General features: G+C 45.7%; 3 protein-coding genes across 6 annotated transcripts in view; 2 read left to right on the top strand and 1 right to left on the bottom strand.

The window, feature by feature from the left end:
- Gmfb (glia maturation factor beta) overlaps positions 1-3,717 on the bottom strand; it is a 13,515-nt gene extending 9,798 nt beyond the window's left edge. For both annotated transcript variants that reach the window (XM_038309983.1, XM_038309984.1), the window contains exon 1: positions 3,567-3,717. In XM_038309983.1, the coding sequence (XP_038165911.1) occupies positions 3,567-3,569 (3 nt within the window). In that variant the 5' untranslated portion in view covers positions 3,570-3,717. The remainder of the gene's footprint in view (positions 1-3,566) is intronic.
- Positions 3,718-16,590: 12,873 nt separating this feature from the next.
- Cgrrf1 (cell growth regulator with ring finger domain 1) lies at positions 16,591-38,122 on the top strand. Its single transcript, XM_038310583.1, has 6 exons — positions 16,591-16,812; positions 27,548-27,687; positions 30,086-30,263; positions 30,390-30,537; positions 36,876-36,983; positions 37,176-38,122. Exons 1-6 carry the CDS (start codon positions 16,709-16,711, stop codon positions 37,494-37,496), a joined length of 999 nt encoding a protein of 332 aa, XP_038166511.1. The 5' UTR covers positions 16,591-16,708; the 3' UTR covers positions 37,497-38,122.
- A 31,794-nt stretch (positions 38,123-69,916) lies between these two features.
- On the top strand, positions 69,917-283,404 carry Samd4a (sterile alpha motif domain containing 4A). 3 transcript variants are annotated; one of them, XM_038310691.1, is made up of 13 exons: positions 69,917-70,095; positions 71,334-71,944; positions 200,443-200,961; positions 234,188-234,451; positions 246,977-247,086; positions 249,403-249,489; positions 257,275-257,596; positions 260,451-260,536; positions 265,852-265,970; positions 270,059-270,260; positions 271,371-271,497; positions 278,115-278,198; positions 283,160-283,404. In XM_038310691.1, the coding sequence occupies exons 2-13, from the start codon at positions 71,749-71,751 to the stop codon at positions 283,186-283,188; spliced, it is 2,145 nt and encodes a 714-aa protein (XP_038166619.1). In that variant the 5' UTR covers positions 69,917-70,095; positions 71,334-71,748; the 3' UTR covers positions 283,189-283,404. The 3 variants fall into 3 exon arrangements, with proteins under 3 accessions (XP_038166619.1, XP_038166621.1, XP_038166620.1); XM_038310693.1 differs by lacking the exon at positions 234,188-234,451; XM_038310692.1 differs by lacking the exon at positions 69,917-70,095 and having other exon boundaries at positions 71,293-71,944.
- Positions 283,405-288,358: the final 4,954 nt, after the last annotated feature.

Raw genomic sequence — 288,358 nt, 5'->3', positions numbered from 1 at the left:
GTGTTTATACAGTAATTACTTTAAATACTCACCCATCAAACCAGCCCTCAGCTGACTGGTATTTGACAGGATTCCGCCCCCCACCCCAAGCTGGCTCAAACTTGTGATCCTCCTTGCTTTAGCCCCTCCAGTAGTATAGATATTGCAAGTGTGTGCCACCATGCCATGCTGTGATGCTTATAGTGGTAAAACTGCAAAATCAGCCAGACGTGATGGTGGACACCTTTTATGCCAGCACTAGAGAGAAGAAGCAGGAAGATCTCTGAGTCTGGGAAAGGTTGGAGCTACAGAGTCCTGCAAAGCACACCATGTGGAGAACAGAACAGTGAAACCCTATGCATTAATCATTCGGCTCCAACCACTGCCACTGCATTCGTGGCCCACAGGACACCACTAAGCCCAGTGGACAGTCTCACCCAAAGGCTACAGGTCATTCACCTGGAAACACTGTACTATTCGCCACTTGAAGACATCATGTGTCATGAGAAACAAACATTGTAGTCGTTCTGCTTGAAAACCCCTCCCTGAATCCTAGTCTCCACCACCCAACTAATGCCCAAATCCCTCACTGTTTTACAGTTTTTACAGTTGGTTTGAGTCAAGCTGCAAAAAGTTCACTTACTTTGGACTTTTCATATGAGTTTCCCCTTCCTCATCAGGAAAATCTGGACAATACTCATCAGAACCTCAAAGCACCAAGGCTTCCAATCTTAAGTTTGAAAAAAAAAGTAATGGAAGCCTGGGTGCTTGATCCTCTGTTGGACTAAAGACAGCGCCCACTAAAGCAGGAAATAGCTATCACTTTAACTGTCCTTAAAATTCTGAACTCTGATATCAGTAAGCTGTGACGTGTGTCATAGAATGTGCAATTACACAATCAATCAGGAAGTATATGCCAGCCAAGGGCACTAGCCAACAAATCCACTGCTGGGATATATGTTTAGTCTTCTACCTGTTTTTAGAGAGATGCTAAGTCATAGGGAACTTCTGAAGCTAAGATTCAATCTTCTTTGATCAAAAATATAATGACGTTAATAAAAACTTGTGATTTTTATTTAGACAAAACCAATTTGACATATGAGTCTTACCTTTCAGCTCTAATAATGAGAGCCACAAGTATAAGCGTGACATCACAGGGCCAGGAACCCATGAAAACACGTTCAATGTGTAACTCGATTTGGTAGCTACTTGCCTCATGTGACCCCCAGCACGGTGAAAAAGATGAAAACATGCTTTAATTTAATTTGTGTAATTCAGTGTGTTTCTCCCTTCCCAAAGCCACAAGACCCCATTCTACAAGAAAGACTCAGAAACCAGGAGTGGTGGCACATGTCTGTCGTTTCAGCACTTAGAGGCTGAGGCAGGAGGATCAACTGTCTCTTCTAAAAAGGAAAGGGCGGGGAGAGAAGAGAATGGACTTACTCATGTTTACATTTGGAAGTGGTTAAGAATGAGTACATGGCTATAGAGACAAATCTAGGTAGTAAATGTTCCTTTTACTGGTGCACTCAATAAATGAAAGTGGTAAGTGCTAGCTTACATGATAGTCTAGTAGAGAAGAGACCTATATCAAAAAGACCAGGCAAAAATTTGTAGACTGGTCCCTATGATAGATGCTAGCACGGAGAAGCACAGGCGCTTTGAGAAGTGACGGTGGTGAAGAACACCACAGTCACAGGAAAAGCCATCTAGAGTGACTGAAGTGAGCATAGCAGCCCAAATCATGAGACCATAGTGTGACTCAGCTGCCCACGATCAACAGGAGCGAGGACCAAGGCTATGGCCTGGAGGCACTCAGATATCTATTCCATGGCAAATCGAAGCTGTCAACACGCTTTAAGTATTATGGGGAACGCAAACACGGCCATATTTGAATTCTGATAAGATCATATTTGTTTTGATATGCAGCAAACAGCCAGAGAGCCAGGAAGAACACAGCAGCACCAGTTACCATTTCGGATAAGAGATGGCAAGTGGCTGAGGCTGAAATCAGCAGAAGAAAACAACTGAGGAACATCAGTTAAGTTACTGTGTTTGGAGCACAAGGCTGATTCCTGGTTTGTGCTCCACACCATATCACCTACACTAACACCATCCCCATTTAGCAGGAAATGTTAAGGCTCAGAAAGGCTACAAGCAAATCTAAGACATACAGGTAGTGGACCCGGGAAGCAACCAGGTAGCCTGGCAGCTATAGCTCTTTCCCTTAGTCACTACATAGGAATTGGGCTAGATTCAATATGGAGGAAATAAAGGCTTACAAAGACAACTTCTAGACTTCTGGCTTGTGGAACAGACACAAATGGCACCTTTAGTCAAGTTACAGAATTATGGCTGAATGAAGATCAGATGTGGAGGCAGGGGGACTAGGACTCAAGAGCCTCTGTGGTATCTGTGTGGTGAAGTGTTTCCTGAGTATATTTGTTTTGTTTTGTTTTTCAGCGTTTCTCTGTAGCTTTGGAGTTTATTCTGGAACTACCTCTTGTAGACCAGGCTGGCCTCGAACTCACAGAGATCCCTCTACCTCTGCCTCCCGAGTGCTGGGATTAAAGGCATACGCCATCACCGCCCAGCTTTGTTTCCTGAGTATATTAACCAAAAAGTGGAATATCACTTCTGGTTGGATCTCAGAAGTAAGGTCAGAGATAGGAACTCATAGGTCAACTCAAAGTAGGCGGTAACCGGAGGGAGGAATTCAGCAAAAGGAAATACAACAGAAAATGAAGCTTCAGGATGGAGCCTAGCTAGGGTTCTTATGAGCACAGTCCAGGAAATGGAGACAGGAATCCAAGGAAAACAGATGCATGCATCAGCAGGAGGAGGAGGAAAGGTCAGGAGTTCTGAATCCCAGAAGCTTAGGGAGAAGCATGGCGAAAGGAATGCTTCTAAGAGGAGTGTCAGCACCCTGGAATGTGGTTTAAAGGTCGTAATGATGAAAACCCACGACTTTCCTGGGTTCAATGACCACGACAAGACCCGCTAGCGGCTAGCAGCTAGATGGAAGTGGTTCCCAAGAGAGGAGTTACAGAAAACAACAGTGTTCTTCTGTTGCTGTTTCCATGGAACTTGACCCAAGTATTTTAAAAAGCACGTTGGGAAGGATCCAGAAGATCCTTGATGGTAACTGACTTAATTTTCCACTTTTATCTTTACGCTTGGGGTCCATCGTCAAGGAGAACTAAAGCCACAGACCCAGACATAGCAAAACTAAATCTCTGACAGTTGCTTACAGGCGAAACCATAGAACCTCCGGTCACATGGGTTCCAATGGCCTCGACTTGAGGAATGCAGGAATCGGGTTCTATACAGCGGGAAACTGAGGGATGCAAGCAGAAAGAAGCCTGGGCGAGGGCAGAATGCCATCGGAACCCAAGCGCTCGCCGCCAACGCCGCCCCTCGGGTCCTGCCCGTCCCGCCGCGGGGACCACAAGGGCCAGACCCCTGTCCACGGAGGCCACGTTCTAACCGGCGGCCCGCGGCGGGGGTGTCGTCCCGGACGCCGCTGGAAGTCGGGAAGGGCCCGCGAGCCCGCCCTGGCCCGCGGTGCCGCCCTCCGCGCCACTCACCATTTTCCTTCCGGCCGTCAGCGGCCCGTCGCTGCAGGATCTCTCGGGCCCCTTTAAGAATGGCTCGGCAGCCACCTCCCTTCCTGCCTTGGCTGGCGCCCGGCTCAGCCTCCCCCACCTAGCTACGCGGCTGCTGCGGTCCGCACGTGACTGCGGACGGCGGGAGGCGAGGCCCAAAATTCAGCAGAACGCGTGCGCTAGCGTTTCCAGTGCTTCTTAAGGAAGTATGTTTTGTTCCGCCCTCCCAGTTACCATGGAATGAGCCCACCCTCGAGGCGCAGGTTCTTGGCACCTTTAAATTTTCTACAAGTCTCAATGGCAGAAATTTCATGATGACAAACCCGAGTCAACGATTTTAGTGCTAAATGTGCCTGTTGATAACAGCTTACTTCCAGATTTAATGCTTTTCAATCGTAGGCACGGTTTCCATCCTTCCACCTATCCCAGAGCGCCGTTCCTGAACCTGCCTGCTTTCCAGAATTTGCTCACATTTTTTTTCCAACTAGAATTCATATACTGAATAAATGGTGATCGGTGTTGACTATGAGAACTCTTACTTTCAAGTCACTGCCAAATTGAATTCTGAAACTGAAGTATGAAGTTATAACCTTTTTATTTTATTACTACTGGTATTTCGAAACAAAGATAAATTTGTCCTCCTATGAAAGAATACGAGATACAAAAAAAGGCTATGTGGATGAAAGGGTTGGCAACTTTACGGAAAAAGTTTGTGAGAGATTTTTTAAACACTTCTATTTAATATCCCTTTGGAACTTTCTCCTTGGTCATGAAGAAGTAATTATTATCCTCAAAAAAATTACTAGAATTGTGGCATCAGAAATTCAAAAGAAAATCAAGAAAGAATGGGGGTTGACGAGACGGCTCAGCGGTTAAAAGCATTGGTTCTCTCGGACCCTGGTTGGCTCTCCAGAACCCATCCACGTGGTCTCTCACAGTGTAACTCCAGCTCCGGGGGTCCAAGGTACTCTTCTGGCCTCCAGGGCCCCTGCATTCACGTGGTGCAAGCAGGCAGAACACCCATACACACAAAGTAATAAAATAATTTTTTTCAAAAAGAGCCGAAGACTGGAAATAAGGGAGAGAGGAAAGAAAAAAAGAAAAGCAAGCAACAACTTTGATTTCTAAAATTAGAGTTTTGGTTCTCCAAAACACAATCACATTAAAAAAAAAAAAAAAACCCAGACATCTTCTTTTCTTTCTACTTTTCTTTTAAATTTTATTTATTTATTTTATGTATGAGTGCTCTGTTTTCATGTACACCTATATGTCAGAAGAGGGCATCAGATCCCATTATAGATGGCTGGGAGTCAGCCTGTGGTTGCTGGGAACTGAACTCAATCTCTGGAAGAGCAGCCAATGTTCTTAACAGCTGAGCCATTGCTTCAGCCCTAGAAAACCAGACATTTTCAAAACAAGGGGTCATATACAATTTTGAAGCCATGTTAGCATTTTTTTAAAATCCAGATATTGGTAATGGTATATATTTCCTACATACCACACCTTAGGGAAGCTGAGACAAAGTCATTAGCAGGAAGGAAAAGCATTTTGCTTTGGATCTGTGGAAACTGGGAAGAACGGCTTTATTTCTACAGAACCTTACTTCCTGCCCTCCAGCCTGAAATGGCAGAGGGGAAGGTATAGTCATAGAAGGATCCAAGTTGGTGGGGTATTAGAGAAAATCCTCTTCTCTGGGGAGAGGCCTTGAATTTGAATCTATACCATTTTTAATATGGTAGAGATGTATTTAGTGGCAGAAGGGGTCTAATCTGCTATCTTAAGATACCTCTGAACCCAGCTGGGACATGTAGAAGAATCTACATGTTCCTATAACATGCCCCCTTCCCCAGTAAAGCAGAGACAAGCAGTCTAGCAGGCCTGTGGAGCTTAGGGGTTATAAGCTCCTGGGGGTTTTCCTGACACAGGTCAATGGCTGGAACCCCAGATCTCAGCAGTAGGGATGCTCTAGAACAGAAAGTCAAAAGCTTTCTTCAACTTGGTGAGGACCTATGTGTGGTACAGAGCTGAGCTCTCATTGTCCTGCCCCAGCCACCGCAAGGTCCCGTGAGCACTTACTGTCATCAGATTATCATTTTAGGAGAGACAAGAGACAAGGGAAGAAAGGAAGGGAAAGACCGAGAATTTTCTTGAAAGAGACCAGATTCTTAAAAGGGGAAATTCAGGAAAACCCAATTCCCTTTTTAAAGTCTTCATGGATGTGTGTGTGTGTTCATGTGTGTGCCACAGGGCATGTCTCCCAAGTCACATGGAGGTCAGAGGACAAGGTCAGGCGTCAGCCCTCGGCTTCCATCTGGTGGGTCACAGGAGCTTCTTGTTGCTGGTCCACATGCCAGGCTACCTGGCTCGAGACCTTCTGAGGATCTGCTTGTCTTTTCGCCTTGCCACAGAACCGCTGGATCACACACTCAGTCTGGCTTTCGCATGGATTCCTGGGATCTGAAATGATGCCCTCACCGTTGTGCAGGCCAGCCCTTTCCTCACGGAGCTGTCACCCAGACCCAAATATTAATAAGACGCTCAGTTTATAAACTAAGTTCCCATTGCTCTCTCTTCCTTCACACCCATACTATTTGGAATGGGAGTAGTGTTCAAGAACAAAACTAGATCAGTTAGGGCTGACTGGCGAGATGGCTCAACCAATAAATTGCTTGCATATCGGTGAGAGTCTGTCATTCTAGGACTGAGAAGACGGTGGGTGGTGATGAACAATGATGTAGAAGTGTAAGCCAAATAAATCCTTTTCTCCCCAGAACTAGCTCTTGTAGACCAGGCTGGCCTCGAACTCCCAGAGATCTGCCTGCCTCTGCCTCCTGAGTGCTGGGATTAAAGGCGTGCACCACCACCGCCCAGCCCCAATTTGATTTTTGGTCATGGTGTTTCATCACAGCTATAGTAACTCTAACTAGGACAATAGGTATAGCCAACTCTGGAATCTGCACATAGTTTATTTCATTAATTTTAAGATTAGCCATCTTTTTAGCTAAACAAAATAATGCTTGCCTGTAGTCCTAGCTCCTTTGGAGGCTAAGACAGGGGACTGCATGAGCTCAAGAGTTCAAGATAGACTGGGTGACATAGCTAGTAAGTCCCCATCTTTTTCTTTTTTAAGAATTGTAATTTAAGATTTACAATGTCTATGTATGTATAGTGTGATATAGATATAGATAAGTTGGATTGTTGTGAATCTTGGTTAATGATATTAATTTAAGGTCAATCTTGTTATATGTATTTCTGATCTTGATTAAGGTATTGTGATTGTGTAGTTCTTTTAAGAATGTAATGTATAATTAGGAAATATAGGTTGTTAATGGATAATCATTGATAATAGTAAAGCTTATAGTCATGTTAGATTTTCTAGATATATAGAGATATATTTTAGTTAGATAGGCATACTTCATATCTTCCAAAGACTACAGAATATGGCATTTTAAATGTTTTCATAACTTAGGACTTTTCATGACAATGAGACACATCTGCTCCTGGCAGCACCAATGTACTTCAAGAAGATGATGGGCATCGAAGAGGATCCTTATGGAGTTTGATAGCAATTTGCGCAAGAAACTGCTCTTGCCTGGACTGTTGCATAAACTGGAAACAAAGAACCCACAGAGAGAGGACTGCTGAACTTAACTAAATGTGAGATGATTCTTTGGGGTTCCTGATTCAAGAAAGAGTCTGCAAGACATTCTGAAGGACACAGCAGATAGTGACTGAACTGCCTTCGAAATTTCCTGCTGCATAGAAATGTCTCTGGATACTATGGGCCTGAAGGCTGAAGATGGATGCCCCAATGGTACAGAGGAACTTTGGGTGACTGTCCAGGCAGCAAGTTGTCTCTGTTATTTCTAGAGTTTGGAAGTTGTTTATTTCTTGTTTACTTAGGTAATATTATATCCTTCTGGAGTCTTTGATGGAGTTGAAGAATAAATAGATAGTTATAGTTTTCCTTAGTTATGATAAAAGATAAAATAGATATAAATATTGTAACTGTAATTCTTACTTGATAACTGTTTTATTATATGTAATTCTGCTGTTAAAGTTAAAGCCTTCTTTTTGTTTAAACAGAAAAAGGGGAAATGATGTGGGAAGGTCTTCTGTTTTAATAAAGAAACTGCCTTGGCCAGCCCTTAGGTGGGTGGAGTAGACAGAACAGGGAAAAGGAAGTGAGGTAGACGGCTCAGATAATTGCCCTGCCTCTACAACCAGATGCGATGAAGCCAGCCACCAGGTCAGACGTGCTGAATCTTTCCTGGTAAGACACCATTCGTGGTGTTACACAGATTATTCAATATGGGTTAGTCAAGATGTGAGTAAGAGGCTGAAAATAATGGGCCAGGCAGTATTTAAAAGAATACAATTTGTGTGTTATTATTTTGGGGCATAAGCTAGCCGGTGGCCAGGAGCTGGGAGGATGAAAAGCAGGCCTGACCGTCTGCTCCCCACTACAATAGTGTGAGTGCAAATGCCTGCAGAGGCCAGAAGGCTGCATCAGATTCCTGGGAGCTGTTATTCTCGATGGTTGCGATGGTTGCGCGCTGCCGCTGAGTGCCGCTCTGCCAGAGCAGTCAGTGCTGTCAGCTCTCTCTAGCCACTTCAGTCCCCATCTTTAAAATAGGGGAGGGGGAGTTGGAGAGATGTCTCAGAGGTTAAGAGCACTGGTGGCTTTTCCAGAGGTCCTGAGTTCCATGAGGTGGCTCACAGCCGTCATCTTCTGACACCAAGGTGTACACACACAGAGAGTGTGTACCCTTAGCACTCCCCATCCCCCCCCCCCCCCCACACTCTACACTGCTGTGGCATCAGGACCTGGAAGGTTCCACCATCCACTTTTATTCTCATCGGCAGGGTGAATTTGAAGCTTGAAGTACTCTAGTTTGAATTAAGCTCACGTTTTGAGGGGAACCTTGCCAGGCCTTATACTTACCTTCCTCATTGCCACTCAGTATTTACACTGTTAGAATGGATCTCCCAAATTGATTTCATAAACCTGCATCCATCACCATTGTGTGTAGATGATTAGTAATACATTCCATTTAAGATCTGTGCTTAGAGAAGAACAGGTGAGGGGCAACAGGGTGAAGGGAGAGAATCTGTTAGAGCATAATTAGGTACATTTTGTAGCCCCAAATTCTAATTGTTCTTAATAATAAAAACCCAGAGGTAGCTATCAGGGTGAAAGCTGAGCGATCAGAGAAGCAGAGCAGCCAGCCATGGGAGAGTTCTTACCTCTACTAATGCTCAGACCAAAGGGGCGATCCTATCTCTACCAAACCTCACACTGCACCCATCTCTATGATCCTCAGACTCAATGCTGAGACTGAATCCTCAGACTGCATCCGAGCTCCTGTCTCTTCCTGCCTTATGTTCCTCTCTCCACCCAGCCATATCACTCCGTCTCCACCTCCCAAGTGCTGGGATTAAAGGTGTGAGCCACCAGCCTGACTCTGTTTCTCTTTGAGACTGGCTCAATCTAGTGTAGTCCAGGGTGGCTTTGAAATCACAGAGACCTCCCTCCCAAGTGCTGGGATTAAAGGTATGTGCCACAACGGCCTGGCCTCTTGGATAACTAGTGATTTCGCTCTGCACTCTGGTCTTCAGACAAGTTTGATTTCTTAGATTACAAACAAAATATCACTACAACATTCTTTTACTTGCAGAACTCAGAACCTCAGTTCCTATTTCTCTTCTGTGCTCACATGCTATGATTAAATTCTACAAACCTTGCCTAGGACAGACCTCTAGTTTTCTCTGCATCTCCTTTTTTAAGTATTAGAACTCTGGTCTTTAACTAAACACATGATTTCCTTGAGCAAAGCCTATAGTTTTTTAAACTTCCTTGTAGAACGAAGCAGCGGGGCTGTGTCCCGCCACCCGGCCGCAGGCTAGCTTTACACCCGAAATAATTACACGGAAACTGTATTCTTTTAAAACACTGCCTGGCCCATTATCTGTAGCCTCTTATTGGCTAATTCTCACATCTTGCTTTAACCCATATTTAGTAATCTGGGTAGCACCACGAGTTGTGGCTTACCAGGAGAGATCTTAACCTGCGTCCATCTTGGAGAGGAGCAGCATGGAGACTCCTATGGCGACTGCCTGAAGCGTCTCCCCAACTCTACTTCCTTGTTCCCACAATTCTGTTCTGTCTACTCCACCTACCTAATTTTCTGTCTCTTAAAGGGCCAAGGCAGTTTTCTTTATTAATTAACCAATGAAAGAAACATAGACAGATAACTCTCCTCCATCATTTCCCCTTTTTCTGTTTAAACAAAAAAGAAAGGCTTTAACATAGTAAAATTACATGTAACAAAACAGTTATCAAGCAAGAATTACAGTTACAATATTTAAATATATTTTATCTTTTATCATAACTAAGGAAATCTATAACTATCTATTTATTCTTCAACTCCATCAAAGACTCCAGAAGGATATAATATTACCTAAGTAAACAAGTCATATGCAACTTTCAAACTCTAGAAATGACAGAGACAACTGGCTGCCTGGACAGTCACCCAAAGTTCCTCTGTACCGTTGGGGCATCCATCTTCGGCCTTCAGGCCCATAGTGTCCAGCAGACATTTCCATGAAGCAGGAAATTTCAAAGACAGTTCAGTCACTTTCTACTGTGTCCTGCAGAACGTCTCGCAGACTCTTTCATGAATCAGGAACCCCGAAAGACCATCTCACCTTTAGGCAAGTTCAGCAGTCCTCTCTCTGCAGGTTCTTTGTGTCCAGTTTATGGAACAGTCCAGCCAAGAGCAGTTTCTTGCCCAAATGGCTAACAAACTCCATAAGTAGCCTCTTCGATGCCCATCTTCCTCTCGAAGTAGATTGGTGCTGCCAGGAGCAGACGTGTCTCATTGTCATGAAAAACCCTAAGTTATTAAAACATTAAATGCCATATTCTGCAGTCTTTGAAAGATATGAAGAATGTCTATCTAACTGAAATATATCTCTACATATCTAGAAAATCTAATAACATGACTACAAGCTTAACTATTATCAATGATTATCCATTAACAATCTATATTTCCTAATTATACATTACATTTTAAAATGAACTACACAATCACAATAGCTTAATCAAGATCAGAAATACATATACATATAACAAAATTGTCCTTAAAATCCATACCAATGCAAATTATTCATATCTATATCATCTCCCCCTTTAAATGTAAAAGAACATTTATAAACAATATTTGGGAAAATGGGCGCAGTTTTTTCTCTCCAAACTGCTTCCTGCTGAATGGGGGCGCTGTTATTTAGGTCTTTTATGGTGTAACCTGTGTGCTAGGTTCCTCTCAGTTGGCAGTTGAGCGAAGTAATTTTTTGAAGATGTTCATAGCAACCTTTCAGGAGGGCGTGGTCTATCATACCATATTGGGATAGAAGCAATCCACAGAGTCTCGTCCTCTGTGAAAACAAAAGAAGAAACTCTTTTCCAAAGCATCATGTTCTTAGATCCAAATCCTGAAGTCATACCATTAAGATGTCCATTCTGGTCTAGCCTGGCAGCCCATATAATGAAATGTCTCTCTGTATTTAGCTCCTTTACAGTCAAAAATTTCAAAGAAAACACAATAAAATACACAATCCAGACTCTCTGTGAATTTTCCATTTTTACGTGGCTTATTTTCATTCTATCACTTTACTTTATTCTGTCTCTTTAAAGACTTTACCTTTTTTTTTAAAGGCATTAACTTTATTTTCTATATTTTCTTCTTCTCTCTCAAGCCTACATACATTCATCCAACATTGTGACTCATTTAAAAGTCTTTTATGTCTGAATCTATCCTATTGTGAATCTGTAATTTTTTTACTGTCGAGAAACATGTTTGATTTGAGCCTTTACATTGCTAAGCGCTTAAGACTCTAAGCTGTGACATTCCTAGGTCAAAAACAGGTACTGTGAGCTTGCCACGCCCAGTCCAACATGGTGGAGCCGCTTATGACTCTGAATTGGTTACACCTCTGAGCTGCAGAGCAGCATGCTGCTCTGAATGTTGGCTCCACCTCTCTCCAATTTCAAAATGGAGGACGTACCATTTTCTGCTAGCTCTGGGGCTGCCAGGTAGGAGCCACACTCAGCACTTTAACTCTGAGACTGAGCGTGCAGCACAGAAACTCTTTTCATCCAAGTTACAATCAAATCTGACCGCAGAGCACTGTGCAGTCTGAAAACATCTCTCTGTATGGCGGCAGAAAACCGCCATGTTCTCCCGCTCGCCTAAGCCTGATTCCGCCATCTGCCCAGGTACAGGCGGGGAGCAGTGAGCCATTGGCATGGTCTCAGAGCACTTTCTTTCCGATCCCAAGCAGGCACACAAACATTCAGTCCATAAAAGCCACTGAAATGCTTTAAAGCCAGAGTTCGCACTGGCAGCACAGCACCAGGAAGCCGCGTTTTAAAATGACTCAGTTTTTTCTCTGCCGCTATTGCCGAAACAGGAAATCTCTCTACGGCACGTCCAGGCAAACAGCAAAAAACTGTGTTAAACTCTTTCTCTCCTTTATTTAAAGCCAACTCAGGTTTTTAAGTGGATTTAGTCACCACGTTGGAGCGCCAATCTGTTGAAAGAACGGCGGGGCTGTGTCCCGCCACCCGGCCGCAGGCTAGCTTTACACCTGAAATAATTACACGGAAACTGTATTCTTTTAAAACACTGCCTGGCCCATTATCTGTAGCCTCTTATTGGCTAATTCTCACATCTTGCTTTAACCCATATTTAGTAATCTGGGTAGCACCACGAGGTGTGGCTTACCAGGAGAGATCTTAACCTGCGTCCATCTCGGAGAGCAGCAGCATGGAGACTCCTATGGCGACTGCCTGAAGCGTCTCCCCAACTCTACTTCCTTGTTCCCACAATTCTGTTCTGTCTACTCCACCTACCTAATTTTCTGTCTCTTAAAGGGCCAAGGCAGTTTTCTTTATTAATTAACCAATGAAAGAAACATAGACAGATAACTCTCCTCCATCACTTCCTTACAGCTAAATTCGGACATAAGGCTGAATTGTGGTCAATGGAATATGTAATATGTCCCTAGAACTTTCTTCAGTGGAAGTTGCCTCTCTTTTTTTCCTCCTCTGTGCTAACAAGGATGCAGACATGGTGATAGCCCCTGGATCAACCATATTAGATCATGGAAAGACCTGAGGAATAGGGGTCTGAATAGTGGAATCAAATAGAAGGAGTCTGGGTTCCTCCCACAACAGAACACAGTCTTGGCTTTTCATTGCTAAGACAACTTTCAGAGGAAATTGTAATTATATCTCTCTTGGTTTTCTGTTATTCACAGAAGAAAAAAAAACTTCTAAGTAGAATCTACTTTTCTGAAAGTCCTTGTCACTATCTTAAGAAGAATTAGCAAGATTTCTTACCTGGCCTTTTGAAATAATCTGGTAGTTGATGTCCCATTACTTACACACACCCTGCTGTCCTTCCCATCAGTTATTTTGTACACTAGCCATAGTGATTTATTAAAATTTCAGATACATTGTCAGTCTTGTGTTTCAATTGTTCTTATAGGGTACAGGCAAGCAGTTAACATGCAAGACTCCTATTTGACCAGGGCCCTACATTTTTCCTAGTTCTTCATACTTCACCCTAACCTTTCAGTTTCTCAACTTCCATCTCCGGGCCTTTGTCTGTGTTAAAGTGACAGATGTGCCCAACTTTTTGCCATTGCAACACAATGTTGCAATTTACAAAGTTCATGCTGGAGAACTGCATTAATAGAGTTAGAAAAAAAATACAAAAGAAACATTCTATCTGTCTCCAGACAAGGTTTCACACAACCCAGGCTGGCCTCAGACTCACAATGTAGCGAAGTATAACTTTGAACTTCTGAGCTCCACCTCCCTTGGGCTGGAATTAGAGCTATGCACCACTGTGCCTGGTTTTAGTAAGTACTGAGAATAGAGCCCAGTCTTAAGTATGCCAGTTAGTGTTCGATCAGCTACATCCCCAGTCCTCATACTATTTCGTGTAAGCTTACAGTCTTTTGTTGTGGTTGGGATGCAGCCATAGCTCTCCTTGTCTGTTTGCATCCTGCAGGAGCAGGTTAGACAGGCTGAGTCTTCCTCTCCTGTTCCTTACACCGGCAAGCCTGCTCCTGTCAGATCTCATGCCAAGCATCTGCTTTCTATCTATCTACCTCGTATTCTTCCATCTCCCCCACTTTAAGTCTGCACAGTCCCTTGTTCCTCTTCTAACAGAATGTGGCATGTTGCCTTTATTTTGTTGAAAGCTCTTTGGTTGATGTGTATCTTTTTCCAGTAGATGATGTGTTTGCTTTTAAACCACAGTGACAACACTCCCGGGAGAAACAAGAGCGGAGGTTCATTTGGCTCATGGTTTCAGAGGTATCAGCATATGCCTGCTGACTCCGCTGTTTCATGGTTAGAACAGAATATCATGGTAGCAGGGTATGGCAGATCAAAGCTGATCAATCCATAGCAGCCAGGAAAGAGATGGAGAAAGGGATAAGAAATGGCTATTCCCGTGGCTATTACTCCAGTGACCAGCTAACTCCAACTAGGCCCTACCTCTGAAAGATTCCACCACTGCATAGTAATGTCATCAAATTATGAACCCATCAATAGGGTTAGTCTGTGGTTAAGTTAAAGTTCCCACAATCCAATCTCCCTCTCTCTCTCTCTCTCTCTCTCTCTCTCTCTCTCTCTCTCCCCTCCAGGGCTTCTCTCTGGCTGTCCTTGAACTCACTATGTAGACCAGACTGGACTTGGACTCACAGAAATCCACCTGTCTCTGCTTCCCTGAGTGCTGGGATTAAAGGCATGTGCTATCATCAACCAGTATACTGAATTTTTGTTTATTTGTTTATTTTGAGCCAGGATTTCACTATACAGTTCTGGCTGGCATGGAATTTGATGTGTAGACCAAGCTGGCTTTGAACTCACAGATTCCCCTATGCTCCCTCCTGTGTGCTGGGATTTGAAGTGTGCACACCACGCCCAGGCAATGCAGTCATCTTTAATGATCAGATCCACCAGCAGGGATCAGTCCTTTAACACTGCCTTCGGAGGGACACTTTAAGTCCAAGATAGTGCCATTGCCATCCTCCTCTACCTACTGTCCTTGCCTTCTACCATAGGGCTCCAGGGGACTCAAGCTGGCTGTCAGGCACGGTGGCAAGGGTGTTTAGGCATCTTAAATCTTTTTACTGTAGGTCAACGGAGTTTGAGCAAGAGCAAAATCCCATCTCTGTGTTTAATGTTTGACTTTACCTGCAATTTTCTACATTTTTTGTTTCATGATATTCCTTTTTGTTTCATTGCAATAAAGTTGCCTTCTGATTGGCCAAGAGTTTTGTTAAAGCTGCAGCTGAAATGGTGTGACTGTATACTTGATACAGCATTTCTACTCTCAAGTCTCTAGAACACATTTCAAAAGTCCCACCTTAGTGATATGCCCTAAAGAAATAATTTAGCTTTATGGAGGTTCACTATAGTGCTTGGTATAGTAATGGAAACATTTCCAACGATGAGCACAGATTTATATAACATAACCTTTACAAGTTAATATCTACTAATGAAAAATTATATAGAAAACAAGCTTCTCAAATAGCAGTACTCCAGAAAATACAATGGTTATTCGGTCAAGGCCATTAGACAAAGCCAACTCATCTTTTTGAAGCAGGAATTTCCTGTTGACTTATTTTCAGGGCAATGGCAGGGACCTTTATTTATGTTCCTAATGCCCACTCTCCCATTCTTCCTCCCTAACAGACTGGGATTTGCGGTGGGAGGTGTTTCTCCCACCTCCAGGTGTGAGTAGGGCTTTTGGGCTCTAGTAAAATAGATACAAGTGGTTTTATGAGAGCCCTATGGGATGCTGCTTTGGCACACTGACAGGGGTGAGGAAAGGGAGCAGATGTTAAGCTACTTCCTGTACTTAAAATAGTCTCCTTCAGCTAACATCCACTTATGAATGAGTACATACCACATTTGTCCCTCTGGTTCTGGGTTACCTCACTCAGGATGGTTTTTGTCTAGTTCCATCCATTTGTATGCAAATTTCAAGATGTCATTTTTTTTTTTTTCTGCTGAGTAGTATTCTATTGATCTTGCCTGGAAGTGAAGTGTCAGACTTTGTAGACACCCCATGAGAGGCCTTACCCTTCCAGAAGAGTAGTTGGGGTGGAGTGGGAGGAGGGGAGAGAGTGGGAATGGGATAGCTATGTAAAATGAGAAGATTGTATTTTTTTTGTTTTGTTTTTTTTTTTTGTTTTTCGAGGCAGGGTTTCTCTGTGGCTTTGGAGCTTGTCCTGGAACTAGCTCTTGTAGACCAGGCTGGCCTCGAACTCACAGATATCCGCCTGCCTCTGCCTCCCAAGGCATGCACCACCACTGCCCAGCTTAAAAAAATCTTAATAAAAAAAGGGAAAAAATCTCCTAATAAACAAACAAAAATAAGTTGCTAAAAGTTCACAAAGGTCCGGCTAATTCTAATGTGAGGAGAAAAAGAAGCCGTGGGAGAACAATTGCTTCTTGAATACATATTGCCGAATTATCTTTGATTAAACTTACTTAGAAAAGGTTGACCAGGTTCCAATAAATCGCTGGCGGTAGAGACCATTTTTCTGGTTTTTCGTGACTATTTGTAAATCGAGATCAAACCAGGTGTTAAGTTTATTTCACTTTGTAGAACCTCTACTCCCACCCCTCCGATGCCGGCCCGGCTCCTCTTCCCAATTTGCCTAGGGTCTGTAGAGTTTCCTGGCGCACCTGAGAATCTGCAACAGCTAAAGTTTTGTCCCCAAATTGCGGTTTGGTTTGGAATTTGCGAACTGGGTCAAGTTGGAGAAATTCTCTCAGGCCACCAACCCCGGGACATGGAACGGGCGGGGCAAGGTTGCTCCTTCCCCTCTACGCAGCCAATAGTCGGGATGGGAGCCGGAGGGGCGTGGCGTGCCTGCTAGCTACATTGTGATTGGCATCCTGGTTCCGGTGGCCGCGGCTTCCAGTTCCCCAGAAGCCTGGGCGAGAGAGGACCTACAAAGTTTGTCCGCTCCGGGGCGCCATAGCGGCTCTGGTGCCGGCCGGCCGGGCTGGGCCGGTCTGAGCCTAGGAGACCCTGATGGCCGCAGTGTTCCTGGTAACGCTCTATGAATACTCGCCGCTCTTCTACATCGCGGTGGTTTTCACCTGCTTCATCGTAACCACCGGCTTGGTCCTAGGATGGTGAGTGTCCAGGGCTGGGAGCGAGCCCGCCTGCCGGGTGTGGGATCCGTGTTCGGGTGGCTCAGGCCGGGCTGCTGCCCCGGTGAGATGGACCGCTCCAGGAGAGCTTGGTCCTGTGCGGGGTCAGAGTGCGGGTCCCGAAGGCTTTGTCCCGGGCCGGGGCCTCCTCCGTGTCCAGTGAGACTGGTCACCCGTCCCACAGGGCCCAGATGGGTTACGAATGAGCTTGACTGTGTTTCTCACCTGAACTGACCCTTGCTTGGTTTCCATATCTTTCGCAGGAACTTTTACCCGAATTCTGTAGCTACCATTCGGTAATTGAATGACTTGAAATGAATTGAAAGCAGTCCACTTTTTTGAAGTGATCTTTAGTTGAGAGCACAATTTTTGAGAGTAGCGAGATTTTAGGAGTAAGTTATTCTGTGGGTTGAAGGCATTTTGCTTCTCGGAGAGTTACATAACCCCGGAGAGTCTCCGGTGTTTCTCTAAAGATGTGTCTGTATCCTGTTTAGGCCAGCCTTATCAACACAGCTAGTGGAAACCATGGAACTAGCCAGCGGTTGTTCTAGACTGTAGCCTTCATAGCCCTTGAAAAGACGGTGGATCCAAATGTGTTGAACACTGTTTCTAAGTGAACAAGAGTTATGGCCGGAAGAGGGCCTTACCGAAGAGACATGAGCTACAGTTGGAGAACAAGTATTTTGAGGGAAAAACAAACAAACCTGAGAAAGGGAATGCATGAAAATGCATTCCGCATGAGCAGAAAGCAGACAGGATTGGAACTGAAGCGGGCTTTGTAAATCAAGCTCAAAAATACCACTTGATTACATATTCATCATCACTTTAAAGACAGGCACAGGTCCCTGTCAGCTTCTGAAAATAGATACCACCTTTGGAAAAGAAGGAAAATGTAACATTTCCAGCTGACACCTCCCCCCATGGTACAGCATAAAACTCCATGATGTGAGCCGGGTAAGATGAAGCTCGGTCTTACCCAAATTGTTTATTCTCTTTAAGATAGGTGGTTTCACGATAGCATATGCATGCAGTCCTCCCAAGTGCTGGGTTTATAGGAGTGTGCCACTATGCCTGGATCCTAAAGAGTTATTTATTATTAACCTTCCAGGTTCTTTGTTGCTTTTTGAGATAGGGTTTTCTCCCAAGTGCTGGGATTAAAGGCATGGGCCACCACTGCCTGCAACCTTTCAGGTTCTAATTGCTGTCATTTACTTCAAGGAAGCTTGTAATTGGAATTAGGAAGATGTTTCCCAAGTGAAAAAGATAATCATAATACACAGTTTTTAAAGAACTATAATACTAATATATAGTATATATAATATTCAATACAATCTTCCTCTATAGGGAAAATTAGTATCTAGTTGATAATTATATTATGTGTTGATAAATGGGCCACTAAGTTCTATCTCTTAGACATCTATCTTTGGGGAAAAGGGTGGGATGCATATTGTACATAATGCTGGCATCCTAAGGTAAGCCAGGAGTGCGCTCTCTCTCTCTCTCTCTCTCTCTCTCTCTCTCTCTCTCTCTCTCTCTCTGTTGCTTCAAAGGCAGACACTGGAGTCAGTCAACCTTGATTTGAATGTACAACGATTATTCAGGAGGTAGGTATTTCACTACCTCTTGTCAGTGTAAGTTTCACTAGTGTTGTGAGTGTCTATTGATGTATTGTTTCTTGAAGTCTGGGCTGAGCCCTGCTTAGGCTGCAAGACCTTGTGACTAAGTGCCAGCGACCTCCATCCTGATTTGGACCTAACCAGTTATGGTGAACCTAAGCAACCATTCTTCCCATTTGGCTTAGCTTTATCTGTATAGATAAGCTTTTTATGTGCTCTTTACAAACTAACCCAAAGCCAGATTTATTGACTAGAAATGATGATAGCTTGGACACCATTTTAACCTTAGGAACATCTTTCTCAAATCCCAGCCAAGGCAACCGGGATGAACTGTCAAGTGCCACACTTTTCATCCTTGCCATCTCGCTCTGATGGCTGCAGCTCCATCTTTACTGCTTATCTGTGTCTCGAAGTCATGATTTTTACCCCTTACAGCTGGGGTTCTTGCCTGTTGCTTCTCTCCACCGTGCCGTGTCCACCTGTAATGTGCGAAACCTTCCCACACCAGTTTGGATTTAAAGGGTTATTTATTTGAGGGGAAAAACTTACAGAACACTGTCCTACACAACAGCCAGAAAAGGAGTCTAGTCGCCGGAACTGGAGTCCGGAGCAAGAGAGAGAGCGGAGGGCTGCCGCTGCTTTTTAAAGAGAAAGAGACCATGCCCATGTGGGCTGGTATCTCAGTGGCTATTGGCTGAAGGAGCGGAAGGAGCTCCTGCAGCACACTTGTGCTGGTGAGCATGCTCAAAGAAAACGAGCCTCTGATTTTTAGATCCTAATAACAGTAGAAAAAAAGAATCACACCACAGGAACTATATGTCTTTTAGTCTCCATGATGGCTTCTGTGAGCCCCAAAGCATCAGTCAGGTGTGATGTGGGATTCTCCTCTCTATGCTGTGGATATGTTTTATTACCATTGGTTAATAACTAAGCTGCTTTGGCCTATGGCAGGGTGGAATATCATTTCATCATCATTTATGCCCCAGCAATGCTTAAGCACGCATGGGCAGCCCATTTATGGTGGTTCTCCAGTTGTTCCTATCCTGGGCAGTCCTAGATGCTTGTGTTACTGTCACACCCAAGGTTCCACAGTATTTCTTTATGCTGTCTATCCAGTGTTTTTTGGCCGTTCCTCTTCTCCTTATCCCGTGCACTCCTCCAGACAGAGCTGTCTTTGAGGTTTCTTTTTTTGTTGTTGTTTTTGTTTTTTTGGTTTTTCGAGACAGGGTTTCCCTGTAGTTTCTAGAGCCTGTCCTGGAACTAGCTCTTGTAGACCAGGCTGGCCTCGAACTCAGGGATCCGCCTGCCTCTGCCTCCCGAGTGCTGGGATTAAAGGCGTGCGCCACCACCGCCCGGCCAGACAGAGCTGTCTTTGAGAATCTACGTCATTCATTCTCGTAACATGGCTGAAGTATTCTGTAGTTTACTTCTTTCTGTAGATGGAGATGTTTCTTAATGTCATCATTGTGCAGCCTATCTCTTTGTGTGACACCTAGAGGTCTCCTGAGACACGCCATCTCAAACACACTCAGCCGCTGTTCAGGGGAGCGCTTCACTGTCCAGGTTTCGGAGTTGTAGAGAAGGCAGCTCAGGACAAGTGTCTCACATACTTGTAATTTTATGTCTCTTGCTGACCAGACCTTTCCTAGTGCCTGGAATGCAGCTGTCTCTATCCCTATTTCACCTCTTGGTGTCTGAAATAGTTCTCTCCTTTGAACTGAGGTTTCCTCCCAGACAGACAATGTTGACTGTTTGCTTGAGGTTCTGATTCTTTATGACAATGTTAACATCCTTGTGCGCCCTCCCCATGTGCTGTATCTCAGTCTTCTCCATGTTTACTTTCACACCAAGTTTTCACTGACTTCCACCACTCTGTTTACCATGGCCTGCAGCTCATTTGGACTTTCAGCAGGTAGTGCTGTATTGTCGGTGAAACACAAGTTATTGATTTGCACACCACCTATCTGCACGCCTGTCTCCTCATCCTCCAGGGCTGTTGCTGCTGTTAATTCCAGGAATGTATTATAGAGCAGTGGGGAGAGGACGCACCCCTGACTCCTGTACGGTTGCCTTTAGTTGATCGCAGCTCTGCACAGACTGTGACTGATGCAAAGGTGTCTTTAGAGGCGTTTTCTAGTGTTATGACTTTCTCTGAGTACCTGTAGAACCTCATTGTTTCCCAAAGTCCTTTCCTCCAGATGCTATCGCATACCTTCCTGAAGTCGATGTAACAGATATGTAAGAGGAAATCCTAGCAGAGGCCCAGTGCAGATTCAGAGCTAACAGGAGCTCAATTGATAAGATTTTCACTTTGAGGCAACTGGCAGAAGGGCAGAATAGAGCTAGGTGGGAAATCCAAGCAGAGATAGAAGAGGAAAGAAGGCAGAGTCAGGCAGATGTCATGTAGCTACTGAAGGAGAAAGACACCAGAATCTTACTGGTAGACCACAAGTTTGTGGTGATACACAGATTAATAGAAATGGGTTAATTCAAGATGCAAGAGCCAGCTAGGAATACGCTTAAGCCACTGGCCAAACAGTGTTGTAATTAATATAGTTTCTGTGTGAATATTGGGGTCTGGGTGGCTGGGAAACAGATTAGTCTCTGTTTACACAGGTGTCCTCACGTGCTTTATACAAATAATCATCCAAATAAATCACTTGGCAGCGATTCCCTGCCTCCTCTGCAGCACAGTTTAGTAAGGGTTGGCTGTCAGCCTTACAGCTCTCTGTACGCTCTGCATGTGAACTGGGACAGAACTCTAGACCGCTGTTTCCTTTGCCAGCTGTCTGCTGAAAATGCTTCTCCAAGAAAGGATACAGACTGAAAGTCTAGATAGCACTAAGGGACACATTGTTTCTGTGATGATGTAGGTCACAAAACAATCCCACACCAGTTCAGAATTACGAATAATAAAAGGCTTAGTTATTTAAGGGGAAAACTTACAGATCACTGTCCTAGACAACAGTCCTCTGAGCGAACAGGAACAGAGTCTAGCAGCTGGAAGTGGGAACCAGAAGTAAGAGAGAGCAGCATGTGTTTTCCTCTGCTGTTACAGTATGAGACCATGCCCAAGCGGGCTGGTACCTTAACGGCTATTGGCCGAAGGAGCAGAATGTGCTCCCACAGCAGTTTCTGTTTGGTCCTTGTATATCTTCTGTCACAGCAGCGCTCCATTCTGGCAGTGGCTCTGGGCCCAGTTTATAGTGTTCAGCTTTCCTACATCAGCCTTATTTCTTTGTGTTGGAGTTGCAGCTCCTTAGAGTCCCAACTCCAAATTTTTCTTTCTTCTGTGACTTTGTCTCAGGGATAATAGCTGCTAACAGGGTCTCCCACTGTTAGGCAAGCATCCTTCCGCTGAGTTACATCTCCAGTGCTGCTTAATAGTTTTCAATACATTCATTGCTTTCTGTTCAAATAGTTCTAGTCTCCTGAATAGACTGTGACTGATAAAGTATTACTCAGAAGAGGATTCTTGGACAAAATCCCATCAAAGATAGAGCTTCAGAGTTGGGTTGATTATAACCTGGACACCTAATTGTTATTGGGATAGTCTTCATTTCCTTGCTAATGAGAAATGAGATCTCAGTAATCCATTGCATGTAATGGCTTTGGGATTAACTTAAATAGAGATGCCTTTGGTTGACTGTGATGAAGTGGTCTCTGAATTAGGTACTTTGGGGGACCAAGTCTTTATAGTACTTAACTGTCTGGCACTGGGGATTCCGAAGACTGTGACTGTGCACTGGTGCTATGATGGGATGCCCTGGGTTTGTTGGAGGATTTACAGGAAGTGTGTGAAACTCCCACACCCTCTTAGGGAGTCACAGAGTTTCTGAAGGCTCTAAACCCTTTGTTTTGTGTCCCGTAGTCAACCTTGCTGAAATCTGGCCTTTGTTGTTGTTGTTGTTTTTGTATACAATGTTCTGCCTCTATGTGCCTGCATGCCAGAAGAGGGCACCGGATCTCATTATAGATGGCTGTGAGCCACCATGTGCTTGCTGGGAATTGAACTCAGGACCTCTAGAAGAGCAGCCAGTGCTCTTAACCTCTGAGCCACCTCTCCAACTCTCACATTTTTTTTTTTTTTTTTTTTTTTAGTGTTACATGTTTTATAGCCCAGGTTGGCCTAGAACTCACTACGTAGACCAGGCTTTCCTTGAACTTGGACAGGTCCTCCTGCCTTAGCTTCCCTCTAGAGTGCTGGTATTACAGGAATGAGCCACCAGGCTCAGTTTAAAGCTGAGAGCTCTGAGCATCTTTTACTTATGGATGCAGCCTGCTTACCATGAGTGGGAAAGTCAGTGTTTCCTGGCATGAAGATCCTGTGACAGGACCATTAGGACAGCTGCTTTCTAAACAGATAAACACAAAAGAGTCCTCTCATTTGTCCCAATCCAAGATCCCCATCCACTAGGACAAAAACCTGACCTTGTGAGAAATAGCCCATTGTACTTGTAAATCTGTGTCTGTGGCAATGGTTGTTAACCTGTAGGTCTCGACCCATTTGGCAGTCCAATGACCTTTTCACAGGGGTCACCTAAGACCTCTGAAAAACACAGATATTTCCATTATGTTTTGTAACAGTAGCAAAATGACAGTTATGAAGTAGCAATGAAAATACTTTTATGTTTGTGAGTCACCACAACATGAGGGTCACTGTAGCATTAGGAAGGTTGAGAGCCCCTGGTTTATAGAAACTGCACTCCATAGGAGACATTGTTAGGGTGGTTAGAGAAGGATAGAATGTTCCAAGGCCAGATATATCCATTTGGATATTTGCTGGAGGGTTCCTGGAGCCCCATATACTTGTTGGACTGATTGAAACTTGGTTCAGTAGGTTTGAGACAGCTCAGGGTTTCTCTTCTTTTGGCATCTAGGTTTCCCTCTTAAGTACAGCAGTATCAGCATCACACAGAGTTGAGACCTATGTTTTAATTTTTAGCCAGCTCAGAATCTTAGATGTTTATAACTATAGGCCAGAGTTGGTCTGTCTTTACTAGTACAGTTAGAGGGTGGTCCTCGCTGCCTGTTGGTGAGATACTGTGTAACTGTCAGCAGCTCAAACAGGTTGATAGTGCAGTCTTTGGTCTCCTTACTGATTTTCTGTCTCTTCCTTGGTGCCACCAGTTATTGCATTGGTTCAGAGTATTGAAATCTCTGTGTATTTTTCTCTATTTTTAGAGTTCTCTCTCTCTCTCTCTCTCTGTCTCTCTCTCTCTCTGCATTTTGAAGTACTATCTGTGGATGCATAAACATTTAGAATTATTGTGTCTGATAAATTAACTCCATTCTCATTATGAAACAGTGCTATTTTTTTCCTCTTATAATCTGCTCTGGTTCCTGCTGTCTTAATAACATAGCCGCACAACTAGCTTGCTCTTTCTCTTTCTCTCCCAGTCCTCTCTCCCCCTTTTTTCATTTTTTTCTTCAGGATTAAATTTAGCATCTTACGCATTCAGGCATACTACCTCTGAGCCACATCCCAGGACTCCAGGCTTTCTTTTGGTTGGTATTAGCAAGAATATCTTTTCCCCTCCTCTACTTAAGGTCTATTTTAAGGGAGTTTCTTATATGTCTCATTTACCTAGCATTGCATTTTTCTCCAGTCTGAACATCCCAATCTTTTAGTTAGGGAATTTGAATCATTTGCATTTGATGTGATAATTAGGGTGGTTGAAGTTAGGTCTACTATTTTACAATTTTTTTTAAAGATTTTTTTTTTAGTATACAACATTTCTTCCATGTGTGCCTGTAGGCCAGAAGACAGCACCAGACTCATTATAGATGGCTGTGAGCCACCATGTGGTTGCTGGGAATTAACTCAGGACCTCTGGAAGAGCAGCCAGTGCTCTTAACCATTGAGCCATCTCTCCAGCCTCTTAAAATTTGTTTTTATTTGATTTGTCTGGATTTATTCCTTCCTGTTGCAAGGAGCCGCTGCTTGTTTGTTCCTGACTGCCCTGCTAGCTTTGACCTGAAATAATCACACAGAAACTATTAATTAAAACACTGCTTGGCTCATTAGCTCTAACTTCATTTTTTAAAATGTATTTATTTATTATATATACAGTGTTCTGTCTGTATGTATGCGTGCTGGCCAGAAGAGGGCACCAGATCTCATTACAGATGGCTGTGAGCCACCATGTGGTTGCTGGGAATTGAACTCAGAACCTCTGGAAGAGCAGTCAGTACTCTTAACCTCTAAGCCATCTCTCCAGCCCTAGCTCTAACTTCTTATTGGCTAACTCTTACGTCTTAATTTAACCCATTTCTAATAGTCTGTGTATCACCACACAACAGTGGCTTACTGGTTAAAGTTTCAGCATTTCTGTCTCCAGCCACTCCATGGCGTCTATATGACTCCTCCCTTCTTGTCTATGGTTTTCCACGTGCCTTGGTGCCTTTTCTCTGTTTAGCATCGCCATTTTGCTTCTCTGCAGTTGCTGCAACTATCCAACTCCACCCTTTCTCTTCCCAGAATTCTCTTAGTCTGATTCTTAAGGTCAGTGTCATTCTGACTAGCTATCTGCCAATCAGTTTTTATTAGCAAATGAGAGTAATGCATATTCATAGTGTACAAAAGATTATTCTACAGCAGTTCAGTTTTTGTTTATAGTTCTCTTTAATTTTGTATGTTCAGTGCCTCCCTGTGCGTGTGTACATGCGTGCGTGCATGTGTGTGTGTCTGTGCATGCGTGCGTGCATGTGTGCATATGCATGCTCCACAGTGTGCACCTGAAAGTAAAAGGCAGATGCCTCCAGGGAGTCCCTCCTTCCCCTTCTGTCCTGTTTGAGACAGGATCTTTTTGTTCCATTGCCTCTGCCAGTCTAGTTGCACCGCAGGCTTCTGGGGATTCTCCTGTCTCCTCGTTATCTTACTGTTGGAGCACTGCATAGACACACACTCCCACGTCAGCTTTACGTAGATTCTAGCTCAGGCCCTCACACCTGCTCAGCTCTTTACCCACTGAGCTGTCTCCCCACTCCCCAGTGACCTAACCCCTCTGGGATTTTTGTTTGTTTTGTTTTATCAAGATGGTTCCCCCTGCCCCCAGAATGGCCTGTCCTAGAACTCTGTAGACCAGGCTGGCCTTGAATGCTGAGCTCTGCCTGCCTCTGCCTCCCAAGTGCTAGTGAGGTGATGTTTACCTTCAGTGGAATGTGAGATCTGAACATGCCGATTGCCCGGTGTTACCAGATACATCTAGACAGTCCCAAGTCGGGCACCACACACTGATAGGTTCTTCAGGCACTTGCCCGGGTCCTCCTGCTCTGTACACTCAGAAACAAACTTGCTCTTCTTATTTCATAGTCCAGTTTAGCCTCTTTTAGGGTTTCATATTAGATAATCTTACAACATCTCTTTTTTTGATATATTTTTGAGAATTTTGTGTGTGGGTGCTTTGCATGCATTTTGTATGTGTCCTTTTGTGTGCCTGGTGCCCACAGAGGTCAGAAAAGAGTGTCAGAGCCCTTATAGACAGTTATGTATGAGCTGCCGTGGGAATGCTGGGAGCTCAGGCCCTCAGGAAGAGCAGCCAGTGCTCTTAACTGCTGAGCCATCTTTCCAGACTTTATATTTTTGAAAGTTATCCACATAGTTATAAACGATGTACTATCTCTTTTCAGTGCTGACTGTGAATATGCTCTCCCTGGATTATGCCAGTTTGTCAGCTTGTTTTCACAGACTCTTTTCTCTTTCTTTTTTCTTCCCTGTCTATTTGGAGAAAAGGATGTAATCAGAGTATGAACATAGCTGAAGTCCACTGATTCAGCTGTTGAAACATGTTAGGGCACTCTGGGTGAAGTCCAGTGGTCCAACTAATAGGTTTTCTCTAGTCAGGTAATAGATTTCTCTGCCAATGCAGTAAGCCAGATCAAGTCGAATTGAAAAAGTAAAAGAACAGATTTATTTGCAAAGCAACTCCTGGGTGAGGTCTCCAGTCCCAGAGATCAAAGCCCGAGAAGTCACGCACCCTGACCTAAAGCGTGAAAGTTGTACACCCTATAGGTGAGGGTGATGACCTGTCAGCTACAAGCTGGGGTTGTGCCAAAGTGTGGACAAAAGCTGACTGCTTTAGGCACCTTCAGGGGAAGAGCTGCCGCAGCAGCTTCTGAGAATGGAACTGGGCTTTTTGATACCTTTTCTTTGTTGGAGATTCTCTGGGAGGGTAGGATTTGGAGAATGGAGGGGAATGGGGCTTCTCAGATTGTGCAGAAAAGAGCTGGAGGTTCTAACCGAGCACCAACTGTGGATTTATTTTAGGGCACTCTATTTAGGCTGAGTAAACTTGCCTGGTTTATAATTTTACTAGAGATTTCATTTGGTTTCTTTGTTTGGAAGCTTGTTGTGTGTGGATTGTCGCAGTTCCTGCTCTTCCATAGTGCCTTTGATCTTTAAAAGACATTATGTGAATCAAAGTCTGTATTTAACATTTTGCTTTGTTATTTTAGAAATTCTAAATGACTATTTGATATTTTAATAGTTCCTGGGCTTCATAAATCATTGAGTAAACATTTGTTTTTTATATCTTTTGAGTATTTGGTTCACTAACAGCCATGTTATTTATTCTAAGTATAATTCACCTATAATCATTGAGCTCTCACGTTGTTATCCACAATTTAAAGGAAAGAGCTGCTTATTTTCAGGAGCATGCTGATTTATTCAGCCAAATGATACAGTGCAATTCTGCAAGACCTCTGACCTCCCTCAAGTCTAGATTGCTTCTGCAAGACAACAGAAAACAAGCGACTGAGCCCCTTTTCCTGGTGCTTGTTTTCAGAAGGAATATGTAATGAAGCCTAATGTACCTTTTTAAAAAAGACTTTTTAAATTTATTCTTTGTGAATCTCACATTGCTCATCTCTATCCCATCCATCTCCCCGTGACCCTTCATAGCCACCCTCTGCCCTTGAACCCCCCCAGTAAAATCAAATTTAAACAACAACAACAAAAAGCCCAAAATGCAAACCAAACCAAACTAATTCTAACATACCAAAAGAGAACATCAATGACAAAGGAAGTCTCAGCGTGGGAAACTTTCTGTGGCAGAATTTCAGATTTGTTGAAGCTGTGTTTTATGTCTTCCTTTCTGTAGGTTTGGTTGGGATGTTCCGGTAATTCTGAGGAATTCAGAAGAGACCCAGTTCAGCACAAGAACTTTCAAGAAACAAATGAGACAAGTCAAGAACCCTTTTGGCTTAGAGATCACTAACTCTTCCTCAGCTTCCCTAGCAGGTTGGTGGCTTTTCCAAAGCTTTCTCTGATCTCTAGTCCCCTGTCGTTAACCCTTCTGTTTTCTTTCTCCGTTGCTTTCTCTTCATTCAACTTCACCATTCACTGAACTGCATGTTGCAGTGTAAAGATTAAAGTTCATAAATTTTCCCCTGGGAGTGTTTGTCCAGTAATAGAGACATGTGTGCGTAAGGAGGAGAATGCAGCATTTCAGGGTAGTAAACAAGTCTTAACAAAGACATGGTGCCACATTCATGGTCTTCAGTGAAATGAAAAATGATAAAATGTTAAAGGAGTAAGTCACAGAACAAAACAATCCCACACCAATTTGGAATTATGATTAATAAAAGGGTTATTTATTTAAAGGGAAAAAAACTTACAGATCACCGTCCTAGACAACAGCCTCCTGCACAACCGGGAAAAGCGTCTGATAGCCAGAAGCGGAATCCAGAGAGAGAGAGAGAGAGGGGGGGGGGGTGATGGAGGAGAGGGGGGAGAGGGGGGAGAGGGGGAGAGAGAGAGGGGGGAGACAGAGAGAGAGACAGAGAGAGAGACAGACAGAGAGAGAGGAGAGAGCTGTCGCCACTTATTTTTAAAGCGAAAGATACCACACCCCAGTGGGCTGGTATCTCAAAGGCTATTGGCTGAAGGAACAAAAGTAGCACCTCCCCCTTTTGTTTAAGTAAGAGAGTTCTAAACCTACTACAAAATTATGTACAATAAGAACAAATATCCTATTTTAACTATCCTAAGTCTTGTATAATAAATAACTTGGCCAAGTCATGAGAGGAAAGTAGCTACATTTTTCTAGTCTTCAACCCCATCGAAGATCTAAGAAGGGAAATAATGTTACCTGAGTGATTAGGAAGTGCAATCAAACAACTTCCAAAATACGCAACAAATCACAGAGACAACTGGCTACCTGGGCAATCACCCAAAGTCACGCTTGCAGCGTTGAAACAACCAACTTTGGCTAAGGCCTACAATAACCGACAGATTATTTTTTTTTTTTTCTTGGTTTTTCGAGACAGGGTTTCTCTGTGGCTTTGGAGCCTGTCCTGGAACTAGCTCTTGTAGACCAGGCTGGTCTCGAACTCACAGAGATCCGCCTGCCTCTGCCTCCCGAGTGCTGGGATTAAAGGCGTGCGCCACCACCGCCCGGCCCGACAGATTATTTTTAAGGGCAAGAAATATTTTAAAACTGTTTCACCCTGTTTTGGCAAGATATGACAGTTCTGCTTATCCATTTCCGAATACTATGTATTTTGTCAGTAGTTGAGGTATGAGCAGTGATGGTTTAATTCCACCCCCCATCCCTCAGCAGCTTTAGATTTTAACGCGCTACAAAGTCTCATCTGGTTCTTAGGTAAGGACTGCCTTTAATAAAGCAATCAACCCTGTCTTCCTGCCGTGCAGTCCTCCAGTCTGCAAGTCCACTGAGAAGGGAGAAGAGCTGGTGGCACTGTGAGGAAACACACGCTCCTCTGGAGCGAGCTGGGGAAGTCATCCCAACCTCTCAGGCAGAAGCAGTCTCAAGGAGGGCCGGCTGCCAGTGGCTGAGCAAATGAGAAGACAGGCAGTCAGGGGAGCACTCAGCCGTGCCATGGTCCGACGCTCTCCAGTGATGGAAAAACAAATGTGTTCGCTGAGAGTGTAGCTCCTAACAGAACTCACTTGAAGAAAAAATCATTTCTTCTTTGTGTTCTGTGGGGAAAAAAAGATTTTGGTGGAAGTTATAAGAACAAAGCCCATGGAAAGGTAGATATCCTTAAGATGTCTACAAAATGGTTTTAAGGTTATTTTCTTTCATGCCCAGATAGTTTAATAATTCAGATTTTTTTTTCCTCACCACTCCATCCAAAGTACCTGACAGATTGCACAGGAGAGACGTGGTGTAACTTGGCGACAAATGAAAGGTTCGACAACCCGTTTGTTAGAACAGGAGCGACTGCTGCAATTTTGTTATTGTAGAACAGTGTTGTGTTTGGATTTTTGTTTAATTCATGTCCCCAGATGAAGACTTTAATGAAACTATAAGTTAGATATCCAGTATTTATTAGTTGAATTGGATAAATTTGCTTCAGGAAGACTTTGGAAGTAACCCCCCTACTCCAGCCCACTCTGTTTAAAAAGATCCAATAAGAGCTAACCACTCTCCAAATGCTAATGTGTGTTTCCCCTTTCTTTTGTTTTATGTTAGCTCTTATTTTATACATGATTGACAGAATACAGACAATTCTCCTGCACCAGCTATTGACATTTTTATATTTGTAGATATATATCCTTCAACAACATTTAAAAACTGCCATCAGCTTGGCCACCATCCAGAACAAAGCCTGTGTTTCTTCCCCCTCATTATTATTATAGTAGTGACACCATCTCTTCTGGACTGTTTATGCAGCTGGCATGACCCTGATAGCAGACTGCCTTGAGGACAGCCGTCTTACCTGCTTCTGGGGGTGCAGTGTCCAGAAGCTCTACGAAGCTCTTCAGAAGCATGCTTACTGCTTCAGGATAAGCACTCCGCAAGCATTAGAAGAGGCACTGTACAGTGACTACCTCCACCGGGAGCAGTATTTGTATCCTTTTCCCAGGGGCACCCACCGCACAGAAAAATGAGACTGGATACAGTAAAATGTTACCAAGTTATTGACTCTTTAAGATATGTTTCTTCTTTTGGCAATTTGCCTTTACATATTCGAAAGTATTAAAAAACACAGCAAAGAAGAACTATATTGCCAATTACCGAGCGATACTGAAATTGACGACTTTGGTCCAGTGCCCAGATCTCGTTATCCATTGGTAGCTCTGTTGACCCTCGCTGATGAGGAGGATCAGGAAATTTATGATATTGTAAGTAACTGAAGCATCTGGAACACTTTACAAGATTTTGGGTGATTCTTAATTGTTTCTGAGATAGGAAAAAGATAATTTCTGAAAACATATATTTGGTCTTGGACATACATGTCTTGAAAAATTAAAACATGGATTTGTCCCTGTTTAATTTTTGTACCTATAACACACCTTCAGACTATGATGATCCCCCATCTCCTTCTCCCTGTAGATGACAACTACATGGGCTTCTTTATAAAATAAAAGGTAGATTATTGTTGAACTAAGTTAACACCAGAAGAGGGCACCAGATCTTATTATAGATGGTTGTGAGCCACTATGTGTTTGCTGGGAATTGAACTCAGGACCTCTGGAAGTGCAGCCAGTGCTCTTAACCACTGAGCCATCTCTCCGGCCCTATGTACTGATTCTTTAGATTGGTAGTTTGTTCCCTGTTGGAGCATAAAAACATCTAAGTGATCAGAGAGGCCCTAAGTCTCCACCCTCCATGTGAGATGGAAACAGGTTGAGCATCCCGCTCTGAAAACTGGAAACCTTTTGAGCACTGACATATGCTACATGTAGGAAATTCTAACCCGCTCTCACTCACCAGCCACAGTTAATGTGTGTGTACCAAACATGCTTTTGAAAATTATCTTCAGGCCATGTTTCTAAGATGTTCTTAAATCACAACTTAATTTCCTGGTTAGACTTGGGGCTTATCTCCTCTAGGATAGCTCATTGTGTATATGCAAATATATCCAAATCTAAAAAATCTAAAATCTGGACCACTTTTACTTGCAAGCATTTCTAATCAGAGAAACTTAACCCATATATCTACAAACTTTTGGTGAGTTCTTTTGGTAAAAGCAGGTATAATGGTGCATGCCTTTAGTTCCAGCACTTGGGAGGCAGAGACAGGCAGATCTGTGAGTGTGAGCCCAGCCTCGTTTACAGAACAAGTTCTAGAGCAGCCAGGGCTACACAGAGAAACCCAGTGCTTTTATTTGCTCATTAGTAAAGATGCAGTGACATTTTAATGATACTTTTGTGTATAATGTGCAAAATATATTCACTAACATGAGCCTGTGCTTTCCTTTCAGCAACAATCTAGGGTGTTAGCACAAAGGTCTTTATTAGACTCAAGCAGAGTAGAGAAAACCCCAGCCCTACTCTCCCCCTAGTGCTGGGGTCAGACTTGAGGCCTCATCTGTGATAGGCAAGTGCTCTACTTTTGAGCTGGATCCCTACTTTTACCCTTTTGTAAAAAGCAGAGTATTGCTGGGCAGTGGTGGCGCACACCTTTACTCCCAGCACTTGGGAGACAGAGATAGGTGGATGGATCTCTGTGAGTTCAAGACCAGCCTGGTCTACATAGTGAGTTCTAGGATGGCCAGGGCTACACAGTGAAACCCTGTCTCAAACAAAAACAAAAAAGCAGAGTATCTTTATGAAATAAGTGTGTGTTGATTTTTGAAAGTACAGACTCATATGGGAAAATATAAGTATCTCAAATTTCATTTTATTTATTAATTTATTGTTTGTTTGTTTGTTTTGAGACAGGGTCTCACTGTGTAGCTATAGCTGTCTTGAAACTATGCAGACCAGGCTGACCTCAAACAATCCACCTGCCTCTGACTCCTGGGTGCTGGGGCTAAAGGCATGCACCACCATGACTGGTTTCAAATTTTAATTTTTAAAATCAAACTGAAACCTTTTCCTTTTTTTTTCTTAACTGATAGAGCCAGAGAGGGAGGAATGGAGAAGTGTAGGTCACTGCTATAAAGCCACAGGTGTGGTACCTAATATGAAGGCTACAGCTGGTGATATTCAGAATATTTTAGAAGGTGTTCTTGCCACAGAGAGGGAGAATCGCTGTAAAGTAATGGGTGCGTTAATTTGTTTGACTGTAATGACCATTTACTAAGCATTCCACATCAGCACATGCTATTGTATACCTCAGATAAATACAGTCGAAAAAGAGTCATCCGAGGTCATTCATCTGATAAAATGCTTGTCTGTAAGCCAGGTGACACGAATCCAATCCCAGAACCCATGCATGGTCAAAAGAGACAAGGGGCTCCACTCAGCTGTCCTCTGGCTGGCCCCTGAGTGTCCCCGGTGTCACTCACACACATCGTCATCATCAATGTGAAGATAGCTGGGAAGGTTAAGTAGGGGCCGGCACTGCTGGGCCTTGTTAGTGAACCTCTCAGAGCAGGAGGCAGCTTGTGAGTTCTGATCCCTCCCTTCCTCCATACTTCTGTTTTGTCAAGTCAAGTTGGTGCTTCCTAGTTCTTTCCCTCTCTCCACATGTGCCCCTTGTAAGCTCCCTGAGTTCCATTCCCGTCTTTCCAGCTACCCAAACAGAGTCTGATGTCCGTCCTGACTCAGGGCTGCGGTGGTCCTTTCCCTCTGGCCTCACTGCCGTGGATGTCAGTCTTGGGTTTCCTTCTCCCTGTCGCCTCACATACGTGATAAAGTGGAAAAGATGGGAAATCGCACTTCCAACACCGTTTGGTGGCGTAGAGAGGATCTGCTCTCAGGTTCCTGAGCCAGCCAGGAGGGAGCTGCTGTGGGCCAGCAGCTGTGGGCGTCTTTCCCCTCCCCCTGTGTCTTTCGGGTGTTTTTGGTGGAATGGGATAGGTAGACTGCAGGGTCCTGACCGCTCCACCCTCTCTTGGACCCTCCAGGCCCCAGGCAGATGCCCTGCTTCTCTTTACAGGTTGCCCATCTTCAGTACCCCTGATGACGCTCGCCAGAGCTTGTGTCTGCCCTGGTGGTCGGGATGTCCTGTTGCCCTCTCCAGGGGAACCTTCCATTTGACTGTCATCCCACTGGCTTCATGGATGCCCATTTCTTTCTCTCAGTTGATAGCATTTTGAATCGAGCTGTTTTGGCACTCAGACGGCCTCCCCCACTTCCTACCCGGGCTGAGCATTTATAGTTAAACTTCTTGTAAACTACGTGGATTCATTCATTCTTTCAATGAAGAGAGCTGTATAAACAAGCTTCCCATGTCTTTTCCATGTTCCTTTCCATCTCCCCCACACTCCGGTGCTTGTGGATGATCCTGCCCATTGTTTGCTGTGTCTTCCTCCTGTCTCCTACATGAAGGAAGGACACTGAAGTATCATGAGCCCTCTGTACTCTGCTGTGTTCATATTATAATGTCAGAGAAATCAGTTACAGATAAAGTCATAGAAATTGTCTTCATTTTTTATTGTTGTTTTTAAATAGCTGTATAGCATTTCATTTGATTTGAACCCAAGTTGTAATCCTGAACACTGAAATCCTAAAAGCCAAAATCCCAAAATATAATTCTGGAGGAAACAATTTTAAAACTTCCATTAAAAGACATTTGTTTTTATTTTTAAAAAGGAATTTAGGGCCTTCAAGATGGTTCAATAGGTAATGGCTTTTACCACACAAGCCTGGTGACTTATCGATCACCGGGGTCCACATAAAGGTAGAAGGGGGCGACGGACCCCACAAGGTTGTTCCCTGAAAGCACACCATGCATCTATACACATTAATAGTACTAATAATAAAGGTAACTTACTTGAGAGATAAAAAAGGATGCTACAATAGTTTATGGGTTACTTTACAAGACAAAATAGTAATGTCCTGTGTGTTCTTACAGGCGTGCCAGTGATGTCGAACAAGCAGACAGACTGTGTTCACAAAAGATAGGCCCACAAGCAGAATTTCAAAACATATGTCACTGGATGGTAATTTGTATGCCCAGTGTTATAATTGATCAGAGAAATACTAAGCCACCTTGGTCTTTTGATAAGATTGACCAAAAGCCATGACCATGATGAGTTGCTACAGTTGACTAGAACTGAAATCAGGGCATTTCTTTTCTGTTTAGTGAAGACATTTCAGATGTTATTATTGTTGTGTGTTTCTGTGTGTGTCTGTGTGTGTGCGTGCATGTGTGTGTCTGTGTGTGTGCGTGCATGTGTGTGTCTGTGTGTGTGCATGTGTGTCTGTGTGTGCATGTGTGTGTGTGCATGTGTGTGTCTGTGTGTGTGTGCATGTGTGTGTCTCTGTGTGCATGTGTCTCTGTGTGTGTGTTTGTATATGTGCACAAGCACATCACAGGTCAGCATCAGGTATCTCTCCTCAGTTGTTCTTCACCTTATTTTTTGAGACAGTCTCTCCTCCCTCCCTCCCTCTCTCTCTCTCTCTCTCTCTCTGAATGGAGCTTACCAATTCAACTAGACTGGCTGGCCACCAATGCCATAGGATCCACCTGTCTCCTTTCCCTCTCTACCATCCAGTGCTGGGCTTATAGGACCCTGCATCTGCTGGTGCACCTTTGATGTGGTACTGGGAATCTAACTCGGGTCTTTGCTCTCGCATGGCAGCGCTTTCCTGACTGAACCGAACCATCTCCCCAGCTATCTGTGTGTCTACATATGTCTGCAGTGCTCACATACCAAGTCAGTGTTTTGATAACATACTTTTTTGCAATCAAACTTGTTAAAACCACATAAAACAATTTAGTACTCTGTAAAATTCTTTACATAGTTGGTACCTCTATTATTGGAAGTGATGCAGAACTTAAATATATGGCATACCTAATTGCAAATTAATTATGCTGGCAATTTAAAAAAGCAGGAAGAAAAGAACTAAAAAAAACACAAAGGAAAATTTAATATAGAGACAACATCATGGGGGCTCAGACATGGGCAATTGCATGAAGACAGTCTGTAAAAGCTCATGACATTCATTGTCTTAACTGTATTTTTTGATATTTTATTCATGTGTGCATGCATCTGTGACTGTGTCAGTGGCTTTCAGTCAGTAGGAGGAGCTGAGTCCCTTTGGAGCAAGAGTTATAAGCAGTTGTGAGCCACCCAGCAGTGTGCATGATTGTACAGTTGGTAAGTGCTCTTACCACTGAGCATCTCCAGCCTTGTGTCCTCATTCTCTGCGGACATCTGTGTCTTGGATGTCCCCAGAGAATATGCTCATGTTCTGTGTGTCACTTCTCTTTTTGAAATTCTTCTGTGTGATTTCAGCAGTTGGTGGTGTTGGAGATTCTGGCTGGCATCACACTCTATGTAGGGTGTGTGTGTGTGTGTGTGTGTGTGAACCGTAGTTACTTAGTTTCCTGTGCTTGGATGGTAGGAGTTCCCAGTGTAACTGACTTGTCCTGAGTGACCTGTGCATGTGCGGCTTACACTGTGCTGTAGTTGAAGTGTAAGTGCATGCTCTTTTGTTAGATCATGCCAATACCCTGAACTGAATTCTCCCACCCTCTGCCCTCTCCCGCCCTCTCAGAGTTTCTCCATGGGGCACAAGCTTTTGTACATGTCTCAGTTCAGTGTGTGAGAAACAACCAAGTTTCTTTTGTTTGTTTACCTTTGTGTGTGTGTGTGTGTGTGTGTGTGTGTCCAGAGATCAGCGCTGAGTGTCCTCTTCAGTCACTTTCCACTTGTATGAGTGTGTTCATGAGTGTGTGCATGTGGGCGTGTCTTGTGGAGGTCAGAGGTTAGCATTAGGTGTCTTCCTCAGTTGCTCTGCACCTTATGCTTTTGAGGCTGGGTATTTGGCTGAACAGAGCTTGCTGATTGGCTAGACTAGTCAGCAAACTCCCAGGATCCACCTGTGTGCTCTTCCCCAGCCCTGGTATCATACATGTGCCACATGAGGCAGTCATCCAGTTGCATGGTGTCACGTGTGTGCCATATGAGACACATTGGTTACATGGTGTCACGTGTGCCATATGAGAAACATCGGTTACATGGTTCACGTGTGCCATATGAGACAGTCATCCAGTTACATGGTGCCATATGAGGCAGTCATCCAGTGACACATTTTTCCAAATTGTTATCCAGTTGTCCCTAAATTATTTATTTAAAGAAAATAAACAAAACTTCCCTGTGCCTTGTGTTTCAAGATGATTCCTTCTTTGTATTTTGCACATAAGTAATTGTTTTGTTTTGTTTTTTATTTTATTATTTTTTTTCTGGGCTGTGTCTTCTGTCTCTTCCATTTCATCTGCTTATGAATCAGTTCAATATAATTTAATATTTAATGAGGTTAGGCTGCTCTGGACTATTGAGTGCCTTCCTACCTCTTCTTATATGTTCCTTTTTTTATGTCAGTATTTTAGAATCAGTGTACGTAGCTTCTACGCTGATTTTATTGGGACCACAATGAATCTTTAAATTTCAGTATAATTAATATGAGTCAAAAATCTGTCAGTGACAGTTCCTTTTAGTGCTGTGATTTATATAAATTAGTGTAAACATTCTAATGTATCTCTTATTTGAGAATCATTTATTTTTTTCCACTTTTCTGTGAAATAGTTTTAAGTACTGACTTATGTCCAATTTTTATTTTAGATTTCCATGGTGTCAGTAATTCATATTCCTGATAAGACTTACAAACTTCCCTGCAGAATACTGTATCAATATTTACTCCTGGCTCAAGGTCAATTTTATGATCTTAAGGTAAGTCCTACAAGGTAGTGTTTGTTGATTTTAGAGTTGGAAGAATAGCTGTCTGTAAAGAGAACTGTGCTTTCTAATTAGCTGTCGAAGGTAACTACTCTTGCCTCTTGGGTTTGCTAGCTTTTGTGACCCCGGCTTCACAGAGTGCCTGTTGTTCACAGTTGCCTTTACACTGGTTTCTTTGCTTTTCAGCAACTTTTCATGTCTGCCAACAGCAGCCCCAGTGCCTCCAGCAGGCCCTCTCCAGCAGACACAAGTGCCGAGCAGAGCTTGTTGGAGAAGGCAGGACTGGCTGCAAGTGGCGTGGAGCCCGTGGAGGAGAGCAGCAAGGACTGTGTGGTGTGCCAGAACGGGGGCGTGAACTGGGTGCTGCTGCCCTGCCGGCATGCCTGCCTGTGCGACAGTTGTGTGTGCTACTTCAAGCAGTGTCCCATGTGCCGGCAGTTTGTGCAGGAATCCTTTGCGCTGTGCAGTCAGAAGGAGCCAGACAAGGGCGTGCTGGAAACTTCCTGAACACATCCTAGCCGGAGCGTGTGCAGAGCCTGTGTCCTTAGGGTCATCGTAACAGAATCTGCAGCCGTGATGGCCAGAGAGAATGCTGTTTTCACTTCATACTGTACACTCTGGATGATGTGATGTTCTTCCTGCTCAGCATGGCGAGCCCTGGAGTACTGCGTTCGTTGATACCTAAAACTTGACCCAGCTCTTGAGAAGAATGTAAACATCTGGCTTTTGCCAGCTAGAAGATTTCATGTACTGTGGATGAGGAAGATCGCTCTGAAAACTCCATCCACTGACTTTCCGGGAGACACAGGTTGAGGGTGGATGGCTGCTCTTCCTTTACTGTAGCCTGGAGTGAAATTAGAAGGCTGCTTCTGCTTAAAGTAGTTACATGTCTCCCAGTTCGCAAAGTATCTGGAAGGGATTTTTTACCTTCCACTGTCTCTGAAATACATTTTATAAATATTCATTTGGTTTACTAGAGTTACATAAATCCATGTCTTAACTTTTCCACATAGGTTCTGAAGTCATAAACAGGGCACAGCTCTGATGGTTCCCGCGCGTCATGGATTAGCTGGCTCTCATCTACGGAGGCAGACACATAGCACCTGGATAATAAAATCTCATGGATCATTCAATTATGGGCTCTGTTGTCAGATATGATTAGATTAGCAGACTGTGCTCTGCCCAGGAAGGGCAGTGGGGCCCTCACTGCCTTGCTCACATTTCTTCCTTTGCGACAAATCTCCCCAGACATTGTCTTCTAGAGGGACAGCTAGAAAGAAAAACAAAAACAGAACAACAAATAACTTTTTTTTCTTTTCCTACCATTTTTTATCCCAATATCCCATACACCTCATTACACCTTGTAAGCACTGAACTCGATGGACTTGCACCCACCCCCCCCCCCCCGACATTCTTTCTAAGGTAACTAAACAGAAAGGGAAATTGGAGCTTCCTGGAAAAGTGGGTCACACTTAGTAAGCTGAGACTCCTAGGGGTATGCTAAACCCTCATTTGTAACCTTTCTATGAAGACACCTGTTGTCTGTCTGTTTGTCTGTCTGTCTGTCTATCTAGCTATCTAATCCATCCATCTATCTTTCTATTTATCTATGGTTTTTTGAGGCAGGGTCTCTCTGTGCAGCCCTGGCTATTCTGGAACTCATTCTGTAGAGCAGGCTGGCCTTGAACTCAGAGATCCGCCTGCCTCTGCCTTTGAGTGCTGGGATTAAAGGAATGCTTCACTTCCACCAGCTAAAATTTATTGATTTATGTATTATTTTTAGGTTTGAGTGCTTTGTTTCCACTGATGCCTGAAGAGGGCATCAGATCCTGTTACAGATGGCTGTGAGCCACCATGTGGCTGCTGGAAAATGAACCCAGGACCTCTGGAAGAGCAGCCATTGCTCTTAACCACTGAGCCATCTCTCCAGTCTGTGTCACCTCTTTTAAAAATCATTTCCTTCCATTCACATACAATACTTGCAAGAAAAATCTGTTCTTCATTTTATAAACAATTTAAACTTTCCTCTGCATTCCATAGCTATGTAATGCATATCTTCTAGAGTCAGGCATGGTGGTGCACCCCTTTAATCCCAGCACTTGAGAGGCAGAGGCAGGTGGATCTCTGTGAATTCTTATTCATCCTGGTCTGCATGAGTTCCAGGCCAGCCAGAGCTATGATATGAGATCCTGTCTCAAAACAAACAAAAGCCACCAAGCCTTCTGGGTCTCGGCTGCGGTGGAGCAGGCTCAATAGTGTGTGCCTAAAGGGGATGTGGATGGTTGGCTGGAAGCAATTCCCATGCGTAGCAGAGGCTGTTACTGTAGTCGAGCAGGGTTGTCTAAAGTACAGTCCCTGCTGCAGCCAGCAGTGAAAGTGATCCCTGAATGCTCACTCCACCCTGACACATGGGAGAGTCCTCAAGACAGCCTCCCTCCTAGCCTGGTGTCTTCCATACCCAAATCATCCTAGACTCACAATTGTTTCTTGTGGAGGAACAGTTTTTGTCATTGCAATTCTATTAGGAATGCTATCTCATTTTTTATACTTTTGTGAAGTAAAATACATACTACATAGAATCTACTGTCTTACGCATTTTTAAGCATACATTCAGTGGCGTTGTGTATTTACACTGTGAACCCATCACCACTGCCCATTTCCAGAACATTTCTACCCCAGCTCAACCTCTGCATCTGCTTACCCCACGCCCACCCCCAGCCTCTGAGCCACGCTCGCTGTGATGGCTGCGACTGAACTCTGCGTCCCGCAGGTGGAATTGTAGTGTTCTCAAGGCCTATCCACGCTGCAGTTCACACTACGCTTCCAGTCTTTTGGAAGACTAAATCATATTCTACATATCAATATCTATTTTTCTGTTTATTTTTAATGATTTTTAAAGATAAGTTGCCTTGGTTTTCCTTGCTGCAGCTAAAGTAATCATTTTTTTCTGCCCTCAGTGTGAAGAACTTGGTGAGGTAGTCAGGGAGGAGTAGCCACACTACTACTGCTGCTTTCGTGTCTTTATGTCTTTTTTCTCTTTTTCTGACTTTTTGAGACAGGGTCTCTCTATGTAGTCCTGGCTGGTCTGAAGCTCACTTTGTAGACTAGACTGGCCTCAAACTTCCAAGATCCACCCGCCTCTGCCTGTAGAGTGCTGGTATTAAAGATGTACGCCACGATACCCATTTACGACTTCTAATGCTGCTGCTTAGGAAATTTTGGTTCACAACGTAGCAAAAGTGATGAACATTCAGTAGAAGCCTTACTTCAAGTGTTAGCTTAGGGGCCTGCAACCTGACCCGAGGCAGGGCATAGCATCTGCCGGAGACAGAGCTCCTGGCCACACCATCGTGAGTGCACTGCTATGCTGTTCAGGGAGAGTGTCGGCCAGAGGAGGTGTGTTCCACGCATGTTCTGTGTGCAACGTTTCCAACTTCTCTTTTGTTATCAAGACAGAACTCATAAGGAGCACTGTGGGTGGGAACCTTGTATTATTACTCTATTTTTCATAACTTAGTGGCAGTAAAATATACGTTACGTAAAGTTTACTATTTTAAGCATTTTAGATGTAAAATTCATGGCATTAAGTGTATTCACAGACTCCTAGAGGCTTCTGTCAGAATTCGCCAATGAACAATGACACCGTGTGGAGACGTGTGAAAGCATTTGGTTTGAGTGTGCTATTAGACAGAGATAAAGTTTGATCCTGCGATTCTGTCGAAACCCCTCCTAGGGCTATAGTAAGCAGCTTCATGGGTGCTAGTCACAGGGCCCAGGGCTCTAAGAACAAGTGTTTGCAATGATTGTACCCAAAGTTGTGTGACACTTTTTTGTTTTGTTCATTTAAAAAAATTGTAAAGATTTGAGCACACCCCCCCCCCCCAAATACAATTTAAAGTAGCTTTTGGATGCTCATGATGGTGCACACCCATTCACCATCAATTTGAGAACATTTTTCATTACTTCATAAAGGAACCCCTGTATCTGTCAGGTTAGCCCCAATCCCCCCTTCTCCTAGCCCTAGGCAAGCACTAACCTGCTTTCTGCCCCTATACATTTGCCTGTTTGGGTCATTTCATGAATGGGCTCACATGCAGGGACAGATGATAAGGCACAGTTAGTGGTGGCTTGTGGCTGACTTCTATTTTACTTACCACAGTGCTCTCAAGGCTCACCCACATCACGAAAGCAGACTGCTGTGCTGTGGGGCCGACAGGAGCAGTTGCTGGCACTCAGCCCTTGCAAAGCAAATACATATGTGTGTGCCTCTTCTCTGGCATCTGCAACCTGCCTTATTTCTTTCAATCTTAATTATTAGCTTTAAATGTTCCCAGTACTAGAGAAACACCTCCCAACCTCGTTTCTCATCCAGTCTAATGGAGGACTCTCATTGGTTAATAAAGAAACTGCCTTGGCTTTTTGATAGGGCAGGATTTAGATAGGTGGAGTAGACAGAACAGAATGCTGGGAAGAAGGGAAGTTAGTCTGTCGCCATGACTCTCCTCTCTGGGTCAGACACCATGGAGCCAGCCGCCAGGTCAGACATGCTGAATCTTTCCCGGTAAGACACCTCATGGCGCTACACAGATTACTAAATATGGGTTAAAGCAAGATGTGAGAATTAGCTAATAAGAGGCTGAAACTAATGGGCCAGGCAGTGTTTAAATTACAGTTTCCGTGTAATTATTTTGGGGCATAAGCTAGCCAGGCAGCCAGGATCCGGGTGGCAGGAACGCAGCCTGCAGCTCAATCACTACATCCTCCGACTTCTTTTTAACCTCTGTCCATCTTCTGTTTTCCTTAGAATGGAACATCTGGAGGAGGTGTTTGACTCCAGTGCTTTCAACACTGTGATTTATCCAAACCCTGGGCACATCGGGCCCCAAATTCCCTAGGCAGCCACTGCTGTCTCCCAGGCTAGAATCACAGTTACTTCTGTTGTGTTCCATTCACTGTCTGGTCCATCTCTTCCTATACACTGGGTGGAGGTTGTATGTATGCAGAGAGCTTGTTAGCCCATCCAGTGATCTTTTCCTTGCCCTGTGCTCTGTGACCCTTCTGAAGGGTCGTGCACACCTGCTTTCTCCTCCCAGAAACCCACTTCCTCTGGTTCATGTCATTACCACCTGCTAACTTTCAGTGTTACTGGAGAACTGCTTCTGAGGAAGACAGAACAATGCAGATCTTCCTATCCATCCTTCTTAAAACCCTGATTCACTAGCTCTGGGATTGTCACCAGCCAGCTTCAGAGACTTGTGTGATCCTAGTACCCTCACCGTGGGATGCTTTGTTAACTAGCTGTCTGCTCAGGCAGCACGTTGGATGGAAGTGGGTAGGTATGGCCATCCTCTTCCAGTACCTGGCCTTGGGGTGCTTGGTCTTTTATTGCCTCGCTTAAATGTCTCATCATGTTGTTCCCCTCGCACCTCACCAGTCAACGTCCCCTGTTGAAACACAGAAAAACCCTGTTGACCCCGGAGAGTGCACTACGCATGCTCCCTGCTAACTGAGTCTAGCCCTTACTCCCAGGTTGACTCTCCTCCTTGATCTCTCTCCTGACACTCAAACTTTTACTTCTCAGTGCTCAATGAGTAGTGCTACGCATCGCTCCCAAACACTACCAACATAACCAGAGTGCAGCAGCTTCCTGTGAAAAGCTGTCTCCCATCTTCCCTTCCTCAGCCCGTGACATGCTGTCTTCCCAACTATCTAAAGCCCCCAAATTCCACTCCTGCTCCCCCGTTGCTCCCCTTGCCTCTGATACATTCGCAGGTCTTGGTTCTGCACCGCTTTACTAATTCTAGTGTCGGCCTCCTTTCTGTACATTCTGTTACCCCGCTGTCTGCCATGCCTCACCCAGCCACTCCTCTCTTTCCATGTGCACTCCCTCCAGAGTCAGACCTCAGGAACCTCTTTCCTACTGCAGCTGCCTCCACCTGCCACTGTTCATGGGCTCTGTGCATGTTAGGAGCAGAACTTTCTCCTGGGCCCTAGACTTAGACCTCCATACTCTGTCTTGCTGGCTCCTCAACCTCAACATGTCCACAGCTTAGCTCCTTCCCTTCCATGTACTTTTTTGTCTTCCAGGATCACTCATCTTAGTGAAGGACAGCATCCACAACCTCATTCCCAAGCCAGAAGTATGCCAGCGTTTCACGCCCCCTCTTCCTCTTCTGTATACGCCTATCCCCCCCTGCATGCTAGCACCCCAACAACTAAATGACTTCATCCCAACACTTGTTTCCTACACTCAACCAGGGAGTGCCTTTATTATTTTTTCTTATTTTTATGTATACCAGTGTGTGTGTGTGTGTGTGTGTGTGTGTGTGTGTGTGAATTCCGGTGTTCTTAGGGGCCAGGGTTGTCATATCCTCTGGAACTGGATTACAGGCAGTTGTGGGCCACTGGGCATAGGTGCTGAGAACTAGCCTCAGGGCTTGTACAGAAATAGTACACTTTCTAAACTACTGAGCCGTCTTTCCAGCCCATTTTTATCTTTTAAAGCCCCCCCCCCCGGTTTTTTTTTTTGGTTTTTCAAGATAATGTCACCCTAAAAGCCCCATTTTGTAGACCAGGCTGGCCTTGAACTCACAGAGATCCACCTGCCTCTGCCTCCCGAGTGCTGGGATTAAAGACATGTACCACTATGCTTAGCTTTAAAGCTACTTTTGGTTAAAATCTTTCGATGGCTCCTTTTACCATCAGGGAAGAATTCCAACCCATGCCTGTCCTCTTTGTGGTTCTCGCCTCTGTTGATCTCCGCAGGCTCATCCCTGTGTTTTCCCCTTCACACGCTGCACTCCAGCTAACCTGAACGTTCCATGTCCCATGCACACTGTTCCTTCTTCCTGTGCAGCACCTACTGTCTCTCATGTCTGGTTCCTGTCATCTCTGGAATGCTCTGCCTCATGTCCAAAGTAGGTTCCCCTTCCTTCTCCTCACATAAGCCTTCCTTCTCCTCACATAAGATGCGCCACTTACAGTGATCTTTGCCCTAAGCGTTTTATATTTTGTTTGCTTCTCTATGTCTCGGTGTCCTAACACACTGGAACTGCTCAGGACAGGACCTGCCTGGGTTATCTGTGTTTTCATTGCTTTGCACAGAGTTTACCATTTGACAAATATCAGCTGATGAATATATGATGATTAAGTGCATTTTTTCTTTTTAGACGGGGTTTCCTGTGTATCCATGACTGTCCTAGAACTTGCTCTGTAGACCAGGCTGGCCTGAATTCACAGAGATCCTCCTGCCTCAGCCACCCAAGTGCATATTTGCACCTTATGGCCCGAGGTTCCCTAATTTCCCTAATGTTGGCATTAGGGAAAGAATAAGGTTTAGAATTAGAATTCATAATTATTTTTTATTTACACAGGACATTGGATTTTACTAATTTCAAGTTGGCCACCACTTACAAATGACTCTACAAATTGGCAGAAGAGTTTAGTATTTGAAGTGGGAAAGTTTGAGGCAGGAAAACCAAGATCAAGGCAGTATTGCAGTGACCCAGATGAGAAGATTAAGGGCCTAAACATTCCATTGTTGACTGGGTGATGAGGTCTAATTTATGAGTTGCCTCATTTAAGTATAATTAATTTAAATATACTGTGCTTCTGTCTTGGCAGAGGGAGTGACTGTAAACTCGGGAGCACATGCTCACTGCCCTGGCTTGGATATGGTTTGAGTAGTTCCCAGTGTTTCACGTGTTCAACTCTAAGCCCTCTAAAGAAGGCTTTAAACAGGCAGGAACTTTTCCATCTGTGGTCTTTAAAGATGGAGCCTTTGAAAATGACTGGAGAAAGTCATCAAGATCAATCCCTCATGACTGAATTGTGGTGGTCATCTAAGAAAAGTTAGGAAATAAAGATCATGGGATGGAACACACACACACAAACACACACACACACACACACACACACACACACATGTGCGCACTCCAGGCTTGTACCATGTGGTGTATGTAGTCCCTGGAGACCCCCTTTCAACAAAGCTATGATCAAATGTGAGCTTTAGAACTTTTGGACTAAAGTATCTTTTTTAAAAAGGTTACCTAACCTTAGATATTTCATTATAATAATAACATCAATTTTAAAAAATGGATTGCTGCATCCACTTTTCCCATTTAATTGTTGGCCCTGGTGATTCATCTCATTTGTGTTATTCGGTTATTCAATAACCCACCTCTTCATTCATTCATTCATTCATTCATTCAGCAGATCCTCACATGGCCTACTTTGACCTATCTGCTGTTCTGGAAGGGGACAGGATACCAGAGGCCTGTGGCTTTGTGGCTCCCACGTGTGTGGGCAGGAGGTAAAGGGAGTGAGTCATCTGAAAGTGGGTTGGTCCATCCATGCATCTCATTAAACAGAGAAAACAAAGACGATACAATTTTGTGTTACATATTATGAAAGGAACAGTGTGGGGTAACTGTAGTTAAAGTGGTCTGAGGGAAGGCCTCTCTGAAATGCCTTCTCTGAAGGCCTTAATAAGAGCTGGGGCACAGCCATTTGCACAGAGGATGGACAGCATCAAGACCCAAGGTGAGAAAGAACTGTAAGGTGTTAAGAACAGAGAAGAGGCATGTGTGACTGAAACCAAGTGAGCAAGAAGGAGCGGTGTGTGTGTGTGTGTGTGTGTGTGTGTGTGTGTGCGTGTGCGTGCGTGTGTGTGTGTGTGTGTGTGTGTGGTGGGGCGGCGGTGGTGATGGTGGTGGGGGCAGACAGGCAGGCCCGAAATGTGGGCAGACAGGTGTGAGCAGTCAGGGTCCTCTCTACAGTAGAAAGGAAGGCAGGGGAGCGAGCTCAGGGAGATGACCTGCTTTGATTTATACTTTCAAAGCCTGAGGGAGAATGAGATTTGGGGAAGAGTAGAGAAGCAAATAGTTCAATTTTAGCTGGGCAGTGGTGGTGCACACCTTTAATCCCAGCACTCAGGAGGCAGAGGCAGGTGGTTCTCTGTGAGTTCGAGGCCAGCCTGGTCTACAGAGCTAATTCTAGGACAGCCAAGACCACACAAAGAAACCCTGTCTTGAAAAACAAAACAAAAGAGCTCAATCTTAGACCCTTTGCATGTGGGATGTAATGCTAAGCCTGCCTTGTTCATTTTGTTGAATTTCTCGACACCCCAGGCACTTAATCTAACCCTGTCTTACAGAAATACTGCAAATACATGCCATGTATAGGCCTGACTGGGTCAGGTTTCAGGAGGAAGAATAAAGAGCAGATGTTTTCCAAGCATCAAAGGCTCTGTGCTGTGCCAGCAACTGGGCTTTTGTTTTTCTGTACAAATCTATCCTTTTTTACTTATGTGTATGGTGTTTGCATGTGTGTGCGGGTGTGGAGGCACGCGTGTGGGATGGTATTTGTGTGTGTATGTGTGCTGGTGTGGAGGCACGCGTGTGGGATGGTATTTGCGTGTGTATGTGTGTTGCCGGTGTGGAGGCACGCATATGATGGTGAGGATGAATCATCCTTGCTCTCTTTTCCACCAACAGCCACACCTTTCCTGTTTGTTTCCTGTTCCCTAGAGCATCGTTCCAGTCTCTGTCATGGTCACCTCTAGAAGCAGCCACTGGGCCAGATGACAGCTATTCTCGTCCCCCTCAGGACCCCTTCCCCTGCCCAATCCAGTAGCAAACTTCCTTCCAGTTAGAGGTGGCATTGGTTTAGCTCTGCAGAGCCATCAAATTGCTACATTTTTATAAGGTCAGCCTGGGCCTTCTTTCTCCAGTGCTGAGGGGATTGGAGAGGTGAGTTGGTGGCCACACGGCTGGACAGCCAGAAGTGCTACTATCTGGGACCTTCCCGGGGGGACAGAATTCAGCACCCCCCAATTCCCTAAGAGAGTCACAAGGGAGTGTTCCTGCCGCTGGGCCTTCTTTCTACCATCCCACCCTAACCCGAAGCCCGCTTTTTCATCTACAAAGTCCTTGGAACCCCCAACACAGCCTGCTCACATGCTGAGGGGACCGGAGAGGTGAGTTGGTGGCCACAGGGGACGGACAGCCGGAAGCGCCACTGTCTGGGACCTTCCCAGGGGGACAGAATCCAGCCCCCCCCCCATTTCCTAAGCTTTTCTGGCCATCCAGTGGGATGTGTTCCTGCTGCTGGGCTTTCTTTACCCCATCCAACCCTGCCCCCAAGCCCGCCTTTTTGCCTGTGAGGTCCTTGGAACACCGCAAAACAGCCTGCGTCCATGCTGAGGGGATCTGAGAGGTGAGTCAGCGCCCACAAGCCTGGACAGCTGGACACCCCACTCTCCAGGACCTTACCAGTGGGCCGGAACCTAGGGGCCCCTCCACAACTCCCTAGCTTTTCCGGCCAGCCAGCTTGGGAGTGTCCCTGCTTCTGGGCTTGCCCCCAACCGACCCTGCCCCCAAGCCCTCTTTGCCTTTCACCTGTGAGCTCCTTGTAATCCTCAAACACATCCTGCTTCAGGGTGGAGGGAATCTGAGAGCCTGCTCCAGTGCTGAGGGGACCTAAGAGAGGGCAGACCAAGAAAAACTCACAAGTACTCAGTCACAGCAAAGATTGGACCAAGACACCAAAACTCTCCTGGCCTCATATGAAGGAAGAGATGGGCAGGCACCAATGCAAGAATACCTCCAACGACCTGAAAAGCAACATGGTAACACCAGAATCCAGCAAACACACAATAGGAAGACTTGAACATCCTAACCCAGGAGAAGTAGAAGAAAATAACTTTAAATGTAACCTTATGAAAATGATGGAGACCCTTAAATAGGAAGTGAAAAACTCCTTTAAAGAAATGGAAGAGAAGACAAACAAAAAGTTAGAAGAATTAATAAATCCCTCAAAGATACCCCCAAAAAAGCAATCAAACAGGTAAAGGAAACAGTTCAAGACTTGAAGACTGAAATGAAGGTAATAAAGAAAACACAAACCAAGGGATAGCTGGATATGGAAAATCTGGGGAAATGAACAGGAACTACAGAGACAAGTATAACCAACAGAATACAAGAGATAGAAGAAAGAATCTCAGGTGCTGAAGATACTATAGAGGAAATAGATTCATTGATCAAAGAAAACATCAAATCCAACAAATTCTTAACACAAAACATCCAGGAAATCTGGGACACTATGAAAAGACCAAACCTAAGAATGACAGGGGTAGAAAAAGGAGAACTCCAGCTCAAAGGCCCAGAAAATATATTCAATAAAATTATAGAAGAAAACTTTCCCAACCTAAAGAAGGATATCCCTATGAAGGTATAAGAAGCTTACAGAACACCAAATAGACTGGATCAAAAAACAAAAACCCTCGCCATATAATAATCAAAACACAAAACATACATAATAAAGAAAGAATTTTAAGAGCTGCAAAGGAAAAGGTCAAGTAACATATTAAGGTAAACCTATCAGAATTACACCTGACTTCTCAATGGAAACCATGAAAGCCAGAAGGTCTTGGATAGATGTGCTGCAGACACTAAGGGACCATGGATGCAAGCCCAGACTACTATATCCAGCAAAGCTTTCTTTCACCGTCGATGGAGAAAACAAGATATTCCAGGACAAAAACAGATTTTAACAATACATAGCCACAAACCCAGCCTTACAGAAAGTCCTAGAAGGAAAACCTCAACCCAAGGAAGCTAACAACACCCACAGTAGCACAGACATCTAATAACCCTCTACCAACACAACTCAAAGAAGGGAAACACACAAACACTACCGCCAAAAAATAACTGAAGTTAACAACCACTGGTCATTAATATCGCTTAATATAAGTGGACTCAATTCACCTATAAAAAGGCACAGGTTAAGAGAATGGATATGAAAACAGGATCCAGCATTTTGCTGTTTACAAGAAACACACCTCAACCTCAAAGACAGACACTACCTCTCAGTAAAGGGTTGGGAAAAAGTTTTCCAATCAAATGGACCTAAGAAACAAGCAGGTGTGGCTATCCTAATATCTAACAAAATTGATTTCAAACTAAAATCAATCAGAAGAGATGGAGAAGGACACTTTATACTCATAACAGGAACAATTAATTAAGATGAAGTCTCAGTCCTGAATATCTATGCCCCTAATATAAAAGCACCCACATATATAAAAGAAACACTACTAAAACTCAAATCACACATCAAACCCTACACACAAATAGTAGGAGATTTCAACACTCCTCTCTTGCCAATGGACAGATCAACCAGACAGAAAATTAATAGAGAAATAAGAGAACTAACAGATGTAATAAATCAAATGAACTTAACTTACATCTATAGAACTTCCCACCCAAACAGGAAAGAATATACCTTCTTCTCAACACCTCACGGAACCTTCTCGAATATTGATCACATACTCTGTAACAAAGTAAACATCCACAGATACAAAAACTTGGAGTAACCCCCTGTGTCTTATCAGATCACCACTGAGTAAAATTAGAATTTAACAACAATACTACTCCCAGAAAGCCTACAAACTCATGGAAACTGAACAGTCAACTACTGAACCACCCTTGGGTCAAAGAAGAAGTAAAGAAAGAAATTAAAGTCTTTCTTGAATTCAATGAAAACAAAGAAACAACATACTCAAACCTATGGGACACTATGAAAGCAGTGCTGAGAGGAAAGTTCATAGCACTAAGTGCCCACTTAAAGAAAACGGAGAAAGCTCACATAAGAGACTTAACAGCACACCTGAAAGCTCTAGAAAAAAATAGAACAGACTCACCCAGGAGGAGTAGAAGACTGGAAATAATCAAACCGAGGGCCGAAATCAACAAAATGGAAACACAGAAAACAAGTCAAATAATAAATGAAACAAAGAGCTTGTTCTTTGAGAAAATCAACAAGATTGACAAACCCCTATCCAAACTAATCAAATGGCATGGAGAGAACACTCAAATTAACAAAGTCAAAAATGAAAAGGGGGACATAACAACAGACACTGAGGAAATTCAGAGAACCATTAGGTTTTACTACAAAAGCCTGTACTCCACAAAATTGGAAAATATAAAAGGACAATTTTTTAGATAGATACCATATACCAAAACTAAATCAAGACCAGGTGAACTATTTATATAGAACTATAAGTCACGAGGAAATGGAAGCTGTCATCAAAAACCTCCCAACCAAAAGTAGCCCAGGGCCGTATGGTTTTAGTGCAGAATTCTACTAGAACTTCCAAGAAGAGCTAATACCTATACTCCTCAATGTGTTCTACATAATAGAAACAGAAGGGTCATTGCCAAGCTCTTTTTATGAATCTACAGTTACCCTGATACCAAAACCGCACAAAGACTCAACCAAGAAAGAGAATTACAGACCAATCTCACTCATGAACATCGATGCAAAAAGTCTCAATAAAATACTGGCAAACCGAATCCAAGAATACATCAAAAAATTATTCATTATGATCAAGTAGGCTTCATCCCAGAGATGCAGGGCTGGTTCAACATACAAAAGAAAAAAATCTATCGATGTAATCCATCATATAAATAAACTGAAAGAAAAAAACATGATGATTTCATTAGATGCCAAAAAACATTTGACAAAATTCAACACCCCTTTATGATAAAGGTATTGGAGAGATTAGGGATACAAGGACCATATCTAAATATAATAAAAGCAATATACAGCAAGCTGACAGCTAACATCAAATTAAATGGAGAGAAACTCAAAGCGATTCCACTTAAATCAGGAACAAGACAAGGCTGTCCACTCTCTCCATATCTCTTCAACATAGTGCTTTAAGTTTTAGCACTAGCAATAAGACAACAGAAGGGGATTCGATTTGGAAAGGAAGAAGTCAAACTTTCATTATTTGCAGATAATATGATAGCGTACATAAATGACCCCAAAAACTCTACCAGAGAACTCCTACAGCTGATAAATACCTTCAGTGATGTGGCAGGATACAAGAGCAACTCAAAAAAATCAGAAGCCCTCCTGTACACAAAGGATAAAAAAGCTGAGAGGAAAATCAGAGAAATATCACCTTTCACAATAGCCACAAATAACATAAAGTATCTTGGGGTAACACTAACTAAGAAAGTGAAAGACCTATTTGTCAAGAACTTTAAGTCTTTGAAGAAAGAAATTGAAGAGGACACCAGAAAATGGAAAGATCTCCCATGCTCTTTGATTGGTAGGATCAATATAGTAAAAATGGCAATCCTACCAAAGGCAATCTATAGATTCAATGCAATCCCCATCAAAATCCCAACAAAATTCTTCACAGACCTTGAAAGGACATTATAAGGTCAGCCTGGCTGGACCCTCAGTTCTGTGGCTGGCAGTGGCCTTCTACAATTGCAACTACTGTGTTTTCCACATTCATAATCTCATAAATTTATAAAATAAATAAAATAAATGCCTTCTGGCTGGATTTCAATCCTTATAATTTGATATACTCTCATATAATCCTGGAGCAATTTACTAAGGTAGACAGAAAACTGAGATGAAGTGGTTTAAATAATTATCCTCTAACATACAGCTATTTGGCGGGAGAAATAGGATTTGAAACCAGTTCACTTTGCCAGAAGTGTAGGCTCCTAGGTATGGCCAGCCTTTTAGTGAGTCCACCTTGTCTCCTGCAAAGGTCACGTTCAAGAGCCTCATAATCAAGTTACAAATAAAATCAGCACACACACACACACACACACACACACACACACACACACACGCATGCTTGCATGCTCCCACACACAAACCTATATAATGTTTTATGATTCCGTGCCAGGCAGCATTCATAGTTGCCCTGGGGTACATGTGGCCTGTGGGTAGCAGACTAAACACATCTGCGTGTCTGTCTTAGGATTTCTATTGCTGTGAAGAGACACCATGACCACGACAATTCTTAGAAAGGAAACATTTGGTTTTGTTTGTTTGTTTTCGAGACAGAAGTTCTCAGTAGCTATGGGGTCAGTCCTGGAACTTACTCTGTAGACCAGATTGGACTTGGACTCACAGAGATCTGCCTGCCTCTGCGTCCCAAGTGCTTGGATTAAAGGCGTGCACCACCACCACCCAGCTAAAGAAAACATTTAATTGTGGTGACTCGCTTACAGTTTCAGAAGTTCAGTCCATCAGGACGAGGCGCATGGCGGCATGCAGGCAGGCATATGCTGGAGAAATAGCCAAGTGTCCTACATCTTGCAGGCAACAGGAAGTTGACTGCCACACTAGGTGGTATCCTGAGCATAGGAAACCTCAAAGCCCGCTCCCACAGTGACACACTTTCTTCAACAAGACCACACCCACTCCAACAAAGCCACACCTCCTAATAGTGCCACTCCCTATGAACTTTTGGGATTATAAAATTATGGGGCCAATTATATTCAAAATACCACAGCATCTAAACTCCAGTTGCCCTTCCACAATGCCTGAACTATGTATACATGGTGCTTCAGCATCAAACTGTATGGGCAGTTTCCAAATTCTTTCGTTTTCATTGCTTTAATCTATTATCTCAAAATACATGCCCAACAACGCCACCACCACAAGACCTGTGAACTATGGGCTCTAGACTGAAGCAAGTTTAGGAATTGCCATATACTCTGCTTACATGAGGAATCACAGTGAGCATTAGTCTAAAAATGGCTTGGAAAATCTTGCAATAAAATCTAATATGGATTGGGCAGTCTGATGGGGAACAAACACCTCAAGAATGGTCTGCCATGGTTTGGATGTCGTATCACCAAGGCTCCACGTGGTGAGGCCTTGTTCCTCAAGCCAGCACTACTAGAATTATGAAACCTTTAAAAGGAGGGATGGCTCAGTGGTTAAAGCGGTTGGCTTGCAAGCATGAGGATCCCAGCAACACTATTGTTTCCTGATGGCTGTGGCAGCCTGTCTTGGTAGGCAAAGACAGGGTTGAAGGATTATCCAGCTAGCTATATTGGAAACTCTGGGTGAGCAAATTGGAGATCAATGGAGGAAGACTCTGATGTCAGCTTCAGGTTTCCACACGTACCTATGCAAACACGCACACATATAAACACATATAAACATATAAACACACATGTATACACAACACATACAAGCATGCACTTGGAAAGACCACATTTAAAAAAAGTTAAAAAAGAAAAACAGAAAGGTGAGCCCCAATGAGAAGTTTTCAGATCATTTGGGTTGAGGTTCTCTTGACAGGACAGTAGGAAGCAGCCGCTTCCTTTCAGACTGTGTTCTGTTTTGTGCTTCACTGTGCGGTTCGGGGTCACTATGACCCAGAAGCAGTGGGCGGGGCCGATCAGTCATGGGCAGAGCCCTCTAAAGCTGCAAACTAAGGCAAACCCCCCTTTTTTTTGTAATTTCATTGTGTTACATTATTTTTATAATAACAGAAATCTATGCGAAGGATTGATCATCATTTGATCTAATGAATTCTGGGCAACAGTAGTGTCTGCTTAGGGGAGAGCTGTGCCTGTCAGCAACTGTTCCAGTCATACAGTCCAGAGGCTGTCATTTACTCTGATCGCTAGGTTTTCCAATTATAGCTTTCAGTTTGTTTTTCTTTGCCTATCAACTACCGAAAGCTGTGGGCACATGTCAATCACACTTTCAGGTGGAGAAGATTCAGTCAGTTCTTTTTCTGTTATTTGTTTTTTAATTTATTTATTAATTATGTATACAGCGTTTTCCCTACATATATGCTGCAGACCAGAAGAGGGTACCAGATCTCATTACAGATGGTTGTGAGCCACCATGTGGTTGCTGAGAATTGAACTCAGGACCTCTGGAAGAGCAGTTAGTGCTCTTAACCTCTGAGCCATCTCTCCAGCTCTTTCTGTTATTTGTTTTCTTGAGACTTGGTCTTACCACATAGAGAACTATACTGCCATATTGAAAATCTCTGACCGGCATGGAATTTGCAACCCTCGTGCCTCACTCAGTCTCTTGAGGGCTGGGATTACAGGTGTACCCCACGGTGCCTGACCACATACAGGTAAGTCTTGACTCATGATCAGAAAAAAGAATTGATGACTTCCGATAGGAGCAATTTCTACTTCTTTCCTTGTGTCAGTCTGACAGTGAGCTCTCATTCCCACTCCTTAGATCCTGACCCACATAGATCCTGTAAATAGGATTTGCAGTGCTTACACTTAACCTTCTGACTGCATTTATTTGATAGTTTATGACACATTATGATATGTTCTGCTGTAAAAATTATAATTAATGCTTCACACATTTGTTTATTTTTAAGAAGTGTGAATCCATCTGCATTTGTGTTGGAGATTGTGCCTCATTTGCTTATATTTTCCTGAATTTGGTTAACTTTATCAGTTAATTGGTTTGAGTTGTATTGTTTGCAAATCTGTCAAGAAGACAATGTATTTAAGTGCTTGAAAAAATTATAGTTAGGTCTTCTTATCGGACTCTATTCTAGAGAGAGATGATCAAACTTTTTTTTTCATGGGATAGATGGATGTACGGCCTTGCATATCAAGTGCCTGCTGTCTGTGCCTCTCTCTGAGCCAGGGGTTGGAGATGACAGAAAGGAAGGAATGAGGTCCTGTTACATGTTACATGAGAGTTCACATTCGCATGGGTAGAAAGCAGAATGGTGGCTGTCAGGACTGGAGGAATGGACAGGTACAGAGAGGGCGTGGAGCTGCTGCTTTGATGAGGAAAAGCTGCACAACACTCTAAGTGGACTTCATGCCATCAGGTTCATACTTAAGAAATCTATTAAGAATATACATACTTAAGAATATCCGGGCAGTGGCAGCACATGCCTTTAATCCCAGCACTCAGGAGGTAGAGGCAGGTGGATTTCTGTGAATTCTTGACCAGCCTGGTCTAAGACCTAGTTCCAGGACAGCCAGGGCTATACAGAGAAACTCCGTTGTAATTTTTTAAAAATTCTTTCTTATGGATGCTTGGCCTTAGCTTGGCTTATTTCTAACCAGATTTTCTTAAGTTATCCTGTCTTCCTTTTGCCTCTGGGCTTTTACTTTTCACTATGTCTTTCTTTGCTTCTTACTCCATAGCTGACTGTGTAGCTGGGTGGCTGGCCCCCGGCATTCTCTCTCCTTCCCCTTCTCCTATTTTATCCTCTCTGCCTGCCAGCTCTGCCTATCCTCGCTCCTGCCAGCTCTGCCTATCCTTGCTCCTGTCAGCTCCTTACTGGACCAATCAGGTGCTTTAGACAGGCAAAGTAACACAGCTTCACGGAGTTCACATATGCTACATAAAGTATACAACACATCTTTGCATCATTCAACAAATATTCCACAGCATAAACAAATGTAACACAGCTTCAACTAATATTCCACAATGTCCTGTTTCAAAAAACAAAACAGAAATGTTAGAGGAAGCTAATATTTTAGCATAATGAAAAAGTCAGAATTTTTTCCCCTGTATAGAGTCAATGTTCACCCAGCATAGACATGGCTGCTCAATCTGGATTCAAGTAATCTTTCATCTGAAGGAAAGCTCCAAGCTGAGAAACTGAAGATTTGAAACTATTCTGTGGTAAGAACATTCATAAACAATGTAAACAGGAGCTAGGTGTAGTATGTGGCTTTAATCCTGGCACTGGGACAGAAGGACAGAAGGACAGAAGGACAGAAGGAAACAGATCTCTGTGAGTTTGAAGCCAGTCTGGTCTATATAGCAAGTTCTAGGCCAGTCCTGCGGGATTACATATCCCATCTTCTTAAAAAAAGAAGAATGTGAACAGATTCCCAGAGGATCCCCGTCAGTGTCCCCCCAGCTGACCAACAGTACAGATTTGGGCTAGCATTGGGAGGCTGTGATCTCACTGGTGTAAAAATGTGCAAGTAATTCAGGAAATGGCTTCAGAAACTCACTACATTGCTCTGGCCTAACAGGAAACTGGCTTTTCAGTGGAAAGTCCACCCTGAATAATACTGAAATGTTCTGAGCTTAGATTAGCCCAAGCCTGGACCTTACTTACCCTCCTTTCAGTGTTTCTGTTTTAGCAGAGCTGGTTTCTGATGTGGCCTGCCTACATTCTGTCTGTCAGCAGTTCCTTGAATCCCTTGGCAGGCCCTGACACCCTGATCCAGGGTGAAAAGTTTAGGAAATCACCCTGAATTGTGATGGGGAGCCTCATTCAGCCAATAGCCTTTAAGAGGCTGAACCAGGTTGGGGTGTGACTTTTGGGTATAAATGATCAAAGACAAAAGCTAAGAATGCACATAAATGCCATTGTAATTGAGGGGTTACTAGACATGGGTGCAGACATGAATATCATTGCTCCAGAATTTTGGTATCCGAATTGGCCTCTTTAAGAATCTCCTCTTTAGATGGAAATTTTTAAATATAAAAAAAATAAACCATGAGAAAAAAAATAAAACTAAAAAAAAAAAGAATCTCCTCTTTAAGAGGCCAATTCCTAGGAATGGGAATCCTATCTCAAGTGAAACAAAGCAAGAGATGGATTGAATGCATAGGGACAGAAGGAAACAAAGGAAGGCTGAGGCCATATGTAGCTAATATTGCAGTGAATTTATGGGGTTGTGAACTGTTGTAGCAATGGGATACCCAGATTAACATTCCTGCAGTCCCAAAAACTTATGTTTCTGGGAAGGATATTATAAGGTATTATAAACAAAGGTCACCAGTCATTCAGGCTGTACAAGAACACAAAGCAACTAGCAAATCTTCAGAGGTACTAATAGCCTTGCTTTTAAAATGGCTAACTGAGAAACCAATATGGGTTAAACAATGGCCTTTAATAGAAAACAAACTGCAAGCTTTAGAATAGCTGGTACAGGAACAACTAGATATTCACCATATTAAAGAATCTACCAGTCTTTGGAATTATCCTGTTTTTGTTGTTAAAAAGAAATCTGCAAAATGGAGAATGGTGACAGATCTAAGAGCTGTCAACAAGGTAATTCAACCTACGAGCCCTTTATAATCTGAAATTCCGCTGCCTTCTCTGTTACCAAAGGGATGACCTCTCATAGTTACTGATTTAAAGGATTGTTTCTATACTATACCTTTACAAGAAATGGACAGAGAAAAATTTGCCTTCACAGTGCCTACTTATAATAATTCTCAGCCTACTAGGAAATACCAGTAGACTATCCTCCCATAGGGAGTGCTCAATAGCCCTTTACTGTGCCAATACTTTATAAGTCAGCCATTGGAAATGATATGTAAGCAATTTCTTATAATTTACCATTACATGGATGACATTTTGTTATCTGATTCAAATGTAGATATTTTAGAAAGAATGTTTGAAGAATCAAAGAAAGTTTTGCCTAAATGGGGATTACAAATTGCTCCTGAAAAAATACAAAGAGGAGATTCTGTCAATTACCTAGGTTACAAAATAGGTTTAGAAAATTAGAACACAAAAGGCACAAATTAGGAGAGACTGATTGTGGATTCTTAATGACTTTCAAAGATTGTTAGGAAACATTTCCAGTCTAAGACCGGATGTTGGGATAACACCTGACCTAATAATTCATTTAAAGAAAACCTTAGATTATTAGATGGTGATAAAGACATGAATAGTCCCAGAAAATTAACAGCTGAAGCAGAAAAGGAACTGACAATGGTTGAGGAAAAATTACAGGAGGCACATGTGGAAAGGGTGAATCCAAATCTTAGTTGTATTCTACTCATATTGCCTCCCAGAATTTCCCCTACAGGAATTTTAAGGCAGAGAGAATATATCTTAGAATGGATCTTTTTTTTTTAACCACATAAGTCAAGTAAAAAAATAAAAACTCATGTGGGAAAAGTCTCTGAATTAATTATAAAAGGAAAAGGAAAATCGAGATTTTGTCAACTAACAGGTATAGACTCAGCAAAGCTTATAGTGCCTTTTACTACTGATAAAATTTAAAAAATTATGGGAAGACAGTGAGCTATGGCAAAGAGTTTGTGTAAATTTTTTTGGAGAAATTAATAGCAATTATCCCAAAAGTGATAGAATTAACCTTATAAAGAGAACTATTTGGATTCTTCCTCAAATTGTATGTGACACACCAATAACTGGAGCCTGTAATTTTATACTGATGCAAATAAATCAGGAAAGGCAGATTACAAATCAGAAGAATTAAGTATGGTGGAACAAAGCCCTTATAATTCTGTCCAAAAGGCAGAGTTATATGCTATTCTCATGGTATTAAGGGATTTTAAAGAAACTTTCAATATAATTACTGGTTCACAATATGCAGAAAGTGTAGTCTTGCATATTGAAACTGCTGAATTTATACCAGATAATACAGAATTGACTTAATTATTCATTCAGGTTCAAGACATAATCAGGAATAGGCTTTGTTCTATATACATAATACACATCCAATCCCATACGGGTCAGCTAGGTCCTCTAGCACAAGGTAATGCAGAAATTGATTGATTATTGATTGGAAGTGTGCTAAAGGCCTCAGAATTTCATAAAAAATCTTGTCAATAGCAAAAGGTTTAAAGAAAGAGTTTCCTATTACATGGCAGCAAACTAAGGAGATTATAAAGAGATGTCCTACTTGCTCTTTCTATAACCAAATGCCGTTACCAGCAGGGAGTAACCCAAAGGGTACTCAAAGGAATGAAATCTGGCAGATGGATGTGTTCCACTTTACAGAATTTGGAAAGTTAAAATATTTATACCACACCATTGACACTTATTCAGGTTTTCAATGAGCAACTGCCTTGAGCTCAGAAAAGGCTGATTCAGTAATCACATGTTTATTAGAAGTTATGGCCATCATGAATATACCTACACAAATAAAGGGAGACAATAGTTCAGCATATGTGTCTAAAAAAAATGCAACAGTTTTTTGATTATTGTATTATAAAGCATATTACGGTATACCAAACAATCCTATAGGTCAGGCAGTTATAGAAAGATCAAATCAAACTATAAAGGATATGCTAACGGGGCTGGAGAGATGGCTTAGTGGTTAAGAGCATTGCCTGCTCTTCCAAAGGTCCTGAGTTCAATTCCCGGCAACCACATGGTGGCTCACAACCATCTGTAATGAGGTCTGGTGCCCTCTTCTGGCCTACAGACATATACACAGACAGAATATTATATACACGTATACATAACAAATAAATAAAAAAACCAAAAAGGATATGCTAAACAAACAGAAAGAGATGGAAAATACCCCTAGAAATAGATTGTATAATGCTTTATTAACCTTGAATTTTCTTAACGCTAATAAGGAAGAAACAATGGAAGCAGAAAGACATCGGATAATAGAAGAAACTTATGAATTAAATCAGCTGGTGTATTTCAAGGATGTGTTGACCTCAGAATGTAAACTAGGAGATGTGCTACATTGGAGAAGGGGTTTCTCTCTTGTTTCCACAGAAGAAGAAAAGCTATGAATACCATAAACATTAATAAAGATTCTGTTTGAAAAAGAAACCTCTTGAGAAAGAGAAATAATGGTTAATCCACAGAGGTAACAGCCATACAGTAAGTATATGGTAAGGAAACCATATAGGGTTGGGGCAGGGTTCTGTTCTTGTCTTTACAGGAAAACATCCATCTTCAAAAAGTCAAGAGACCCTGGACATTTGGATGCCTAAAGAGGAAAAAATAACTATCCAGAAAGGATCACCAAACAAAAAGGAATATGACTTATGAGGACTGGTTATCTGAGGGTAAAAAAATCACTATATGCATATACACACACATACACACATGTATATATACATAGATAACACATTGGCTTTGGAGTTGGACAATGGTTATCCTTCCTTAAATCCAAGCATGTTGTTAAAAGAAAAATTCAGAGTTTCTGTCTTATGTCAGGAGTCATCTGATATGGGATAGAAAGAAGATAGATTTTTAAGGAAATATTTTACTTTTCTACATGCCTATTTGCCTATATCATATATTTTGTTAAATATATGTATATATAAATAATGTTTAAGTTTTCCACAATGAACAGTAGATTTTCCTGCAATAATCTTTGAAGTGTCCAGGAAGAAGATGGGACCCTTCAACAATGACTCTACCTGCTTGATATGATGTCATGATGCTGATAACACTATTATAAGACTGGTTTTGGGTACCAACTACTCAAGATGGTTCCAACTTGATTAGCTGAAATGGTGCACCTTCTTACAATGTTCTGGCCAGAATTCCAAATAAAAACTTCTGAAAAACCCTATCAACTACTCTGAGATCATTTGCAATTATACATGACAGTAATCTTGAAACTTAACCATCATTTTACTTTTACAGGATCCCATAGAAAGAACATCACCCCATGACAGCTGGAAGCAATTCTAGAAATGACGGCCCCTCTCCCAACAAAGTTTGTCCTCAGGGTTAGGAACATCATTTAGGGGTTGATTATTTCCTGTATACGGTGTTGGAGGTTGGGGTGGAAATTATGAGAAATTAAATGGGACAAAAGGTATATTAGTGTGAGCTTACTCACACTAATAATAATAATTGTGAGTAATAGAGTGAATACTTGTAAGCTGTCATTTTTGGACAGTTTACATTGGTATAGGTTCTTATATATTGATACAAGTTCAAATTATATTTGTTATATTGAATATGCTCCTATTTCTGTTTATAATATTTGTACACCTATGCAAAGTTATTTTGTCAGATTGTATGCATGCATGTTTCTACATCTGTTTAAGACATTTTGTATATTGATACAATTTTAAGATATATTTATCATATTAAATTATATATTTCTACCTCTGTTCAAGATACTTACAAATTGTTTACATTTTGAGGTCATTGTCCTCCTTTACTGCACAGTTGTTTGAAGACTGTTTAATATCCTAATATGAAGTCTTAGTCTTTAAGATACATAGGTATTAAATATTATAGGTCAATAGTCATTCATATTTGTCATACTTATGCTCAGACTAATTAGGTTCTTTAGATACATAGAGATTGTATTCTACCAAAATAGGTAATCTTTGACTACTTTAAAGATCTGTAGAACATGACATTTAAATAACTTAGTGTTCTGTTGACATGAGATACAATTGCTCCTGACAGCACCAATTTATTCCTGAGAGAATGTTGAGCACCAAAGACACTCCATTGGAGCTTGTTTTCTTCTTGGCAAATCTGGTCTTTGGGCAAGGAACTGCCCATACCTCCACCACTGACAAAATGCATGATGTCCAGACAGGACAAGCAGGATACAAGAAAAAAGACTGCCAAACCTTGCTAAGACAGGGTAAGATGGTTCTAAAAATTTTCCTGCCTCAGAAAATGGTCTGTCAGTTACTCTAGGCCTTAGCCAAAGTTGGTTGCTTCAACATTGCAAATGAGACTTTGGGTGATTGCCCTGGTAGCCAGTTGTCTCTGTCATCTACTGAACATTTTGGAAGCTGCTTGATTGTACTTCCTGCCTACTCAAGTAATATTGTCTCCCTTCTCAGGCCTTCAATGGGACTGAAGATTAGATAGTCGTAGTTACCTTCCTCTTATGATCTAGCCTATATGCTCCTTGCTTAATATTGTTTATGCTAGTTATATTCTAATTTTATACTTGATATCTGTTCTTATTGTATATAGCTTTGTATTGGGTTTGGAACTCTCTTATTTAGACAAAAAAAAGGAGGGGATGGGAAACCTCCTTCAGCCAATGGCCTTTAAGAGGCTGGACCAGGTTGGAGCATGACTTTTGGGTACCCAAAAAGCTGCAGTCCCACCTAGCTCAGCCTCTTCTTCCCACACTCCACATGTTAAGGTTGGATCCCCATTCCTGTTCCGTGAGTTTTCCCTTTTAATAAAGAAAAACATTAGAATACTCTATTTGGCTTTATCTTGGGATTATTTCACTTGCGTTCAGCATCAGAGTTGGTTATCAGTCAAATCGTGTACTCTAAAGTATGTGGAAGAAGAAAATTTAATATTTATCAAGTATCCATTAAGTGCCAAGCACTGCACCAGTTGTTCTCAGACCTCTTAACCAGCTTCAAGAACAAGCATAACTATTATTGTTATTGTCAGGGCTTCTTGTAACACAGGCTGGCCACAAACTTGAGAACTCAAAAGTTTGCTATATAGCTGAAGATGACCTTGATTTGGGGCCTTTACTTCACAAGTGCTGCAATTAAAGTCTTGTACCACCCTTCCTGGCTTATGCAGTGCTGAGAATGAACCCAGAACTTTGTGCATGTTTGGGAAACATTCTTCCAACTGAGTTATGTCCCTAGCTCATAATTATTTCTAATTATGCACACTTTTTTTTCGAGATGGTTTCACTATGTGGGTTTGGCTGGCTTGGAACTTGCTATGTTGACCAGACTGGCCTCAGACTCACAGAGATCTGCCTGCCTCTGCTTCCAGAGTACTGAGACTAAAGGACTGTGCTGGCATGCCCAGCGCACACATTTCTCCCCCTCTGTGTAGATGCTATATGCCTAGGTATGCACATGTGTATGGAGGTCAGAGGTCAATGTTGGGTGTCTTCTTCTGTTCATTTCCTTCTTAGGTTTTCACCCAGAGTCTCTCACTGAACCTAAAGCTCACAATGGGCAAGGTTGGCTGGACAGGGAGACCTGCTGGGATCCTCTGATTTCTGCCTTCTGATTTCTAGGGCTGGATTACAAATACCCAGCTCCTCAACATGGTGCTAGGGATCTGAAGTCAGGTCTTTCTTTGTCCACTGAGCTATCTCCCCAAACCTTTAACAATACTTTCCAATTATTAGTGTGTGGGTGTGTGCATTTGTGCATGTGGGCGTGTCTCTGTGTGTAGACCTGAGGTTGATGTAGGGTATCTTTTCTCAATCACTTTCATCTTTATTTCTTGAGACAAACATCATACCCCCTCACCCTCACCTCAGTATAAGATTCCTTAACAGATGAAGAGATGTTCTCTATAGCCACAGTGACATGGCCACAGTCAACGAAACCAAGAACAGTCTCTTAATTAAGCTAGTTCTCAGCCTAGGCTCAGAATTTCCCACTTGCCCCCGAAATGTCTTTTATAGCTATTTTTGCAAATCTTTGTGCAACAGAAAAGCACACACTGCCTATGGTTGCTATGAGACTTTTGTCTCTTTTAATTTACTATTCCTGCAGGTCAGCTCTCTTGGAGCCTGTCCCTGATTCTGGAGTTGTCTGATTTCTCTTCATACAGTTGCATTTAATGTTAAAACAATAAATATACAGCGCTCCATACCATGCTTCTCTCTCCATTCCACACGCATTGCGCACATATTTCTGATGGCGAGAGACACATGCGTGCTTGCTCCTCTCCACTCGTTCACCCTATTTCAAGCAATGGTAATTAATGATAGCATTTTCTAGGCACCATTTTAAGAAATGTAGATATACAGGGGTATTTATTAGTCGTAATGACAATGAGATTGGTTATTACCAATAGAACCGAGGCTCAGGTTAGGAAGTGTTCATACGAAGCCACTAGGCTAGTAAGTGATAAGGCTGGCATCCAAGCCAGGATTTCCAGCCTAGAACTGGTTTTCTTTCTTCTTAAATAATTTTTAAAAAATATTTATTTATTCATTATGCATACAATATTCTGTCTGTGTGTATGTCTGCAGGCCAGAAGAGGGCACCAGACCTTATTACAGATGGTTGTGAGCCACCATGTGGTTGCTGGGAATTGAACTCAGAACCTTTGGAAGAGCAGGCAATGCTCTTAACCACTGAGCCATCTCTCCAGCCCCCTTAAATAATTTTATTAGCTTACAGGAAATTAAATTTCATTATAGTGCTTGTGGTGGTTTAGAAAATGGCCCCCAAAGGGAACGGCACTATTAGGACACGTGACCTTGGGGACTAGGTGTGGCCTTGTTGGAGGAAGTGCGTCACTGTTGGGGTGGGCTTTAAAGTCTCTTTCGCTCAAGTTTTACTCAGAGTGACCCTGAGACCACTTCCTATTGCCTTGCGTCTGCCTGCATGCCACCATGCTCCCCACCATGATAATGGACTGAATCCCTTGAAATTTTAAGCGAGCCACCCCAATTAAATGTTTTCCTCTATAAGAGTTGCTGTGGCCATGGTATCTTCACAGAGATAGAAACCCATATAAGACATTTTTCAAAATTTTTCAAAAATTTGCTTTGGTTGTTTCTTTTCTCCTTGTCCTTCCTCCTCCTTCCCCCTGCCCCCCCTCCATCCTTATTCCTTTCCCGTGTACGTGGTACAAGTGATGGTTTGTGTCTTTCTGAGACTAGCTCACCTTGCTTAATACAATCTTTTCCAGTTCCAGCAATTATTTCTGTAAATGTCATAGCTTCATTTTGCTTAACAACTAAATAAAATTCCAGTGTGCATATATGACCTGCTTTTCTTATCCAGCCATCAGTTGAGGGACAGCTAGGCTGGCTCCATTCCCCTGCTGTTATGAACAGGGCAGCAGCAAACACGGATGTGGCATCTCTGGGGTAGGGTGCAGTCTTTTGGGATAGACTCAGGGATAGTGTGGCAGGGTCACACGGTAGTTATTTTTTCCACTTTGAAAGACTTCCAGCCTAGCTTCCATCGTCACTAACAGTTCATATCCTCCCAACAGTGAATGAATCTCCTCTTACATCACTGCGTCTCCAGGAAGCACGTGTCAGTTTTCTTGGTCACAGCTTGGGGTGAGACAAACTTTAAAAGTGGTTTTGAATTTTTCTGACATGAATGGCAGAAAATTTTCTTTAAAAATATGTAACAACACTGGGCAGTAGTGGTGCTCACTTTTAATCCCAGAACTTGGGAGGCAGAGGCAGGATGATCTCTGTGAGTTTAAGGTCAGCTTGGCCTACAAGACAGGACAGACAGAGAAACCATGCCTTGAACCACCCCCCCCCAAAAAAAATCCTTTACCCATTTGAGATAACTTTTTAAAAATGCATTTATTTTTGTTTTATGAGTATTGTTGTTTTTGCCTGCATGTACATTGTGTGGAGGCTACAGACAGTTGTAAGTGGCTCTAGGGGTGCTGGGACTTGAACCAGGGTCCTCTGGAAGAGCAGTCCATGTTCTCAACTGCTGAGCCATTTCTCCAGCCCTTTGAGATGACTTCTTAATCACAAAACTAGAATTATGGAGCAGATTTTGGAAGATGATTTTCTAGGCCACCTGTATTCTGTTGATTCATCCCTTTTTAATCCCTTTCTAACAAACATTTCCAAACAAAAAAGTTGCAAGGATTGAATGGTATTCACCACCCATTTCTCCACTTACTATTTTGACTCTTGTCTTAGTTAGGGTTTCTATAGCTGTGGAGAGACACCATGGCCACTGCAACTCTTCAACAAAAACATTTAATTGGGGCGGTTGCTTACAGTTTCAAAGGTTCAGGCCATTATCATCATGGCAGAGAGCACGGTGGTAGGCAGGTAGATGTGGTAATGTAATAGTAGCTGAGAGTCCTACATCTTGCAGGAAACAGAAAATCGGCTGAGACGCTGGGTGGTATCCTGAGCATAGGAAGCCTCAAAGCCCACTACCGCAGTGACACACTTCCTCCAACAAAGCCACACCTAATAGTGCCACTCCCTATGAAATTATAGGGCGCCAATTACATCCAATCCATCACAGCTATGTTTTTATCATACGTTAATTTACCTTTCTGCTCTTCTTTGTGCCCGTCAGTCTGCTGTGTTTGGAGGCACTGTCCTCAAATGTAACTTACTTTTGAAAACAGGAGCATGGAGGTGGAAGTTTGATAGTTTACTGACCCATGATTCAATTTTTTTTGGTTACTTCAAATGACACTTAAATAAGAGCTTTTTGTTGTACATGGAATGATATTTTTGTACACTGTGAAGGTGTCTTTGCCAAGGCACCTTCTGATTGGTTTAATAAAGAGCTAAATGGCCAATAGCTAGGCAGGAGGTATAGGTGAGACTTCTTCGCACAAAGAGGACTCTGGGAAGGAGAGAGGCAGAGAGGCCATGGAGAAGTGGAAAGAGTCAGACACATAAAATCGGAGAGAGGTAAAGTTCACACGGTAAAACGTAGATTAATAAAATGGGCTAATTTAAGTTATAAGAGCTACTGTGACAAGCCTAAGCTAAGGCTGAGCTTTCGTAATCAATAATGTCTCCATGTCAATATTTGGAAGCTGCCTGGCAAGACAAAGAAAGACTCTTTACATTTTTTTTTGCTTATCTTATACTTCAATACTGTTTGCCTTACACTAATGGTGTAAGGCGAAATTTTACTTTAAAACTTGTATCACCAGGTAATCCAAAAGGGATCTTTCTAACTTAGATACTGCTTGCCACTGACATGCGCTACAGCATGGAGGAGTATCTTCTCTCTCTTTGTTTCTCCTACTACTGCCAAAATAAATGTGAACTTACAGCACACAGACATGGAGTTCTCCAGATGCCATATGGATACAAACAATATCTATACACCCACCTCCCTCTGGATGCTATTAATTTTTAAAATTTTGCCCATTTCAGCTAAACTAATTCATCCCCTAATACTGGCTTGGGCTGGGAAGGTAACAGATCTACAGCATCTTTCTTCATTTCCTGGCAGAAGACCTGCCTCTTTTGGGCTTTCTCAACTCTGAGGCTTGCTTTGATCCAACCTGCTTGATAATGCACTGTGTGTGTGTGTGTGCATGTGTGCACAGATGTGCACACACACTTCTGTACATGTATAGCAAAAATATACTTCAGGCTTTCAATTAGTGGGTCAAAAGATCAATGCCTCTTCTACTTTGCCCAGCATAGATGCCTTGTATTTTCTAAGTGCTTCTTGTTGTATACATTAGTGACTGGGTGATAAATTAGAAGCCCAGAGGAGCAGAAAATGCTCAAAACCTGAAGTCTTTATATATTATCTATCAACCTGAAGAATCTGAAATGTGAATGTTGTCTGAGCTGTCAGGGAAGCTAAGAGCTGAGGTGGGGAGGCAAGACAAGACTAAAGGAAGAAGCCAAAGAGGCTCAGTACCGGTTCCTGGGAGGTGCAGGGATCAGCGCACCCCCTTCCACCTGCAGGACAGTGCTCTCCTCCCTTCCACCTGTGGGACAGTGCTCTCCTCGGACGTCACCAGCATTTCTTCAGGACGTCTTCTAACTATGTGGCTGCAGTCATGAGCCCATGCAGCAATTTGCTTTTGTTTTTTAATTTATTGTAGGAAAGACAGAGAAAGAAGACAACAATCCTCAGAGATCCTACCACATTGGGAAAAAAAATCACTCTTTAGGGTAATATAATACATTTTCCTAGGACACATATATAATGAATATTGAATGTTTCTGTATATGTTTTCTTAGTCTATTCAATAATCTTCATAATTTGAGGAATGTAGATTTTACTTATTTATTTTTATAATAAATAATCCTGTGTCACACGAACTTCCGTGTTGGATGGAGATGCCATCTACCTTTGGTATTTCCTCTTGAGGACCTGACACTTGTTCTTTTTTTTTTTTAAATTTTTTATGGTTTATTTAACTTTATTTTATGTGCATTGGTGTGAAGGTGTCAGATCCCCTGGAACTGGATTTTCAGACAGTTGTGAGCTGCCATGTGGGTGCTGGGAATTGAACCTGGGTCCTCGGGAAGAGCAGTCAGTGCTCTTAACCACTGAGCCATCTCTCCAGCCCCCTGACACTTGTTCTTGAGAATAAGTGTTGTTGTCCCCTGGCCATGCTCTCTGCTGTGTCTTCGATTGCTCCCCACCTTATTTGGAGAGATAGAACTTTTCTTTGAATCCGGACTGCACTGGCTTGGTCAGATTGGCTTCCCAGCAGGCTTCCGACATCCCCTTGTCTCCGACAAGCTCCTCAGCTCGCCACTGGGGATTCAGGCTCAGTCCTCCTGCTCTCAGCAGGCGCTTTACCCACTGAACCATGTCACGCAATTTATTTTATTTCTTCTAGAAGCATTTTGAACTGAAAAATACATAAACATATCCTCAAGGATATGTGATTAAACAATACTTAGAAATCCTCTTCAGCACTTATAAACATGAAACTAACTGATCTTTCTGGAATCAGTAATCTTTCAAACACTTGAACACTTGAGTTGTTGACCAGGAATATTATTTGCTAAGCAAGCACCAATTTCTTCCCTCCCCAGATTTTCCCCAAGAGGAGGGAAAACGCAAAAATAGTGTTGAAGAGCAAGACTTCCAAGACTAGCGAAGTTCCTAGGTCAAAGGGTGCTGTAAGAACTGCTCTTCTCCGGTAGATGGCACCATTTTCTTTCTTCGAGTGTTTGCCACTACACCCCTCCCACCCCGCCCCTCTGCCTTAACCATCCCTGTTTTAGGTAGCAGCTGACAATAATTACGTTATTTGGCGTATCCTTTGTTTTCTTTTTCTTTTCTAAAATCACTGCGGAGACATCTAAAAGCCCCAGATGAGCAGCATCTTTGCCTTGGCTGAGTTAGCCCCGCGGGGTCCCATCTCTCAACGTCTCCCCCACTTCCCAAGGAAGAGTTGGCACGCTGGATAAAAAGCTTTATAAAGTTTTCCTGCTTCTACAATAATAAAACAAATCAGAAATCAAATACCGACTCCCGGATAATGTTTCCCAAATAGAGCAAACTACTCATCAAATTATGCAGATACCTCCTCTGGGTGGTTAATAATGAACTTTAAAAAATTCACTAGCTCAGTTGTGATGGAAACATTGGCAAAACATTTTGCCGCCCCACGAGCCCTTTCAATACCCTAACAGATGGTAGGAGTTGTCACTCCGACAGGACCTACACATGGCAGAGAGGAAATCTACGGAGGAGACTAATAAAGGATTGGAAATCGTGATGCAAGTGCGGGAATTGAAATGTGGAGGAATAAGCTCTTGATTATACCTTCAAAAACTGTGCTAGCCATTTCAGGGCAGGCGGAATGTGGGGCCCACATTTGCTTTTTCCAGTTCTCTTTTACAAATGGGCCCCAAGTCGCTGGAAAACAAATTCTAGGGCCCGGCGTTTACCTTGAAAACAGGCTGAATTTCGACTGAGTCCTCTTTGTGAACACTAGAAGGTGCAGAGATGTTTAAGTTTTAGGGTGTTTTAAGCCAACCACATATGGGGGAGACTGGCCCAGGCTCTTGGTAGTAGGTGACTCTCTACGCAGCATCCTAGAACTTCAAGCGATAAAAGCCCGCCCAGCCTCTGCCCCCAACCGCCCAAGGCAGGCGCAGGTGAAGGCTGCCCACCGTCTGCCTCCACCTCCTCCCCCTCCACCCGGCAGCACTGACAGGTGGCCTTGCCCCGCCTCTCTGTCACCCAGGGCGTCTAGGGCCACAGCTCCAGGCCATGAGCCACAGCCGCGCGCCAGGCATAGCATGAGATGGGGCTACTGAAGTCGGCCTTCTCCCCGAGAGCGCGACCTGGACACCGCAAAGCAAAGGGCATTCAGCGACCGGCTTTGGCCGAGGGTGGTCCATCAGGCACAGCTCGCCTCTCCTGGACAAGGGCCCAGCGGAGCCCTATGGCCTGGCACATCCAACCCTGTGCTGTGTCCTTCGCCGCTCTCTGCCACCTTATGCATCCCAGATCCCAGGAACCCCTTCAAGCCCCCAGCGATAGTAACTCCGGATGTCCACACTCCGGGTAGTCCACACCGGTCAGCTACCAGCTGGGCTAAAGGGTCAGGACCTGAAGAGCCACATTCCCAAGGGCGAGCAGCGGGTGGCAGCACCGTCCCAACTCCAGCTCCGTTCGGGTCCCCTCCTGTCCCAGCTCTGGCGGCTCCGGTGCCCCGGCCGCTGTAGAATACGCGGGTGGCAGCAAGGAGGAATTCTCCCGGACCCCTCCCCTTCTCCAAACTTCAGTGCTTTGCTTTGCAGATCCTCCAATCTGTGCTCTTCCGCTCCTCCCACTTGGCTCCCACCTCCTCTACGGTCCCGGCTTAGGAATCCGTCCCTCCCCCCAGCCCGCCGCCCGCCGGGCCCGGGGATCCTCCCCCGACTCCCCCGCGTGCCGCCGCCGCCGCCGCCCGGGTTCCTCTCCCCCCGCTCGGGCGCTCCCTGCCAAGCCCATGATGTAATGGTGTATGTTAATCAGTAGCATGTGGGGAGCTCCGGGCGGCTCAGTCCTTCGCGAGCCGACACAGGAGGCAGCAGCGGCGGCGGCAATAGCGCCCCGAACCCGCAACGCTGCACTCTCCGCGCGCCACCAGCCCCGACGGCATGGCCCGCAGCCCGCGCTCCGAGCGCCCCCAACCCCGCTGATTGCTGCCCCGGACCTGGACCCGCGCTCAGGGCCCCAAGCCGCAGGAATGAGCCGAGTGGAGGTGAGCGTCCCTCCTACTGCCTATGGCGAGGCACTCAGCGGTCCCTCCGACCCTTACCCGGGGACTTCGCGCTCCCACTCAGAACTTTTAGGCGGCAGATGTTGGAAGCGAGCGGCCCCCAGAGGGCCGGGCGGTTAGTCTTTCCTACTCGCTGCGCCACCAGAGCTGGGGTGGGACGGTAAAGCCCCCAAACCTAACTTTCTTCTTTGCAATCCTGGGGTGGGGGGGGCGTATGCCGGAGAGAGGAATCTGCATTCCCCACCGGGACCGCCCTGCCGCTCGGGAAAGCCGTGCTACGGGCTCCCACTGTCCCTGAGCAAGGCATGCTCCCACAAGTGCTTCGCCTTGGGCCTGGGACCCACGGGCGAGGACACTTCGACCAGCAGGCTGAGGCAGGGACGGGAGCAGGATGCCTAAATCACACGCGCGCGAACACACACACACACACACACACACACACACACACACACACACACACACACACGTCTGACTGCTGTGGGCCAAGCAGGCCCGGGAAACCTCCCCGGTGGGCTGGAGCGGCGCTGGGGAGTGAGAGCTCCGACTGAGCCTTGCGGAGCTTTGGGTAGGGAGAGTTTATTTTTGTCTCAGCTGTCGCAGCGGCTGCTCACGGCCTAAATCCAGAGGGGAGCCTGGCGGTGGAGATGCTGGCTGTTGCTGTAGATGGAGCTGCAGCCGTACGGCTGCTTCTCCGGGAGGAGGAGGAGGGAGGGAGGGGAGGTATTGGAGATGGGAGGAGGAGAGAGGGAGGAGGAAGAGGAGGAGGAGGAAGAAGAGGAGGAGAGGAGGAGGCTGGAACCCTGGCTGCCTCTGTCACCGCCTCTGCTTTGCATTAGCCCCCACCCCACCCCCGCGCCCCTTCGCAGCCGCATTGCAAGTTTTCAGCGCGGGGAGGATCTGTTGCTGGTGCTGGCGTTCGCAGACACAGCCCTGGAGGCCACCCCGGGTGGGGCGTGCAGGGAGCACTAGCGGGTCACAGCCGCAGCAACAGGAAGCCGCGGGGTCTCCTCCCGCACCTGGGAAGGAAGCTGTGCAATAGCTTAGCTTGCGCATCCGAGCGTGGAGGGGCCGGCTGGAATTTGAGGGACTTGCCTCCACGGGACACCCCCAACCTTAGCTTTCACACACCCCCTCTACCGAGCTCCCCCTGGTGCCCGGATCCCCCTAGACGCTCTACTCCGGGGGCCGAGGTCTCACTGCAGCTCTTTCTGTCTTTTCAGTAGTGATTGCCGTTTGGGAATGCGGGTGTGAAGGGTCCGAGCTGCCGCCCAGCGGGGAGGAGACCCCGGGACGCCGGAAATCACCATCCTGAAGCTACAAGAAAAGGGGAAAGAGCATTCTTCATTCAGTTTTGTGCCTTGTGAGGGATTTATATTTGTAATCGCTATTTTTTACAAAAGAAACATCGCCGTGCTACTGTCTGTCACCGTCTTTGGGGAATCAACCAGAACCACCGGAACGTAACTGAACCAAGAGAGAGAGAGGCAGGAGCCGAGTCAGTACCTGCAGCGCCCGGGCACCGGAGACCTTGGAACCAGAACGCGTCTCGGGAGGCCGCGGGGCTGCGGCTCCACCAAACTTTGGGGAGGGCAGGGGCGCCAAGAGGCTTCGTAGACAGAGGGCGGCCCCCTAACCATGATGTTTCGCGACCAGGTCGGGGTGCTGGCGGGCTGGTTTAAGGGCTGGAACGAGTGCGAGCAGACTGTTGCGCTGCTGTCGTTGCTCAAGCGCGTGAGCCAGACCCAGGCCCGCTTCCTCCAGCTTTGCCTGGAGCACTCGCTGGCCGACTGCGCCGAGCTGCATGTCCTGGAAGGAGAGGCCAACAGCCCGGGTAAGTGCGTGGCCGTGGCTCCCCGGGAATCCAGACTCCCCGCCTCCCTCCCGGGCCCCGCCCCCCGTCCTCCACTCTGCGGGGACCTCATCCTTACTGGCCCCCGGGGCTCTGGGCATCTGCCTCCGACCCTGTTCCTCTTCACCTCCTCTGTCCGCTTTGGGGTTTTGCCCATTGTGAACTCCTTAGTCCATTCCGTGTGGTAGCTACGGTAGCATGAATGATTGGTGTTTTTTTTTTCTCTCCTACGCTTTCCTTGGAAATAAGTAAGTCAGGTCACGTAGAGTCTGGATTTTTCTGCCAACCCCCCCCCCCCCCCCCCCCGCTCCTTTCGGGTAACGTGGCTCGTTGGTTTTCAGCAATACACCAGGAAGCTGGGGACTGCCCTTCCAGTCGCCGAGCTCAGACAAGCTGTAAGAATACCTGAAAACGCAATTTTATTATTCATTCTCCTCCAACCCCCTCAGATAGCACTGTTTTAGAGGTTTGTCTTCCGAATAGTATGTAGGTGACGCTATAGGCTGTCAAAATGACATTTGCAGCATGGCTGTGATGTGGCTACACTTACTGGTCATGACGTTATCCGCATTGATAAGGGATCTTGTGGGAAGAGCAGGCATGGCTTGGGCTCCACAGTGTGTGGCTTTTCTGAGGAAACTTTAAGGAACAGAACAGAATTGTTTCTTAGTAACCTTTTAGTATTTACAGACACAGCGACTACACAGAAAGTAAATATAGTCGGAACGTCCAGCGGTTTGCCATCTGCCGTTATGGGTGGTGATTATAAATTATATCTCGAGTAAGGGGAGGCTGGGGATGGGGGTGTGAGAGTCTGGTGATTGTGATTGGGGGGCAGGGAAATTCTTTGGTTTTTTTCTGCGGCAGGAGGGTGAACAGAGCCCCCAGTGTTAATGCAGAGTAAAGAAGGAAGGGTCCTCTTCCAGCTGCTCCCTGTTAGCTGGGAGTCTACAAGACTCCCGGGGGTCCTGGTTGCCATTTGTTGACAAGGTCCAGTCCCGGGCAGCAAGGATTGGAGGTTGCTGAAGAGAGTGAGCCTTTAGGACAGGCAGAGGAAAGCCTGTGCTTCCTCATTCCTCCAGCCTGATACAGCGCTTACGATACTGAAAACCGTAGAATGGGATGTTTCCTTATATAGAATCATAGGGTGGAAGTGGAGCTGGGAGTCCTGCAGGCCTTTTCCCGAGTGCATCCAAAGGACCCTGAACTGCCAAGTATGGAGGGTCATTCTGAGGGAAGACTCCACTCAGCCCAAGCCTGGCAGGCCAGACTAGCAACTCAGAAGGGCACAGTGTCTGGGCCCCCTTGCTGAAGCTTGAATGCTACATTTATAAATAGCTGAAGGCCAACTTCGTTCCCCTGGGTGTAGACGCATGACCAGGGTGACCGATGATCTGCCCACCTCACTTCTGTCCTTAAGTCAAAGCGTAGCTTCTTGCCTGCTTGAGCTGGCTCCCTTGGACTTGGCACACAGGATTATGTAAACTTTTCCTTTTGCAGAATGCAGGGAATCCGAGTACAGTCATTTATGTTCAATGCTTGACTTCAGGAAGCCCAGGGGCTGGTTAAACTAACAATAATTTGTCTTTATGCTGTTCAGATGTGGATGCAGCATTTTTTCCCTTTGAGTAATGGTGAGGGCTTTTCCAGTATAGCGGCTATCGAGCGAGTAAGTAAAGCAATGAGATGTATGATACTAAAAAATAAATGCTTCATTTAAAAAAATCTTATAATTTAACAAACAAAAATAATTAAAATTCTGTCTGCTTTTGAGGCACAGTTGTTAATTTTTCTCTCTTAAACTGAGAAAATACTTACGTAAAATACTGGCCAATTTGGGCTACTAAATGATGCAGAAATATAAAATATGAAGCCATTACATGTGATAGGAATAATTTTCCAGTTTATGGATTAATCTTTCAATCTAAATATTTTTTCCTGTGTGGAAACCTTTTGCTCTTGTTCTGTGCGGCCATGGTGCTGTTGGAGGTGGCATGAGGGCATGCCATCCCAGGCTGGAGAATGCAATGAGCCCCCAGATGTGTCCTAGCAAACCTGTGGCTCTTCTCTGCTTAACTGGAATTTACCCAAGGACCAGGGAGTTGGCAAAAGAATCTGCTTAGTAACCAGAGAAGATGGTATAAAATGCACAGAAAACTTGACTTTCTCAGAACATAGTGTTTTCCTAGATGCAGTTCTTTCTTTTCTGACGCAGGACCTTGTGTAGTCCAGCCTGGCCTCAAAACTGCTATGTAGGCATCTTAGACTTCTGGTCTTCCTAAGGGCTAAGGTCAGAGGTCATGTGCCTTCATATTGGCTTATGTGGTGCGGGGGAACTGAACTCAGGGCCTTGTGTATGTGAGGCAAGCACTCTTATCAAACTGAGGTGCATATGACCCTTAAAACATTCTACATAATGACTTACATAGTTAAATATTTAGAAGAGGGTGAGGACTTCCATAACTAGCAGTGAAGAGTGACTCCAGATAACATGACATCAAGGATAACTCTAGACTTAAGAAATGGATAAAAAAACCCCTGAGTGAAGTCTTGGGACTCCTTAGCTAGAGACTCTTGACTGACTCTAGGCTCATCTCTATGTAATGATATGAACGAATGATTCATTCTACCTCCTGGCCATAGCAGAAAAGTACCAAAAGGTTCTTACTCTTAAAACATGTTCTTTAAGAAAATAAGAAAGTGTTCAGTATACACAGAGAATATTTACATCCAAGGTAATTAACCTCCAAACTGTTCTGGTGCACGTCAGCAATTCAGAGAGCCAGGCTGTGCAGAGTGACTCATCCATCGAATGGCTGAGATTGCCCATACCCAAGCCATCCTGTGTCATTTATTTTGTAATCAACAGTTAAAACATATGCATATTTCTTTTTGTGCCTGGATATTTTAAACTTAGTAGATGAGGATCAAAATTGTATCTGAGTCTTTATTTTATGCTCATAAAGAAAATCATTACTATGAAATGATTTTAAATAGGCTGCACATTGAACATGGCTCATCGGAGATCTGTGGGATGTGTTTTTCGTTTCCCTCCTTAAGAATCTAGTGGCTGGCTGAGCCGGGCGGTGGTGGCGCACGCCTTTAATCCCAGCACTCAGGAGGCAGAGGCAGGCGGATCTCTGTGAGTTTGAGGCCAGGCTGGTCTACAAGAGCTAGTTCCAGGACAGGCTCTAAAAAAAGCTGCAGAGAAACCCTGTCTCGGAAAACCAAAAAAAAAAAAAAAAAAAAAAAAAGAAAAAAGAAAAAAAAAGAATCTAGTGGCTGGGTGGTGGTGGCACATGACTTCAATCCCAGCACTTGGGAAACAGAGGCAGGTGGATCTCTGTGAGTTTGAGGGTCTACAGAGCAAGTTCCTGGACAGAAAAGGCTACACAAAGAAACCTTGTCTTAAAAAACCAAGGGGGAAAAAAGAATCCAGTGATTTGCTGATTTATTTTTTCCCTGGGTTCATAACCACCAGAGATCCAAAGAAGTACTTGGCTCCGTTTCTGCTATGGATTTGATGTGCAATGTTCCCAAAGGTCTATGTGTTAAAGTCCTGATTTCCAGACTGAAAACACTGCACGGTGGTAGAACCTCTAAGAGGGGTCTGGTGGGAGCCTCCAGATCATGGAGGGTGTCCCTTGGGATAGAATAGTGGGTGCGCCCCTTCTTCTTTTCTTTGGCTTTCCCTCCCTGAGGTGAATGTTTTTGCTTTGCCATGATGTAATACCATGGACCCACAGCAGCAAAACAACTGTTCATGGATGGAAACCTCCAACACTGTGAGCCAAACCGTTTCTCTGCATAACCTGACCACTGCAGGCATTTGCTACAGTCACGGAAGCTGACGAATGCAGTTCCCCTGCATTTGTGCAACTGTTTTGTCTCTGAGCTCCAGACTTAGTCAAGGATGGCGGTCATGTCCCCTCTGAGTAACTGCTTGTTTCCAGAACCCTCATGACCTTAAATAAGGGCTCAGTGTGAGCCAGAGCAGGTTCACACTGTGACTTTGCTGGTCTCTGTTTATAATGACAGTTTCCAGGACTAGCAGGGGGTTTGATGCTAACATAATGGCAAGCTCGAAGGTCTGCAACTTCCCTCAAAGCCTTGCAGAGAACAATAGATTGTGTGACACTGTTCAGAGCTTTCTGTCATCTGTGCTTGAATTGCTTTCTGTCAGTGGAAAATGAATGATAAATCACGATCTACGAGTTAATGCATAAAGACTTTTAATTCACAAATAGCATATATTTTGAGGGGAATTAGGTGCCTTTATAGCAAGTTAATGTAAAAAAAAGAAACATTGTTGCTTACCTCTGATTAAAAATCAGAGACTTGACTCTCTGAAGTGGGAATGCTGGAGACAAGAATGCATGGAGGGCACTCCTGGGGTGCATCTGGTGTCGTCAGTGGGTGAAGATGCTGGTCCTGTGGGTTTTATGGCTTTGGGTTCTTTTCTCTCCTCAATTGACTTTTCAGGATTGCTAACAGAGTAAATGACAACAGCAGAGGGGGTTTTATTGATGACATGATAAGATTATTATTTGTATTTTTTTTTATTTAATGTATTCACTCAACGAACTCTTTCTGATTGTCTGCTATTCCCCTGGTCCAATGCTATGCAGTGGGAAAACAGAGATAGCCCACCGTATTCCAGTGTCTGGTACACGAAAGCTGTTTTCAGTATTGAGTAAATAACTAATTCTCTAAGGTGCTGAAACGTATGTATGGTCATAAAACATACGGAAGGAGGCATACTGAGGGGTGGGGTGGGCAAAGCAGCAAGTTGCTCCGGCAAAGGCTGGATACGTGTTGAGTTGATCCTGGAGTGGTGGCTGTGGACTGGTTCTACACAGAGAAGACTTCAATGAGGAGGCAAAGAGGCACTAGCAAAGCAGAGAACAGCATTTTTCCAACTGTCTTGGTGAGGCAGGGAGCGGTGAGTGTGCTGTAGCCAAGCTCTGGGGTGCAGAAGTTAAAAACAGAAATGGTGTGGCTAGCCAAAGAGTTTGGAGTTCATTCTGCAAAAGTGACTGAAAGCCCTGGTGGACTCATATGCAGGGGCATGCTGGGAAGGGAGAGAGAAGGGGCTCACAGATGGGGGGGGATGTATGCGGTACAAGTATTGTAGATTGTATAGTGTGTTTGATGTGTCTGTATGCTATATGGGTTGTGTGGTGTGTGCAACGTGCATGCATGGCATGGGGGTGTGAGTAGTGTGATATGTGGATTCGTGTGTGGTGTGGATAGTGCAGTGTGTGTGGCATGTACATGTGCCGTGTGGTGTACGGATGTGTGGCATTTGTGGATAGTATGTATGTGGTGTATCACAGTGCATGGCTTATTAATAGTATGGTGTATATGTAATGTATATAACTGGTCGGTGGTGTGTGTGGTAAGCATATGATGTGTGTGATATGTGTATGGGTGTGTGTGTATGTATGGTGTGGAGTGTAAATGGTGTGACATTCGAGTTTGTATGTGTGGTGTGGCTAGTGTATGTGTATGGCAGGGGTATGTTGTGTGCGTGTGAGCAGTATGCTGTGTGGATTTTATAAGTGACATATAGGAATGTGGGCCTGTTGTACATGCAGCTACGTATGCCACATGCACTGTGGGTGTGAGTAGCGGGTCTGGGTGTGGCTGCTATGTATGTGAGGTGCTATAGGGCTATGTATGGCATGTGGCAGTCACTATTGTGCTATGTTGGTGTGTGTGTACAGTAGAGGTACTATGAGGTATATGACATGTGGGCATGTGTGTGGTGTGTATGCTGTGCTTGTCTGTCTGTGTTCTACTTGTAGGGAAAAGCTGACTTGGAATGCATGTTCATCCCCCAGGATACAGAAGAGGGGAAGAGAGGCAACTTGATTCTGGCATTTTCCATAGGCACCACTGTCTCAGAGCAGTGTGGGTACTGCCACCATCACTGTAAAGGAAAGAAAGAATGACTGAACTAGAGAGAAAAGCAAGTGTCATTCCTAAGCTCATTCATTTATCCCCACAGGCAGGCAGAGTTATAGACGGTTCTTGGAGTGCAGATTTGAGATCCACCAGACAAGACTACTAAGTTAACTTCTGAGCTTCATTTTTCTCATGATAATGGTGATAAACCTCATTGTTCATTGTCTAGAGGTTCCCAGTTAAGGATCCAAGAAGGCTCTGCTTTATCCTTCAGGTTTGAACTTGCCTCTCATTATATGGAATTGGCATAGGACAATTTTCTTTAATGGAGATCTCTGCATTTAAAAATTATCAAGAAGATGCTGGGGTCTACTGGAAAGATGTGGCTAGCATGCTCCAGCTTCTGTGTTTTAGCTTGGATATTTTAAAAATTGTAGCCCTGACTTACTTTTTCCAATAATCAATGTTTGTTTGTTTGTTTTTCTTCAGTCTGTGACTGTCAAAACAACTCATTAGGTTAAGAGAATAGACAGACAGGGCCTCTGTATGGTATGCAGTTAAGGTAGGGTATTGTCATTTATCTTTGTGGTGGTTTGGGATAGTCCAGCAAGTCACAACTGCAAACTGTAGCTAGCGCTACATAAGGGTTGCACCCTGTGCTGTGAATGACTTGGATTTGTTATTTGCTGTGGGTACCACTGACTTCAGCAGCTAGAATATATTATAATCCAGCTCAGCAAACCAAATAAAGGATAGACTTCAGAATAGTCAAGTGGGCTTGTTTATGTCTGTGTAAACAAGCAAGGGGAAACTGCAGGCTAGGCGGGCTGAGAAGTAACTGACTGAATGCTCCCGAGTCCCTCAGAGGTGTGATTTTGAGGAGAAGGCGCAGCCTAGAGAAGAGGACTTAAAAGATGATCAGTCATTCACCAAGTGCCCATGTCACTTTATTTGCCAGGCAAAATGGGGAGTTCAGAAATTCGTGTTTTTTTTTTTAAATATAATCACTACTTGGGTTTTTAGTCAGTCCCTGCCCTTTCATCCCCCCCCCCCCCGATCACTCCTCCTGAGGCCTGAAAGAACTCATTCCCCAGTCACAGATTAAGATGCCGAATCAGGTGTCTCCTCTGAGCTATTTTTTGCCTCTGTGGAAGCTGCCTGAGGCAGGATTCTCCCAAAGAAAGCAGAACTTTCAGATCTAGAGCGAGTGTTCTCTCTTAGTATGCCGGTCAAGATTCAAGCTCTGTCCTGAAGCCTGACACCCCAGAGCCAGTGTGGAATGCCCAAGAACTGGCTTTCTCTTCTGTAGGAACTTGGGACAGTTTGGATCTCAGAAGCCAGTCCTTGGCTTTTGTTCCCACTCCAAATATCAAGTGTAATACAGTTTTACCATCTTAGTTTACTGGATAAAGCCCACGTGAGTCCGTGCCTTCTCCTATACACTAGGTACCACCATTTGAATGGTGCCAAAGATGAATGCACAGTAAGAAACTGTGGGACCAGGTTCACACACAAACTCCCCAACCACCCAAGAGCTTGCTGCTTTGCCAAGTAGTGAAGCCCTGGTAGTAATTCATCTCAAGTAGCTTCCACTCAAGTTGTGGAGGGAAAACAAACACAGATGTAATCGTTACGCTGTAAACAACTGCTCTGTGTTATGATTCTAGCCATAGAACCAAGCTGGACTACTGAAGGGGCAAGACTGGGTGGTTTGGGTGGTGCGAGGAGCCGAATAGATGTATAGTGTTTGGAAGATGTGCCTAATGCTCATACCATCTGCCTCTTTGTATGTCTGATGTCAGTTTCACTAGGGAAATCACACAGACAAAGAGAGACTCCATGTACGCGCCACCTTAAGGACAGGCATCATGACCATTAACAGATGAACACGTTAGCAAGGGAAGATTGAGACCTATTGGGGTCAACCCAGGCAGTCATGGTTTCGAACATATTTACATGTTGGAAAACAAAACATCTGATTCTCTATTTTTTTTTTTTAAAAAAAATCTCTCTGAAGGTCCTTGAAAGTCTGAGATGTCGTTGGTTCCCTTGGTTCCTCACAGGGTAATGCTTTTGCTGGGAACTTTGTTTAGGAATTCGTTTTAAGACGCAGCTTCTAAAACATTGATCAGAAAAAAGGAAGTGGCCTAGGTTCATCTTTCTCTAAGTTTCATATACAGGCAAATTCATTCTGGGGCTTGACACAGAAACTCTGACTAAGGATGTTCACAGTGAGGTCACAGTCTTGTTTGCTCTGAGCCCCCGGGCACTGTTGGCGCTGGAGGTCTGTGGGTCTGACTTTGAGCACACAGAACACAGTATTACAGAGGTGAGAAAATGCAGAGGGGGCTTGATGCAGTGACGTTCAAGCTTCAGGTGTGTCTCCAAAGGTTTTCATTGGCACATGAAAACTTATATGGAAGTTTATGGGAAATGGGTGTCCCAACTCTAATGGTCGTTCGAAAATCGGTGGCCACAAACTGTGATTTTTTTCCCCCAGGTTCCTAGATGGGGCATTAGTTGACAGTCATGAGCAGCTGATCTGGGATTGGAACCGGACTCTGTCCGGTTCTACCCAGTGTCTTTCAGCCGTTAGCATCTTCGTCCCAGTGTGTGTTCTACACCGGTCACCTTCCTTGTGACAACTTGAGCTTGCCCTGTATGAGAAAGGTGGTTTACCGAGTCTTTACAGTTTATGGTAGGTTCACCAACAGAAGGAAGCAAATCCTTTCCTTTGGGCAGCCATCTTTGGAAGGGAAGGGTGGAAGGGTCAGGACAGGGTGCTTCTGGGACTTTCTGTGGTCAGTCCTAACTAGAAATTCATGCCCAGCTAGCTCCCCAGGCAGGCCTTGGGAATCCTCACGGGCTGTTTTGCTTCAAGAGTATATAGTATACCAGTGATCGTAGTGTGCCTCGTACAATGGAATCGCTGGCCTGCCATCCGTTTTGCGTGTTACTTAGGTACACAGGAACCGAGCCAGGTGTGCTTTCGTCCTGCTCTGTGATCACTCATTACACCACCCGGCTTTTTATATACAGCGCTCAGTCATCGTTCATTTTCTGGCTGTTGGACCTGCCTCTCGCAGTGAGGCTACAGTTGAGGGAGACAGAACAGGGCCCTGCCGTGGCGTTGCCCTGAACCTTCTAGACTGACTCTGCTGAGTTTTCCGAGTGTTCTGATGGTCCTTTACCGTACTTTCATGCTCCTGATGAGACATAGCGAGATGCTTTCTGGGTCCATCAAAGCAGTCATGATCTCAAAGATGTTTACACATAGGAAAACAAAACACACGATGCTCCTGAAAAGATGTTTATTTTTTTTTTACATTTAAAGTATTGCTGATGCTGGGGACTGCAGGGGTGAACTGGAGAGAACAAAAATGTGAATTCCAGAAGCCGGAGTGGGGGGAATCTCATCCCACTTCCTCAGCTTTCTCTCACACAATAGCCATGAGAATTTCTGAAGTGGCATAGGCCAGTGTAGTCAAAAGGGCAAGGACTAGTGTTAGGGAGAGAACCTGTCTCAAAAAAAAGACAAAAGCTAGATAGTGATAGAGAGAGGAAGATACACACACACACACACACACACACACACGATTTGCAAACACTGGGTAAAGAAATGGGAATTGACTGGGAAGGCTGTGCCATGCAGGGTTAATGTCATTTCTCTTTCAGCAGGGTGGTGGGAGAGAGGGAAGAAGGGCATTCACTGAGAGGCTGCTGTGTTCCGGCCAGCCACAGGAATTTTGGTGGGCGTCTCTCATTTAAGTTTTAACATAGCTTTGACAAAGCCCCCATTTCCTGATGAGTCAGATGAAGCATTGAGATGGGTGGGTCTAGTGTGTGGCCTTAGAATGGCTTGGGTCTGGTGGCTGTCAGCCTGAAGGGAGGTCTCTACTGCAGTGCCTCAGGGCACACACGGTCAGCTCATTCTCCTGCCAAAGGAGCCTGACTTAGCCCAGGGCTCCAGGGAAGCAGAGCCCAAGGCAAGGGCTGCCCATACAGATGCTTTATTTTGGGCACTGATCCCAGACAACAGGAATGGGAGTGAGGAAGAGAGAAACAGAGAAGGACAGAGAACCTGCCCAGCCTGTGATGGAGCTGCTCATTGCCGGGGGTGGGGGGGGGCAGCGGGGGCTTCATTTCCCATATAGGTTCAGAGGAGCTTTAGAACTGGCCAAGGGGCAGGGACTGGAGCGGGTATTCTGGTCTCCCTTTTCTCTGGGTCTAGAGTAATCCCAGGATGTTGTCTCTGCACCTCTGGGTTGGCACACACAGAGTGTTCACCCATGTCTGCAGGTGTCTCACGCCAGGAAGCAAGAGAACTCTACAACAGAGAACTCTTGTTGTAAGAGGGGCTGCTTGTTCGTCTCTGCCACCAGGCTAGTTTAGCCCCGAAATAATCACACGGAAATTGTATTAATTAAAACACTGCTTTGCTATTAGCCCTAACTTCTTATTGGCTAACTCTTACATATTAGTTTAACCCATCTCCATTAATCTGTGTATCGCCACGTGACAGTGGCTTACTGGAGATTCTAACCAGCGTCCATCCCAGGCGGAGGATCCATGGCTTCCCTCTGACTCTGCCCTTCTTCCTCCCAGCATTCAGTTCTGTTTTCTCCACCTACCTAAGTTCCACCCTATCAACTAGGCCAAGGCAGTTTCTTTATTCATTAACCAATGAAAGCAACACACACACAGACGGAACTCCTGCACCAAACCCTACACATTTTTTCGAGTACACCACTGAGACAGTGTATTTGATATAAGGATGAGAAGCTTTGAGGCATAGCTGAGGACTGGGTAGCAGAAGTGTGACCCCCAGATAGTTGAATATAGTAAAAAGCAGCCCTGCACTGGCATTCCTTAAGCCTTGGGGGAGGCAATGTTCATCAGTAGACACCATGAAGGAGCTTTCTAGCCTTTAGTAGATATGGACCCACGCATGAATAGTGTCACAGCGCGCTTGCCTCCTGCCTTAACTCAAATACAGCTGCTGTATTCAGAACAGTTATGCCCTGCTGGTTAGTCCGTCTCTGGAGGCTGGGTGCAGCGCTGGATGCATACTTGGGAAAAAATGTGTGAATCAGGATGTGGCCAGGGGGAGAGAGAGAGGTGAGAAGCCCTACTTGGAAACCTAAGTAAACTGAGAAGGTGAGCAGGAACTATTTGAGTGGTCACTGGGGAACTAGTTTGAAGGAGAGGATTTGAATTCTGTCTGGATAACAACCAGCTCAAAATAGTGGACAGCTATCTCAGCATGAGCTGCCCAGACCCTGGATACACCAAAGAGGAGATTGGCTTTCAACCAAGAAAGAGGAGACTTGGACCGGGCAGAGAAACGTCTAACCAAGATGGGCTCGTTTTATGAACCTGCTCTGTGTCGAGCACCTTCCTGAGCTACTCACCCACTACCTCAGTCATTCCATTACGCAACTTAGAGACAGGTTCTCTGCATCTCCCCGCTGCAGGAATCAGGGCTTTATTTATTAAGAAAAGAAGCTATGAACTTTTGGGTGACTTCTAAAGTCCTTTCTGAGTTTAAGATTCTATAACTTCTGTGAGTCATGAAGATAGAAGTTAGAGAAGCAAGACTTGAGGGGAAGAGAACTACAAAGGGAAGGGGCAGGAGCAAAGAGAATATGAGTGTCATCAAATGGCTTCTAGTCTTTTCCTGCTATACTTCTGGGTGGTTTGGGTCATAGATGTGTGGCTTGTGGTCTGTGAATTATACCTACAGAGCAATTTTGTCCTCTTTTGAAGTAGGCAGTGAGGTAAGCTAGGCCAGCTAAAGAGTGGGGCTGCCACTCTGAGGAAGTCAGTTTAAGGCAGGATAGAATGAGATTATGGACTAGTGTTGCTTTGGCTTGAGTGTTTGCTGGCGCTCATCACTCTTCGGCGTTTGCAGCATGTCAGACTTGGGTTTCAGCATGAGGAAGGCTCAGCCAAAATTGGCGTCTTTTTCTTTTCTTTGCTCCTTCCCACCACTCCTCCTTTCCATTCTCTTTTTCATTTTCCTTAGCACTCTGTGTGTGCTGAGCGCTGAGTGGATACAAGCTCTCTCCAGTTATCCAAAGGATGAATGGTACAAGGAGCAGAACCAGCAGTGGGAAATTAAAGCAATCTATTCCAGTAGATAATGCACTCAGCTCCCAGACAGGACTCTCGTACACAGGAAGTGCTTAACTGCTGTCTAGCAGTTCCAGGGTTCAAGGGGCTGGAGGTCTCCAGGATGATAGGCATGGAGTCAGGGTTCAGGGGGTTGGAGGTCCCCAGGATGATAATCATGGCGTCACGGTTCAGGGGGTTGGAGGTCCCCAGGATGATAGGCATGGAGATAGAGTTCAGGGGGTTGGAGGTCCCCATGATGCTTCTGATCCCATGTTAAATGTGCTACCCCACGGATGCTGAAGATCTTTCTGATTCTTATGGAAACAAAAATGCTGGCATTTAAAAAAGAAAAATACTGAGACTGGGGATTTAGCTCAGCTTATGTAAGTGAATCCCTGGGTTCAATCGTCAGCATTAATAAATAAGAAAAAATACTTCAGAATTTGTAATATTAGCCTCTAATAGTTTACTGTAATATTTTAAGTATTTAATATTGGGAGAATTCTTTTTTCTTTTGGACTTGCCCATTTCAATGTTTCTCTGTGTGTTCCATTTTATCCCATGTAGCTTGGCCTCTTTTTTAATAGTTTTCTTCCTCCCCTTCCTCCTCCTTCTCCTCTTCCTTTCCCTCCTCCTTTTCCTCCTCCATTTTCAATGTAAAGGGCATTAGCTATCTCCTTTCTTTAAGGGGAATGGACGCCTCTGCTGCCTCCATTTGGGTGGGAAACAGGCTTTGCAAGTTTGAGGAAAGAGTAAGGAATGTGTTACTCAGTAGCTCAGGAGTCCCTGACTTTGACAAAGTAGGAATGGCTGGAATAGATAGAGATGGCGTTAGGGCCTGGAACCGGGAATGGCACTAGTTGGAGAGCTATAAATCAAAATGGACTCTCCTCTTGCCTGTAAATGATGTGACATTTCTAACTATTAACGTACAAGACATGTTGTACAAACAGTTGGTCAAGACCATTTCTGCTGCAGCCTTTTGTTGAGGATCTGGGACGGTGGATCAAGGTCAGCTATGGGCACCTGTTGGTGGGAATGGAACTGCTGTGTTTCCAGCTGCTTCCTGGCCACTTGTGACCTAGATTTTGACATCTGACGGTGCCCTCATGCTTGTCCCTTGCCACATTGAATATCTTTCTGTACTGGGAATGAGAGAGGGTCTGTTTACTCACATTCCAAAGATGACCTTCATTAAACTAATCTTAAGATGCTTCCAGGAGTCTCCATTGTTTCTCTGTTCATTATAAATTGAAGATGTGTGTGTGTGTGTGTGTGTGTGTGTGTGCGCGCGCGCACGTGCGCGTGTGTGTGTGCACATGTGTGTGCATGTGTGTGCGTTCGCATGCGTGTGCATGTGTGTGCGTTCGCATGTGTGTGCATGCTCGTGCGAGTTTTGAGGTGTATATAATGTGCCCTCATCCATAATCCATACAGGTGTCTTCCTCCATCTCTCCCACTTTGGGTTTTTGTTTTGTTTTGTTTTTGAGACGAGGTCTCTCACTGAACTAGAGCTCACACACAGACTGAGCAGGCTGATTAGCCAATGAGCTCCAGGCATCTATCTCTGCCCTCCACCATGAAGAAAACAGACTTGGGTTTTCATGTGAGCATTGCCAACCTGAACTACGGCCTTCGAGTTTTCAAAGCAAGCTCTCCACCCACTGTGCCATCTTGCCAACTCTCACAGGTTTCGTTTTATTGGATGACAACGGGCCCTCATATTTTGAATTTGCAGAGTGGTGTGTAGGAAGGCTTGGCTGAATTTTTAGCGTGTTTTATCCACAGTTCCAGTAATGTCCTCCGGGTTTATGCGGAATCTGACTCAGCCATTCTGAAGTTAGCCTAGATCCCAGCAGGAACTGGGTGTCATTCATGACTGCCTGCTGCCTGTGGGAGGGGATTTCATTCATCTACTGCATAAAAACACATCCTGACTTGGTATTTATTTGTGTGAGGATGTGGTCAACCAACCTTTCTCCCTCATTACCCTGGCTCCACCTCAGTGTGCCTCACCTCCTGGGGCCTGGCCAGCAGCTTGCATTACCTCTGTGTAGCATTCTCAGGAGAAGACTGATTCTGTTCACTATAGCTTAGTTTCACAGGGTCTTAGTTTATCCACCATCCCCTATACTCTATCTGACATGCAGGAGGCTCTCAGTACATTGTTTTTGAGACAGGGTCCTAACTATGTATCTTTGGCGGCCTGGAACTCTCTAGGTAGACCAGACTGGCCTTGAACTCATAGAGATATGCCTGCCTTTAACTCCTAAATGCTTGGATTAAATGCGTGTACCATCACAACCACCTCAGCTATGTTTTTGTTAATATAATGGGAAAAATGATGCAAATAAGTGTCCACGACTAGCTCCATTTCGAAGACACTAGCCATCTAGATGGCGAGGAGTAAGAGGCTTAAAGATGTAAAAATACGCAGAAGACAATTTGTTATCAAGAAGGGTGCAATAAGATTAGATTAAAATAGAGGTTTGGTGGCCAGGCGGTGTGGTGGCACATGCCTTTAATTCCAACACTCAGGAGTAGGAGTTGGCCAGGTCTCTGTGAGTTTTGAGGAAGCCTCGTCTGGTCTACAGAGTGAGTTCCAGGATAGGCTCCAAGGTGCACAGAGAAAACCCTATCTCAGGAAAACAAAAACAAAAACAGAGAAAAAAGAAACAAATAGAGGCTTGAGTTCTTGACATGTTACCTTCTAAACATGTTACCTTCTAAATTTTATACACCTTTTGGTTGTCAGTCGCCTCGTCTGTGAGAGGGAGCTTCTGTGGGAAGACACAGGCCTACTGGTAGGACTATACATGTATCTAGTTCCAGTTCTTCGTAAACTGCACCATGGTTATTGTTATTATTATTTTAAAAGGAGGCTGACAGCAATGCAGATGTTCAAAAGGAACAAGGAAGATACTGCATTTGGTTTCCTCTTCCCCTCGGTTAGCAAGACCAGAAATGGAAAACACGGTTCCCTTCATGAACAGTAAGTGGCGGTGGGCCTGGGTCTGCTGTTCAGTGGGAACTGTAAGGTGTGTGTTAGCACTCCCACAGGCTAGCCCCCTAGTGAGCCATCAACGTTAACTTGGGTCAACGTCTATGCTTTGCTTTAGCGACGTACGTGCACATGTCTTCCTGGGCAAAGGACTCAGAATCATTGCTAAAGAATTCTTTTAAAGGAGATAGGGCTTGAGAGAAGGCAGTGGTCAAAAGAATTGGCGCTCGGTTCAGAAGGCCTGGATTTGATTCCCAGATCCCAAATGGTGGCTCACACGATTCTAACTCCAGTTCCAAGAGATCCAAAAGGCACCCATGTGCATGCAGGCAGAAAAGTCATACACACAGAAAAATTCCAAAAAAATTAAAATGGAATTCTCATGTTATGATAAGAGTCCCTGCCTATAAATCCTTCAATATGGGTATACATGGAGCCTTTTAAAGGATGCAATCTAGACATCCGGTAGTGGTCCTGCAGTCTTTAATTTTTTTTTTTTGGTTATTATTTAAAAGAATTGCTTGTAAAAACAAAAACACTTTGCAGAAGCTATTATTTATACCCTGAAACCATTCTGGAAGACCTTTAAGTATTTTGCATACTTCAGCTAAAAGAGAAAATAATTGTGTGTGTCACTTGTTGCTCTTTGCTATTATTTCTCCCTGCACCTTCCTTTGAAGGGTTGTGAGAGTGGAAAGTCTTTGGTGTTGTTTAAACAAAACTTCCTATCTTCACATTGTTTTTGGGGGCAAGAACGGGCTGTGTTAGCACATTTTTCCAGATTATTGTGGCATTTGCCAGTGATCTGAGCTCAGTGCTCAGTTAAAATACTGAAACTCAGAACGGTAAAGCCAAGCTGGAGTCCCTGGGTTTGGATGGTGAGCTGCTGGTGGCGGAGGTGACGTCGGTAGAACGCGTCCACTTAGCTCGGAACTTCCACCAGGAAGGGTTGGATGAGACTATCTGCTGCTTCGATGCTTCCAAGCCTCCCTCTTACCCACAGAAGGAGAAGGAGGTCTCCTGTGTTTAATATTCTACTATTCTGTTGGGCTTTGGAATTAGAAAGGAATGTAGTATTCTTAGCAGTTCAGTCCTTGGATAGAGCAGAATGTTTGCATTTAAGACAACGAAGGAGGCAACCCGTCTGTTCCCCTGGCCTTCCATACCCGCTTCTTACTTCACGGCTGTGCAGTTGGTTTGGTGACGGCAAATGCCGTGGATTGGCGGTCCCAGAGTGAAGGAAGCCACTAAGACGTGACAGATAGGAGCAAGCTCAGATGCTAGGGTGGATCCTGGATGGGAAAAGTGTGACCCTAAGGAACAGAACTGGAACAATGTGTCGCATTTGAATGTGAACTGTGTACTAGAACATGTCCTTATGCCAATTATCAACGTTGTCCTACTGTAGCGCCGTGGTCAGGTTAGGAATGCCGTTACTAGCACATGCAGCGTGAAGTCTCTATTTGTGAAGGGACATGGTGTTTTCAGACTTACTCTATCTCTGTGTGAAGTGACAAAGATTAAGGGCTGAGTATTCCCTGAAAGGTAAAGTCAGTTATACTACAGTCTTAGCTTTTGTACGGCTTGAAAGAATTTTTAAAGGGAAAAGTTAAGCTGTCATTATTTTAACTATTTAGGTAGCCTCTCAGAGTTCCTGTGTGGATCTGGATCTAGGAGGGCAGGGCTTGGATGCCTTACTGTTCTGTGTGGAAGCCGGAGAAACAGCAGAACCCTGATTAACCACGAAGTGCAGATACCCCATGAATACTGCAGTACAATTCTACCCAAACCAAAACACATTATCTGTGGTGTTGCTGTAAGTGAGCTATCTGGAGTGCCCATGGTTTCCCTGACCTGATCTGGCGATTCCATCCCATAGTAGCAGTGTTCCTGAATCCCTACGGATACAGCAGAAGTACCTACCTGTCTGCAGTGAAGGGACAATACTTGATCAGGTATGAGCACAGGGCCAGCCTTGATGTGTAGCTGAGCATGGTCTCTTTGTCTTTCCTTTGATGGATCATGTTTCTGAGTTTTCTCCATTTCTCTGTTGCTGGAGGAACATTTAAATGAAGTCACCACACCCTGACACTCCTCGGCAATTTTAAGATCTTCTCCCAAGACTGTGGGGTAAATGGATACTGGAATCTATTTGACAGCTGTTGAAAGCGAGGCTGTTTTTTACAGGAGGTTAAAGAGGTTATTTGTAACACTCACTATTCAGGAAACCTTTTGCAAAGGTGTGCCCCGGTGCAGGCAAGTGTTGTGTAGACTTTAACTGGCTTTGGCTTTCAGAGTTGCATTACACCTTACATCAAACGTAAAGGCTCCAAGGCTCTCGCAGCTAGTAAAGCTTTTGATTAATTTCCACCAGCCACATAGTAATCGTATATTATGGTGTTCTCAACAGCCGGGCCTTCTAGCATGTGCAAATGTGCAGTTTTTAAAAATAGCCGGCCTGTTATCAGCTGTCCCACCGATAACCTCCCTCTAAAAAGCAGCCCTTGAGCAATTTCATTAGGAATGAATATTTATAGCATTTTGTTGTTGAGCTGCTAAGAGAGGGGCTGGTTTAGACATGTAACAGGTGGCTCCAGTCAGCCGGCTTTCGCGGCAATTGGATTCAGATGAAATGCTGCCTGGCTTTCCGTCCGATTGTGATCATGTGTTAGACTGACATCCTCTTTGGCAGCTATGTTCCAGTGCTGTGTTGTGGGTCCATGGTGTGACATCATATGTGTGTGGTGGGGGGAGAGAAAGCTTTTCTGACCAAGCATGGTGGTAGCTGAGGAGAAAACGCCAGGGTCTTCAGGACATGCCAGAGGGGCCGACTCTCTTCCGAGCTATAGATTTAGGGCAACTGATGAACTCTTAGGATTGAAATTTTCTTTGATCTCAGGCCTGAAGCCTTGAAAGAGGATACTGTCAAGTTAACTATCTTTAGAGTACTTTATACATAGTAGGCACTCAAAGTGGAGCGTGTTTCATATAATCAACTGGATAACTATGTTAGGGTTATTATTTAACTTTGGGCATAAATTAATAACTTGAAATGAAAGATCTTTCCATTACAACCCTGTACCCAAATTCTTGACAACACAATTACTATGTTTTCTGATTAAAATAAACTTTCTGCTCTAAGTTTACATGAGCTAAGATCATAGCATAAAGAACTTGAAGTGTTAAATGGATCAAGTGGATTTTGGCATGAGAGCTACTTCTTTTTTTTCAGATTTAAAAAAATGGGATTATAATTGCATTTCTCCCTTCCCTTTCCTCCCCCCAAATACCCAAGTCTACCCCCCTCACTCTCCTTCAAATTATTGGCCTCTGTCCTTTATTAATTGTTATTGGTGGATATATGTCCCCGTGAGCTTTTTCTGAGAAGTCAGTATTGCTAACACTGTCTCCTGCACTAAAAGAATTGATCAGTGTGTTGTATATCAGATCCTAAGAGAGGATCTAGGAAAGGCTGTTTGTTTTTTAGAGACCACATCTTACAGGAAGAATCACATTCTACGCAGAAAACTAACAGCAAGAGATAAAACCACAAAATCACATAGCTTCAGTTTGTTGACATATTCCTTTCTTCCCTACCATAAACACATGTATTTTATATAAGCCCACAATATTCTAATAATGTGAACATATTGCACAGAATATATTTGTATAATTAGTGAAAACTATTATCTAAAACTGCATTACGCTCACAAAAAGCTCTAGTATTTTAATGACCGTTGTAAAACCTTTTACAACACATTTTAAATGACATGTGACATTCTGTGTTATAGCTGTGCCGCGTCTACTAAGTCAAACCCTCAGGCTTGTTTTCTTTTAAGAATGCTATAGGAAAAGTCCTTTAAAGCACAGCTATGACTTCCGGATACAAGTGCCTGTAGGTGTAGTTTTCCGTTCGAGCCATGCATTCGAAACAGTTCTGGATGCAGGTTTGCCAGCCAGGGCATCCTCCTGTGAACTCTCAGGAGGCTCACTCCTTGCGGGGCATCCTCCCATGAACACTCAGGAGGCTCACTCCTTGACACATTTCCGACAGTGGCTGCTGTGGAAGCGAGGGAAAGCCTGACTGGAACCAGTGTCCTCACTACAATTCTTGATGGCCTTTCCATGGCTTCCGGTCCAGTGGCCGTTTGTGTTCATTCTCCCATTTCCTTTTCCATTGCAGCATTTTGTTAACTTATTAGTTCTTTGTCATATATATCTTTACTTCATCAAGGGACACACACACCACCACACACACTTGTCTGGAAATTTAAAACTTGTGTGCTGTCTGTTGGTAAGAAATGTATTTTAGGAGTAAGCAATGCTTCAGTTAAAGGTTGTATTCAGCTGGGCATAAGGGAACACACACCTGTAACCCAAGCACATTGAGAAAGCTGAGGGCAGGAGGATCACCATAAGTTTGAGGCTAGCCTAGAGTACATAGAACGACTTTGTGTCAGAAGCCAGAGTAAGCCAAACTAATCCAATAAAATAAACCAAACCAACATAAACCACACCAAACGAAACTGAAGTTTTGTTTTCTTCATGTCCCATGATTGGGTTTCTGATCACATGACGCAGAGGTAATTGGTTGAATTTTAGATTAATCCTTCCACAAGAGCTTTGAATTGCGGAATTACAATTTTAGTGTGTTAAGAATTATAAAATTTCTGTATTTACCATATGTGTTTGAAGACTATATCAAAGAACTCAAATGAGTGGGTTTTCTTTTAATTTTTGTTTTTGCTGTTGTTTTGTTTCCAAGTCAGGGTTTGTCTGTGTAACCACCCTAGCTATCCTGAAACTCATTTTGTAGACCAGGTTGGCCTCAAACTCACAGAGATCCACCTGGCTCTGTCTCCTGAGTGCTGGGATTAAAGGTGTGTACCACCATGGCCCGGCATTCAAGTGAGTGTTTTTATCTGAGTTATGATTTTACAGTTTGGTCCATTTAATAACAATTGAAGGCACGTTGGTGATAAGACAAGGGTTAAAATGGATCAATGATTCCACATATGTGTGATATACATGGTTGATGTACTTAAAATATTTTCTGTATCTAAGTCATGTTATTAATGTAAGTATCAAGACTTCACTAGCATGTAGAATTATTAAATAAGTCGAATGATGTCAGCGTCAGCCAGTGATACTCTACGGGAAGGATAGAGATGGTTGGCGTTCCTTCCTTACCCACTCAGTAACATTTGTATTCACTTACACCTCTTGTCTAGTGCACATTTAGAGCTCTAGCTTCTGTAAGAAAGAACAAACGCTGTGCTAGAAGCCATCCTCCTAGATGTGGGACATAGCCGCTTCCATAATTGGAAAGCAAATGGCTTTGATTTGTTCTGCACGGTTTGTGAATCATGATATCGACTGGATTTTTCATCTGAGGCAGATGCTCCCTCTGATTGACTGCCTTTGGTGCTTACGTGGTTCACCTTTTTGTGTCTCTCCAGTTTGTGCCTTTGTATCTCCTACAGCCAGCCACCCCTGCAGCCTCTCTAAATCCCCTTTTGGAGCTTGGCCTTATTTACACCATTTCAGTGTGTTGCTCATCCTGAATTACTTGATTCTAAGTGTTCTTTGCCATGTGACCTATGGAATTACTCATCTGTCTATTATCAGAACTTCTGCCAGAAGTGAAAGGCCTGTGCCAAGAGGGTGCTGGGTTCGTGCGCACTTCTTCCTCCAGCCCGAGATGTAGGTGTGGAGCCAACTAATGTCCTGAGCGTGTGCACGCTTGTGGCGTGGCTGACACTGTTCGTGGTGATAAACCCCTGAGAAGTAAGGCAGTGTAAAGGGGCAGGAAATTCTGAAATCCTCTGTCACAGAGGCGCTGGACTGTCAAAGGCAAGGAGACACTGGTTAGTCTAGCTTTCCCCCCTTTGCCGTCTCTTTGTGTCTCTGCATTTTCTCCTCCTCTCTCCCTCCAAGCCGGTTATGCACCTGGTTAGTTGTGCCAAGTCCTTTGAAGAAGTGACATTGTGTTATTTTCATGACCTTCCCGTGAGTGATATAAAAACCTAAATGTGGAGCCCCATGTTTCCCAGCCCGGTGGCTAGTGTGGTGTTCAGCAGGTAGCTCTAGCCAGATGTGGCAAAGGCAGCTTCAGGTTCTGAAAAGCTGGCAGATCCCGGCAATGCACAAGAGTCTTCCAGCGCAGGTTTCTTCCCCTGGTTTAATAACCGCAGGACTCTGAGCCTCAATTTCCTGAGAGCTGCATCACAGAGGACTCAAGGGTTAGAGTTTATCTCAGGCCTTGTGTTTTCTCATTCACTGCAGTGCCTTCTAGGTCCTCATTCAGTGCCCCTCAAAGGTGGTAGGCAAAGAGGATGCGCTGGAGCTGTCTGGGGCATCACAATGACTGGTTTCTGGCACAGAGATTTGTAATACCCTGCAATGCGTGAGATTGTCATGCAAAAGAGAAATTCGGGCAGAAAGTCAGTGGCGCTGTTTCAGGTGCTCGCAGTAAGGCGGTTCCTAGCTTCCAGGGGTCTGTACAGACTTGTGGGGCTGTCTCTTGGTTTTTACAATGTTAAGGGATAAGTTATTGGCCTTTGGTGAGTGGGGTGAAGGATGTGAGCTGCTCTGTGAAGCTCAGAGCTGTTGCTGCCCACATCCTGCTCCAGTTTTGAGTGTCTACCGGGTGACTATCATGAAGCGTGGTGCTATGAGCAACTATCAGTGTGGATGAAGAACCTATTCTTCAAGCAGAAGTAGTTTTTGCACAATTAAAATGAAGACAAGATTGCATTTTGTCTTGTCTGCGACCTTTCCAGGAGTCACTGATCACGATACCTTCCCTATTTGTGATGCTGAAGTTGATGGACAGCAATCTCAGTGATGTAGCCTAGGGGCAGGGATCCGGCCACAACATGAGGTCTCTTCTAGGTCCTGCCAGAATATGTGCTTTTGTTATGCATGCTATAGTCTTATGAATGATTTCCCTTTTATTTCCCCTCTCAGTGTGGTCACAACAATGATTGGTTAAAATTATACGCTGTTTGGGCTATACAATCCCTGATTTTCATCTCATTGTGGCCAAGGGGCATGGTCGCATGATGACTGAAACGTCCCTCTCATCTGATCGTGTGTCAGGGGCCACTGTCCTTTTGAATCCTGCCTTACCATGGTGGCTTTCTCCCTGTGTCCCTTTTCTTCCCTCTCCATGTGTACCTTAAACTCAAGCTGCCGTTCCTCCATCTTCCTCTCTGAGTGCCGCCCACCATCATAGCCAATTCCCCTGACCAGCCTGGTGACAGTCTCTCCATGTCTGCAGCAGCTTAGGCTTTCTGTTTCTTCAAGAGACACCCAGCATCTGTAGGAGCTCCTCCTTCGGCACCATGTAGAGCCTGGTAGCTTTTGATACCTTCCTCCCAGTAAAACCTTCTCCTCAGTTTAGCTTGTAAACTGCTCTCCGCTGGCCAGTTCCAATTGTCAGTCAATTTCTTTAAAATCTATTTAATTAATTTTTGAAGACAGGGTTTCTCTGTAGCTTTGGAGCCCGTTTGGGACCAAACGCGGTAGACTAGCGGGTCTCGAACTCACGAGATCTCCCAGCCTCTGCCTCCCAACTTCTGGGATAAAGGTGTGTGCCACACCAGCCGGCCCCCCACCGTCAGTCTTCCCGTCTTTTCCCGCCTTCCATTCTGCTAGGTTGCTCAGCTGAGCACTTGCAAACAAGCACCGCTAAGATCGTTTTTTAAGAATATCAAAGTAGGAAAAGAAAGCAGTTCTCACTGCCCCCACCTCCCAGAGGCACACGTCTAACACGGCAGTGGCATGTACCCTCTCACTGTCGTCTAACACGCAGTGGCATGTACCTCTCACTGTCGTCTAACACGCAGTGGCATGTACCTCTCACTGTCTGTCTACACGCAGTGGCATGTACCTCTCACTGTCGTCTAACACGCAGTGGCATGTACCTCTTACTGTCGTCTAACACGCAGTGGCATATACCTCACACTGTCGTCTAACATTGCAGTGGCATATACCTCACACCCTGTCGTCTAACACGCAGTGGCATATACCTCACACTGTTCGTCTAACACGCAGTGGCATGTACCTCACACTGTCGTCTAACACGCAGTGGCATATACCTCACACTGTCGTCTAACACGCAGTGGCATATACCTCTTACTGTCTCTACACTCAGTGGGCATGTACCTCTCACTGTCTAACACGCAGTGGCATGTACCTCTCACTGTCAGTCTAAGACGCAGTGGCATGTACCTCACACTGTCGTCTAACACGCAGTGGCATGTACCCTCCTCACTGTCTAACATGCATGTGGCATGTACCGTCTCACTGTCTAAACACGCAGTGGCATGTACCTCTCACTGTCGTCTGTTCGTGTTCACATTTGAGAAAAAGTAAAATTGCATTATTTTGGTTTTTTGTTTGCGTTTTGCCTTTTTTTTTCTTCTTACACATTTTGCTTTAAATGCTCTATTGTGAGCAGCTTCCTAGATCCCGGTGTTAGGAAAAATATATTTATAAAAAAATGCAAAAGTCCGGTGCTGTCGTAGCCCCCTAAGTACACCAGCATGAACTTCAACACAACCAGCATAAGGGGTGTGCAGCTCATCCAGTGCTTAGATGGTACCAGTGGATTCCTCAGGCCGTGCAATCTGTTACTGAGGATTTGGATGGCTTTCTAGTTTTCTGTATTATAAATGTTTATGCTTCTGTCCTCCTGATCATAGTTATTATACTTGTTTCTGAGAAACCTAATTATTTCTGTATAATTGACTAATTCTTGATTATCGTTGACTTCATATTTTTGTATATTTTTATACTGTACTCTATGACTGTTTTTGTTTTATTTTCTTTTCTCTATTGATCAAAGAATTTCTTGTATAATTTAAAATGAGTCTCAAATGGGTTTTAATATCAAATTTTGCTTTTTAATTTTTTTAAAAAATTTTGCGTGCATTGGCATTTTGCTTGAATGTATTCTGTGTGAAGGACTGGATCTTGGGAGTTATAGACAGATGTGAGCTGCCCTGTGGGTGCTGGAAATTAAACCCGGGTTCTCTAGAAGAGCAGGATCATGATCTTAACCGCTGAGCCATCTCTCCAGGCCCCTTTTCTATGCTTTTTGAAGAGAGAAAATTAAACACTGAAGATGGGCTATGCCCCTTCCCCGTGGCTAATGGGACATGAGAAGTGGTCTGAGGAGAAAAGGACAATGTGAACAGACTGAACCTCTGTCCCGCGAAGTTACAATATCTAATCTTGATTGAAAACTGGTTTCCCTTTAAAGGCTGGGAGAGTGCCATCTAAGCTGAAGGCGCTGGAAAGCAGTATGCACCAGCGTTCTCCTGGGACGGTTAGCATCCCTATTCTAACAAGGATGCTTAAGATGTAGGAGCACAAAGGCATCTAAGTGGAGAGCCCTTTGTGCAGCTTCTCTTTGGAAAGGGGGTCCTTCCCCCAGACTGGAGAGCTGGTGTGCTTGAAGTCTGGTGTGGTGTGAGTCCACAGGAGGGATGAACCCCAGGGTGGAGGACCACCTGGGTGAGTTCACCAGTCCCCGTGCGGGGTGCGGGAAGGGATGCCCATTGCTTCCAATTCTGGTGGGATTTTGAGGATTGCCTACCCCTAGAGATGACTCGTGTTCCAACCCACTCGAAGAAAATGTCTGTTTCCTCTCTCTCATGCAAATCGCATAAGATTGCTATTGTAAAAAAAGTAGATTTCCAGGAATGTATGATAGAGACGTGGGACACAGAAAATGAGTCTTCCTAAGTGAAGAGTTCCCTACCAGGGGAGCCCTGTTCACAGTTCCAGGTAGTGCATCTGGAGTGTCAGAATCTGTATAAGCGGCATATTATCTGTATAAGGCAAGAACAGAAAGGCTACTTTCTAACTCCATAGTGTTAACTAGATAACCAGCGAGTGCTTGAACTTCCAAAGTGTAGAGCGCAGATGGCCGTCTTTATTCACACTAACACAGGACATGATTCCTCAGGTGTGGAGAACTGTGACGGAGGAAAAGCGCAAAGGGTGCAAAACCCCAGGCTTTTGTTGCCATCCAGAGGGAAGCTGTACTGGCGAATGAGATTCAGTGTGTGCTTGGACTTTTGCTTTGGAACATATTGAGATGGCTCTAGGACAGATGCCTTGGCTCAAGAAGGACTGTAAGCTGTTAAACTATCTTGTACCAACACTGCAGTGATTCTGAGATCACTGTTTGCTTTGGAATTTAAGTACAGGAGTGTGCACGGTGGACATACGACGCATTGTAATTATTTCTTTAACACAGTGGGTAACACCATCCCCCGACCATCGAACTCGTAAGCAGAACTATAAAGACAAGAGGACTCATTCCCTCGAGAAACTCAGTTAAGAGTATACGATGCTCATTAGAAGTGACCTTCAGGCTGGGTTTTGAAGATGACAGGGATCTTGTGACATAGAAGAGAGTCTTGTCATACTTCAGAGAGATGGGGAAGCGTGAGCAAAATCAAGTCATACAACTTTATAGTTCTGTGACTGAGCATAGCTTATGGCGCAAAAATAAGTCTTTATCAACCAAGGACGGACAGAAGTTGGATTTCCATGCAAAGATGTAGCTGTTGGGGCTGGAGAGATGCTCAGCAGTTAAGAACACTTGTTGCTGATGTAGAGGACCTGGGTTTTGGTTTCCGCATCCACATGGTGCTCATATTACTTATCATAATCGCCAGTTCCAGGGGATCCTAAAGTTTGGTTAATATTGTCAACGTCCTTAATAACATGCAAAGAACTAAGGGATGTCATAAGAGCATCTGAGGGTCTCTTTCTGGCTTTTGAGATAGGATTTCTCTGTGTAGCTCTGGCCATCCTGGAACTCTGAGATTCTCTGCCTCTGCCGTCTGGGTGCTGGGGATTACGGCATGAGCCACTACCACCTAGGTACATGCCTCTCAAAAACAGTTTTTACATGAATGATAATTTGGTTATTTAAGTACCATTGGATTAAGATGAGCTTTAAGAGTGTTAGTGAAGTTAACTTGAAAAAAAGAGCACAGTCCTAGCATTTCCTGAGTGGCATAGCTCACTCAAAACTATGCTGACTTTAGGGTGGTTCATGTTGAAATCCGACTATTAAAACCTTCCTTGAAAAGTAGATTTGTTGTGCTTGTCCCAGGTGGGACGTTTGCTGGGCTTAGAAGGAGCGGGGGCCCTTGCAGAGCTGGGGCTCACCTCTCTTCACCGTCATCACCACTACTCCCCTTTGGAGTTTTGAATCCACTTTGCCTCTATCTTTCAAGTTTGTGGTCCCTGGCCTCAGTAGAGCAGTAGTTCAGGAGAGGGAGGGAGAAAATCTGACTCTGTCTGGATCCAGAGTCCTGGCCTAGCATAGCTATGTTGTGTCGTCCACTAAGGCTCATCCTGTGTAGCTATAAGCCACTTGAGTCTTTATCCTCTGCAATGCTTTATGAACACACACAAGGAAGCAGCAATGTTTATTGTACCCTACTTTCCAACTTGCTGTATATGAATAAAAAAGCAAGCATGAACATTTTTGTAAGTATGAGATGATCAATCTTGTGAGATCTCAGAAATATTAGAGATTATGGCAGAGAAGTTGGGTCTTGCTTTTTTATCATTCTAAAATAGTTTTATATATGCATTTAAATACTTTGCACTTCATTTATTTTATCAATTGTTTGTGTGAGTGTGTGTGCGTGCATGTGTGAGTGAGTGTGCATGTGTCTGTGTGCGTGAGAGTGAGTGTGTCTGTGTGTGAGTGACTGAGTGTATGTGTGAGTGTGTGTGAGTATGTGTGTGAGTATATGTGAGTATGTGTGTGTGTGTGAGTGTGTGTATGTGTGAGTGTGTGAGCATGTGTGTGTGAGTGTGTGTGTATGTGTGTGTGAGTGAGCATGTGTGTGTGTGAGTATGTGTGTATGTATGTGCGTGTGTGTGTATGTGTGTGTGTATGTGTGTGTGTGTGTGTGAGTATGTGTGTGTGTGTGAGTGAGTGTGTGTATGTGTGTGTGAGTATGTGTGTATGTATGTGTGTGTGAGCATGTGTGTGTGAGTGTGTGTGAGTGTGTGTGTATGTGTGTGTGAGTGAGTGTGTGTGTGAGTATGTGTGTGTGTGTGTGTGAGCATGTGTGTGTGTGAGTATGTGTGTATGTGTGTGTATGTATGTGTGTGTGAGTCTGTCTGTGTGTGTATGTGTGAGTATGTGTGTATGTATGTGTGTGTGTGTGTGTGTGTGTGAGTGTGTGTGTGTGTGTGTGTATGTGGTGTGTGTGTGTGTGTGTGTGTATGTGTGAGTAGGGTGTGTCTGTGTGTGTGCATGTGGTGTGTGTGTGTGTGTGTGTGTATGTGTGTGTGTGTGTGTGTGTGTGTGTGTGTGTGTGTGTGTGTGTGTGTGTGTGTGTGTGTGCGTGTGTGTGTATGTATGTGTGTGTGAGTCTGTGTGTGTGTGTATGTGTGAGTATGTGTGTGTGTGTATGTGTGTGTGTGTGTGTGTGTGTATGTGTGTGTGCGTGTGTGTGTGTGTATGTGTGTGTGTGTGTGTGTGTGTGTGAGTGCGTGTACTGTGTGTGTGTGTGTCTGTCTGTGTGTGTGTGTGTATGTCCTGTGTGTGTGGTGTGCGTCGGTGTGTGGGTGTTCTGTATGTGTGTGTGTGCGTGTGTGGTGTGTTTGTGCGTCTGTGTGTCGGTCTGTGTGTGTATGTGGTGTGCGTCTGTGAGTGTGTGTGTCTGTTGTGGTGTGTTGAGTCTGTGTGTGTGTGTGCGTGTGTGTGTCTGTGTGTTGTGTTGCATGTGGGTGTGCGTGTGTGTGCGTGTGTGGTGCATGCCTGTGCATCCCTGTGATGGCCAGAAAGACAATTCTGTGCCTCCATTCTCCGCCCACCTTTCTGCAGGTACAGGGCATTGAGCCAGGCCATCAGGCCCATGTGACAAGGGCTCTTACTTCACAAGTCATCTCGCCACCCTTGTATACACATATTTTGAAACAGTCATCTGACTTTTTAGGAAAAAGAAAACAGATTTGCTGTGTACTAAAGTTATTCTTCCTCTTTTTCACTGCCCTTCAAAAATATTTGTTTTCCTGATTTTGAAGGAAACAGGCTCATGGCAAAAGCAGAGCAAAACTGCAAAAATGAGAAGGCAAAACAAGCCCGACCTAGAGATAAGGAGGGCGGGGGGTGACTGTGTGGTTGTGACGCAGACAGCACCAACCGGGAACCTCCTATGCTTGTGTGGGGATCGCCTTTATGGCGTTTAGCACAAATTCAAAAATTAAAAAATGGGGGGGAGTACATATTCAATTTTTAATAGACATCTCAATAATATCCTTACTTCTAAGACATTCAGATCCTTTGTCAATTGTTGTTCATGTACGCAGTGATAGCTACAATTGAAGAAGTGCTACTCAACACCATATGTAACACCCCAGCTGTGGGTGCTCATCACAGACGCTACAGCTTGCCGTGCCGGCAATCCTCCCTTACAAATATCTCAGTGCCAGTGGGGTGGCGCACGCTCTTATCCCAGCACTCCGGGGGACAGGGCAGCTCCCTGGGTTCAAGCCCTTCACTGCATACACATGTTGGTGCATACTTGTATTCTCAGTTCTCAGAGGCAGAAGCAGAAGGGTGAACAATCCAGGGCTGCTCCGGGCTAAGTTGTGAGTTCCTCAGGCCTGAGTGCAGAGTGACCCCGGTCCTCAAAAGCGCGGTGCTGCTTGCGTTCTGTTAAAGGAACCGTTTCTCATGTCTGGGATGAGGACCTGAAGCTGCGAGGACCGAGCGCCAGTTTGGACACCGTGGCTTCTCCGGCTGCGTGCTGGGAGGGGCCATTTTGCCCTTTAGTTAGTGGGGGAAATACTGCAACTGACTCTAAGACCATTGTGAAGAGTTGGATGGGGTAACAACAACAGAGGAAAATGTAAACCCATTAAGAAGCGGCAGAGTCCTAGCCAAGTATGCCGAGGACAGCAAGGGTGAGAGCGTGGGAGCCTAGGGGTTCCCCTTGTGCCTAGGGGCTCCCCAGTGTGCTCTCCTTTCCTGCTCACTCTTCACATTTCTGGGCAGTTCCTTGTGCAGTCAGTAACTCCAGCCCTGTGCCTCTCTCCTCCTGAGGTAAAAACCTTGGGGAGACTATGAACGTACAGTCCCGGATCTTGGGGAGAGGAGGCATACATTACTGTCGATCCCCAGGTCGTTACTCTGGTTTTTAATTCTCCTCCTGACTTTGTCCCATATCATTTCCAGCTGCCAGACTGGAGGAAGGAACTACACTCGCAGGGTGATGAGAATCCAGGTCCATGTCCAGGGTATTCTTTTTTCGTTTTTGAAAATTTACAACAAAACATTCATTTTCTGGTTTGGGGAAAGTTAGCCACCCTATTTCTGCAGAGCAAAGGGAAACACAGTCCCTCCCTCTGAGTACACCTGGTCGTAAACCAGGCAACCTGGTGACACGGTTTCAGGAAATATTTCAGTTTTGGACTGGGGATAGAGCTCAGTTTGGGAGTGTTTGCCTGGCATGCACAGAGTTCTGAGTTTGAGCCTCAGCATCACATGAGCCAGGTGAGTGGGACCGGCCAGTTATCCCTATCAATCAGTGGGGCAGGGGCACCAGGGGCTCAACGTCATTCTTAGCTATGTAGGGAGTTCAAATTCAAGGCCACCCAAGATTAATGTGAGTTATCTCAAGGAAAAAGATAGTAGGAGAAAAGAGAAGAGAAGAGAAGAGAAAGGGAAGAGAGAGCAAGAGAGCGAGGGGAGAGCATGACATTCTTGGCACACACGTACAACTAGGGCCCTTGGTAGGTTTCTTTTTCTAAGACTCTGTTACTGATGTCACTGGTTATTTTTCTTTCCTTTTTTTTTTGTTTGTTTGCTAAGTTCACTAGTACACTTACTGACCCAGCTTCTGGGCATCCTGTCCGAGGTCCACCCAGACTCTCAGTCCCCCCAAATCTGTTCTACTAGCACTGCAGTATCTCTGGAGACACCGAGCCGGCCACCAGGTCACCTTTGCCCTCAATTTTCTAGACTAAAATGGTTTCCTCTGGTGTCGGAAACATTGCACTGGTAATCTCACCATAACGGTTTTGGAATAACAGGCATGTTAATAAAAACAATAAAAAGAGTAGTGCTCTGCCTCGCCTGTGACAGCCGAGGGGCAGGAGTCCCTTTCCTTCTCGCGCTTTCTGCATCTTCCCGAGCACAGTGGCCGGCAGCTGAGCCAGGCTGTGCTTGGCAACTCGTCAGCAGCGTCCAGTGTTCAGGGTCTCTCCCTCGAGAAGAAAATCTACAGGACAGGTGCAGGCCACATCTGCTCCGACTGCTCATGAGTATGGACCCCCCGCCCTGTTAGCATCAGAGAAAAAGGACCACTAAGACACGCTAACTGGCTGGGGGAGCTGTGGAAACATAAAGCCTTCCTGAGTGCATTTCAGAATCTGGATTTGGTCCTCCCAGGAGCTGAAGGGGCAAATTGAGTTCTCAATTCTGCGTACTTGTCCTTTCTGGCTCTTAGCGTTTGGTGGGGAGACAGTCCAGAAGTTGTTCCTCTTTGCTGTAGCAGAGATGGTGGTCTCCGCTGACAAGATCCATGCACTATCCTGATGAAACCAAGATCCCGTTTGTTGTTGTGTTTCCTCTCCAGCTTGGGTTTCTAAAGCCTCAGCCAGAATTAGCCTTCGTTACAAATAGCACTTTGTCTGTTTCCTGGTGGTATCCCTTCCTTCTTTCATGTGGATTAGCTCGTCTTTTCTTTATTTCAGCTATCCTGTGCATGTGTTTATTTTAAGACATCTTAAATCCGTTATGAAGTAGGTAGAGGCCAGAGTCTAAATAAAATGACCCCACCGGTAATTATTATCATGGTCCCATTGGATTTGGCTTTGGCATTTGTCTCCCTGCTTCTCTCTGAACATCTTGTCCTTTTGATGCATTCATGTGTGGCTGCAGAGGAAATTGAACCTGTGAAGCAACATAGGGGGAAGGTGGCATCACGGAACATTGGCAGCACCTTAAAACAATTAGCTTTCAATGCTTACTGCACAAAATGTTTTCAGTTCTATACACAATCCATGGGTGACCCCTGCACACTTCTAGGTGCATTGTAAGAACTAGAGTAGTCAGTGAACTATACTGAGTTAGAAAGAGTGATCTGCCTCGCCAAGAGTTCCCTTAGAACTTTCAGTGTTGGGTGTTAGGTTGTTGCCTGTGACATTCGTGTCTGGGTAAAATGGTGGGGGTGGGTTCCAGGTAGAAATCAAATATATCAACTTGGAGTGAAGATTCCAACTCCCCTCTCATGCCCATCCCTGCCATTCTTAGGTTGTTATTGGTAAGAAAGTGCTATAGGAATTGGGCTGTAGAACCTTCACACATCTGGCTAGTGTACCTTAAAGACGTCAGAATGAGATGAGAGCCCCAGGCCAACGGAGAAAAGAAGAAAAATCCATATAATAGCCGGTAGAATCATAGTGGAGAGAAAAATAATACAAAACCTGGACAGGCAAAGAATACGGAAACCACATGTCCATTGAGCAAACACACATAGTAGCTTCTCTCCCTCTAACGGCGATATGGCCTTCTGGCTGCAGGCTTTTGACCAGCTTTGCAGTACCAGATGGGAATTCCCCCTGTAGAGTGGGCCCAAATCCCACAGGAAATCAGCTGACATGCTGCTATTTTAAATCTAGAATAATGTGCTTGTGGCTAGAAGACCTCTGAGAAAGAAGACCAAGTAACAGAAGTGACCTAGAATAGCCCGGCAGGGCCTTTCGGGAGTGAGTGGTGCCTTCTTTGGTGTCTTCTAGTCTTGTGGGGATGGGGCAGAAACAGTGGACACTAGCGGAAGGGGAGGAGTCTCCTGAGGCCCCCAGGGGACTCCCACAGACAGACTCCTCCCCAGCCTCCGGAGCACAAAAACTGGAAACTTCTGAGACACAAATCCTTCTTATTTCTCTTGGGTTATTTATCACGTCTGTCAGAATAAATGTCTGGATCCGGGAAGGTCAGACTGGGACCAGCAGTGTTAGTATAGCTGGGGTCTTGAAATACAGCTGATTCTGTTTGCCCATTGGAGTTTGAGGATCTCTAGTCTCTGGCTGCCTGACTCAGGTGCCCACCCCTTGTAGTCATCCTGGGTTAAGGGGCTGGCCAGCGCCATTAACCAGCATGACCACAGCTGGGGCTGGAGGAGAGGTCATTACAGGCACAGTTTACGTAGTACCTGAGACTGCTGGATTTTCCTTTAATATATGATGGTATCTTGGGCCTCCCCCACCAAGACAAAAGCTGATCTATTTAGTAGTAAGCAAAGCTAGCTGTACCATCAGTACTCTTTTGAAATATTCTTTACATTTAAATCTTACTTTCGTAGCTCAAATATAATTAAACTTGAAAACGGATAGACTATGTATAGTGCCCCAGGCATGTTTATGAGTATAGATTTTTAACTCCGACCTAAATGAGCTTGCTGGTGATTTAGGAACAGCTCCCTTGTGCTTAGAGCTAGTGAAAAGCTGGCCCAGTGTTGTACTCTAGCCCTCAGGATGCCTAGCTGCATCTGGAGTCCAGTTGTACAGCTTTGATGTCCATTATATCCTCTAGACCATGAAACTGATTTAAAAAATGTTTGAACAGGCGTTTGGCTCATAGCCATGGAACAATGAAGCAAAGTGAACACTGTTGGTCAGTACAGAAGCCCTCGGAGTGAGTAGTGGGACCATTCGGGACTGGTGTAATGTGGAGAGTCCATTCCTGGGACCCTTCGGGTTCTTCCATATTTTACATAGTCAACATTCTGAAGGCTTGAGGAAAGAGAAGACCCCTCTGCTTCCGGTGTTTGTTCTGATGCCTCCTTCCTGCCACCACCATTTGCTGATTGTTGATGGTATGATTGGCACTCACGAGGTGCTGGTCCGGCAAGAAGGCAAGTTTTCCACAATACCTTTAAACCAGGTCATTTAAACACATGATAACTTTCTCTCCAGATTTACTGTTGAAATATAAATTACGTCTTTACTGAAAAGCTTGAGGTGATTGGAAAGCAGCTCCCGAGTCAAGGAGGAAAGAGCCTGGCATGGCGTCAGGGGGAGGGGCTTAGGGTCGCTGCTCTGACACAGGAAATAAGCATCTATTGTTTAAAATGAGAGCTCCCAGCTCTGAACAAGTTCATGTGCTGTGCAAGATAGAGCTTTATTCGTGGATCGTCACTAGAAGGCATTAGATTGGTCTAACTTACAAACCCTTGTAGACATTTCTAACTCTAAATTGAAGAGAGAAAGGACTCAATGCCTTAAATTTATGTTCTATGTGACACGGACATTTTAATCTAAGTACATTTTCTGCTGGACTTGTAATCTTTATAAAATGATAAGACCTATCACACACCAGAATATGCGACACTGTCCGCTATGAATGTCAGCAAGATGGTGCAGCCCAAGAAAGCAATGATGCTAGTTAGTGTCTGACTTGTCTTTGTGGATGCTCATTCTGGGCTCGGATAACTTGTTGGAGTGTGCCCTGTCATGTTTTAGTTGTGGACACCAAGAGGCAGTGGCTGAGTCACCTTCAGGCCCCAAATTCTCAGACTTCTATTTTTTCCTCATCCAAACTCTAGAACGGTTTTATTTTTACCCCTTCTGGTGTTGATCTTCAATCATCCAAATATTCTGCTCACAAAACTGGGGCGTCTTCATGAGCTGAATTTTCTCATTTCCCCTCACAACAACAATGGATCCTTGTGCACAAGATGTAGACCATGAATGAAGCTTTTGCTGTAGAGAAGGTGGAAAACCAGCCTGGCTCTGCTGTAGAGACAAGGTGGAAAACCAGCCGGGCTCCGGAGGAACCGAAGAGCAGGCAACCAAAGCCAGGGCTACTCTGGAGGCAGCGGAGGCGTGGCTGGCTCTTTTATTTCTGACGTGGGTTCTTCGTTACCATCTAACATTCCAAAGCCTGGAGTGGGTGCCTTCTGAGTTTTGAAAGCAGCAAAGTGAGGGATGTTCTGTAGCTATTAAATGGTGGTGTTTTTCAAAGAGGCGGGGAAAGCCGGGTGTCCTAGTACAGAACTTTAATCCCAGCACTCAGGAGGCAAATAGATCTCTGTGAGTTCAAGGCCAGCTGGTCTACATTAGTGAGTTCCAGGACAGCCAAGGCTATGTACGCAGATCCTGTCTCAAAACAAAGCAAAACAAAACAGCAAAAGCAAAGAAAAAGAAAGGGGCCCGGGAGCTCAGGGTGATCCCGAAGATTGACAGGAGTGTTCCACTGACAGCTCACCCTGATGGGGCCTGGCTTTACAGCCAATGCCTGGAATTTTGCTGGCTAGAATAATTTCCATATTGTTCAATTGTTTGGTTTTGACTATTGTGATTAGTGTCATAGATACTTGAGAGTTGTATTGTCTTTTATTTAAATAATGGTATTGGTGTATCTATAACTTTCAAAAACTCTTACAAATGATCATTTTCACTACAGTCTGTGTGTGTGTGTGTGTGTGTGTGCAGGTACATGTGTCACCCCCCCGGGTCCCCCCCTTTCTGTATGTGAAGTATGGGTATGCATGTCTTGAGGCACACATGTGAAAGACAGAGGACAACTTCCGGGAGTCAGCTCTCTTCTTACGCCTTATTCTGAGGCAGGGTCTCTTCTGTTGCTTCTGCTTCTGCTACGCTGCAGACTCCAGGTTAGCTGGTCTGCAAGCTTCCAGGTGATTCTCCTGTCTCGTCTCCCACCTCACTGAAGGAGGGATGGGGTTACATATGTGGACACCGAATCTGGCTTTTTCAGTGATTTCCAAGGACTGAATGCAGGTTGTCAAAGCTGTAGGAGAAAGGTACCCGCTGAGCCCGCTCTGTTCCTACACTAAAGACTTTCTAAGGAGCCCAAATGCTTATAGCATCGCTGTTGGGTATTTATGAGCAGGTGCCCTCATTCCTCTCATTGCTTTGGTAGAGACAGAGCACAATTTAAAATAAAATAACAAGTCTATTTTGACAGGTGCACATTAGGTGGCCTTCTTCACCTGCCCCTCTTCTAAGACCCAGGAAGATGAAGAAGTTATTATTATTTTTTAAAGGCATTTGAGGAGCAGCCCTGCCTTTTAGGAGCACAAACATGCTCTTTCTACTCTAAGGAACAGGATAGACAGCTGTGCCTTATTGCTGGCAATGTGGTGGTGGAGGTGGAGGGGGTGTCCATCCATCACTGTGTCCATGTCCATTCCTGCAATGGTACTCCTGTGCCCTGGTCACCCCCCCCCTCAGGAGAAAGAGTTTCAGTCTGCAGGGTGCCTGCCTGGCCAATGGTGGCACAAGTTTGTGTGGCCTTGATGTTTACAAGCTGTTTGGGCATGTTGCTGGGCGCTGCTGAGTCTGTGGCATGCGCCTGCACCCACCATGTGCCTTTGTGTTAGGCAGGCAGAGCTGGGAAGGGAGTTTGCCCGCATTGTCGGGCTGTGGGGGTGAAGCTGCCGGGCACTTCCCCGAGGCAGGTGCTGTACCCTTGCAAAGATGAAGGGCACAGGCCCGTTGCTTTCCCTGATGGAGGACCAGCACCAGGCTTGTGAACTTATTCCTTTAGTGCATTTCTAGGAAATTTTCATTTTCAAAAAATCCAGAGATTTAATGACTTGGGAGAATTTGAAGTTGGCATGCTATATGGTATTTAGCCCTTAAAAGGGTTTTCCTGCCCTTCCCGTTAGTGTGTGGCTGGAGAGAACCGTGGGTTGGTTTTTCTCTTCATGGAGAAATACTGCGGAAGAAGCTGTTAGAGCTTCATTGCACCATCATGTGTTTCTAGCCTTTCCCCAGGAAAAGAGAAGCCTCAAGCTTGCTTCAGAGGTTGATTGATAGGGAGGTAGAGGCAGGGTTAGGAGAGCAGCGAGTAGCTGGCCAGAGGGGAGCCCACAAGGCCCAGGGGAGTTTCTTATCATGGTGTGAAAGGATTAGTACCCCATAACACTGCCTTGAAAGTGCACACAAAGAAGAGGTGCATCTGAATTCAGGGTCAGTGGGATGGAGACTGGTGCCAGGGACTGCAAGGGGGACAAAGCCGAGGTCAGAGCGTGGCACACAGAGTGCAGACAACACCACCCAGTGTTGGGGTTTAAATTAGGCTCAGATGCTTGAATGCTTAGGTCTATGTTGAAGAACTGATTGGAAAGATTGGGAGGTGTGGCCTTGTTGGGGGTGATGTGTCACCGGGTGTGACTTTTAAGGTTTCAAAAGCCCGTTCCAGGCCCGGCTTCTCTCTCTCTCTCTCTCTCTCTCTCTCTCTCTCTCTCTCTGTCTGTCTGTCTCTTTCTGTCTCTGTCTCTCTGTCTCTCCCTCTGTCTCTCTCCCTCTGTCTCTCTCTCTGTGTCTCTCTCTGTCTCTCTCTGTCTCTCTGTCTCTCTCTCTCTCTGCCTGATGCTTCCCCTGTGGACCAGAATGTAAAGCTCTCAGCTATTGGTCCCTTCCCTTGTGGACCAGAATGTAAAGCTCTCAGCTATTGGTCCCTTCCCTTGTGGACCAGAATGTAAAGCTCTCAGCTATTGGTCCCTTCCCTTGTAAACCAGAATGTAAAGCTCTCAGCTATTGGTCCAGCACCATTCCCATTTGCGTCCCTCTAGGCTGATCATGGACAACCTCTCCAAAACCGTAAGCAAGCCCACAGTCAGATGGTTTATTTTATAAGAGCTGCTTGGTCATGGTGTCTACAGCTACAGAACAATGACTAAGACCCCAGCTAGACGTTCCTGGTGAGCAGCTGGAACAAGATGGAGGGGGCTATCTGAAGAAGTCCCTTACATGTGCCACAGTGGGCAGACCCATCCTTGTGCGAGAAGAGCCCTTGTTAAGGCAGTGAGGAGAGAGTTGGGGGACGCCTGCTACTGGGAGAATGAAGATGTGTGAGAGGGCGAGAAGAGGCAGAGAAGTTAGTTGTAGGATGCTGTCCTAGAAGCCAGCCATTGGGATATGATCCCCACTGGTTACATCTGGAAGACAGGCACGAAGAGAGAAAAGCAGCCTGAGTTAAGGTTTGAAGGTCCCAGGCCTTACCACTTGCTGTGTGATCTCAGTCAGCAGAATGGACTTCGTGAAGCCCAATTGCTCACCTGTAGCTTGGGACATACAATTCCTGGCAGGCACGGCCCAGCTGCAGCGTGGACCTGACAAAGTGCACAGGGAAACACTCAGACCATAGATATCCAGGACAAACCTTAGTTCTGCCTTAATCCATGTCCTCACCTGCCGCAATAAATGCTCATTTTTGCTACATGCCTCCAAATTTTTAAAGGCGACACATTCAACTAGGTATTACCAGTAAAGGGGAACCGATAATAGAGAATAGATGGCTTCTGTAGTTTCCTAGGAAACATAGAAACACACTAATAGCTGCTACCTTTGCTTGGAGCTGAATGTGCTGGCCAGCACCTAGTAGGTGCTGCCATTGCACCAGAATGTCCAGCACTTAGTAGGTGCTGCTATCACACGGGAAAGCCATGCTGACTTTCTCCTGCAATGGACTGCACTAGCTAGGAGCAGGCTCCTAAGCCGAGCGACTCAGCTTCGTGTTTTCAGTGCGAGATGAAGGCTTTGGCTTTCTTAGGTGAAAACAAAGCAAAAAACCTACAGTACAGGTGGGAGGGACAAGGAGGGAGGTAAGAGGGTCTTATTGTGAGTCCCCTAGCCTCACCCTGCACCGGTGTGGAGTACAAAACCTAGGCAGTCACCACCAAGAAAGTCCTGAATCTACCGCTTTGGGGTAATGCTAAACCCCTTGTTAAAAATACCTTCCACGACTCAGAATGCCTTGGTAAAAGAATTAAAGATGGAAAAAATACTTGCTTTGTCCTTGGTACCTGTGGCTGGTAAAACAGCGGCTTCTCACCCGTTGTCTGTGTACTGCTCTTCAGAGCTGGGGGATGGTGGCGGAAAGGAGGGGTAAGTCTACAGAGGGAGTAAACATTCTTGGGTGACTTTAAAATAGGGTGTCTTCCTGGATCATTGGAGTCGACTTTATATACTCCCAATGTCCTCATAATGGGGTGAGGGAGGTGGAAGAAGAATTAGTGTCAGGGAGATACTATGTAAGAAAGATTCAGCCACCTTTGCTGGCTCTGAAGATGAAGGAGGAGGCCACAAGCCAAGGAATGTGAGTAGCTTGAAGGATCTGGGAAAGGCAAGGAAATGAATTCTCCCTCAGAGCTTCCGGAAGGAGCCAGCTTGGCTGACACTTTAATTTCAGTCCAGTGGTGCTAAAATCCAGACCTCGGACATTCAGCACTGCAGGGTGACATTCAGCACAACAAGGTGACAACTGTGGGGTTTGAAGGCCCTGAAACTGTGTCATTCATGTTGGGTGTGGGCGGGGAATATATACAACTGCAGCATGACCACAGAGGGAGGGAGCCTGTGTCCCCTTTGATCACTAGTGAGGACCTGTCCACACCCAGGTACTTTCAAGTAGGGCTAATTTATTGCATCTGGAGAGTTAAATGTGGTGCCCAGGACATGAACGTAAAAGAAACAGGCTGTGCAATTGGCCAGTGTATTTCCACAGGCTCTTCTGGGTCACACTGCAGTTCCTTCTCTGTCCCATGTTTATTAGGAGCAGACCCTTCTCGACTGTTAAGAAATTCATCTGCAGCTAGCCAGACTGATAACAGAAGTTGGCATAGTCATTTAGAATATCTTGAAGAGGTTGAACTTATTAGCAGGACTGAAGCCATTAGTCTTTGAAATAGTACCCCTGCCTCATGGTTTACTTTGTGCTATGAGCCATGCATTTTCTGTCCAAGAGGTGGGAGCCTGTAGTAACCCTGCCCCTCTTTTTTTAAGACAAGGTCTTGCTATGTAGCCCAGGCTGGCCTTGTACTGGCGACTTTGTGTCTCAGCCTGGTGGATGCTGAGATGACAGTGCCCCACCTCCACACCCTAACCAGGCTTGATTTCAATCCTTTGACTGGTGCTACAGATGTGAATGGGAACATCTCAGGTGGGTCGGTGATGTGTGCTGTAGTTTCAATCCCCAGCCAGCTGGTGGGCTTCTCTATCTTTTTGTCTCTCTCCAGCCTGGTGTGCATCTCGCTACAAGATGACACCTCTCTTCCAGAACTAGCTCATTTTAATTCTGTTTCTTAAAAGTTTCCAAAACAAGTAAGGGTGTTTGTTGTATTTTCTTTTCCAAATAAACCGAAGGGCCGTTTCTCCAAGGGAAAGGAAACTGAAATCAGCACGTCTGCTTGAGGTGATGAGAGCCACTGCTACCAACAGGGGTGCTGAGCCTGAGCTCCTGAGGGAAGGCGCTCTGGTCTGAGCTCACACAGTGCCCGTTATACCCGCGGAGGCCTTAGGTCTTGCCGAGGATGTCCCAGCCAGCCTGACCTGGCGCCACTGTAGCCGACAGCCACATTCTTCCATCTGCTCCTGTTCCGAGAAGTACTTATTTGGGGCAGGGTCCTTTGAGTTTTGTATCTGTGCTTATATAGCTAGATTGTTCTCACAGTCCAATGCTCTTGGAGATTTGCGCTAAGTCACTGTTGATAGAGTCTCACACCCTAAAAGCCCATTCTGATTTTGTCCAGCCCCAGATGGTTCCCTCACACTCAAAGCCGCAGATAGCCAATGGTTACACAGCTTGTATCTGGCATGGCTTTGAGATTGTTTTGCTCTGGGTCTTCTTTGGGGTTAAGGGTAGAAAAGAAAAAGCTAAATAGCACTTGTGCTCAGGTGGAAAGAGCAAGCTTGGCTTCTCCCTCTCTCTCTCTCTCTCTCTCTCTCTCTCTCTCTCTCTCTCTTTGTGTGTGTGTGTGTGTTTCTCCACTAAATCTGTGGAACTGGAGTAAAACAAAAGGCTGTGAAGAGCTACGATAGCTTTGCCTCTTTCTAACGCCTTACCTAGGAACACACTCCAAGCCCAGTATGAAGCTAATTAGTTTACGGCATATTTAATTTCTACATTAGAAACCATGCTAATCATGGTTGCTCAAGGCTATATAGTGCAGAACAATGCACAGAAATGTGCTTTGTAAAAGGAAGCATTGAACTGTACCTGGACATAGAAATCTTAAAGAAAAAAACCCCGTAAAACACTCAAAATCGGATCAATAAAGATACGTGTTAATAAAGTTATTAAAGCGTCCCCTATTTACTCATCAGCCCTATCAGAACAATGCTGTTCAGACACCCCTCCTGTCCCCACAGGGGCCTTTGATGCTCCACGCAGCCCTTATTCAGGTGAGCAAGCCTCACCCGGGACACCTTGGCCTTTGAAAGTAGGCACCCCTAGTCTTAGGAAACCATTTGAACCATCTGAACCTAAACCACGGATTGGAGTGACATTCCCTTCTGCTATCCTTTGTCCCTTTGTCTCTGGCTTGTGGGATTTAGGGGAGAACCTGGTGCTGGGGAGATGGCTCAGTGGATAAAACCCTTTCCCACACAAGCAGAAACACCAGCACCCTCATGAATGCTGGGCAGCCCTCTGTAATACCAGTACTCAGGAGTGAGACAAAGCCTTGGGGCAAGGCGGTTAGCTAAAGAACCCTGACCCGTGAGCTCTGGGATCAGGGAGCGATTCTACCTCAGTTCAGTGGAGATGAGTGGGGGAAGATGCCTGGCAGCCACCTCTGGCTTCCACCCGCGCACATATGCGGACAAGTCTTCTCCACTGGAGGACGTGTTCCCTGCGGCCCTGCCCCCCCCCCCTGCAAGCCCAGAGCTGCCCTTGCCTTTGCTGAGATGAGCTGGGCTAGCGGCAGTGGGGACCACAGGAGTGGGGTTTCACAGGATTTGAACCAGCACTTTAAGAGACAGTTATGTTCAGGAAGGGGGAAAACCCAGCTAATACCTAAAAATATACAAGGAAAATTTACGTTTTATAGGGCCAGCCAGGTTCTTATAATTTTTTACTTACGGTCAGCCTGCCCGGAAGTGCCCTGTTTTCCCATGTCAGGTCACCATTGCGTCTGTTCTCACTAGAAGGTGAGAATTAGAAGGACTGATCCCCATAAGTCATCTCATCTTCCTGAGTCTGCAGGAGCTTTTTCTGGCTTGATACAATTTGGACTGTTATTAATTTTATCTCTTTATTTAAAAAACTTCATCTTTCTTTGCATGTGAATGTGTTCATTTCCCCTAATTCCTGTCTGTCAATTCTAATTGCTGTTTCTTCAATCCGGGGTCATCTTCATTAGTTTAATTACTATAGCAGCCTTGCTCCTACATACACTAATAGCACGAAGATGGCTTTAGTCCCATGTTCTGTCGTGAAATAAGAAGGTGGCAGGGGGAGGGAGGGCTGGAATCACACAAGAAGGCTGAAAAACACTGGTTTTCTTTTATTACCCATTCAAGGGTGATTCACACCCATCCTCATACCAAGGTCCCCAAACTTAGATACGAGGGGCCAAAGATGCCATGCAGGACCAAGCAGGGGTTGCCTACGGCAGTCAATAGCAGAAAAAGTCACAGCCCTCAAGGGAAGTCAGAGCCAAGGCAAGTAAACACACTCTGCTTCTAACAGCTAGAGGGAGTGGAGACCAGGTTCAAATGGATTGAAACAGGGGGTGGCTTTATTATGACCTAATGACCCTGAGCCCTCTCTGTTGGCTATTTTTCTCCAGATATTTGACAGAAACAACTAAACATGGTTTGTGGGGTATAGTTAGTCCATCACAGCAGAGTACCTGGCCCTAGAATCCCGCCTTTGGAGCTTCTTGTCATGCTGGATATGAGGAATCGGAGGCCAGGAGCTTCCAGGCTCCAGGAATGCACCCAACAATCCATTTCCTCCAGCCTAACGTTTCCGTGAGCAGCATCCCCAGGGAAAGTGGTCGAAGGCACGGGCATATTCAAACTGTAGCTGTAAAGAATTCCCGGTGTGTGGCCCGCCAGTCTGACTTTGGGCCACTGTGCACAGTCACGATGCACGAGAAGTGTCCTTGCAGTGTTCCTAAAGGGTCTCTCGGATTGTTCATAAAAACCACGCTCTTGGAGAGGCATTCCCAGACTGGCTGGAGCTCTGAGCTCCTCCTTGTCATACCCATCGTCTACATCCCAGGAAGTTGAGGTGTGCTCATTGCCTTGCGGTTGTTCTGTGTTGCTCCTTAACTTTCACACAGTGCCACTTGTCCTAATTGACTAAATTATCAAGTTGACACAGCCTCGAGTCATCTGAGAGAAAACCCTTGATGGAAGAGTTTTCTTGGTCATATTGGCCCTTGGGTGTATCTGCTGGGGACTGTTTTGATTATTAATTGATGCAGGATTGTCCAGGCCACTGTGAGTGGCACCATCCCTAGGCAAGTGATCCTGGGCTACATATGCAAATCACAGAGTGAGCCAACAAGCAACATTCATCTGTCCATGGTTCCTGCCTCAAGATCCTACCCTGACCTCCTCTCTAAGTCCAATAAACCCTTCCCTAAGTTGTCTTGGGTCATGGTGTTTGTCACCATTTGTCACCATGACCTGAAAGGAAACTAGAATTCAACTTTCCTCCGCAGCCACACACCACAAACCTGGGATCTCGAGAGCCCAGGCCTCCACAGCTCTTCCAGAGGAGCCGAAAAGTCAAATCTATTTTTGCAACATGAAGACATTCGTCTGCCCCTCTGATTATCCCTTGAATGTTCAGGCGAAAGCTTTACCAGAGAGGACTTTGATGCAGGCGTTAGGAAACACACTGTCAAGTTTTAGTGTCTACCAATCAATAGTTACCCAAAGGAACTATTGAACACTTCCATTGTCCAAGTCCAGTTCTGGGAGCCTGTTTTTCTTTTTTTATATAACTAAACAACACAGCAGAACAGACCGGATGCAAGAGGCATGGCACTCTAGATAATTTCAATTAAGACAGCTATGACAAACATTTACAAAAATGTAAAAATGCTGGCCCTTCCCATTGTTCCCCATCAGAAAAATACAGTTTTAACAAAAATGTCATTTATGTTAATGTAATGTTGTTCTTTAAAAATAAACAAATAAATGCTTCCGAAGTTGCTTTTTTGTTTGTTTGTTTTGTTTTTTGAGACATGGTTTCACTGTAGCTTTGGACCCTGTCCTGGAACTAGCTCTAGTAGACCAGGCTGGCCTCGAACTCACAGAGATCCGCCTGCCTCTGCCTCCCGAGTGCTGGGATTAAAGGTGTGCCACCACTGCCTATCTAACTCGAACGTAACTTTTAAGAAGTATTTGTGGGCTGGGAACGCAGCTTGGATGGAAAGTGCTGGCTGGTCTACCAGGGGTTTGATCCCTAGCACCTGTGCAAAGCAAGGCTCCGAAGCTTGTGCTTTTGTCACCCCGGCTCTGGGGACATGGAGACAGGAGGATCCCTGGGACACAGTGGCTAGCTAGTGTAGCTCTGTCCGTGAATTTATGGTTCAGGGATCCTAGCTTACAAAAGAAGGTCGAAAGCAATACATAGAGGAGGGCCCCTGAAGTTAATTTCTGGCCTCCACACACACACGAAGACACACACACACACACACACACACACACACATACACACACACACACACAAAGACACACACACACGAACACATAAACAGAGTGAAGAAAGACACACACACACACATGAACACACACACAGAGTGAAGGAAGACACACACAGAGTGAAGGAAGACAAACATACACACGAACACATACACAGAGTGAAGGAACACACACACACACACACACACACACGGACACACACACACAGAGTGAAGGAGGAGGAGGAGAAAGGAGAGGAGGCACCACCCACTTCTTTTCCTGTATGCTCCGACTGAATGTCTACTGCAAGTCTAGAAACATGTGGGGCATGTTTAGTTACTATTTATTTTCTTTTCATAAAATATCTCAGGTTGCCAATAATACTTAACAAAGGCAAGCAGTGATACCCTTTTGGCCCAGTGAGCAGAAAGCTTTACAAATATCGTGGCATTGAATCCATTGTTTGTCTCCTAAAAACAAAGTTCTCTGGCACAGCTCCTGGGAGGAGCAGAGAGATGTGTCGTGGCTTCCTCAGTTGGAGACCCAGCAACACCGAAGCTGGTGGGCTGGTCATTGGTATGATGAAGCCCTCAGGTCACAGTTGAGGACTGTGTTGGGAACCGGTAGACTTGGTTCAGCCCAGTCATTGCCGAATGTCTGTCTGTCTGTCTGTCTGGAGATATGACAGGTGTGCTGGCTTGTTGAGGTGTTAATCCAGTACAAAGGGGTGTGGACCAGAAGTCCTGGTTCCTCTCGTTCATCCCTCATTCTCTCCTGCTTTATCCCCCCACCACCCCTATTTCTTTTCTTAAACTTCGGATTTATCCACCAAACTTACTGGTATTTCTGAGTCATTTGTCACCGAAGACTCCCTCACCTGGAGAGGTGGAGGGGTCTTTTAGTTTACAGTGTGGTTGTCACCTGGAGAGGTGGAGGGTCCTGTAGTTTACAGTGTGATTGTCACAAAAAGGACTTTGGGGTAGAGATGCCAGGGACACCTGAGATCACGTGATGGGAGTTGATGCTGCCTCATGTCCTTCCATTTCTTAGCAGTCTGAAGCCTCTGTGGATGTGTGCCTGGGCAGCTGTCTCTGGCCCAAGCTCAAAGGACGTCCCCAGGAGACGTAGCTCACTCCTTAGGTTGGAGCTCTGAATTATTTCTTGGAATGTTCTGGAAACAGTATATTTCCTTATGATGTGGGCCAGGCACCTATTCGTGGGCTCTCCTAAGTTCTTGATTTTCCTTATAGCATATTTCTTTCTTTTTTTTTTTTTTTTTGGTTTTTCTGCAGCTTTTTTAGAGCCTGGCCTGGAACTAGCTCTTGTAGACCAGGCTGGCCTCGAACTCACAGAGATCCGCCTGCCTCTGCCTCCCGAGTGCTGGTATTAAAGGCGTGCGCCACCACTGCCCGGCTTATAGCAGATTTCTTGAAAATGTTTTTCAGATTCCTCATAACCTATTTATAGATGAACTTTTAGAATATGAAGCCTTCTGTAATTGGGTACCATCTATGGTCTCTTTTGATATATGCACTTTTTATTGTTACTTCCTTGAAATAGATGGTGTTACTCGTATTTGAAGTGTTCAAATATTGCCTGACACGAGAGCTTTAAGAACACACTTTAGCTTGGTGTGGTGGCTCGGGTCTTTATTCCCAGTATTTGGAAGGCAGGGTCAGACAGATCTCTATAAATCTGAAGTTAAGGTGAGCTATGTAATGAGAACCCTGTCTCAAAACCAAAACCCAAACAACCAAAAGACAGAGCTATATTTTAAATAGCTTTGTTGCATTCTTTTATTACATATAGGAAGCCTCTCCTGCCCATAAAAGCAGATTAATAGGGACATTTTTCTCTTGTTAGGAATCTCCTATACAAAAATAAGATCTCCTTGTACTCAAATTTTAAGTGAAATGTATTTTTTTTCTCACAGTTAATGCTATACCCCATGTGACAATGAAATGTTTGTGGGAAAGAGAACTGTGGGCAGGCAGCTGCCTCTGCCCACTGCTCATCTGCAGACTTGGGTGCTAAGCTCCGCAAAAGGAAGGTTCTAAATTACCTTGCTCTCTTTGCGCCCACAACTTTTATTTCACACCTCTCTCTATCCTCTTTCAGACCTCCCAGTGTTACTACTTCCTTAAACCTGGGGTGGGGCGGGCTCTGTAACTCTTGAGTTAGATCACAATGCCTATTTCTTATTTTTGTTTCCTTTTGTTGAGACCTGGTTCCATGGAGCCCAGGCTGGCCAGACTCACTCTGAGTGGGGATGGCCTTGAACTCCTGAACCTCTGTCTCTAGCTCCCTGGTGCTGAGACTACAGTGTGCCACCACACCTGCTTTACACGCTGGGGGTTAAACCAAGGGCTTCCTACATGCTAGGCCAGTTCTCTACAGACTGAGCTAACTCTGCAGCCCGGTTTCTTCTTCTTCTTCATCTTTAGAACTCTAGGCTTTGGTGAACAGCCCGCTTTAGAAAGATCACCTACAATGCACCACCCCAATGTGCTCATCTTGCCACGGTGAAAGTCTGTTCTGCTAATCAGGGCTATGCATCTTTGTCTGAAATTATGTGTGTCCTAGAGTTTAATGGAGCTACTCTGCCAGGCAGAGCCTGCCAGTGTGGGAAGCCTCGCTCTTGATTAAGCCTCCAACCAAGGCTGGCAAGGTGATGTAGCAGTCACCCAGAACAAATTGTTCTCCTTTTGGTTATGGTCATGTCTCCTCGCTTGTTCGTGTGGGAATTTAACTGTTATGAGTCCCTTTGCTTAAGCATTCATTTTGTTTTACTTGTTTGTTTTGGGACAGAGCATCAATTAGCCCAGGCTGGCCTTGAAGCTACTACATAGCCACCAATATTCTTGAATTCCTGACCTTCCTACTCCCCCTTCCCAAGATCTTGGATTACAGGCCCCTGTGTGAGATATTTTGTTTTGACAATGCAATTTAATGCCTATCAAGTAATTACTTTCACTCCAATTCTCTGAAGTAAGAATACACAATGTGACAATTTTGAATTTTAAAAATTGTAACTGTTGTTGTATGTGTGCATGCACGTATGTGTGTCTGCCATAGCACGTACAGAAGCCGAGGATGACTCTGAGATTGGTACAGACTTCAGATTTCCAGGCCTGGCCAGCAAGTGTCCTTAGACACCGAGTCGTCGTGTAGGCCCTGGCGTTTTTCTAAAGGGAAAGTTTTCATTTTCAAAGGTAGAAATGGAGAAACAGTGACCTTTAATTTTGAAAGTATTTGAATGTGAGTTTATAAAAGATGAGGAAGCCAGGATAGTAGTTTGCTCCCAACCAATATGCCTTTGAGGGTAAAATTTGTCCTCCTTTCCTAATGTGTCAAACAATTTATTCAAGACCCTGATAAATAACAAAAATATATTTATAAATCATGGGAATTTCAAAGGCTTTGAAATTAAATATTTAATTAGTGTGAGATGTTTAAATATGGTAATGCTCTCTGCAGTGCGTTTTGAGGACAGGGAAAGATGGAGGCTTCTGTTTCTTTCTCAAACAGGGACTGTGCCTTCACAATTGTACTGGCACATTCAACAAAAATAAATACAGCTATGCATCAAGCTACACAAATCACCAGCAGAACCTATTGTTAGAGCACACAAACGAACATTACTGTAAGAGCAATTGAACTGGAAACACTGGGCCATTTTCTCCACTCAGTGGCAGAAGTTTCAGCTTGGTTTCTTAGGCTTACGCAAGGAGAGCCTGGAGGGGAGAGGGGTCCCTTCCTCAGTCTTTGGAGGAAAACAGGAGGTATCTTAGGTCTGGCCAGTTCCCTTGTGGCTTCACATTTTTGTCTTTGAAGTTGAGAAAGAAAACAAATGTCTGGTATTCCAGGCGTTTCTGTGGCATACAGTCATTTTGAAGAGATTTTCGATTTAATGGTTAATTTTTTAAAAAGATTTTAATTATTTAATATAGTAATCTCACATAATCATGCTTTTCATTATGACTTTTTCATGTATGTAATGTGTTCTGATCATTTTCTTCCCCCACTGTCCCCTCTTAGCTTTTTCTTCTTCCCAACCAACCTTCCCTTCTAGTTTCATCTCTCCCTCTCTCTCTCTCTCTCTCTCTCTGAGCAAATGAGTTCAAGTGGAGTTACTCACAGGTATATAGGTAAGGAGATGTTTACAGCTGCACAGGCAACCACTGAAAAACTTGTCCCTCCTTCCCCCTGGCAGCCATTAACTACCTATAGATCCTCAGAGAGAGTTGGCGTCCCATGAGCCACCATGCCCCCAGCAACTGATTGATTAGTTTTAGGAAGTCATTCAACCTCTTTAGTTGTTGGAACTATGATTAGCACTTGCACATCATCTACAGGCTAGACAGTCAGGCCAGATGGGGAGGAGAGAGAAAAACGCTTACTCATGCGATCATGGGCCCTGAGTTTAGATCCCAAGTACCCATGCAAAACCCAAGCCTAACTAACAAATGACATTGCAGCAGAATTGTTCACACTGCCTCTCTGCCACTGTACCAATAAAGTTCACCATGAATCAGAGGGTGGAGCTAGCTACTAGCTGACCAAAAATAGCCTTTGGAGGACCAAGGACATATAGAGAGACACTGGCAGTAGTAGGGAGGGGCTTAGGAAGATGCATATTTTTTTAGATGGAGGAAGGAGACAGAGAGGAGGTCACTGGTCACTTTTCTGCCACTTCTCTGATTAATAAGGTTTTTACTCCATATCTGACTTCTGAGTTTTTATTACTAATAGAATAATTTAGATAATCATTACATAATGGCATCATAATGACAAGGGTTTATAACTCCAGGACCGGGTGGGGAGAGAGGTAAGTGGATCCCGGGCTTCCTGGATGGTCAGTCTGGCCTCACAACAAGCTCAAGGTCAGCGAGAGAATCTGACTCAAAAAATAATGTGGAGAGAGGTGCAGGAAGACACCTGACATTGGCCTCTGGTCTCCCCATATACACACATAGGTGAGCACACTCCTCAACATACACATGCATGCATCCATGCACACACATGCAGACACCACGCAAGCATGCATGCACATACAACAGTCCCTGCTGAGGACAATATTGTTCCTTCTTCTGAGACTACACTGTGCCTGGCTTGTAAAATTCCTTAAAGTTGGGTGCTTGATTTTGACTGTGATGTTAACTCTGTCTACACAAGCTTACTGATGAGGGCACTGTGCACGCAAGACTCTAAAGCCTTCCTGACAGTGGCATCAAGACAGGCGATTCCTTCCAGGCCTGGCTCTGGGCTGTTGGACAGGATTAGTTTAAAATAAGATTAAGGAGTCATTCTGTTTATTAACAGCCCTCTTCCCAAGGGCTTTGCAATTGATTGTTTCCAACGTTGTTAATCTTCTCATGACAAAAACTGTAAGAAGAAAAAACCAAATGCCTCAACTTTGGAAGGAAAGATGGCTCCAGTATGGCTCGGCTCAGGTTTAAATTGGCTCAGGTCTGTCTGGTGTTCCCCACGTACTCCGTTCCAGTGGTGTTGGCTGCCATAGGCTCATTGGGCAGGACTTTTTGCAGCACACCACCTTGGTAAAGCTATGTTAGGAGTATTTACACCAGAGCAATTGGCACAGCCTATATATCCTCCTCCATGAGCCCAGGGAACCAATGCCCTGCTAAAAACATTTACCAAGCCCCAAGTGCTTTAAAAGCATAAGGCAATAAATTCGTGACTTCAAGATCTTAAATGCTACCTACCGAGGTGCCGTAACAAAGGAAATCAATGCCTTGGACATTTTTGAGAAATCACAGTTTTACCCAGCCTGCCTTTTACCGAAACATTTATCAGACTTATCTTCCCTCACACCAAGGAGGAGAATTTTAGCCTGGGTTAGAATAAATATATCTTTGAGTATATTTCAAAATGCTTGTTTGATTTAATGGCTCCTTCTGGGGACAGGTTGGTCTGCAGTCTGAGAGAGCTGGCCACAGTTACCAAAGGTTATTTCCTCAGGCTGCTCTTGCCTGCTGCTCAGGCTGACCAATGGCTGACAAGATGCTTGCCCCTCCCCTTCCTTGTTTGTTTTATTTTTAAGCTAACACTTGTCCTTTGGAAAATTATTTAAAGATGTCTCAGGCAGGAAAGAAAAACTGTTTTACTCACTATTTACTGAGTCTCTGTAAAGCATTATAATTTCTCCTAAGGCTAACTATTTAATAGGGCTAACATTCTAAAAAAAAATGATCAAACAAAATGGTCAGAAAAAATATGTTTTTTCATATAGAAAAATAAGAGTCCTGTGGTTGAGAAAATACCAGTTTAAATGTGCTTTGAGAGTTGATTTAGGGAATTATTTCTAATGGGAATATCATTGCCATCAAATCTGCTGTTAGCAGTGACTTATAGAATGGTTTATAAATGGGGAAACTGCTAAGAATGATAATCTACTTATTGATATAACTGTTTGGCTTTTCTTTTAAGCCAACGTGTGACTTAGTCCAAGTTAGGTTCTGGTATTCAGATACAGTTGTTATCCAGACTTCCCCCCCACCCCCTCCTAAAGCATTCTTGGAATTCTCCAACCCTCTGGGATGGAAGGGTAATCTTTGGATTTCGTCCCTCCTCTTTCTGTGAGATGTACCTTAGCACTTGGGTGGGGGGGGCAGATGTTCCTTCTGTGTGACTGCATGCTTGGTGGGAACAATGGAACTTTCACACGCAGGGTGTTGCACAACCTGGGGGTGATCACAGTTTGTCGGGGGCTGTTTCCTCTTAACCCTTGAGTCAAAACCAGCAGTAGGCAAATCTCATTTTTTAAAAATACTTATTCTCTCTGCTTGCAAGAGTTCTTTTTTTCTAATTAATACCAGGAGAACATCTGTCATCTAACTGACCTTGAAACTTCCCTTTCTTCTACCCGGAATCCAACTTAATAGAGCCAGCCACCCTGGCTGTGCGGTACAACACCGTAGGAGTACCCGTTATTGGAGTTTTTGTTTTTCGGATGTGGAGTGAAGGGCCTGGAGTTTAATTTGTCCCGGGTCTCAGAGCAGCTGCAGAACCAGACCTGATCTGCAAAGAGGCCTCGTATCAGAGCCCACCTCCTGACTGCTCTGAAGGTTAAAAAAAAAAAATAGATAAAGCAAATGGAACTGTCCAGAACGAGACATAGACTAGAAAGGGAAAATAAACCCATACAAGTCCTGGCCATCATCATTGTGGGAACTAAGTCAGGCTGGTCCTCAAATGCCCAGGCATCAGAACAGGGGTGAGAGCCCCTCTCCCCCAAATGAGTCAGATGACGATGAAGGCACAGACGTTATCCAGCGCCAGCCCCACCTTGCCAGCCGAGAGTCGGCTTCTCCAGGCAGAGTGCGGTGCACTATTTTTAGGCCTGAACTTCTTTAAACTGGAATTAAACCAGGTAGGAAGGAAGTCTTGAGACGCACGCGGTAGAGCTATGGTGTTCCTGAGGAAATTTAATTATAACTTTAGAATTGAACCTGGGGGTCTGGGGCTCCAGCTCAGTTGGTGCTTGTTTAGCATACATGAGACCTGGGGTTCCATCCCCCAAACCGAATAAACCAGGCATTGTGGCACATGCCTATCATCCCAGCCGAGGGAGATAGAAGCAGATGGATCACATATTCAAGACCATTCTTAACTCTATGATAATCGGGGACCAGTTTGGGCTCCATCCAAAGAAAGAGGTCTGGCCCCTACCACTCACAGTATATTGGTGACATCAGCTGTCTTGCCTGGGAGAAAGCGGGACGGCCATTTAATTTTAATAGTGTGTCCCAGACAGCTCCTGCCCCTTTCAGATAGGTCAGCAGAGCAGGGGAGACGTAAGGGAAGCAAAGCAGTCCATCTTGTAAAAATAGTCTGCAGTTGGCAAGATGGCTTCTGCACACGCAGGGGGAACTCGAGCTGTAATTCAGGCCTCAACAATTGTGAGACCCACTTCAATAAGAGACCCTAGTTCAGGAAAACACGGTAGAAGATTGTCAAAAACAAAACACCCCCACACACACCAAAAGCCAAGGCAACATTGACCTCTGGCCTCCACCCGCATGTACACCCACACTACATACCACACACACACGCGCACATACACAAATAATAATAATAATGATGATTTTGTTCACTGTGCAATTCTTATGTTATTCATGAAATTTAGAAAGAGGGTAAAGCATTTTTTCTTTTAGAAGGTATTTTTTCCTAGGGGAAAGGAAGTATTTGTTGATTGTTTGAGTATTAAAGGGTTCTACTCATTTACCATTTCTTATTTTGAGTGGCAGTGACAGGCTAAGGTTTGTTAATATGGTGAAAAGCTCTTTTGTTTATGTGACTATGGTGCTTCCTTTTAAATTAGAAAATAATTAAATTAGAAAATAATTGTTTCTTCATTGTATTATTTTTCATGTTTCCCCAAGAAATCAGTAGTTATTGTCATCTCTTTCCTACTTTGAATTTTGTTTTTGTTTTTGTTTTGTTTTTTTGTTTTCAAGACAGGCTTTCTTTGTGTAGCCTTGGCTGTCCTGAAGCTCACTCTGTGAACCAGGCTGGTCTCAAACTCTGAGATCAGCCTGTCTCTGCCTCCTGAGTGCTAAGATTCAAGGTGCCACCACTGCCTGGCAACCACTTAGAATTCTTAGAGAAACTTTCTCCAATGACCGGAAAGTTCATGGGAGAAGGGGCTGTTCATGGCCTGTCCTGTGGACAGGACACAGGAAGTGGGCTTCTGACGCTATCTTCAAATAAGCTGTTTTTGTGTTAAAGGAGCTAGCTTGATAAACCCCACGGCAGCTTGGGAAACCCCGCTTTAACACCGAGGCCTGGAGGAAGGGCAGACAGAGCTCCATGTGTTTGTTTCTGAGGACTATTCAAGAGGTTATGCTGGGCGAAGACCTCTGTCCCGGAACAGCAAAGGGATCACTGGCTCCTCCTCAGCTGTCCCGGATGTGGAGCTTGATTTCTGGCCTTAGCCCCAGTTCGCTTTTTAACTATGGTGCATCCCGGGCATCGGACGCTTTGCTTTGCAAAGCATGCTCTGTGTATTAGTAACATCTACTTCTCCCAGGATGCGTTAAAATACAGCGTCCCGGGCACTGCCCCGGAACTGTGAGTCAGAATCGGTATTTCGGTAAGAGCCCTGGGCCTGCACATTGACAGCCGAGGACTTAGCCCTGCCCCTTTATGTTATCAGGTGTAAATGCCACCTGAAAAATGAAAGTGGTTTAATTGTCTAGCTGTAGAATTAATTGATCCAGACATTGAACCCATTGAATAGTGTCTCAAAATGATCATCGTTGTTTTGGGAATAAACATCACTGTCCCATAGGCCACAGCTAGAGAGGCAGTATTTCGGAAGATAGTTGGGACCACCTGGGAGCTGAGGATATTTCTCAGCTCATCAGGAACTTCCAGCTGATGGAAGTTCAGAGGAATCCTTATGGGCTTCCCAGTGTTATTTTTACTATCTCAAAGTCACTTCCATTTTTAAAAGATGCTGAACAGGTGAGAGAACTTTTGTATGAGTCAGACCAGAGAATATCGGGGCACCAGGAGGAGGCTCCAAGCAGCCAACACACACCGGTAACTGATGGCAACTCTGATAAGAAGTGATCCGGAAAAACATGAAAAAATGTAAAGATGGTTTCAAAGTATCTTCAGATACTGGAAAGCTGATGGCAGACTCTGTTGGAAGAAAGAAAGAATGGTTAGGACTGGCTGTGGGACAAACAGGATGATCTGGGCTCGAGTTAACTGACTTTGAGATCGGTATGGGTACCCACCGGAAGTGTGCTGAACACTGTTGGGGATCACAAGTTGGGGGGGGGGTGTTATTATTACACCAATCTCTCCGAGACTTGGCCTGCAGTGCCCTTCTTTTCATTTCCTGGAGCTTTAGGAAGACAAGGATGGATCATGACTACCCAGGATCTCCATTCCTCTAAGTTAACCAGGAAGAGAAGTGACAGGTGAGCTTCTGTCTTGACAAGAACTTAGCATGAGGAGGCAATCCATTTGGGTCATCTCAAAGGAACTAGTTTAAAGTTCATACATTCCCATCAGTTCTATTATGAGCCTATCATATCCTCTCCCGTCATGGTAATTTACACATCACTGTGCGGTGTAGAAAGGATACAACATCTCTGAGAGGCTCTAGACCTCTCCCCTGAATTCCTCCACTGAACTTCTTACACAGACCCTGGTTGGACTGAGGCACCCACGCAGCACCAACCTGAGACCTTCTGAATGTACTCTGTTTTGACATCTATTTCGAGAGGAACAAGGAATTTCAGCAACAATGAATCTGAACACAAATATTGTACTCACTGAGGTTTAACTAAAAGCCCGCAGTTAAGGGCTCTCTACTTAGCTTTACTACCGCTGCAATGGGGAGGAAAAGGGTTTATTCGGCTCCCACTTCCCCATCACTGTCCATCACTGGAGGAAGTCAGGACAGGAACTCAGACAGCGGGATCCTGGAGGCAGGAGCTGAGGCAGAGGCCCTGGAGGAGTGTTGTGTCCTAGTTTGCTCAGCCAGGTTTCTTATAGAACCAAGTCTACCTCCCCAGGGGGGGGCCTCACTCACAATGGGCCTGGCTTTCTGCACTACAGGCTTACCTACAGCCAGATCTTGTGGAGGCGTTTTCTCTACTGAGGCTTCCTCCTCTCCAGTGACTCTAGCTGTGCCAGTCAAGGTGACAGAAAACTAGCCAGGACAAGGTCTCGGAAAATGACTTAGTGTATGAAGACCTTGCTGTGCCAGCTGAGAACAGGAGTTCAGATCATAAGCACTCCTGTCAAGGAAGTCAGGCATGGCTTCTTTGCAATGTCCATAATCCCAGCACTAGGAGGCGGAGACAGGCAGATCGCTGGGGCCCACTGGTCTAGTTGAAAGGGTCAGTGACAAACCCTGTCTCAAAAAGTAAGGTGGAGGCGTGATGGAGGATAACATCCCGATACCAACCTCGTTATTTTGGGCCAGCAGACACATGACATGAATACAAATCATCAATCAAGCAACCTATTTTTGTATCTAGCTATATATGTATGTATGTGTCATCTACCTACCTGCTATCTATCTATCATCCACCTCTCTACCTGACCACCTACCTACCTATGTACAGTGGAGACCCGGAAAGCCGCTGTGGCCTTCCTTCTCAGATACTTGGGGCTGTAAACAGACTGAGGACCGACCAACAGGAAGGATGCACATGTTTTACTTGTATGATAATGTAATTATGAAGTTTCTTAATGACTGAGTTCAATTAACGATGCTCACAACTACTTTGTACAGGGGAAATCTGAGAAGAGAGACTGTGTGTGTGTGTGTGTGTGTAAAAGTGACTCTAAATGACCGAAACAGGGAGGGAACAGCAAAGAGATGCAGAAAAAAGATACTAAAAGGCATGAGATAAAATATTTCAGAGTGTACGGATCTCGTCAGCTAACAGTCTCTGAGACACAGCTGACAGCAGCTGTCTGCTTGCTCTGCAGGAAGAGCGACAGCATAGACCCAGCCGCCCAGGCCTCCTCCACACACGCCGCTAGGACAACATGGCGCAGTCTTGCTTTTGTAGCATTTAGAGTGTTTTGATGATTCCAATTCCTCCAGTCACCATTTCCCCCACCAAAAAAGGTTTCAAGAGGTTAGGCACCCCTGCCCCACTGTGCAGGTAATAGTGCATTGCTAATTTTCTAAAGATTTCTGCCAACTTGATTGAGTGAGGCACAGTTTTTGACAAGCGGCGTCCTGGGCTTCCCTGCTGTCGCTTAGCTGGTAGATGGACAGATGGACGATGGACAGATGGACAGACATTCCGTGGCTCTCTGAGCAACTGCCTCCCCCCTCATCTGGTTCACACCTCACAACAGTCCCTTTGCTAGTCTTCTCTCCTACATGTGAGGTTGTAGGGAAGGCAATGGAATGTTGGCATTCTGTAATTAGCTGCTCGACAGACCCAACAGTGAGCACAGGAAAAAAATGTTTCCTTTCAGAGGAAAGCATTTCGCTTTGTCTGAGTCCCCCAGACCTTGTTTATTGACAAACTGTGACTCTGATCGGCAGGTGATGTTTACAGAATAAAATGGTAAATCCTTTCACACATCTTTAAAACAAACCAAAAACAAAAAACTGTTTCATACTTGGGAGTGTTCTTAGAGAAAGAGGCCCAGAATCAAGTAGAAGCCATGTTAAACGTAGAAATACACAGAAAGTACCTAAAAACTCGAGCTAGCTCGCTCTGAACTCCAGGGTGCAGCCTAATCCTTATTCCTGAAATTCTCGTGACCACTGCTCGCTCCTTTTGAAGGTTTTCCCACAGCTAGCCTCTAAGGCAGGGGTTCTCAACTTGTAGGTTGTGACCCCTGTGGGGGTCACATGACCCTTTCACAAGGGTCACCTAAGACCATTGGAAAACACAGATATTTACATTACAATTCATAACAGTAGCAGAATGACAGTCATCAAGTAGCAACGAAAATAATTTTATGCTTGGGGGTCACCACAGCATGAGGAACTGTATTAAAGGCTCACAGCATTAGGGAGGGTGAGGGAACCCTCTTGACATCTAGGTAAAAACGTGTAGCTGTTTCTAGGTCACTAAACAAAGTCAGCATTAGCACCTCCCCATCTCTGGGCATCCAATGGGCCTTCCCTCCTGGACGGGCATCATACCGCTGCTCTCATTCTTGTGTGTGCATGCCTAAATTGTCTTGACCTTAGACACTGGATTTCAGGAGTTCAGAGAAAGCAATGTCTCTGCTTCTGCATCCTAGATGCACCCGTTACAGGGTTATTAACACACAGCCCCTGTCTGTCATAATCTCCCCTTTATGGAATCCTGTATTTCTTTCAGGCTGATATATGTTTTTCAAGACATGGTTTCTCTGTAGCTTTGGTGCCTGTCCTGGAAGTAGCTCTTATAGACCAGGCTGGCCTCGAACTCACAGAGATCCGCCTGTCTTTGCCTCCCTAGTGCTGAGATTAAAGGCATGCACCACTGCTATCTGGCTCAGGCTGGTCTATATTTTAATGATCTGTAAAATGCCAGTTGAGATAGTAAGTAGTTTTAATTTAGTTCCGATGTTGTGAACGGGGTGGAGACGTGGGTGGTGGGTGGGGCGAGGATCTGATTGCCTTCCTACAGACTCAAAGTCCCTGAGGAATAGTACCTGCATATTCCTTCACAGTCATGGGAACTCATGGCATTGGTGCCACAGAGGAAGAAGGGTTAGCAGACGATTTGCTAATAGCTGATTGCATTGGTTATCCAAAATGACCAGCTCTTTCTAAAACCTGCTTTTGGAACTTGGTCAGAAATCTATGTGCATGATGGCTTAGCACCTTTTGATTTTCAATTACACTTGTTTTTTTGGTGCTAGGTAGAAAGAACTCTAGGGGAGGCTGCTGGGCATATACACAGCAGGAGACATCCATTCTCTACAGTCAAGTTGGGATCCTAGGAGAAGCAGCACTGTTTGATGCTCAGTAGTTGATAGAAAACAGTCATGGGTGTGACTTCATCGTAGCCTCCTAAAGACTCAGATCAGCACCGCCGAGTTTACCTTGTTCCCTTTCAACTGAAACAGCCTGGATCACTGACTAAGTGGCAGTATCAGGTGAGGGACTTGACTGTTCTGCTCCGTGGATGTTCCTCGGATTGCAGCTTATTTCTCCTGTTTGCCCATGTGGGTGGAACTGTTAGCAGCAGTCAAAGGCTTCAGATCCGCTGTGGCTGTTATTACAGACCATTGTGAAGGTCTAACATGGATGTTGCGAACCGAACTCGGGACCTCTGGAAGAATAGTCAGCGCTCTTAAACCGCTGAGCCATCTCTCCAGCCCCTACTTGTGCATTGTTTTGACTGCCATACCTAAATAAAGCGATTTAAGTGAGAAAAAGTGTTTTTTAGTCTCACAGCTTCAGAGAGCTTAAGTTCACCATAATGGGCACAACACAGTGGACAGAACTCCAGTGGAAGTGTGTGGCGGAGGCTGTTCATGACATGGTGGAGAGGAAGCTTAAGGTCCATAGCACTGTCGCTGATTCCGGAGGTGCCCTGGAGCGCTTCATCCCATCAGTCAGATTCTGTGCCTTCCAAATGTCTGAACACAGTCTTAAACTCTGGCTTGCAATTACTTGACTGTGATAGACCGTGTGGATATATTCCTTAGTGTCCCCAAAATGTCCAGAATCCCAGTAATCTCAAGGACTTTGTGTGTGTGGCGCTATCCCTGCGTGGGTGGGCCGAGCCTCTCCTGATCGATGACTTTGCTGGGTTGGTTCCAGGCAGTTTCCTTCCCCAGTCTTTACTTCCCTCCTGCTCCTCAAATCAGTCGACGAGAAGGCCCAAGTTCAACTTGTGTCTGGATGCCAGTGTGTTTGTGAGCTGCAGTTCGAAAGTATTATTATGTACAAAACCCAGACCAGACAACTGCTCGTTTCATGCCCGGAGGGGTAGCCAAGGAACCAGCTGACTTCCTGACTAACTGAATGAAGTGTGGATTTGAGTTTCTGTCCTCTTAGGAACGGCGTGTGAATGGACTGCTTGTGTAAGCAGGCTTTTCTTTTTGTCAATGGTTAGAAATTTGTGAAAAAAGAAAAAAGAAGTCTGTTTATTTTAGCAAACCAAGATTCATTGTGTGTGTGTGTGTGTGTGTGTGTGTGTGTGTGTGTGTGTGTGTGTGATACAAAGGCAGAAATAGGCATTTTGGAGTCCTTTGGTGGTCTCTGGTCCTGAAATTCTATTTCCTCTCTCTCTCTGCCCAGAGTTGTTGGGTTGCCGTGGCAACATGGCTCCTCCCCCACAACCCTGTAAGATTAACTGGATACAGATTTAGCAGCAAGTCAGGCCGAGATCAAAATCCAAATATAGGACCCTGATCGCAGAAAGTGGGAGGCCGGTGGCTGAGGCCTGCGCACACCTCCTTTGGGCTGCATGTGTAGCGCCAGGCGTTTCGCCCGGATGGCTTAGGCCGTTTGAGAGGCACACTGGGGATGGGGCTGGATGAGGAGGGAGCTGGATACCTGTGTGGGAGAATATCTAATGCCACGTCAGTGAATCTGCTGCTGGCCTTCCGACTGTGAAGCAGAGTGCCTGGCAAGCCATCACAGGGCTGTCACTGCGTGGTTGGTACAGAGTAAGGTGCCCGGTCACCGATGTTTCCCAAGGCGGTCTTCAGTGCGTAGACTGGGGTGGTTGTAAGAACAGTTGTTCATGCTGACTGCTTACCGGGCCCCATATGGGGTTCTGGGAACGGTGTAGTTCATCTCATTCTCATGACCCTTTGCTTTGTGTAGTGCTCTTTTCCAGATATGGAAACTGAGGCACAGAGAAGTTCATGAGTTTCCTGGAGATCACGCAGCTGGCAAGTGGCAGAGCTGGGATTTGAACTATCGCAGTGCCTCCTGAATCCAGGATCTTAATTTTCACAATACTGCTCAGAACTTCAAAGTGTACACTTTTGAGGGCTCATTCTGACAGGACTATACAGGGAGCTTGAGCTGGACATTTTAGTTTTCCTTTTCTTGGGTGGAGACTGAACACAGGACCTCGTTTACACTTAGGAAGCACTGTACTGCTGAGCTGTATCCCTCGTCCTGCAGTGTTTACCGATGCATGTGTGTATAAATGAAAGTATTTGTGTTCTCTCCAGGCACTGTGAACCATTTTTTTTTAAAGATGGAGTTTCTCTCTGGCCCATAGCTGGCCCATTTAGACTAGAATGACTAGCCAGTAGACCACAGGGGTCCCCCGGTCTCCACCGTCCCTGTGCTGGGATTACAAGCATGTCCCACCATGCTCTGCTCTTTCCAGTGTGGAGTCTGGGGACTGGACCCCTGTCGTCTTGCTTGCATGGCAAGCACTCACGATCTCCCTATCGGTAGTTTAGAAAACATTTTGTGCATGGTCTGTGGGTATGTACATGTTAATGTGTGTATGTGTGTGCATGTATGTACATGTTAATGTGTGTATGTGTGTGCACATATATAAAAATAGAGGCCAGAGGTTGGTACTGGGTGTCTGTGTCGCTTTCCATCTTAGTTTACGAGGCAGGGCATCTCACTGAACCTTGAGCTCCCTGATTTGGCTTGAAGGGCTGGTCAGCAAGCTCTAGGGTTTGCCTGTTCCCTCCCCTCTCCCACCCCACCCCATTACTATGGTTACAAATATATTAAGGATATGTTGTTTGTTTGTTTTGTTGGTTGATTGGTTGGTTTTGTGTCTTCGTGACAGGGTTTCTCAGTGGCTATGGAGCTAGTCCTCGAACTTGCTCTGTAGACCAGGCTGGCTTTGAACTCACAGAGATTTGCCTACCTCTGCCTCCTGAGTGCTGGGGTTAAAGGTGTGTGTCTGTGTGAAGGATCTAAACTCAAGTCCTCATGATCACACAAGGAACACTTGACCAACTCAGCCATCTCCCAGCCCCACTGGAATTTGTTTTTGTTTTCTTTTGTTTGTTTTTTGTTTTTTTGAGATAAGAGTTTCTCTGTGTAGCCCCGGCTGTCATGAAACTCGATCTGTAGATCAGGCTGGCGCCAAAACTCAGGGATCCGCCTGCCTCTGCCTCTTAAGTGCTGGGACTGAAGGCATGGGCCACCACTGCCCGACTTTGTGGTAGTTGGTTACAGCTACCCTGAGAAGCTAATAAGAACAGACATGTCCCTGTTGACCCATGTCTTCAAGACTGAGACTCACCGAGTGCACGCTTTCTCTCCACTCCCTCTGAGCAGCATTTGCACACTGGATCTCCTTCCTGTACACAAGCATTAGCTTTGTTTTTTTTTTTTTTTTTAAATCTGATGGCATTCTAAGCATCTTCTGGCAGCTTCTGTTCTTTGAAGTTTATTGGCATATCTTGGAGCGAAGTTTTTAAATTTAAAAGCTTGCGATAAAATACACATAAAACCTACCAGCTTGGTTTTTATTTCTGTATACAGTTCAGCAACACAAGAAGACGCAGATTGCTGTTCAGCCATCACTACCATCCCCCGTGGAACCCTTTTCATTTTACAGAATTGAAACTCTGTAGATACACATTAAAAATTAACTCCAGGGGCTGGGGAGATGGCTCCGTAGATAATGTGCCTGCTGGGCAACTGAAAGGACCACAGCTCAGCTCCCCAGAGCCTGGGTGAAGACAAGGCAGGTCATGCATCTCTAACTCCCGCACACCTGCAGCGAGATGGGAGGCCAAGGGAGTGGAATCTTCAGGAGCTTCTCGGCCAGCTAGCCTGGCGTAGGCAGCAGGGAAGAGCGAGAGACCTGCCCTCAAAGGGCTGGCGCCTGAAGCTATCCTCTGGTTCCCACACCACATGTATGCAACACAGCCATCCCGTTTGCTTTCTTCCTCTTGAATCTGTCTACTCTTGGCACCCCGTAAGTAGAGACATATAATATTTGTTTCTTTGTGTCTTATTTCATTTCACATAATACCCTTGAGATTCATCCACATTATACCATGTGTTAGAATATTTTTCCCTTTTAAGGCTAAGTAATTGTGGTAGTTTGAATGTAATTGCCCCCCAACCAATCCCATCCCCAAGCTTATTGGGAGGTGTGGCCTTGTTGGAGTAGGTGTGGCCTTCTTGAAGGAAGTGCATCACTGTGGGGGAGGGCTTTGAGGCCTCTTTTGCTTAAGCTTCACTCAGTGTCACTGTGCACTTCCTGTTGTTGCTTCTGGTCAAGATGTAGCCAGCGCCACATCTGCCTGCACACCGCCATGCTCCCCACCATGAAGATAATGGACTGAACCCGTGAACTGTAAGCCACCATCTCAATGAAATATTTTCCTTCATGAGAGTTGGCATGGTCATGATGTCTCTTCCACTGTAATAGAGACCCTAAGACAGTGATATTCCATGGTAACCACACACACTGCCTTTTCGTTGCCCGTTATCCACCTGTGGACACTCAGGTTGCTCTCACTGTGTAAGGCTGCAGAGAACATGGGTGTACAGTGGTCTCCCTGATGTCCAGTTTCCAGATTCATTTGTTGTATACTGGATCACATGTCTGGCTTCAAACATGGAGGAGCCAGATGACCATTTTCAAAACTGCCAATTGCTTCAACACATCTGAAATTGTATATATTATGCCCAAACAGCGATTCTAAATGTTTCCTTTTTGTTTTCTGAGATGGGGGTTTCTCTTTGTAGCTTTGGAACCTGTCATGGAACTCACTCTGTAGACCAGTCTGGCCTTGAACTCACAGAGATCCACCTGCCTCTGCCTCCCGATGGCTGGGGTTAAAGGTGTGTTCCACCACTGCCCGGCAGATTTCTCCATTCTTAAAGGCTTGAGTTAACTTCTTTTCGTTCCATATCCTGCTCATCCTGAATAGTGTTCCATCAGCTTCTTGACTTTTGAGTAGAGCAGTCTCTCATGGTTTTCCGTTCAAGATTTTAATTTCAACTTTTCATACCAAGAAATGTACTGGATCTCACACTAACAGTGTTGGTGCACTTTTAATTCAAAGGGCCCTTGTGCTGTTGACTATTTTAGGGGCTCTCAACTCCCAGTTCCTGCACTCGTAATCCTTCCTTCGGGGCTGCAATACCCCCGTGAGGATGTGCAGTTGGAGCTGTGCCACCGAACTGTATGGCAGACGCCCCCTGTCCTTTTCAGCTTCAGCTGTGCTAGGGTCTAGTGAGCTGGAATCCCAAGGGCAGTGAATAGCCCTGGTCCTCAGCACTGCAGAGAAAACCAAATAACTTTTTAGATGATGTCTCTAATGGAGACGTAAGGAAGTAACCACTAATAAACAAGCTATTTACTTATGGACAGAGAAAGAAATGCCACAGGCAGTATGCTAGTATTGCACACACTCCTTTTGCCTTTGGAAAACCCTCAGCCTGGCTATCTGTTTACTCTTACTTGTTTGGACAGACAGTATGTGTATGTTTGTGCACATGCAACAAAAATCAGAAGGTGCAGTTGTGCAGCAGACTGCGGGTCTTCTCCACGCTTGCCCTCACCCAAAGTGTGTCCTCTCACATAGCTGTTTTTCTTACCCTTCTTACCTTCCCATGGTTTCTCCTATGTCTTTGCTTTGGTGTGTACAACATCCATTGCACTTTTCCCCCTAGCCGCCTGTCTTGGGGAATAGCCCATATACTACCTGGGGTCTTTCTAGTAGTGGCAGAGGCATCCAGGAAGAAATGTATGTTGGAAGGTGGTTTTGCACAGAGATCAAGAGCATAGGATCTGATCTTCCAATTTACCTTTTCTCAGCTATGCATCTTGGGTAAATACCCTAATTTCTCTATGCTTAGTGCTTTTTCATATAAAATAGGGTATGTAAAGGTACTTAACTACAGAAGCTGTTGCTCAACTCATAGAAAGTACCTAATGCATTTTCAATCCTATTTAAGGGGGCCCTGTTAGTGGACATTTAGGCCATTGACAACCCTTAGCTATTAAAAGCGATTCAGCAAAAAATAATGCTGATATATAATTTCCCACATGTACATGTTTATATTTAGAATAAAATTTTTGAGGTAGAAATTATGGCTTAAATGAGGATGTACATGCATTTATGTTTTGATAGATATTGCCATCTGACTGTTCAAAGAGGTGTGCTAATCCATAGTCTCAGCCATAGTGTATATAATGCTGGGTAGATGGGTGAAGGTATGGGAGCCTTTAGCTTGAGTGACCAAGGAAGGCCACTCTGCAGATGTCACATTGACATTAAATCCTAGATGATGACCTTCAAGGTAGGAATGACCCTTACATATTCAAAGATTAAAAAGTATACCAGTAGTTAGGGGTGGAATACATCCCTGTAACCCCAGCATTGAGGAGTTGAGGCAGGAATGTCACTGAAAGATTGTGCCCAGCCTGGGCTACATGAAGAGGTCATGATGAGAAAGGAAGGAAGGAAGGAAGGAAGCCTACGGTGGCCATGGAGGGATTTAGCCTGCTGACTTGGCTGATAGCTTGGGTACAAAGGGCTGGGAGAAGGGCAAGGAAACAGAAGAGAACTTAAGGACTATGGTGCTCTTTTGGCTCTGTCATTATCAGAGGTACAACCTTGGATGATAATCTCTCTTACCAGTGCTTTAATGTTCTTTCCTTGTAAAATGAAAAGAATCATTTCCCTGTGGTGGTATGAGTAAGAGGTGGTGTGTGTGTGTGTGTGTGTGTGTGTGTGTGTGTGTGTGTCTGTTTGTCTGCATGTGTATGCTAAATTAAGTCAGCTGTTGTAACGCTTTGAGTTGGGAAAGGCTGGAGATATGGGATGAGGCCTTTCTCTTCTGTTTTCCTACCATGTCTGTAGCAGATAGAGCAGTGTTGCATATAGTAGATAGCCATTAAATACTGCCGAATGAAATGATTGAATGAACAGAAACAAGACCCTTGAGAAGCAAAGTGGGGTTGGGCAAATGTCAAGAGAGACATTACACTATAATATTCGTCCACCTGATAGTATAGAAACACTTGTGTTATTTACATAATGAAGAATAAAACTTTAAAAGAATTTGAAAAGACACCGACACAGTTTCAGTGGTGGTGGCAGCGGAACTCTTGAGTGAAGCTTTTCTCTAGGCTACTTCTTCCCAGGGCGAAGAACTAAGGTTTGGTACCAGAAGCTCTTCTGTTCTCCCTGGGCAACTCTCTGATGTTGTGTGGACCCTGGAACTTGTTACTCAAGAACATTTGTAGAGAGAAATAAATCCTGTCTCTTAATAGCTCGTAAATGTCTATATAATTAAATGTAGAGTGAACAAGACATAAAATAATCTTAGGAATTAAATAACTCAAATGAGGAAAAATAAAACAGAAATGCTTCAGCAGCACAAAGATAAAAGGCCAGGACTTTTATCAAGTTCAATTGATCTTATTCTAACAGTGATAGCCAAGTATCAAGTAACCACTGAGGAGCAGGCGCAGGTCCAGGCCCTTGGGACACCTCCAAAGGAAGAAAGGAAGAAAGAAAGAAAGAAAGAAAGAAAGAAAGAAAGAAAGAAAGAAGGGAAGGAGGGAGGGAGGGAGGGAGGGAGGGAGGGAGAGAGAGAGAGAGAGAGAGAAGAAAGAAAGAAAGAAAGAAAGAAAGAAGGGAAGGAGGGAAGGAGGAAGGGAGGGAGGGAAAGAGAGAGAGAGAGAGAAGAAAGGAAGGAAGGAAGGAAGGAAGGAAGGAAGGAAGGAAGGAAGGAAGGAAGACCCTGTCTTCTTGGAGGCGAGGAGGAAGACAGCCAAAGAATGGCAGGCAGTGTCCAGCACAGAGCAGTGCCCCCCAGGGTCTGTGAGAGCAGAGAAGCTCTGTGTAGAAATAAAAGGGCAGGTAGAAAGTTGCAATTCCAAAGTTTGAAATCATGTGGTATGAGCCTCAGGGGAGAAAGGTACTAGGAACCCAGGAGTCCAGGAGATTGGTTTACAATTGAGAGAAGGTTGCTCACGCACTGGGGACTGCACTGGAGACCACGGTCCCAGCTTCCTGCATAGCGTCTCTGCCTTCTTCTTAAAGACAGGGTCTCTCACCGATACAGCTCACTGGTTGACTGCACTGACTGGCCACTAAGCCTTACAGGATGCTCCTGTCTGTCCTGGCACTGGGATTTCAGGGGCAAGCTGCCACTGGGGAGGCTTTTTATGGGGATGCTTGATGATCCAAAGCCCTCACGCACTCTTCTGAGGGAGCCATCTCCCCACCCCTTATCCCTGAAAAGTGGAATAATTTGGCTTTTAGGATGAGAATCATCTCTTTTTTGCACTAGGCAGACCTGTTGAGAGGTTGGAGGAGTAAGAGAGATGGTAGTGGCTCACCCTTAGCTGACACTTTTGGTGGCAAATGATCATGTTCTGGAGAGATATTGAATCTGGAGGGCAGTCATCAGCCTTTCCTGACAGATTGAATCCAGGGTGTGAGAGAAATGTGAAGAATTATCCCCACGTCCTTAGCCTGAGCAACCAGAAGGGGGAGGGTTTCACCAGCTGAGATTGAGAGGGCAAAGGGCCTGGGGTGAGTTCTGAAAAGCGGTGCTGGGACATGTTGAGACGGATGAGAGGTACCACCAGGCTCCAGATGAGACGATGAGGGGTACCACCAGGCTGCAGTTGAGACGGATGAGGGGTACCACCAGGCTGCAGTTGAGACGGATGAGGGGTACCACCAGGCCAGAGCTGAGTAGGCATTTGGAGATGTAAGCCTGGAACTCGAGAGAGCATGAACATGGTAGATAACTAAATCTGGAAATTATTTGTCTTAGCTATCTATACGACAAGGAACCACAGGAGCTCAGAAAGGATCGAGGGTAGGGACAGCAGAGACAAGGATGAAGAACCAAGACACAGACTAAGAATCAGAAAGAGGTGTAGGAATTAGCATGGGTCATCAGTGTGGCTGGCATACATAGACCACCAAGAAGCCAAAAAGAATGTCAAGGGGGCATTGTTTATCCTGTGATACGAAGACAGTACAGACATCCTCTGTCACCCAGGAAATGCAGAGGAGTAGAGAGAGGCCTTCTAGCCCCGGTTATCACATCAGCCTCCTGCCCTGGAGAAGGGACGAGTCCCTCCAGCTGTCTGGTTCTCAAGGCAGGGAGCGATGAGCAGGGTGGAAATAACGCTTTGAACAGCATGGCCATGCTCCCCTGACCCTTCTGTGACTCTAGCTACATTAAACCAGTCCTAAATAGCCCTTTGGGATCCCAAGCAGATAAAATGTCTTCCTCCTTTGTTTCATGTGCCACTCAGGACCTCTTGAATTCTCGCTGTTTTTATTAGGAATTCCTTATCCACCAATAATCAACACACAGACCCCACAACCCCTGCTGCAATGGATTGAACTGTTATTTAAGGATGATCTCGGGCACTGGGATGGCCAGCTATTGCAGGAAGCCTCCACCTTGTTAATCACTTGCCAAATGGTCACCCTCTGTTCCTCCTTCTTTCCCGGAAGCGCTATCAATCCCCGAGGCTATTTTTATAGCAAGGAGACTATGACAACATATGGAGGCCTCCCTCTGCTCTCCCAGAGCACAACAAAGTCTTGTCTTTCCTTCAGCCAGACACTTGGTGAATGCCACAGGCTTTGGGCAACTGTGAATCCTCGTGATCTGTGGGGCTGTACCAGAGAGCTGCGGTGCACACAGCAGCTGGTCCGAGAAGCATACTGACCTGATGCTTCCCATTCATGGTGGGCATGGAACCTTCTCCATTTGTCAAGCAGAGTTGGCTCTGTCAATCCCACAAGTCCCTGGGTACGTCCATATTTTTGCCTTGAACAAAGGCAATAGAAGTCTAGAAGAATGGCATTCGGAGAGAGGAGATGCGAGTTAGGGCTATTTAGACTTTTAGCTTTAAATATGTTCTCTCTTTTCGAATAAACATGAAAGAAAAAGGAGAGGGTGTGATGAACTATCAGCTTCTGGTTTAAAATCAGATTTATCTATAAACAAAACATTATTCTTTGAACAACAGGCAAATTTGAGTAGGCAATTGTGAGTCATTTATTATAGTGTCATATACTGTCTCGGATCAAGTACACCATGAGTTATGACAGAGTCCTCAAACTAATTTATATCATCATGGGAGCTAGTTACAATAATTTCCAGCCAGGCTCGAAAATGGAAAGTTCATTTGGTTGTTTGAATCCACTGCTGACGGCTGTTCTGGGAGAGCAGACACTTAGCAGCTCGATTTTTAAACGTTGTTGAAAAAAGAAAACCCTCTGTGTACTGATCAGGCTGTTTTGGCTTTGGGGAACTTTCTGCTTTTTCAAAATCCGGCCATGGCCATGTCTCTTCACCTTGGGGCACAGAGGTGGCCTTGTCTCTACACTCTGAGCTTCCTAAGTGCTGAGGACAGAGTCAGCTGGGCTCGCCGCCCTTGCCTCTCTGTGATTAAGGACCCGGATCCCGGCACATTTATCCTTCTCACTTTCTCTTTCTTCCCTGCTATTGAACAAATGGCCTTTATTGCAAAGCAATACACAAACGCGGTCAGACAGAGTCCTCCGGAGTGCCTGCCGTAGTCGTTGTCATGGTACTGTTGTTGCCATCTCCTCTCATCTGCAGGCTTGACCATGGGGAGATATGATGGGCTGACCCAGCGTGTGCTTCACACCTGTATCCTCCACCCATGCCTAAAGCATCTCACCCTCCATGGGCCCTTCTGAGGCTTCGCTTCAGGGCTGAAAGGGCCAGATGAGGAGTGGAAAGGTGGTCATTTGAGTGTGTAGGAACGTTCTTCACGGCCACCACCAGTTGGGCTACATAAAGCAGCAGTAGCCAAGTGGCCCCATGGGCAGACCCAGCACTGCCCTTCATGTCCCTCCAGGAGGGGCCCTCTTACCCTCAGGGCCTGTCGGTCAGTTCTTTGCTTGAGTGCATATCCTTTGCTTAGGGATTCCAAACCAAACACGCTGGTCAGTCACTCTCTTAGTTGCCTGGTACTTGCCTATCTCAATGAGATGTCGTGGGCAAGGGAGGACAAGTGAACATTAATTGAAACCCAAATATACTCACACTCTTGCTGGTTCCCAATCCTTCTGTGTCTGCTCTCTTGACAAGGATATTGAGAGACTTGGCATTCTGCTATTGACTCTCCCTTAAGAATACTAGATCCTTGGGATTCTGTTTATTTTCAATAGACTGTGTCTGACCAGAAAGTCTACATAAATTGACAAATTGAAGGAAAATATTTGTATTTGATTAAAAATATTTATACCTTTAGGATTTTGTTTGCAGTATGTCTTCAGATCACTATCAACCTAAGCCAGGGAAGGGTCATTCCTGTATTGCTCCCGCAGGGGAATAAACCAAACCTTTAAACACTGCCTTTTTCTATCCTTGGATGTCTACACCCTACCTCCCACCTTGCCCACAGCACTTGACAATTTTGTATTTGTTCCAGGGATTTCCATACTCTCCCCTGGTTTTGTGACTTTGATTGGTAACCATAAAGATCTGTATCTTACCTAGTTCGAGGTGTAAAGGGTCCTTGTAGACACTGATGGTTTCTCAGACAATCCTGTATGGGACCCTCCCACTAGGGATGCCTGTTCCCAGTGGAACCAGCCCTTTTCCTCATGCATAGGACCTTGGCTTAATTGCGGAGACGCTGGTGGTTCTGTTTGCAGACTTTGCTTTTCATTAGCAGTCTGGTGGTGACAGCAAGAACTAGCTGTTTTCTTCTGTCACTGCTCACAGGAATGGCGCTGACTGCACAGAGGTGGCATGAGGCCTCAGGGATGGCAACAGCGTCACCAGCGTGGCCTCAACTCCAGCCCTCGATTGTCACAGCAGCAGGTCACACCTCTAAGAATGAGACTATTGCTGATTAGTGGGCCTGGTTCCCTGGGCGGGCTGTGGGGGAAAATGCCATGGTGTGTCTGCATCAGCTTCTCAACAATTACATTTTTGGCTGCCTACTGACCCCTTCCACACAGGCGACTTTTTGTCTCCGTGATAAAGAATGCCATCTTCATAATAGGGTTCTCACAGGTTTCTCCCCGTGTCTGGAACTTCCCACCACCCCACTCTCTCTCTTCGCCCCTCTGCGTTCTTTCAGTCCTGCGGAATAAAGGCTCCGTGTTTTATTTCCTGAGACTTTCATATTCTCAAAGAACAATCTGCTCAAAAGAAAATGCATATCAAGGACTCCCCCTCGATGAGAGCTTGAACCCCCAGCCTCTGGTGGCTTTCTCACCTGGGAAATGGGCCCTGTAGTGTTATTCACCTCATAGCATTGTCTTTAGGATAAGACTGTGTGTAGGCTTGGTTGCTTGCTCAGGGAGTGGAGTACTTGCCTTGCAGACTTGAGAAGCTGATTTGGAATCCCTGCAGCCCAGGTAAGGATGGTGCAGTAGCGTGTGTCTGTGCTCCTGGTACTCGTGTGTCAAGGTGGAGAATCCCAGGATCCTGCAGGTCCAGCTAGCCTGGTAGACACAATAAAAGAGAAGCCCCTGCCTCAGACAAGGTAAGGCCTGGCACCTGAGGTTGCTTTTGGGCCTTCACACACATGTGCTGGTTTGCTCTGTTTCTGTCTCCTTTTTGTTTTTCGTACTCACACAAGAAATAATGCATATAAAATACTCAAAAGAATGCCCAATATGCCACCATCACCCGGTAGAGTCCCCATCATCAATATCTCATTCAGCACCAACATCCCCGGGAGGACACTCGGTCTACAAGCAAGATCCTCCTGGTGTTTGATCTTGCCTTATCATTTCTTAGATCCTACAGATCACGACCTCCATCTCCTCTGAATCTAATGTGATACCAATTTCTGCTTTCTGTTTTTCCCTTTCAGTACTTGGAATCAAACCTAGAGAATTAGTGTGTGTTAGGCAAGCACTACTCCTAAGCAGCACCCGAAGTCCCCTCACTTTAGGGATAGGGTCTCTCTAAGTTACTCAGGCTAGACTTGAACTCACTCCAGCTTAGGCTAGCCTTGAACTTGGAATCCTCCTGCCTCAGCCTCCATGGTAGCTGCACCACAATGCTCAGGCCCCCTTTTGTAGAACGATGATCATTATGTGCTTTCTTTTCTGGCATGTTCCATTCGCTGGAGGGAAGCCTTCTTTTCTGGCATGTTCCATTCGCTGGAGGGGAGCCTTCTTTTCTGGCATGTTCCATTCGCTGGAGGGGAGCCTTTGAAAGCAGTGTTATAGAGGTTCTTGCCTTTAATCCATAGGACAGCTCCACAGGGCACCAACACTTCCTTCCAATTTACATTTGAAAACCTTCCAGGTCAGAAAGACTGTGTTGGGTTTAACACAACCAATCAATCAATAAGAGCCTAGCCCAGTTCCCAAACCCAAACCCAAGTCTTCTGACTCCAAGTCCAGTATAGCTTTGTTTTGGTTTTCTATACGGAGTCGTGTGTGTGTGTGTGTGTGTGTGTGTGTGTGTGTGTGTGTACAATAGCCTCTAATTTTCTGAAATTTTTACCAAGGAGCCAACAAATTCTAAGTTCCCCTAATGGTAGATATTAGTTCTGAGTTTGGTTTTTTTTTTTGTTTTTTTGTTTTTTGGTTTTGGTTTTTCGAGACAGGGTTTTCTCTGCAGCTTTAGAGCCTGTCCTGGAGCTAGCTCTTGTAGACCAGGCTGGTCTCGAACTCACAGAGATCCGCCTGTCTCTGTCTCCCGAGTGCTGGGATTAAAGGCGTGCGCCACCACCACCCGGCTGTTCTGAGTGTTTGTCTAGTCTCCCCAGGTTAGGCCTTGAACTTCCTCTCTGGCATCTCACTAGATGTAGAACCAAAGGTCGTGATAATAGAAATAAAGCTTTATTGAGATGAATAGTCATTCTGCAGGAGGAAGCACAATGCAGGGTACCCTGTCTAGTGAGAACATGTCCTTTGGGATTAAAGGGGGAGGGGCAGATGTTGCTACCCTCACCCTCTGGTCTCCTTGACAATGCCTCTTCTGAGAGACTCCTTTCCCATTCATAAGGCCCTGAACCATCAAAGGCCTGACATTGCCCTCAGGTCACCAGACAAACTCTCACCCTGTGACCGGCACCCCCACCCCCAACCCCTGGCAAAAAACCAAACCCACAAAAACCCTTGCTTTCCTTGGCTTACTTCACTTTCTCCCCCTCAACATCCCTGAGTTTGAGAAGGAACTGCAGGAAAGAGAACACGCAGGAACTCCTGCAGTAGACCTGAGCTCGCGGAAGTCAGGAAAACACTGACTCTTCCGGTCGGCACAGTTGACAACAAGTGTAAGTCTCACACCCTTGACTGGCTGCAAGCTCCAAAGCTGCGCTTCTAACTGCCACCGTGTTGCTGAGCCAGACACCGGCACGTGATCGTCCTCTGTGGAAATACCAGATTTGAGCTGGGGAGTCTTCTAGTCTCAGATATATACAGGGGAACTCTCAGTACATTGTCGCCAGTCCCGATGACATATTCCAAATCCTCCGGAAGTGTTTTGACAATGTGCTCAACCACTTTCACTTTCACTTGGACTGACCGTCAGGGATTAGTGTGCTCTTGGGAGTTTTGTGGGGTTAAAGACACTGGAGACACATATGCAGTCAAACATCCCAGGTATGTCTAAACCGTCAGTTCCTACCCAGTCTGCACGTGCCTTCAAAGAATGTTTTGCTAAGGAGGTCAAAAGGATTCGATTTCTTCTCATCTGCAGAGACAAGAGTGGAAAACTACTTTTTTTTAGATTTGAAAGAGAATTTAATCACAAGGTTTTGTTTCTTTCTCTTTCTCTCTTTTTACTTTCAGCCTAGAGAACAGGGGCCTTTGCACCAAAGGACAGAAGAAAAGAGGGTCTTAGCGGAGGGCTCCCAGGCTGCTGTACATTGAGCAGGCAGCATGGTGGGGCCAGGAAGTACCATCAAGACAAATGTTCCTGGTGGCAGCTGTGGGGAGGGGGAAGCAGTGCAAGGTCATTTTTGTGACCTGGACACTAGAGAGCTAACTACTGGGAAGCGCATTTGACTCCCAACCATAAGCTAGGGCAAAGCACAACTTTTGCGTGAGGGAATTTTGTCATTCTGAGGGAGAAAGAGACCAAGATGTGTATTTTGTCGCAGACTCGTAAACACAGTCTTCTAAGAAAAGAACATCTCATCAAATGCTGCAGGGATTCCGTAGTTGTAATATCGTTGCTCTGCAACTGATAACCGGAGGGATCAGACTTGGGCAGACAAGATTCAAGTCTGTGATCTCATCCCTTCCCTCTGTCTGCCACCACACACGGGCTGCTTGTTAATGGCGCTGGGTGGTAGCATCTGAATTTGGTCCCAGTGGATCCTTAAGTCTGTAAAAGTGTATTGTACTCACGAGTACCATTCTGATCTTGAACGTGTGAGCATTGTTGCAGGAATTGTGACGGGCAAGAGGATCTGACTTTTAACAGGGTGTGAGCCGTGACAGCAAAGAGTTGAGGGTGGCTTTGGTTTCTACTGTAATGTTAGTGAATCTTTCCACATGAGAGTATGGTGACCCTCGGTGAGTGTCCACCACAGTCGATGAAGTGTTCACTCCAACTGCTACCTAAGGATCTGTGTGTGTGTGAGGACATGTGTGTACAAGTGCGTGTCAAGCGCATGTGTGCAGGGACGCTAGAAATCAACCTCGGGAATCGTTCGTCAGGCGCTGTCCACCTTGGTGTCAGGCATGAAGTCTTAGCTATACTGGTTGACCAGCAGTCTCCAGAGATCTTCCTGACTCCTGCTCCCCAGGGCTGGGATTACAAGCACAGCACCATGCCTGGATTTCTGGGGATCAAACTTGGATCCTTGTTCACTTTACTGATTTCTTTCTCTTTCGGCCTTTCGGCCTACCTGACCTTTTTATGTGACATTCCATGTAATGGATAGCAAGGTTAATGACCCACAGTGCAGATTTATTACTTTAATGTTATTTCTGGTGCAGCTTTTTACATTGTACAAAATGTGTACAAAGTTATGTAATAAGACCTGAGGGTTTAGGGAGAAAGGGCGCAAACGTGTACTGCCCCACCCAGGCTATACAAACCTGAGAGTTACATTCTCTCCTTTCAGCAACTGCCCAGCACTCAACTTCTGGAGCATATATTTTATAAGGATTTATGAATGACTCCTTCTGTTATCTTAACTAAAAAGAGCATAACAATCTTCTTCCTCAAAAAAATCCCTTGAACCCTGTTTTTAAGAAAGCACAAGACATGAAATTTATGCATATTGAATTTTACTTCTTCCACTAAAAATAAATATGACACTCTGCTAGGGAATGCATTTGAAGTGTGAAAATATAACTGTCAACATTGGAGATGCAATGAAGTATTAAAAAGAATTTCCATTTTGTTTTGGATCTTTTAGCAAAATGCCATTTTTTTTTTAAATCATCAAAGGCGTTATTGCTCCTAAGTCCTGCTATGTCCTTCTGTTTGGGTTTGATTGGCCAAAGAACGAGGCTATTTCTTGAGTTTGACTGTTAGAAAGATTACGTCTTGGGGCTGGAAAGATATCTCAATGATTAAAGCCTTGACTGTTCTTCCAGAGGACACAGGTTTGATTACCAGCATCTGTATGGTGGCTCACAATGGTCTGTTACTCTCAGGCCACAGGATCTGCGGCCCTCTTTTGGCTTTTGAGGGCACCAGACACCCACATAGTGCATAGACATATATATAGGCAAAGCACCCATACACACAACGTTTTTTAAAAAAATTAAAAACCATAGAAATATTCTGTTTTACAAGACACCTGACGAAGGGTCCCTGTGTCTTTTCATTTTTCTTTGTTTGTCATATAGCCAGTGGGGTTTCATTAAATAATTTTGTAATCCTTTTCCTTTCTAAAAGGGATTTTGAAAGAAGTTAATGGAGCTTTCCTGAACTACCTGAGTTTCTCTGTCCTTTATATTAGCCCATCTATCACCATAGATCAGCAATACTTATTATAAAGGCCAAGTAAATTAATCCATATAATTTTCAGCCAAGTTTTCCTTGGCTCCATTCTGTATGACAGACAAAATAAGTAATCGTTAGGTTAGCTTTCTCCCTGTAGCTCACCTTTGGGTACCTGAGATTTCAAAGATCCCATTACCTAGGCTCTGCTTAGCATTATAAATGATGTCGTTCATTTTCACAACAGGGAATCAGATCTCACCCCAGTAGGCTGAACCTGTTATGTGTCAATACAGGTGAGACTCAGTTAAAGCTGTCTTCAATACCACCTGTCCACGAAGAGGCCTAATGATGTCACACTGAGGCACCAGGAATCCCTTAGGGGGTGGGGCTGTGCTATGTTAGAGCCTGGGCAACTGATAATGTGCTGCTGCAGCAGGTCCAGCTGCTGCTGGTGGTCAGGGCTGCACACATTGAGCACTCTGGTCCAGAGCATACAGAAGCCACAGCATAGGAAGAGTCGATGACAAACTTGCTCTGGTTTATAGTTGTGTACAAATATATTCGCATCCGAGTTTCGGCTACGGAAAGCAAGGAAACTTGTTCTCCAAATGTATGGAAGGCATGTGCCCATCTTATTTTCCCGTGAGATGATGAACTTAGACGGGTTCAGCGAGAGGGACGTTCTCGTGTGCTTTGGGTTATAAACCTTACCCCTCCCTGTTATTGTTGTGGTAACTTAGAATTTTATTTTTAAAGAGTGGTGTGGTTAGTCGTTTCCGCTCCACTCCACCACATCCCGCAGACATTTCACTTTTAAAGTAAAATCACCCTTCTTGCATTTAAGCAATGGAAACTTGTTCAACTTGCCAAGCGTGGGTTCGCCATCCCTGAGACAATTTTTTCAAAGGACTGGAAATTCTACACAATTTATGGTACTCTCAAAGATCTTTTCCAAGGTTTGATATTGAAGGAGTAGGCATTACCTTGCAGCTGAGGGCATCCATTTGACCCTGTCTGTCAAGAAGTTACATCTGAGCTTTCTTTCCACACACTTTCAACCTCCTCATGTGTGAGTTCAGTTTATTTGTCTCTGACTCTTAGCATAACTGGTGCACCGTCCACAGCAGCATCAATGATAGAAGCCAAGTATAACAACTGCTGAATGATTGTACAGGTGTAAGTTCACTTAATTATCTTTATAAGAAAAACTTATCTTTTTGAAAAAAAAAAACAGAGGTTTCTCCTGAATATCCTGAAAGATCCCATGACCCCCAGGTTAATGATTTTCAGCGTAGATTTAGCCTGGAAAACTCCAAAGCCTAAATGCTTCCTACTGTGTTTTTGCCTTTATTAAAATGTGTTCTTTAAAGAGTTTTCTGTGTTTGGCACAGAAAAGACATAACAGCCAAGCCAGGACTGAGGAGGTAGAAACTCAATATTATTAGTGTGTAAATATTTACACAGCAAAAAAAGGCTACCAAAATAAAAATTGCGTTTATGTAGTTTAGGGCATGGGTTATATAATCTATTTTCCTCTGAAAATTGGAGGTGGATCTCAGAGCTCCTTGAAATTAAGACCTAATGCCTCAGAAAAACAGCTTGGTTGAGAGGACATGTTGGGTGTGTGATTTACTCTGTTATGGGGTTCTGTTGAGGGAGTCCTTTCCAGGATTACTCTCCGTGTTGGTAGGACAGACTAACACTGTGGCTCAGTAGCCACCAGCCACGTGTAAGCATGGTTAGTATAGCTGAGGAATGGAGCTTTTGAATTTTAAGCAGCTGTCATCTAAACAGCCACACGTGACTAGTGAACACCCAAACTGAACAGCACGAGGTATAGGAGACAGGAGAGTTGAGTAACTAGAGGCAGTAGCCAGCCGCCAGCCATGGACCTGACCTGAGCACAGAAAGAATCCTTCGTCAGAGCTCATAGGACATTTATGGAGTCATTAAGAAGGTAGGGGCAGCTGGAAGAGGGTTAGCCTCATGGCTGTATGAGAGAAGCAGATTGGGAGATGGATCGATGCAACATTTGTAGGCAGTATTTCATGCATGCACACATGGCTACAGGAAGACCGTTGGCATGACTGGACTAGAGTGAGCAAGGCAGGAAGGGAAGGAAACGAGATTAGGCAGGAGAATTTATTGACTATAGGGATACTAGGAGCTGTGCAAGTTATGTCAAACTTGGGATTGTGTGATGACAAGCCTTTAGAAGGTGCTAGAAGGAAAGTGGAGAATGTGGTTGAACTATGTAAATGACCACTTGAGTACATTCCAGAGGCCAGTTAAAGAGTTAGAGGACCTGTGAGTTCAAGGTGTTCCTGATGCCGGTGCAGTGATGGCCCAGACCAGAAGAGCAGCCCTGGCTATGGGGACTAGGGGAGAGTGTCCGGAGAGCTGTTTGGAAGGCAGTTAACAGGATTAACTGTTAACTGGGTGGATGAGCTATATGGTGTGGAAGAAAGAAGGAATTTGGGGTGACTCTATTTTTCCGAATTAATCAGTATTTTTTTTTTTGATTGAGAAATGCTGAGTGAGTTCCCAAGGTTGTGTTTTGAGCATGTTAAACCAGTTTCCTATCAGACTTTTGGGGTGGGGGTGGGGCTGCTATGTAGACAACTGAAGATGTGCCCCTGGTGTTTCTTATGATGTGGGAATTCGTGGTTTCGGGTCTTGGAGGGAAGCGAGAAGCCAGAGGAGGAGGAGAAGCTAAATGAGAGTGGGGCAGAGGTCTTAGGAACATGAAGCTAGAGGCTCCCTTTGGAGGAAGGGAGTCAATCGTCGGGAGGAACAAGCTATCCTGGACATGCCGTTATTAAACCTGAAAGCTGAGACCAGCACAGAGGGATCAAGAGCCTGGAGACAACGGCACATTCAAGCGCTTCCGTGTGGTTCTGGGGTGGGGTGGGGAAGGAGAACTCCTGGCTCAGTGAGGTACAGCCAAGGCTACAGGGTGAAGTCACACGACAGGATGGCTTTGTCACAGGGTAAGTCAACTGTCACCTGCTCTTCGTATGTGAAGGTATTTGGGGGCCATTTAATCAAACTTCATGCCTCGGGGTTGAATAACAGAGTGGGAAGTGTTGACTTAAATTGTTTTTTCAAGCCAGTATAAATGTCAGAATTCAGGAGAAATGTGTGCTGAGGAAAAGATTTGTTCATTTTAGAAAAGGGGAACTCTTTCTGCTTTTCCTCATTTGCCTGTGAGCACTTGCCCTACACAGTCATCTTACCTGCGATTCTGCACATGTGGGCGTCCCATAGACATGTCGCACCCCAGTTTTCAACTCTGAAAACAGCCAGGGCTGCTCTGGTTGGTGTTTATTTCTAGGCCATTCACGTTTTCAACCATTCAAATGCTTGCTTTAAAAAGCAAGATCTTTTCAAATGATTGTTATTGACTTATAATGTGCCAATACATAGAAGGAGCTTGGAGAACCCTTCCTTGGATGATTATCCCAGAGATAATTCCCCCTCCTGGCGTCCCTTTTCATGTCACTAATTCTCATCTGACAAAGTCAAAAGGACAAAGAACACCAAGACCTGAATCCATCAGACTCCCATGCTAGAAACTCTGATCTGATGGGGGGAGGAGCTGGGAGATAGTTAGATAGGAAAAGTGCTCATTCTGCAAGCAAGAGGCCCTGAGATCAATCCCCAGGACCCATGTTAAAAAAAAATGTGTCAGTGTTCTAGAAAGATGGCTGAAGAGTTAAGAGCTCTTGCTGCCAAAGATCTGAGTTCTGTCTCCAGTGCTCACATCAGGTGGCTCACAAATACTTTAACTCTAGCTCCAAGGGAACCTATGCCTTCTTCTGACATCCATGGGTACCCAAAACACACACACACACACACACACACACACACACACACACAAATAATGCAAGGCAAATCACTGGGGAGATGGAGACAGAAAGAAAGATCTTTGAATTTTGCTACTTTGCGAGCCAAGCCTACTTGGCTAGCTTCAGACCAAAAGATCCTGCCTCCAAAAGGAGTTGGACAATGCCTATAGATGCCCACACATTGTCCTCTGACCCCCACACACGTCTCCACAGTTGCACGTGTATCCTTACACAGCACACAAACATACCTGCATTCACTCATGTACAGAGAAACTCAGGCCTCCACACAGAGGGTGTAGTGGCTGAGGGAGAAATGTTCCCCATGGTCTTGGACATATGAACACTTGGTCCCCAGTTGGTACCACTGTTTGGTGGGATTTAGGAGGTGTGGCCTTGCTGGAGGAAGAATGTCATTGGGGGTGGGCTCTGAGAGCTTAAAGCCTCACTTCCTTTTGACTTGGTTTTTCTGCTTCACGCTGTGGTTGAGAATGTTAGCTCTCAGCTTCCTGCCCCTCCACCATGCCTGCCCACCATGATGGACTCAACCCCCTGGAACCATAAGTCATATAAAATATTTTTGTCTATGTTTCCTTAGTCATGTTTCTATTTAAAAACACAATAGCCAGGCGGTGGTGGCGCATGCCTTTAATCCCAGCACTCGGGAGGCAGAGGCAGGCGGATCTCTGAGTTCGAGGCCAGCCTGATGTACAAGAGCTAGTTCCAGGACAGGCTCTAGAAACTACAGGGAAACCCTGTCTCGAAAAACCAATAAATAAATAAATAAATAAATAAATAAATAAATAAATAAATAAATACACAACAACAGAAAACTAATATAGAAGTGTTACTCTTTTAAAAAATAAATGAACCTTTTTATCATTTATAAAAAAAATAATTCCTCACCATGTTTCAACTCCAAAATCTCAATCATTGGCCACAAAACATTCATTCCCCCATTAAAAGATTTAAGGGCATCCCCAGGCCTGCTCCTGAAGTGTCAATAGTAGTTGCCTAAACAGATACACTTAGATTTCCTCCCGTGAGTCCTGCTGATGAAGGAGAAGTCCAATGCTATAGGCCCATGACTTCCCCCTCTCTCTGTGTGTTGGCCACAGTGGCCCCATTGTTGAAGGTCTCCAGGCATCAATAGTCAGTGTTGGAGCACACTCCAGTTTCAGCTCATGGGCCCGTGGTATGGAAGAGACTTCCCCTTCTGACACTTGTGCTCAAGCTGCTGCCTCTTCACCCCAAATACCCCTTACTCCAGCTCCCAACCGCTTCTTCCATCTGAGAATCCAAAGGTGTCAGATGCAGCTCAGGAGCAGGTCTCTCTCTCCCGCAACAGTACTCTTGGCCCTGGGGTCATTTCTGCCTTAGCACAAGCTCTGATCTTGCCCATGAAGTGCTTGTTTGATCCTCTTGCTTCCCTCTCAGGGAAATAATCCAATTCCCCCACCAGATCTACAGAGCTAGGCGCCCCAGGTCACATGCTGGCACTGATCTTTCTTCGAGTTTTCCCTGTGCCCCTTTAAGAGTTTACAATCCTGTACATGGAGTGCTTTTCTTCAGAGAGTTAACACCTTGATTTCTGGGTATTCACAAGGTTCCTTAGCTCCCCATGACCCTTGCTTGCCACAGATTCTCTTGGCCATTATTTTCACTTCGATGCTTAAGAACTCCTGTTGATAGGAAGAGCTCTCAGTAAGAATAGCCAAGAGAACTCGGACGAGCTCAGGTTGACCAGGACGCTGGCCTTTCTCCTGGTTTATAATCCTCCAGGGCTGCTACAGTGAGCTATCTCACGAGCCTCGGGATGACTGAGGTTCGAAGCTCCCTTGGCCATGCCAGAGGGGCACTCCTGATTAGGAGTCTGTCATCTTACTGTTACTGTAAAGCTCAAAGTATAAAGGAGGGGACAGGCATTAACAAGGTCATGTGACACAGTCATTACCAGAGGTCAACGCTGCATGACTGACCTTGTGAAATAAGTTCTCAGCTTCTCTCTCACTTGACAGGTTCAATTGTCATTTAACAGACTTTCTTCATGGGAGGCACACGCATGCTTCCAAGCATGGATGAATGCTTTGGGACTGGACGGACAGGGGTTAGAATTAAACACGTTAAAGAATCGGTACTTTAATGAGTTTACTAATAAATATGTACTACCACAAAATAGTTAGAAAACAAGCTATTCTGAATAGTTATTATTTATATGTAGTCACATTGATACATTATTCAGAGATTTCTGAGATTGTTGGGAATCTCTTTATGAAGGAGTTATGTACACTCTCACGTCATCTCACCTAACATGTTAACAGAGAGTTACACACACTCTCACGTCATCTCACCTAACATGTTAACAGTTACACACACTCTCACGTCATCTCACCTAACATGTTAACAGAGAGTTACACTCTCATATCATCTCACCTAACATGTTAACAGTTACACACACTCGCACGTCATCTCACCTAACATGTTAACAGTTACACACACTCGCACGTCATCTCACCTAACATGTTAACAGAAAGTAGTATCTGGTTCAACTTTATTTGACGGCATCTCTTACATTTGGAAGCATTGCCAAAGTTTCATGTTAAGCAAACCACCTCTTTAGCCGTGCCTGCTGCATAAACATCCGAGGACACATGGCAGCTGCTCGCTTGGTGTTTGCCTTCACACCTACAAGATCAGCCCTTGCGTGATTCACCCTGCTCCTCCTGTCCCTGTCAGGAAGAAGCCAGAGGTGCACTGCTTCTGTTTCCATGGCACCACACCACAGCTGCAGAAAGAAAACCAGGAGAGGGCCCTCAGCCTTTATCTTAGTTCCTGCCCCATAGAGAAGCCTCTTACCAAGTATTTCCACCTCCTTAACCCATCTGGAATTCTCCCGAAGGCCCTCGTTTCAGTAGATTCCAGAGACTTCTGGCAGCTACTGCTTGCTTTTGCAGGTTTCCAGCCAGAAAATAAAAAAAAAAAAAAACGGTAAAGGAATGACAGACACGGTCAGATGTGAACCTTCCCGTCCCTTCCTTTCTAAATGAGTAACAGTGACCTACCGATGGAAGAATGGAGCTAACCAGAGTCCTTTGGGGTTTTCTGGAGTATACGGAAACTCCACATTCTTCCAACCAACTTGTGGCTTGCTAGCACATTCCTCTGCGATGATGTGGAGAAATCCTGGTGGTCAGGCTAGGCTTTGTCGGCTGGGGTGGGGACTGCTGTTTAAAAATACACTTAATTATATTCTTTTTCTGCTGTGACACTGACACCATTTTTAGCCCACTACAAAGACTGTGATTTTCATTTAAATCACATCCATTATCTTATTGACCTAGTTTTTATTTGGTAATCAAAATGTTCTATTTCTAGATGGCTTAGCCTGGAATCTTTTTTTGGTCTTTGAAAGGTTATGAACCCTTTGTGCAGTTTTTTTCCCCTTTCCATCTCTGTGTACAAATGAACTACATCTGGATTCACATAGTAGCAAATAGTATGATATTGGTTGCTTTGAGAGATATGAGTTTTTTTGTTTTGTTTTGTTTTGGGTTTTTTTTTTTTTTGCTTAATTTCTTACACGTCATGGAGACAGGGTTTGCCATAGTACCTCACTTCTGTTCCCTCTACTTGGACAGCGAATAGTGAGGCTTAAATCCTATTTCTAATTTTTTAAAAAAAGCAAAAAACAAAACTTGACATAGAGTGCCCATTCTACCCTCTGCTTTCTCCTGTATCCTGCTCCTCTTCTGGGCTTCCCCCCTCCCTACCTCTGCTGTGAGTCTCAGAGACTATTCACTAATGCTGGCTCTCACATCAATTTGAGACTTGGAAGATCCCGTGTGCTAGACCTTTGCCACACCCCTCCCTTCTCTTTCTCCCGCCCTCTAGAAATGGCCCTGAGGCCCCGTTCTGTCAGTTCCCGTTCATTCATATCTAGTCAGGGTCTTGAAACACTTTCTGTTCTACCTTTTTTTTTAAAGTTCCCCTTTTAAGTATTTATTTTTATCTTGGGGTTGAGGACAGCATTTGCCATGGCACACGGTTAAAGTCATAGGACAACTTGCGGGAGCAAGTCCTCTTCTTCCACCAGGAGAACCCTGGGGATTGAACTCAGGCTGTCCAGCTTGAGGCAAAGTGCATTTACCCTTCAAGCCACCTTGCTGGTCTGGTCCTAAGACCTTTACTTAATACCATTTCTTACTGTCTGTTGTGGAATATTATTTTAGCTGAGCAAAGATGTGTTCCATTTATTTATGCTGCAGAATATTAGCTTTAAGTGTGTAAAGGTATGTTGCTTTTGTTTATGCTGCATTTGAACAAATGCATTTAAACAATAATGTAAGGATGTGCATTTAATTATGTAAAGATGTGTTGCCTTTCCTTCACCTTGCCTGCCTAAGGCACCTCATTGATCTAATAAAGAGCTGAAAAGCTAATAGCTAGACAGAGAAAGAATAGGCAGGGCTGGCAGGCAGAGAGAATAAGCAGGAGAAATGTAGGCTTGGGAGAGGAGAGAACAAGAGGAAGATGGAGAAGAGAATGAGGAGAAAGAAGGGAACATGCCCAGAGCAGGAACCCAGGCAGTGGCCAGACAGACAGGCCCGAGAAGCAGTGAAAGTAAGACATGCAGAATTACGAAAAGTAAAAAGCCTCAAGGCAAAAGGTAGAGAGAGAGAAACAGGTTAAGTTAAATGAGCTAGCCGGTAATGTGCCTAAGCTAGTCTGAGCATTCATAACTAATAAGAAGTCCCCGTGTCATGATTCTGGAACTGGTTGGAGACCCCAAAGAAAAAGCCTGGCACAACTGTCCTTGATTCAAGAAGGCAGCTTCTGCTTCATCGTCAGGCAACGAGTCTAGTCTGAAAAGTTTGGGGTTTAGCATAAGCCACATCTTGTTTTGTGGCACCGTAACTGAGTCCCCCTAAGACTCTGAGATGCATTAGCAGCAGAATCAAGTCTCGGGGTCCACACCTCATCACTCTCCTTGGCTAGGAATGCCTGTGGATGCTGTGTCTAGCTTCCTGTAGGCAACCCTTCTTTCAGTCATCGTTAGCGGTAGCAAACGCTGGTATGAAAGCGTTTTATTGAAATGTTGGGTGTGATATGAACTCATTTAATCCCAGCTCTCAGGAGGCAGAGGCAGAGGCAGGCAGAGCTCTGTGAGTTGGAGGCCAGCCTGGTCTACAGAGTGAGTGCCAAGCCAGCTGAGCTACATAGTAAGACCCCGTCTCGATACGAAACAAAATCCTGTCCTGTGAGGTGATGGAAATGCATGTGTCATTTTTCTGTGCGAAGACACAGGAGCTGCAGATCCCCTTACTGGGTGGCTGGGGATTTTCCCAGGAATGGCATTGCTGCAGGTCATTTCTGTTGATGTTTTCATTCCTGAGAAGTGGCAGATGACAAGGACATAGACTACTCAAGCTCGAGTTCCTTCCTGCCTGCTTGGAGTCTCCCTTTTAATCAGGAAACTGCATTCAAAGCTGCGTCCTGAACTCTGCCCAGCACATCAGCTTGGACAGGAAGGACAGGGAATTCCTACTGGTAGCAGCCCCCAGGGAGCTGGGGAGTAACTTGAGGTCAGATCCATCTTCACAAGGACACATTTGAGCTTTGGGGGGACTGCCCTTTAGTTTTCTGAGTTTTTCCTGTTTGAAGCCAGACACAACCCAAGGCGTGGATTCCACTGGGCCAGCATTTTCACACTGTGGGGTTTTATGATCTAACAAAACCAAAGCCATGATTTTTGGGGGTTTTGTTGATGGTTTTATTTTTTTATGTTTTTAATTTTTGAGACAGATCTTACTATCTATCCCCGGCTGATCTGGAACTCATTGTATAGACCAGGTTAGCTTCCAGCTAACAGAGGCTTGCCCCATCAAGTTCTGAGATTCACCAGACCCTGCTGAAAAGAAAAAAAAGTGTTTGGAGCTCTGGAGAGATAACTCAGAAGTTTAGAGCACTGACTGCTCTTGTGTGTGATTCCTACACCAACATGGTGTCACTCCAGTTCCAGGGGATCTGACACCATCTTCTGACCTCAGACCAGGCACACATTAGTGCACATCTACACATGTAAGCAAAACATTCCTAAATGAAAAAAAAAAAACTAAAAAAAATTAATCATATTTTTAATGGAATAGGCTCAACTCAATGTTAGCTTTTATCTTGAAGCAAGGATATTAAAAACGGTAAATGGTCAGATCACAAGCCTTCTGCACAAGAAAAAAAATTATTCGATATCAGTAGAACGATTCCACCTTACATCCTTGGCACATCAATCTCCAGGGAGAGTGTGGAAAGGCGACTGAAGGAGGTGATGTGTGCAGCAGTACTTCAGCGTCTGGAGCATGCCTCGTCCGTGCTCAGCCGGTGATGCTCATGCTTCTTGTCTTGGGCAGTCCCAGAGCCAGAAGGCCTGGGTGTGAATCCAGCCTTGCCACCCCATAGCTGCATGGGACCGAGCAGTTTGCTCTTTCTCTCTCTTCCTCGGGGCCACTGTTTTCTTCTCTCCTACATTGGCGATCAAGCCCAGGGTCCTGTGCATGCTGCGAGTCCCCCAACCCTGGTCACATAGGTTTGTTTTCACGAGAAAAGGAGTCAATTCAAGTAAAGGTCTTTTCAAAGAGTTATTGGCGTTTGTGATCAGTACTAGATATTACTACAGTGTATGGCTGGAGTTAGTTTGTGCTGGAAGGGACGTGCGAATAAAAATCAGGCAGGCAGAATGGGTCATAGTCTTCTGGTCTGTTTTGGCTTGGTTTGTTTGTTTTTAGAAGCAGGTTCTTTTGCTCACAGGCTGTCCTAGAACTCACTGTGTATTCAAGAATGGCCTTAAATTCCTAACCTTACCTCCACCTCTTCAGTGCTGGGATGAGAGGCCAGCAAAGCTGGCTTAGAGTCTTCCTAGCTTTTGAACTTTCGTTATCATTGAATTCATCTCTCCTCTGACCTTCAGTTCCTCTTTACGCCCTCCGTCTTTTCAATAGATCACAGCATCCTTCCTCGATTTGTTTTCACTTGGTTGCATATTCCCTGGGCACATGCGGAGGGACACTTTCCTTTGAAGCTCCCCAAAGTTCCTCTCTCCAGGTCACAGCTTCAGAGAGATTCTGTCTGTGCTGTGTGCTCCTAGCCAGCCCTCATCACTCTCTTGCCTTTGCTCCTCTAGTTTGGACTTGGGTTGATGCTCCGTCGCTCCTAATACACTGCGCATGACCCTCTCTCTCTACGGGCGCTGGGTGCAGATGACACACACACACAGCTGACCCCTGACACAGCTGAGAAGAGGGAGATGAAGTGCGCTTCTTGAGTGCCTTTCCAAGCCCAAAGGGCAAAGCAACATGTAACCAGATTTTCCCTCATCTCCCCTTCCCTGGGACAACCAATGACTTCACAGTGGAAGTCAATGGCAGCTTGACTCTGCTCAGGATGTCTTTTGGAGGAATGGGTACACCCCATCTTTAGACGCTTCCTCCCCAGTCTTACAGTGACAAACTGGATTTAATTCAATCAAGAATAATCTTTAATTGAAGTTCATGAAATAGTTATGAGAGGAACTTAAGGATAAAGTAACTAGGTGGCTTTTTTATTACACATTAGACTCCTCCTTACCAGGGCCCAGCAAGCTTGTGTCGCTGTGACTGTCTGTACTATGACAAAGGTTAACTCTTCTCTGAGCAAATGACAGCCCTTGGCCTTACCCCCAGCCGGGCCCATGTTAAACCCAGATCCATATTATACTGAGCTTGTTGGACACTCCGCAGAGGCCACCGACTCAGTGGCAGCCAACCCGTGCCAAGGTTGTGGGAGTCAACCTTCCTCATCCAGCACTCACCAGCTTGACTTCTCTCTGCTATTTATGGTCGTCCGCAGTCACGGGGTCAGCACTTGGCGCCTCCCCTATCGTCCGTCCTCAGAGGCTCCAGCTGAGCGTCATCCAGCCTTCCCCCGTGCTCTCGCAAGCCTTTCTCCTCTTTTCCTATTATGTCATCCTCAGCTTCTTTCACTTACTCTTTGACCTAATTTCGTGTGTGTGACTATGATAAGCCCAGGTCATGGGCCATCACTGAGGGACGTCAATGCAGCAACTTTGAGCAGCGGCTCACAGCCACAGGCAAGAGCAGGGAGAAATAAATGCTTGTATGCTCACTTCTTTGCTTGCGCTCTTCTCATTTCTCCACTCTTAAACCTAGGGAATGGTGCCACCCGCAATGGACTGTGTTTTCCCACATCAATTCATTTAAACACGACAATCCCTAACAGACATACCACAGGGTAGCCCACTTAAACAACCCTTCTTTGAGGTTCTCTTCCCAAATGGTTCTAGATTATGTCAAGCTGGTAATTAAAACTAAGTGTCACCCAGGTGGTGACAGGCTGGGCACCTCTGCACAGACTGGGATTACTTTGGCCGAGTAGCTTGCCTTCTCTGGGGCTCAGTTTGTATACCTATAAATCGTGGGTGCCTGCCTCATTAAGCACTTCTGAGACTTTGACATCAGGAATAAGAAGTCAGGTAAGACTGATGGTACCTGGAATTCAAGACGACAGCTTGTCCTGACTGTAAGGCCCAAAGGAGACTCCGTGGCTGTAATTCCACATGGCCATTTCCTGGTCTCTTACAGAGGTTTTCCTAGCCTTGTTATTCCCTAGGTAAATGCTAACATTTGTCCCATACACTGGAGTAACTCAGCTATGCTTGACCTGAGCCGATGGGACCACCAGCACGGAGTATGTTCAATATGAGTCAGAGCCAAAAATACCGCCCAAAGTCTCCTGACTCAGTCAGTCCCGTGGGCCCTAGAGCTGAACGTCTTCCTTCCTGAATGTTTCCATTCATTCTTATCAGGGTCATCTTGTTAAATCTGAGGGGGGTGTTTTGAGATTTATTCTTTCAGAACCCTCCCTTTACTTGGACCGTAAATCAACAACCAATGACGTACCTCATGCCACAGCACACATTTGTGGGAGCATTGCACTTTAACGAAGCCCCAAGCCCCAGAGTTTAGTGTGACAAACACCGAGCTCTAGAAATGTAGTTGGAAGAATACTCATGCTACATCATTGCCTAGTTTTTCTTGAAGACATTTATTGCCGGACACCCTGACGCAGCTCAGATGTTCCGATTCCTTTATGAGGAATATGGGCCACTGAGAAGGGTCCTTCTTTGAACTCCCCCTTTCCCATGGTCGTGGGAGATCTAATTTCTGAGACTTCACTGATACTCATATGAACACCTCTTTTATCCTTGGAGGATCATGGGATATAGGCACTATTTTTATTTTCCTTATGTTTTAATTGAGGGAACCAGACTCCTGAGAAGTTGGGCCCCTTGTTCCAGGAAGTGAAGGGTCAGGGACTTAAGCCAAGGAAATTGCCATTAACTGTCTTTTTCTTTAGGATGGCAGTGCAGGAACGACCACAGGAGATAGACTACCTTGTTCTGCCTGTGGAAAATCCAGTCATTACAACCCCTTTTTCTGCTTGGATGATTTACCTATTTTAGGGGTTTTCATAGAAAACCTGAAGAAAATTCCCATTTAAGAGTTACAGTTTTCTTGTTTAGAATCTTGTTGTGTCTAACAACTGTCCCGTGAACAGCATGCATACAGCCATTCATAAAGTGGGATTCCTCTATGATTATCCACCTGCAACCCTGAAAGACTTGCCATAGACTTGATATTCAAGCATATGTCTCTAGTCCTGTTAGTTACAAGATCATTTGCCTATTAAAACCCGAACTTCTGTGTGCAGACATGAAGAGGGCACATCAACCAAGCAATTTCATGCTGTTCGGATCACTTGTCAGTACCTCAAAGGCTGTCTTTCCCTGGAAATTCTGTCAGTCCTTCTGTTTCATGAAAAAGAGGGAGAACCACCATTAGCTTTTCGCCAAAATATCTGGGACTTAGGCCTCAGTAAAAGCACACCTATTCAAAGTCTTAAGGCAGACTGTAATAATAATTTGAAAACATATCTATCTCTCTGTCTGTCTGTCTGTCTGTCTGTGTCTCTGTCTGTCTGTCTATCTATCTCTCTATTTCTCTATCTTTTTATATATATCGATGTTTGGGGTCAAACCCATGGCCTTGAGCACAACCTGCAAGCTCTCTAAGCTACATCTCCAGTTCTGGAAGTGCTTCATAAACAGGCAATGTCAATTCAGATCTCATCTTTTGGTCTACATACACTCTTATATAGAGGAGATACAAGCATGCTTTCATTTTCCTATTAGAAAACAATCTTTTTCATACTTATATTTCAGGTCTTCAGAGTTTCCTTTGATACCTTTTTATTCCATGGAATTCAATTCTGTGCCTTGGTGCATCTGCTGTGTTTAAGTCTGTGATTGGTTAGCTAGGTGCCTAAAATAGAGTGCTAATTAGCAAAGAAAAACAGAGCTGAAGTAGACCCTCAGGGAGAGTATCCCTGAGTGCTCTTTTGAAGATCATGCCCACCCTGGTCAATGGCAGTGCCTAGGTCTTGCTTGGGCACTGACTCCAGTCTTTATTGAACCTTGTGAGTCATGAATATACTTTGTACGTGCACGTTGGCTTCGTGCTATTCCATGACTGCATATCACACACGAAGATTCAGCCTGCTATTCCCAGATGTCTGTTCTTGGTGGGAGAAGGAAGGATTCATGGGAGAGTGTGGATGGTGCATATGAAATATGTCCCTGCTAATACCAAAACATCTCCAGCTGGCCTGAAGCATCTCTACTGAGGACAACCTTTTCCCTTAGTAACCACTAACCAGGTACCAAACTTTACATGAGCATGTTCCATGCTCGCATGCAGAGCTTTATTGGGGAGAAAAGAGATGCTGAGCAAGAATTGAGATTCCTCGTGTGAGGAAGAGCCAAGAATAAGGGCTTGAGGAGTCAGAGAAGGGAGACAGAAATGATTCCCGAGCACTGGGACACTCACTCCAGGCTTTTATTGACAGCCACATGTGGCATCTGTCACTCAAGGTTCTCTGAACATCTGGCAGGTGAAAAGTTGTGGCACAGTTAGGTCAGGTACCTAGGAAACCCAGAAGGATCAATAGTGGATTGAAATGATTCCTGTGGAGGTTCTCTGCCGCTGAGTTGGACTTGATAGGAATGAATACATAAGAAGGGAGGCTCCTCATGGCCTCGGCTCCCTCTGCATGGGGACGGCACTGCTAATGACTCATTGCTTCATGGGTAAGCTTCAGACTCTATGCCACCCCTTCCGAGAGGCCTTGCACACCAAAGGGGATGCCCTGTGAAGTTCCGCCAGGGTTTCCTGCACTTTCAGGGCATCTCCTTACACCAGGAAGCTACCCAAAGGTTACAGACTCTGCCTTTGTGCAGCCTTTGTTGTCAGAGGAAGGTCTGGACCACAGGAGTCCAAGTTAATTGATCACACTGGGAAAACTTCTCAGCTGAAGTAGCGCAGAGCAGGATGAGAGAGATGGACTGAAATGCTCGGGGTGAGTGGGACAGAAGAGCTGAGCTGCCGTAAATCCTCTGGGGGAAGTGGACAGGATGTAAATACTAAGTCATAAATAAATAAAACCCGAGAGCTAATTCTTTAACTACAAGGGGTTTGAGGTTGAATTGGCCTGTATGTACTCAACACTGACATGGGATTCAGTCTCAGTAGATTTTACCCAAATATTTTTTTTTTCTGAGCTCTGTGTCATAGCAATAATAGGTAACCCAGTGGACTCAGGTTGTACCTACTGAACCAGGGCAACTAAAGCTCATTTTCAACTCAGCCAGAATTTCAGAGATTAAAGTTTTTGGTCACAGAATCTGAAAATACAGCATGAACCTCCACACCGCAGGAAGCACTAGAAACATAGTCCCAAAAAGAAAGGTTTGTATTCTGCCTTTCAGCTTCTGCTTTGTTAAAAGCAGTGTTGCCATCTTTGAAGGTCAGTAGTCTAAAGATAAAAATTGAACAGACAAAAAAAAAATCACTCTTCAAGGTTATAGAAAGCCATCAGGCTAGAGACCAGCCTATGCACCTTCCATTATTCCTCTCTCTCTCTCTCTCTCTCTCTCTCTCTCTCTCTCTCTCTCTCTCTCCTTCCCTCCCTATCTCCCTCCCTCCCTCCCTCCTACCTCCCTCTAGTGTTAGAATAGATCATTAGCTATTTTTTGAGTCTCAGATGAGGTGCAGTAAAATTCATGCAATCCATTTACCAATCAACCTTCTATCTGTGGTGCACTGAGCTCATTGCTCCCCAGGGACCCTTGTGCTATCCCACCAGCCCCACTGGAAGACTGTGGACAGTTGTGTGTTCCCAAACCTGTTTTCGCCAGTTGTTCTTGCTCTATTTAACACATGTAACTTAAGAATGTCTGAACAAATGAAGTGGGAGTGTGGAATGAAGAGCCATTTATATGACAACTATGTGGTTGCCTTGGAAAGACTTGTTAATTAATGGGTGAGTTTTCTTTAAAACATGGGCCAGGTTAAATACAAACAAGCCTTCAGATCGAGGCGAAAGGCATAAAATCTAGGCAGATTCTGCACAGTTCAGGAAAGGTGATAGAGTCCCGGACAGTGAGCCATTCTCCTAAAACAAGGTTTGGTCATTAGACCAAGTTGTTAATGACCAAAAACTCATATATTTGTATACATGTGTGTGCTTAAAGTACGAGAATAAATTTCTTATGATTATATGCTTCAGCCGTTAAGTTAAGTGACATTGTAGCCATCTTGATGTGCTGAGTTTCAAGGATCATTTTCCCCGTGATGAGAGTGAGCTGTGTTGCCCAAGCTATTCAGGACCTCCAACCGCAGCAAGATACCTACAATGTGTGTGTGTGACACAGGACTGAGCCGGACAGAGGAAAAGCAGACTCCGTCTGCTCCCTGGTCACGCTCACTGGGACCCGTGCTAAGTGAGGGAAGCTGGGCAGAACCATTTCACAGGCTCTCTCTCTCTCTCTCTCTCTCTCTCTCTCTCTCTCTCTCTCTCACACACACACACACACACACACACACACACACACACACACACACACACACACACAGGTTTCTCTCCTCCTGCCCCTTCCTCCCCTTTGCTTCCTCTCTCCTCCTCTTTCCCCAAGCAAGGAAACTGCGTTCAAAGAACTGAAGTACCCCTCTGAGCTGACTCTGAAATAAAGACGGGAGAACCATTGGGAATGGAATGACAGAGTGCCCTTCACAGTCCCTGTCCTAGAGAGACGTCATCTCTGGCTTGAAAGGAGCAAGGGAAAACCAAATCATGCCCTAGAAAGAAAAAGCTACACATTATAATTGCAGTGTTGGGGGTGGAACCCAGGGCCTTGCTCATGCCTGGCAAGTGTTCTACAACTGAGCCACACCCCTAGCAAAATTTTGTTCACATATCTCTTTCTCCTGGAGTGAGATAAGGATGTAGTGAGAGAAATCTTATAGGACGTGTCATAAAGTCTAATGCATTTTAGGATAGTTTCTTCTCTCGATTTAAAAACACTGTGGATGGCGCACACCTTTAATCCCAGCACTCAGGAGGCAGAGACAGGCGGATCTCTGTGAGTTCGAGACCAGCCTGGTCTACAAGAGCTAGTTCCAGGACAGGCTTCAAAGCTACAGAAAAACCCTATCTCAGAAAACAAAACAAAACAAAAAATCACTTTGGAAAGACCATATTCTATTTCGGTTTTGTGTTTAAAGTGCATCAGCAGGGGAAGAGGTACAGATGTCTGTAGATATTAGAGCGTGCCAGAGGTGTTGGAGAACTTCACGGTGAGGTGGTTGTTATCTTTCACAATCAAAGCCATATGAATGTGCTGTGATTTATGCTAACGTGGTATGCTTGGAATCATAAAGCAGGTATGAGTTTTGGATTCCTGTTTACTCAGGGAATGCCGATCCCAAAGATAAATATGCCAGAACATACGCTTCGTGGGAAAGCACGGGCCTGCCATCTCCAGCCCACCCCTTTCAGCCTTAATTTGGATTTTCTGAGGTGCTTTATTTTAGAGCAGAGCAGATGCTTTTTTTCCAATTAATGGAGGAACAGCTGATGGCTGTCAGACTAACTAAAAAAGATTCCTCTCTGAATTTCTGTACAACACCACAATCCAGTGGTGTGTCATGTGACCAGGCTTTCAGGATGAGTGTCTTCCACCCCAAGAGTACTTGGTCTCAGTTTGGAGCAGACGACAGAAAGGATGGGTGATTCCAGGTGACACTGGTTGCATTTCCTGGTCCTCACTCATTCTTGGCTGACTGTCATCCTTCTGGATGCCCTTTGACCTTCTCTAATGAACCTTGATCTTGGAGGCTCTTATAGACTAGACTAATGGAGGTGTGCCGCCTGAAGTCAGAACGGGCTGAGGGAACTAGCTGAGTGATGTTCCAGGCTAACGGAAGAGACTGTCTTAACCTGAAATCTTATTTTCCTTGCTTTTAGTAGCAGTAGTGTCTCTATCTGGTAATAAGGAAGCAGTGGGTCAGAGAATGAAGCTCCAGACGCAGGGAGTTACCTAAGAGACAAATTGCTTCCAGTTTTATTCAGTTAGGTTTAGTAAAAGACTTTGTTTTTAGGTCATCTGGTGGAAACTCAGCCATCTTACCTATGTCCGAGGAAGAGTGGCCTCTGCTCATTACAGAATGGGGTAGAAAATAGCAACTGATTTTAGGGAAACCCCACAAGCATTCTGGATATAAATGTAGGGGACAGGAAGGTCAATGTGTGTTCTACAGGAAGTGCCCTGTGCAGCGGCACTCTGTGGCAATGTTCACTGTGCGAGTTTCTAGATTCATGTCTCCTCATCTATCTCCACATAAGGGAAGCAGCGGCGGCGGCAGCCAGATTGTTCTTGCGGTCTGGCCACTCCTCTGCTAGCCATTCGCATAACTATTGTATTTATTATCATTGTGCAGCGAGCATATAAATAGCAGGCACTGTCAGAGGCCTTAAACTGAGAAGACAATGTGTGATTGACACTGAGCATTAACCCTTTAGTTGCTACTGTTCTACAAGCCCCAAGACTGAGTACTAGGAGAAGGTACCCAAGAGGTAAAGTCTTAGTTTTAAGAAAAATTTAACAAGTGCAACATCTTTCTTTGCTTTCTTTCTTCTTTATCTCATTCTTTCTTTTTCCTTTCCTTCCCCCAAGACAAGGTTTCTTTTGTGTAGCCTTGGCTGTTCTGGAACTAGCTCTGTAGAGCAGGCTGGCCTCGAACTCATAGACTGACCTGCCTCTGCCTCCCGAGTGCTGGGATTGAAGGTGTGCGCCAATACTGCCTGGCAAGTGTGACATTTTTTAGTGGTACCATTATTTCCTTGTGCAGAATGACATTTTTATAAGTTAACTAAGCGATCAAGACTAAGCCAACTTTTCGGCCTTCATGGAAGGCCCAACTTCAGTACTTCTCACCAACGAGCTGGATTTCGGGCTTTGGCAGACGACGCCATGGGGAAAGTGCTTGATGTTGTAAGTGTGAGGGCCTGGGTTCAGATCTCCAGGACCCAAGGAATGAACGAGCGTAGAGGTGAGTTCCTGTAACCCCGGTGCTGGGGTGTGGAGACAGGCAGATGTGCAGGGCTTAGTGTCTAGTCAGCCTAGCTCGTTAGCCAGCTCCAGGTGCAGTAAGGGACCTATGGCAAAAAGTAAACTGGAAAGTGGTCTAGAATGAAACCTAGCATCAATCTCATGCACGGGTGCCCTCTGCGTGTATACACACCTAATAATGATAATAGTGATGATGATGATGATGATGATGATGATGAATAGCACAGATGTGAAGGCCTATTTTATTTCTAGTTTTATGCTCTTTATTTTGAAGCGAAATTTTAGATCAAGCTATTAAAAATCAGTTGAGGCGAAACATCCCAGGGAACACTTAGGGTGCGGGACAGAAGTCCTTAACTCTGAGCTTAGCTGTTGCTGACTCACCAAATGACCTTGGCCCAGGTTCCTTATCTTGAAGGTGGCCTGGAGGTGCCCGCTGGCTGCCCACTGGCTGCTCGCTGGCTGCTGTAGCAGAGCCCGGCTCTAACACAACAGTAGGTAGAGTCTAGAAACAGGGCTTCTTCCTCTGAGAACTCATGCTTGTATGTCCAAGTTCTGGGTACAAAGAGACCATTGGTTTTATGTCCCTCTCCGCCCCATCCATGCCTTCCGTAAGCACAGTGACCAGAATGAACATCTGACTGAGGAGCAAGGAGAGACTTTCTCTGTCACCATTCTCCTAGGACTGCTAAGGCTCTGTTGAGCCTCTTAGCCGCCACCTGATGTTCGCCTCACCAGTAACTAGCTGATGTTCTTCTTTCACAGTTGATAAGAACTGTGGCTTTGCCTTCTAGGTCAAGCTGGCAGGTGGGCATTGTGCTCTGCGCTGCTTCGGTGCACATCCTTTGAAACTGAGACAATTGGATCAGAGAGGAGAGGTTCTGGGAGTCTTAACCGGGTCTCTCTGGTCCCTGCCTCTCATCTTCGGCTCCTTATTCCTTACGAGAGATGCTGTCTTCTCTCATCCTTCCTGCTACCCAGCCCCCCTGGACCACCACCAGATTCATCTCCGCACAATGCTATTCTGATACGAGCGGATTCAAGGACCGCCCATTATTTAACCACATACCAGTTCGCTGCAAACTGACGTGTGTTTCCCTCCCACTCTCCTAGCTTCTTCTCCCAGGTAAAGCTAAGATGTTCTGTTTGCCAGTTCCCAATATTCCACCAGCCTTTGGATAGGATCCTGCCTCCTCTTGAAGCGCTTCTTGTCACCTACAACACTTGACCTGCTTTAGGAACGAGGAGGAGGCTATGATGCCTCTGAGTTGGCCCAAATTCCTAAAGAAGCTGGTGACTTCCTTTCACAGCGGGCAACAGCAAGATAGAGGAGATCCAAGGAGCCATTATGCGACCTATCAGTCATTAGGGAGATGTCAGAGCCTTTCCTTGTTCCTCCATCAGATGCTCTAGGGACCTGGGCACATCTACTGCCCATCCTGGTCACTGTGTTTTAGAAGGGTATGGGACCAGAGTCTAAGTTTCCCCACAAGTTCCAGACCAGTAATTGTTTTCCTCCTGCAGTGTTTGCTCCTGTCTCTGAACTGTGTCTTGTAATACTGGATAAATGTTTGTAGGAAGAAAGCGAGAGGAGATAGGAAGGGAAATGCAGTGAGACTGGCTGGCATTTTAGGGCACTCGGTTTATTCTCTGAACCACCCCTCTTCACTCATGCCCGCTAAGATGCTAGGAAGTAGCCTATTCAGCAAGGCTGGCTGGCCAGTGAACCTCTGGATCTAGATGTTCCTTCCTCCCCCACATGGAGATTATGGGTATGATGAGCCAAGCTAGACATCTATACGTGGGGCTGGACCTCAGCTCTTCATAGTAGCCTGGCATGCCCTTTGCCAATGGAGCTGTCTCCTCAGGCTTTGAGCATAGATTTTGGTTAGGTTGTCATGTTCTGACTTCTGTTAATTTGAAGAGAAATGTAGTTACATATCTTCTGAGGGGAAGTGAGATCTGGCAGGGCTGCAAGGTAGTTATGGTAACTACCCGGGTATCTGTTGGAATGGAACAAACAGGGTGCTCCCCGAAACCTTCACCCACATTTCCCCCTGCACACATCCATTTCATTATAGGAGCCTCAGCAAAAGGACTGCTAAATAGTCAGCATGTCCCCAAATAGAGTCCCTCGGAGAAGTCGCCTTGTTGTTCCCAGAGGGCCATCTAGAACAGCAGGCTCTCAAGGAAAGCTGTCACACCCTCACGGTCATCCTGACCAGAACTGGGTTCTCAGGGTCAGGCTGGGCTGAAGTCGGCGGACAAAGAACACCTAATGGGGCCTCTGGTCTGCATTTAATCCTGTGCCGCGCTGGTTCTCAGCATTAGGCCTCTGTAGGCCTTGATGGTAGCCATGGAGAGAGGCAGAGACCGGGTCTGTCACCTAGCAGCAATGAAAGATGATTTTGCTAGTGCATGCAGAGCACTGCACCAAGAATCCCAGCGAGAGCAGAATTACAGTCCAGGCTTGATGAGTCAGAGCAGGCATGAGCAAGTGGGCGGCATTTTGAGGGATTCCCTGCCTGTTCCCTCCCTAGGTCTAACAGGAATCACTTTCCCGTGTGCAGAAAGTGTGCAGATCACACCCAGACCACAGGCTTGATTTTGTGGTCAGGTTGTGTGTGTCTTGAGTGTTGTGACCCAGCCAAGCAGCGTCACGGGCTAATGAAGCACGGCGAGCTTTGTCTTTTTGACAAAACATTTGTCTCTCTCTGCCTGTTTGACTCCAAGCAAGTCTCTGAGGGCTTCCCCACCCCCACATGCTCTGTCACCTCATGACGTTCTTACTGTGTGTCTGCATGTGTCGGGGGTACACACGCGTCTTTGAGTACACCCACGAGGAGGCTGTCTGTCGGATGTCTTCCTTCATCACTCTCTGTCTTGTTTTTGAGACAAGTTCTCTCACCAAACCTAAAACATTGATTCAGCTATACTGGCCAGCAAGCTCCCAGCAAGGTCTGCTTGCACCCAGCACTGAGATCACAGGCAGCCCATGCTAATGCACCCAGCACTGAGATTACAGGCAGGCCCATGCAAATGCATCCAGTTTTTAAAATGTGTGTGTTAGGGACCCAAAATGCAGGTCCTCATCCTCCTGAAGCAAACACTTTACCAACTGAGTCACCTCTCACACTCTTGCCTTGGCTCTTTCTCTCTGTTCACCATCCATTGTGTTCCTAGACTCTTTGAATTGTGGGGAAATAGGGTGCAATTCAGTTGGCCTCTAGGAAGTAGAAGAGGAGGAGGAGGAGGAGGAGGAGGAGGAGGAGGAGGAGGAGGAGGAGGAGGAGGAGAAAGGGGAAGGGAGAGAGAGAGAGAGAGGGAGGGAGGGAGGGAGGGAGGGAGGGAGGGAGGGAGGGAGGGAGGGAGGGAGGATGTGTCTTTCCACTTAAAAGGCCAGCCACAAAGAGTATCCAGGAAGTGCAGAATGAATGGTTTCAGCTGACTAGCCTTTTTTGGCCCCACAGGAGCCAAAAGACATGCTGCTGTATAGTGGATGTAGCCAGACTGATAGTGGCATGGCAGAGCTCAGTTCAAGCCTCCTTACTGTGTTCTAACAGCTTTTAACCTTGGCCAAATGACTGAGCCTCGCTGAATCTACTTCCCTTCTATAAAGTAAGAGTGCTAAGGTCAAGTGTACAGGATTTCAGCACAGGAGAAAAGTGACTGGTCCATGCTGTACAATAATTGCAGTTGTCATCGCTGCGGTTTTCAGCCCTGCCCGTCTGTCATTGCCACTACTCCTGTATGTGGACAGAACAAGGGAGACTGAGCACAATCCTGCTCATCTCTGAAGACATAGCTTTGTGTGTCGATCCCTGCGAATGGGGATGCCGACCCAGCAACCACACAGGGGTAAGAACGAAGGACAAAGTGTCTCCTCATTCCAGTTGAAGTCCCTGAGCTGAAGGGACTCTGGCTCCCTTTCTTGTTTCCTTCTTTCTACACACAAATATTGACAGGCTTGCACCCAGCGTGAGCAAAGTAGGTGAACCACGAAGGTCAACATAGAATCTGGTGTGGATTCCGATTCTTAGGGGCTTCACACCTATCAGGAAAGAAGAAAAGCCTACAAAGATCAAAATACTGAGGACATAAAAGAGCTACAACTAAGGCGTGGAACTCATGGAGAAGAAGAAATCAATGCACAAGTTAGGGCTCATCGCTAGGCTTCTCCTTCCTCATCTTTCAAGCTGGGCGAGGGCTGGCAAGACTGCTCAGCAGGGTCAGGCACTTGTGACCACACCTGACCTGCGTTTGATCCCCAGGACCCGTACAGCAGGAGAACTGACTCCTGCAAGTTGTCCTCTGACTTCTACATATGCTGTGGCAGTCAGTGCACTCCAGTTCAGAGACACACACAAACACACAATACCATAAATAAACATAAGTGAATGAAACCAAAATGGGCTAATAGCAGTATCCAGAGTTGTGAGGATCCAGCGGGATACGCAGAGTTCTTGGGCAGACCAGACATATCGTTAGTCTCCTTTTAGTGTTGGTTAAATTTGTCAAATGTCAGAGAGAGGACTGCTCTTGCAGCAGAGATGGACAATGTCCTTCGTATGAGCCAAGGCAGAGTCTATACTGAAGGCGAGGTTTGGTTAGGAAGCTGGAACAAGATTGTAGGCTCCTAAATGGCAACGCTGGAGTCTCGGACTTCACTGAACCTGCGAAATGACCTTAGTTGTCTAGAACTCAGCAGTCACCGTGGATGAAGCTAGAATCCAAACCCAACTCAGGGAAAGCCGCTGTGTCTGAGTGCTGGCAGCTATAATAGTGAACCAGTTGCCGGCAGGCATGACATTGAAGCTTGGACAATCAGGGCTCAGAACTCAGGCTGGAATGGATACCTCAAGGAAGGGTCCAGCAGTGTCCAAGTTGGAAATTAGACTGCAGGGCAAATGTGTGTATTAGGGGTCAAGTGGCAGGGTGGGGAGATGGGTAGGAAGAGGGAGGTGGGGAGTAGAAGACATTACCTCACAGCTACCCGCTACTACTGACTTTCTTCAGAATACACTCAGCTTTGCCGACTTGCTGTTTGATCTTCTGAGTCTTGGAGTGTGTAAATCTCACCTAAACGCGGTCCCCTTTATTCAGAGCAGGTGGAGGATGCACTGGGGTAGACAGAGGTGAGGAATTCGACCATTGGAGACTTAATCATCATCTGCACACATGGAGACCTATGACTTGTGGTGGTTTCTTCTGCACATCTGTAGATGAGGTTCAGGAGACTATCACAAAGGCCTGACCGGGCTCACAGTGTCCCCAAGCAGATTCCATGCAAATCTTCAAATTTATTTGAAAATTAAAAACTGGATAATTTGAGCAATAAACTTGAGCATTTTCAACTCTAGCTGTAAAAAAGCTACCATCTATTTTTAAAAATCCAAGTTATTATGTAAGAGTAACTTTTTTTTAACATTATGAGGCAATGGGGCAGTCCCTCAGACCTTATGTATGCCGTTTAAAATTCTTTTGGGAACAAGAAAGTACATAAGTAAATCTATGTATGAAGCAAATCAAGACCAATTACTATAAAATGTCTGTATGTAGTGGGGGGGCAATGAGCCGGCAAGTGCGAGGTTAAAGTCATTTGTCGCTCTGACGCTGGCTGTGCATCTTTCAGAAAGTAAAAGGGGAAAACAGCAGTGTTAATGGGGGAGTGGACTTCTGTCCCAGACTGCGTTTCACCTGCATCAGAGCTTACAGAAAGAGGAGGATCCCTGGAGAGAGGAGACTGGTGTGCTTTCTCAAGGGTCACCTTGTCACCATGGGAAGGAGACAGACTAATTCTCCCACGACGGAAAGTATTCCCTGCTTAGGGTCTTCACGACTTTTTCTTCACACTCCTCTGGTGGCTCATTTTCAAGAGTTCCAGATTCTGTGCTGGGAAACCTTGACTTGCCCACTGCATCCTTGCTCAAGGGAGAAGTTTGCCCTCAGCTGTTTGAGAGCCAAGTCACCCTGACTTCAATGGGATCAGCACATGTTTGTCTAAAGGCGGAATTTGGCTCTTTCTGTTTCAGGCTTAAGAGGCCTGTTTGTTATATTATGTAAGAGTGAGGTCATATAAATAGTCATGGCTCCTACCTTGAACCAAAAGTCATCCTTATTTGGGGCTTCTTCCAAAGTTAGAAAACAATACAGGCACCAGAAACATCTCGGGGTCAGTGAAGAAGTAATGGCCACCTTGTACTTGACCGTTGGTTTGGAGTTAGTGTCAACAAAGTAGACTGCCTGCTGCTTAGCACTCGTAGCTTGGACTCATTTTATTAACCTCTCAGCTGCTAGAAAGAACACTGGAAATACAGCCAGTCTTTACTGCTACCAGGATGCTCGGGACTCACAGGGGTGGGGCTCTCTATCAAGGTCCTGGGATGTGAACCCTTCAGCACTGCCACTTCAAAGGGCCCTTAGGCAGCTGAGTCTAAGAACTAGCATAACCTTCCTCTTGATCATCACATTGGCTGACTTTAAGGTACATCAAATGTCCGTGTTCAGCCTGCGTAGACATTAACAGACATTAATCCTTAGCTCATGGGTCTGAGTTGGATTCTTTCGGGGACCTTAGCTCTGAAGGCCACTCTCTCCTACTTGAAGCATCAGATGCTTCTCAACATGGAGCTTCTGAGTCATAAAAAAAGCCCAGCTTGGGGACATAGAATTAAGGGAGGGTAGTGAGGGAGATTCACTCACTTCTCCCCACTGTGACCTAAATCCATTTTAACATTCTACTTTAAAATCCTACCAGATATGCCAAGATAGGACACTCTGGCACTGGCATCCTCTTCCTTGGGAAGTTTCTGTGGAAAAAGGCTGGGTCTCTACAGCCTCCGCAGGAAGCTTGGCAAGAGGCTTCTCTCCTTTGAGGAGGAAACGGTTTCCAGTGGCAGCAAGCACGCAGCCAAGGGGAGTTATTCCATGTTTAGGCAGAGGACAAGACCTTTGCTGCTACTTTGTATTTCTCTTCTGCTGTGCATTTTCTGCGGAGGCTCCCTCCCTGCCTCCCTCCCTCCCTCCTTCCTTTCCTCCTTCCTTTCTTCTCTCCTTTCTTCCTTCCCTTTAGATTCTGAATGTATTTATTTTTATTTTTATTTATATTTGTTTTTTAGATATTTAGATATATTTGTTTTATATGTATGGGTGTTTTGCCTGCATGTATGTCGGTATACCATATGCATGCCTGGCCAGAAAAGGGCATTGGCTCCCCTAGAACTGTAATTGCAGACCATTGTGAGCCACCATGTTGGTGCTGAGAATCAAACCCAAGTCCTCTGGAATAGCAGCCAGTGTTCTTAACCACTGAACCATTTCTCCAGGCCTATATGGGTTTCTCTTTGAAAGTCATACTACAAATGCAGCTTGGTTAAAACAACCTGCCCAGAAGTTTATGAAACAAAAGGGAAAGCCATGGGTTCTTCTCTCTGAAGTCCCTTGGATGCAGAGTTAACATCACCTTCCTCCTGGCCATCACATTGGCCTGGAGCCTGGCTCCCGACACAGGGATGTGGTCACTGCCAACAGAATGCACAGACAGAGTCTGATCTTCTCTAGATATCTTCAGATGTCAAGAACATGAGAAGGAACTCAGCTGACCTCTGACTGGAGGTCTCTAGTGATTCTAGCAGCATCTACCTAGCTGTGCTTAATACGCGGGACAGAGGGACGTTGGAAGGCGGCCACATCACTACCATAGACATAGACATGCAGTGACTTTATGAGCCCCAAAGTCACAGAACTTTTGTGACACTTGGCTGGAGGGCAGCCTTTGAAATCTACTCATTTGCCATGTGTTTCTGACTGCGATAATGCGAGAACACGGGGCCCGTGATTCAGCGGTGGGGAGCTGCGGGTCTTTTAGTTTGTCACTAAATGTGAGTTCTAGTGTTGTGATTTAATCCAAATGACTGCTTCTGGTAGTAGAGGTGTCATGCCGAATTAAGATTTTCTCAAGTTTCAGCAGCTAGAGATATTCAGAGGCAGGAGACCATCACAGCCTGCACTCCCTGTGCTTATGAAGTCGAGGCTAGAGTCATGCTTGATGCAAGTGAAGCCATCTTAGTGGACCTGTTTTGATATTCTGGGGCTTGGGGGGCATCAGAGTCCAGTGAACGCGAGTGGCTGTTTGGAAAATTCGGGATAGAGAATCCTTGCTTATAAGGTTTAGAAAACCCAGTCTTTTACTAAGTCTCTTGAACAGGGACTGACCATCACCTCAACATAAAAGATTAGAGAATTGGGAGAGGGTCCCTTAAATTAGCTCACTTGGTCTACTCATCTGTGTGTGATGAATTATGCCTAGGCATGGGAGGCCACCCCACTCATTTCAGAGAGAGAGAGAGAGAGAGAGAGAGAGAGAGAGAGAGAGAGAGAGAGGGCAAACCTGTGGCTTACCTCTAGGAAAGACAGAAGACAGCTGAGTATAGCTGTCTGAGATGAAGATGCTGCTGCCTGCCATAGCAGGTCCGTGGTCCGTGTTGGAAGAGGGCTACACAGGCTCCCAGCAGCCACCTGCATTAATCACTCCTGCTGGCTTTAAACCCTGTTCATTTGCTCCGTTTCAGAACCATTGTAACATGCTAGTTTCAAGCTGCAAATGTGCTCACAAATTCTCTAGAAGTGTTAACATTTTGTTGTTGTTGTTTGTTTTTTCCTGAAACAGGGTATCATTTTGTAGCTCTGGATGCCCTAGAACTTTCTCTGTAGACCAGGCTGGCCTTGAGGTCAAGAGATCTGCCTGTCTCTGCCTCAAAAGTGCTGGGATTAAAAGTGTGTGCCATCATGCCTGGGAACTCTTTTGATATTTCCACTTTGTCAGGAAATTTCTAGGCCTATAAAATATGCTAAATTCTTTCCTCTGTGGTCCGGGAATATAATGCTCTAAATCTTCATATTTTATGCATAGTTGAGCAAATTCTTAAGACAGTGTTAGACTAAAAAGATATGGATCCAATTTACCAGAATTAGAATGCAAAAAGGCAGCTGGCAGAGAGCCAAAAAGGGCTCCAAAGTCCAGCGCCTTGATTTACACCAAGGTTTAAATTTATTTCTTAGCTGTGCTTCTGTTCCAACTGAGTAATGATTAAAAACAAAAACAAAGCCATGAGAATCCTGTAATTCTATTCGGGGGGCTGAGGCAGGAGGACCCCCAAGTTCAGATCCCACCTTCTCTACAGAATAAGGTCAAGGCTAACCTGGGCAACCTTGTGAGGCCTTATTTCAAGACAAGAAGTTAGAAAATGGGGCGGGGACGAAACGGTAGCTCAGCAGAATGCTCACCTGGCATGCGTAAGACCCCAGGTCCCAACCCCAGCCCCACGAGTAAATAAAGAAGTTAGTAGTAATTGAGTTGAAAATTTCTTTTGCTATAAGTGATGAAGTGGATTTTTGAATGTTTCTATTTAAAGACAGCAAAACATTAACAAAAGCCCAGTCCCCGCTTCCCTAGCTCCTCTTCTCTGTTCACAGTCGCTGCTGTGGCTTGCTCCTGACATGGACTCATTCAGCTCTTCTCCTGGAAGTTGTCAGGATGCATGCCTAGCTAATGGAGAAAATCAGTACACTGCCCAAACTGCACAATGCCGTGACTCATTCCTGGCGTTTTGGGGTTTTGTGATGGAAATCGTGGTGCCGAGCTGCAGTTCTTACCAAGTGGATACGTGAATATTAATGAAACAAAGCAGAAGTCTCCGAGCTCCCTGCATAATTCTTACCTCAGATTCCATGTCTGCATGATGGAAGGAAGATTTTTGTGCGGTGGATTGTTCCTTTCTGTAACCCACACATGCCTGATACCACAATGTTGTTTTAATTAGACTTATAAAACACTGTAAAATATTTGTCCTTGGTAGAAGGAGGAAATTCTTTCATAGATTGGAATGTTTTGTTGAAAGAGCATTTGTGTCTATTGAATTAGTCTACTATTGAATGCTTTTAAAGTCGTCTCTAATGTCCTACAGGCAATTCACATTCAATAACTCTATCATTCTGTGAATCATCTATCTATCTATCTATCCATCCATCCATCATCCATCTATCAATCATCTATCACTTATCTATCATTTACCTACATATCAATCATCTATCTATCTTTATATATTTATCTAATATAGGAACAAAATTATCTATCTATCTTTACCTACACATATATATCTAATATAGGGACAAAGAAACATATTCCTTCCCCATCACTGGGCTCATAATTGAAACTCCAATAACAACAGATAGAATCTGGTCTGGAGAGATGGCTCAAGGGTTAAGAGCACTGACTGCTCTTACAGACAGACCCAGATTCAATTCCTAGCACCTACATGGTATCTGTTCCAATGGGTCCAATGCTTCCAACCTTCCAGGGCATCAGGCATGCACATGATACACAAATAAAATCTTTTTAAAAATAGTTTAATAAGAGGAAAGTATGGAAATTGATGTTAACCTATTTTAGATGACGCAGGAATAAAGATACACAGAATCAGGGAAACTGCTATGTTTTGATGGTTAGGGTTGAAGAGAGGACAATATGCCAAGTGAAGCTGGGAGAGAAGGGATGTGGCTTTGTGATAATAGTTGGGATGGGAGCTTCACAAGGTCGGTCTGTCTAGATTCTGCCAGGCATGTCTGTGTCTTTGAGGACAGTCATGTTTCTTTGCCCTGGTGTGGAGCAGTTCCTTTGGAATGATGTTTAATACCTGCTTCGGGGAAGGCTGGGGTAGATGAGAATGACCTTCCTGCTCCAGCTGTTTGCTGGAGTACCATCACCCATATTGTGGGAGATCCATGGGAACCCTACAGGAAACATGAAGCCCTGGACAGTGGCAACCCCTTGGACCATTCCTCTTGGTGATGGAAGAGGAGCTCAACGACAGGAAGAAATGAGGGCAGCAAGGACGGGTCACTTTGAATCATGTCTTTTGTTATGCTGCATTTGAACCTGTACCCAGAGGTCAGCAGGACCAGCAGGACTCCGACGAAACTCTCTGATAAGACTTCCCCATTGGTCTTTGATACAAATGCTCAAGTATTTAAAGTTGGATTTTGGTGAATTTACAGCCCACTGGAGCAGGGATATTTTGGAGTCCCTCATTGGAAGGTCGGTATGTAGAAGACATTTTCAGCAGAAGAGAACGCACGTATCCCTTAGAGCTCCGCCACTTTATTCTGCTCCTGTCCTCTCTGACAATAGCTCCCGCTGCATGCTCTTAAGACACAGTGCTAATATTATGAGGAATGAATTGGATGAGAAACAGTTTAATCTTTTCTAAAAGTGCTAAAAAAAAAATACCCATCTGCCACCAAGAATGGTTAAGAATGCTCTCCCAATTCCAGATGTGAGATGTCAGGCAAAGCCCTGTATGAATGGACGCTGTGAGGCCTGGGCAGGAGTGAGGTTTAGCCCATAGAAATGAACTCTAGATGAGGATGTTCAGAATGAATGTCAGTCATTAGATCAGGACTGAGTCACTGGGCACACTAACCGTTCTTTTCCACAATGTCACGGGAGGTGATTTGTGGCACAAAAGTCTCCCTTTCTTCTCTACTCAAGAGCACTGAGGCAGAAGGAATTACATTTTTCAGAGTCTAGGAAAATGGCTCCTTCCCCAGGGTCGAAGGACCTGCATTCAGATCCCCAACACCCATATGATGGTGTTAGTAGTGGCATGTACACAGTGCCATGTGCCTGTCATCCTAGCACTGAGGAGGTGAGATAGGAGGATGCTCAGAGCTCCCTGGCCAGCTGGTCTTGCCAGATCTGTGAACTCCAGGTTCAGTGAGAGACCTTGTGTCAAAAAATACTGTGGAGAGTGATTGAGGAAAAAAAAACTTCTGCACAATCCTACAAACAGAAATGTACACAAACATGCTTAGAGAGAGAGGGAGAGAGAGGTTGTGTGTTTCAGAACTAGAACCTTCTGCTGTGTCCCTGAGGTCCTGTATTAAATCAAGAGACAAAGCAGAACCAAACACCTGCCATCTTCTTGGATTCTGCCCAATCACCCTTCTATGCCCTGAGCTGTATCTAGTCAAAACTTCAGGATATTTGAAGGGTAGTGTTTCCCTCCACTTGACAGTCTTCAGGGTTTGCCAAGAAGGTCTCAGACAAGACCTGGAGTGACCTAGAGGATTTGGAAGTAAAACAATTGTGGGCCAAATACGTGTATACAAATAAGAAGGAACAAGAGGTTTGCAATTCCCTAGGGCCACGTCCCCTCTCTTCAGTTCATACATGGTGTGTGCTCATCCCCCCCCCCATTCCTTCCATGCTATATCTGCTAGGAATTCTCCCAGGCTTTTCTAAAGTCATTTTTAGTCTTTATAAGTTTGTAGATGAAGAACTCTACAAGAAAGAAGTAGTGTTGATTTTAATTAAAAACAACCAGGTTTTCTGTTTGGAACAAAAGCAACTTCTCAGAAAATAAAAATCAATAAGATTTTGAGTGCTTAGTGCATCAGCCCGACTAGCAGAAGATTGCTTTCTAAGCATGGGTTGTGTGGCAGAGCGGCCTCCTGTTGATGCCGTGCAGTGCTGAGGTCCGCCTCTGGCTCTTGTGTTGTGTGTATTTCTGGACTGTTTGCTAAGATAATGTTTATGCCTACTATTTGCACTGAAGTTTTTTTTTTCTGTGTGGTTACTTTTTGATATAGTTATTTGACGGGGGGAAATTAACTTTCTAACTTAAATTCATCCAAATTTGTTAAACACCCTTTTCCAGGAAAGTGAACAATGACAGTTGAGACGAGTCCCTGAATCTCCAGTCCAGCATTTTCCCTGCCTTCCAGCACTGAGGTTCTGAGAGAATGCAAAGAAATTAGTTTCACTGATAGCTAATGACGTCATTTATATTTTAACTTGACTGTTTACCTCAGAAGCTTGCTGAGATGCAAAGGAAGCCTCATGATTTTAATCTTCTCAAAGGACAGTGCCAGCAAGACTGTTATGATTGCTAGATAATCACAATGGTATGTTCTAGAGTCCTCGTCTGACACACCCAGTTCCCTCACAGCCTGCCAGTGGAGCCAGGAAGAGGGGAAGAAAGCAACAACTTGCTTGCTTTCAGAATTTCATTCTGCATGGCTGTGAAGACATACTGCAATTGTGCTCCTCATGTTAGGAGATTCCTAATGTCTGTCAAGGTTTAGATTCCTTAGTTGGAAAAGCCAAGAAAGTGTAAAAGAAGCTCTCAGGTCATCCTTTGTGGCAGCTAAGCCTCCTCAGGGAAAGGCAGTGGACGCTGGTCTTGCTAAGGAAAAAGAGTGAGCCTCAGTTTCCCCACCAGCTCCCAGTCATACTCGTCTTGAAAATGAGAAGTAATTATGTTTGGAAAGAGATTTTTCAACCTCTTATAAACACCACTTCACACTTGGTAGATGTTACTAGTACATGAGACGTTAAATCAGGGATTGAGAGGTGAATGATGGCTGTGTGTACCCATCATTTGGTTTGGGGGCTGCCTGTCATTTTAGAAAAGTTTGACTTCATGCAGTATAAATGGGGTGACAAATAAAAAAATGTGCAAAAGCCAGTTCAGCAGAGCTTCTCTGAGGGGAGAGAGAGAGCGCGCACGCGCGCATGCGAGTGAGCTGGGAATCTCCCAGAAGCAAAGCTGTAGGAATGAGCTATAACACAAACTGCCCCAGAGGGCAGAAGGATTTATGATGGATACGATACCCACTTCGGTAGGAAGTGTATAGCTATTGAAGAGAGACCACAAAATAGTCACGTTGTCATAACATGCGATCTACGGTCACAGGGCTGGCCTGATGGGGACTGTTGGGGTGAATAGCTCAAACATGCACAGAGAGGGGAGGGGTGTGTGCTTTCACAAATCTCCCATGAAGGAAGGATATCGCAGCATCACCTTTAATGCTGGGGGAGTGGAGAGCTGATGTGTGCATGGCAGAACCTGCTGCAGTGGGTCACAGAGGAAAAGTCCTAAGCTGCGCCGAGAGCCACGGCCAAAGAAGCAACAGAAGCAGTGGGGCCTTTCTCAGTTTCCCACCCGCTTCTTGCCTCTGCTCTTTCATTGCTATCCCATTCCATTTTCTCTCCCGCATGGCCTTTGTGTCTTCCCATGTCATGCCTGCATACAAGAGAGTTTCAGGAAAATGGAGGGTCTTCTCTTGGCCTGTGCTTGCCATGTAACCAACAGCTAAGATTCTGAACCTTCCTCGGTTTACACAGAGCCACCGAAGGCTCGTTTTGTGAATCTCAGGCATGTCCCAGGTCCCAGCCACCTTACTGATAGCCCCTGCTGCTCACTGGCTGTATTTTAAACACCTGCTTATTCAGACTCCGGTTCTTCTACAAGGTCAGGTCTCCACAATGTTCTGCTGTAGATACAGACACTATGGTTTCAGTCTTTAAAATAATAAATTAAAAAATAATGCCATGAAGGATAAACATGTACTATAAAGCATAAATGGAGGCGAACCGAGACGAAAGTCCCCCTTCACTGCAACAGAGGTTGGCCAGAGTGTTCAGGTTTTCTGTGGCTTATATTTGACCAGCGCTGCCTTGTATGTAATAGGCCTGCTGGACATAAAGAAAAATGACTGATTCCCACTGTTTGCAAGATTTCTGGTGTCTAGGACTGGAGCGATGGCTCAGTGGTTGTGGTAGTTTGAATGTAAATGGCCTATTGAATGTAAAGGTGCTATTGGGAGGTGTAGTCTTGTTGAGGTGGGTGTGGTCTTGTTGAAGGAAGTGTGTCACTCTGGGCATGGGCTTTGAGGTCTCTTTTGCTTAAGCTTTGCTCAGTGTCCCTGTCCACTTCCTGCTGTCGTCTGATCAAGATGTAGCCAGCACCATATCTCCCTGCATGACCTGCACACGGCCATGCTCCCCACCGTGATGATAATGGACTGAACCTCTGAACTGTTAGCCATTATCTCAATTAAATGTTTTCATTTAGAAGAGTTGGCATGGCTATTGTGTGTCCTCACAGCAATAGAAAGCCTGGCTAACACAGTAGTTAAGAGCACTTGCTGCTCTTCCACGGGACCCAGGTTCAATTCCCAGAACCTACGTGGTGATTTACCACAATCCGTACCTCAAGTCTCAGGGGATCTGATGCCCTCTCCTGGCCTCTGTGGGCTCTAAACAAACCTGGCACACAGACCTACAGCCGTACACATAAAAATAAAAATAAATCTTAAAGAAAAGATTGCTGGTACCTGTAAAATCAACCAAGGTTTTTTCTGTACCCTGCATGTTGTCTTTTTCACTTGGGTACCACACATGGCTGCCAGAGGTGGGCCCTCTGCAGGGAAGTCATGTTCTGCCTGCTGGTGCTCTCTGGGGTATAGGCTCTGTTACTACAGGTCTATGCACAGAAGACTGGGAAAGACAGCCACTTCCCAGAGTCCCGGAGTCCCCACCCAGAGTGGGCAGTCCAAGACATCTCCCAAGGGGCTGGAATGGAGAGCAGAGGTGAGGAAGGCTGAAAACACAGGTATGAATAAGCCAGGGTCAGAGAGAGTCATGTGCCCCTACTTCTGTCTCAGGTGGATGGCAGGGAGACCCCAGGGCTACCACTTGTGACTCCTATGCTCTTTACTGAGAGGGTTACTTCAAACAAAGGTGAAAACACTGTACTGATGGAGGGGCGGGGATTGAGACACCCTTTTGTCAGTCTTTTGTGAATCTTCACCAAGAATACTTCTTGGTTTAATTTACTCAAGAGCCCACCAAACACAGACCTAACCTACAGAGCGCCCCAAACCTTCATCTCTTTACTTCCCATAAGAAAATAGATTCCTATAGCTCCCCTATTTTACAGAGGAGGACCAGGGTAATCAAGAGTCTCTTCTAAGGGAAAGGTGACCATTTGAGCCACAAAGAAGTCGAGTTTTTATTCCTCAGAGCAGAGGGCTTTTTCCCAAGTCAGGTGACTGAAGTCTATCTAGACTGTCCCACAAAAGAGAGTGAATCTCCTGCTTCGCTAGGTGTGTAGCCTCAAGTGGCCAACACAGGGGGAGAGGGAGGCCCACCCGTGACTCGTCTTGATAGGCATAGACTCCAGGAGAGGACAGGTTCTTAGGAACCTCTCTAGCAAATCCCAAAACCAATAGATTCCTAGAAAAAAAAGTGGTTTTCAATCCTGCCTTTTCAAACTCTAGGCAAAATACTGGCATTGAAAAAATATTTTTCCAAAGTCTGCCTATTATTAGCTCTGATATAAACAGAAAATCAGAAGTTAAGGAGATGAAGGCAAAGAAATTGGTCAGCCCTTTTGACATGTCCAACTAGGAGATGAAGCACACACATTCACACACACACGTGCATGCACACACATGCATGCACATGCACACACACCTACACACACACACACACACACACACACACACACACACACACACTGGTCTTTCCCAGGTACCAATCACTCCCCTCTTAGGGAGGAATTAACTTTTTAAAGGCTAAATCATGAAGGGGCGTTCATTTGACAAACAGTGTTTCTAGAAAAGCTGCGCACTGCGCCAGACAGTATTTACCAAGTTAACAGTAATTCAGATGGCACCCCCAAATCACCAGTCCACTTCTGAGGGGTGCGAAGTTCATTTCGGGAAATGCTAACTCCTGTGGAATGAGACCAACACCCAGGCTGCTCTTTCAACAGATTTCAAAGAACAGAAAGGAGCTTTTCTGCCTCAAATTTTATAACTTTTCCAGCTGGGCCGAGGGGTCCGGAGTGTATCTTTGCATCCAGTAGGATGCACTTTTCTCAGTCTTGGGGGCTTGTATAGCAGCTGTGGAGACCCCTGGCCATTTCCATTTGCCCAACACCCAGAAGCTATCAGAAATTTTCTTGAAAGGCCAGTGTGTGTGTGTGCTGAGCTGAGCCCTGTGTCCCATTGCCTTCTCCGGGTTAGCTTCTCAGCTGTAACTGTCCCCAGCCATCTGGGGAACAGAGCCAAGTCTAGGACAGTGGCCCCGGAGTGTTGAGGTTGTTCCTTCTTTTAATTTCTATTCCTTCGTCTTAGTAGCCAAAGCAGGGAGCCAGGAGACCCACTCGGCAAAGTTCTCGACTTGGGGATTAAAGGGGATGCCTTTAACAAGAGTCCGGGGTGGGGGACAACTGAGCCAAGGGCAAGGTTCAGTTCTGGATGCCCAGTTTTCAGAGACATGAAATGTACTAAGAGGAGAGAGGCCAAGGGGAGGGGATTCCTACAAATTACATTTCCAAAAATAACTTTTAAACTCTGGTGAATTTAAGCCTAATGTGACAGATTTGGCGGAATAACTATTTTTGTGAAAAAGGAGAGCTGATCTATTTTTTTATATTTTTATTGTCATGAAATACGTATAACATAAAATCCACCCATTTTAACCATTTTTAAGTACAGGTCCAGTATTAATTACATTCACAAAGTTGAGGGTCACTGGTACTATTCTACTCTGGAATTCTTTCTCCATCCTAATCAAGAACTTGCCCCCCATTAAATAGTGAGGCCCAGTTCCCCTTCTTCTTGCCCCAGCCCTCAGAAACCTCCATTCTACTTTCTGTCTCTAGAGAACTGATGCATCTATGTGGGATTGGACATTATTTATACCTCTTAATCTAGTTTAATCCACTGGGCATAGTTTATGCCTTTGAAGCTCCTCCATGTTACGGCCGGTGTTAGAACTCCCTTTACTAAGGGTGAATAATACCCCATTGTGCATTGCACATTTTCTTTATTGGGTGATAGATGTTTGAGTGTTTCCTTCGGTGTCCTATGACTATAGGGAACTCTGGCGCATAAGCATCATAGATTTGCTCTTTGTACTTTTAGGAAAATGGACCCCAGTTAACTGGACAAATATCACACAGGCCAATGGGACCTTGTAGTCCCATCTCTGACAACGGAAGAGATCCCTATGGTTCAGGTGACAATTAGGCAAAAATCTTTTGGTGGGGACATTTATATCAAGTAAAGGAGGTCCCACCCACCTCTATAAGCCCAATTTTAATGCAGGGGGTTTGCACCCCTAAAGGCCACATGTGGAGGAAAAGGGAGCCATATCAGCTGAGCCTTCGTCTCCTGTGGGAGAGGCAGGGGTAGAAGGACACTTATCTTCCGGCATGAAGAGCGTAATCTCCTGCTGTCTCTAGCCTGAGCCTGAACTCAGGGGCTGATTCACTGTGAAGCTTAGATGGAGATTCTGTGCAGGGTTGGGGAGCTCTGTCCAGAGCACAGCAGCCAGTATCACTGGACTGTAGCATCCTGGGAAGGATGGTGAGTCCAGCTTCCTTAGCATGGTCCTTCATGCCCATGTGTCTACTGTGAAGAGAGCCCTTTCCAGGGAGGCCCCACCCTGGCCCTAATTCCTCACAGGCTATGGGAGGTCCAGAGATGAATGAGAAAGAGTGAGGACAGGACTCCCCTTGGGTTTTTCAGGATGGTTTGTAAGCTTAGGTGGGGATGCCCTGGGCTCCCACTCAATTAGGTTCATTCTGCTACTGTGGGGGTTTCTTATCATTAGTTGAGAAGGTTCTGCCAGAGAATTCCAGTCTTCCAGAGTAGGTTTAATTGTGGGTGATTTCATGTGTCCTTTTATGTCGCAGCCGGGGCCTTGCATCATAGACCAGTGAATTCAGGGAGGCTTCCATTTGCAAGTGAATCATCACTTTTCCAACCGAATGTCACTTACTTGGAATTTTCGTCTGATTTTGTTTTTGTTTTTGTCTCTTGGTGTTTTTCCATGGGGCTCTTGGCTAACCAGAAGAAGAAGGTGGCCAGGTTGGGGTGGGTAAGGGGGACTCAATCTGCCTGGAGCAGGGTTTGAGTTGGCGACTCCGAGGCAAGCATTATGAATGTGAAAATAAGAAAACGGATGCTTTATTTTGCTTTGAGGGAGGAACCGAAGCCAAGTCAAATCGAGAGCTCTAATTTGGGAATAGTGTTATTACAGGTCATTGGGAGTTGGGTACACGCTAAATTGGGAGGCCAGTCACATGAGGAGGCAGCAAAAGCAGTCACATGGGGGGGGGGGGCTGCAGCCGAGGCTCATTTACAATGAAGTTTTATTTTATTTACTACATGGTTGAAAGAACTTATGGCAGACTCAAAAACCAAGTCACCTTAGTGATTGTTGATTGCTCTAGGTCCTGGCCCATTTGTTGTTTCATTCACAAGCTGGAACTTCCCATGTGTGTGCTTTCTGGGGCTTTATTTAGGACCTGGAGCCTGTTCCCTGATGAGTGGAGCAGCCCATGTGCTAAAGGCGATTTGTCTGTTCTCCACATTCATACCTTATTCCAAGGGCTTGCTTCCTCTTTCTCTGACGTTCCTAAGCATATTACCTATCGGGATCAAGGTACCTGTATAATCAAACACACACAGAGAGAGGAGAGGAGAGAGAGAAGAGAGAGGGAGGGAGGGAACACACAGGGGAAAGAGAGAGAGAAGAGAGGGGGCGGGAGGGAACACACACACAGGAGAGAGGGGGGAGGGAGGGAGGGAGGGAGGGAAGAAAGGAAGGAGGAAGGGAGACACACATTATCTTTTTTATTTCCATTCCCGCATCACTGATGCTGCAAATGCCAGCTCGAATTAAAAAAGAGATAGACCTCGCCCCCGCTGTGGCCAGCTCTGAGCAGTCCCTTCCAACTTCCACCTGGTTTAGCTGTGGGAACTAAAATGCTGATTTTTCTTGAATTCAAGTTGCATTTCCAGATGTCTTAAGCTAGGCCTCGTTAGCTGCATTTGAGATAAGATGTTAGAAAGCGCAAGACTATCTGGAAGCGTGAACTGATACCCAGCGCAAACTAGCTGTGGTCATGGTCCTAAATGGAGTGCCTTACTAAGTGTGTGACAGCCTGCTGGAGCCACCACAGCCTGAGGGCCAGCAATGCTTGTGATCAACGTTAGGAACAGAAGGTGTGTGGAAACTTTCTATAATAGCAGCCTGCTCTCCAGACTGGCACAGACAAGTGAGCATGGACCGTGACACCGCTAGCGGCAGTGCCAGGGCATTGGTGAATGACCTTAGCAACTTGCCCTGTACCTTGGTTTCCCATGCGGAATAGGGAGGGTAAGTTCAGGAGATGGTTGAGCAGTGGGATCAGGTCATCAAGTAGACAGGGAGTGTAGAAACGTTGTGAGAGTTCACACCACAGCCCCCTGTGCTTGAACAAACCTGACTGCTTGCCCTTTCTCTGCATGCCTCTGACGTCACAATACCCAGTGGTCACCCAATAATGATGAGCCGTGCCCAGCAGACACCAGAGGAGGGGAGAAGAGGAGGAGGACGAAGTGGAGAGGGAGGAGATGGAGCAATCCCTTATGTGATCGATCATTCCATCCACACGCTTAGTTTTCACCTACCATCGGGTTCAAGTGTAATGTTTCCAGCTCCATCTAACCTGGACAGCATCTGTGTCCTCCCCCTCAAGCGCAGCACAGTATTACGGTCCTCTAACCAAGAGACCTGCGCTCCTCCCGCTGTGTGTCTCCTGGTTCATCGGCAGAGCAGTGAGTTAATCCTTCTTCACCGGACGGCTCTCCGGAGCAGCTGTTTAGAGGTAAAATGTTCTGGCTGCCATGGCTTCCTATAGACCCATCTCCACCCTCCTCCTGGGAGCAAGGCTGTATGTACCCTGCGGACTATGTAGAGGCGGGCGGGTGGGTGTCTGTGGTTAAAAAAATATGACAGCACTGATATCTGAGCCTCGTTGTGTTTGTGGGCCACCCCAGGCTGGGTCACACTTTATTGTACAGCGCCCTAAAATCCAGACAGGTGTGGTCCTCGCTTCCCTTAGGAGGACATTGTGCCCCTTTTCGCTGGAGAGATTGTGATGAGTGGAAAAACAGGAGGGCCAGCCCTGTCTTAGGAATAGTATGGCGTTTTGATAACTTGCTTATTGCTTTAAACTCATGACTTCTAAAAAAAAAAAAAAAAAGTCCGCATCATTCTTGAAGCCATTCCTCTGATCTCTTCTCCTGGCCGAAATAAAATAAAATAAAAATCACCTTTTCTTAGCCGGCCTCACATTTGCCTTTCTTGGGGATTTTAGCGCTAGAACGTAGAGCTATGCTTTTATTGATCCCCGCCAGTTGTTTGCAAACATGAGCCGTGGTCTCAGTGATCTGCAAGGCTAGTCAAACAGGGTCCTCCTTCTGCAGCTGGGGCAGGACGCGGAGGCAGGTTCCTAACAAGTCCCCAGATGTGCAATTTCAATTGACTGTTCAGTCAGTTACAAAAATTAAATAGCTCATGCTCAGGCATTAGGTCACTAGAAGAGGGCTGTAAAGCCCTAGATTCGGCCCCCAACACTGCAAACAGGAGGGGCGGGGGTGAAAAGATTTAGTAGTTGAGGCATCTCGTCAGTGAGGAGACTGCATTTTCCAAAGAGGAAATAACTGAAGTGTATCGTGTTCCTAGAGCTTAGCAGGAATTCAAGTCCAGATAACACTCTACTTGGGGGCCCATCTTTTTACGGCCCACTCCGTATCCCACCAAGTCATGAGAATAGCCAATCATCTTCAACGGTTCTTGGAAATGAACGTCTCCAAAAGGTGCCCCTGGAGTGTAGTTTGTAAAACCAGGGTCCTGGATGCAGTCCCCAGCTGACTCGCCCGTGTCACCTGCAGTTCTGTGTGAGTAGGGGCAGGACCCATCCATGGTCTGGAGATCTGTTTGGCATGTGCCTGAAAAGTGCTTGGGGCACGTTGGTAGGAAAAGGCTGGGCCAGTTCGCTGGGGCCCCACACGCCGTTGCCAATTCCGCCTTAGTTTGCACTGTTGATTCTTCGCATTGCCGTGGGGCAGGGGACCTGAGAAGGGACAGACTGTTGTCATCAGCTATCACAGGAAAGCTTGTGCATCTCTTTCAACCTGCCCAGTCCAGTAAGACTGGTTGTCCAGGGGAGGGAGCAGCAGATTGGCAGGAAGTAATGTCCTCACTCTCGTGAAACAGAGGATGATGAGAGAGAATCATTTGGTCAGGTCAGTCATGGAGCTCAGATATATGATGGCTAACATGGGAAAATGAGATGGGGTGGGAGCAGAATCTTCTCCTGATACCATGGATGATGGCAGGGGCGAAGGTGGAAGGGAGGAAATCTGGATTTATACAAGGAACATCTCCAGCAGAGAGAATCTAATGTCAAAAATAGGATTTAAACAGCTGAATGCCGTCTCTACTAGAACGGTGACAAGAGACCCAGTTCTGGTGGGTTGTGCTTCTTGCCAAGAAATGTGCTGGATGCTACTGGAGATCTTCTAGAGAGCTGAAGATCTTTCGACAGAAAGTGACTGTCTTTTACAGCCATGCCCTTGGTTCCCAATGTGGAAGCCTCTCAGAGTGGCTCTCGACTCCTGTGGTCAGATTCTCTCCAAATGATCTGCATTGAAGTCGCTTCTGTGGTTCTAGCATGTTCTCTCAGCTCTCTCCCAACCTCATCGAAAGGGACAGGTTCTAGTGACCAAGACTGAAGACAGGTATCCGGTTGACAGGTACACCCATCTCTAAAGGTGGTAATGTAATAAATCCATTAAAACAAAGCGACTCCCTGCTGCTGTCATCCTTGGCTCGGGACCAGTGAGGCTAGAGCCTTGCATTATCTTTCTCCTCTCTGGGCCCTGTTCCCAGGACTGGAGGTAAGGGTGAGGGCCAGTAGGAGAGTTTCTAAACGCCTGGACAAAGAGTGCGCCACTGCTCCTAGCTTTAGCCACAGCGTTTAGATTTGTCTCCTGGAAGGAGCCTCTCCCATTCAGATCTAGCCTCTCTATCTTTGCCCCAGTGAGTGAGTCTGTTGGTCCTGGGCTGTTGAAAATGGGTAAACAAAGCTCACTTGTGCCTGGACCTTGCTGCCTGGGCCTGCTTTTCTCCACACGCTCTTCTTTCTCCTTCCCCATGGCTTCCCCTCCCTTTGTTTTGGTGTCTTCATTTCTTGCCGAATCTAGACAGTATCCTTGAATTCAGGATGCACGAGTCACAGACCTTCTACCTATGGCCTCAGCTTTGACTGCAGTTTCTCACCAAGTTAGCTAAGGCGAGGGTTCCTCACCTGGTCAGTCCGAACAGCTCTGCTCCAGCTGTTGACTTACAGCTCCACTTGGCTCTGTGCCCAAAGGGAAAGACCCACAGCCTTTCCAATCTTTACCTTTCCTAGTGTCCTTGCTGCTCTTGGCCCCCAGGACTTCAACTTTTAGAGGTGGTTCCCCTTCTTAAAAAAATTCTGGAACTTGAGTCTGAATATGTCAGCAAACCTACTAACCTGGGTGCGTCTGCGGCACAAGTAACAGGTGACAGTGACTGGCCCTTCTCTGCTTCCCTGTGTGTTCATTCCCAGAGTACCAGCTTGGGAATGCACCAGAAGGGAAGTGAGGCGTGCCTCTCACTCCCTCTACAGGGCTGTGTCTGTGGAGCACAAACAGTGTGCTCCAGGATGGCCTCCGCTCCTATGGCTGACCAGGACTTTCTTAGCGCAGTGCACAGTTGGTTTGTGACAGAGATTCCGATACCCCGTGTGATAAAATTGTTCCTTTCTTCTCTGTAGTGTGACTTCTATGTCGACGTACTTCAGATTTAACGCCTAAATGCATAATACATAAAGCTCACAATCAACAGCTTCAATATGCATATTTGGGGGACTATCAATGTGTTTTCCTCGGTGACATCATCTATATAGTTACACACATAGCATAGGCTCATCCATTCGCTCTTACGCATTGGGTTTCCAGCTATTCAGATGGAGCATTTTGTCTGTTGTTAAACAACTTTGTTTAGTTTAGAAAGTGTGGGACCCAGTGAAGTGACAGTCTGGGTTCATTTTAGAAAACAGGTCCCCAGTGTCAGGGTGGAACATGTTGACTGCAACTTCCCCCATACTTCCTAAGGTTAATCGCTATAGAGTGAATTAGCCATTGTCCAGGTTGACCCGTGTGATCAGGAGTGAGCTATCATGGCTCTTTTGAGAACTGCTAGGTCCTCCAAGATGCTCTCCCAGATACTCCTCACTGGATGGTACCGAACACTCAGTGCACCTCCAAGGTCTCTCCCATTGTAGTGGACATTGTAGAGTCTGGACACGTGGGCTTCTGTCAGAATTTTCCTTTCTTGCACTTCCCATGTGACAATACCCAGTCCCCTGCAGTACTCTAAACATGCCTTTTTATGAGGGCAACATGAGATTCACTCTTTTAAAACCTCGGGGCATCACTTTGTGGTGTAGGGGTCTTGGTCTGGGGGGGTGAAGATCAATGAGGGCAGAAATTCAAGTCTTTACCGAACACGCAGCCTCCCGTAGCTCTGTGAATGGCGCTTACAACATTGCTTGCTGTGGTTGTCAAGAGGAAGGGAATGGCGTTTCCATCTGCAATTTCCATGTGTTTAAGAGACTCATTCCCAGGAAAGCTTATTAAAACTATCGCCATCCGGACATAAAGCAACCTTGACACAATGCCATTGGGGTTGCTTCTCTTTCATTCTTCAATAGATATTTACAAAGAGTTGTAGTAAATATGTTTAATTCTGCTATCTCAACCTCTCAAATCTTTTCTTGTGAGGATTACTTTAATTGGTGTTGGTGACAATCAGGGGAAGCACCAAGGATTGCTTTGTTCTGTGGCAGAATTTTCCACCCTAAACAGAATATTAAGAAGGGGGGTACAGTAAAGACCTGGAAATTGAACCGTTTTGTTTTCTTTTATATGTCATTCTTATTTGACTTGAAAGCTAAGACCAATCAGCATAGTGCAATATAATTGTGTTTACTATTTGAAAGAAATTTCTAGAAAATAACATTTTGAGTAAAAACTTCAAGTCAGGCTGGAGAAATGGCTTGGCACTTGTTGTTTTTGCAGAGGATTTAGGTTCAGGTTCCTCTACACACATGATGTCTTTCTTACAACCCTTCTAATTCCAGTTCGATGGGATCTGACACTCTCTTCTGACCGCTGTGGGCACCAGGCAAATATGTTGTACATGTACATTTGAGCAAAACACCCAGACTCGTAAATAAATTTTAAAAAACCTCACAGTCTAAAATATTACCAGACAAAGCGCCAGAAATAATCTCCAGCTATTAAGATGCGGTTAAGAAGGAAATGTGAAGACGCGGGCGGATGTTAGTCCATCACGACCCCCACAGAGCTAGCATTCCAGCGGAGAGGGGCAGAAGTCAGATAGAAACATCTAGGAGTCCACACAGTGCTAAGCGCTTGAGAAGTAAAGCAGAGGCAGGGATTATGGAGGAGATGGGGAGATGTGAGGTGGGCAAAGTCAGTGTGAACAAGAGATTTCATAAGAAAAGTGATTTTCACAAAAGTGAGCTGATAGAGGCTCCATATGGGTCGGGGGAAAGAGTTCAAGGAAAACACCAAGTACCAAGGTTCCAAGAAAGCTGTGTGTCTGCCATGTTACAGTGTTCCGAGAGCTCTGTGTCTGCCCTGTTATAGTGTTCCCAGAGAGCTGTGTGTCTGCCATGTTACAGGGTTCCCAGAGAGCTGTGTGTCTGCCCTGTTACAGTGTTCCCAGGGAGGCGTGTGTGTACCATATTACAGTGTTCCCAGGGAAGTGTGTGTCTGCCATGTTACAGGGTTCCCAGGGAAATGTGTGTGTGCCACGTTAAGGGAGCCAGGATGGAATAAATGCAAGGACAGAAACAGGGTGGGACTGCATTATAGGCCTAGGATGACTCCGGCTTCTACTCATGATGAGATTGTGTGTTGACCCATTTTCTACTGCCCTAGCAAAGTACCAGAGACTGGGTACCTTACAAGGAAAGGAGGCTTATTTAGCTCACAGATCTGGAAGCTAAAAGTCTAAGAACAGACCAAGTCCAGCCCAGTGGGTTGAGCCTCTCGTGAGAACTCGAGGTGAAAGGCACCACAGTGAGGAGCATCCTTGTGGAGAGAACCCTTGGCGAGACAAAAAGCCAGAAAGTCAGGGGATGACAATACACTGTCATGGGACCTAAGAAGGTTCCCACAAGAACTACGTCAGTTCCTTCTGGGGACACCCTTCTATCTAATTAGCTTCTGACATGGCCCTACCCTGTAGAAGTCACACCACTTCTGGGCTACCACGTCATACCCATGTGGTATGAGACCCTCTGGGCCAACTTCAAGCCAGATCCAAAACCTAGCAGATGGGTAGTCTTGGAACCTCTACTCTGGAGAGTTAATCTGGAGAGTGACCTATCAACTGGTCTTAAAAGAGCATTCTTGCAAAATGACGGTTATGATTCATATCAGCAAATTTGCTCATAGTGTGGGATGCCAAAGTATGTTCAGATTCTGGTTGTATTGTGATTATGCTAACATTAGACCAATGATAACAGATCTAGAGAGAGAGAGAGAGAGAGAGAGAGAGAGAGAGGAGAGAGAGAGAGAGAGACAGACAGAGAGAGACAGAGAGAGAAAGGAGAGGGAGAGAGAGGAGGGAAATGAGGGGAGGAGGAGAGAGGAGAGGGGGGGGGGTAAGCTTTGGGACGCCGTGAATGGAGCTGTGGAGGGTACAGTTGAATCTGTATGTCTAGAGGTCTGGACTACAAACACAAATGTGGGGGTTTCCTACATATTCTCAGGCAGGTGGCTGGGGAAGCTGACTTGTTCATCACCCTCTCTGGAAAAGGGTGCCTCACCTACAAAAGTCAAAAATAGCCAGTAGGTGTCAGAAACCGAAAGAGAATCACAACCCTAACTCGAGTCCTTGGCTGAGAGACATCAGGATGAGTTCCCAGCTGACCCTGGGTCCTTTGGGAGCACAGGAAGCTTCTTGGAGCATCCAGCTGTGCTGAGGCCTGCTGGAAAGTCTTAGGGATGGAAGGTCCTTGCTGAAGACCCTCCCCTCCCGACCACTCTTCAGCGGTGACTGCGCCATTGCAGATATTCCTGATTGCTGCTCTTTGAGCTTGACCAGGTGCCTGTGAGTGACCAGTGTCTGGTGGCCTCCTGTTTGCAGAAAAGGCTATCATGTTTCATGACTTTTCTGGCAAGTTCAATGAGCGGAAGGATTTTTGAGTGGCATTCTTTGAGGCTTTCTTGTGTGTAGACAATGAAATACGGCCACATCCACCTGCCGTTCCCCACTCTGACTCACTCAGAGTTCCACCACCCCACTTCGTGTCCTCTTAGAAAAAGAAACCCACTAAGTGCGGTTGCGCAGATCTACGGGGTCATCTACTGGAGCTACATGCAGCGCTGGCAGCCTATCCTACCGGAGCCACACTTCCGAAGATGAACGGGTTCTCCCTCTCCCAGCAATTACTAACTACAGATAATTCCTCCTTTAGGGTGGAGCCTCATGAGCTCCTCCGCCTGTCTGCTGTCTTCATCGTGAGCAGGGAAGCCTGGTGCTGCTAGCAGTGTCCTGTCCGGAGGCAGGCCCTCACAGAGCTCCTCCCCACCTCCCAACTCTTCCACAAGTTCCTGAGCCTTGGCAGGCATTGTTTATTTGTTTGGTTTTTATGAGTTATCACGAAGCCCTTTGTATTAGTTTTTGTTTTTCTCTTGTTTTGTTTTGTTTTGTTTTGTTTTGAGACAGGGTTTCTCTGTAGCTTTGGAATCTGTCCTGGAACTAGTTCTTGTAGACCAGGCTGGCCTTGAACTCACAGAGATCCGCCTGCCTCTGCCTCCCAAGTGCTGAGATTAAAGGCTCACACCACCACCACCCTGCTGACCTTTGTGTTAGTTAAGCATTGCTGTGTAAGCAGGTACGCCTGGTGGTGGGGAGATCCCTCGACAGCCAAGAGTATTTGTTGACTATCCAGAGGACTGAGGTCCCATTCCCAGCACCCCCATAATGTTTCACAACCATCCAGAGTTCCAGTTCCAAGGAATCAGATAATCTCTTCCCATCTCCGAGGGCACCAGACAGGTGGTGCACAGACATACATGCGAGTTAAACATATATGTAAAACAAATATTTCTTTTAAAAAAAATACCCCCCCCAAATTAATGGCTTAACCTAGTTGGGTAGTTCAGATTTGAAGTCTCTGACCACATCACGGTCATGACATTTCCTGGAGCCGTGAGAGTCCTCTCAAGGTGGCTTGTCAACATGACTGCCTAGCCTGTTCTGACTCTTAACCTAAGGCCCAAGTTCTCCCCTGGAGACGGCTGAGCAGTCTTCATAGTTGGTGTCCACTGGCTTCCCCCACAGCAAGGGAACAAAGAAAGCACGGCAGAAAGTGCAACCCTTCTCATCCAGACACTTCTGCCCCTCCTGTTAGTCACACAGATGGGTGCCAGTGTGGGAGAGTGCACAGGGTGTGAATGCGGGGCGGGGGGGGGGGGGGAGAGGACCAGTGGGAACGCTTGACAACTGGGAGTCTTCGGACTCCTTCACAAGGCGCCGCTTTAACAGCAGGGCCTTGGTCATGCTGGATGTTCAGATCTCCCGTGATAAACTGATATATCAGCACAGTTTGAAGACCCCTGCTCCCCACCGTGACCCAGATTATTCTCCCAGCTCAAGTGGATACTTGGGGAGACAAGAGACAATAGCAGGTGCCAACGTGGGAGGCTCGCCACTGGCCTGATGCACTTGCCATTTCTATCCTGATTTTGGGGGTGCCCTGTGTCAGCGCTCATCCCCATCAAATGCTTGAGAACTAATGTAGGAAGCCTCTTGTTCCTGGTGTGCCCAGGATCAAGTTTGTAACATAAATTCTAACCAGGAGTTTTTAGCCATTAAAAACCCACCAGTGTCAGTGCTTCGTGGCACATTTATTTAGCCAGTTCTTCATGCGAGTGTGCCCTTACTTCCCAGCTGTTTCTCACATGAATAAATTGTCTAAATGCACTTGTGAGAAAGCCTCTTTACGGTGAGTGTTATTAAACTGAAAACAAGGCTATAATAAAATAGCAATTTAAGGGTAATTTACTAAGAATTGCAGCCTTTTAAACACTGACATACAACTGTGTAGTGATGATATCGAACTTGTCACTCTAAGAATCATGGGAAAGCATCCCAATCCTCTGGTCTTTAACGAGAACTCTCTCAATTTCTCCTTTTCTCTTATGTCACTGAAGTGAACATTACAAGCCGTGAAGTTTTCTCCACGTTAAATACACATCACACCTGGGTCCTTACTCAGAGAAAGTGCTCAGAGGATGGAAATTGAATTGCATCCTCAAAACTCATGGATTTTGGACTGTAGCTTCCCGAGTTGTTTCCTGTAGGTGCTGATGTGGGAGTGAGTCAGCGAGAGACTGAGTCTCAGAGGTGATCAAACGCTGGGCAATGGTGAGGGTTCCTGGTTCTTCCCCAAGAAGGGAGAATCTGTTGAGTACCAACCTCAGCACAGATTCTCAGCTCTCTGGAAGGGACATGGTCAGAGCAAAGAAGGCCAGTGGGCATCCGGTGGGATTTGACCAACATGCCCCAAGCCTCCTCATGTAGGATCTGGCTTCTGTTCGATGGCACACATGTTCACTCTGGTAGCATTCTTATAAACGCTCATGCTGTAAGACCGCCTTGTGCTGTCTAGAACGCAGGGAGGTAGACCCTGAATGCTGGCTTGGTAATTTGACTTGGGGAACCATCATTGATGAGATTTAAAGAAAATCCAGATAATCAGCACACATTCTCCTGGAGGCAGACCACCACAGGAAACCAAATTATAATCAGAAACCACTTGCTAAATTGCCATGAAAAATCTCCATCCCCTAATGTGACGTAGCTCAAGTCCCCATGATCAGTTCATTCTTTCCCTGAAGGCATGCTGGGAGCTAACTCACATTCTGTCATTGCTGGTGAGTGGAAAATTCAGGTGAAGGAGGTGAGGGAGGCATTCAGTAGCAGCAAGCCAGTGTCTGTCTCAGAGTCGGGATAGGAATGTCAGAGGGACCTCACATTCAAAGCAACAAGGCTAAAGCTTCTTTCTCTTTAGAGACACTTGGATATGCATTGGTTATTTTGAGCCATGAAACAAATGACTCAAAGCTGGTCTCTTAGAACAATATATACATAATCACACACTGTTTCTGCGGCTCAAGAAATGTGAAGCAGTAGCTCAGGGCCCTCAGACGCTGTCTGGAGCTCTGTTCATGTGAAGACGAAAAGGACTGAGATCACCTTCGCAAGAGCTTGTATGGCTAAGCCTTGCGGGTGGAGATTGCCAGAAGGCCTCTGTGCTAGCTAATCGACACAAACTAGAGTCATCAGAGAGGAGGGAACCTCACTTGAGAAAATGCCCCCACAGGGTGGTGGTGGCGCACACCTTTAATCCCGGCACTCAGGAGGCAGAGGCAGGCAAATCACTGAGTTTGAGGCCAGCCTGATCTACAGAGCAAGTTTCAGGATGGCCAGGACTACACAGAGAAACCTTGTATTGAAAAATCAATCCAAACCAAACAACATAAAAAAATCCAGGAGAAAACGCTTCCGTAAGATCCAACTGTGGTTAAGGGCATTTTCTTAATTCATGACTGATGGGGGAGGGCCCAGCTTTTAATCCCAGCATTTGGGAGGCAGAGCCTAGCAGATCTCTGAGTTCAGGGCCACCCTAGATTACAGTGCGAGCTTCAGGGATGGCCAAGGTTACACAGAGTAACCCTGTCTCAAGTAAGCAAATAAACAAGCAAGCAAGCCAGCTTCTAAGCGGCACTCATCCAAGGCCTCCATCAGCTCCTGCCTCCAGGTTCCTGCCTTGTTGGGAGTTCCTGTCCTGACTTCCTTAAATGATCAGTGTTTGGCAGTGGAAAGGAAGTAAACCCTTTCCCTCCTCCTCAAGTTGCTTCTGGTCATGGTCTTTCATCATAGCAACAGCAACCCTAACTAAGACATCCTTGGGGAGCACTGCAACTGCACATTGCCATCTCTATCTGCTGCAGGTGACTCGCTAACCTCCCCACCTCAAGAAAGAGGATGGGGTTCCCTTCCAGTGTCAAAAGAAATCAGAAGCACCCTAAAGCCTCAAAAAACTGTCCTCTCCCTTGTCTCTGCAGCTCCTTTTCCTATGTTTGCACAGCCTTGTCACTATAGCTACGTATTTCTACACAGTTAATATCATGCCTACAGCACAAATACTGAAATAACTAGCGTATGGACATTCTAGTGTGATAACCATCTGTATCGTAAGCTAATTTGTCTACCTCCCTTCTGCCTCTTCACTAGTCAGGGGACCGATGACAACTTAGTTGTTCTGCCTTCAACAGTAAAATAAGGTTAGCTACAAGATCTGCCACCCCGCCCCCTCTGGCTAAGCTCCATGAGAAGATTCAATGAGTAATTAAATGCACAGGGCTTACAAGAGAGCCTGGCCCACAGAAACCACTCAATACTGTTAGCTGTCAGCTTGACGGCTATAGCAATAGAAGTTGGAGCCAGTAGGTGTGGTTAGCCTCAGAAAGCTGCCTAAGAGCCGAATTCCTGGTGGGAGGAGTGTGGGGGGAGATAAGCAAAACCCATGATTGTCTTCCTGGCCACACCACAGCCTCAAACCATTGAAGAGCTATTCCAGAGAATAGTGCTAGTTCAGCCCTAGAAGGGACCAGGGCGTGAGACCTCATTTCCTTCCCTTCTGTGCTGTGTCTCCTCTCTCTGAGTCCCGGGTTAATCCCTGGCAAAGGTGCTTGCTGGAGATAGATAACGTCTTTCGCTTGCACTTTGAGTCCTATTTATTTTTGTTCCTGATTTTTTTAAGATTAAACTTTTGTGGGAAGTGGTTTAGGAGGAACTTAGGAAGTTCTTCAGCCTCATTTTTTTTTTATTAAAAGTTGTTCTCAAATTTAATTTTCAGTGTATGTGTCCACACTGCCTGCCCTGCTCACTGTTGGCTTATGACACCTCTGTTCTTCCCCTAGGGCTTTCTGTTTCCTCCCTGTGACTCTTGAGACCCTGGGAGAGACTGACTAGCTTTCTTCCCCGAAATCTTGGCATCATATAAAGCGTGCCAGTCTCAAGGCTCATGCCTATCATTCCAGCATTTGAGAGGCTGGAGCAAGAGGATTTCTGTGAGCTAGAGGCCAGGATGAACCACAAAATGAGACATGGTCTCAAAACAAAAATGCTGCAAACTTCAACAAAAACCAGGGAATGGTGCCTGGTCTTTGCTGACAAAATATGGGTAAGATGGGAGTACAAAGAAGAAGAGCTATATTCCTCTTCCAGGCTCCTTTGAAAGGGAGGTTCCACCTAGTGGGGCAGGGAAGTTCTTATATCTGTGGCAGTTAGCTAACAGGAGAGTTAGGAAGGACCTCCTGAAGGACCTCTGCCTCTTCTCCATCCGGATCTCTGGGCTATGCTGGCCACACTGGTTCCTGAGCATGAAAACACAGCTCACTCAAGTGGGAATATTGTTGGTGATAGCACGTCTGGGATTTCAAAGATTTAACTCACATGGGAAGATGCTAAATGTATCCCCAATGATCTGTACTGATGACATGTTGAAATGATATTTTAGGGTTGTGTTAAATCCAATAATGTGTTGTTCTTCTATAATTTAAGTACTGCAAAGTTCCAGGTGCTAGATGTGGCTGCTATCTTACTATGAAACTGTGCGGTGTACTCTTCCCAGCCCCAATAGGATTCAGTTGCATCTCCCCCACAGGGATTCTAGAACCTTCCACCATGGCTCCCCTATACCTTTCATAATTCTGGCTACCCATTTCTTCTCTGTAGTCTCCCTTGGTCTGTCTTCAGGTTGGTGGCTTCTGCGTCACACAGCTACTCTTCAGCATCATAGGAAACCCCACAGGGAAAGAGACCATGAGCACTTCTTATTGTTAGAAGGGTAGAGACTTCATTTTCTTCCCTCATCCTTCTGTCTTTTTTCCAAGTTGGTGATGCTTTTAACAGTTTCCCTTGTGTCCTCCCTGGTTTCTCTGTCTAAAAAACTAAATCTCCAAAGCCACTTCCCTCATCACTCTGACTGACAGGTCTGACTGATGCAGAGAAAGGGGAGGGAACAATGCACTCAGCGTTGTTCCATTTAATCCAAGGAAGGCAGAAACTGTTGGTATCATCCATGACTGATTGATGATGCAGTTGAGGCTCCAAAAGGTTAAGCAATGTAACAAAATTCCACAGCAAATAAAGTCTGGGATTAACTTCCATGCCTGACTCCAAAGACCATGCTCCTCCATTAGACACCATGCCTGCCATGCTGATTGGTTGGTTAGTTTTCTGTTACTGTAACACAACACCCAAAAAGAAATCCACTTAAAAAGAGGAAAAGTTTATTATGACTCTCAGTTTGGAAGATTCCATTTCATGATAGCTGGTGAAGGAAACTGTCCCTCATGACAGCCAAGAAGCAAAAAGAGAGGAGGATGAGGCAGGGTTCTACTGTTAACTTCAGGGTCATACCCCAAAGTGACCAGTAAAGCTCCCAGTATACTCCTTGGGAATATTCCCCAAACTGGGGACTAAGTCTTTAACATAGGACCTTCAGGGGACTCTAGATGAAGCCACAACACTGAAATGTTTTCTTTGAAATTATTGTGACGAGATCCATGAGTTTGCAGCTTATAATTAACTCCTTCCAGCCTGAAGACACTGTGTGAAAGCCAGTGGGGATGCCCAGCTCTGTGGATGACTGTCCTTCTCCAAAATAAGCAGTCAGCAAGCATTGTTTGTCATTTGAACGAGGCAGGGATGGAAGCATCAAAGACCAGTTCTTCACATGCAGGAACCTTGAGGAAACTGTTCTGTGAAGCGAGGCTTCGATGGGATAACTGGGCAGGGTGGTTCATGTCTGCTGTCCCAGCACAGAGAAGGCTGAGGTTGAGGGTCACCATGAGTTTAAGGCAAGCCAGGGCTCCTGAGTAAGAGACCGTCTCTCAAAAAACAAAAAGACAATCACGGAGGTCCCTAGAATAATTGGGTTCTTGGGGATAGAAAATGGCATGGTGGCTTCCAAAGGCTAGGAAAAGGAGCAGGAGATTTTCTATCTGGAAAGTAACGAAGGTCTCCAGAGAGATTTCATATCATTGTGCTGTCCTTAATGACACTGATCTGTGTGTTTAAAATGTTTACTAGGATGTGTATTTTGTCACAATGAGAACAAAGAGATCTTGGCTCTGGCAGGATAGCTTAGCTGGTAGAGTGCTTGCTTGTAAGTATTAGGACCCAAGTTCAATCCCAAGAACCCGGGTAAAAATGCCAAATATATCAATGCATGCTTGTAATTCTGGCCCCAGCGAGACAGAGACAGGAGGATCCCTGGCGCTCACTGGCCAGCCAGCCTAGACTAGTTGTTGATCTCTGGGGACATCTTGTCCTAACGGATGTAGATGATGTTCCTTAGGATAACATCCAATGTTGTCCCCGCCCTCCACACACATAAGCATGCACGTGCATACATGTGCTGTACTCACGCAACCATATCAATATCGTTTTTAAATTTAAAAAAAATCCCACGAAGATCTTCATATAAAGATAAATAATTTACTGGTGTGATCCAAGGTGTCCTTGGAACTGAGCTGTGGCTCCTTTGCTCTATTTTCTTATAAAAAAAAATCTGCAGCTGGCAGAGCTAAGGTTTGGACACGGGTGTTGGGTCCTTTTCCCCTAACGTTCTTCTATGTAGGAAGTTGAACCAACTTCCCATACATCCCTTCTCCGGCACTTAAGACACTTTCAACAGACACTTGGAGCGGGGAGGCTGCTTCACTCTGCGGATTCCTCCAAATTTGTTTAGCCTGGCCCTTGTCTATCTAAGGCTGTGCCTGGTCTTGTTGTCTAAGAAGGAAGATACAGCTGCCAATTCTTTTTGGTTAAACCAAACTAGTTGTCATCTCTTTGGAGATCTGAGTGAGAATTAGAGACCCCAAAACATCTAAGCATTGATTTGTTGACTTTTTCAAACTCTTTTAAAATGGAGATTATATTAATTTTTATTTTATGTAGATGTGCTTGCCTATATGTGTGTCTGTGCACAGTGTATGTGCAGAGTGCCCGAGGAAGCCAGAAGAGGATGTCAGATGCTCTGGGACTGGAGGAACTGACAGTTGTGAGCCACCTTGTGCGTGCTGAAAATTGAACCCAGGACCTCTTGAAAAGAAGTCAAGTGCTCTCAACCACTGAGCCACCACTCCAGTCCCAATAATTTAGTTTTTTGAGACAAAGTCTCACGTAGTTCACGCTGCCTAAATAGTAGTGGATAACCTTGAACTGATCCTCCTGCCTCTACCTTCCCAGTACAAGGATTACAGGTGTTCACCACTACACCCGGTGCAAAGGATCAAGCGTGGGGCTGTGAGGGCTAGGACGCATTCTACATTCTACACACTCTGAGAATGTTTGAACTATATCTCATTGAAGTCCCTAGCCCCTGGAGACCTTAAGACAGTTATCCAGTCTCGTACACAGGCAATCTTGAGGACACTTAGGCAGGGTGTCTCTGTTGAAACTCTAAACTACTGAAATAAACAGTGTGTTATTTAGTGTGATTGTGGGTGTATTTGCTTATGTGTCCTGTGTGCTCTCCCTTTCAGGAATCATTAACCAATGGCAACAGGAATCCAAGGATAAAGTGATTTCCCTTCTGTTAACTCACCTGCCTTTGCTGAAGCCAGGAAACCTCGACGCAAAAGTAGAGTATATGAAACTGCTGCCCAAGATCCTGGCGCACTCTATCGAACACAACCAGCACATTGAGGAGAGCAGACAGCTGCTGTCCTATGCTTTGATCCACCCGGCCACTTCTTTAGAAGACCGAAGTGCTCTCGCCATGTGGCTGAATCATTTGGAGGACCGTACATCTACCAGCTTTGGCAGCCAGAACCGAGGCCGCTCGGACTCTGTGGATTATGGACAGACGCACTACTATCACCAAAGACAGAACTCAGACGACAGGCTCAATGGGTGGCAGAACTCTCGGGATTCTGGGATTTGCATCAGCGCCTCCAACTGGCAGGACAAAAGCCTGGGCTGTGAGAATGGCCACGCGCCCCTCTACTCTTCATCATCCGTCCCTGCCACAATTAACACGATTGGAACCAGCACAAGTACGAGTAAGTCCTCTGGAACCTCTTTAGTGCATTCTGGTTTGGTGACTTGCTTGTGTGGCACGTCCTGCTGGCATCGTCTGCTCTGAGCACCCTGTAACCTGGGAGAAGAGGGCTGGTGGCAGTCGGCTGTGGGAGGGGGCTCTTTCGCTCTGGAAAGATGAAAATTCTGGGCAGGTTAAAATGATGGATGGTCCAAATTTGGGGTTTAGACAGAGCAAAAATAAAGAAATGAGAGAAGAGAGAGTCAATGGTGAAAGAAGGAAACCGTTCTGTTTCCACAAATAAAAATGCCTTTCACCCTGGGACTCAGGGCTTTGCAGAGACATTGAGTTACTGTGTGCTTCTCTGAAACTGATGTTAACCCATGGTTGACCAGCCAGCCTTATGGCTTTGTGCATTGTCTCCTCCTCTCCTCCTCCTTCTGCTCCTTTTCCCCCTTCTTCCCCTTTTCCTCCTCCTTCCTTCCTTATATATGTTTCTCTTTTAAAAATCAAAATCACTTGGAATGTCTCTTCCCCTTGCATTTTCTGGCTGAACCCTCAGTTGTTGGGTGGTCCCCAAGCAAGTTTGCTGATGAGAATGCTGCTCTGTGCTGTGGCCTGGCCTTCCTCTCAGTCTAACATGTTAGAAAAGGAGGCTCAGGAGATGCTTTGTGAGAAGGGAGAGCTGATGACAGTCTCGCCTCTCTTGACCACTCTATAGTGGGCATGAGGGCTGGGAGTCCTTTCTATGGTGTCCTGCTTAGGCCAAGCGAGGTGGCCAACCTCCACTCATGCCTGCATATAGTGGTTCTGTGGGAGGGTGACTGCCACCAAACAGCACTCCTGGTGCTGATTTGCCCATAGCTGTCTGTTGTGGCACTCCAAAGATAACTCTGAACTTTCTTGGAGGAAAAGTTTTGCACTTGAACCCAAATGTGCTTGTCAACATGTAGAAAAACCCTCTATGAAAAGAGGCGCTGAGGATGTAGCTCGGTGATGCAGTGCTTGCCCAGCATGCATGAGGCATGGACTCAGTCCGCAGCACCACAACAGATGGAAGAAGATAGGGGAGTCTTTAAAAGGAGTAGCAATGCCTTGGCCTCTACTTGAGTCTTTTGACTGTTAGAACTCTTTAAATAGTGTTCTCGAATAATTAGAAATGTCAAAGTATAGCTATGTTAGTCCAAATAGCACATTGCTAGAATAATCAACACTGAAGGTGGTACTCTCCCTTGGGCACAATGTAAGGGTTTTTTGTTGTTGTTGTTTTGTTTTCTTTCTTTCTTTCTTTCTTTCTTTCTTTCTTTCTTTCTTTCTTTCTTTCTTACATTTATCTCTTAGTAACTTGGAAAATTGTGAGTTACAGGAGAGTATTGCATTGTTGACTTATGATGTAAGAGAGTCTGCAGCCATTAGCATCCTTACAGTTGTAATCCATCAAGAACAACTTTTATTAGCCTCTGTGTAACAGAGTGATGACTGGGACCTCTTAGCCTGGGTTTCCTGGGTGAGTAGCGGGATCCGGTTATGATCACAGAAGTACTTGGTAACTGAGGAGATGACGGTTCTGAGAGACTGCCGTCCTCTCTGTGCATGCTCTTTGTCATTCATCCCGAATTTAGTCTTGGATCATTGCACATGTCATAGTGCGGGTGATTTACTCAGCATCAGGTTTCGACAATATTGCACTTTGAACATGCTTATCAGATTGTAGTCAGCCACCACTCACTGGAGCAGTGACTGCCCAGCCCAATGGAGAAGGTTGAGGATGGCTCCCATGGCTGTCTTGCCCTTGTGTACTTGAATTGCAATGGACTGGAGGTTTCACCAGGTAAATATCTAGAAGACAAGAGGAGTTTAGAGCATCAGCAGAAGCTATGAAAGATCTCAGATCTCTCCTCTAGAACATTCCCTTCCAGAACTTAGGCCACACCAGCTTTGAAGTTCAGAGATGACTCCCCTGCATGGCCATGGTAGTTGAGCTGTGTTTCTCAGAGCTGCGAGCCTTTGGTCATTAGTTTAGTCCTGAGTCTATGAAATATACACCAAGTCCTGAGAGACGGCATGAAAAAGTAGAAAGCTGGTGGACTTGAATGTCAATACTCTCCATGCTCTAAAACTAAACCTGCAGTTTGCTAACTGCAACTTGGTCGGGTTATTAACTCCTTGGAACAAAGCTCCCTCTTGTAAAATGAGAGCATTCCTGATGCTTACCCTCTTGGTCTGTAGGAAGACCATGTCCTGGCCATGGTGGCAGGGAGCACAGCACATAGCAGGTGTGCACTAGATGTGAGCACAGCACATAGTAGGTGTTCACTAGAGGGGAGCACAGCGCATAGCAGGTATGCACTAGACAGGAGCATGGCACATAGTAGGTGTGCACTAGATGGGAGCATGGCACATAGCAGGTGTGCACTAGATGGGAGCACAGCACATAGTAGGTGTGCACTAGATGGGAACATAGCACATAGTAGGTGTGCACTAGATGGAGCACAGCACATAGTAGGTGTGCACTAGATGGGAGCACAGCACATAGTAGGTGTGCACTCGATAACTACTTGGGAGAAACTGCTGAACATGGACAGGAGCTAAGTGCTAATGATGATGTCCAGAGTCTGTACCCTGTTTTCAGTTCTGAGTGCACTGGACAGAAACAACTTTCCCTAACTCTAGGGCCACACACAGTACAGGTGCTCATTGACTCAAATGGCCTTTGTTCCAATAAATCCATTAAAAGCTGAAAATGTCATAAGCCAAGACATCTTTGACAAATCTAGCCTGCTTAGTACTATAACTGGTCCTGTCTCAGATATGTTCAGAATAATTACATTAATCTACACTGGACAGCATCACCTAAAACAAGGTTTTTTGGTTTTTTTTTAATTGTGTATCAGAAAGTGAAAATGGAATGTCTGTGTATATGTGCTTTTACCCAGTCTCAACCATTGGAAGCCAGGGGACTGTGAACGTACTGTGACTTTGGCTACTCCACCACAGGAGAAAGTGGATATAGTTTCCCACTATACCGGAGAGCTTCTTTTCTTCTTTCAAAGTGGGCAAAGGTAGCTGCTCAAAAGAACATGAATTTAAGAATTTAAATTGATTACTGCTTCCTATTTTCAAATGATCAGCCACGTTAGTGGTATTCATTGCAGAGTAATTCACGGTACAGCTACGTTAGTGGTAGTCAGTGCGGAGTAACTCACTGTACAGCCACATACTTACAGTTTTGTTAAGTTTTTAAAAAGATGTATGCTTTTGTTTTACATTTAAGTGTTTTGCCTGCAAGTAAATCTGTGTACTGTGTGCATGCCTAGTAATCATGGAGGACAGAAAAAGACATCAGGTACCCTGGAACTGGAGCTACAGATGGCTCTGACCAGCTATGTGGGTGATGGGAATCAAACCCGGATGTTTGGGAGAGCAACAAGCACTCTTTTCAGTGAGCTATTTCTCCTGTTCTCTTATTTTAATTTTAACCTAGTTTCAGTCCAGTGACTAATTTTGTATCCCTTAGGTCATTATACCTTCCAAAATGTGGCTTTGAGGCTTCTTCCCTATATAGGTCCCCAATCCTCCTATAGACAGTTTGTCTGTCCAGCCGAGACTGCTGAAATCCAGGGGAAGCAGAAGCGGAAGGCATTGCTCCTGCATGGCGGGGAGAGAGAGGCTGTATCAATCAGTGTTATAACTGAAAGTTAAAGACTGCTTTCATCTGACTTAGTGCTCAGACACATTCCAGAGTTATATAAAAGCAAAGTGTCAAATGATCCGTAGAGGCTGCTACAGGGTCTGTAGGGTCAGTGTTACTGGAATGGTTGGCTGTCGTGGCCTATTTTGTGTAGCTATAACAGAATACCATGGCTTGGGTAAGTTACACACCAGAGAAGTTTGTTAAGCTTTTGGTTCTGGAGGATGGAAAGACAAAGGTAGAGGATCCATCTCTGGTGAGCGTCTTCAATTGCGCATCTTTACACAGCCAATGGCATCTCCTGGTGAGAGGAATGGCTGTGACTGTGCAAAGCAGGACTGAACTCACTTTTGTAACAAAACAACACTAGTTCATTCATAATGGCAAGGCCACATGACCTTATTAATTCTCCAAGGTCACACTTTTCAAAACTTTTGCTTTGGGATCGGATTTCCAGCTCACGAACTCTGGGGAGCACATTCAGACTGCAGTAGGCTGTCTGCTGTAAGGGCGATGAATGCTTGGCATGGAAAGATTCTTGCAATCTGGGGGTGTGGAGGGGGGTCAAGCTTTAGCAGAGGAGACAGGAAAACTGGAGGAGGGCTCAGGGAGGAATGTCCATTTTGAGCAGAGGGATGGAGTCGTGGGTGCACAGGCAGGATGGAAGAGAGTGGAGAAACAGGCAGTCGTGGAGGGAAGGGGTGGAGGGCAGTGAAAGCAGATTAGAGGAAGGGGCTGTGAGCTCTGCTCAAGAGGCTGAGCAGAGCGTGAGCAGGGCTGTACCTGGATTGGTCACCTCTACGCAAACCAATGGGCAACAAACACTGGGCACAACGTCAGTGAGTTTCAAACCTGTGCTGTGCAATCATACGAGCACCATTAGGATAAGAGAAGGAACAAAGCAGCAGGAAAACCCTGGGTGGTTATAGCTGACTGATAGGAATGTACACTAGTCCAGCCACTGTGGAAACCAGGGTGGAGGATTCTCAGAAAACCAGAGATGGGGGAATGGAGAAATGCCTCAGCAGCCATGAGCTTGCTGCTCCTGTAGAAGCCAGAGTTTGGTCCCCAGAACCCACACTGAGCAGCTCACAGCTTCCAATAACTCCAGCTTCAGGGAGTCTAATTCCCTCTTCTGACCTCTGTGGCTTTGCATTCACATGCACATACTAACACACAGATGTACATACTAATACACAGACGTACATGCTAACACAGAGACGTACATGCTAACACACAGATGCACATACTAACACAGAGACGTACATACTAACACACAGACGTACATACTAAAACACACCGATGCACATACTAACACACAGACGCACATACTAACACAGAGATGTACATACTAACATAGAGATGTACATACTGACATACAGAGATACATAATTTAAAATCCTAATTAAACAAACCTAACAATTGATATTTCATGCAATACAGCTAAACCACTCCTGAATGTTATAGCACTAGTTACAGAAGCTAAATTATAGAACTAACAGGTGTCCAGAAGCAAAATAACGGCTAAGGAAAATGCGTAGCTACACACAAGGAAACTTTCCTCCCCCCCCCCTCTCTCTCTCTCTCTCTCACACACACACACACACACATCATAGTTATATATAAAATCATAGTTATCTATGGATAGGAAAGGTGTCTAGAAGTGGGGGAGGGACTAACAAGAGGGTAGGAGCAGGAGGAAAGAGAGGGTAAAAAGGCATAAGGGGAGTGTGTTCAAAATATATTTTAAAAAATTAAAGAAAGCAATTGTTCCCAGGTGAAATTATTAGATTAGGAGTCATTGTTGGCTTGGATAAACAGTATTGATCGACTCATTTGTTCATTCATGTAGACAATGTTTATTGAAAGTCCTGTAGGGCTAGGCTGCTTGAGGCATCTTGGACACATCAGTGGATAAGACACCCTTGACATCGCTTGTGGGGCAGTCTAGTATGTATAAATTCAAGTATAAAAGTAAGCCATATGGTCCATTAGAACTTGGTAAGTCACATGGAGGGTCAAGCGAGGGAACCTAGGTCCAGGTAGCAAGGTAGCTAGAGATGAAGTTAGCTGGTCAGGGCAACCCTTACTGGGATGTGATGTAGGTGCAGGAATTAGAAGCATTACAGCCCCCGAAGCTAGGGTAAAGATTCCTAGACTTAATTCCCAATTTAGTCAGAGAAAAACAAGAAGGTTGTTGCCTAGAGGGGAGTGTGGTAGATAGTGGTAAGATTGCTGGGCAGGGAGCACTTATAAGGTCACTGTTGTGACAAAGACTTCCATTTTAGCTCTCACCAAAGCAGGTAACTACTGGGGTTTTTATGGCAGGCAAGGGGCGTGGCCCAGCTCACATTCTAAAGGAATTCATTGCCTGCTGTGTCTGTGGACAGACTGTACCAGGGCAAAGACAGATTCAGAAAGACCATTTTGGAGGCTGATATCATCATCATCCAGGCAAGAGACCGTGATGGCTGGAAGCAGGTTAGCCACGCTAGATGGGTGAAAAGCAGATAAAATGTCAACCAGCTCACCTGCTTTAAAAGTAAATTCTTGTCTCATTATTTCTCTCTCAATTTTTGCAGTTAGTAAAGGGGATGCAAGAGAGGACAGCAATGTAACTGGGGTGGGGGCGGGGGTTGCCTGCACCACTCCTGGAAGGATGGCAGTACTTCCAGTTGACATGGGTAAGTCTGAACTGGTCAAGTGGAGGAGAGCTGGGAGAACTCAGTGTCATAGCTGGTGTGCTTGGCCTGGGTGATGGAGAATCAGATGCTGAGGAGGCGGCAGGGTGTGTTAAATATGCAATTTGGGAAGGAGGCATAGTGACTGGGTAGCATTTAAAGCAATAAGACTAAATGATATACAAGGTGGAGACAAGGAAGGACTCACAGCCTGGGCTGCCGAACCTGGAGGCCCGAGGAAAGAAGGCAAAGTCACAAATCAATCTAATGGGAGCTGCCTGGTTAGAGAAGATGAAACCCTTATGAGGCCAATGAAGGAAACACTTGAGAGAGAGAGAGAAGAATGAGCTGAGTGAGGTGTATTGACAGGACTAGGAATTAGCCATCATCTATTGATCAAGGAAGGATAATAGCGATAAATCAAGAGCTCGTGGCATATGGCGAATATTGAAGGTTGAGTCAGTGATTTCAAAGAGGCAGATGATGAACTAGACCCAAGCTTGATTTTGATTGGATGTTGTCTTCTAGACGATGTTGTTACATAGAGATGCAGAAAAATGTTATTTGTTGGACATTTAAAAATAGATGGAAGAGCCACTCAGTGTTTTTTAAAATAAAATAATAGGATAAGACCAAAAATAGTAACCCCAAACTAAGTCCTATTTCACCTATTCAGTGCCAGATGCTGAACCAAACGAGACGTCACCTGGACCTTAAGTGGTGTGTCGTAGCCTAAGACAAGCCACCATGTTCCCTTTTGTTAGTCTCTTCAGCCAGATGACTAAGAATGTTAGCGGGCGGTGGTGGCGCACTTCTTTAATCCCAGCACTCGGGAGGCAGAGGCAGGCGGATCTCTGAAATGGAGGTCAGCCTGGTCTACAGAGCGAACTCTAGGACAGCCAGGACTACACAGAGACTCTGTCAAAAAATAAAAACAAACCAAAGCAAAAAAGAAGAATGTCCAGGTTATTTTACTGGGAGTTGATGGGAGCAGCAAAGTACAAAGTATCGGGCATCACAGTCTTGCACAAAGTTCCGTTAACTTTCTTTCAGCTGCCAAGGGAGAGCAAGACTAGGGAGCAGTGAACCCGCTGCTTCCCTCTGTAGTCGGTGGTGGACAGGGAAGCCACGCCAGGGAAGGTTGAGCGTTTCCTAGCTGAGGTGCGTCTATCCTCCTCAGGTGGGGGTCAGTGTCACCTCAGCTGCATCAGACTGTTTGTCTGACCATTTTCTACCCTTTGCTGGTCCGTTTAGACCTGGTTTTAAACAAAACAAGCAGCTAGGAGTGGCATGAAATCATTTCTAGTCAACTGCAGTAGTCCTTGATTCCTGTTGGGAGGTGACGGCTGGGCGCTGAACCTAAGGCTCCATGCCAGCAGCATGCCTTGTAACCTCACGCCTGCCTCTGGTTTACATCTGAGACAGGGCTCTCCTAGGTTGCCCAGGCTGCACCTTTTGTGATGCTCCTGCCTCCGCCTGGGATTACAAGCACTGGTCGACTGTCCTACCTTGTAATTGCTTGTTTGGGTCATTATGGTGTTTGTTTTGAGACAGGGTCTCACCAGTTAGCTCTGACTGGCTTGAAGCTTACCATGTAGATCAGGCTGATCCAGAACTCAGAGAGATGCCTAGGTTTGCCTCCCTAGTGCTGGGGTCAAAGGTACGCGATGCCACTCTTTATTTTGGCATTCTTTACATTTGGATACACGTGCCTGTCTTGCTAACCCAGCATAAACTGGGAAGTCTGCACACCACAATGACCCCAGTAGTCCCATGTGGATACCCCTGCCCCAGATTCATAGTCTGGTTTCAATTGTTAGGGTTTGTCTTATTAATCTTAATTCATGTTTTTCTGGTTGGTAGAAAGAACACATTGGGAAAAAAATTGGCAGCCCTCCCCCACACATACATAAGTACGTTGATGCCAACACTCAGTGGCATAGTATTTACTATTTAAAACACTTTGCACAAATATTAATTTATTTAGTCCTCCAAACTCCACGATGTGGACATGTTTGCTAGGTCCATTTGACAGAGAAGGAAACTGCCACAAAGAGGTTAAGTAACTTGATGGACAGCACAGACTGCCTTAGCTAGGATGAGCCTCTCCCTTCTACCCCTATCTTCAGTAGTCATCTGAGTCACCAGTAACAATGGCTAGATTCGTGGCACACCCAAGACCAGCCACCTTATGGCCTCAGCGGTCTCCACAGGCACAAGTCCCCACCAACACTGCTGGTCTCTGTGACTTCCCAAAGCTGAGGGGCTGCTCCTGTGATGCCCCACATCCCTGCAGTTCGCACCTCACCTTGCTGTGAGCTCTTCGCACCCTTGCTCAGCCTTCAGTCAGCATGGTCACCTCCGACCTTCCTGGTCGTCAGGTCCTGGGACTCCTCAGGAGCAAGGACCGTCTTTCTTTATCCCGCTTTCCCAGCATCCAGAACACGGTGCGGCTCAAAAAGTCACAGGGATTTTGGAGATAGGAAGTTCTTGGCCTGCATCCGGACACCACTCTACCATGGCAGAGCCTCTCAGATAATGGCTGCCTCTCGCTAAGCCCAGATGTGGCCTCTGGATCCTCCTCCATATGCCTCTGCTAGGCAGCCACTATAATTCAATAAGGAATGACGTTAGACCTAAAGACTGTGCCCATCTCGGCAAAGATGTTTGCTGAACAGTGGGGCTTAAGTTCCTAGGCTTACACGCAGGCAGACGTTCGTGAAAGCAATGAATTTCCAAACTAAACAGGAAAACGTCCCTCAAAACACACTAGCGTTTAGCAGCGAAACTGATGGCTCAGGTTCTGCCACGGTCCTCGTGGTGACGTTTATTTTTCCTTCTTCTTTGTACCTTCTGTTAACAGATTGGTTCCAATACTGAAGGCCTGAAAAAAGAAAGTGGGATCTTGGCTGGAGAGGGAGATAGTGATATGAATTGATTCATGTAATCAAAAACCATGGGATATTCACAAATTCATTTTTTTAAAAAAAGGGTATATATAAAAATTGCTAGGCCCTGAGTAAGGCTTGTTATCTGGTTTGCCTGTTTAATTAGCTTGTATTAGTCCGTCTCCTGCCGTTGATGATACAGTGTGGTTCTGATATGTGACTGGGGAAAGCTGAGTAATGGGTCCACAGAATTGACTATAATATGCTCATAGATTCTTATAAATCTATAATTATTTCAAACTTGACGCCTAAAAGGCATAAGCCAAGTGCAACAGCACAATGAAAATAAGAACGTGAGTTTGAAGCCAGTCTCGGCGACTTAGTGAGCTCAAGGCCAGCCTGCACTACACAGGGAAACTTGGTTTTAAGAAAACAAATGGGGAAAAGGTAAGAAGGACTCTCACTTGGGAGAGGTGGTACCTGCGTTCTCATGCATGTGAGCGGGCGCTGTAGCGTGGCTCTTTGCCTTCCTGGGGAATGGAGGGAGTCCTTCTGTCTATGAAAGGGCTCTTACACTCTGCCAAGTCAACATCTCAATTAAAGCACTGGTAGTAGATGGGACAGTGGCAGGGAACAAGGCCTAAGGTAAATGGCTCCTTTGGAAGCCCCAAAAGTCCAAGGGGAAAATCCCCTTAGCATCTACCCCATAGGCAGCAGGACCAGCTGTCTCAGGATGGCCCCTTGGCTCACAAAGCCCTTCCTTTCCCAAATCCTGTCATCTACACTTTCCTACAAAACTACCAGGCATTTGTGGCTTATTCCTCCAAGCCTGGGAGAGTGTACCAGAAGCATGGTGGAGAGAGATCACTCAGAAACAGGCCTAGTGAGCCGGAGACAGAAGCTCAGACCCAGCTCACCTCGGGGGCTGTGGGTTGTCCCCACCCTAAGTCTTGTGGGACACTAGAAAATTTGGAAAAGCCTAATCCTTGTACATTATTATTTTATTAATATTTTTTTGTGTCTTTAACCAACAGATAATTTTTGTCCATGGAAAAATTCTTCCCCTAAATCTAACCAGCCTAGAGTAACTGAAAAATCTCACAATTTCCTTAACCCCTCATTTGCTTTTCAGAGAGATAGCTAATGAAGTAGTTGGTGTCTTCCTGTGAGAGGCATTTGTAACAGCTGCCATGATGTATTTTTAGCTGTAGCCTCCTTCCCCTTTGGGGAAACTTTTTTTTTTTGGTATGGCGCTAGCCTTTCCTACACACAGCACATTGTAAAGATGGCCCGGGGATCTCTCAGAGGACCAGCACTGCCATTGACAAATCTCTTTCTCCTTTGCCAGAGTCCAAAGGTTTTACCTGGCCCCGCTTTTCCTCACAATACTTAGTGTTTGTTTGTTAGGGCTTGGGGAAGAACAATCAGAAAAACACCATAGTAAGCAAGAAGTCTTCTAATGGCTCCTGTGTCAGAGACCCTGCTGCCCTAAATGAGGCCAAAACCTCTGTGGGCACCGCATACCTTTGGTCATGAGGGTGAGCCATCCCTTCTCATCTGGGAGGATTTTTTTAGACTTTAATGACAGCAAGGATTATTAAACGCTAGATGAGCTACCAAGAAAGACAGTCATGTCTCCGCCCCTTACCATACTTTAAAAATAGGATGGGTTCTGGCTGCCATCAGTAGCTTGTGCTGGATTAGCCCTGCAGGGAGAATGAGAAAGCAGGGGCATCTTAAGACTCAAGTGAAGCCATACAGTCTTACAAGCTCCGTTAGTCCACCAGATCTGGAGCCTTATTCCAATGCCAGCTGCCGCACCAACAACTGGGAAACATTTCAATTTGCATTTGTTTTTGTTAGATCTCAGGGCCATGGGGGGCCGGGTGTCGGGTTATGCTGTCAAAAGAAGTATGGGTGTAGCTTATCCATAGCGCTGATGACTAGATCAGACATCTAAATTTAAGTTTCAGGTGCCAGATGAATGTAAATCTGAGAGAGACAGAGACAGAGAGGGGACTACACATATGGCCCTGTTATTGTGTATTTGTTGGGTGTGCATATGCCTTGGGGGACAGGGGACATCTTCGTCATCGCTCCTCAGGTGCCATCCACCTTGTGATTTTAGAGTACATATCCCTGGCCTGGAACTCACCAAGTAAGCTAGGCTAACTGACTAGGAATCCCCAGAAACCTGCGTGTCTCTCTCTCCCCATTCCTGAGATTACAAGCTCATGTTTCCATGCCCAGGTTTTTGGTTTGTGTTACTGTTTTGTGCATTTTGTTTTGGTTTAGTCTGCTTTTTTGAGATAGAATTTCACTCTGTGGTTCTGGCTGGCCTGGAACTTGCTATGTAGACCAGGTTGGCCCTGAACTCACAGAGATCACCCCGCCTCTGCCACTTTCTCCCACCTGTCAGGTCCAATGACATTTAAGCCAATAAAGAGAAAGCCGTGGCATAAGGAAGTGTGGGAAGCTGAGGTAGGAGAATGTTGGGTTTAGGCCAGCCGAGGACACAGTGAAACTCTGGAAAGAGGAAGAACAGCCATTTTTGTTTAAAGAAGAAGCAAGATGGTGGGAGGCCTCCAACAGGTTCCCAAGGTCCAAGTGTTTGGTCCGTTGTCATCAACAGACCCCAAAACTACAGCTAGGGAGCAGAACGAATGATCACACGGGGCTGCCTTGAAAGTTTCAGCCAATGTTGCTGAATCACTCCGCAGCAAGACCCACAAGGAACTAAACATTTTTTTTGGTGACATACACAAATGTAGGTCAGGGGACAGCTCTCTGGAGACAATTCGTTCCTGGAAAGTTGTAGGATTCAGGAATCAGGACCTCGGGCTTGTGAGCAAATGCTTCTACCCACCGAGCTAGCTCAGCTTCCCACAGCTGAAAGTTTTTATAAGAGATTGCTTTGTGCACTCATCTGGTTTGATCAGTTTTTCATTACCAGTGGAGGTATGAGAGACAGGCTAAGTTTATTTAAATAAAAAAAGAGGTTCACTCAACCCCCAGTTTGGGGAGCCCAAGGGTTTGGCACCTGCATGGGGTCAAATGTGGGAACCACTTAACTGTGCCACATCATAGCAGATGGCAATCTCAGAACTGTGGGAGCAAGTGGCCACACAGCAGAAGGGAAGTGAGAGGAACTGGGAAGGCCAGGCTCAGGCTTCTATAACAAGCTTCAGTGGGAACTACCTAGTGTTGTCTGAGGTTTTCTGTGTATCTCTGGCTGTCCGGTTCCCACAGCTGTTAAGTCCCAAAGAAAATCATACAGAGGTCTACATTAACTATAAACTGATTGGCCCATTAGCTCAGGCTTCGTATTAACTCTTATAACATATATTAGCCCATTATTCTTGTCTATGTTAGCCACATGGCTCAGTACCTTTTTTCAGTGAGGCAGTCACATCTTGCTTCTTCTGTGGTCAGGTCAGGACTGCATCCTCTTCCCAGAATTCTCCTGTTCTCCATAACCTGCCTCTACTTCCTGTCTGGTTGTCTCACCTATACTTCCTGCCTGGCTACTGGCCAATCAGTGTTTATTTAAAATATAATTGACAGAATACAAACCATGTTCCCACATTATACCTAGGACTTCATGGAAACCACGCTAGTCACTCCCAAGAAGAACACCCTCAGATGACCTAAAGACCCACTATGTGGCCCTGTTAGAGCCCACACACGTCTCTTGTGCTACACTAGGGGGCATGCTCATCAATAAGATGATGAGAGCCAGGCGGTGGTGGCACACGCCTTTAATCCCAGCACTTGGGAGGCAGAGGCAGGCGGATCTCTGTGAGTTCGAGACCAGCCTGGTCTACAAGAGATAGCTCCAGGACAGGCTCTAAAAAAGCTGCAGAGAAACCCTGTCTTGAAAGACCAAAAAAAAAAAAAAAAAAAAAAAAGATGATGAGAGACAAACCACATGCAATGTTGTATAAAGGGAATCGTAAGGATACGCATGGCATCTTAGATATTTGACTTAGGTATAAACAACAAAGTGACTTTTGCTTTGCTGCTGTCTTTAGAGTTATTTATTTTGTGTGTGGGTGCTCTGCTTGGGTGTGTTTGACCACATGGGTGCAGTGCCTACAGAGCCCAGGAGAGGGCATTAGATCCCTTGGAACCAGTCACAGAAGGTAGTGGCCATTTGGATGTTGTGGCTTGAACCTCTGTTCTCTGAAATCAGAGCAGCCAATGTTCTTAACAGCTAAGCCATCTCTCTAGCCCCGAACAAGGTGTTCTTGATTGACAGCTAAAGGTGTATTCATGGCTATTATTTAACTACTAAATCACCTTTATTCTTACGTAAAATAGGATAAGTTTTATTAGATCTTTCAGTTGACCTGCTCAGGATGGAAATGTGATCCCTGGGACGGCCATTTAAAGCACTGAATTTTAGGAATAAGACCTTAAGCACATTCTCTTAAAACTTGGGTGTATCTACCCATCCATAGCCATTAAAACTTTTTAAACATTTTTATTTTGTGTGTATGGGTGGTTTGCTTGCATGTATGCCAATATACCATGTGTGTGATGGCTGCCCACAGAGGCCAGAAGAGGACGTTAGATCCCCTAGAACTGGTGTTAATAGAGGGTGCTGGGAATTGAACCCAGGTCCTCTGGAAGAGCAGCTAATGCTCTTAACCACTGAACCATCTCTAGTGCCCAAAGTCTTTTCATATAGGATTATATCACTTTTCTCATCTATGTGACAAAAATCCCTGACAGAAGAAACTTAAGAGAGAAAGGAATTGGGGCTCCTGGTTTCAGAAGGTGCAGTCTGTCGTGGCAGGGTGGGGAGGAGTGATGGGAGCACAGAGTGAGTTTCGTTCAAGGCATGAGGACGAAGCAAGGGGACTGACTCAGCAAAGGCTGGCTGCCACCCCCACAGCCTCCACCCTCTGCTGGAGTGAGTCAAGTCGTATCAGCTGTGAGGGACCTTCTACCCAGTTGTCTAAGGAGCAAGGTATAGAAGACACAAGTCACAATCTCATGCTCCCAAATCTGCTCCATCCTCATCCTGGGACATTAAGGCTTGCATTTAGTCTTTCCTCTCTCTCTGTGTGTGTGTGTGTGTGTGTGTGTGTGTGTGTGTGTGTGTGGTGGGGGGAATAGATTTGATCAAAACACATATGCGTGTATACAATTCTAATAAAAATTAGAAGTCCCTTATAAGATCTTGAAAGACCGGTATTTGGCTGAGAAAAAAATGGCTCAGTGGTTAAGAGCAAATGTTGCTCTTGTAGAAAGCCTGAGTTCAATTCCCAGCCTCCACATCAGGCAGCTCACAACTGCCTGGAACTCCAGCATCAGGGAACCAGTGCCTCTCTGACCTCAATGGACACATGCACAAATGCATACACATGCACATAAATTAATAATAATGATAATAATAAAAAGAAGTAAAGACCCGGAAATACCAGGATCCCCTCAAGGGTTGTTCCAGTGACATATTAAATCTTGATCTGGTTTTTAGAGGAAGAGTAAAAAGTAAGGAAAGATAGCTGTTAATGTTCTGACTTTGAGGTTCATTATCAAACAGGAATAAAGTTTAATTAGTAGTAAGTGGAGGGGTATTATGTAAATTTATCAAAATCGCCCTTAAGAAGCAGGATGTCACTCGTTAGCATACAGATTCGGGGCACAGAAGTGTGACCAGCCCCAAGAGTTCAGAGTGTTCCCAGGAACAACAATGCATCTTATTAAAAAGGGCAGTGGGTTAGCTATCTCTGTGTAGTTCTGAGTAGGCATAGACTTCCGGGGACTCCCAAACGTTTCCAAAGGCCCGAGGTTGATTACTCCCAGGATCCCTCTCTGTTTTGTTCTGTTTTCAAGGCGGGCAAGTCTCCAGCCCAGAGAGTACGAGGATCAGCACTCAGCCCAGTGATCCTGAGGGTGGCAAGGCCAGTGAGCTGACTAGATGGGAAGAGCCCAAGCTGGGAGAACCCCTTGCCGGAACCATCTGCACTCTGAGCAGTAGGACTCTGGCCTCCTTCGTGGTGTAAAAAAGGATTGAAAATTAGTGAATGTCCCCTGGAATCTGGAAGCAGGAGGTGGGGGTGAGCCTGGGACTCAGAGAGGGAAACACTTTCCTTTCTGTCACTCAGTGAGTCCGGGGCCAGCACTGTCACCCTGTTTGCAAGGCACAGGAAGCAGAAGGTAGGGAGGAGCTTGCTTGCGAGGAGGAAGGAGGGAAGGAAGGGATGGACGAGTGGGCCCTAAGGAAAGGAGCGCGGGGATAACTTAGAAACTATTGGAGTTTATTAGGGGGAGGATGGCTCTGTGCTGCTCGGTTTCTGCCATTTAGAAAGAAAAGGACATGGGCAAGAAATGCTGTCCAGGTCTTAGTGAGGGTAGAATTCTTGGGGGGTGGGGAATTTTACAAGATGCTATAAGAGATGTACAAGGGGTGAGGGGTGAGACAAAGTCTCAGTGTAGCCCAAGCTGCCCTAGAACTCTTATGGTCTATCTCAACCTCCCGACTACTAGAGTTACAGATTGCTACAGATTCATGAGGTCACATCCAGTCTTTTTCCTTTGAACACACACATAGACAGGCAGACATATGCATGCACACACAAGCGTGCATGCGCGAGCGCACACACACACACACACACACACACACACACACACACACACACGTCCTCCAGTGCACGAACTCACCCCTCACTGTCTGAGGCCCACCAGGCCCAGTTGTTTGTCACTTGGATTGCCGGCCATGTAAGACCATCCTCCCTGCATTTGTTGTGGCTTCCGCACACTCGGAGGGATTCTTTTGGAAGCCTTTTTGTTTGAAGGGATTTGGTAACTATAAGGTGCATTACCAGCCCTAGCCAAGTCTCCACAGTGGAAGCAGAGACATGCAACTCTGGGGCTATTTTGCCCTGCAAACTCAAAACAAAACAACACAAAGCACCATCCAGCACCAAAGTCAAGAGCTACCCCTCAGTCCTAGGTTCCCAAGACAGTCTGATTAGCCTCCGTGGGTGCCAAAGACTCACGAACACTGCCACAGCTGGAACATCGGCTTCCTTCTGAGGGAAGGATGGGAGTCAGGAGGAAGCGGAGTTGATTGTCCTTGTCGGCTGTCTGCCTCCACGCTGACAGAAAACATGCCACGAAGATGGGCGGTCGCACTTCATGCTTACATTCCTAAGAAGCTCCCCAAAACCATCTGTTTCGGTCAAATCATCCCCCATTGACTAAACTTGTGATCTGTAGTATAGATTGTGTGGATTTAGCTCATTAATCTTTACCAGCAGGAACTCTTAAAATTTGAGATTCCAGTCCTCATCTCCTGAGATTCTCTCTTCATTCATAAGCTGAAACATGTTGGAGAGAATTTATGGAAAGCATTCCTGGCGGTGATTTTTTTTTTCCCTAGTGTGTATAGCAGATCTCCATATGTTGGGATGATGGAAGGGAATTTTGTTTTCTGTTGTATTATATAATGGTTTGGTCTGGCCTCTCCTGGCTGTTCTTGTAAATGCATAGAATGTGGTCTTCCCAAATATGGCCAGGAGCCAGAGAGAGTGTGTGTACTCACACACAAGCGGTCCAGCCTGGTCTGGATGGATCTGTATCCACTGGCTGGGCTGGGAGACTCCTCATGATCAGAGAGCGCTTCAGCAGTTGGAGGGATTTTCTTGTAGTCGCTAGGCCTTCGGGAGCCGGGCTGTGAGGAAACCCGCTCCCACGTGCGTATCGTTATTCAAGATGTTATTTTGCACTCGTGACACTATCGCTAGCTCTGCTAAGTTCAGTGGTATCATCTTTAGCGCTTCAACTGAATGTCACATACAAATATTAACCCTAAAGCCAGAGTTCGCTGCAAGAACAATAAAGCATGGGGCGGGGGTGGCGTGTGAAAGGAAAGAAAGAGCGAAAGAAGGAAGGAAGAAAGGAAAGGGAAAGCCACATCGGTACAGCTGCTTACGGGAACATAGCTGCACACTGAAGAATCTCAAAGCGTTAGTAGCTAAACTTCAAAAGTCCCTGCTTCTCGAGAGTGCCCTCCCTTCGAGGACATATGGACTGTGAGTCAGGCCAGTCAGTATCGAAATGTGGATCTGAGCTATACATTCCAAAGTTAAGGTAAGCGTGGTTGCTTGGTTGAGCTGTTCTCTGGGAGTGAGTGCTGCCCACGCTCAGAGAAAGAGGGCATCTTGCAAGCAAACGATGTGTTCGTTGACTGTTTTCTTTTGGTCTAGGTGAGTCTGTGGACAGAAAGGTAAAGAGAATTGTGTTGTCCTGGTCTTTCCTTCACTGTCCCTAGAGAGAGGAGCATAATTTTGACTTCTGGAGTGATTCTGTCATTCCTTCGTCCCCATGGCTCACTCTAAGGAGCTGGGAGAACAGGCAGGTTGTTGGAGGGGCAGTTGCCCACTATAAATGCTCTCTAAGTGCTCACCTGGAAGCAGCCAATTCTGGGGTCCTCTGGGTACCCCAGTTCTCCCTTCCTCGTGCTCCCTGGCCACATGCAAGCCTCTTTCCGGTCTTCGAAGTTTCCTGAACAGATGTTTAAACCAGTCAGTACAAAGGCTTGTTTTAAAGGCTTGTTATTTTTTTTCCTTAAGGAAAGAACAAAGCACATAGGGTATTTCATGTTCGTATCTTAGGTTTTCACTCCAGAAAAGCAGTGTCAAAGTGACCAAGGAAAGAGCAGTGTGCTTCGCTCCTTACCTAAGGCTCTATATTTCTGGACGGTCCTGTGTGGTTTAGGAGCAAGAAGCTGAACACGTCCGGGAATCGTCCTCTCAAACTGTTGTTAATCAGGCTAAGTTGCTACTGAAAGTCCAGCCATGGGAGGCTGCATTGGCCCGAAGGCTGTTTTCCTGCCTGCACCTCTCATCCTAGCCTGTTTTTGGAAACACTGACTCTGTGAGGTATAGCTCACTTTCTGTAAGATATAGAAGAGGAATGGTGGCCAATCAAAGTCTACATACACAAGTCCTAAGCATACACTGCCACCGAGTGCACTTTCCCATAAAATATCCAAGTTAAATAGATATCATTCAGTCTGGGTAATAGATGCAGTACAATGCAGAAGTCTTCCGTGGGAGGGAACCTGACTGAAGGCATTGCCCATGTTAGTGCCTAGACAGTGCTGACTGACTACACAGCAGTGGTTCGGTCTGACGAGGGGTCCACAGTACGAGGGTCCTCTGACCAGTTAGGTACCGGGTGGTGGCGGGAAGCTAACACGAGCAGTACGCATACAAAGTGCCTGCCTCACCTGTGAAATCCCAGGCAATGAAGACCGGACAGTACTGGTTCCGGAAATCCCAGGACCAGACAGCTTGCTTTGCCTTCCCAGTTCAGGTTCTGCTTCATGTGGTGTCAATGTGCACACCTCAGCACGCGGGTCCTGCAAGATACAGCTCCACCAAGGCAGACATTAGCCACTTTAGGTCAGAAGCCTGTTTTCTGTTTTGTTTCCTGTTTGTTTGTTTAAATGACGTTGATATGACCAAAGGTATGTAGTGACCTTGAAGGCCCCAAACACAGGTGTCCCTGTCTTGGCTTCAGGGTCCAGTTTTCTGAGTGACCTTGGAAAACTGTAATAACTGAGGTCTTTGATTCCTTAACTGATAAAATGGCTAGCAGGGGCCGATTAGATGCTACGTACTTAATCATAGATATTTGTCTAATGTTGGGGACTCACACCTAGAACCTTGCAAGGTAAGAGCTCTGCAACTGAGCCCCACTCCCAGCCTATGGGTCAACATTTGTGACAACTCAGGAATAAATAAATGAGAGAGGCAGATTACACTGTTACTGACAACCTTTAGCTTTCTAAAAGTAATGTTTTTGACTGAAGTGTTTAAATAAAATATAGCACCATCATTAAAATTCTGCAAGTACTGACTGCATTGGGTATAGAAACATCATCAACATTGACTTCTCAGTAAAGCCTTAACATTGCTCTCTACTGATTTTCTTGAGGGCTTGACCAAGGAATGTAAATCTCTACCCTGACACCATCTGCTACCTGGTGAGTCAGAATGTTCACTTTGAGGGAAACCATCTCTGAGGCACGACTTCTTCAGGAAAACATTATGGTTATCTTATCGTTTGGGGGGTTGTGTTTCTTAATTCTGATTCTCCTCCAGAATTTAATTTAAAATAAAAAGATCCTGGTTTGGCTTCTTCTATGTAGCTGCTTGACTAGCTCAGCCCTCAACACCCACCCACGCAGACCCATGAAGTTTGTGAACCATTTGGAGAAAACTCAAGTGCAATGAGAGACTTTCTGTGTGGTTGGGTAGGTGAAGGCTAATGCAAATTATGGGAGTCTGTGCTCCTTGGAGCCATAGATTTTAAAGAATTGCACGGAAGGGCACTTGCAGCAGAGGAAACGAAGATGAACATTACCACAGAGGCAAAGGAGACAGGTTTACTTGACTTTCACACGCTTCCCTAATATATCATCCTTAAAAGGGATGGCCGTGATTCAGGGTGTATTTCTGTCTCCTCAGAAATTCTTATTAGTTCTTGAGAAGCTGTGGCAAATTAATTGAAATTGAAATCACCTAATTTTTTTTAACCTCCTTCAGCAACCTCCATGCAAAGTGTTACTTAGAATATTAATGCTGCCTTAAGGCTCCTGGGTACAGGGGGCTCTCAAATGATTGAAGGAGATGACTTAATAAAGGATATGAAATGCTGTTTAGTGTCCACGTAGCCCTGTGTTTTGTGGATTTGTCTTTTGGCATCTGTAACCCTAGTCAATAATATATAGAAATGCTGTTTGTGGGGCTGAGGACATGGCTCAACAGTCAGAGCCCCTGTTGCTGCTGCAGAGAGGTAGCTCCATTCTGCCTGTAAACCCAGCTCCAGAGGGTCTGATGCCTTCTAGGAAGCCTCTGCTCACATGTGTGCGCACACACACACACATACACATGCATGTGCACACACAATGATACATTTTAAAAACTTTAAAATACTATGTGTTGAATGAGTAATAAATAAACTACTATTTTATAGGAAACTAATGCTTAATACTTATCCATTTGAAAAGGCATTTTCTCATGTATTATTATAGCAGGCCTTTACCAACATCCCTTTTAACATCCAACTAGCACAAGGCAGATGCTTAGCCAATATGGGTGGATGGACGGGTGGATGGATGCATGGATGGATGTATGGATGAATGGACAGGTGGATGGACAGGTGGATGGATGGACGGACGGACGGACGGACGGACGGACGGATATATGGTTAGATGGATGGACAGGTAGATGGATGGATGGATGGATGGATGGATGGATGAATGGATGGATAGGTGGGCAAATGGAGGGACAGACGGACATCCGGACGGACAGACGGACAGACAGACAGACGGATGGATGGATGGTCTAATCCTAAGGTTCTTTGTGTCATGAGAACAGTTTGCAGTGGGCTTAAGAACACAGGCCAGAAAATCACAGAACCTTAGACTTTAAACCCTGACTCTTGTCACTTCCTCACTGCCTCATCTTTGTTCCTTACACTCTCTGCTCCTAAACTTCCTATCTGTGAAGTGGGGGTGCAGAGAAAGAGTTAATATAACCTACCTTGTCAGATAGTGCATGGAGATTAAATGGAGCACTGTGTAGATGCATTAAGGACCTAACCTGAAATCAGCATAGCAAATGATAGCTGATACTGTGGTTTTCCCTTCCATGTGACCTGTTCTTCAGAGAATAAAGGCCCAAGAAAAGTAGCCTTCAAATGTGAAAGGCTGTGCATTTGGAAGAAAGACGGTACAATATCCGCAGCCTAGGGCAGGAGGAGGAAACAGAGCAGAAAGTCTTTATTCATGACATCACAGGAGCCGAAATGTGTTGGAGAAATGAGAGCACTGGGACCAGCAGGAGCAGGAGGAACATACAGTTTAGTACGTTTAGTCTTCTCCAGCATCCATCCCAGTGAAGGTCAGAAGCTGCTTTGCTCTCCTTCTCCAGTTAGCCATTCTATGCATGTTTCCAGGCCAGCTTTCAATGACACAGAGGAATAAAAATGGCCAGGCAAATAATACCATGTCCAAACAAGCTAGACTCATTTGGAAAAACCTTCCCTGTATCGATGTGCTAAGAGAATCCTAGAAGATCATTCATTGCTGGGAGGGGCTGGGAGACCATCTACTGGTCTGCATGGCCTCATCAACACTGTCTTCAGCTTATAAAAGCCTGTTAGAGACATTTATGGACATCTAGTAAATGTCTGGTCAATTCATCCTCTCTAACCCTTTCCTTTGCTTATGAGGAACCAGATGTCACCCAGACTTGGAATAGGATCTCACCTGAATTTCCAGCTATAATGGAAGCAATTAGAATTTCCAATAAGAGCTTTAGTCAGTTAGTATTGCATATAAATGGTAGGACAGACACGGTTCTGTAAGTCCTGGATGCTAATGTTTAATGGGACAGGAAGTGAGTCATGTACTGTAACCCTCCAAAATAAATATGAAAACTGAACACTTAAAAATACATGGAAGGTTGGTTTGGGGATGTAACTCAGTGATAGCGCTTTTGTTTAGGAAGCAGAACAATTTGGACCCAGTATCACAGCCCCCTGAAACGTGTTGGAGCTAAGTAAAGGCCAAGATGAAAGACTAGCAAAGAAAACAGAGCAGAACAGGCAGTTTGTTAGTGTACAACCCAAATGTGGAAATTGCCACTGTTGTGACCCATGAAACACAGTATCAGAGCTACTGTTCATACCAATGTTCTATGTGGGAAATATTACGTAAGTATGAATGCCGTCAGATTAGCGAGTACTTGGAGTTTATTCTTCCGTAACCAGTTTTGGTTTCTCTAGGTTAATCTTACTCTGACTGGTATAACAGTTCTGTGGCACTTAAAATTCCTAACACATCAGTATATAGTAAATAATTTCCCTGCAGGCAATCTCATGGTGCTGCTCTTGATAGCTATTAATGAGGACGATGGGGGCACCAAAGGACCACATGAATTCCAGTTGAATTCCCAAGTTCTTCACACTTCAGCAGCATGTGTTGACTTTGGTTGCTATCTAACCCCAACATCAACAGAACAAAGTATCAAGGCAGCAAGCCAAAGCTGAGTGTGTAATTAGTGTATCTTGACCTGGAACGTGAGGGCACACCCCCCATGCCTTGAGAAGATACAGATCCTGATTCAGTAGGCCTAGGAAAAGGTTTAAGAGTCAAACTTTCGCCGGGCTGTAGTGGCGTATGCCTTTAATCCCAGCACTCAGGAGACAGAGGCAGGCGGATCTCTGTGAGTTCGAGGCTAACCTGGGCTACAAGAGCTAGTTTTAGGACAGACTCTAAAGCTACAGAGAAACCCTGTCTCAAAAATCTAACAAAAACAAAACAAAACAAAAAAGTCAAGCTTTCTATCAAGATCCTGGGAGGTGCCAGCACTGCTTTTGGTTTCTGATTATCACTTGTGATTTCAACAGTTGTGTTTCTGGATTAAGGGAAAGTATATCATGGGTTTTATGTTCAGAGAAGGCCCTGGGCTGCACCCCATCCCCTTTTTAAGAAGATTGAGAATGATTATAAGAGAAAGTATAGTTGTTTAGTATTCAAAACATTTGTCTAAGAATGCTTGTCTTAACCCTCCTCTTCTTCCCCAAAATGGGCAGTGGTAGCATGCACCTTTAATCCCAGCACTTAGGAGGCAAAGGCAGGTAGATCTCTGTGAGTTTGAGGCCAGCTTGGTCTACAGAGTGAGTTTCAGGACAGCCAGGCTTACACAGTGAAACGCTGTCTCCATTAAAAGAAGAAGGAAGAAGAAGGTGAAGGAGAAGGAAGAAGAGGAAGAGAAAGAAAAGAAAACGAAGAAAGAAGAAGGAGGAGGAGGAGGAAGAGGAAGGAGGAGGAGGAGGAGGAGGAGGAGGAGGAGGAGGAGGAAGAAGAAGAAGAAGAAGAAGAAGAAGAAGAAGAAGAAGAAGAAGAAGAAGAAGAAGAAGAAGAAAAGAAGAAGAAGGTCTATTTCCTGTAAACCATTACTCTGTGCAAGAGCAGGAAACCCGTGTGAACAGTGAAAATGCTCTGATCTGAGCCAGGTGTTTTGGGCAGTGTTTGTTGGTATAGTGTGGTGTGGTAGTGTGTGTGATGTGTTGCTGCCATTGTGTGCTCAGAACCAAGACCACAGTGAAGTCATTTGACGCGACATGACTGAGTGTTGCCAGAAACACCTCCAATGTTCCCTCCTAGATTTTGAATTGTTTTGGTCTTTGTATGTTGAGAAAACTTTTAATGCTACCAAACATTTTGGTATCTCCCACGTTCAGTTACCGGACCTCATATGGGGTGGTCCGGTTTAAGAAACTGTGTTATGTGGATAAATGAACAGACATCTCCATGGTTTGTAGGATGGGTAAAGGGGACAGACAGAGAAGAAAGGGAGCCCTCAACCTCGCGATCAGGGCTGGCACCTGAGCTTAGCTCAGCCCCAGCGGCCTGCAAGGCCTCTTCTCTTTGCTGCCAGGATCTGAAGGCTTTTCTCAACCTTCTCTATCTTTATTCAGCAAGAAATGAGGATCTTCAAATCCTCCCTCTGCCCTGGGGACTGAGTGATGCCAGGAGCGCCGAGCCTGGGGAAATCTCTTAGTGCAGGACAGATTGACAATATTTAAGTAGATGTGTCAAGAGCAGTTATGAAAGCCCATTTTTCTAGGGTAGGGAAGAACAGTACAGTTTAAAGGACAAATGCAATGCCAAGTCAAAAGCCCCAGTCCTGATGTGTGATTACAGACTGCAGCAAATCAATTGTCCAGCTCCGCACCTCTCTCCCCAGGTTCCGCTACTCCCAGAGGCAGGCTGCGATGGCTTGGCAATCAGAAGGACAGAGATGAAGAGAATAGGCACTAGGGTTGTAAAGCTTGATAACTTGTCTGAAATCGTGTGGCGATTCAATCAAATGTAATCAAGAAGCCAGGAGAGGCTAAAGCATCCAATTCTTCTTAATTAACAAAAAAAATCATCTAATTATCAGTGCAAGCTCCAATTGTGGTCCTTTTGAATGGTCATTTATGCGTTATTGTTGCGTTTGACATTTAGATGGAATGCTTTAATGAAAACAAGGGCCAATTCCCTAATCAGTAAATTGCCCTGCCAGTGCCTTGCTGGGACTCTTATTCTCATTTTCTTATTGAGAAGCTAAGTTAAGAATTAGAAGTACATAATACATTTCTAATCATGTATAGCCCTTCTTCTAATGCTAGAAAGAAGAAAACAGGCAAACTTGAGTGTTTCAGACTCGGAGACATCCTGGAACCCACACTGTGCTTAGCTGCCTTGTCTGCAGTAGGATATAGGCAGCCTCTAAGAATGTCCAACCTTGCCTGAATGACACTCTCAAGTAAGAGCCACCTGTTCCTATTATATGGAATTTGTGGGGCTCTTGTGGTAGTGAAGACCTTGCTTGTGGTTCAGATCAGGACAACAGTCAGTAGACAGGGCTTGGAAATGTTCTTTGTTAGGTCCTTTCAAGCAGTGAGCTGGCTTTTCTTAACAAGTGGTGGTGGTCACAAGGTGTTAAAAGAGGTCCTGTTCAGCAATTCTGGCCATGCACGGCCTTGGGACAGATACTCAATCATGAAGTCCTGGCTACTTGCACTAACAAACATGGATTGCCCTGCTGGTCTCGCACTCAGCCGTGGTCGAAGAGTTGTTAAGCACAAGATGAATGCTGTACGACAGAAATCAATGGTGCACTCCCTGAACAGGTGTGCAAGGGAGCGGCAGGTACATTTTGAGAAAGCATTTAAAGGAAAATGTTGCCATAAAGGATCTGTCCGAGTTACTCTCTTCTCTAAACACAGCGGTTTTTGAAATGCGTATCTGGGGAATCTAGAAGGGAAATGTCTGGTTAAATTTATTCCTGATTATTGTCATTGTTTTCTTTGCCTGGCGTCATAAACAAAACAAGTCAGAGTCTGTTGTTCTGTCCGAACTTATTTCTGGACATCACTTTATGTGAACAGAAACTCTTGGGCAGACCTGAGGGTGGCTTGTATAGTTAGACATGTAGAAATGAAAAAGAAAATGCAGAAGAGTAAGTGGGCCCAGTGCAGACCCTGCCATAGCCTCTTGTGTGTGCTAGGACACCTACTTAAATGATGTCACATTACAGCTACAGTCACTGTCTGGTTTTGATGGAGCCGTGTGAGAGGCCCTGAGACAACTCCAGTCAGATCCACTTGGCTTGAGACTAAAATTGCAAATGTGAATCTACTGATTTTCATAAAATGTCTATGTTAGTTTTTGGTTTAAGTTAGTCACAAGTAATGACGCTGTGATGTCAAACAGCAGTTGTCTAAGATGGGTTTCTCTCCTGGACGGCACCCAGCTTTGCCGCTACAGAAACTGACAAGGGGACAGATGAAATGTTCCGAAGATGAAGACTGTAATAAAAGTCTGCCAGAAACACTCTAATTTAGTCCTTAGGAACCAAATATTTAAGTGATAGCACGAAGGCAGGAGCATACGTCTCTGCTCTACCCAAGGGCTAAACCATCTGGCAGTAATCAGAACCGACATGGTGACAAGGACTCATGATGTGAAAAGATTCCTCCAGAAGCCATGCTTGCATGGGACACTTTCATTTCAATAGTGTGTGGAAAAAAAGATTTAATGAGCAAGAAAAGATTAAGCCATAGGCACCTGTCAACCTTGTTGTAATGTTCTCTGCAGCTTTCCTTCCTTCTAGAGTCTCGGTTTGGTTTGGTTTGGTCTGGTCTGGTCTGGTCTGTTCTGGTCAGGTCTGGTCTGTTCTGGTCAGGTCTGGTCTGGTCTGGTCTGGTCTGGTCTGGTCAGGTCAGGTCTGGTCTGGTCTGGTCAGGTCAGGTCTGGTCTGGTCTGGTCTGGTCTGGTCTGGTCTGGTCTGCTATGATCTGCTATGGTCTGGTGTGGTCTGCTATGGTCTGGTCTGGTCTGGTCTGGTCTGGTCTGGTCTGGTCTGGTCTGGTCTGGTCTGGTCTCCACAGGCACCTTCTCTTCACAGAAAGCATACAGCTTCCACCCTTGGCTTGCTGGGAACACCTCATCTACCACCCCCACCTCTGCTTTGTGGCATGTTCTCTTTTCTTCCCCTGAGAGGAAGAGGAGTCTGAAGCCTAATGGGAAATTTCTCCAGGTGTTCCCACATTCTAAGCATTGGTCTTCTAAACGTTTGGGCAAGAGCGGAGGGCAAGCATGCAGAGTTGAGGCTTCTGACTCCCGGATGTGCTTGTGATCTGTTTTTCTAACACAGTGGTGGTGAAGCATGTAGAGTTTTACCTAATAATTAATTATCTTCTCTTGCCTTCTCCACTCCCCCTACTTAACTCTGTTCATGACCATAAATGTGATGTCTAGTGGGGCTTTTTGCATGATGTCATTGATCAAATTCTCTGCCTTTGTAGTTTTCAAACTGTATTTTTGAAGTATTATGAACCTTTTCTTCCCTGAAGCTTCCCACCACAGAGCCTCAGACCACAAATCCAAACAAAGAAGAATAATCCAGGGTCTAAAGTCACCTTATCATCTTACCCTTGAGTCTTGGTCAAGGTGCTTAGCCTGACTTGGAGGTAGGAGCCTTTAATCCCAGCACTCAGGAGGCCGAGACAGGTGACTCTCTATGAATTTGAGGGCAGCCTGGAGCCTGCGCTACATAGTGAGAACCTGTCTCAGTAACAGAAAAAAGGAAGAAGAGGAGGAGGAAGAAAGGAAAAGAGAGAAACAAATTCCTAGAATTATATATACAAAGTAGTGTTAATAGAACTTTATTCTTTGACTTGAAAATTTCTAGTAGTAATTCACAGATACTCAAGACAAACCCATGGGATAGAACCTTAACTATGCTTGATAAGCAGATGTAAACCTTTAAGAGTGGGAAGAGAAGCTCCACCCACTCAGGTTCCTTTCAAACAGTAGCTGTTTTGAAATTTCGCATGGGCTGAGCTTTTTAATCTTTAAACTTGACAAGTTTTGACAGGCTTCCTTCAGTAGAACTTAGACTGTGAGCCCTGAGGTGTTGGATGGGGCGGGAGGGCAGGTCTTGGGAGAACTGTCGACGTCCAGCCTCAGCAACAGTAAGTAGGTGTTCTTCTGTGGTGCTTTGTCACTCACAAGTGCACACACCGTATGTCACCTGAGTCCCAGGTGTCCCCAGGGCCTTTCATTTGTGAAGTAAGTTAATATTTTTAAGCAATATGCATATATTTGGGCTCCTTATCCAACCTTTCCAATCCCTAAATTAGAATGACTTATATTTTGTTTTTATTGAAATATATTAATCATACATAATAACGTGTTTCAATGACTTATATACATTTATGATCATATTCCCCCATTTATAAAAATTACTTATTTTTATAAAATTTAATTATGCTATTGGAATAAATTCTGTCACATGAATATCTAGAAATTTGAGATGGCTTAGCACCAGCTGCTCTTCCAGAGGACCCACGTTCAATTCCCAGCTCACAACTGTCTGTAACCCCAGTCCCATAGGATCCAGTGCCCTCTTCTGGCCTCTTTGGGCACTGCACACACACAGTACAGAGACGGACATGCAAGCAGAGCACCATATGCATAACTAAAAATAAAGGGGGAAAGTTTACAGTTAACAAGCTCCTTTGAGAAACAGGGAACATCTTGAGTTTAAAATATATGAACCAAAGATTTGAAAGCCTTGTCTGTGTCACCGCACTCTGAGAACCAACCTTGAGGTGAGAGCACAGGTTACCCTGTCATTTGGGAGGGGACCATGCTAGTTAGGTGGGGATACTTCCTGCCTTCACTGGAGCATAAGCATCCAACATCCCCAATGGTCTAGATTCTAAATGCTAACCCTGAAAGAGAGAAACTCCTGGTGAGAGCAAAGGGGAGTTGTGGCTGGTTTGACCTTGAGGGAGTCAGAACCCCAGGAGGTACTCAAATAGTTCCTAACACTGCCAGAGTTACCCCGGGAAGTGCCTGTCAATAAAGACATAAGCAGTTGTCATCTGACAGTGTCCAGATTAATATGCAAAGGAACCAGGTGAGTTCATAAATAATACGTAAAGGCCGAGGTCGCCCGTTAAAACAGTAATGGTACTTCAGATCCACCGAGCCAAAGGAAATCAAAACAGAAAATAGCTACAGACTCAGCATTGATCTTTTTCACTTATATTTATCTCAAATTAATTCCAAAATTGTTCATATGCTCATAAAATTCACAGCACAGTATTTCACCCCTGATGGATTTTCAGAGCCTTGCGGCTCTCAATCAGAAATTACTGAGTGATGTTGTGTTCTCAGAGGCCTCTACCTCTCAAGTGTTAGGGGTCTGTCCTCATAAAAAGTGTTTTTTTTGAAATTACACATCACAGAATGAGAATGAGCCGGTAAGTGTGATTGCACAGTGTTTGTACAGTGTACATTGGGGGAGTTTATTAGAGTAGCACTGTTCACTTCCGTCTCTTCAGAGAAGATTCCATCCGACAGCAAACCAAAGAGACGGAGTGGTCCGGTAGCCTACACCTTTCTCCCCCCCCCCCCCACAAGCCTTCTTATTTCTTCTGCTGGAAGGCAGAAACAGTAGTTTTACTTAGTATTCTCCAAAGAGTCCTAAATAATCTAAAATTTTTCTGCCTAAATTTTATATCAGTAATTCAAAATGAAGGCAAAGTCAAACTTGCTTTAAAAATGAGAAATAAATCTGAAGTCCAGGCTTTCAGGAAAATGCTTAGAGCATAACTCCATGGAAAGCTGTCGGGTATCTCCTTTCCAGGGTGCTGAGAGGGCCGCACCCCAGATGCTAGGAGGTGAGGAGACCGTGGGGTGGGAAGAGGCTGGAGGAGCTGTTGCCTACAAGTGACAAAATGGAGTTTACCGTGGGGTCCGAGCGCCCTCAGCACTGCCATGCTGCCTGACTGCTCTAGGGCAGGATGCTTCTTAGCTGCTTTTCCTTCTCCATATTTCAAGTAGACATACTCAATGCTTACTGGTTACTTTCGGGTCACTCGAATATACAAATACTCTGCAGGTTATGCCATCCCAAAGGCATGTCTTTGTGGAGCTACTTACACAGACGAGTACAGACCTGACATTTCTTGTAGCGCTTCTAAAACTAAAGCAGAATTCAATTCATACTAATGTACAATGTTTGATGCAAAAGAGCGACAACCGCGCTCCCCTGGGCAAAGAGCAGAGCGGTCCCCTAGCAGGCTGACCCTCCCCACGCTGCTGTGAAAGTAACAAATGCCGCAGAAATGTGGGGCCTCCGCTCAAGTAGAACTTGCCGGTTCCTGATCCCTGTAGAGGTTTGGTCAAGGCACACTTCATTCTGTAGCATTTGAAGAGGACTCTGGAACCGCCCTCTGAAGCAAGTATTAACCGCGCAGCCACCACTAGCGAATGTCTTCAAGGGCTCTGTCGGAGTTATTCTGAGGCAGCTATCACCAGCCGGCCTGAAAAACTTCTCAGATGTCTGGTTTACTGTTCTCCCACCCTGAATCAGAAGAAAACAAACAAAAACTTGTTTTCATTATTTTTTTTCCCTGAATGTCCGTATCTTCTCTCCCTCTGGGCTGCTGCTTCAGGGGAGTTCTTAAAACAAATGCACCCGTAGGGCCGCCACCGCTGATGATCGGCCCCAGCCACCTCTTCGGTCCCACAGCTCTCTGTATCAGCGCTTGTACCTTTCGTGACCCACTCTCATACTACAGCATATAAAAACCAACAGGTTTACCTTTTGCTTTTGTTTCTGATTTTTGGGTTTTTTGTTGTTGTTTTGCTTTGTTTTGTTTTCGAGACAGGGTTCATTTTTGTGTAATAGCCCTAGCTGTCCTGGAACTAGCTCTGTATACCAGGCTGGCCCCGAACTCACAGAGATCCGCCTGCCTCTGCCTCCCGAGTGCTGGGATTAAAGATGTGCACCACCACAGTCCGGCCCTCTACAGGTTTATCTCCAGTCTCCTCCGCATCAGAACCCAGGGTTGAGGTCTGGAGAGGCCTCAGGGGTTGAAAGCACTTGCTGCTGCTCTTGCACAGAACTCAGCTTCGGGTCCCAGCAACCACATCAGGTGGCTCACAACAGACTGTAACTCTAGTTCCTGGGATCTGACTCCATTTTCAGGCGCCAAGAGCATCAAGCACACGAATGGTACACAGACATACAGATAGGCAAAAGTTGTACATGTAAAATAAAAATAAATCTTAAAAGAGTGAAGAAACAGGCCTACACTGTCCACCTGCCTCAGCTTTCCTGCGAAGAGGAGAACATTTGTAAACTCCTCACCTTCTCTAAATGTCAGAAGTTTTGTGTAAGGTTCTATGTTTGGCTGCCCCAGCAGGATGACTTCAGAGCGATCTGAATGTGGGCAGCTCAAAGAATAATAAAGAGGGTTCCCTCTGTGATAGACAGGAGGTGGCCTTCGATGGGAAGTCACCAGGATTAGTCTCTGACATCTTAACTACAAGGGACTTAACTAGACAAAAGCGAAGGCCAAATTCATGCCCTCCCCCTCTGTCTTCATTTAAATTCAGGAAAACAAACACAGTTGTGTAAGTATCAGCGGAAATCTGTGTAAACCAGTTCAGGGAGGGCAGCATCTACAGCTAACCCATTCACTGCTGGCATTCTGGGATACTGGCAGCTTTCTCGAGTGTGCCATTACACCAGGAGTGAGAGGCAACATGGATTCTGAGAAATTTTAGGTACAAGAAAACAAATTGGCTCCACTCAACAATGTAATTCATCCACTCCACATGCATTTTACTATTCTGAGCATCCAGATCAAAACGAGGGTCTGACGAGATGGCTCGGGGGTAAAGGCACTTGTTAGCAAACCTGATGACCTGAGTTCAATCCCTGAACCCACAAGGTAGAAGGAGAGAATCAGCTCCCACAAGTTGTCCTATTACCTCCACACACATGCAGTGGCGCATTTGTACACACACACACACACACACACACACACACACACACAAAATAAATACCAGATTAACAGCAGCCATGAACCATGAGACGTAGATATTGAATAATTCTCAGCTTTATTATTGCATCTAAACATTCTAGCGACCACAGGCCCCACCGCTCTGGTTGAGAACCGTTGGGGCAAGTCCTGTTCTATGGTTTCCAACTCACTGGAATCTTGGCTATCTGGAGGAGGCCCCAGGTGGAAATGTGGTTATACCTGGCTAGCAGCTTTCGAAGTCCCCACCAGAGCTACAAAAACTCAGAGCTGAGCCAGATTGTCGCAGTACTCAGATAGGCTCCAGACAAGTCGGCCCAGTTTTATATAAATGCTATATAGATAGGCATGAAATGAAGTTCTTGGATGTCTAGCTTTTCTTTAGATTTGTTTCTCTTTTCATTTTCATTGCCGTTTCCTATTTATTTATTTATTTATTTATTTGCTAATTTCATCCAATTGGGAAGTAATGCATTTTCCAGAAAGCTTTTTCAAAATAGTTTATTATTTATTCTAGTGAAAATACAAACATAAGGCCATTTTCTTTAAAGTCCCATTCACATTTCTTTAAGGCAGATTAAAAAAAACTCTCATGCCTTCAACAGAATCTATCCAAACCAGAAATTGCCTAAGTAGATTACAAATGTTAAACTCAGCAGCGCGACCACCTACACTTTTTGTTAAAAAGAAGTTTTTAGTACTGATTGTCCCACTTCATACACAAGGCGAAATGGAAACATTGGCCCTAAAAGTATTGAGCCTTGTTGCTCTTAGACTCTAAGGCTTAAAATGGCACCAGCTAAACCTCAGACATGCTTTATGGCAGCAGTTTGCCTTTTGGCTCTGTTCTTTATTTTGTAGGTGGGGCCATGGTAATCACCTGCCCTGGTCTTTATGTAGACAACACCCATCTACAGGCTAAAGGTAATGCCTTCCACTATTTGGGCCATCTGATCTACCTACTGAAAAACACACCATTCTTGCCAGCAAAGAAATATATAACTAAAACTAGGAACAGAAAATGCCTCACTGGAGGGGTTAGAGCTGCAGATGAAATTCAATGGCTTCCCTGGAAAATGTTTAAAAATGCACGTGGCTCAGTTCCACATTAATACAGCAGCAATCAAAATAGACTGAGAAAAGTTATGAATAGACTTATTTTGTAAAGTCACTTTACGCACCCAGCAAAACCAACCAAGGGTAACATCGGCTCCCTCAGCATTGATGTTGCTTAAATCCCTCCTTTGAGTGCCTTCCATTTAATTTGGCCAGCTACAGGCATTTTGTTGCTTTTTCCTAGCTTTCTGGAAAATAAAAAAGGAGCTATGCAGATGTTGCCCACTGTGTGGAAGGACTGAACATGCTTAGTGGGCGTGCCTTGCTGACTTCTGAATGAAAGCCTTGTTACCCGAAGGTGTTTGCCAGATAAAGTTTGACATGAACCCTGAGGACAAGGGAAAGAATTAGCCTTTTCAGCGTGACTGCCACTGTCCCATACCCTGAGGTCATGTCCATGCTGGATTCCCTCCTTGGGCTCCTACCCCCATTCAGAGGTGACAGTTCCCCAACTTCTGTTTAGAATAACAAGCTCAGTGGCTAGATCTGCGCTGCAAGGATCCCAGATGGTGAGCAGCCTGCCTTCCCTGCAAGTCCTCCACACCAATGTGGGGCATAGCATTCTTGCTCTTTAAAAACAATTGTCCAGCACATGCTCTGTTCACTTTGGTCTAATGGCCACTTTCAGGCTGTCAGCTTTGCCCAGCTGCTTCAAAGTCTGATTCATAAGATTAGAATAATACCAGTTCCAAACTCACAAACATGAAGACCCGGTGTGTGGGCACCATAAGTCTGGGCTCCAGGGTGCAGCCTAGCCTACAAGCAGGTTCAGACAGCCTCCTTTTTAGCCACCAGAGGGAAGGACAGTCCCAGATTGAGTCAACCCACTGTGACCACCAGTGGAGTGTAAGAGTTAGTCACGGTCTCTCTGAGGGTGCAAAGGTATTGTGGGTTATTCTGCGTCCCAGGCTAACATGGGGAGAATAACCTATTTCATTTTATTTTTTTTTCCAGTTCTCTCAGGCCAGGCACACCACAGCCCTTTGAAACGATCTGTTTCCCTTACCCCACCCATGAATGTGCCAAACCAGCCTCTAGGACATGGATGGATGTCTCATGAGGACTTACGAGCTAGAGGACCCCAGTGCCTCCCATCCGATCATGCCCCCCTGTCTCCACAAAGCAGTGTAGCCTCTTCAGGAAGTGGTGGGAGTGAACACTTAGAAGATCAGACCACTGCTCGTAACACATTCCAAGAAGAAGGTAGTGGTATGAAAGGTGAGTGACCACACGAGGAACCAGGAGGCCCTCCCTCCCTTGATCTGGAGTCCAAGGGGAAAGAGAGGTGGTCAGTAGGAGAGATGGAGCCCAGCTCCTCCTCTTAGGCCCGTGTACTTGAGCTACACCCTCCAGAACTCCAGAGCTGGCTCTGGAGAAAAGGGCTTGGAGCCCCTGTCCAGCTGATAAAGATGTTAGCTGGGGAGTTAGCCAGGCAGACTTTTGGGACAATGCCAAGGGTAGGCTCTGAAAGTGCCGTGGAGCTGCCGTTAACACACAGTCCTGAGGTCTGGTATTTCTGATTCTTGATCAGTGATCAGTGATCATTTGCCCCTACCCAGAAGCCAGAGCAAGGAAGGTCAGCATCCTTCTGTCTGCTTTCTGTGCACTGACTCTTAGACAGTGAGGGCTCCTGCTAGCCTGGATAGAACCATCTTAGAAGACGCCAAGCTGCTCCACCCTCTGCCTTGCTGTGGTCAGGGACCGGTCACTAATTGAGAAAAACAAACTAAGGATCTTTGATTACTTTATTTTCTCTCAATGAAGAATTGCAGTAATATTTCTTTTTATTACTTTTTTGTTTGATGGCCAAAGAAACCTTAAAGCCTGTTTCTCAGTATTTACTTCAGTGATGTGAAAACCTTCAGTGTTTTGAGTCTGATAGTAGGCTTGCATATTGATGATAAAGGCTTATTGTGCAACCTAAATAAATGTTCCTACATTGCCTGTCAATGTACCCTCTCCTATGGATCCTCCTTGGGAGACAGAGGTTTCCAAATTACTGATGATGGGTTCATAGAGGATGTGTTCTGTATTTTTAGACACCAGTTGTTGGAGGGATAGAAGTCCCTAGGGAAAGATCCTCATCAGAGACATGCTGATAACAGTGTTAGCTACTGAGACAATAGCCAGGCGGGCTTCTGGGACAATGCTGAAGACAGGATCTGAGTGGGGCCTCTGTGCTGTTGTTAATCCACACTGCTTACATGTTTGCTGTTGCTAACCCTCCCCTTATACAAAAGGAGGCTCTTGACCTCATCCCTGCCAACGTGGGAACCTAGCACAGAGAGTATGTTCTCATCTTCCCAGGTGCCGGATATAAGAGAGAGCAAGGCTGAAAAGTGGAGCCCATCACCTTAGGGAGTGAGGCTGACCTCCAGTCTTCCTCTGTCCCAGCCCCTTCCCATGATGGTCATGTGATGAGAGACCTGTGGTGTGTCTTCAAATTTTCCTCTGGGGATACAAATGGATCTTTAAGATCATCTTAATGGAATGGGTCATTTTGACGTACAGGGTGGCTAAGCCTCTTTCACAGGGCTCAGAGGACTACATCATAGTGTTGGAGGATGGGCAAAACCAAAACCCAAGTAATGCTACGTCCTGGTGAAGCTCAGTATCTGGACAGCTGGGACAGGGCTCCATTGGTAACTCAGAGGAGCACTGTCTGCATGTAGACCACATGGTGGGCTCAGGAATAAGCTATTTGCTGGGGAGAATGCCCACCTCACTGTCTGGTGTCTGAATATGCTTACTTCATTCTTTTTATTTTATTTTCTTTCTTTCTTGTTGTTTCTTTACTTGTTTGGTAGGCTTATGCACTTACCCATTCTCCCAGGGTGGGCAAATGTATGTTTGAAGCTTCTAAGGTAAGAGGTAATAGAGATAATGCATTTATTTCTAAAGAAACATGAGCAAAAGTGGAAATTGAATGAATATCTCATTGGCTTGGTTTGGGGGACAGGGAGGTTATTGTTTCTTTCTGGATAAAAGTCAGATGCCTTCCAGAACTCAAGGGCCCCTGTAGATAAGCTCACTTGGCTCCTTTCTCTAGAATTGGTGGGAATTGTCTTCTCAAGCTTAGTCAATCACAGACAAAATGTCACATCCAAGATTTTCATTGTGAACACATAGGTATCAAGGAAAAAGAAGCTATTTGGTGACTGGTTGGAATAAAGACCCTCTACCTGTGTTTCTGCCTGCTTTGATCTGTTGAGCTTACTTTTCTTAAAGAAAGTGGATGGAGAAATCAATGGATAAGGACACTAGCAAGTAACATGGGAAAAATCAAGAGAAGGAATATAATAGATGATGAATTCTACTTATAGGGAAAATATTTTCAATTCAGCTGACAATATCAGATAGTAGAAATGTCCAAACACCCAAACACGTTCTGACGCGGCAGAGGGCCAGTATTTGATGAGCACAAATATTCTTTACCCAGCCCTATTGTGAGGTGGCCATCAAGAACTCCTCTAGATCAAGACTACTCAACATGGTCTTCTCACGTTACATCTAAGAAGCAACCCTTCATACACCCTTCCCAAGGGGTTGTCATTTGATCTCCAGGCCTAAGAGCAGACGATCATGTAAATTTCCAAATTATTGCCCACTTTCTTAATGGACTAGGAAATCAAGTGATTTGTATCTAAGAAGAGCTGGTTCTTCCTGTGGAACCCCATGCGTGCTTTCTTGTGCCCGGGACCTATGGCAGGGACAGAGGCAGTCGAATCATCACCACGCAGCTGATTTTCTCATTTTCAAATGTCTGACCTGCAAGAGCAAGGAAACTGGAGTAGAATTTTTGAAGAGTTCCCATATCCTTTGGGAACACATATCATTCTCGCCTCACAAAAAAAAAAAAAACAAAAAAAAAAAAAAACAAAAAAACAAAAAAACAAAAAAAAAAAAAAAAAAACCTCACCATAATTGTGCTCATCTGAAATCCTGGGTTTGTTCTTACCTACATTCTTATCTGGACAGAATAGCCAGCTTGGCTACCATCCTCCTTTGGGAATGTACCTCTTGGGTCAAGCATGCAGAATAAGTCCTCAGAGGATTAATTGCTTCCTCCTGAATCTCTGTGTTTTGCTTTCTCTAGCAAACACTCATCCTACTGGGTTAGGTTGACTGTATGGACTATGTAGGGCCCAAGGCTAAAGACAAACCATGCACGGGCTGGAGTACTGTGCTTGGAACCTCAAGCAGCAACTTGAGCCAGAATATGACATTTTCCTGTTACCAATCCTCAGGACTTGGCTACGTAGAAATGTTTGGACTAACTGTGCTGGCTATGTTTTAAATTCAGGTCTCTGTGTTCTTTGCAAAAGCGTCACTGTGACTTATCCCAGGAGAAGGACTCTTGATTCTGAGTTGGTACTCAGTTATAATATCCGTCATTTCCAGGTAGCAGATGAATTGAATGTACTTGCTTAGCGCTTATCTCAGGTAGGAGAGAGAAGGAAGTCTCATATTACTAAATTATTGCTTTCCTAGAAAGAAGGCAGCCTGGTGGGGGAAGGAAAATATTTGCCCCTCAGAGTAGCATGATGAACTCTCTGCGCCGATGAATCCAAAATCCAGAGATCTATCAGAAAGCCATGGCTCCTGGCATGGCTTTGGGATAGGGGAGAATCTGATTCTATCAGAGGGCCAGGGTTCCTGGTGTGGCTTTGGGATAGGGGAGAATCTGATTCTATCAGAGGGCCAGGGTTCCTGGTGTGGCTTTGGGATAGGGGAGAATCTGATTCTATCAGAGGGCCAGGGTTCCTGGTGTGGCTTTGGGATAGGGGAGAATCTGATTCTATCAGAGGGCCAGGGTTCCTGGTGTGGCTTTGGGATAGGGGAGAATCTGATTCTATCAGAGGGCCAGGGTTCCTGGTGTGGCTTTGGGATAGGGGAGAATCTGATTCAGTTTTGTCTTCACTTAAACCATTGGACGTCTCTGTACCTACTGAGCTGTGGGAGGCAGAGGTAAGGGTTCCTCTAGCCTCAAGAGACTCACATTAGCCCCAGATACCTGATGTGGGGATGCTGCTGTGGAAGTACGGTCTCTCAGACGTTTATCTCCACTTGCGGTGAGCACCAAGACGGGCCCTGTGGAAAACAGCAAAAGAGTCTCCAGAGGAGGCAAGGAGGCGAGGCCTGGAGCGGAGCCTCAAAGGCCTGGTTGCAGGTCAGCAGTACAGATGGAGGGAAGGTTTTCTGTGCTGAGGGAACAGCACTGTGAACTTGTGTGCAGTACGGGCATAACCTACGGTTAGGGTGTTAAAGGCAGACAGGAATCTGATTTGCTGTAGAGGAACCAGATCCTTGACCTGGAGAAGGATTGTGCCTTTCATTCTGAAATTGCTGAGGGAATTTCTACAACAGAAAGAACCTCCTGCCTAGATTTGCGTTAGAAAGCAGAACTTGCATGACAGTCTGGGAAGTAAGGGGGGCGGTGTTGAGAGCCGGTGCAGAGGAGGAGGATTTCTCAGCAACAGGGAAAGTGAACCTGGGTCAGGACAAGTGGCAATGTGTCAGGACAGAGGAGTGTGGCTCAATTTCTCCATGAGAAACAGAATGGAGAGGACTTGGTGACAACCCCTGTGAATGGTGGTGAGCCAGTGGCACTTGGGATGACACCCAGGTTTCTGCCTGGGCTACCAGAGAAGTCCTCTACAGTGTAGGGCCTCCGGGACTTAAGGAGGGACCACAGGAACGTGGGAACTTTCAGCAGTCCCATGAAGGTTTGCTCAGGGGACCCGTGGGCTCCATGCTCCACCATGGCCCTGCTGAGCAGTTTTGGTGTTAGGCATAGTGAAGGGTGTTGGACGTTCCCCTGCAGGACTGCGTTCCAGGAGTGGAAAAGCTCGGCTGGAGGAAGAGCGCTTGCTTGGATGAGGGGGTGGAGATTGGTGCTGTGTGCTCTGGTGGGAGCGGCAGCTCATTATCACAGGACATCAGCTAGGTAGGCTTGCAGCAGGCTGCTTCCCATTAGCAAAGACGCAGAAGTACTAGAACGTGGTTATTGTGTGTGTATGGGCACAATAGGGACGGAAAAGGGAACTCCTGCCTGGAGTAACTTTGAACAACATGTGGTAGCTATGAACGGAGATGGCTGTTGACTGTGAAAGTTGTTTGTCTGCGAAAATTTTTGAGGGAGTCTCTCAGCTGAAACTTGAGTAAACTTTATCTCCCTGTAGGAAATAGAATATGTTGTTCACTAGCAAACAGCTGGCTTGGGACTTGCAGTTGTTTTTGAAATGTAGTCCTTTGACCCTTGGCCTCTCTCAGAGCAGAAATGAGAGAAATTATTTAGAGGTGAGCTCTTTTTTGAAAAAAAAAAAGGAAACTGAGAAAACTTGTTAAGAAAAGAGTTTTGAATGCAGCGCCCCTGAGGGTCTTAAAAGTATGCGTGGTGGCGTGGATGTGGCATGGCACACGAGTGGGACACTTTTCGGCTCAGCTCTCATGGAGAATGGCTTAGATTCGGACTGTTGCCTTTCCTGGTATTGTCTTGAATGTAGTTAACCTGAATAAATTCACCATTTTTGTGGATTTTTTTTGTTTGTGTGTGTGTGTGTGTGTGTGTGTGTGTGTGTTTGTGTAACTCCCTGACATCGCCATGTGACCTGCACTGCACAAATGTCCTCATGGGCTTGGAATCGTGCTGATTCTGATAAGGTGGGAGCTCTGATGTCTTTGAAAAGCACATTCCAGGACTCCTAGATCCTAAAGGTCTCAGGGCTGTTAACCTCCACTCCTCACCGAGGGCGCATGATGTTTGGCTTGAGGGCTTTAAGACCCTTCGCTCCATTTCCCTTTAATAGTACAAAATAGGCCATTGAAGAAACAGCACCAAGGAACACTGTGAGATGTGGGAGCACCCAGAAGAAATCTAGTTCACTGTTTGCATCTAATTCTTTGAAGTCATTTACCCCAAATTTATTTGTTCGAAGATTCATGGTATGTCCCCATGAGAGGGGAGCCCTCCTGAGACACCCTAGGTACTGCTTAGGATCCAGGAGTTCCCCTCAAGAGGATCTAGCTCCTGAGGACCTGGCAGGTGCATCCTCCTTCTGCTCAGGGCCTGGAAGAACTAAATTGTTCATTCTGTTCTGGCCGAAAATAAAGACAAACTTTACAATGTCGCTAAGCTACTGCTCTCTGTTCTTGAAGGATTTGCTTTCTTTCTGACTTCAGCAGTGAAGTATTGGTCCCTTCATGCCCATCCTTTGTGTTTCTTTTCTCCCTCAGAGGGCAAGGATGCAGCCCACGTCTTAGAGAGAAGGCTGTGTGATATCAGCCTGGCTCTCTGGGAGGGATAAGTCAATTTCTGTCATCAGGAATCTAGAGTACCAACAAATAAACTCTCTCATGGGGAACTGTTCATTCACATTTCTCTCTTCTAGACAAAGTGCTGCCTTAACTTCTCCCCTTCCTGTTGCTTCCCTTATCAACTTGTTTGTCCTCATTTGAGGTTGGGCGCCATGTGGCTTGTTGACCTGGCTGGCATCTGCAGCAGGCATAAGGGAAAAGCAGCCCACATTCTCACTAGAGCCCAGCTTCCGTGTGAGCTGAGGACACAGCACAAAGGCTCTCCGTGGTCAAGGTATCCAAACCCTAAAGGATAAACGAGCACAGTTTAAAATTTGATCCCCTTGCTAAAGACCTGTGGGTGTCCACAGAACGTATGCAAGATGGATGCATAGCCTCGTTGTCCAAAATAACCAGGAGAAGAACTGACATGGCCTGCATTGGAGCTGGAAAGAGCTCCAGGGAGGATGGAAACCCCATACCCACAATGCCTGCCACCCTACGGCTTCCCCATGGCTCTCTTCCAGTCTCACTCAGTGTCCCTTGTCTGTGTAGTTGCACCGACTTCCATGGCAAACCAGCAAGCGTGGGTATTGGCAAGGCGAGCTGTTTTCCAGCTCAGCCTTCCCCCATGGTCTTGGTGTGCTGGCTTTTCCACTTGTTTTCCCTCTCACCAAACACAAACCAAAGGAACCATCTTCCTTCCCTGTTCTTCCTGACAGCTCAGGGTCCTCAGCTGCCAGCTGGTCATTCCCCTCCCCCCTTCTCAAGCACAACTCATGCCCTGGCCTTTTCTCACCATGCTTCAGCCATTTTCCCACCGTCTTTCTGATGGAACCCGTGCTTCCAGTGTGCAGATTTCCATGGCTTTTCTTCATACACAGGATAAAAACTACTTTCCTTGTTTTGACGTTTCATATCTGAGGCACCTGACCCCCTGTCTGAGTATCCCCACTTTCTCTCTCTAGCTGTTTCCACCATACATCAAGCATTTTCTCTACCCTAAATTTTCTGTGACTCTGACTTTCACTGCTGATGTTCCTACTATATGAGAGGGCCTCATGGTTTGCCCAACGGACTCCAAGCTGCCCATCCTCTAAGCAGTGGGATGCAAGGAGCTTCCTCTCCCAGCCTCGGCAACCCCGAGTGTTCATTGTTCCGTGCTATCCCTGGATGTGAATATTCCCAGCACTTATACTGAAGCTGGTCTAGTTTTCGCATGGGACTCAGTCGTGCTTTCTGGATCACAAGTTCCTTGATGACAACGGCATGTCTTTACAGAATCTGACTTCTGCTAACGGTACCTAGCAAACGTTGAACAAACAGTATTGCCTCAGCCGGCAGGGAAGTCTGCCTCACGTGGAGCAGGAGCATCTTTCTCTTTCTCACACTGCATGAGAAGGTGTCCGTCTAGCTTGGGACCTGCATTGCTATGTCCAACCGAAGCAAACTAGATAGATGAAGCTAAACAGTACTACCCTGAAGACAGATATATTCCAAATTTATAGTTCACTTCTCTGAAAAACACCCTCTGTGACTTCCATGTACCTGAATCTTCCAACCATAGCCACAGCTTCACACGTAGGAATGGGATCCAAGCTAAGAAGTAAAAATGGTTCTTAACACTGCATCCTGCAAGATGGTGTCTAGGCTTTGGCTGGAGCTCATGCCTGGCTGACTTCTTAGAGAATGCAACAGCACAGTCACTGGAGTTCCTGCTTGCGGGAATGAAAAGTCAAGGCTCTCGGTTCTCTTGCTCGTTTCCCTTTTAATGAGTTATGTTTTCATTTCTACCAAGGGAAAGTTGCTTCCCACCAATCAGAGAGAGAACAGTTGGTAGGCTATGTTCTTTTCTGTTGTTCTTTTGGGATTCATTGTTGTTGAGACAGGCTCTTACTGTATAGCTGGGAGGCTGTGTTCTTTTTGATCATCACAATTTTTCTTCTTATTATTATTATTACAAATTTTCACCTCTCCCCTCTTCCCATTTCCCTCCCCTCCCCCATTCCTCCTTCCCCTCGTTCTCCAGTCCAAAGAGCAGTCAGGGTTCCCTGCCCTGTGGGAAGTCCAAGGTCCTCCCCACTCCATCCAGGTCTAGGAAGGTGAGCTTTCAAACAGACTAGGCTCCCACAAAGCAAATACATGGAGTAGAATCAAAACACAGTGCCATTGTCCTTGGCTTCTCAGTCTGCCCTCCATGTAAGCCACATTCAGAGAGTACGGCTTGATCACATGCTCCATCAGACCCAGTCTAGCTGGCCTTGGTGAGTTCCCATTAGATCAACCCCACCGTCACAGTGGGTGGGCGCACCCCTCACAGCCCTGACTTTCTTGCTCATGTTTTCTCTCCTTCTGCTCCTCATTTGGACCTTGAGAGCTCAGTCCAGTGCTCCAATGTGGGTCTCTGTCTCTATCTCCATCCATTGACAGATGAAGGTTCTATGGTAGTATACAAGATATTCATCAGAGTGGCTATAGTATAGGGCCAGTTCAGGCGCCCTCTCCTCAGCTGCTCAAGAAAGAAGCTGGGGACATCTCCTTGGACACCTGGGAACCCCTCTAGAGTTCAGTCTCTTGCCAACTCTATTACAGAGCTACAGTAATGAAAACAGCTTGGTACTGGCATAAAAACAGAGAAGTTGACCAATGGAATCGAATAGAAGACCCGGATATTAACCCACAAACCTATGAACACCTGATTTTTTACAAAGGAGCTAAAAGTATACACTGGAAAAAAGAAAGTATCTTCAACAAATGGTGCTGGCAGAACTGGTTGTCAACCTGTAGAAGAATGAAAATAGATCCATATCTATCACCATGCACAAAACTCAAGTCCAAATGGATTAAAGATCTCAATATCAATCTGAACACACTGAACCTGATGGAAGAGAAAGTGGGAAATAGTCTACAACATATGGGCACAGGAGACCACATCCTACGTATAACCCCAGTAGCACAGACAATAAGGGCAACATTGAATAAATGGGACCTCCTAAAACTGAGAAGCTTCTGTAAAGCAAAGGACACTGTCATTAAGACAAAAAGACAACCTACTGATTGGGAGAAGATCTTCACCAACCCCGCAACAGACAAAGGTCTGATCTCCAAAATAAATAAAGAACTCAAGAAACTAGACTTTAAAATGCTAATTAACCCAATTAAAAATGGGGGTACTGATCTGAACAGAGAACTCTCAGCTGAAAAAGTTCAAATGGCCAAAAGACACTTAAGGTCATGCTCAACCTCCTTAGTGATCAGGGAAATGCAAATCAAAACAACTTTGAGATACCATCTTACACCTGTCAGAATGGCTAAAATCAAAAACACCAGTAATAGCCTTTGCTGGAGAGGTTGTAGAGTAAGGGGAACAGTCATCCATTGTTGGTGGGAATGCACATTTGTGCAACCACTTTGGAAGTCAGTGTGGCGGTTTCTCAGGCTGTGTTCTCAAGAACTGAGATTTCTCCTCTTTGTTCACCCACCCTCCCTGCAGGAAGGAAAAAGAACTCCTCAGGCACATGGCACTGAGCTAGGCACTGTACAAGCACGCTGACTGCCTTAAGGAATATGAGGTCAAAGGAGCCTACATTTCCCAGGAATATGCCTGGAAATAACTCATCAGGAAAGCCTAGCTCATCCTGTTGTGAAGCTAGATAGGGACCTTTCCCAGGAAAACCACACCCAGTAACCTGCATTTTGAAGAAATGAGTGAGGCAAGCTTGCCCAGCCCTGCCTATCCCAGGGGATTCTAGATGTCCGAATTGCTTTCTAGAAAAGAACTAGCAGTTAGTGAGCTGAGAGTTGCCCCTCACCCTTTCCGACTCAAGATACCCTATTATCGCTGGGGCTTATAAAGCGCCCAGTTTGCAGCATGTCTTTAAAGCTACGGATTTTGCATGACTAAACTTTAGGGAGCTTGGTTTTAAAAAAAAAATGGTCCATGGACTTGTTCCATCTTCATTTGAGAAGAATTATGTCCAAGTATAACACTGGCTTACCCAGACTTCTCTGAATCATGACGGTTGTGTTTTCTGAGCAATGACTTGGAACTTTTCAAAAGTGTGAATGGCAAACAGAAAGCCTGGGGACAAAGTGATGGCGTATAGCCCACCAGAAGCCTGGACATGGCCGACATGGCAACCCATGCTTACCCGTCTGCAGACATGATAAGCAACTCGGTGACGAAGAATGAAGCCTGGTGAAAGACTAGGATGCTCTATCAGGACAAGTACAAGACTCCCAACCTGGTGTGTCCTGAGATCATGACCCAGGGTGGTTCGCGCTAAGGAATATGAGGAGTTAACACTGTCTCCTGGAGAAGTCTTGTCTGAGTGTAGTGCATGATGGTCCCAGAGGGACTCTCTTTTGTCACCGTAGATGGAAGGACTTCCAAGCATGGAATCAAGTAATTTCTAGTGGGAAACAACAGAGCCTGTTCTGAACTGGATGTTCCTTTCTCAGAGATTCCCCCCCATCTGTGCTCCTCACATCACTGCAAGTACCCTCAACGGGCTGGTGGCCACCTGCTGTGTCGGCAGTCCTGAGCCAGGGGGCAAAGCCTGAAGTCAGAGCTGACTGGCTTCCATCAGCCCTAGTGATCTATGCTAAACCTTGAAAAAAAGTGGAAGATCTCCAGTCTTTGAATGCCTGTGGAAGCTCATCACTGCCTCACAGTGAAACACTTTGTAACCAATAGTACAAAATCTTGTGACCAGTTTGGGTTGGGATGGGATGATGTGTTGCTTTTTACTCTTTTGGCTCTTTTGCTTTTGGGGGGGGCTGCCACCCAGCTCCCAAATAAATAAACGGAGGCTTATTACTACTAATGAATATCTGGCCTTAGTTTGGCTTTTTTTCTTGCCAACTTTTCTTAGATTATCCCGTCTATCTTTTGCTTCTGGGCTTTTATTTTTCTCTACTTCTGTATACCTTTCCTTACCTCTTACTCCAAGGCTTGCTGTGTAGCTGGGTGGCTGGTCCCTTGAGTCCCTCTCCTTTTCTTGCTCCATGAGCTTCCGTCTTTCTTTTTCTCCTATTTATTCTCTCTGCCTGCCAACCCTGCCTATCCTTTCTCCTGCCTTGCTATTGGCCATTCATCTCTTTATTAGCCCAATCAGGTATTTTAGACAGGCAAAGTAACACAGCTTCACAGAGTTAAACAAATGCAACATAAAAGAATGCATGTAGCACATCTTTGCCTCATTAAACAAATATTTCACATTGTGTACAAATGTAACACCTCTTAAAAATAATATTCTACAATAATACCTCATAAAAAGCAGGAATGACACTTAGCCAGTGCCCTAGAATCTCAGAAGACTTGCCATCTCTATTTACTTAACTTTCTGCTGGCGATCTCTGCAGCCCTTGTGAGGATTTGGTACAATGTAGGAAAGGGCTGATACTCAGGAGACCTAGGTTCTAGTCCCCTCTTGACCATATTCTGTGATCTAGATTTAATGGCACAAATGTTGCCATCTGAACAGTGAATAGGGGTAGGGAAAGACAGTTCCGGAAACATTTTTGAAGATCATCTCAGCTAAAACAATCTGACTTGAGAGTCTTTGGGCAAATGATTTATTTCAGTTGTGATTAGCAAAACAAACACTCAGCAGCTTTTCCCTCCAGAAATTTTCTTAATTCTAAAACACTGAACTTGAGATTTGCTTCAGTTGTGCCTTGGAATGTCCATCATCCTGTGGTCCAGGTAGCATTTGGATTCTTGGTGTTGTGATATCTCTTGGGTTGGTATGAAAAGAAGTCAAAGACATATTCGAACGCATCCCAAAGCATGGGAAAGTGGCTAGTAGCTCTCCCTCAACAATGGCGACATGGTAGTCAAGGGTGCCCTTTATCCCACAGCAGGCTAAGGAGGCAGAGGAGGCATCAGGAAGGGCATTTATGGGGTGCAACTGTTATATATATTTCCTGCTTCTAGAAGAGTCTGACACAGCGTATGGAGATTTGAGCCTCCAAAAAAGAAAGCCAAGAAAAAGAGAAAGTGTCTTGGAGGTATATATAGACTGTTGTGTCTGTTTTCTGTGTTCTAAGTCAGTTCCTCCCAAGACAACACTAAAACAGCCCAGCTAAGACAGTGGCCCTTTGCATTTTATTTTTTATTACAGTGAATTCCTTTGATAACTTTAAAGGTACTCTGGAAGATATATATGGAATTCCTGTTTGCCCTGAAATGTTTAAGCGCCAAGTTAGCAATGCCTGTTCTGAGGTAGAATAAAGGGACCCAGTGGGGTTGTCAGGTCAGCCCAAAGCTTCTGAGGCATCATTTGCTGCCCAAATGAAGTAATAACTTTTTTCTTTTTTCTTTCCTCTGACCATCACCCTCTCCCCCTTTTGTCACCTTTTGACACCCCTTTGTCTCCCATCTTTTGTCACCTCTTCTTGTTCCTTTCATTTCTCTCCCCATCTCTTGCGCATCTTGTACTACAGATGTTCCAGCTTGGTTGAAAAGCCTCCGCCTGCACAAATACGCTGCTCTGTTCTCGCAGATGACTTACGAGGAGATGATGGCCCTCACTGAGTGTCAACTGGAGGCTCAGGTATGTGCATGCTCAAGGGAACCCTTCCCTGAGACAAGGTCTTGAGGTTCTGCCCCAAACAGAACTTGTTTAGACCCATAACTTACCTAGCCACTCAGGAGCTTGACTGGATCTAGGACCTGCCTGGTGCTAGCTAGACCCCATGATAAGTAAGCCTAAGTTTTTGTCTTGACAGCTCAGTGAAAGACAAAGATCAGCAGGCACTCACAGGTCAGTGGAAGGGAGAGCACGTTAGGAAAAGACAGATCCAAGTATATCGGAAAAGTTCTGGGTGCTAAGAAAGAACCTGCAGCACTGCCTAGAAATGATATTGCCTCAATGTTCCAAAGAGCATTGCTCCCTAGCTCTTTTCACCCCTCTACCGAGCCAGGACTTGTTTGGGTAGGGACAGATTCCTTGTCTGTTTGTCAAACCTGCTTACATATCCACTAACTTCTAACTGGACCAGTCGGGAGAGCAGCACACTCTCCATGACAGTAGGGAGAGCAGCACACACTCCATGACAGTCGGGACAGCAGCACATACTCCATGACAGTAGGGAGAGCAGCACACACTCCATGACAGTCAGGATAGCAGCACACACTCCATGACAGTCAGGACAGCAGTGCACACTTCACGACAGTCGGGAGAGTAGTGTACACTCCATGACAATCGGGAAAGCAGCACACACTCCATGACACTTTTCCAAAATTTATCCTGCTGGTCTTAGTTGAGATCGGAGTGAATTGTTTAAAATACTTCCTTCTAATCAGCTCAAATAGTACGGGTCAATGACTGAGAATGAGATATCCAAGTCTCAGAATTTACTCCCTTCTGAAGTCCTAAAGGGGCAGAATTCCCCAAGTGTGAATGCCGAAGACCAGGCAACAGTGCCCCTGAAACTAGGAATGTTTCTGCCATGCCAGGCTCTAGCCAACAGAGCTAATGGATGCTTTTGTCTCCCTTGTTGAAAATGCTGTTTGTGTGTCTCAAACTGACCACAGCTTCCTTTGAGCAATGATTTGAAGAAAACAGTGCTCTAAATGAGTTGATATTTCTCCTGCAGGAACGAGAGATTGTAGCATGTGGGCATGGCCTGGCCAGTCGCATGCCTCCCTGCCGACATCGGCTTTCCTCTTATTCATTACCCTCCGTTCCCCCTCTCCAGGCCCGGCAAAATACGAGTATTGAGAACCAGACAAAGCCTGAAGTCACTGACCATTCTCAGAGAGTAAAAAGCACCAATGTCAACTCCTAACATTTCTCCCACCACTTCTTGGATCTCAGCTGCTGCCTGAGATCCCAGGGGCTGATGGGAACTATTTCAAAGAGCAATTTGTGTTTAGGTCAAAACTGAGAGAGAATCTAAGTTCATCAGTTGTTCAAATAGAAAGAGAGAGAGAGAGAGAGAGAGAGAGAGGAGGAGGAGAGGAGAATAGACATAGAGGGCAGTGCTAGAGTCTGACACAAACATTTCAGAATAATTGAATTCATTTTGACCTGAAAATTATAACTAACAGAAATACATCCCCAGTGCTTCCAGACGAGATGCCATTGGCACTCTTGTCTCCTCCCTGGTTAAGAGGAATTTTGGGATAGTGGCACCTGAACAGAGATTCCCCAGAAATGTGCCTTAGGGACCTGGTTAGAAAAAGGATCCTTTACTGGGAAATGTGCAGACTCGACCATCACAAGGCTCTGATGAAATCCTCTCACTTACTGCTGCAGCCAGTTTAAAATAACATCCACAACTCTGCACAGTTATCTGGAGTGAAATGAATTCCACTTTTCACAGTGGAAAGGAAAAGGAAGGTTGCAGATTTACAGGAATTCCCTGTGTGCTGGTGCACACGGGCAGCTCTGGGCTTCACGGCTTCCGCAGATGCGCAGCTGCAGGAAGACCTTGAGCACGCAAAGACCAAAGAGGGGCCTCAGGGAAACCAAGAGGGACTGAAGTAGCACCACCGGAGGACAGGTGTCTCCGAACTAATATATATATTTATAAAATTTATATTGTAATAATATATAATATGCATATATGATTTATATAATAATATATATAATTTATGATGGTGGAAAAAATCTCATGTTGCATGGGATAATCAGCTGTTCTACACCTCTCTGTCTTGAAGGTTATGGTCAAGCTTATAGCCAAATGGAGTCAGGAGAGGAGTCAGGAGAGGTTTAGGACAGTGATATCAACAAGAAGAAACACATATTGGCCAGTCTGTGAACATGTAGGAACAAAAAAGACAAAGTAATACATAGCCTCTGAAAGTCTTTAAGCTGATTCTTGAAAATGAGATGTTCTAATATATTTTTTGCATTTAATTACAGAATGTTACCAAAGGCGCAAGACACAAAATTGTAATCAGTATTCAGAAGCTCAAAGAAAGACAAAATCTCCTGAAGTCTTTGGAGAGGGTAAGTGAGCTATTAGCCCAGGGGACATTTCCACCTTCTTCCTGGGAAGAGAGTAAAGAGACTCAGCTTAGGGTGTAATTTATTAGGTCTTAGAGTCCGTGTGACTTCCTGATTATTCATGCTTCCTTAGATCCGGATGTTGTGTGAACTAATCCCTCTGGGTCCAAGCTGCTAGTGACCTACCATGCCTTGCCTTGGGTGAAGTGAAGCTAATGCTCCCTCCATGGGTCCATCACCTCTGCCTTGTAGGCCACCATAGAGCATGGTGAGATACCCTACACACAGCAAGGGCTGGCACGGACAGAGCAGAACAGGAAATGCCAATGTGCCTGTTCCAGCAGTCTATCCTGAGCATCTGGTTTAGAGAAAGCCACCCAGGGGTGGCAAGCATTAGCAGGTAGACTTTAGGATCCAGTGGGGAGGGGGTCGAAAGTATTGGCACAGCTAGAGTTGGCTTCAGACTTCAACATAACAGCAGGCGACATCTCCATGACTCAGCCAGGAACCACCACGAAAGAGTGCAACAGCAATCTGCGACCGTGAACCCCAACACCACGCTGGGGTGATGAGTGACTCGCAGGCTCTAAGTTCCTTTCTGTGCTCACTTTCCTCAGAAAGATGCCTGCAGACTAGCAGAAGCTCCTTGTTTGTGACGTTGCCTGTTTATTCTGGAGTTGAGGAGTTTTCAGATGCCTGGCGTCCCACTAGCTGCCAGCACAAGTGTAGACTGTGAATCTCTTAGCAAACCCAGGAAGCCTTTGGAAAGGGACAAGGCAGAGCTCCAGCAAGTTCCTAAAGCAAGTGTTTTTATGGAGCGAGAATATTTTAAAAAGCTATTCACAAAGCTATGTGTGTGCTTGGTGTTATGTATACCATGTTAAGTTGCATTTAGTATGTACCAAGAGACGTATCATTTATATTTGAAGAACAGACGTACAAAAATGCATCAGAAAATTTCTTTTTAAAATCCCTTCATGGGCAGATAGGTAGGAACTACTCACATGCACACCCCTGATTAAAGCATGCTCTTAAACAAAGGGAATTAGACATTACATGCAAGCTCTCCACCTAAACCTGAGGTTTGGGTGTTGTTCTTAATGTTATGCTAACTTCTCTGCCAAGCAGCTTGTCTAACGGAGTGATTATGGCTATTTTTAATCTAAGAAACTGTTCTCTTTTGGAGAACATTCAAAAAGCCAATTTACTCATTGTCCATTGGAAACTACACAAAGTGTTTTGAATGAAGATTAAATTGTAAGCCTGTTCCCTCTCATTTCTGGAACATCCTTTAGGAATTCATTAATAGCTTCTGTGAATGCAGAAGCAGAGCTCTCTCTTGCCTTCACCCTTGAGCTGACATCCATGTATCGTGTGTGTGTGTGTGTGTGTGTGTGTGTGTGTGTGTGTGTAAGGGGTCATGTTCCTTTGACTTGGGATCAGTTAAGTCAGTGATATTCTGTATCCTAGAGTTATATCTAGAATTACATTGACTATACAAAAATGCTTCCTCCGTGATCTCCTGAAATGGAAAAGATAAAAAGATGCCAAATGTACCATGACTGCAACTGAGCAAAAGGAAAGCAAGCTCATTCTCTTTGCCTTCCTGGAGACTGGGAAGCCATGACTGTCAGATGACCGCAGTAAGCTAACCCAGGGTATTCTGGGAGCCTGAGTGCTGGGCCATCCCTCCAGGAGCACACATCCTTGAGGGCTGAGTTCCAACTTGCACCTTTGATGCCCATGAAGCATTCCTGCTGTTTAAGGCAAGGAACTCTTAGTCACCTGCCACTGCTGGTGGCTCAGGGACTCAGCCGAGGCATTCTCACAACCCTGGCTGATGACGCTGTTGGAAATGTCACCACCGCTGCCTGCCTCTGGCATTCTTACCTCACATAGAACCCACATTCCTAAGGAGATAACTGGGACCCCGCCCGTAGCTAGTTCATAATCAGTAGAAGCTGCTGGCTGCATGTTCCAAGCCCTTCCATTCAGTTACCGAACGCTTGCTAAGCAGATGTTTGGACACACTTTGCTCATCCTTGCAGGGTAACTGTGAGTGGTACGTGTTTCCTGCCCCTGGGCATCTTGGAATGTGCACTGCGACAAAGATATGGTAGCTGCTGAGATCACAACCCAGGGTGATTTGTGTCATCATTGAGGGCAGAGCGAGAACTTCCCTAAACACCTTGGTAGATGCCAGATGCTGTAGCATAGACAAAAAAGGTGGAAATGGAGAACTTAGTGAAGGGACCCCAGAAATTGTTAAAAGGTTTGGGTCAGATGGTTTTGGTTTGGTTTGGTTTTTGGGTTTTAGTTTTTCGAGACAGGGTTTCTGGCTGGCCTCGAACTCACAGAGATCTGCCTGCCTCTGCCTCCATAGTGTTGTGATTAAAGGCGTGCGCCACCACCCCCACCCCGCTTGGCTTGGGTTAGATGAAGTGGAATTTGGGACAGAATCATGACTTACTGGGGGCCTGTGGAGAAAGGGGGTTGAGCTTGCTGTGGCACCTGTGAGACACCAAAGCGGAAATGGCGGGTTGGGAGCCAGAAAGCAAATTTGAGCCCTAGGCACAGCAGGCCACAAATGGCCCAACTGTGAATGAAGTGTGTAACTGGAAGTTTGTGTCCTCAAGAGCGTGTCTGAGTGACAAGGCTGAAGGAATGCCATCAGAAAGGACCTGTGTTAACAGAGGCTGAGCTGAGAGCCCTGCCTCGAGGGACCAGGGAGGGCGAAAGAATCCCAACGAGGCCCGTGGATGTGTCATAGACTGTAATGACTGGGCATCGGCGGGCACTGCGGCCACGGAGAGAGGAGGTTTCTGGAGAATGTTAGAGATCTGGAGCAGAAAGACTGACAGCACGAGTGTGGCTGTGTGGTGACACATCAGCTCCGGGTTGTGGGCTTCACGAGCTGCTGGAGAGAAGAGGAAAAGGAAATTCAGAAGAGCTTTTATCAGTATTAATATTTAACAAGGATAAATGTCCCCATGTGCTTTTATACATTGTCTCTCCTTTTCAACACACTTCTGGGTTTTGAAACAGAACCATTTTCTAGGCCTATAACCTTGATGCTGAGCAAGAAACTAGGAGATGTGTGTGTGTTTGTGTGTGTGTGTGTGTGTGTGTGTGTGTGTGTTCTGTTGATTCCTGCTCAGAGAAAGAAAACTGCTTCTCTAGATGTCTATGCCTTTTCTTCAGACATTCCAGACCTTGGCCTTTTGAGGTTACATCTGTGACCCTGCTTTTGGCAGCTACTGCAGAACAACAGTAGCTCAACTCAATAGCATTGTGTGATAACTATCTCCAGGTAACAATGCCTTTTACTAGAAAGGCATCTTTGGTGGATACAGCCAAGGGAGGTTTTTGTACACACCATTGCATCTGGCCCCACAGTCTCCTCACAAGGCATTCAGGACAGAGGCCTCTTTTGAGAAAATGGAACTCAGAGGTGTGCACCTGCCCTAGCGAGTGGATTCATGGTGAGCCTTGCAAAATCACCTCCCCTTTATCTCTTGGTATCTCATGTATTTGCTTGTCTTGTCCAGTAATGCAAAACACACACGAGGGTGGGGGGAGAGGGGAGACAGACAGCGAGAGGGAGAGAGAGAGAGAGAGGAGAGTGAGGGGGGAGTCAGAGGAGAGAGATTGTGAACTTGAAACCCAGCAAGCCCATTTGTAGTGGTATTTCATTTGTATGTTAATAAATAAAGCTTGCCAGACGATCAGAAAAGTAAAGCAGTCACACTGGCCAGCCTTGCAGACCAGGCAGCAATGACACACACCTTTAATCCCAGGAACCACACTAGCTTGCCAGGGACACAAGGCAATAGTGGTACACGCCCTTAATCCCACAAGTAGCGAGGATTATAAGGACTATAGAGGAGGAGACAGCTCGGGGACACAGTCTCTTTCTGAGACTCCTGGAGGCAGGATCGCCATTTTCAGACTGAGGTAGAGGTAAGAGCCAGTGGCTGGTTATTTTGCTTTTCTGGTCTTGAGGTTGAACCCCAATTTCTGTATCTGAGCTTTCATTAATCACACATCACCCATTCTGTCCCCGAGCTCCTGTCCACACGCTATCTTGCTATCAAAGTCGTCTCTCAGGGTAGGGATGAGGACTTGCCTTTATATTCCCACGTAGCACAGTGCCTCGCTGCTGGCAAGCTCAGCTGCTGGCAGGTGGATGGAGGAAGGGAGGGCACAGATTTAGGTAGAAACAGGAACCCTACATGTTATGAAACCTTCAAATTATCACCACCTGGAGGGAAGGATGGGGCCAGGGACATGTCCAGGAGCACTCTGGGAACACTGTGCCTGCCCCCAAGCTCTCTTTCAGATGGTTTCTACGTGGTTTTTATCACGCTCAGGAAAGGCGCCAAACCAGCACCCTTCCAAGGCCTTGAAAGCCAGTGCTAGGCTCATGTTACTATAATTTCCTTCCCATTTGTCCCCTGAAATATCTCCTCGGAAGTGCCACCTGATGAGCCTGACTCCCTGTCACCTGCTTTCAGATAAGTCCTTGCTGAGCAGCTTTAAGGCAGGGTCATTGGGCAGCTTCATTTTGCCTTTGTATTTCTAATGTAGGATTACATTTGAGGCATGAAGGATCAATAGAGACTTGTCAATGTGGAAAATTAATTCCCACAGCTAAAGGAGAACACTAGATCGAGGTCCCTTCAGACTGCCTCCTGGCTTGCTGCTCACTGTGGACACTCGGCTGAGATCAGGAATGTAACCTGATGGTCACAGTTTATCGAGACAGGGTCTGTCACTGTCTACAACTCACGGAATAGGCTAGGCTAGCTGGCCAGTGAGCCATAAGGACCCACCTGTCTCTGTCGCCTCAGGTCTGGGATCACGAGCAAACACTACTACACCTGACTTCTATCCCTGTCACGTCAGGTCTGTGATCACAAGCATGCACTACCATACCTGGCTTCTGTCCCTGCCACTTTGGGTCTGTGATCACAAGTGTGCATTACCCCACCTGGCTTCTGTCCCTGTCACCTCAGGTCTGGGATCATGAGCACACACTACCCCACCTGGCTTCTGTCCCTGTCACCTCAGGTCTGGGATCATGAGCACACACTACCACATCTGGCTTTTTTTTTTTTTTAATAAAGAAGCCATTTAACTGTATTTAACCACTGAGCCATCTCTCCAGCTGATTCTCTGTAATTCCTGATGGCCCCTCAAGGCTGTCCTTTGTGTCCGTTCCCATACTTTTTTTTAACATACCAATCCCAGTTCCCCTCCCACCTCTTCTCCCTCTCCCCCAACTTTCCCCCACCCCCACCCCATACCCCATCCACTCAAAAGTGAGGGTAAGTCCTCCCCTGGGGAAGTCACCTAGGTCTGTCCCAAGACCTCATCAAGGGAGGACCAAGCCTCTCCTCCCACCCCACCCCCGCCTTGCCTAGGCTGAGCAAGATATCTCTCCATAGAGAATGGGCTCCACGAAGTCAATTCACACATTAGATCCTGGTCCCACGGCCAGTGGCCCCATATACTGCCCAGGTCACACCACTGACCGCTGTATTTAGAGAGCCTAGTTCGGTTCTGTGCAGGTTCCCCAGTTAGTCCAGAGCCAGTGATCTACCACGAGATCAGGTCAGCTGTTTCTATGGTTTCTTCATCATGGTCTTGACCCCTTTGTTCATTTATTGCTCCTCCCTTGCTTGGATTGTGCTCCAGGAGCTCGGCCCAGTGGTTAGATGTGGATCTCTGCATCTGCTTCCATCTGTTTCTGGAGGAGGGTTCTAGATTCTCTGAGGTTGTGGGACTGTAGACTGGTCATTGTTTTATGTCTGGTATCCACTTTTGAGTAAGTACATATTGTATTTGTCCCTCTGGGTCTGGGTTACCTCACTCAGGATGTTTTTTTTTCTAATTCCATCCATTTGCCTACAAGTTTAAAGATGTCATTGTTTTTTACCATTGAGTAGTGCTCCATTGTGTAAATGTACCACATTTTCTTCATCAACCGCTGTGGAAATCAGTATGGTGATTTAGCAGAAAATTAGTAATCAATTTTATTTTTTTATGTAAGTTCTGGGAATTGCACACAGGTCTTTAGCTTACAAAACCAGCACTTTGCCAACTGAGCCATCTTCTTAGTTTCTCATGGTTTTGTTTTTTGCTATGGTTGCTTCCCCGCCCCTGCAGAAGATGAACATAGGAGCTAAAGTTCGGGTGTATCTGCATCAGTTTAGCTCTTGGCGTAACCAAAATCTCCCACGTATGCCATGAAGTCCAGAACCATGTGACACAAGCCAGAAAGAGCTCTGTGGCAATTGACAGTGTCTCAGACACATTTGCTAACCTGAGTGACACTAGCCACAGGGGCATCATGGCGAGATCATATGTGACCCCTGGCTTGCCTTACCTGTTTCCCCTTCACAGAGCCACATTCCCAAAATCTAAGGGTTCAGGAGCAGAGATAGGTAGACTTTCTTTTCAATTTAGATTATACAAGGCTCTGAGCAAGGTTAGGATATTTCTAGTAGCTTATTAGAATTTCACTTCCTTCATAAATAAAACTTGTGGCAACTAGGCCCAGTGACGATGCTTGCTTCATTTCTACACACGCAGCCCACCCAAAAAGCAGCCTTCCCCCAGTGAAAGAGTTTGGCTTGCCAACGTCTGCTGTCTTTCAGAGCTGAGGAGCACCCCACGCCTGTGTCCGTCAGCTTTCCTTTGTCCAGTCCACCAACTGGAGAAGTTGGGGTCAGAAGTGCTCTTGTTCCTCAAGTCTGCTGCATTCATTAACACCATCAAGCCATTTTCTTGGCACAAGAGGATTTTAGAAATGCTTTGAGCTTTTGTGTGTCACGCTTTTTAAATCACATTCTTGTTAATCTGGGCTCTCAGGACAGTAGGTACTTTATTGTGGTCAGGGCCCTGGTAGGCAGTGTCCTTCCTAGGTCCCGGAGAGACCCAGTCAAACTGATAAGCACTGGGAGCTACGTGGTGACGAGGGGACATCCTACCCTTCACACCAGGATGACCCCAACCAGTACCCAAGCCACCCGGACTTGTCCAAACCCCGTCATCCCGACCAGAACCCACTTTCATTTCTTCTTCTAATAAGTAATGCCCAGAATATAGGAATGTTTGCATAAAGTAGCCAATGTTTGTGGTGTATGCACGGGTATGTACTCAAGCCATGTGTGTACACGCGCGCGTGTGTGCGTGTGTGTGTGCGTGTGTGTGTGTGTGTGTGCGTGTGCGTGTGTGTGCACGTGTGTGTGTGTGTGCATGTGTGTGTGTGTGCATGTGTGCGTGTGCGTGTGCGTGTGTGTGTGTGTGTGCGTGTGCGTGTGCGTGTGCGTGTGTGTGTGTGTGTGTGTGTGTGCGCGCGCTGGGGACAGAGGTTGACAGTTGACATCAGGTGTCTTCCTCACTCATTTCATTTTTTTTCCTTTTGGTTTTTTGAGACAGGGTTTCTCTGTAGCTTCAGGGCCTGTCCTGAAATTAGCTCTTGTAGACCAGGCTGGCCTTGAACTCACAGAGATCTGCCTGCCTCTGCCTGCCGATTAAAGGTGTGTGCCACCACCGCCCGGCTTCTATTTTATTCATTTTTTGAAATGGGATCTTTCACTGAGCCCGGAGCTAACTGGTTCGGCTAGGTCAGACATTTGGAAGCCTGTCTCTCACCCACACTGGGATTACAGACGTGCACTTAGACACACGCACATCACATACATGTTCTGTGGGAGCAGAGAGTAGAGGGCCGGGAGGGGGGATAGCAGCCCTGAACTCACTTCTGTCCCCTCTCTAACCCAGGACGTCATCGAAGGGGGCAGCCTGCGCATCCCGCTCCAGGAGCTGCATCAGATGATCCTGACACCCATCAAGGCCTACAGCTCTCCCACTACCACTCCGGAGGCGCGCCGCCACGAGCCTTCACTGATGGGCCCTGAGAACCCCAGCACCGACGGCAAAGATGGTGCCGCCGCAGGGGCCAACAGCGTCACCGCCAGTGCTTCAGCCGGCGCCAGCGGGGGGCTGCAACCACCCCAGCTCAGCAGCTGCGATGGGGAGCTGGCTGTCGCCCCTCTGCCGGAGGGGGACCTCCCGGGGCAGTTCACAAGAGTCATGGGGAAAGGTACTGTTCTCTCTGGGAGCCCTAGCCGAAACCAAGAGTCCTGGGGGATGGGACAGGGTTGAGGGGGGACCTAAAAGAGCTTTCTGTCCCAGTAAGCAGCATTAACACCCCCTAGAGGAAACAGAGGGTTTTCCTATGGGCGGTCTCAGCTCCAGCCTGTGGACCTCTCTAGACATGCTAAGCCCTTACCGTACTGCACCTATTGGGTCTTGAACCTTCAGGGAAGAAGGTGGGACAGACGCGGGGGAAAAAGATGCTTCAGGATACAAAACCCTCATTGACCCCTTCCCCAAGGCAGCAGTGGCTGGGAATTGGTGAAGCCCCAGAGCTTGAGTCCAGAGCCCAGGGGCACAACCTACCAAGTCCCCAGGCCTGGGGCTTCCCAGTCACCTGGTAATTCAGTCAGAGAGTGGCCGTGCCTCAGACAACTCTTAGTACAAAGCTGTTTTATTCTGTCTCCTGGGTTTACATCCTCCCTTCCCCTTTCATCCACCTTACAGGATGCTCTGGTGGCCTTGGACTGTTGGCTTGGGGCTACTTGATAATGCCTGTGTACCAGAGGCCAGTATATCCGTGGTTCTCTTAGGCCCCTCATCTTAGCTCAGTTGACACTTACACTGCAGCCATCTGTTTGCCTGACTGTGAACCCCATTAACCTAGTGCTATTGGGCCACTTTTAATAGCCACAGGGTACACAGAGCCTGCCTGAAGATAGGCACCAGGTAAGCGCCGGGGTGCGGCAGATGAAGGTTGGCACTGACTCACACAGCCTGGAGCTGGACCTGTGCACGGTAGCCATGGCCAGACTGTGGCCTCCTCAGGGCAGGACAGAGCTAAGTGGGCCCTGTGGGTCACACCACCCTTCCTGCCTGCGCTACTCTCTGCTTTCCCTGCTGTTAGGCCTTTGACAGTGGCTTCTGAGATCCTTCACAAGACATTCTCATTATTGCAAAAACGTGTGGGGGATGCTAACACTTTCCTTTAAATAAAGAGGGAGCTCTCCCCCCATTTCACTCACAGAAGTGGATCCCTGGGCTTTGTAGATAAACGGACCCCGCCTATGGTACAGCTCTTCTAGGGAGACCTAAATCCTTTAAACTCTGGGCTGGGGATGAGCTAGTGGCCAGAGCTGGTGGCCAGAGCAGGCCTTTTCAACCTTCCCGTCCCTCAGCTCTGGTGGGACCTGGGAAAGACCTGCACAGCAAATAAATCTACCTGAACGAGCTTCATCCTCCTATCCTTGTACACAGGGGATCACTGTGGGGCTCAGCCCTAGGAGATGGTACTCCTCACACGACCTCCTCACACGACCTCAGCTGACATTGTAACTACTGTGTGAGAAGCCACAACCCAAATGACACTCGGCATACACCATATATTAAACAGTCTGTGATATCTCAAGGGGTGGCTCCTGTTGAATGTGGGGTTGTCCTTGCAGAACCTTTAGCATCTGTGTGTGTCCATTCTTTTTTTAAAGATTTATTTATTATGTATACAATGTTCTGTCTGCGTGTATGCCTGTAGGCCAAAAGAAGATGCCAGATCTTATTACAGATGTTTGTGAGCCATCATGTGGTTGCTGGGAACTGAACTCATGACCCCACTAAGCCATCTCTCCAGGCCTATGATCACCCATTCTTACACAGGCTTTAAGATTCTCTCCTGAAGTTTGGTAGGATTTCCATAAACATTTCAAATTTGCGTATTTCTGTCAATATGGAAAGCCCCGCTCTTTTTTTTAAGGCTGCATGGTGTCCCGCTGTGTATCTAAATCCCAAGTTGTTTAGCAAGCTCCCCCACGGGCAGCCCTTGAGACTGTGTCCAGGTTTCTGTTGCACACACTGTTGTTCTGAAAGCCTGTGTGCAGTGACACAGAATTGGTACGGATCTGTGTCAGGATGGTTGGGATGGGAACGGGGTGAGATCCGATCCCTGACTTTCAAGCTCCGTGTGCTTTGACTGACAGATAGCCAACCCTCTGACTCCTTTTGCAGGTACCCTTTATGGCAAGGGCAGAGTGGGCCATGAACCATAAGAAACCCAGTACATTGCCAGGTGTGGTAACACATGCTTTTAATCCTGACACTTGGAAGGCAAAGGTGGATCTCTGAGGTTGAGGTCTCAGATCTACAAAGCGAGTTCCAGGAGAGCCAGAGCTACACAGAGAAACTCCATTGAAAAACCAATACAATGAAATAAAATGAAGGGAAAGAAAAGAAAGAAGCCTAGTATATCCGTGTCCTCTCCCCACAGACGAACGCTGCCCCGTCTTTGCTGGCACAGGCTTGAGTGTGTAGGTGAAGGCGTATGTGGATGAATGTGTGTGTTGCATGAGGAAATACCCCTGCAAATGACTGAGTGGCAGGTTTATCCTGCTGCATGCACGCCTACATGCTTCACAGCCACAATGTGGCACCAGCCTCCTTCTTCCACACACAAACACCACTGCCTTTCCACCTGGAGAGGGCTGTGTGGCTCATTCATAAAATGGGATTGCTCTCCCACTGTGGCAGAGGGCTCAGAAGACTTTTGAAGTTCCATCCCTCAGAACCACCTACAAAAGCAGAGCCTGAGACCTCTGTGTCTTCTCCCAGAGTGTCTGTCTTCAGGCCTGTGTCTGAGGGCTTAATATAGAATGGTATGACAGGAACAAACCCAAGGGGTTCCTGGGGTGAGGGCTCCCGTGGCAACTGAGTGTTTGACTTCAGTGGAATGATGAGCCTCCTGTGTTTTCTGTGAGCCTTATGTAATATCCCGGGCATGCATTCCTCAGAAGGCCTTGGTCCTGAAAGAGGCAGGGCCCCAAAGCTGGAACAGTATAAATTGTTCTGATTCATCTTTTCTTAATCCACAGTGTGCACACAGCTCCTGGTCTCCAGACCCGATGAGGAAAATATAAGTTCCTACCTACAGCTTTTAGACAAGTGTCTCGTTCATGAGGTGAGTAGCAACTCACTGAAACTTGTTTCACTCCTTGCTTAGAGAGGTTTGTCAGTGTTGCCATGATGTGATCATTTTGGTCTGCAGCAACTTGGTTCTTGACGCCATTAATAACAGCTTCAACCAGAACTCGGCTGTGGCCACCTCTGACTAAAACAATGCATGTGTGTTCTCGCGGCGTCAGAATTCACCAGACAGAGAACACCGATGTCTGGGGATGCCTGGGAAGAACTTCAAACTCCAGAAGAATAATAAGTGACCATGCCTGGGGTGACTAACTCCCAGCACTGCTACCCAGCTTCATGGTGTAGAACCTTCTTCCCACTGTGTGATGGCACATTGTGTCTTTTAATGAGGGAAACTGGGGGAGAGAGGGAGAGAGAAAGTACACAAAAGAAAGTGACCAGGGCAGATACTGACGACCGCTGGGACTGTCTGGATCTGTGGTTGTTAGAGGAGCTGTATTTGCTGTCTGACCTTTGGAAGGAGATGGAGGCAGATAGGGTACAGACTCTGCCTTCATGTAAAAGACTGAACGAATCCTGGCTATGAGCAGGATGGTAGCAATTCCTCAGTAATACACAGAGAAAGGCAGCTGGGACTCAGACCCAAGCAATCACTGGCTCTGTGTGTGCCCTGTCTCCAAGAGTGATAGATGCAAAACCTAGATTAGGGAAAATACGGGGCCAGATAAATAGGGTAGTGAAGTCTTTTGTTGGAGTTTGATGTGAGGACGAGATGGCTAGAGCCCCTCTCATTCAACCCCAAGAGTTCAATGGGCCTTAGGATGATAGATGCCCAGCCTAGAGGGGCTTCATTCTGGCTTCACACTCAATCTCTGAGTGGCACAAGTGTCTCTTGCTATTTTTGGAGCCTTCCTTCTTGTGGTCTGATGCTGCCGAACCATCCTATCGACTTCACGTTCTCCTGGGGTTCCACCCCAGCCGGTCACCCTCTGCTCTCTCAGGTGCTCATCTTAATGGTACCTTTTCTAGGCAGCATGAACTCCTGTAGCCCCTTGCCCCGGCCAGAGCCCTCTGCCACTCTGAGCACAGTAATCAGCTGTCTAGGTTGTGCACTCAGGCATGGCAGTCTCTGAAAGAGTTAGTCCAAAGTCCTAGACTGTTAGCTGAACAAAAACAACAATTTCTCTAATAACTCCAGAGCAACCAAGGCCTGACTGGCAATGACTGAAGCTCATATGGAAGGTCTTCCTTCAGGAAGAGACAAGACTATACCCTGTGGGCCCCAACTAACCCTTTGCTTCTTGCAATCCTGATGTTACCCTTGTTTCTGTCTTGAAAAAAAAAAACAGAAAAAAGAGAAGGCAAGAATTCTGTACACTTTTAGGAAGCAGCTAGGCACAGCCACTGGCCTAAGAGGCTTATGACATGAGGGTGCTAGAGAAAATAAATGGAAAATAGGTGTACAAGTTACTTTTCTCTTCCTGTGATCAAACTCCTGAAGAAAAACACTTCCAGACTTCATTTCTCATGTGGGAAAAGTATGTGAGGTAAGAGCAGCTGTTGTTGGTGGAGGTGAGGAGCCTGAGATGCCCCCGTTTCTATCTCAGTACTACACCAGGAAGCAGAGGCAAGTTGGGTAAAAACTGACATGGGTCTATGACTCATAAAGCCTGTCCCCCAGCTCTCACTTGAACCAAGGAGATCACGCTTTATGAAGGTTCTACAACTTTCCAAAGCAGCATCACGGTTGGCACCAAAAGTTCCATCAAACACATGAGCCTATGGGTGACATTAGACATTATAATGTCATTATATCATTCATTATACATGATGATAAGACCTCTGGTGAGGTTCCCTTCCATGCCTCAGAGCTCAAAGTCGTGAACTGGAACCCAGGGCACTTCCTATCAAACAGCAGAAAGGACTGTCTCAAAGCTGAGACCAGAAGTCCAGCCCTAACATGGTGGTAAACTAGAAGTCCAGTCCAGCCCTAGCAATGTGGTAGACCAGAAGTCCAGCCCTATCACTGTGATAGACCAGAAGTCCAGTCCTAGCAATGTGGTAGACCAGAAGTCCAGTCCTAGCAATGTGGTAGACCAGAAGTCCAGGCCTAGCACTGTTCTAGAGACTTCTGAAGCAGGAGAGATGGCTCAGTGTTTAAGAGCAGTGTATCTGAGCTGGGTTCCCAATACTCACATTAGGCAGTTCACAATTACCTGTAATTCCAATTCCAGAGAACCTCACACCCTCTCCTGGCCTCCATGGGCACCCACACTAATGTGTACATGCTAACATGCAGATCCCCCGACACACACTCTCAGACACACGCGTGCACACACACTTACACATAATTAAAAATAAAAAATCTTTAAGAAAAAAGACACAACTTCTACTGACACAAATGGGTGCTCAGGTGGATCCCACGCTCTGCCTGGAGGAGGACATTTGTGGGTGGGCTGGGTAAGTGGGTCAGGAGAAGAGCTAGGCTGTGTAAAAGCAGACTGGGGACTTGTCTTTCTTCCCTGTGTCCACTCTCAGCACTGAGGCCTCTAAAGTTGAGGAGAAAAGGTGCATGTTACTCAGACCCATGAGACCAAATAATGAGTCTAGCTGCCTCCATGGAACTGCGCGCACGCCTCCAGATTGGTCTAACCTGGCCCTGCAGTGCCACCCTAGCCCTTCTCTCGACCCTTGTGCCCTCCCTGCCTTGTGTTTTTTTCTTTTTTGTTTTTTCTCTTTTTCCTTTCTGGCAGCACCCACGTGCTTAATGTAAAGGCAAGAACAGGGAAGCTCTGCCTTTTCCCTCTGGTGCCAATTCGCTTTGATTCCTGAGTCCTCAGACTACACTTCCCTGCTCAACTGTAGTGAAGTGGTGTTGCAGCCATGGGCTGTTTTCCCTGTTGAGACTTTTCACCCAGTGGTAAAGTACAGGACTCAGAGTGGCCATCTCTTTCCAGACAGTTGGCCTGGGCCTGTCATGGGCCGAGGACTTGAGCTGGTAGTGTCTGGGAAGTCCGCAGTCTGAGAATTTTCCTTCCCTGCCTGGGAGGCAGTTGGCATGAGACAGCAGCCATTAACAGGTTCCTTACAAAGGGGTGCTACCTTGTAGAGCCAGCACTCCATTTCCAGAGGACCCTGAAAGCAGGTGAAGGTAACCAACTTCAGCTCACTTGCTGCATGCCTTCCAACTGGGAAGAGTTGCTCACTTGGTGATGTCCTGGGAATGAAGATGTCCACACCGTATCTACTTAGATCCTATGTGCCACCATGAGAGATGTCATCAACATAATGTGATCCTTGGGAAGGCATCTAGCCTCTTACTCCTTTGTGACTTAGACACTCTGTTGTTCTTCAAGCTCCAGCGCAACTGGGTTTTGTGATCCTAAGACAATGAAACCATTTGATTTGGGCTATCAGGGCTATCAGGGCTATTGAAGTCATCACTGAGGAACTTACATGGACCACCCTGCAGGGTGCATCTGTGTGACCAAAGCCCCTGGTTAGGGCGTTAGGAAGAAGCATGCGTGGAACTGTTTGCTTAAGCACATCTTTAGTACCCACTCCTGATGAATTTCATCCTCACAGAGCTCTTTCATGTGAGTGTCACCCTCATTTCCAGAAAGCACTAAGTCTTTGGTGAGCGGACTTATATGAACCTTTTCATGTGTTTGAGCCCTACCCATCTGTCTTCCTAAGATTCACTGGGGTGAACCTCCCTCCCCAAGTCTTCTTGGCCAGCAAAGCTGTATTTTGTGTCCTCTGCATTTAGCTGGATAAGCTAACAAAATCAGAGAGCCCATTTCCTGCCTTTATTAATGAAGCAGCAGTCTCAGCCTTGAGTCCAGTTACAAGTATCTGTGCACCAATGGGCAGTCAATGATCATCACCAACAGATGAGGAGGACTATAAGGAGAGCCACATGCTCACCTTCCACCAGAGGCTCTGCCGCACAACCACAGGGACTTATTGTGGCCTTGAGTTGGGCAAACCCCCTTGAAAATCCTCAGCGACATGTGGCTGAGGTCACCTAGGAAGAAGCGCTCTGTATGCTGAGGATAGCATTTCCACCGCCGAGTGAAATCCTTTCGCTTCTACACTCAGAGATCTCTGGGGTTTACAATCCCTGAAAGATTAAGCATTCTCAGGAGAAAATTAAGTCATCGTTCTTTTTTTCTATCTTCAAGAAACCTGCTTCCTTTATAGAAAGCAAGCACACAGTCTGTTACTCTAAGTGATGTTTTATGACTACTTATGGGATTCCACGGCTGATTGACAAAACCCTTGGGAGTGTTCTCTGTCACTCCTAATGCTAACCAATCCAACCAAATAGTTTCCCCACACTCTGCATTCCAAGTCTCAGATCTGGAACTCAGCAGGGGACTCATCTATGACATGGGATCCTTCTGGGACACTGTGAGTCGACAGTACTCTACCTGCACAGTTGCCAGAGTACTTTCTGTAAACCGTTTTCTGGAAACCTTCTAGATTATTCATTCAGTCATGCTTTGGGGCATCAGAAAGGACCCTATCACCTACAAACAACAGTTGCCTTGGGCGATTTTAATGTACTTGAATTTGAGAGTCCCTACATTAGAGACTTGGGACTCCCGGCTGGGCTACGGTGAGTGCTGAGACCATCACGGGGAACGTGATATAGATTTGTGCTGTTTGCTATAAACAACATAGACGTGTGTTGTGTGGTGAAGATGAGGTAGACTTGTATTATGGACAATGGGCAGAATGTCTCCCTACACTCCACATTTTACTAAAAGACTCAAGAAGCCATCAGGCCTACTGTCTTCCCTTGGCTATAGGCGAAGTTCAGGTCAGGACTGGTGTACTGAGGTTTTTAATTAGAACTCTCAGGAGAAAAGCCCCCAAACATAGAATGTGGCCATCCTCTAAAGCCCTGAAGACCACTCCAGAATGACCATACACCATCAAGTCAATTGATTTTTGGAGTGGCTTAGAATTTCCATTGATTATGAAAATGCAGGGAGTCTGCAAAGCTAGAATACCTAATCAATTTTTGCAGCTCATCCTCGGTTAACAAATAGGGTCCAGGAAGGAGTCATTGGACGGGAAGACAGGCAGGGGTCTTCCAGATATGCACCCAGAAAACACGGTTGTCAAGAGCTTAATGCCTGAGCCAGGTGCTCCCAACGCCAAAGAGCTGGAATCTTCAGCACAGATGGCTCCAATTTAAGCTGACTGCTGTTTGGACCAGGTTGGAAACAGGTGGGGGGAGAGGCTACTGTGGCAACACTGGCGTTTTCCTTTATTAATTGTATGTTTCCCCTCTAGTGTCAGGCTGCATCAACCATTTAAAAGTCCTGTTTGTTTTTGCAGGCATTTACAGAGACACAGAAAAAAAGATTGTTGTCATGGAAACAGCAGGTGCAGAAGCTCTTTCGGTCTTTCCCTCGGAAAACCCTTCTAGACATATCAGGATATCGACAGCAAAGAAAGTACGTTGGGATTTTGTTCTTTGTAAGGAAGGCATGGTGGTTCCCTGGCGCCTCACTGCCTGCCTCGGGTCCAGGCGGGAACATGGCGGGTCCTTGCTCCTCATTCATGAGGGTACCCAAATCACAACCACATCGCCTAAACAGGCTGTGGTGGCAGAAAGGCTGTTAGGAGGGACATTCCCAGAGGAAGAGACAAGTTTGGGTATCCGTAACTCAATTTCCACGGTCGGAATACTGATATTTGTTTAGAAGCATGGGCTCATGATTCAATGAATGTAGCAAAGCATGGGAGGTCGAACCACAAAATGGGGCTCTGAAAAGACCTGCGTGGAATCTTCTATCCGCACCGTAAGTGGAAGTGTATGCTTGTCTCCCTCGTAGCTGCAGACGAGCTAATTATAGCTGGTGGCAGGGTGAAGAGCCCGGCGCTCGTCTATTTTGGTCTGAGCTGCAGTCTAACAGCGGGCAGGCACCATCCTTGATGTTTCATGGTGGCTCAGCCTCCAGGATTCAGTTTAGAAATAAGCCTGGTCACACTTCAGAGCACGCTACCTTAGTATGACTGTAAAGTGAGAAACCAGGAGCATGGGAGATGTGACGTGCAGGGGAGGTTTGCCGTAGAAATGAAGGGTGAAGGAGGGGTGACTTACACAGGAGCAGTGATGGGGAGGATTTGGAAATAAGAGCAACCACGCCACCATCCTAGAGAAAATCACCACTTTGTGTTGAATTTCAAACATAAAAATACAAACATTCATTTCTTCACTTGCACCTAACAGGTTCTGAATTAATTTCTCAGTATGCATACAGAAGTTACGCTGTCAAATTTAGGGGGCGCTCATTTGCACAAGTATGTCTGGTCTCTTAAAGGAAATAGGGCCAACTGGAGTGTGTGAAACGTGTTCGGGACGGATTTACCCAGAAATTAAGGTGCAATCACATTCCACCATACGACACTATGGTGGACATACGACACAACTGAGCAAACGTTTCTTTAGCACATGCCTGGTGGTGTCTGAGCACGAAAACACATATTAATTCGTTCTGTTCTCACAACAACCCTATGAAGTAGAACCACGATTGTTAGCCTCGGTTTACAGATGAATTGATAGGCAGAGGCACTCAGGATTGGATCAAGCTAGCCAGTGCAGGGCCGCAGATGAGCGCTTCCAGCCGCTGCAGAGCCAGGCGGCTGTCCTGGTCTCAGACTTATGCACAGAAAGGATGTGCCTGCAAATTAATACTACTGCCAGCTCACCAGCCTCCGGCCCTTGGGGGTTGCCAGATCACTCCTGCTCCGAGGCTGCTCAATGGCCCGGATGCTCGGCCAGGCCTGCTTCTCCACTGCCTTGTGCTGCTGCCAAGCCGTCTGCTTCTACAAGCAGTGCTCCATTTCCCAGATGAGGAGACTCCAGGCCCTGTGGCAGTACCCTGTGGAGCCCGGTCCTAGAGGAAGTCATTCTGAAGGAGGAGCTGAAGAGACAGCTTACAGGCGCTTTGCTCCTCTCATTGCTAATTCAGGCCGTGCCATGCCATGCCGCTGTTTGCCCCATGTATCCTTGATCCGCATCAGAGCGCGGCGCTGACTGAACATGGACAGAGCTCAGCTTCTCCGTATCGCCACCAGCACCCCTGGTCAGGGTCAGCCTGAGGCCTGCCAGGTCGGAGTTCTCAGGGGCCTCTTTTATCGACTAGATAAAGCTGAATTCATTCCCCAATTATGGATGTTCAGAAGGATGGTGCCAAATCCGTGAAACTCAGCCTTCTCTACACATTACCTCTGGGATATTTTTACACTGTTAATTTGTTTTGAAAAACTGTTTCTCCCATACAAAAGCAACTTCAGGCAAGCCCCTGCTTAAATTATCTCACAAATCCCAAATTAATTGCTTCTTATTAATGTTATTTTTATCAAAGACTTTTCATGTATCCCAAGGAAAGGAAATCAGTTAGGCTCAGAACAGCAGAGAAGGCAAGGCCTAGACGCTCAGAGCGGAGGCACAGGAGTGGTGAGCTTAGTTTGTTCTTTGTTCTTTCTCAGAAAACAAAATTATTGCCTTAAGTGGAGTGGTCATAAGTGACCAGCTGTCGGCAGCAGCAACTCTCAGCAAACCTGGCTCTGTAAAAATAACCTTTCGAGGACACGCCCCACTGTGGGGTAACACTCTTTCCCCTCCCCCAGACTGCTGAGTTCCAACTCTTAGGAGTCTCCAGGTTCTCCATTTCTCCAGCAACTGCCCCTGACAGCCTGCAGCGCTGATGCTGGCTTGAACCAGGTCTGTCCCTAGGCAGTCCCAGCACTTGGGTGGCTGAGGCAGAAAGGCAAGAGTTTGATTTTTTTTTAAATAAAAGCTACAATATTGCTTTCATGGAAGAGCAAATCATTTTAGTAACACTCATCTACTACTGTTTCGCATATGAAATAACTTTTTAAAAATCCAGCCAAAAAGGGAAGTGAGAAAAATCTATTCACACTAAATAAGGGGTGTGGGGGAATCTTAGCAGAATACTGATCATCTCTCCACCAGGTGGCTCGGATTCTGACTTCAGAAGCCAAATGACCTTAGAGTTCTCTGAGCTGAGAACCAAAATCCCCCCTCTCTAGCACTTTTTCCAGTTACTTCACTGTCTCCCCTCCAAAGGGGGGATCTCTGTATGAAATCCTTTAGCTTTCCGCCCCGTAATTTTCAGTTTAAAAACCTTACACTTTTGAGGGGGATGAGGGAAGAGACGATGGGATAAAGACCAAGGACCCAACCCAAGAGTGATTCTCTTCTGAATGGAATGTAGAACACTCCTCTCAGCCTCAAAAGCCTGGAAGAAGACGGACTGCCTGGATTTCTTCCCTGCCCCTTCTCTGCCTAGGAAATTTAGGAAGTCTGAGAGCCTTTACTCTGCTATCTCAGACACCATTCTCCCCTCTCCCCCCCCCCCCCCATTCACGAGCAGCCATCTCGGGTTTAGGAAGTGAGTTTTGTGAAGGCCCCGCCCCCCTGGATTGCCTCTGGCTCAACGAAGCATCTGCAGTCTCCTCACAAGCTTGGCGAAAACTCCCCGATTTAGCAAACGAGCAACTCTGCTCCACCTAGTGGCCGTAGCCTGCAACGCACGTCCACGCCACCCTCCCTAATAAAGCTGACTGACTCCCTTGGAAAGAATGTGCCGATTCCTTGAAGCCTCCCAGAACCCGGGGATTGGTGGAGGCGAAGAGTGCTTTCCTGCTGAGCTCATCCGACCCACTGGGAGCAGTCCCCTGCGTGGATCCGAAGAGCGGAGCCTTTGCAGCTTGAGGCTCATCGTGCAGGAAGGGCCTGGGGAATGAAGAGACCAGACTGTCCTAGGTCCAGAGCTCTTGACATCTCATGCCCCAGCTCTCAGGGCTGGAGTCAGCCCCACACACCAACTGGCCTCTCCTTTGGAGAAGCATCACGGCTCATTCATTCACTTTTGCCCACCTTCAACCTAGCATTTACTGTGGAAAAAGCTGACTCCTTGACTTGGGACATACGAGGCTGTGGACGACACATGCCGTCCTTTCTTACAGAGCTTGAATGGCGTCCTCCATTTAAGACTACCTACAGACAACCTGATGGGAAACAAACCATGCCCTAATGAAGGAGCACCAGAACGGAGTCAGATCCCGTTATGATACTGATTCTGCTATTTGCTTTGTGGCTTCTTGAAAGGCACCATGCCCTCGTGGGCAGACCCACAGGTTGGACAAGACCAGAATGAGAGAAGGCAGGAGAGAATACATGAGTTTCCCTTCTGGGCTCGTATTTGGATGCTGCCCCCTTCTGGATGTATGGCAATCGCAAAATTCTCAAGCTTTCTGACTTTTTCCTAGCCGTAAAGGTTAGAGAGCCTACTTCATAGGGCTGTCTAGAGGCTTAACAGCGGTATGTGAGTTCCCACATCCAGCATGTACCGTTGTTTTCAGATACTAGATGCAATTTTAATCTTAGACAATTATTGGCATCCCCCACCAAGACGTCTTAACTGTCAGCCCCAAGGAGGCCCCTGGCAGCCTGGGCTGTGTTGCGTGGAACTTGCCTGAGGCTCTGGGTCCTTTCTTTTTGCTCTCACAGTCGTGGCTTTGGGCAGTCCAACTCTCTCCCGACAGCCAGCTCTGTGGGCGGCGGCATGGGCAGACGGAACCCACGACAGTACCAGATTGCCTCTCGGAATGTCCCTTCAGCTCGCCTTGGTCTCTTGGGCACCAGTGGATTTGTTAGCTCCAACCAGCGCCACACCGCTGCTAACCCCACCGTCATGAAACAAGGAAGACAGGTTGGTTCTGCTCTGGGGATCAGGGAGGTTGACCAAGCTCGGGTTCTGAGGCTTTAGGATGACCCCAACCCAGACAGTCTCCAAAATGGAAACCGATGTGCCCCCCCCCCCCCCCCCCCCGGCCAGGAGATCTAAACCGAGGGGCTTGGTTGAGCCCATGCCTCCCGGGTAACCAGCACTTGTTGCTTGGGAAGCCTTGTGCCACGTTAATCTCAGGAGCCCTCATAGATAGTCATGCAACGGCTATTTCTGCTTGATCTTTACCCACCCTGACATACCTCACCACCTTCCAGGTTGAGGTTCTGGAAGACCTTGGCATTGAATAAGCTTTCTTTGACTTTTTTTTTTAATGTGACAAATGGCTGTTTTTGCCACAGTCCCAGCTGCAATGGAGAGTCCACAGGATTAGGCTTGAGAGGCTGCCCCTTGCTGTGAGATTGACAGTGACCTCTCTGTTTCATGAGCCCAGTGCTGCCTTTCCCCATGGGGCTATAGAGGGCGATCTTAGTTAGGACAGGGGACATACAAGTAGGTGTGAGGCTTGGGTTCTCATGAGAGAGGGTGACTTCAGAACAGAAAGGTTGCACCAGGAGACACTGGTGGCATTCCCTCCCAAAGGGAGGGGCTTGTCTGAAGAGCCTCCTTATCAGTTCTAGGAGAGATAACCTCCACCGCCACAGGACCTGCGTGGAGCAGGCCTGTTGCCAGCACTGAGTCATCTTTTCTCCTCGATGTGGACTAAACTGGGGACTCTCATAAAGAAAATCCAACAAGAGCGCTAAAGTCATTACAGTCTTTGCCACAAGCTTTTCTGAGACAGCTCCCGCCCCACTCCCCTTTTAAAAGAAAAACAACAAATGGGTTTTAAAAAAGACTTTTGGAGATAGTGAGAGAGAATGGACGGCCAGGGTAAACTGGGCTTAAAGCAAGGCCCGGGAATGAACACCCAAGGGGTCTAAACCATCTCTGTAAACCCACAAACAGGTGACAATGGCCCTTTCCAAAGCTCTCCTGGGATGGCTGTCTCCTGAGTTCTGGCTGGAGCTCTGTTTCCCCACCCTTCCCCAGGGGGTCTGGACTAATGCACGCCTCTTGTATGTCCCTCCCTAGAACCTCTGGTTTGCCAACCCTGGGGGCAGCAACAGCATGCCCAGCCGGACCCACAGCTCTGTCCAGAAGACCCGCTCGCTGCCCGTGCACACTTCCCCACGAAACATGCTGCTGTTCCAGCAACCAGGTAGGCCTGGCTAGCACGGGATCCCTTTCCTCTTTCTCCCTGTCACAGGAGGGAGGCCAGGATGCCCTGGTGACCCACCCGGAAAGTGCTGAGCCTCAACTGTCACCACACATTCCTTTGAGCTGCCCAAAACACTTTCCTTTTTTAAACTGTGCCTTGCCAGCTGCAAGAGCAGAGGCTGCCTGGCTGGGAGCCAGCGCCTGGAGTCCCAGTACTGGTTGCAATCTGACAGGGATATTTTTGATACTTGTCAGATATCTAGATTCCTAGATTGATTAAATCAGAGATAAGTATCCCTTTAAGAGTTCCGTGTGGCGGGGGTAGGGGTGGAGAGAGGATAAGACAATGGCAGAGAACACGGAATGTTCGGAATGTTCATGTCTCGTGTCGCTGAGGAACTGCCTTGGAAAAGTGAAGCCATCGCTTACTGATCCAAGAGCAAAGTATATTCAAGGCCAGATGGGGAGACATGGTGTCAGTGAGCACGCTTCCTAAAACGAGTCACCTGAATTCCAAACAGCAAGCAGATCCCTGAGCCCTCTCTCCATGCAGGCAGTGACCTCTAGACTTCAGAGTTGCACCAAACCACGGGAGCCATGGTTACACCTATCTAGATGCCCCCGCCAGGCACAAACAAGAGATGCACCTGCCTTTGGGTAACCTTACCCCCACCTGACAGCCTGGAGTACCGTGTCCCAGAAGCAAGTGTTTAGGAGACTTTGATTTCCGTGTTCCCACAAATCTTAGTTAAATTTATTTTGAGTATTAGAACTCTAGAACCTCTTGGGCTTTTTTTTTAAAAAGGCTTTTCCTTGGACATTGCAAACCCCTCCTTAAGATCTTAAATCCCTCATGATGGCCAAAACAGAACAGCAATGCAGATTTCCTGAGGGCAGATGAGCTAGTGAATTCAGCAAGGGGCCCCTCCGGGTTCTGACCACACTCAGCACCTTCTGGGTGGCTCCCCTGGGATGGTAGCTATGAAGGGTGAGGCAGCCACAGCCAAGACCCAGAACCCCTCGCTGAGGAGAATATCTGCTAAGTGCGCATCCTGGCCTTTGCCCATCAGACAGTGATGGTGAGAACTGGGTTCTCAGCTTCCTTCACAGGAATGCCTCTTACCTCCAGGCCAGACTTAACCTGAGGGGAGGGACCTAGAAGTGGGCCTTTCTAGTCAGAGGAACCCAGCCTGGTCAGCCATGGAGACTTCTCAGGGCTTCTGGGCATGTGCGGAGATTGGACCACAAGGATCAGCAAAGCAGAGTGTGGGGTTCATCTTCACACAGCTAGGAGTGAGCGTGAACATAAATGAGTTGGGCATGGTGAACCCCCAAATCAAGGACTTGTCTCGGGTATAGGGTATGTGTTTCTCCCGGCAGTTGGGCATGGTGAACCCCCAAATTAAGTACTTGTCTCGGGTATAGGGTATGTGTTTCTCCCGGCAGTTGGGCATGGTGAACCCCCAAATCAAGTATTGTCTCGGGTATAGGGTATGTGTTTCTCCCGGCTTTTGAGCGTCTTCAGAGCTTCCACTTCAAATCATGTCTCTAAAACCTGAGAGCTACAACAAAGTCTAAACAAGAGTTGACTTTGTGAACTTCAAAGTAATTGCCTTCTGATGGGCTGCTGTCTCTGGAGAGTATGGAGAGTCCTCCCAGTGTTTACCGATGATCGGTCCCCTCGTTCCCTTCTACCAAGCGCTTCCCTCTTTCCGGGACTACATAGTCAGGCCCTCTTGGAGACCACCGGTGGTGGCTTTCTGCTGTTTCCACCTGGACAGGCATCGGTGTCTTGGTTCCACTGGAATGAGGAGGACCATTTAGCAGGGCCTCCTGGACTGAGCCTGACAAGGACTGAGACACCAGTGGGGCCTGGGGCTCAACACACATGTGGCACCCAGCAAGAACGCCATGCTGCTCAGAGGTGGGGTTTCTTTCCACCTGAAAGTCAAACTCAGAAATTGCCTAAAGAAAGATCCTTCCTTTTGGAAGCAGTTCTGTTTCTGTTGAGCCAGGATCAGTCGCCCTTGGGCTTCAGTCAGAGGCGATCTTAGAGTAGCTCTGGCCTGATGCTCAGAGGCCATGAAGCTTCCTTATCCCCCACAAGGACCAAAAGGAAGGGACAGAGAAGCCCAGAGCTGGATGCACGATAAAGCACAGGCAAGGTAGACTTCACAAGCCTGCATTATGGAAACGGCACCCTTCCCTTGCACAAAACCACGAGCAAAGCACTTTGGGACCAGACTATCTGTGAGCAAGATGGGTGAGATTGTACCTTCCAAAAGCAGCGCTTCACAGGGAGACACGTGCCCTGCATATCAAGCCTCCCTATGCAATGGCTGACGATTGGTGCACACTTGGGAGCACAGCCCTCTGGGCTGGTGTCCTCCCTCCCCTCCTCAGTGTGCAATGCCTTTAGAAAGAAAGAGGGCAGGGAGGCTGTCACTCGTGCCCCGAGTCCACTAGAGGAGTGCCACCGTGCAGGCAGAGGCCAGAATAGGGATCATTTAAAGTATGTGGTGAATAGTTGTCCCCGCCTTCTGATAAAGCTAAGCAAACAACATGGCCGGGGCTTAGAGAGGTAGGGGAAACCCCAGCCAAGAATGCAGCTGGGCAAATCCCGCTTCTGCTCTGAGAGGTCACCTGGGTAAGACGGTCCTGTTCTATATTATCTGATCCTGTAACTTTTCACAGATGTGTGGGCCCCAGAGAATGACCACAGCGCACCCCCCACCCCATCTTACCCCCGCCAGCAGCAGTGTCAGATGCAGCTTGTCACTCCACTTCTTCCACCCCCCACAAACATTTCTGTGTGATCAGCCTTCCCGCCCCACCGGGTCTCTGTACCCTACCTGGGTTGGGTCTTTTCTTCATCGCCACCCTCCCCTTTTCTTCCTTAGTCACCTCATTACAGCGTTCTGAGTACTCCATCCCCTTCAGCACCTTGCCACCCTCACCAAAAAAAAAAAAAAAAGAAAGAAAGCCCTTTTAGCTGTGTAGTAAAGCAGGCTTGGTGGGCAGTGGCAAGATGGTAATGCAGGTTCTCTTGGAACACCCGGTCTGTTGCATATCTCAAGTCGCCGTGGGATTGCGCTTGGCCCACAGTGCTGTAAAACTGCTTGTAACACTCGGCCCTGCAGCCATTTCTGCCTGGGGTAAGCCATGGACTTCTGAAGTGGACCCCGCAGCAGTGCCCTAGAAAAGATGGGCAGTGGCATCTTCCCAGAATTTCTTGACACAGGGCCTGAGACTGTAGTGCTCTGGACTTGCTGGACTTCTGAAAAGGCACAATATAAATAGGAAGTTGGGCTGGAGAGATGGCTCACTGGTTAGAGCTCTTGGCTGCTCTTCCAAACACTCACACCAGGTGGCTTCACACCTCCTGTGTCTCCAGCGCCACAGCCTCTGACGCCCTCTTCTGGTCTCCCTGGGCATCTGCATGCATGTGGCATACACTATACATTCACGTAAACTTTTAATAATAAATCCTTTTTATTTTTTCATTTTTGAGCCCACCCTACCCCTGAACTCTTAGCTTTCAGAATCCTCACCAAACCTTGAATTAGTCTAACCATGAGGGAAAGAAGAATTCCTGGTGTAGGCTGAAAATTCCTTATCTAGGAATGTGTTTCAAATGTCAGAGTTTTTCAAATTCCAGAAAATGTACACAAGCTTTACCCTAATCTGAACATCTGAAGTGCACCCAAATCCAAAGTCTTGGTAGTATCATGTCCACATGTAAAGGATTCAGATTGTGGCTTTTCATGTTCCAGCGGCTCAGAGCTGTGGTCCCAGGTGAAGAACAGACCTCCTGGGGAATAGCAGCAAGAAGGGTCAAGGAAGTCCTGCTTTTGTTTACTGAGGACTTGCAGCTCGATCTGCCCCTGCCTTCTCATGGGTGGCCAGACACCTATATGTCACCAGCCAACAGTATTACCTGATTGTCCCTTAGAGCTAAATTTGAGGAGGGAGTGAGAGAGAGCAAGACTGAAGGGTGCTAGCCAGTCAGAAGTTTTGATCTACCTGATCATCCTCTTTGATGTGTGTGGTAAGATGCCATTGGTCTGGTTTTTATTTATCAAATGCACAATTAAAACGTCATACCGCTAAGGTTCTCTGACATGTGAACATATGGGCTTCTCCAAGACTTGGAATTTTTCAGTACCGCTCTGAGAGGGGTGGAGATGGCAGCTCCCCAGAGCATCAGGATGAGGAGTGAGGACAAAAAAAAATGCAAGCAAACCAGCTTCCCACCTAAAAGAGCAGCCAGGACGACGGCTTGGAGATTCTGGAGCTGAGATCCCTGTGTTTCTCAGCCTCCTTCCTGGAAGCACGCAATCCCAGGCTTGGGAAATGGCATTTTGCTGCGTGTTGGCAAGAAATCCTGCAGCTGAGACTCTTCTCGCCAAATGTCGAGCGTCTTTATTTATCTGAATCTCTCCACAGTGTTTGTTTAAAAGGGAGCGCTAGAGAGTAAACGCGCTCTTCCACTGAGCATATGGACGGCTATAATTGCTGAAGTTTGTTTTTTTTCTCTTCCGTATTTGCTAACTAGCTATATATAAAATTCTGTTTCTATTTTATAGGTTTCACACCCCAAAGGCTGCTAATTTTTGCGTGCATATGATTTTCACATGAATGGATGAAAATATAAAAATACTCTTCTCCCAGGGATGGTCTAATTGCCCCAACCCTGCTCTTAGGAGCAGCTCCTAAGCTCAGGAGAAACTCCTCCTGTCCTTTCTGGCTCCCACCTTCTCTAGAAAACTCCCAGGCCTCCATCTACTCAGGAGTTAGCTCAGTTGCTTTACAAACCTCATGGAGGCTGCAACTTGTCACAGAAAGGTCACGGGATGCTACTAGGTGCTTTTCATGTTGACCAGTTTTGCCGGCCTTCTCTGAGAATTTGAAATGATGGAACTGTCGCCTGCCTCTGAATTAGCCGATGGAGGGGAAAGCAAATTGCAAAAGACAAGCTTTAAAAAATAATTTTTTAAAAAAATTATTGTTGTGTGCATGTTTGTGTTGCGCTCACATGGCACGGCATGCGTGTGGGGGCTAGGGAATCCCTTTCGGAGATCAAACTCGGAATGCCAGTTTTGTGCAGAGTCCCTTTAAACACTGAGCCATCTCGCCTACCAGAGAAAGATGCTAATCTGCAGATAATTAGACAAAAATAGATGTTTTAGTTTAGCCATGGCTTCAACTTGGTTTCTCACCAACCCACCGACACTTGTCCCTCAAACCAGCGTAGTAGTGGAAAAGCAAGCAAACAGCCCAAACTTTGGCCCACCCCATCCTCTTCCCCCAACATGCCAGGAGGAAGTCAATCCCAAGGAAAGGAACAATCTCCTGAGGTCGCACAGGAAAGGAGTGTCAGTGTTGGGATGCCCCAGACACCTGGACATGACCTATTGCCAGCATATGCTGCGGGACTTCTTTCCCGCTCCTGCCCATAGGGTGTCGTAGTTTTGGCTGCTGGTGGTAGACGAGAGAGCTAGATGTTTCAAGAGAGTCAGATGGCAGCTGTCAAAGCCCTGTCACTGTCTGTGAGATTCTCCTAGGTACTTAAAGGCATTCCAAGGCTCCACAGGAGAAGGGAGGAAAAGGGGCTGACATTGAGTCCCAGCCAGGAAGAGAAGGCCTCTAGAGCTGCCTTCCATGGCGGGGAGGAGACAGTGGAGCCTGAAAGATGGAGAACGACCTAATGGTAGAGGATCATGGATTGTCTGTGGCTGTGTGGGAGCTGCCATGGAGTAATGGTCTCAGCTCCTCCATCAACGAGCTCAGAGACTGAGGGTGGTGAATAGTACGGTAGTCTTCACGGCTGGCAGGAAGACATGGTTCTTATCTTAGCCCTATGCTTCCTACCTAGTCTTGATGGGCTACCAGTCTTCATGAGCCCGACTGTGGACTGAGTTCGTTGGGCAATAAAGGAGCAGGTACAGTAGAAGCATCGATATAGCCCTTCCCTCAGAGGGGAATGTGCTGGGCTGGGTGTATGGGACCTGCTCCTCCTCATGAAGCAGAATGCCATTAGGCCAGGTTTCAGACTCGGTGACTGTTGCTAAGCCCTGCTCCAATGACACCAGCCCTAAAGTAGGAGGGGCAGATGCGTGCAACATGTGTTAGGGGAAGGTACTTTCAGGAAGGCAGTAGACCCCGAGCTGTGGAGGCAAGGAAAGAGTGAGCCGGGAGAACGTTTGTGGGCTGGCCCAGAAGCAGAGAGAACAGCGGTGCAAAGGCCTGGGGTAGAAGAGAGCTGAGGTGGAATGGAGGAGCGGGGCAGTTTGAGGACAGGATGGAAGGAGGCCTTGCAGACCATTGCTGGCGTTGGCTCTTATTTTTGTGGGAAAGCCATCACACGACCCAAGCAAGAGTGACGGCCTGTAGCTGTGACTATTTAAGTTCTCAGTTTGCCCCCAACTGCCTATGTCTACAATGGGTTCTGCATCTACCAGACCGCAGAGGTGGTCCCACTTCATGCTGGCCCTGAAGGTCCCCTTGTGTCCTCCTAGGGAAGGCACACTAGACACTTGCCCTGGAACTAGGTGGCATCGTAGATACTTCCTCCTTGTTCCAAGAGTCCCGGTAACCAATGTACCCTTCCTCCCGCAGAATTCCAGCTTCCTGTGACTGAACCTGACATCAACAACAGGCTGGAGTCCTTGTGCCTCAGTATGACGGAGCATGCCCTGGGAGGTCAGTGTGTCCTCACCACACACCTGGGGCTTGAGGGTGGGCAGGATGGGAAGAGAGAAGCTTTGGGGTGCTGTGGAGCCCCTTCCCTGCACAGTCTTCATGCTGTGGGGAGATGAGTCAGGGAACTGAAGGCCAGAAAGACCAACACTGTCCCTGGAAGCTCTGCCCCTCAGCATACACTGAAACCCCACAGTGGTAGTACCAGCAAAATGCAGGAGCTGGAGGCATCAGACACACACAAGACGTGGCTTCTAATGGGAGCGTCTCCCACAGCATTGGATATGTTCCCTCTCGGCACTGGATCGACCAGTCTTGGCCAAGCATATCCCAACATGATCTAAAAATAGAATTTTTGAAACAAAGATCCCTGCTTGTTTTTATATCTCCCTGTTGCAAGTGGCTTGTGTGATGCTGGAGCTCCAAACTCACTGAGGTGCCCTTTGCCACTTGACAGACATGGGTTGGGTCCAATCACACATCTTAACTAGAGCCAGGAGCATGCTCCCCAAGTCAGTGCCCCCTACTCTGATCAGTCCTGCCTGCATTCCCCGTTATGCCTGTCCTGGGGGGCTTCAGTGCCCTCCTGGGCCCAAGCTCAGGGGTCTGCACATTTATGGAGAATTGGTAGGAGCAGAAGAGTTGAGCTCTGTCTACCCTTCCGGCCTCCCCTTCCTGTCCTCTTCTGCCTGGATGATGGGCCACCTGAGATCTGGACCATTGCCACACCTAGGGCCCAGCTGAGCCTCCTCTAACAGAAGTGGGTAGAAAAGCTGCCATCCTGAAAATTCTGTTCCCAGGGCCCTCCACCCCTGGCTTTTAGATGTTTAATCTATTCACACTAAGGATTGTGTGAAAATATAATCTTGTCCTGAAAACAAAACAGGAAATAAATGGTTTGCATGGAACAGCGTAAAGAGCTGGAACTCCCCCAGCAAACTTAAATGTCAGGAGGGAGCTCAAGAAGCTACCACAGCACTACAGGGCTCCTGACGAAACAGAAAAGATCCAGGGAGCCCTATCTGCAAACCTGTGCTCCATCTCTCTAGTCACACTGATCCTGGACATCTCATAGCATCTCTGGGAGTTGTTGCCAGCTTCTCTCCCCTGCTGTGTCAGCAGCCCCTAATAACTAATGGGAGACCACCCAAATAAGGATCAACAAACTGGTGTAGCCATTCAGTGGGACAGTAACAGCCTTACCAGGGAAGAAATGCCCATAAACACAGCATGGACAAACTTGAAAGCTTCCCTGGCAGGAAGTCTACAGTCCAGTGTACTGCTGCCCCTCGGTGCCGGATTAGGTGGGGAGCCTGGTACAGAATTTCACTGCCTTGTGAGTCAGCAAGGAACCCTGACCTTCCCCCGCAGGGCCTGATGGGCCTCAGATAACTGGCATTTGGAAGCTCTTATCAAACAGTTAAGTGCTGCTGTTATCATTAGCAGTGAAAATGCCAAATACGCTTTATTCAGAAGTTTCCATTGAACAGGCCTGTGTTTGTTGTTTTGTTTTTAATAAGCTAGTTCTTCTGTTTTCTCGGAATACCTCTTGGAGCTGATGAGATTTCACTAATGCTTTCATCTTGTTAATCTCCTAAACCTTTTTATTGCTGTGTTTTTGTTTTTGTTTTTGTTTTGTTTTTTGTTTTCTCTCAATAATCCCTGCTTGTAGGCAGCCTCCTCCTAAGCAGTCTCAGGGGCAAAGGATGTAAATCAAACTGAAGGTTGCTTAGCCCAGCACAGGAGCACTGTGGCCCCCAGCTATGGCAGGGTTTCTAGGGGTCAGCCCTTTCCAGGTGCCAGGGGAAAGACTCCTGCTGGGGACTTCATGCCAGCAAATTAAATCATTTTATAGGAAGAAAAATGGCAAGAGGAAAGCACAGTTAAATTTCCTCTGGGGCTGGGGAAACAGTCCAGTGGGCAAAGTGCTTGTCATACAAGCCCTCTGAGTTCAAATCCCCAGAATCCATGTAAAAAGCCATGCATGGTAGCTTTCCCATGTGCCTGTAATTCCTGCACTAGGAAGGTAGAGACAGGCAGATCCCTGGAGTTTTCAAGGTCTAGCCACATGAATGAAGTTTAGATTCAGGAGATCTCAAAAATAAGATGGAAAATAATGACCATCCCTGACGTTGACCTCTGACCTCCACACACACAGACACTTGCACTTGTGCACGTGTGCACATACGGACAGAAGTGAGACCTATAACAGGAAAGGGAGGAAAAGAGAAAAGAAGTTCCTGTGAGGTGATGCAGGGATGCAGGAGGAGGGTATCAAGTCATCTGTATCTAGATGACATCCACTGCGGTCCACAGTGCCAACCTTTAGGTGTCTCTGATGTCTCCCCTCTTCTCTGTTTCCTTGGCAACTGCTGCCCTCCGGGTTCTTGTCTAAGCCCTTTTTCTCTTGGCCTTCCTTTGCCATCTCTTCTTCCCTGAGACCCCCTGAAAAAAAAAAAAAACCAAAAGGACACCCAGGTAGAGGGTTGCGTATCTTTCATCAGACTGTTCTGCCTAGGGTGTGTGACCTGAGGCATTCAGGCCAGATGAACCTCTAAGCCCCTTATAGAGGGGTTCCAGGATCTACAGGCTAGCTTGCTGTCAGAGTCTGAGGCCCTTTCTCAGGGGTTCTCGCCCTCTTCCTTTTCCCCTTCCCAGCCCCACTGTCACAGATGCAGGTTATTTTCCCAAGGCACTAGGATGGCATTTATTGCAGTGCTAAGTATTAAACCTGTGGTGCTTGCTTGGTTGGGGCGCCCCCTGAAGTTGTCAGTGTGCAGTTTTCACAAGTGCAAATAGTAAATCTGCCTTTCCTTGGAAGGCATAGCATGTGGTTGAAATGCAGTTACTGTGCCTTCGAGTTGAGCTAGTCGAGATTTTCACACTCCCGGCTCCTCACTTTCACAGCTCTGAAGATTTAGCATTAATGTGTGGGCCAGAGAGCCAAGCAAGAGTATGCTCTACTTTTAGAGATATCTACAGACATCCTCATGCCAGAGTGACCTCGGCACACACTCCTCTTCTACGACTGTTGAGCCCTATGCACAGGCTCAGGCTGACACCACAGAAAGTCAGCTGTTGATCAGAAGTCCATACCTGTGGGCTAGCTGATGCTCCCATACCCCAAACCAGCAGGGGTCACTGTCTCCTCAAAAATCCCTCCCTAAATTGGCATAGCTTGCACATATGCTTGTCCATTCTTGTCTGTACACATGCACGTGTGCACCCATAAGTACAAATAGAATTGGAGAAATCTAAACAAGGTTGATGGACTATGTCAAGGTCAGTGTCCTCACGGAAATGTCCCGTTACACCTGTGCAAATTGTCACTACTCTAGGACCTGACAAGGGGCCCATATGACCTTGCTAGACCATTTCTTACAAATGCATGTGGACCTATAATTATCTCAATAGGATTTGCAACAACAACAACAACAAAAAAAAACTCTCCTCTAAGTTCAAGCTGGCAGAATTGCCAGTACGACACTGCCAGCAAGGAGGTCAGGAAACCCCTGCAGGGGACTCAGTCACTCCCTTTCCACATCTTCTAGGTCCCTAACTTTCCCTAGAATGCTCAGGGACTCCTGTCTTGTCTCTGAGCCTTGCATAGTAACTAAAAATGTTCCCTCCACTAGGCCTAGCTGGCCATAATGGGGATTGAACTAGCCACACTGGCTGGCCGCTGGAGCTAGCCAAAGCTAGGGAGGTACTCTGCAGCTAGCCCACTACTGCCCTCATCCAGCAGTCGCCGGACACCACCTTTTCTGCTCTGCGATGACCAATCCATGCCTCCCTGCCTACTGTATGTAGCCCATCATCTCTACATGCACCAGCAAGGCTACTTCTTCCCTGCCCCACCCACTACCACCCTTGCCCTTCATCAGACCACCAGCCAGAGAAGCCAAGCTAAAGAGAGATTCCATTGTTGTGCTATTTTCAGTTTCCCCTGACCATCCAAGGTCCTCCTCTTGGTGTGCAGATGATTGGGTCTGCCGCTGCGGACTGTGCTAGAGCCCGCGTGGAAACGGGCAGCAGGGCAGAGCCAGGCAGCTCCGCTGTCTAAGTCACTCATGCCTCTAGTCTCTGAAGCACGTCTCCTGCCAGAGACACACACCTTGCCTTGTGACCGATTCTCTAACATGTCAAGGAGGCAACCGTCACAAGCTTCCGATCTGGATGTGCACAGCGTCTGCCTTTGCTTCTCTGGCCTTTATCCTTGCTGCGGAGAATTTGAATCAGCCATATTCATCCCCCGATTGCCCAGCTGTGGGCAGGAGCAGGTCTCTTTTGTCTGTGGCCTTTCATCAAGAACTTCAGTAAGAGAGAAACGATGCCAAAGAAATGGCTTTGAGTTCCACAACTGCCCTTGCATTCCTATTAAAGCCCCTCCCCTGTCCTTACCGGCATGCTCCTGCCACTTGGTCCCCACCCCCTCATCCTACACCTAGGGTCACCGCCAGACCTTGCATTTCATAACCGATCATCCCACCTCTCTTGTCCCCTACCCCTCCTCCTTCCTTCCTGCTTAGCACACTCCCACTGGCACCATTGGCAGGAAGTCATTTTGTGTCTTTATGAGTCTGTCCTTCATCCATCCTTCCCTCCATGGTCCTTCTTTCTGGGAACATGTTGCTTAGAACCATCATCAGTCTGAGCATTAGTGTTGATTTATGTGTCAATAGTGTAAATCCTAAGATGAGAATACTTGGGAGGTAAGAACCGTTGCATCTTGTCTCCCAGACTCAATGTGGTTCCTGTTTTTTTTTTTTTTAAAGCTACTTCCAGATGTTTGTTAGATGGGTAGTAATGTCAGTGGGTGCGTGGGTGGGTGCGTGGGTGTATGGGTGGGTGACGAGTGACTGAAGACACTGTATCAGAGCCCAGGATGCTCAAGGTGCTGCGGTGCTGCGGCATTGCCCGTGGTAGGCTAACCCGGAACTGGTTTCTGTGGCTCCTTTTCACAGACGGGGTTGACCGGACCTCCACAATCTAGAAACTGAAGATGAGAGTGACCGCGCTGGCCGTGAAATCGACTGCTGCGGGCCCAGTGTCAGCCATCTTCAGGGTTGCAGAGAATCTTCCAAGACACTTTGCAGCCTTTTTCCCCTGGTCCCTCGCCCATTTTGATTTTGTGAGAGCGTAGGTCATCCTTGTAAACGTATCAGTAGACCTGGGGTTGGTCACGTTGTCATTTGTTTCTGTCACGGGATGGGACGGTATGCAGGGTGGGGAGGGGAACGTGTGGGACTGGGAGGGGGTGGAGGGTCGCTAGTGGCTTCCTGGATGGAAATGGGGTGGGGAGAGAGATACAAGAGACACACAGGAGGGAGGTAGCAGCCCTGCCCTGGGGAACCCTCTCGAAAGCCAGGCTTCGGCGTCAGGCTGCAGAAGACGGAGGATATAAGCGACCAGAGCAAGATGGCGGCTGGCCGGTTTGTGTCCCCCACCCCCAACTGGATTTCCGCGCGGCCCGACTTGAAACAGCCGCAACAGGGGGCTGTGTGGCGACAGGGCAAGAGGACGGAATTCCCTCCAGCAAACTTTCAGATAAACTTTGATTTGTGTATTGTTTACATAAGAATTTTAAAGGGTACATAATGCGTAGCGTTTGGGTAGAACTTCTCTTCATACTATGGTTTTTGTAAAAGACTGATTATTGTTATGGATTCATTTTGTTTCATCTATTTTTATAATAGTAGCAGGGTTGTATTTTAAAATGGCTGCCAAGCTCTGCTTCTTGGGAAGATGGATGCCCGTCAAGTAGGACTCGAGTTGCCTTCTCCCACCGCGAGGTGGGAGGAGCTGTGGGAGGGGCGTGTGGATGGATTTGAAAGGCGAGGATGTGGCAAGGTCACAAAGATGGTGGCGCCGTGTGATCAGTTATGGATTTGCTCATAGGTCACCCAGAAATGATAAACTTTGCAACCTCTTTCTGGGCTGGATTTGCATCCCACCCTCCCCACAGGCTCCATTCTACCTCCCCTGGTCTCAGTCCACAGACACACAAGTGGAGGTTTTGCCGGAGCCTAAGCCTGGGCACTGTATCCCTTTTCACTCCATCTCTGCTGAAGAAGATTAGTCCAGCGATAGCGTCAGATCAGTGCAGAGAGGCAGAGGCTCCACCATCCAAGGCAGGCTATGAAAGCAGAGGCAGGAAAGGTTAAACTCATGAGAGAAATGGTGGCGCTAACCATGCACGTGAGTCAGAGATGTGCTGTATCATGGGATGATTTATCCAGCCTTACACAGGGAAGGGAGAACACACTCACAGGCACCCACGGACACGGTGAGAGATTAGCTGTGGCTCCACAGGGTAATCGCTCTATTTCTTAAGGGCAACAAAGACAATATTTCAGAATTTGATCCAATGGAGGATATTAGAGAGAATTCAAAAGGAATTGTGCACTGTACTGGAAAATTAGTTGTGCGAATGTGATGGTGTGAATGCCTAGCCAGAGGCATGATCCCGGAGATAATATAAGGCCAGTTTATTAAATGGGTGAGTTTGACACCTCTTTAAAAAATAAAAAAGTTATGCCTAAGTCAAAATTAAAGGGATCGGACCATGCACATACCGCACCTTGCCCATGGTTATTTTTTCAAGTTAATGAAGGGCAATTCAGACTTTAAAGGCCTTAATAAAAATCTACACAACTTTGTTGGCCTGTCAAGATTACAAATGTCCACCTAGCCCAGCCTTGCATGCTGCAACAGAGATCCTAAAGTCTTTTTACAGTCCAGAAGGCCAAGGGCACCGTAAGTAGATAGACAGTTCTCGGTGAGCACAGAAGGCTTGGGTACACTGTTCCATGCACACATTACAACAACAATCACAAAAGATTCAGGCCACTCCTCGGGGGACCAGGTCTCGAAGATGCAAATTCATGTGCAGAAAAAGGCAGCATGTTTATATATATATATATAATTTTTTTTTAACCAAGTGCCATTAACACTCATCCCTCATGTCCCTTTTCCATACAATGTCAATGTTGGGGAAGGAGCTGGGATGGAGGATCACATGTAAGGCAGAATAGCTCAAAATGTCGAAGGCTAAAGGTAAGGCCAGAGGGTCTGAGGATGTGTTTGGAGGAATGGTGAGGAGATGAACAGAGAGGAGCAATGGGATTCCTCGTCTCGTAGAAAGGAAAAGCTGTTCGGATCTGCCACGTAGCCATAAGGACACAGGCTACTCGGAAACCAGACTGCGACCACAATCGCATGAGCGTGAACCTTTTACAAAGAAGACCATAGAGTATTTGCAAATCTGAATTTCTATTTATTCCTTCATTGAATATAGAAACAATGGTTATCTGATTATTAGAGATATTATTTTGGATATGTTACTTATTAACTCGCTATGGCTGGTAACCATGATAAAGTCTGTTATTAGTAACAACATAATTCTTTTTTAAAAAAAAAGAAAAAAGGAAAGCTTATTTTTCATCGACTGTATAGATTTATCTACTTAGTTGTGGTTTGCTATGTTAATGTTTTCATTTTTTTTAAGTTTTCTGATGGTTTTGAGAGCCTCTCCCCACCTTGTTTTGAGTCCTGTGTTGACTGCAGGTATACAGCTCAATTTAAAAATCCTAAAGCAAAAGAATCTTATTTATAAAAAAGACCGCAACAGTCGCATGCCTGGGACTGTGAGGTTGGACCGTCGGGATAAGCTGCAGTGCCTTTTTTGTATTTACCCATTGACACCCCATGCAGCTGTTTTATATTAAATAGTAAAGGTTTGAAACTTTCAGAATAAAATCTATTTCACTGCATAGCCCCCCCCCCCCACCTTGCTCTGATTTAAGCAGTGTGTCGCTGCACTGTCTGAGGCACAGGGCTGTTTTACAATATCATGGGTAATGTTTTATTGGTGCTTTTTACTCATAGTGTTTTCTTACCAGAAAACAGTAGGAAGAAACACACGAACTGTGTACAAGACACAAAACATTGCTGCTGATGGTTTTTGTTTTTCTGTTTTGTTTTTTTTTTTTTTTCTCCCTCCCAGCCACACGCTTTTGAGTTTCACTTTTCTACACAAATCCAGCGAGCAGAGTAGATGCCGCTGGGTCTGCCTGCCAAGGGCTGCTGTTTGCACCCAGCTCTCAATCCTGGGTTGAACTGAAGGTCTTTCTCTGCTACCCGGGATGGGAGCTGCGGCTGGGCCTCACCTCCCATCCTTCCGAGGCGACACTGAGGAAACCAGATTTTCTTTTGAGGTGTCGCCGGCTGCCTTTTACAGGATGGGAGTCTTCTCCGGGCCTTTTGTTCTTCTGTGCCTCTTGTAGCTAGTGCTGATGCAAGGTTTGTAGATCTGTGCACCCCAGAGCCTGGGCTGAGGGCTGAGCTGGAGAAGAGAGGAAAGTGGGTTCCATAGGGTGTTGTCCCGCTGCAGCCTGAGTGGGAGAAGCATCCTGCCCAGGGTACTCAGGTGTGCCTATTACAGAACCTGCAGAAGGATAAGTTGTACCCGGAGCTGTGATAACACGTATGTTGGTTTTTTTGTTTTTTTTTTTTTTTTTTTTACAACTCATCAGAGATGTTTGCAAAGTGACTTTTTTTTTAAAAAAAAATCCTTTATCTTGACTTTAAGGTAAATGTGTATCCCTCTGGGAAGAGCAAGAAGAAAGCAGGAATGTTAGTAATGGCAAACAGAAGACTTCCTCCTTTATTAATATATAACCCTCACATATTTATGCCTAACGTAAGCTGACCTTCAAAAGGCTTTCTTGCGTCGCATGCCCTGTGCAGGCATCTGTATTGTACATGCATGCCTTTTGTCCTGTTCTCCTGTATAAAATTAGTGAACAAAGAAATATTTTTGCCTAGTTCATGTTGCCAAGCAATGCATATTTTTTAAATTTGTCATATATGGAAAGAGCATGTTTGTTACATGTAAAAGCTTTACTGATATACGGATATCCTAATGTTTGGAGATGCTGTTCTTTGCAAGTGTACAATTTCCAAATGTTGTTACCGTGACAACACCCTCGTGGTCTAAACTTGCTACAGTGTATTTATTATTCATTTCCTCTCCGGAATTAAGACTCATGGCTATATTTCCTATGGTTATATTGAGAGCGAAGGGAAATGATTAATACAAGGTTTTGTAACACTGGGGTGTGTGTATGTGTGTCTTTTTAGCCCCCTCTTTCTGTAAACATGATCAATTATTAACAAAGCAAACAATGAAACAAGACAAGTCTTAGAAACCAGCCCTGAGTGGTTTGTAACCAGGCTCAGCTGATCGCACCACCGTGCTCCTTTCTGAAACGGTCAAGGAAAGGGTTGGCAAAATGTATGCAGTTTGACCTGCGCCCAGAATAGTCAATAAACGCTTTGCCCAAATGAAATGTGAAGAACCTTTGCAGCTGTGTTCGTGGCTTTCTCCTGTTCTGGACAGCCTTTGCCACGTGGAGCATAAAGAAACAGCCTCCTAGGAGTCTTGGGACTTCACCTGCACGCAGTTAGGATCCCATTCTAACACTTCTGATGGCAGTATGACGACATGCCACGTATATGATAAGTTCTAAGTGTCCTATGGTTATGTGTATGACTGGAGAGACAGGTTTGGGTTTGAAGTCTGGCTTTAGTGTTCTTTGTTTTGGCCTGTGATGAGTCAACCTTTATGTCTTTAGACCTCTAAGCCAAAGAGAGGTGACAATGAAATAAGAGATGATGGTTATTCCCATCTGTAACCTGAACCCCAAAGTTCTCCGAGGACGCTTCGCTTGCCAATGGATCAGTGAGGCCTTAGGATTTTTAGTGAAAAGACCCCATGACCATTGCAAGTCTTAGAAAGGAGAACATTTAATTGGGGCTGGATTACAGTTTGGGAGGTTTAGTCCATTCACGGCAGGGAGCAAGGCAGCGTGTAGGAAGACATGCTGCAGAAGGATCCGTGCAGTCTACATCTGGACTGGCAGGCAGCAGGAAGAGACACTGGGCCTGGCTTGGGCATCTGAAAGCTCCAAATCCACCCCCAGTGACACACTTCCACCAACAAGGCCACACCTCCAATAACGCCACTCCCTCTGAGTCTGTGGGGTCCATTTTCATTCAGATCATCACAAATGACCACACAGCTCCTCCCTTTCTCCAGGCTCAGCTGCTTAAGAGACATAAAAAAAAAAAAAAAAAAAAAAAAAAAAAAAAAAAAAAAAAAA

This window comes from Arvicola amphibius, chromosome 13 (genome assembly GCF_903992535.2).
Source record: "Arvicola amphibius chromosome 13, mArvAmp1.2, whole genome shotgun sequence".
NCBI classification, from domain to species: domain Eukaryota; kingdom Metazoa; phylum Chordata; class Mammalia; order Rodentia; family Cricetidae; genus Arvicola; species Arvicola amphibius.
The sequence above is the reverse complement of the archived record's forward strand: the minus strand, read 5'-3'. Positions and strand labels throughout refer to the sequence as shown.

Coding starts and splice junctions, on each gene's coding strand:
- Cgrrf1 (XM_038310583.1), top strand. CDS start 16,709: ATGGCCGCAGTGTTCCTGGTAACGCTCTATGAATACTCGCCGCTCTTC. Junction 16,813..27,547: donor ACCGGCTTGGTCCTAGGATG/GTGAGTGTCCAG, acceptor TCCTTTCTGTAG/GTTTGGTTGGGATGTTCCGG. Junction 27,688..30,085: donor TTCCTCAGCTTCCCTAGCAG/GTTGGTGGCTTT, acceptor CTGTTTATGCAG/CTGGCATGACCCTGATAGCA.
- Samd4a (XM_038310691.1), top strand. CDS start 71,749: ATGATGTTTCGCGACCAGGTCGGGGTGCTGGCGGGCTGGTTTAAGGGC. Junction 71,945..200,442: donor AGGAGAGGCCAACAGCCCGG/GTAAGTGCGTGG, acceptor TCTCCCTTTCAG/GAATCATTAACCAATGGCAA. Junction 260,537..265,851: donor ACAAGTGTCTCGTTCATGAG/GTGAGTAGCAAC, acceptor TTGTTTTTGCAG/GCATTTACAGAGACACAGAA.